This window comes from Neopsephotus bourkii, unplaced genomic scaffold (assembly GCF_033783945.1).
Source record: "Neopsephotus bourkii isolate Nb327-2 ecotype Australia unplaced genomic scaffold, CSIRO-AGI_Nbou_v1 NB_1572, whole genome shotgun sequence".
In the NCBI taxonomy this organism is placed as follows: Eukaryota; Metazoa; Chordata; class Aves; order Psittaciformes; family Psittacidae; genus Neopsephotus; species Neopsephotus bourkii.
Window position 1 is genome coordinate 4805992 of NW_026902048.1, and position 288358 is coordinate 5094349.

The 288358-nt window shown below is 41.2% G+C and overlaps 1 protein-coding gene and 3 long non-coding RNA genes across 6 annotated transcripts; all 4 read right to left on the minus strand.

Annotated features, from left to right (window-relative positions):
• Positions 1-10589: 10589 nt before the first annotated feature.
• On the minus strand, positions 10590-36380 carry LOC133221980 (uncharacterized). The gene is made up of 5 exons (XR_009728143.1): positions 36015-36380; positions 33759-34061; positions 16758-16864; positions 14543-14611; positions 10590-10724 (listed from the first exon to the last, which is right to left on the minus strand). It is a non-coding gene; the product is annotated as an uncharacterized LOC133221980 (long non-coding RNA).
• Positions 36381-53760: 17380 nt separating this feature from the next.
• Positions 53761-165356, minus strand: MCTP2 (multiple C2 and transmembrane domain containing 2). 2 transcript variants are annotated; one of them, XM_061371283.1, is made up of 24 exons: positions 165229-165356; positions 160909-161012; positions 159560-160133; positions 153386-153448; positions 151627-151735; positions 140003-140145; positions 139125-139201; positions 137863-137974; positions 135779-135814; positions 127268-127432; positions 125357-125487; positions 118486-118672; positions 117518-117611; positions 113507-113609; positions 111428-111530; positions 102253-102354; positions 101430-101504; positions 100523-100642; positions 76979-77101; positions 74163-74204; positions 63536-63645; positions 60796-60905; positions 58677-58774; positions 53761-56454 (listed from the first exon to the last, which is right to left on the minus strand). In XM_061371283.1, the coding sequence occupies exons 3-24, from the start codon at positions 160103-160105 to the stop codon at positions 56386-56388; spliced, it is 2718 nt and encodes a 905-aa protein (XP_061227267.1). In that variant the 5' UTR covers positions 160106-160133; positions 160909-161012; positions 165229-165356; the 3' UTR covers positions 53761-56385. The 2 variants fall into 2 exon arrangements, with proteins under 2 accessions (XP_061227267.1, XP_061227268.1); XM_061371284.1 differs by lacking the exons at positions 139125-139201; positions 140003-140145; positions 151627-151735; ... (2 more) ...; positions 160909-161012; positions 165229-165356 and having other exon boundaries at positions 125357-125422; positions 137863-137949.
• A 16246-nt stretch (positions 165357-181602) lies between these two features.
• On the minus strand, positions 181603-188941 carry LOC133221886 (uncharacterized). Its single transcript, XR_009728091.1, has 3 exons — positions 188860-188941; positions 184106-184160; positions 181603-181741 (listed from the first exon to the last, which is right to left on the minus strand). It is a non-coding gene; the product is annotated as an uncharacterized LOC133221886 (long non-coding RNA).
• A 52719-nt stretch (positions 188942-241660) lies between these two features.
• Positions 241661-264262, minus strand: LOC133221887 (uncharacterized). Of its 2 annotated transcripts, XR_009728092.1 has the most exons (4): positions 264175-264262; positions 254299-254406; positions 247611-247661; positions 241661-242841 (listed from the first exon to the last, which is right to left on the minus strand). It is a non-coding gene; the product is annotated as an uncharacterized LOC133221887 (long non-coding RNA). The 2 variants fall into 2 exon arrangements; XR_009728093.1 differs by lacking the exon at positions 247611-247661.
• Positions 264263-288358: the final 24096 nt, after the last annotated feature.

Below are 288358 nucleotides of genomic sequence, written 5' to 3' on the forward strand. Positions count from 1 at the left end.
CAGATGAAAGCAAAGTTTGATGTTCTGAAGTGCTAAACTTCTCTGCTTTGACCCGCAGGATTAAGATGAAGGAGAATTTTGTCTTTAGTAATTAACATGACAAATAACTGTGAATGGGAACTTGCTGTTCTGAATGACAGCGTTGTCTTCTGCTTCAGGGTGAGAAACCCGGGGCCAGGATCCTGGGGATCTATCCCTTGCTTCAGTCTGACTTTTAACAGGTTTGAAAATCTCTGTCTCTCACCTGATGGAGACAAGAAGGGAGGCTGGTCTCCTGCAAGAGCACAGCACCTTTGAATGCATTCTTGCTACATCCTGTAAGATACTGGGGGGGGGGAGGGGTGGGGGGAGGATAGAGTTGATTGCCCAGAAAAAGAATAATCACCGGTGGCTAGATTAAAGGTATTTCATGAACACTGCCTTTCACGCTGACAGTTCTTCTATAATCATTCCCAGCATACTACTTTACCTCTGTCAGTATTCATCTGTTGCCAATTGCCTTGGAGTTACTTTGTGAGTGTGTTAGTTGGGGACTCTTCTTTTGTTCTTTGTTTTTACAGCCCACAAATACAAGGGATCCTATAACTGTGATCCTGAATGCTTTGAGGCACCTAATAAATAATTGTTAGCATTCCAATATCAAAACTATGCTTTGCAGTATTGGGAAGTCTGCATAGCAAGAAGATAACTGGTATTAGCTAATTGCTAGAGTAGCTTTGATGTAATGGAGCATGGAGGTTTTGCTTTGTTTTCTTGTGGGTTGGGTTTTGTTGTTGTTGTTGTTTTTGTTACAGAATGGAAATGCATTGCATTTAATCACCAGCTTCATAGTATATGGCTCCAGCAGAGAGTCCTAAAGCTTACCAAACCATAGAAATAGGCTGAATTGGGTTAGCTGTAATAACAGTGCATAGGGGAACTTGTACTACTGTCTATGCCACATCCATTCTGTGCAAGGCGTTTCTATCTTCAGACATATCATTTTGGCTCTTCTCACCAGATCTACATTATCTACAGGAGATACTCCTCAGCAATGCCCACCTTATTCCTCTTCCCTTTCTGCTGGCTTGTGCCTGGTGGAAAGCAAACAGCTTCTGAAATCCTGCCCCAAGCTGCTGGTAGCAGCAGCATCCATGTAGCTGTGTAGGATGAGAGCAGGATCCTCCTTGCCCTTCTCCAATTAAAACTTCATCACCAGTTCCAAGATAATGCAACAGAGAAAGAACTGGAAGCTGTTCTCACTGGTAACCAACATGACCTTGGAGCTCAAAAACCCCAGTGCCCTGTTCTTCTCCCACTATTCCCCTATAGCCTCACCCACAGTGCCCATCAAACAATCAGTCACAAACCCCATCTGTCAACACAGGGTCTGCAGTTCATGGAATCTGCCTGACCGTGGTGTTCTATTACTGAGACTCTGTAAACAGAGGTACTTTGAATGACTTGTCGTCTCTTACAAATTACACAGGGAGAATGAAGGCTACGGGACTGAGTGACATAATTGTAAGACAAAAATTACAAAGGCTCTTCTTTCACTTACCCTGACAGTCTTAGAACTAAGTTAGACTTTCACACACAGTGCCAGGGCCAATCAAAGCTGCCTTGTAAAGGGTTTCTTTCTTGTTATTTGCTAGGCGTCCTTGATGCTAAGCAAATTTACATCAGGGTTACTTTATGCATCGCAGTCCTGAATACTGTGATGTCCAAGTATGCTCCCTCTAATGTTAAGTTACTGATCTTGAAATTTAGTGTGAAACCTGACAAAATACAAACTCTTAACATTATACTTTGTTTTTATTTTGTGTTTACATCTTCCCACTTGCATGTCTTCCACCCCTTTCTTCCTCTTACCCTTGAGGCTCATGTGTCTGACGATAATGGAGAAAATCTCCACTCTCACCTTCAGTCTAGCCGGTCACATTCTCTTGAAGTAGCTCTTTTGTATCTCAGTCCTGTCCCTGGGAAGCAAAGGTCACAGTTAGACTAAGTGTCCAGATGTCAGAACAAAGGGACCACATTTGTTTAATGGAGTATGGAGTCCAGAGAGATATCTAGGATCTAGCGATACTTCCAGTGGGCCACATATTCCATGTATTTGTCATGTTATCCATCTAAAGAACATACAGTCTAGCTAGATGCCACTGTGACAGGTGGCTCATAGCTGTGTGTAATAATAAAAGAAAGCAGAATGCAGTAATGTTAACAAGAAATTACATTGGCTTCGGAGGTGTTTTTTGTACCCCCATGTGTAATGCCATAACAACTTTTTTGCTTACGTGAAAAAGATATGAGACTTTAGTAAAGCAGAAGTCATCACCACCAAGGGCTTAATTATATAATAAAACATTCTTGAAGCCCTCACATTAGCTCACTGATGCTTACTGGAAAAGGCATTACCTAGCAACAGTCACTAACAAATCACAGGAAAAGAATAGAGATTATATGCTACATCACTCTACAGAGTCAAAATTAGTAGCAGGATGTGCTTGCCCTTCCATTTCATGTGCAAAAATCCACTGTTTGCAGGTGTAAGGGTGTAAGGGATGCACTTTTAATGAAGGGCCCATTGACCTTTCATTAAAAAGTAGTCTTTAGAAGAAACCCAAATACTGTGAGAAGCATCAATCTGGCCAGAGATAGCAGACTACAACGCAGGCACGACAAAAAGAAATGGCAATAACCACAATTTCAGTTTTCTTTTTTCTTTTGTTTTTGACTCCTCAGAGAAATTGCTCTTCAATACGTCATGGGATGAGCCCATTTTTTAAGAATTTGGGAAACTCAGGCCAGAATTCCCAAACACCAACGTCCTGCATGTGACTCAACAAGTCAGCACTACCCTGAGCACCAGACTTTGGGGGATGTTGCCTTTGTGTTTAGTTTCCATTCTAGTTCTGTGCATTATAGTGGCAAAAATTCTTAGAAACTGCAGTAGAAAGGACCACTACAGTATATAAGAGACAGAGTTATTAGAACCAACTCCATATTGCAAATGCAGCTAGCAAAGAGAGAGCTGGGTTTTATTCCGAATTATGCTTTGTTAACAAGTTGTTAACTAAGTTCTCACTCCAGAATATTTAGAGCCAGCTAAATAATATGTGTCAAATCATTGATCTGACAAGTTTCACAACTTTTTTTTTTTTTTTCCACTTTAAATTTCAAATATCTATTCAAAAAATAGCATGTTCGGTTTCTTCGCTCAGTTTTAATTACTGGCGACAGCAGGGGAGGGAGAAAGAACAAAGCTGAACGCACAGATCCCAGAGGGAGTTTGCAATCTCTGACCATTAGGGGAAAAGGCAAAAAACCAGCATCTTTTCACTTGGAAACTGAGCTCGTTTATCATGGAGGTCCTGGGAAGAGAGGAAATGTGGAGTTCTCCCAATGAAGGAATTCTTTGCTGACGCTTTGCTGTCACACCTGTAGCTGGCTGTTGAGGCAGTAAACCTGTGAATTATTGGACTGAGGCAGAAGTTCTGCAAGGGTGCAAAGTTTGTTGGGTTGGGCATAATATGGCTGATACTGGGGACAAAGGGAAAAGCTTCAGCATGGAGCTCTGCTCTTTATATAGAAAACTGGTCAGGGACAGGTGACTTAAATGTACAGGATTGTGATTTTATGGAATGAGACTATGGCTTTTGTGTGTGTGTATCTATACAGGCACATATGCACACATCTATCAAGATTTGTTTTAAACAGTAATGAAAGTGTTTCTGGTTTCCCTGTGCAATACTCAAGCAGGTGGCTGTGGCTCTGAGCTGTAGTTCAGAGCAGGCACGTGTGAAGAGATTCCCCATGTTCTCCATCTCCCCTCATCTCACATCAGCCCCAGACTCTGATGATGTTGTTAAAAGCCACGTCCGTGAGACTGCACTCAAGATTATGCTCTTGGAGTCCCCCCATATCAGAGAGGGTGAAGCAGGATTTCTATATGAAGTTGAGAAATAAAGGCATATTTTCTAAGTGAAATGCCTTCATCTAGCTTGTTTAATAAGCTGAAAACCCAAAGGTAGGCATAGCCCTTTAAAAGGTCCACTTATACTGAAGTTTAGGTAAGGCCACAACTTGCTATTCATAAAGACTTGTGCTGTGTGACAAGCTTCTCTCCCTCTCTCGGAGATCTCAGAGCAAACAGGGCTGCTGTGAATACGATGCTGCTCAACGCACGTTCAAGTAGCACAACTGGATTCCTACCAGCTCCCTAGTAATTATCAGGTATACACGAAAGAGCCAATCAAGCACCCAAAAGGACAGGCTGCCCTCTGCTCCCCCCGGGTGCAGCTGGCTCCTTATTTCAAGCACCATCTTAAATTACAAGGAAAAAGGATTTGCTGCAGAAGCAATGTTGTTTGCCATCAAAAAAGATTCCTCCTTCCTTCTGCCACCTCCCCCCATCTGCTTTTCATGTTTTATACAAAACTTGCTGCGCTGAACACTCCTGGATTTTCTCCCCTTCTAATAATAAAGATGCGAATCTGATGTCTCCCTCTGATGGCTTTCTAACCTTCAAAAGCATGTGTTTATCATGAGTTTCAGCTATCCAAAATAGTTTTGACCTGAGGTTACAACGCAGGCTCAGACCGCTTCGAAGCGGGTTAAATGGATGATAAGCAAACATTTCATTACAGACCCCCAGTTGTTGTAAGGATGTGCAAATCCCTGAGAAAGATTTTCAGCATATCCTCCAGAGCAGCGTGGTGCTTTGGACCTGGGAGGTTCACTCAATCAGAGCCCTGCTGTCACTGTGCAACTATCTCCTCTGACTGTACCCTTTGCAAGGCCCTGGGCAAGCAGCAGGACTGGGGAGAGATTCCTCCCGGATGCACTGTGAGGGCTGAGATTTCCAAGTCTTAATTGAAAACACTCACCTTTTTGCTGCCCTGCCCCTTCTCTGGTTTCTGCCTGAGTGGAAGAGTGTGGAGAGATGCTGATGGAGAGTTGGGTGGCCCTAGGGGAGATCAGTCCTCCTCCCAGCCCCAGCCTGCTGCATCACTAGTGGCTTGGAGCCACATCCACCCCACAGTCAGCAATTTCAAACCTTCTGCCAGCTACACCCCAAAATTGTTTTGAGCAGCACCATGCCAAGTCCACTGATTTATTGCTGGGCCACTTCTGTCTCAGGTGTGAATGGTCCAATGTAGACTATCACACAACCTTGCCCCACTGAGGTGGGGGGCAAATAGGTACCATCGTGAAAGTAATGCTCATTTTGCATCTTCCTTACAATAAAAAGACAAAGAGGTGACGATACTAGTGGCTAAACAGCACCCCATACCAGCTAGGCACATATATAAAACATCAGGTACTTCGCCCTAGCTCTGTGTCTTCTTCCTTATTTAACCCAAACAACAGCACTTTATGGACCAGCACTCGCATTAATCCTAAGCAGGATGCCCAGACCCAGCTGTCCAGCCAAGGACCATGCCCCATTTTCTTCATTTCTACTTCTCTTCTACACCCACACAGCATAAATGTTCTCAGGGTAAGGGCCTGAGCTAATTAATGGTAGGGAAAGATGCAGCCTGCAAATTTGTGGTGTGAGTCTGAGACAGGCACTCCCTATGACTCTGATTCCAGCAGTGCAGGGGATGGATGAGTATAGACCACTGTGTGCTCAGTCCATGTGCTCAATGAGATATCCAACAGCTGCATCTCATCTCCAGTCAAGTCAGGAGGTAGGTGCTGGCCCAATGCAGCATCAAGTTTGGCTGCATGTGGCCAGCTTGGTGTTCAGACAGACACACACAGACTGGGACTTTCCTTCCCTTGGTGAAGTTAAAAGTTCCTGCCTCAAAATGTTAACATCCTCTCTAGAACACAGAGAGAAGCATGAAGGCTTTCTTCCCTTCTCAAAGTCAGCTGGCAATTTAAGGTCCTTTAGCTTTAGCTTCCAGGTTGGTTGTTCAACCAGAAAAATGTTGTACTTCTGTCAGTGAAGTTTCCCAAATCCCTAATTCCAGCCTAACTGTACCAAGGCAATCAGTACCTCTGCTCTCCAACTGCATGAATGACATGCTGATACAGCTTTGCTAGCTTGCTTAGTTTTATCTGTCCTCAGCAACTATTGGCCTCCACAATTCTTCTTCAGCCAAATCCTTTGTGATGTAGGGCTACAGACAGCAGTGTCAAGTACAGCCCTTTAATTCTATGGTATCACTGGGATTAACATGGAGTTACCTTTTTTTTTTTAAGGAAAAGTGTGCAGGAATACATCTAATTATGCTTTGCTAAATATTAGATGTCCTTCCATTTAGCAGATGCTTGGGCCCTACTTTGACCTAACAGAGTGTTTCAAGTAAACTGCCAGCAGCCCCGTCAAACTGTTGTGGGTAATTTGGAGTATGAAATGTGTTAAATTATTCAACGAGCTGAATAAGCATAAACAGGCAGTACAACAGGAGAGATATGCATACCCAGCGATGCTGGTGTGACATTTAATACATCATATTAGCACTGCTGTTGGTACAAAAAGCTGGATGCCTAGCACAGCAGCCTGAAAATTCACAGTCAAAACACAATATAACTGAATAGTCTTCCTCCAACTGCTTCCCTTTGCAAAGCTAGATACTGCTCGCCTATAACCAAAGGTGAAAGTTGGGAAGCAAAATTTGATTCCTCCTTGAAATGCAAAGTGCATGAGGTCAGTCTCACCCACCTTTGCTTCAGGCTGGCATCAATCATCCTGCTGATAGCAACTGTCTGATTTAGAGCAGTGGTGCAAAACGAATCAGAATCAGGCTCAGAATTGTCTGATACGGGAAGGTGGACCCCCAGACAAACAGACTCTGCTTAGTAATAGAGACAACGCGGCAGAGAACACACACACGATCATAACACATGTCTAGTTCAGAAATACATATAAAACCCCGTGTCCTGGTAAAAGCTAACACTAATTCAAGACAAAACCTTGCATTTTCCCTACTGTGGAAACAGTCCATTATTTCTTATCCTTCAAAAGAAAGAGTGTTTTCAGGTTATGGAGTATTTCTGAGTTCTCTAGGGATTACAGTTCAGGGGATGAATGAGATGCTTCTGTAGTCAGAGTTTCGTGATGGTGAGCAGGAAGGGGGAGATGATTCTACACTGAAAGCTTTTTCCCGTTCTCAGATGAAAAAAACCCAATCTCTACTGTGGAGAAGTTTGGGCCTGGCAACCCAATATTTATTGCTTGGTTTGTCAATGAAAATAAAACTTAAAAAATCCATACAGCCAACTCATAACAAATAAATGGAATGATCTCTCCTGAGAGTGAATGGGAGCCCTAGCAATGGAGTTAAAGTAGCCTGGACAAAGCACTCATGGATGTGAAAATAGTCAGCAGCATGCCTGGATCAGCAAGGGATGGACTGGCTGACCTAAAAGGCTTTTCCTTGTCTTTTTATCCCCCCCACCTTGTTTTTTCTTTTCCCTCCCTACAGTTTTAAGTAAGGGAGTGTGGCACAGTAGGATTACTTTGTGCCAAGGGGAAATCCGATTTTAAATGGTTCTGAAGCTAGTTTGCTACTCCCTTGTTTTAGAGTCACTGTTTTCTTTCTATTGATTTGTCCTGTTTGGTTTAGTTTAAAAAGTGATTTTCTTCTAACATTCCCTTAGAAGGCTAGAAGAGACATTGGTACATTTTCCCCATTCCTTTGGCACAAATACATTGTAGGGTGTCTCTTGGCTCTCCTTATCCCTGCTTCTGAACTCCAGGTAGAGATAACCTGGGATTGATGAGTCTAACTCCCCGAAAAATGTTTACTAGTTTTGTTATCATGGGTGCTTAGCGATAGTATAAGGACCATAGCTCAGTTTTCAGATGGTGAATGGGAACCTGTAGTATAGGCACCTGGAAAAACTCCATTTGAATTTGCTATCTGAGCCAATTTTTGTTCCTTCTGGAGAATGAACTAGAGAAAAAATATGAAATGTCAACTTGCCAAAAACATAACCTCTGCATATAAACACAATGGAGATGGACAAACATTGTGCAGGGAAATGCCAATTCAAATTTAAATCCTAATACAAATTTGGGGTTTGCAAATATTTTAAGACATACATTTTCCCAGGGAAATAGCCAACTTGTATCAATTATTTAGGAGTGTTTGTGGAAAGCTGTCTTAGATTCATAAGAAGAATATCAGTTCAAGAAATATGAATCTAAACATCAAGTCCATTTAGTCAGGGAACAAGAACAAGCCAAGTGACCTCTCGATCCAAATTAAACCAGATAGGCAACATCCAGAACCTCCTACAGAAATTATGTGATAACCATTTGAAATTATGAGTTGATACAAAGAACGTTTTGCCTCCTCTTAAATGTCTTAAAATGGGGGGAAAGTCTCTATTCTCCATTTCTCCTGTTGTTTACACCAGTCTTTCTGATTTAGGGAGCATCATTTCTCTGAGCCAGCTCTCCTTCCTCACAAGGGAGCTGCGAAGAGGGAAATGTAGGCTGTGTCTATATTTGTGTGTGTTTGGATTAGAAATGTGCCTTTATCTCCCAATCACCCCCACAGTCTGCACTGCAGTGCATGTTACACATGGTCAGATAAAAATAACAAACCTTGCACCCAAACTGTTAAAGGAAATTCATTTTATGGGCCCATAGTAGAGAAAGTCAAAAGCAAATCCACCCCCAGATATCCATAGCCTAGAAATCAGGCCCACAGCATCAACTGCTGCCCTCCTAGCTCTTAAATTGTTTCACTACTTATTGATATACACGCAGTCACACTGTAGGCAAAAAGGTCTAGGGAAAGACTGGGAAAGGCAGTGAGACCATTGAGGACAAGTTGACATAGCCTGGGAGCCAATGTAAACTCAAAGGTTCATCTGCTTCCCAGCACCACAGCGATAAAAATAAATCCAATTAACTTCTATCACAATTGAATTCTCATTCAACTCTGCCACAGTAGCCAACTCTTATTAGAGAGAGGGCACATCAAGAGTGTATGCTTGATCTGTACTCCAAATTTTATATGGCACCAGTCGACATGCTCAGGTAGTGAGAGACTCAACAGGCATGATTGATAGTTTCTGGAAATCAGTTCAAAAAGGTTGGAGAACACTCTTATGAATCTAGCTGGCTGCATACAGAAGCAGAGGCCCTTTCCTTTGCTGACTTTACATGCAACAAAAATATCATGGAAAATGCAGTGGATTTAACAAAGAATAAGTAAGTACAGATTAATTCTTCTAAACATTTTAAACTACCAGCTGCACGAGATCAATTAATAAAAGCTAAAGATGACAAACTGGCAAAACTTCTTTGACAGGGAAAAATAACTTTAATGACCACTGCTATGGTTTAAAGCGGAATTGGGAGGGTCAGGAGAGGCTGCTTTGAAGTTCCTTAATCCTCCAAAGAACACTACTACTGCTATATTTCTATGATTCTACATTTTTTTTAAATGATGCTCATTCTCAGAAGGCCAACTATTTTGTAAGCCACCTGGAACTGGTTTGAAATGTTAAATACTACAATGCAGAAGCCTTACTACATCTGGCCTCACTGCAGCTCCATCTTAGTTCTACATCTCTACAGGACTTTGCTTTGGATTGGGTTTTTTCATCTCTTTTGGGGGGTCCAGGGTGTGTGTGAACCTTGAAACAAGTTCATAGGTCTCCCTGCAAAGCATCCCCCCCGTGCAAAAAGTCTCCATATATTATTTTGGTTTTCTCATATGTATCAAACTATTTCTGGCATTCTTGGGCATGCTACATAAAATAAGAGCAAAGAGAAGCCCCACAGCTAAAAACAAAAAATAAATCATTAACTTTCTCTTTTCTTCCTGCTTTACTTAGGAGTAGGATTTTGCACAGTTAGTTTCTCTGCAGTAACCAAGATGCACTTACTGTTTTCTTTAATTTGCCAATAGTTGATCTCAGTGATGTCTATATACACACTTTGTCTTGACTAGAAGAGCACAATAACAGCCGAAGCTGGACAAAAATTATTGAGAGCTTTATAATAGCTTTTATTGAGCAAGTTTCAAAGAGGGCTTATTTTGCACTTTTCCTGTATTTAACGAAGACAATTTCAACATTGAATTGTCCTCAAGCACTTTCAGTTTTGTTTTCTTCTTCTCACTCTCCTTTCTCCTTCCCCATCAGTGAACAGATACAATAGCAGTAGGAAGCCAAAATAATCATTGTGCCCTTTCAGTGGAATGTAATGATATTGAAGACTGCATACAATATTATGCAATAGTGTAAATAAAACTCTCATATAATAATCTAGATTTTATGGGTCATTCCTGAGAAAACTATACACACGTCTATGCAAGTTTTCCACAGGTACATACAGAGTTGTTACCATTTGGCAGAACTTTTTCATTTTAGTCCTAGAACTGTCATTGTCAAACCATTTCTGTGTTTCTTATTGACTGAAAGGCAGCACGAATCCATACTGAAAGCTCTCCAGGGGCTTTAAAAGGGTTTTGAGTCTGTAACAGCACATCTATCTAATCTGCAATGGTCTGCTCACTTAAGAACACTAACTGGTAGAGATAAGCACAGGTTTACAGTTTCTTACCTAAAGGGCAGTGGTTAGGCAGTTCATAGGCAAGATGACCTCAGGTTGTTGCCAACTTCATCTTCTTATTCTGGGTGCTTGCATAAATGTCTGAAGTTGTACATGTCATATTAGCAGCCACTTGAAATGCTGGATGTGCTATCCATTCGCCTCCTCCACAGGAACAGGGTGAAAGCAATGGGAATGTATTCAGTGCTTCCATCAAGTGCTGTGGGGAATGAGGAGAACAAAGTGAGCAACACACATTAACTTCGTTAATAGATTTTAGTGCACAAAACCAATTTGCTCTCAAGAGCCAAAACTAGAAAATCGTAAGTATCATGCGTGAAAACACAGAGTCCAGCTCAACTGAAGGATTTCCTGGTAGTCTTAAAGATATTTCACATAGTCTACATAGATTATTTGAGTTTGATATATCTGATATGCAGCGTCTCCAGATTCTCTACTGTTCCTTTGTCCATCAGTCCCACCTACCATGGTTACCGTGTCTGCCTCAGATTCTTGTACATCGAATAGAAAGTTACTTGGATACAGAATAATATGGATATAGAAAAATATACACAGGTTAAACTGGGACCCCCGAATCCAGCAGCTGGAGACCTCTGCATTGCTGCCAAGCCTGAGGCACAGTTGTATTTTACTCAGTAAGAATGTGGCCTGATGGTACTTCAGCAGCATCACACCACAAATGGGTGAACGTGACATGACACAGTGCTATACCTGGGTGGAAGAAAAGAGTATATCCAGCCACCAGCTACAGATTTTGTGGTTGCAACTCCAGACAGTTTGATCAAGCCCCACAGAATTAGTAAATGAAAGTTCATCTACAAGAAGACATGCCCTGAAAACAGCTTCGTATAGCAAACCTCTGCTTTGCTAATCAAAATAAACAAATACAGCACTTGTGGTTAGTCTTGAAAAGCAAAGAGCAGGCAGGTGAATATGGCATGTGCTTGAAATTTTTCCCATTCCTTCTCTGTCACATGATGAAGATACTCTGTACTTGTAAAGGAAGGTATTATAAATTAAATACCCAAATTTTCCACCCTGCCAGCAATTGTTTTAAGCCTGCTTCTTTTATCTCTCTTACAAATCTTGAAGGGAATAGGATTCATCAGTATACAAATGGCCTTTATTTCTGGCTGTTAAAAACCTGATGATGAGCAACATTTCCAAGGAAGAAAAAGCAGACAATTTCCGAAGCATGTGCAGAGTTAATGTCTGCAGTAATTGCGACTAAGTACGGTAGAGCAGAGATGCACTGCCAGCTGGAGCCAGGGATTAAAAAGGAAACATCTGTGCTGAGATTATAGGAACAGAGGAAGCTGTGGGAAGGAAGGAAGCAAGAATGCCCATGTAGGTCCACCTACCTCATTTGAACTTCTCCTTTTCCCCATGGTTTTGTTTTCCTCTAACTAAATTCTATGTATTTACCATCCTAACTGCAAAGAAAACTTGTCCGATTTCTCTGCCGATTGACCTTTCCCTTAGACTAACCTCATGACCACACACATCTTACCAAAATGAATTCTAAGCAGTGAGATTTGAACACATGCTTAAAACCGAGCAGGCTTTTAAGTGATTTGCTGAGCAAGGATACCTTTGAGCATAATGACTTGAAAAAAACTTTGGGCCTCAACCAGCAAAGTACTTACAGCGAGTCTAACTTTAGGCAGACAAGAAATTCCCTTATTCTCAACGGGACTATATGCAAACTTAAATTTACGCATGTTTAATTATTCAGTTAGACTGGGAGCTAAACAAACAGGAAGGTTACAGTCCAACAGCATAGTATTGCTCATTATATTAGAATCCGAATGCACCATTATAGATATTGAATACAGACTGTATTCTTTAGTCTGCTTTCAATAAAGTGTTCTGAATCTAATGACAATTGTATTTTTTCCAAGTGTCAGACTCTTAAAATCTGTCCTTCCTTTAAGAATCTGTTTCCCTTCATTCCTACTGAAATAATGAAAGCAAGCTACAGGAGACGCATTCTAGTAAAACAATAAATACTCTGGTGGCTAAGGAACATATTAAAGAATATGAGACACACTTAAAACAACTGTAAAAACATAGCTAGCAAAAATTTATACACACACACATTTTGCTAGTCAGCTTAAATTCTAATGGAACATCATGCATTGCTTTTATCCCTTGCAGTCTCCCAGTACTGAAGATTTACAAGTTTTGTGTTAGATTTGCAGAAATTGCCTGTTGTAGAGGACAGGTCAAAAAGAGATTAGAGAACTCTTTGCATCTGCAATATTTTTTATTACTCTTTTTTTTTTTCTACTCCAATAGCCTTTGAACTCCTGTTCCTCAGGAGCTCTGGTGAGGTGAAAATGCAGGGATGAAGGAATTGAAGGTGGGGAGAAGGAGGGAGGAGAGGAGAGAGAAAAGCTAGAAGGGAATTACTCCTTTCAAAAATAAATCAATCAATAGAAAAGGCACAGAAGTATTACTTTAAAAAAAAAAATAATTCCCAGAGCAAGCACACACACTCCATTTCTACTAATTGGATTGTGATGTGTGTGCCTTTAATATGTGCAGCCAGCCCCTATGCCCTGCCTTGTGCACATGTCATGTCCTTTCAACATCAGCAGCCACTGGCCTGATTCTCAGTCCTTGATAACATGTTCCCAAGTAGTATCGTGTAACGAGGGGGGATGGAGTGGGAAAGGTGGGGGAGAGCAGCCAACACCAGCACAAGCCATTGGTGGCTTTCTTGAACTGCTACAGAGAATTCCCTTCTAATCTCCAACCCTTTCAGTTTATTTCAATTCTTTGCTCCTTGTTGATATGCCAAAGAGAGGTTACATCAGCCATAAAACAAAAGGATGGATTCAAAGAAGGGGGTTTCCTTAATCTTTTCTTCTCCTTTCTCTCTTACCCTGCTTTCAGCCGATTTTCAGTATCATTAGTTTGAGTGTATGCAGTTGTCTTTTCTTGTTTAGAAAGGGAAAAGCTGTCAGACACCACAAAAACTTTAATGGGTTCAAACCACACAATTCTGAAGAGCTACAATAGCATTGATCAAATCTTAAAAGAAGATCATGGCTAAGGAAGACCACAACCAGCAAAAAGAGGACACCTGCAAACTCCATACTCTCTCAGGCCAAGTTCCCATTTGCTGCTAGACTTTTGGACTATTTTATCTATTTATTTTAAGTAATGCTTAAAAATAACATTCAAGGATCCCCTTTGCCTACCCAGGAGAACACATTCTCCATAGAGCAACCATCTGTGTTCCACGGCTGCCAGAAAAATCAGAAGAAATTTTGAGCTGCACCTCCAAAATATTTTCCTTTCCCTTCACACACTACCTCTGTAAAAGGCACCATATAAAGCTTTAGATGCAAGAAGTATTTTGCCAGCCACCTGGGGAAGGAAGCAGGTTAGCCATTTAACTCTGCTGTTTGTGAGGGCAATTATCCAAACAGTGCTTTTAAAAGAAAGGTTTTTGAAAATGACTTGTTTACAACATCGTTAAAAATTAAACACATCTGAATAATATCTACCTTCTTTTTAAGCATGTAAATGCTTCTGCACAGGCTAAATGTCAAATTAAAACCTGCACTGACTTCTTCAGTGGCATATGAGCAGAAATCAGACAAGACCCAGAGACCATGAAGCAGACTATGCACTTATTCTGGAGCCATAGATGAGTGCCTGACCATTTTGCCTGATTTTTTCCATTTGATTTGTAGAAAGAGAGCAGTGAAGTTTGACTGGGATACATCAGGCTGCAAATTACACTGGACTTTGAGGTCTCACTGGTTGACTCTCCAGGGTTTATCTGAACTAAGTGCACATTGGGTTTGCTCAATGGAACCTTCTCCTAAATGTAGTTTCTTACAGGGTTCCTGGTGTGTCCATATTGGTGTGAATAAGAGATACCTTCTGGTTCAGTGAAGGTACAAGTTTGCCTGAAAAGTTACTCAGTCAACATCTACAATGTTTACTTTCTACTTTAAAATTACTGAGAGGACTTGCTGGATATGTCAGGAACATTTAACTCACCTATAGTGGCTTTTCTTGAAATCTGAGAACCTGAGTGGCGTTTTGCTTATAGATCAGTCCTTTAATATCCTGTTATTAAAAGCACAATTTAGTAGTTAATAAAAGCACAATTTCATTCAACAGGGACCAAAAGATAAAACAAAGGTATAGCCTTCCTCACTGAAGTTTTAACAAGTAACAAACCCTGTATATTCCATCTCCTTAAAAAAGTCTTCCTGGCACTTTTCTGTGTAACACAGGTGGTGGTGGTGTGTGTGAGTAATGCTTACAGGGATCAGCCCATCTTTTCTGGTCTGGGTCTCAAGGACCCTGATCAATAGCTAGGTGTTAGGTACCTGCATTTAGCATGTTTCATTATATTATTGGTTAAAGACAATTCCACAGAAGCAGCAGCTTTAAAGTTGTGTGAAGAGACATCCTATGGATGGCCCTATAGATAAATACAGGTCCAGCATTTTAGCCTGCACAGCTTTTATCACTTTACACAGCTGAGCCATCTGGGTTTTTAAACTGCTTTGACCATCTCTGTGAGCAAGACAAAGTAATCCAAAGCTTGCAACTAACTAATGACAGACACTGCAGAGAATAAAAGTGCACCAGCATGGACCATTTCAAAGAAAACCCACAAATGTCAACTTATAAATATCCTTAGGAGGAGGGGAAATACGCTAGCATACGGGAGCTGAGCACTCAACTCACTGTCCTTAAGGAAATACTAATAGGAATAAAAATATCAAGCCACTGGGAATTACAAAGGAAAAAAAAAACCCCACCTCTAAATCCTTAAAACAGGAAGGATCAGGCTGATGCAGCTTGAAACATCAGTTGGGTCCACCTTTGAACTGTGTTTGACTGGCAGAAGTGCACATCCTGAACCTCTAAACCTCTTCTGTGTCCCATGTGTGTGGTGCTCAGTGCTACATCCAAGTTCTGCTACAGTGGGTATAAGCGACATTGGCACAAGCTGCTGATAATCATGGTACCTGCAAGCTGAGCCTTTGCAGTGCCATGAACTACTTGGACGTGCAGCTACCAGCGTGCTACTGCAAGCTAAGCCCTGTAATGTAGCACCTTGGCAAGGGAATAGTTTCCCTTTTATCTCTTATTAAAGGGGATCAGGTGTTTGCCCATGAGAACTGCACTCTAAGCTACATGCCTTTTTTTCTTTTTTTTTTTTTCCTGGAATATGCCCATAAACTAGATATGTGTCTGTTTAAATAAGCATAAAATTATGAGTATCCTGCAGCAAAATGAGACAGCAGCATTCAGGAGCAACATGGATGAAAAAGCCCATTCTCTTCCCCTTCCATGACTTTGGTGGTGAACTTTGAGCCTGTTGAGAATATTAAAGGACACAGAAGAAGAGTCCCTACAGTTGGCAAAGCCTTTTTAGAACAACTTTTTTAGCGTATTTGGTCAGCAAGTAGCAGTATAAATTATGTGATTTGTATTTACGTGCACATATAACCTCCCCAGGATGCTGGCAGCTTGCTAGGTTAAGGAGCAGCATCTCTCCGCAGGTTTGACAGTACACCCTCTCTACTTTTCCAGTCAGCAGAGAGAAGTTTGCTATTCACTGAGTCAAAACCAAACAGTGTTATTAGTTGCACCGGCTGCAGGATTCTCCTGTTCTTGAGCCTTCTTATTTTAAAGCCTTTCATTTCCTGAGACAGCTGCAAGGTGTCCTTTCAAGGATTTTGCTTTTTTGATTTATACTTTTATACACTCGAATCTCAATTGAGATATCCCAGCCTCATTCCATTTCTGACCTTACACTATCACACTGGACTGACCCTCCATCTCTCAGGGCTGGGCTGGATTCCAACCCAGGTTATGGAAGCGCCAGGGCAGAGCTGCAGAGCAGCCCATCAACCGAATCCCAAGGAGACACTTCATACAGAGCAGCTGCTGGCCACACGAGCCCGCTCAACTCTCCACCCTTTGAACTCCTGACTCCACTCTTGTTTTTAACAGAGGGTTTGCTTTGGATTCGCTTTGTTTTGCTGAGAAAATCCTGTCTGTGCTGAGCACGGTGACCCCGCAGATGGCATGGAAGTGGATGACATGGGACCGAGATCTGCAGACAACACTGAAAATTGTCACCATTCTGGTTGAAAAAACAGCAATTTCGGCTAGAAGTGAGCTTGCTGGCAGTGAGTCAGAGTTCCTGAGGGCCAGGCACCTGCTTCTGGTCATTGTTCTCCCTCTACCACACCTGTAAGCATGAGGATATCCAGGTATTCGATATCCTCCAACCTCAGCCAAGAAGATCCAGTCTGCATCAAGGCAACACCCAGGGGCTGACACTTTGGTGTCATGAATCTGCAAGTGAAACACACCCAAATCAAATAAATACCTTCTCATTACACCACTCTTTTTTTCTTAAAAAAATAGGAAAAAAAGAAGGCTAAAAGCCATGGATACTTTCCTGCAATAGCCTTATTCCTGACTGTCAGACTCAGACTGAAAAACCGCAGCTGCCGTGTAAAGCTCCTACCAAAAATCCTTTTACTGTCAGAAAGCCCCTGTTCTGCTCTGCACAAGATACTCCACTCAAATGGACACCTTTAAAAAATCAGTAAAAGTACGAGAAAAGCAACTTTTATTCAGGAGAAACTGAGGCAATTTGAGCCTGCATAGGCTGGACGAGCTTCCAGCTTGGAAGTCAGTGAAATAAACCCATGAACAGTCCTTAGTACTTGCTTAAATAATAAAGGGCAAAAAAACTCCCAGAGGTTTTAAAGCTGGAGGTCTATAAAATCTCTATTCCTGTCCTATTCAAGAGCCACCCTCAGCTGCTGCTGATGAGAGCAAAATTGGGAGCAAATAATACTGCCATCCTCCTTCCTCAATAATGCCTTTAAAACATATAAGTGCCAGTTGAATTAGCCTATTTATAAGACTTCTTTTTTCCCCCTGACTGTAAACTCCTAATGACTCTCCGTTACACAATGCAATTCAATATGACTCAAGCTTCCAGGGGTCTTGATCCCCTCTAGATAGTGTACCACAAAAGTGATTTATAAACTACAGTCTGAGAAAGTCACAGAGACTGAAGTGATTTGAGAAAATAGTTCAGGCTTGTAAGTGAATACAAGTGCTATGAATTCCAATGACAGAATAATACCCCCTCCCCAAATCTTTTCCTAGCCTCATTTCATACAACAGAGAAAAAGGTAGTGTTGAAGGAAAGGGAGGGGGGGAATAAAAATAGCCCAAAGGGAATAAGAAAATGGAGAGCTGTACAGTGAGGGCTAATCAGGCATACACCAAAGTAAGCTTTCTTTTTTCCTTAGTATGAAAAAGTGTAATGAGAGCCTGTTTGCATTGCAGATCATATCTGTGAAACTGAGCAATTTTGAATGGAGCACTCTGGCTGAAGGAGGCAGGGAAAGAGGTAATAAAAGGAGAGACCACTGATAAGCTGAACTTGGATATCAGGTGTATCATTGGAGGAGAAAAATACATATTTGTCATCCTTCCTTCCCCCCTTCCCAAACAAGTGGGCAGTAAATCTATATTCTTGTATTTTCTTTTCTTGAGAACGAGCCTATATCTCAAAAGTTATTTTTGATTGAATGGGGATGAAAAAAAAAAGAAAGGAAAGAATCCCTAAGCACGCAGTTCCTTCTTGAAACACAGATTTTCCTATCCAAATTTCCAAAAGGGGCTGTTATTTTGGAGTCTGTTCCCTTCCCCCTCCCCTTATCGCCTCTCCCTGTCTTTCATACTGAGGCATTTGGTCTAAAGACAGCCAGGGAGCTAAATATATATTAATTAGAACTCTTGAGGCTGCCATCAATGAGATACAATTATCCCAAACTGTTGCTATTACAGGCTCTGATAGCTTCATTTAAATTCCTGAATAAAACATGAAATATCTTTAATGAGAAATGAATATAGTTGTCAGGAGGGAGTAGTTGTGATATTGTTACTAGTTGAGATATAGAAGATGAAGACATAATATGAATACCTTCGACTTTATATAAAAATGATGGCTGTTAGCAAAAGACAGATCCTCCTTCAGAGACTTCATTTAGGCTGCATATCAAAAAACACACAAAATAGAAACATATCTCTTGCAAGGAAACTGCTACCCAAAAGGCAGCTGGGACCACTGTCTTAGAGCAAACTGTGTCTGTCACAAGGTGTAAAAAACACCTCACCATTAAGGAGAATGTAAACAAATCATAGGAAGCACAGTGAAATATTCCCATTGTCATGTTACTCAAGGGCTGGCCAGGGGTTTCGGTGTGGAAAACCGTCTCTCCACCACTCAACCGCACGCTCCCTGGGTTTTCTTTCTTTTCTTTTTTATTTATTTATTATTTTTAAGACAAATGCCAATGAGGGAGCAGAGACTTGCTTCTCCCTCCCTTTCAAGGCAACTGAAAGACACAAGGCCAGGCCAGCAAAGAGCAGTTCTTTAAATCACATTGTCAGGGAGATAGAAGCTGCAGCAGCTCTTCATCCCTCCGCAGCTGCTTGATGGACTGCACTAGTCGTACTAAAAATTCACCCTTGAGCTGCAGCGGAGGTCTCCTCACCTGATGTTATTTTACTGAATTTACAATGACACAGCTCCTTTATTTGTCCCTTTTTGCTTAAAGTGAGCTTTTCTGCATGTTTAAGACAAAGCTCTCCATTCCAGCATCACTGCCGAAAAGTGGTTGATTCTGGGGTGGAGCATGGCAGCTATTTAACAGCATGTTCCTTCACTTATACTTCAGTGTAGGTCGCAAAGTGAAGATGATTATCATACTAATTGAAAGGGCATGGGGAATGGTAAGGAGGCAGAACATAATTATCCAAACTGGAAATTGCCAGGTCGTTCCCATTCTTGTGGGATCCTCTAGTGACCACAGAGAATGGTCAGGACCTCAATTTAAAGTCTCAGCACAAGTTTGTATCAAGCATTTTTACATTAAATCAATTAATATGTATGTCCTGGATATTATTTTCTTGAGATACTTGAAGTGTGGTGGCTCAGTTTCTTCTACAAGCATTGGTTTGCCCATATTCTCTAGACACAGAGACAGAAAATTATCTCAGGGATACAATTCAATTTCTCTTAATCAACACTTCTTTGCTTCATCGAGTAAAGCATGTTTAATCCATTTAGAGTTCGTTGTTAAGGAATACACACTCTAATTAATATTTTCCTGAAGATGTTTATGCATGACAGTATAATAAATTAAACAAAGAAAGTGAAGAGTTCCTAACTGCCTCTGCCAGACTGGACCAGAAAAGATACCTCCATGGATTCTGTTTCTCTTACACTTGATCATCTAGGGAGATGCCAGTGTCAAGACAAGACCTTATAAGAGGTAAATTCATGTATCTAATGTGGTTTCTATTCTTGGCGGCTCACAGTGCTGTCTAAGGATGCTACAGTTATAACGATGAATTTCTGGGTCTCAAAACTTGCGCTTCCAGAAGTCGATCAAAACTAACTGGCAGGTTCCTAAGATAAGAATTGTCTGATTTACCATAAAACTTACATCCTCGTGTTTGCATTTTTGTACGCTTGAGGGCTCAAAAGCTGAAACATGTGAATTCTCACCCCAGGATGTGAAATGAGTTACAATTCAACTCTCCAAAACTGGCCACAAAAGACCTTGGAAGTAGATAAGTACAGTCACAGGACCAAAAATACAATACAACCTCAACCACAATACAACCACAAGTAAAATACAAATACCTGAATGTCAACCTAAATATTTATGCCACATTCACATTCCTTAGATTTATGTGAATAATAACCATTCCAAGGATCAAAAGTCAACTTTAAGGTGAAATATTACAGCCCAAAAGCAAAAAGATTGTATTAACAACTCAGCCCTTTACTTTTATGGCAATTTTGGGATCCCCTTGAGATAGTCAAACTTGCTGAAACAAACATTAGCCCCTCACTGCATAAGTCACACTTAAGGAACAGAATTAAAGACCTCGGAGCCTGACACCATGAACGTCAAGCACAATTTACAGCCCTAGAATCCATGAAACTAGAGCAATATTCAATTATACTCATTTTATTTATGTAGTTTATTTCCTCCAAAAATTAATTTTATGTTCCTAAAAATTGCTGGGTTAATAGCTGCAGTAACGGAACCCATCCATCAACACAGAATATACAGCACAAACAGTGACTCTGCAGATTTTTTCCCTCTCTACTATTTGTTTTAAAGCAGGATTCACAGTGAGCACGTCTGGAGAGTGATGGGATTCTCCAGAGACATGCTCAATGTTTTTACCCTTTTCTGAGACAACGTCTACGATGTCAGCCAGCTATGACCACTCAAAGTGGGGATATTCCTGATGGGAGCAAGCATTTTTCCATAAGGCATTTGACAGCAATGACTTTTCAACAGGCTCCTTCCAGTCTCTCAAATCTTAAACTGTAATTAAAGAGGAAAAAAAGAAGAAAAAAAAATCATTAACCAAAAAAGATAGATATTTATTTCAGAATCAGAAGTTGTTTTCTCTGTTCAAACTCTCCCTCTATTTCCTCATTCCAGCTGTTCCCCTTGACAAGATAGCCTCACAGCATTGCTGTGATTGGATCCTCTCTGGTTTGGGGCTTATTTCTGCTGTGCCCTGGGCAAAGCAGGGAAGTTTTCTGTGAGAAAGCTTCAACCATGTGCATGAGAAGAAAGAGAGCCCAGAGTGGCTGGGCTGTGACACTGAGAACTCAAAGGAAGTGGTGGATATATAAGCTATATGGACAGTAGCAAATCTGAGAGCTTACCATTGGGCTTGGTAGAAATAATTAATTAATGTGTGCTATTTGTACTGAATTCTTGCCTTCAGCTATCCTCGAGAATCAAACTTGCCCCCCTCCTCCTTCTTTCACCCCTTGCAACTCTTCCCAAATTCACCCCTTGCTCCTAGGGCACGCTGCCCTGGAAGGAGTGGGCAGAGCAGACAGCTTATGCTCTGATAAGACACACACCTTTGGCCTCATCTCAGCAAGATGTTGCTTTTCTTCTCTTTTTTTTCCCACTGTTTTCTTAATTTTTAAAATAGAAGCCCTTTGACTGAAGGTACCTGTTTGTTCCTATATCCTGAGAAACCTCACAACAAAGCACTCAGAATTACTTATTGTTACGGCTTGGGAACAAGATTACATCTCTAACTTTATAGAGCAGCAGCAACATTTGCCACTAAATACAAATGATTTTAATAATCAGCATTATATTTGCTTCTTTCAGCAGGGTGCCTTGTCATTACTTTAACGATAATAATACCCGCTTTTCATTTGCTAAGTGTTATTATGATTATTATTCAGAAGCTTTACTATAATTAACTAACTGAGCCTCACAACACCCCTGTGTGTCAGGTAAAGAAAGAATTACAACTCCCTTATTTTTTTACCTGGAATTGTGGCCGTGGAGAATCTAAGTATTGTAGCACAGAGAAGGCTTGGATTAAAACCAGCTTTTCTTGCCCCAAAATCCCATACACAACCAGCACCTTGAATTGCCTGCCTCCAGTTCATTGTCTAGTGCTGTTGTCAGTTCATATTCACCAAGATGACGTTTTGGAGATTCAAGAGGAAAAAAAGGAGAAAGAAGAAAAGATATGGCAATCCCTAACAATGCTGAGCCACCTTGTGCTCTGCAGTTTAACAACCTCCTTTGGCAGCTCCTGTTCCCGCCTGGTGTCAGTTCCTGAATCCCGAGCGCTCATGTTCACTGCGCGCATTACACACATCTGTATCTATACAGGCGACAGCTTCTGTCTATAATAGCCACCTGTGAGACCAGGGGAGAGGCATTAAAAATTAAAGAACTGCAGAGTAGATTGGAAGCCAATCTTGGGTTTATAGACAGGGAAGCGTTTGACAGGTGGTCTCTGCGAAAGAAGTGGCCTTAGAGACACATTTCTCTTGATTTTATTTTTTAATTAACTTTTATTCTCAGTATTACCATGCCCTCCCCACATACACACTTCCTTTCCTCCTCCTTTCCAGCCTGGAATGCCGTTTAACACATCAGACTCACCAGCATCGCAGGCCAGCAGGGATGCTTTAAAGATCTTTTCTTCTATCTACGTCCTAATGCTAGCCATTCACCCAACAAGCCCATAGAGCTTGATATACACACATAGTCAAATCACAGTGCTTATCAGCAAATTAAGGCAAGAAGGTTATCCTGTAACTTACTACAGTGGCATGCCCAGCAAAGCCTGTAATTACAGGGGCTGCTCAGTGATGAGCAGCAATCCAGGCCCTGGCTCAAGCATGTGCCTGTTAAGCTCTTCCACATGTGCCATTCAGGCCCTTCCTGTTTGGGTTTCACGTACTGGTTTTACACCTCTTGCCTCACATAAAACCAGATGACCCTAGAGAGACCAGGAGGGTCATCTCCATCACTGTCTACAGCATAGACTTCACCTCCTGCCATAAAAATGCTTCCTCACCTTCCCTCCCGCTCACCCCTGGCATTCCCGCTTTCAAGTTAATTGGAATAACACATCTGCAGTGAAACAACAGAAACCAGTGCATCCCCTCCAGACCCCTCCACCCGCTTCGCACCCCCTCCCCCTGGCTTTGCTTCACTGACTCCTCCAAACCCACCACATTTAGATGGGAGCACTTAACCTTCTGCAGAATATCTTTATGCTCCATTTTCCTTTCCATTAGGAAGGAGATGAAAGCAAGCAGAGAATGCTTTTGTACAGCTGCTGCTGCTGCCAGCAGATGTGCTCCCCCAAGTCTAGATGTGTTTTAAGCATAGACTTGAATACCTCTATGTGTGAGGGGGTTTGGTGTGGAAGAGATGTATGGATGAAGATTAAGCAATGCTGAGTTTAAGCCAAAGGCAATAGTTTATACCCAAATCTGTATAATTTGTACTTATGCTGTTCTCCACTTTCTTACCAGAGACTCTGATAATCAAAGCTGCTGGACTTGCAGTATTTTGAGTATGATTTTCCAATTTCTGTGGAAGCACAACAAGGCAAGACTAATACTAAGAGTAACTGAAGGCCTTTACAACCTGAGTAAAAGATCCTTTATGAGCCTGCTTAGATTTATTTACTGCTTTACTCCCAGGCTGAAAATTACTTCTGTGGGTTTTTCCTAAACCCCATTCATGGCAACAAAGGGAAAACATATATATTTTGAAATACACGTTCTAAATATATAATAATAATTTTAAAAGATAAAAATTAGAAGCTTCTGTGCTGAGAAGATACAGCCCATGTGACTGATGAGCACTAAGTTCATGTATATTCCCTGAAGACCATATTGCATCCCACTGATAATCAGTAATGAGTCAAAGCTTGGGAAGATCCAAATGCAGGAACACTGGCTCTAACAAAGGCCATCTATATTGTGTTCTCCCAGGAGGCATTTCACCCACCACAAAGATGCCAGCACATCTGGGGTAGGAAGCACCTACCTATGATACAGAGGGAAGTGAAGAGTCTTTTCTGTAGTTAAACTGCCGGATGTATTTCAGGTAGGAAGACCATGTTTGGAAGCTCTTGAGTCCTATGTCTACTCTTCCTTATATTCTGTGATTTAAAGCATGCCTGGTTGTAACTTGTTTTCCATCTCAGGGTAGAAGGAGGAAGATGGTGTGGGGATGAGCAGGGGGTTAGCTCAGGACCTGGGTTTCTTCAGTTCAGGCTTTGTGTACAGCTTGGTGGGGCAAGTCATTTAGACTCAATATCCCAACTCACAGTATTATTGCAAGTGCAGATACTGCCAGGGAAGGAAGGAACATGAAAGAAGCAGAGAGTCCAGAGCAGCAACAAACACTACCATTTATGATGAATTGGAAGGAAAATGTCTCCTGTTCGCTGGTACCTAACACAAGTGAGCTCAAGATGGTGTTAACAAAGCTATAGAATATCCAGGCTTTGGAAAGGCATGTTTCAGTTAAATATTTCAGGCAGGCATGAGGGGAACTCTGTGAGCAGGGCACTCAGGGGGACCCATGTCTGTGTGAGGATCAGTCCACAAGCAAACTGGTTTAGTGGCTTGCCCAGCTCTGACAACAACAATCACTCTTTTCTCTCTTTAGTGCCATCAGGACCAAATCAAAGCTACATGAATTTCTGTCTTTCTGTCCCTTCCCTTATTGCACCAGAGGCTCAGAGAGGCTGGCTCTGGCTTACCAGTCTCATTGTATTAGCTTGATAAACCACCCATTTACCTATAACTCAACAGACTGTAAAAATCCTTGTGGCTATTGCACAATAAGAAGAATAAATAATAATATGCCTTAACAAGCATCAGTCGAAATACCCAGCATTTGATGGACCCAGTGATAAACAACATATTTACTTTCCCAGGAATGCAGACAAACTAATCAGATTCAGTTGGCAGCTATGAAAACACAACCGATGAGAAGCTCAGCACCGGCTCACGCAATCCCTGCTAACACAGAGGGGCATGAAAGCAAAGGACATTAAAAAGATATTGTATCGTGGTGTCCCTGTGCTGAACGCAATGCCCTGGCACGCTGACAGCTGGCTGGCAGCTTCCCATCCCTGGGAAGGGTGATACTGGTCTGCACAGCCCAGACAGCAGTTTAACCTCAGGGTCAGAGGGCAGTCAGGCGTTATCTACCGACTGGGCGCATTTCCTCCGCATCTGTGGCTTCGATATTCCCGAAAAGACACTGACAGCAGGATGAGAGCTAATGGGAGCTCTTCTGGTATTTAGAAATTTAAAGGCTCTCATTCATTTTTAATGACCTTGGAAACTCACTTTAAAAGGAAAAAAAAATAAATACCTGCACAAAAGCAAACAGTCAAAAGCAATTTATATTGTGGGAGAGAAAGAAAATTACTTTTAGCCTTCCCTACCTGATTTTTCAGGATTTCTAGCTGTTGGACAAGGAGAGGATTGCTGTGTGCTTTTGTTAACTAAAGTGTAATTTTCAGGATAACATTCTGAGTATGAGATGAATTGTACTGTTGTGCCTTGGATGTGCACTATTAAATTTTTATCACACAGGGTGAAAAATAATTCCTACCTTAGTAAGGTAAAAACCATCATTATCTCCTCCCTGTTCTTCAGCACAGGTAGGGTTTGACAGACCCTTGTCAGTCTGCATGAGGTGTAAGGCTAGTTTCTAAGCTAAGTACTTATTTGGTGCATCCCTGAGATGTTTTAGAGCCACTCTAGGTTTCCAAGAGTGTCTTCAAGGTTCCAATGCTGTCTAAATTGAAGCAGCCTTAAATCTCATTGCATTTATGTTGCCTGCAAACCCAACAAGTAGCTCTCCAATACCTTGCAGCCTTGGCAGGCAAATGTGGTCCTTGATTAGGTCCCACCTGCCCATCCCATACCAGAACTGAGAGGGCAGAGATGTCAGTAAAACCTCCTTCAGTGCCAGCAGCTCTCTGTTTGTGGGTGCTCCAGGTAACCAACCCTCCCACTGGGGTGGCCTTTTTCCATCAGCCAAGGTTGCCAAGCAGTCACTACTGCTTCAGACCACAGGGCCAAGGTCTGTCAAGAGAGATAGAATAAAGCCACATACAATTACCTTGCTGTAGTTGAGCTCCTTTAATTGATTAAACTACGGCATTAATTTTAAATAATGCAGCTGTGGATGGAGCCAAGATGACTGTCTCCAGCATAGGGCTCTCCAACGTTTTCAGGTGTACTGCAATTTAATCTTTTCTTTTCTTTTGTTATCTTTTAAGGTTATAAAATGCAAACAGTAACTGATTGGGCACTATTAATGGACCAGAGAGTTTTCCCCACATGCTTAGTTAATTATTATACAGACCTCACTAAAAAATAGTGACCAGAAGACACGTCATAAGGGCTTTTTTTGCCGGTTCTCATGAGTCAGTGATATTTACTGACTCCTAACCCATATCACAAAACTATCCTTACAATTAACATCTTTCCTGGCATCCTCTGTGGAGGGGTAGCCAACACCAACATAGCCTCTGCATTTGAAAGATGACAGAGATGGATGAGGTCGTTTTCCCATCCCTCATGTCATTTCCCTCCCCATCTCCAAGGCTGGTCCTTTGGAGAATATCTTAATGGGGGTTTTGTCTAGACAATCCTTTAATTGACATGAGCAACAGGACTTCCTCCATTTCTCCAGGGAGATCATTCCACTGCCCAACAGACCTTGCTGCCAGGAAATGCTTCCTGATATTGACCCTACCTCCTCCTTCCTCAGTGCCATCGCAGGAGCTGCACTCCATTAATGTTATGTACAACCAGAGCTGTACCTCCCATCCATCTCAACAATGTACCACACTTGGACCACACTTCCACCAGTCCTTTCATTTGTCAAGTTGTTAAACTTTTTTCCTTTCAAAGTCTTAGATGAAAATAATGATTTTCATTTATTCCCTTCCCCACACATTAACTTGATTAGCTTATGGAAAAGAGTTTTGATAGCAATGGCAGAAAGAATACAACCTTTTGGGAAGCCATGAAAAATAATTAATCACATGCTTTTAATTCACTACAGGAACAAAAAGATACTTACTTGGTTTCTTCAATAAAATCAAAATTCAGAATCTAGGAAAATGACTTTTCCAAACGATTGTTTCAAAAGAAATCACTTTAGATTCATTTACTGTCAGGGTAATCACATAAACAGTGAACAACAGGTTAATAAGGTAGTAATAGACATATTAATAATGAGTAAATCAATTGTTATGGACTGTTCAATACTGTGCTTATTAGCCAGGTTTATATTCATCTATGCTACCAGAACTGATGAGCTTTAAATAATCTATAACATGTTATTCATGACTTGAGTATTCTTCTCTATTAATAATTTACTAACACTTTATAAACTATTTATAATTGCATTCTTCATATAAAAACATGATCTTTGATTCAAAAGTGAATGATAACTTGGGACAGTCTCTAATGTTCTAATCTAGTGACACACATGAAACAACCATGGAGCTGCCGAAGCACCATCTGAGCAAATCACACAGTCACCATAATTTGCTTCAACTGATTTTGTGGCTCTTAGGAAACCTCACAGGCAACAAGAATTAGCTTGTAATTTTGTAAAACTCAGTACTAAAAGATGCTTAAAGCATAACTTACACTCACTGTGTTTGAAAATCCCTTTTCAGCTGCTGATTTGAAACCACACTAGGAACAAAGACTAAGAGGGGATCACCTAGACTATCATTATACCAGTGGTGGTGGTGGTGGTAATACTATAACTATTATTACTATTATTGAATTGTCACTTCTCTTCATCTTACCAGTTCCATTCAGGCACAGAAACAAACCCTTCTCTGCTCAAGCTCACCATGCTGAAAGTGGCCGAAGAGGTGCCAAGAACACATGGAGCAGTGAGACTTCATCAACCAGCAAAATTCAGTGGTACTCTGGATCCTCAAAGTGGAATTGCCACAGCTGCACTCGTCCAAAGATCCGCCAAGTCCTGGAGAAAGAAATGTCAAAGCCTTGGGAAAATGTAATCCATTAAATGCCACAGAGGAAAGAAAGAATCTGGTTTTTTGGTCAGCCAAGGAATAACAAGATTGCCCTAGGAGAGGTGGCTTTGTTAAAATCAAAACTTACGGTATCAATGTTCAAAGCACTAATACCAAATTGTGGAAGTATTTAATCTAGTTTTGGTGCCTGTATCTAAGAACAAAAACCTTACTGGGACAAGTGCAGAAAAGGGTATAAATATGTAACAGGAATGGAATGACTCTCTTATGAAGAGGTTAAGGGACTTTTTAAACCGTTAAAGACTAAAAATATGTTATGATGGCACTTCTTAAATGAATTCAGGGTTCAGGATGGTGAGGCCAGGGGAACAGTGAAGAAAGATTATTTAAATTGAAGGACACTATTGGAACAAGATCAGTTAATTATAGATCAACTATAAATAAACTTAAGATGAAAACTGAAGTACCAGTATTGATTATTTGAGTATTGAAACCCTGTTATGGCTTTCTAAAATTAAGCAGCTATAGGAAAAAATCTGAACTGTAGTTTGATAAGCCTTTGGAAGGGATTGTATTGCGAAGGAGACATGAATCTTGAACGCCTGCATATCCCCAAAGGGTTGACAAAGGACTGAATTGCTCTCTATTTGCATTGTATTTGTCTTATGCATCAAATTTCTGTGGTTACTTTCTGGAGTGCAAGAAGGATTTATCACTTCTTCACCCTTTTTGTCTTCTGACAGGCTTGTGGGTGTTTGCCTGGGTTCAGTTTTGGCCTTTCTTTGAAGTATTGCCAACCAGCCATTATGAGGAACAGGGTATGGAAAGATGTAGTGGTATACTTACAGATCCACATGTCACCAGCTTAGATGGTGGCTCAAACTGATGGATGAACTCTTGGGAGAGGAATAAAGTTTGCTGAATATACCTAGATAACATAAACATGTTTTATTTCTTTAGATAACTCAATAGTACAACATATGAGTGATGGGGTAAAATAGAAAATGGAAAGAAAATTCTTCTGGGTATTTGTACTACCTAGATTTGATTTTGAACTCAATCCCCACATGCTTGCTAGATGGTCTGTCTTAGTTTGTGTCTGAATGACCTTTGAAGGCTTAAATATCCTGGACCCTTTTGAATCAAGTTTGGGGCTGCAATTCTCCCTCTCTGGAGGAAAAATAACTTCAGAGAGAGCTGGAACAGAAGAAGGATTTGTTACGGTTTGTAGATTGAGTGATTTATCCAGTTTGGAAACAGCGACAAAAATTCCTGTTTCCATAGAATAAGTCTGAATGGTGGAGAAAATTAGCCAACTTTTTTCAATAAAGTTTCTTTTTCCCCTTAATTACTATTATTGACAGCTCAGCCCCATCACTCGACTACACTGAGGAGATTAACTTTTTTTTCCCCTTACAAAGTACTTTTTAACAATACTTATTAATTTTGCCGGAGGAGTGGTCCAAGTAACTGGAGTGTTCTCCTGTTCTGTCCTCCCACACACAACTCAATCTTCCTCTGCGCTTGCTGAGGAACAGCAGCCTCCTCTTTCATACGTCTGTGCTATAAGTGGAAGGAGGATTTGACTTGAAGGGACACTGACAACTGGTTTAAAATCTTGAGTTAATTTGTTGTCAAAGTAATTTTTTTTAATACAATTTGGGGGGTTTCTTTTGAGTGATGAGAGAGTGAAAGATCTGTAAATGAAGGAGAATTAATTATTCCCAGCCATTACTGAAAATCCAAACACAACCAGGTTGTGTTGCAGCTGATGCAATTGATTTTAAACAAAAGTGAACCTGACCATTCGTGTTTCATTGTCTCCTCCGTGGTGCTGACAGCAGCCCTTCTCTGAGGCGCACTGCCTTCTCTAAACTTCACTTCTCATTCGACAGAATTTAGTATTAATCTGGCCACTTTTAGAGAAAGCTAAAAGATAACCCTATTTGCTCAGACTGTCTCAGCTGATTAAGTCTTGTTTCCCAGCTGATTGGGAAGATATATAGGGGTGACAAGCTCTTGTCTAGCAGAGATCTTCATGTTTAAAGCTTTAAATTCTCAGCTTCTTTTACCACTCCTGTTTCTCCCTTTAAGGAGGCACAACTTAACCAAACCCGAAATTTAGGAAGAGAAAGCTCCAACTTCTGTCTTCCCAAAAGCCTTTCTATAACATTTCTGGCACTTCTTTCTTAATCTGCCACTTGACATTATTCCTTTCCTGCTAAAAGATGTTGGGCTATAACTTTTGTTGTTGCTTGTTTTTAATGAAAAACATACTATTAGATCCATTTGCATAGAAAAACAACACAGCAGTAAAGACGGGGTAGGGGGTTGCTAAATGCTGATGATAGCTGAGGCATATTAACCAAGAATAAATGTGCTGCTCTACTCTCTGGCTTTGAAATCACCGCTAAAAGGCTTCAAACTCTTTCTCTCACAGCCCATAACATACACAGAGTGGTGCAGAGAAATGTAATGTACTCCACCTCAGCTCTTCCCTGCCTCCGAAGCTGCATTAGGAATGATTGTGTGAAACCAAGTCAGAGTTATTCTGTTAACAGAAAAAAGAAAAAAAGATGGCTAAATGAAATGTCTCCTGCCATGTGTTTCTAGCCCCAGAGTCCCTTCAAACCGCAGAGAGACACAAAACCTCCATTCAGGGGGATGCCTGTGGCTTCAAGGTGGACAGTGGAGGAGATAGGGAAGTGGAGGAGCACAAGCCAGCAGTGGAGTGGGATGCATGGGGTATGCAACCCCCCGTCTTGGTAACCCTAGCAACATGTTTGCCATTTCAACATTTGAGAGAGAAAACAATGGTTAAGAGATACTGTCCAAGGCCACTGAAAAGCAGTCAGAGCTATTTAGAAGTCTAGAGGTGGGCTAATTTGAGTTTATGGTACATTGCTGGCATAACACCTAATTCAGTGGCCGTAAAAAGAGCCCAAAAACATCTTGGAACCTGCACTGGGGCACCACTTGCCCCAGAGACAGAAGTGACAGCTAAGCTACCCACGTAAGACACTACTCACAAGCAGAAACAATCAGCCTGGGTAAAGTATTTCACAAAACAGTTTCCATCAGGTGCCAGCAGCTTTTTAAATATTAACCAGATCTGCTGGCTGCCTCTCTGGGATTACCGTCTCTGACACTGGTGATCCCAGTGCGTCAGTGTAATTTAGCAGCCAAACCCTGGCTCCCAGCGAGCAGCTTGCAGATGTGGATTTTAATTAAAAATATTTAATTTTCAGCTCTCACTTCCATTTGCTTTACCTGGCATTACGGTTTGTGGTGCTCATCACACAGACCGCTGAAATGCTCCTCCAAGGAAAACTCAAGCAGGTTCCTCCGCCTATGGCAGCTCCATCGAATGGCCCCGTTGAGCCTTGTTTTGTGTTCAGCCATAACAACCAAAATAGATAGCTAAAGAAAAAACAAACTACATTAGTGGCCCAGGACCTACCTTGTACCAGAGCAATTCACTCAGAGATTAGCCATATGGAAAGCATACCTTTCTGGCTCCTCCAAGACACATCCCTGGAGAACTTGTTTATTGTTTTTCCTCCACAAGAGACTTTAAACAATGGGCATTGCTCAAATCTAGGAGAGAAAAAAGCTAAGTTTAAATTGGCACCTCGGGGTTGTAGCATACAGTGTTTGACAACTAGCTCCAGAGCCCAGGTGATAGCGTGTCCCTGTTCATTGAGATGAGGTGCTGCATTCCCAGAGCTCCTGCAGCCTCATAGGCTGCACCTCATATGGTCCTTACATAGTTCCTTCATTGTGCTATTTTCCTCAGGAAAAAGGTTAAGACCATTCTCCATTGAAAAGATGCTGTTTCATTTTTGATTAGTCACCACTTAATTTACCTCATTTCATTTCATTCATAAAGCTTTAGCTTTATGCAAAATTTTCACTAACAGTTTTCTACATCTGCAAGTGCACTCAGTGAATCCCTCATCAAACACAGTTGGAATAGGCTCGAGTGCAGGTCCTACTCATAAAACAGGTTCTACCTTTCTCCTCTGACTGCACCTTTCAAACAGCACACACAACATTCCTCCATAGACAGACACTTCTGAACTCAGCAGATAATTTGGAGTAATTTGCACGTCATGGTTAGTAAATACCTGAAAAAAAAATATTTAGGGATTACCATTAAGGTCTCATGTTGTTAGGGAATGTGGAAATACATTTTCCTTATGTGGAAAAACAGAGCAGAAAGCAAGAAAATAACCCAAGGACAAAAGAAGTGTCACTACGCTAAATATCCAAATCACTGAATTTTGAGGTGTTGCTAATTATTACTAATTTTGATTGAAAATATTGACTATGAAGGATGTTTTGAAAACTTATTTGTCTTTTTATGTCCTGTTTTATTTCCAGTGAGGAGGTTCATACTTCTCCAGTGCTTTTGGGAACAGAAATAAAGAGTCCTACATTCTCTAAAGGAACTCCTATTAAAGGACATGAAAAAGTCAGTGACCACAGTGGCAGTGAAAACTAATCCACAAAGAACTGTTTGGGGGAAGGACAGTACATGGTTGTATAGCACCTGATGCAAGGGAGGCATGACATATGACCCTTATCACAAATGGAAAAATAAACATCAACAAGACAGATTGAAGAACACATCAGAAAGGGTAAAAATAAAGTTAAAAATAATCACTGATAACATTTAGCCTGGAGTGCTTTTTGCTTTGTTATTTTATATTGACAATCCCACCTAGAAATGGGTCTCTAAGACTTTTTGACTTATAGACAACCCAGTTTGCTCTACAGACCCCAGTATATCCATTGTCACCCATGGGAGGGCCCCAGGGTCTTTGCTGTGCTGCATCTTTGGGGACGTATCAAATGGCTCCTAGACGAGAACAGAACCAGACATTTTCCAACCAAATACCTCTCAGGTCACTGAGCAATGCTCTGGTGGCTCTGCCTCGCCAGCAAATGCCCATGTTGAGGCACATCAATAAGCAGCTTTGCCTGAGGAACTTTCCTCCTTTGGGGTTTCTGTGCTGATGGCAGAAGGAGATGTATGCCCTTGCCTCGGCCAGAGCCATGCATGGGCTGGCTGAAACCACTGACACAGGGTGGGAGCTGAGATCCCAACCTGTGAATGTGGTCATTGGCAGAGGCTTTGATCCACCAGAACCACTGGTGAGGAAGGAAAAGTGAGCAGAGATGTACCTGGCTGAGGAAGAGCAAACAAGGAAGTGCACAAGCCCCTCGCTAATTGCCACAGCTCCTCAATCATTGCTGCTGAATGCTACCAGCCCCTGCAGAGCAGGAATGCAAGAGGACTCCGAGTGGAAGAGTTTCAAGCTGGTCTTTAGGGTGAATTGCATCAGCCTGTTGCTGCACTGAAGTCCCAGACACCAGAACCCCCATGCCAAAAAAAGCCAAAACAAACCCTAGTCTCTCATTGTAACAACTTACAGCCTTGGGACATATAATTATTCATTCAGATGAGGCTTCATGTCAAGAGCTACTGCTTTACAAGACTATCGGGTACTGCTGCAGATGACTGCTACAGCAAGGATGATCTCTCAAGATCACCTGGTGAGTGCTGCTGCAGGATCCAGAGCACAGATGCTTCATCACTGTGCTGCTGGCTGTCATGTTGAAGGATAGTAAAATAATATCAGGTACTTGTTTCTACTCTATGGAAATAAGCTGTATTACCTCTACAGGGGTCAATTCTACAGCTAAATCACACTGCATAAATACATGCAGAGCGAGCGACTCTTAAGAGTCCCCAGGAAAGAGCAGCCATGTTTTACAGGGCACCAAACCTCGTCTGCAGCCATCTCACCTGACAGACTGAGCAGTGGAAACCACACCATGCCTGTGCTCCACACTAGGAGATCACAGACAGACCCTCTAACAACCACTGCTGGCTTTTCTTTGTGTCCTGGAAAATCCACCAACAGTGACTGGTGGATTGGAATTGCTACACTGGGTGGGCAAAGCTAAACAAGGGATACTGTGGATATCAGGCAGTTTTCCCATCCCTTCTAAGCAACTCCAGGACTTAAGTAGATTCTGAGCAAAGATGTAGTGTCCAAGTCCGTCTGCATGAAAGTCTCCAGGCCAGTTTTCAAGGCTTTTTGAAGTACTGAAAGAGAAGTATATCGAAGTGGCAGACATTGACAATCATCTCAGAGCAAGAACATTCCCTTTCTACTTATCTCCTGCCTGCCCCACCACAGCCAACAGTTTCAACATCCCTCCTTCCTCACCAGCTATGCAATGAGTAGCATATCTTGTTCCCAGAAACCCCAGACAGGGGCAGATCCAAATCTTTGTCCAAAGCCAGGCGATTTCTCCTTCCCCAGTCAGAAATGGCATGACTTTAATATGGTCATGATGTTCTGCATTAAACTTGCTCTCCAAACAAGGACCAATCTGTCATTAGACAGAAATGGAAAAGGGTCAACCTTTCCTGCCCCTTCTGCAGATAATTCCCCCTTTCAGGAGGAAAAGGCTTGAAAGCTGCAGTTATCGAAGACTGCTTTCCACAAAAAGCAACACCTCCAAAACTAGACTCCTTTTTTAGGCTATGAACAAGTCCTTGGTGTTTTGACCAGGCCACTTCTTCAGTACAGCTTTTGTCCTCAAGAAAATAAATAAATAAAAATAAAAATAAAATAAATTTAAAAAAAAAAGGAAAAATCTGCTTTTTTTTTTTTTGAAAGTTCTGCACATACTTTATGCCCCCTCTTTCTTTTTTCTTTTTTTATTTTGTTTTTCCCCCTTCTTACATTCACACAAGCAAAACAACAAGAGGGTCCTCTGATGAATGTGGCGGATCGCCATGGTTACGGTTCAGAGATGCAGCAAAAAGCAATTATGGTGGGACATAGTGGAGGAAAAAAAAAAAAAAAGGGAAAAGAAAAGCCCAACAGAGAAATGCACCTCTTTGTCAGAATTTCAGAACAGCTGTAATAACACTTCTGCACCCCAACCAGTGGAAAGTAACTGAAATATTGTGGCATGTTAAATGCCAACGCATTAAATACCAGGATTTCAATGTCACATTATTTAAAAAGACAGGAAGCATTAATTTCCAGCTGCACTTTCAGCTTGTTAAGTCATCTAGGGGGAATAGGGAAAAAGGAGCAAGTCCATGGCACGGGGCCTCACATTTTGAGGTGTGAAATAAAACACTGTTCAGCGAGGCAGTGGAATGCACTTGTAACAGATTTAATCTGACAGCAGCTGCGGTTTCCTATTTAAGCTTTGTGTGATTTATTTTTCCCCTTGGTGTTGGAGCTCCTGAAAGAGATGGCAACGCTCTCCTGACCTTTCCCAATCTGAGGATCTCAAAGTGCTTTACCCCTGTGCATTCATTTTCACAGCCTACAATGGGTGAGGGAGGTGGGATGTCACTGTCCTCACAGAGTAGGTGACACTCGCTCAGGTCTGATCTTCCTAGCCCCAGGATCACAGGTGGGATGTCTCGGTTTGGGCCTCTGCAATGGCTGGGAGAAGCAGGAAATTCCCATTTTACATGCTCTTATTTTAAGATTATATCAAAAATAAAAGCTGGATATCACAGGCTGGGATTATCTGTGAAGCTCATGTATGTCCCTAACCCTTATTCCCATGCAGCTAGCAGAAGAATAGGGCTCACCTCTGCTCTTTCTTCTTTGTATTTAATCTTGAGGGTTTCTATCATCAGCCTTGCAGATCTATATTTGGTGACAACGGCAGCATAAAGTATCTCTCTTCCTTCTCATACTTGTTGCATACTGCAGCCCCCAGCTGCGTTCTTGTCTTCCAGGCTATGAATCATATCAGGAACGAGATCCTGCTGAATTTTAACCCATGGAAAGAAGTAGAAAGTGAGAAATTACTGAAAAGGATCTGTTTCTCACCTTGTTCACCAAGAGGTACTGGAAATTGTAGTGCAAAAGGCCAAAGGCAAACTGTGAAAAGGTATAAAGGGTGATGTGCATGGTACACTCTAGATCCGACAAAAATAAGAAGGGTGGGCAGAGCAATACAATGACAAATAGACAAAACAGCCCAAACAGGACAAAGATTAACCACTTCACAGATTATTTACCTCTTTTCTGAACACTTCGCTCCAGTTAATGCTTCCTGTCTCTTCACCGAAAAGAGCTCTCAGATTACACATCCCAGTTCCAGGTTTCCTCCATCTGGTCACAAGAGCAAGCTGCTCCATCCAGCCATCATTGACTCACTGATGGGCTGAGAGAAAAAATTACATTTCCCAATTGGAGCAATGGCCAATTATTCCTTTCTTCTTTTTTCCTATATTATACCCAGCAAAATCAAAGCTCCAGGCTGCTTCCTCAAGCAAAAGAAATCTGATAAAACCTATGTATGAAAAGATGCTAAATTTGAAGGAAAATGAAGTATTGCCAAGTCTTGTGGTTACATATCACAAGACTTACGATATTTTTTTCCTTAGCACTGGCTTCTAAAAGCAAAAAACAGTATGAATATCTTAGTATGGGAACAGAGGAGAAATCGTGAAAAATAGAATTGAAGGGACTGCTAAAGGTTTAGCAGTGAAACAGAGCCTAAAAAAAAACCCCACAGAGCTTTAAATTCTTTTGCTTTTTTAAAATAATACATGATTTAGAAAAACCTGTTGCAATCTATGTTGAGAAGGACTGAGTAGTGGGGTTTAAGTAAGTACTGTCATGGGAGAAATGCTCTATGGAATGAAACCATGACCTAATGTTGCAGGTTGTGCCTTTAATGACAGCAACAGCAGAAGTCTCAAGAGCTAAACCAAACCCCAAAATGAACTCTCCTCTAAATCCAACAGCTGGATGCACAGGGAGGTTGTGGTTTCTCAGAGTACTCCTCTGCTAATACATCTTCAAGGCTTGTATTCTTTCAGCACTGGGAATGTAAACCTGAAAAGAAACAATAAAATGAACCTCTGGTTTACATTTGTACAGAAAAAAAAAAATTAAGACAGCCTCAGTTTCCCTAAGCAATTTGATGAAATGTGGTGTTTGAACCCATTAAAACATTTTCCTCTATTAAAAATTGAAAAGATGATCAAAGTGACATTGGAGACTGTTTTCCAATTAAATTAAATTTTGGCCCAGAGCAGCTTCTTTTGATAAACTCTCAGAGGAATTATCAGAAACCCAACACCTCAGGGAGGCTGGTTTAGCTTTTCCATTGTTAATTCATACCTTTAGAGATGTGGTTTCCATCATCTTTTCTCCCATATTATGAGCAGTTCCCAAGTGAGAGGTAACCAGCCTAATCAATGGGGCAAGCTGGATGACTATCACCAAGCCTGGGGTTCCACCAAGACTGTGGTACCTTGTCAGTGAGCATCAGAGCCAAAGCCAACTGATGAGGTACCAAGCCAGAAAGGTGGAAAGGTGGGTGAAAGAAGCTCAGCTCAAGCTGGGTGAAAGCAGAAGGTGTTTGCAGAATGTGTCAAGTGCTCAGAAGAAAGGTCAGAAGTACAAGCTAGTTTAGAAACTTTAAAATCCATCTCTCCTTCCAAAACAGATTAGAGATACTAAAGACTGGAAACCTCACAAGTGAGCAATTTAGGAAACTCTTGTTTTGAGCATGGTTGTACTTCAGCTCAGCCCCTGAGCCAACTATGGAGGAAAAGGATCATCAAGCTGAACAAAAGCCACGTTGCAGCAGCAGAGCTCTAAAAGGTGCTAAATTACCCCAAATAAATAGGATCTAGAAGTACACAAAGCCATTTCTAATCAAATAGTGTCTAAATTGATAACTCACTAGAGATGGACTCTGGAGATGGAAAGCAGATCAAAACAACCAAAAGTGCCACAACCCTCTGCAGCAGCGAGTACCGTTGTCAAGGCATGCTTTGTGCTATCTGCGCTTGGCATTTATATGAGAGAGAGATAAAAGAAGGAGTTTTAAAACAAAGGCTTCATTGCAGATTGCTCCTTTCTCATTGCTTTATTATTTGCTCTATGCACATGTCAGATAAGTGGACTTGTGAACAGCTTTAATTAGAAATGCAGATTACATTGGGCCAGAATACAGTGGACACTTTCTCTCCAGCAATCCTGCTGGGAATAGACATGGCCAGTTTCCTAAGAAAAACTGAAAGTCAAAGTTAGCTTCATTTTCAGGCTATACAGTGGGTGCAGTTGCTGTGCCCAGTTCATAAATCTAGCAGCTGTGAGTAATTCCTCATTCTTAAAGAATCTAATGCAAGAAAAGAACTGTGCTTCCAGTAGAAATGCCCACTAAGAGGGACATGAACCTTCTGGTTGCTTTATCCCTAGGTAGGATTAGACCTGATCAATGCTGAACTGGAGAGCTGCAACCAGAAAACCAGTGTGCTGTCTCAGACCTAACAACAGGCTTGAATACCTGAAAGCTTGTCTCCCCACCCACAACTGAGATTAGTTTATCAAATAAAAGATATTAGCTTTGTCCACACCCCTTGGCTTACTTGGCTTACTAACACTCCTCCTATGAGTGGGACTCTTCCTTCTGAGCATGAAAAGGGTAAGCACTACTATACAGAAGCAGGGCTGCAAGTTGTAGGAAGAAATGGCCGTTTTAATTCCTAATGACAATTTTAATTCCTAATGGCCATTTGAAGTTTTGCAGGGGAGTTCTCTGAGATTGGCCCATAGCTTCTTTTGACTTTAGCAGTGCTTAAAATCCACATTGTATTACTGAAGAGATCTGATGATCAGATGCCTGTTTCCCCAGCTGCTGCTTTGCAATCATTATCAGGTTCTGAAGCAAGCAACAGTGGACAAAAGGGATGAAAAGAAATTGTCTGATTCCATGATACATACATCATGACACAGTGCACTCACCTGCAGAATAGAAACTGCTCCAGTCAAAGTGAGGTTCACATACTTCAAGGCAGAAGCTGCTTGCTATTTCACTCCCATGCATCATGTGGCAGAGCTGAAAGGTGGGACCACACCACAGTAGAGTCCTATGTTAATCTGAAGACTGAACCTGGGAAGAGAGCCCTAACAAAGAAGCTGTAGAAATGGTATGCCTAAAAGAAAAGGTTGTTTGGAATGACTGGCTGTGGATATGGATTTGGGGGATATTTTTGCTTTTGTTTTTTATTAATTGTTGTGACTTTGTTGTATTTACTAAAGCAAGTTAAACATTTCCTTATGATAAAGAGAAAAATAATGCAACTGGTTTTAAATAAACCACTGAACATTTCAAGCTGAAGGGAGCTATGGATGCACATCCAAATAGTCTGCAAAGGCTATTGTGAAGATCAGGCTCATTCTCACAGGTCCATATATATACAGGAATCCTCATTTCCACTAGTAATGTTTTATGTGCCTGTAGTTGAAAAAAAAAGGTCAGCAATCTGCTCAAAATGATGGTATCATGGTTACAGCACTGGGCTGACTGTCAGGAGGCTACAACTCGATCTCTATGCATGTCACAGCCCTCTTGCATGACCACAGGCAAGTTGGTCTGACTGGGTTCACGAGGGGATAACCCTGCTACATAAGCACCTCTTCAGACAGATATCACAGCCTACAGTGAGCTCCCACAGCACAAGTGTACATAACAATCTGATGTTCTCAGGTAAAGCTGAAAGTCAGGTGAGAGTTGCTGTCCTGATCTAATTTTATATATAATTTTGCAGGCACAAATCAGAGCACAACTCTCAAGTGTTTTAAATGCAGTGGACTAAATTTCAGACTTAAACCTAATCAGTCACACCTTGTAAATGCTTCATTCTAAGTAGCATCAGTGGAAGAACTGTCAGGTATACAGAGGACGAGGAGGGAATTAGCAGATCATTTCAGAATGGGAAAGAAAACTGCTTGACAGAGCTCGACAGAGCTCAACAGTCCAGAATGTTCTTCATGATTCAAAACATATCTCCTTCCATAATGTTTTGAGGAGATTTCCAACTTTAAAACTTTCCTCATTTATTTACTTACTACATTTTGTTGTCCAGGAAGGTCTGTTGAGAGGACGCATTTGCTCCAGACGGGTATGGAAAGGAAAGGACAGACCAGGAGAAGGGAATGCAATGAGCACTGGAAATGCACAGACATGATATTGAAATGCTGACCTTTCTGACAGCTCCTGGCTTCCCATCGGCATTGTGCCAGGGCCATGACTATCACATTTCAGCCTGTGCATTGCCTGCAACAGAGTGTAACTATTGCTTTATAATCAGTGGATTTCTTTTTCATAGCACCTGAGCAGAGTCCTGGGCAGGGGGAGGATGTGGAAAGCAGAGGATGAGAACCTCTGTTCTGGTGAAGTGGGAGCTACTCAATTCTGGTTAAACAGAACTGTGCTTATTTATAACAGCTACATTGCAGTCCAAGATCCACTGAACTTCTCCTCTCTGTTAATGCAGATCTTAAGGGGTTAAATATTGCTTCCCTTCAAGTCAGTGATAAAACTCTCTCTGGCAATAGTGGGAGTAAAATGACACTGAAAATATCTAATACTGTCTCTAAGAAAAGGTTTGGGTGGGAAGGATAATTGTTGATATTTTTTTTCTATGATATCTTATATTGAGTTATTACCAGAAATATTGCACTGTTACAAAATATTTCCCAAAGTCCTGTAATGAAACATAGCTGGAGATTTAAATAAAACAGATTAAAAGAGCTTAGAAGTTTTAACTAAGTTTGCCACTTTCCATTTTGGAAATGGCAAAAGGATCTTGGCATTTCAGAGCAATGTATAAATTTGTATCATAGTACTTACTATCAGGTTATGAACTGATTTGTTCCTCATACATAATTGACATCTAGAAACCTAGGACTAAAAGAGAAAATCTAGAAGCATTACTGACAAACTATGCAATATAAATTTGAGCTCTATATCTATAAAGACACAGAGGTAACTTCTAGCAGCACACACCCCTGTGTACCTAGTAATGATTCTACATCCCTAGGAGCTCCTTAAAAGAAACTACTTACTGAGTGGTGAGAGATGAGATTTCTTGATAATATTTGTTCTCTGTTAAGTTCATGAAGTATTAGACTTAGGTAAGGGTTTTAAACAATGTTTCTCAGGTATTTGAATTCACCTGAATTGCTTCAATGGTGCTGATACTACTTTGGTGTTTCATAGGGTCAATTTTACAGGGAAAAAATTTCATGTGAAGTAAGGGAATTTAAGATACTTTGAAAATACAAATAACCATAAGTGAACATCAGTATCAGGAACATGATTTCAAAATTATGTTTAATATGCCAAAAATCTCCACAGACCTACTTGAAATGATAGGAGATGCATTGGAACTAGCTATGAACTTCTTAAGAACTTCATTTCCTCCTAGGCCAGGACCATGACCTCCTCTCAGGTTGCTAGCGACAATCCCCTAGGACAAGGTCTCCATGTGATGTCATTCAGCATCCTAAAATGTTCATTTGAAAGCGTTTGGAACAATATTTCCCAATAATTATGAACAGAATATGTAGAAGAATAATCTCAATTATATACAAAGAATTATTCATTTCTGTGAACCATTTCTGTGGCCTTTTCAAGGCCAGGTTGGACGAGGCTTTAGGTGATATGGTTTAGAGCGAGGTGTCCCTGCCCATGGCAGGGGGGTTGGAACTTGATGATCTTGAGGTCCTTTCCAACCCTAACTATTCTAGGATTCTATGATTCTGTGACCATGCGAGCAAACCTGCATCATTCTCTCTAGACAGTAACACAACCTCTGCCTAGATGATGCTCGGTAATCCTCCTGTGAGCATCCAGGCCTATTTCTTTTCAAGAAGCTGTTCAGGTTTCTGAAGTCTAAGCCACCATTCTCTCCTCCCAGGTTGACCTTGCAGATGAGCCCCATCAAGCACTCAAGTGTACGACTAAGGAAAGCAGACAACACCCAGCTATGGAGGAGCTCTGCAACCCCAAGGGAATGCTGGATTTCTCACTGCAAGAGATGCAAAACTCTTCCATCTCTCAGCTGCCAGAAACATTAGTTCTCTTGCGCTAGAAAAAAACCCATTAGCTTCTATGAATAAAAAACTATTGTATCCCTATATGCTAACCATTTATCTAAAAATCTTTAAAAGTCACATAATTTTGGATGTCTTCCTGTCTCCACCCTTTTATTTTCTTCTAATCTTTGATTTCAGTATTCTAACATTTCACAAGGAAACTCACAGTGAATCTGAAGCTTTAAACAAGCTGCATTATTGCATTAAAGACCTAAGTAAATGTTTCTTTTGAGCAAGATAAAAAACAAGCAAACAAACATTTTTCTCCCCCAAGTCTCCTCTATAAAGCAGGAAAAAAAAGTGAGTTTATAAGAAGCAATCATTTCTACTTATTGGTGCTTTTGTCACTTTTCCAAAACCCCAATCCCTGGTATAAGGCATCTGGCCATGGATTGCTGAAGGTATTAAAGTTTTACTTCTAAAAACTAGCATTAAACTTCAAAGCCATTTGATCAGGCAGCTTTCTCAAATTTCCAGTTTAATCTAAAACTCTATGATTAAGGTGGCAAACTTGCATAAATTTGGTTCTTAATGTTAGGACCATAAGATGTATCCAGTTCTGTTTTCAGAAAGGTGGCCTCACTTGGGTGCATGCTCATCAAAGCATATGTCCAAGCTTGTAATTCAAATATACATGGACTTAGTCTAGCACTGAAGTAGGAGAAATAGTTCTTGAAGAGTAAAGGCAGCTAAAAAAAAAAAAAAAACCAAACCAAACTAAAACCCAAAGGCACAAGATTCAGGCTCCAGGTTCTGTTTACAGAGCAAAAAATAATATTTTAAGCATTTCACACAAGGCCAGGTATGAATATCTTAAAGATATTGAGCAAGGAGTATGGGGTGACAGCCTTCCTTGTCTATCTTGGACTTGCAAAATTAGGGCAGAAACATGGACTGATTCTGTTTTTGGCAACTCCTTGGGACTGGCTCTCTAAGGTTTTCTGTCCCCACCTCTGACCATCTCAGAGATTTCCATATATTTGGCAAGTACAGTTAAAGCAAGAGCTGCAATGCTATGGTGTGCAGTCCAGAACAGTGGTGATGTTTTAATGTATCAGACTGCATTTTGGTGGCAGTGGTGGTTGGGGTTTCAGCCTCTGTTCATCATTTCAGTGGGTTTCAGTCCTCTGTTCATCACCCCCACTTATGGGTCCAAACCCTTTGATCCCCCAGCTGCAAAGGACATAAATTCATTTCTCAGCAGTATTGCTTAAGACAAAGTTTTGCCCCATGAAGTCAGTCATTGGATTTCCAGACAACAGATTCCCACCAGGGGGTCAGCTGCTCTCAGCACTGGTAGTTTACCTTTGTGGTGGATGGAAAACACACTAGCAGAGAGTTTGTTTTGGCCCCACAATACAGGGCTGGTTGCGCTCTGCATCCAGCAGAAGATTGTTGTTCCAACAATGGAAAACGGAAGGGGGGAAGAGATGAACTCAGAGCACGCAGCACACCGAAGCCAAAACACACACTGCAGACGTTTCTGCTACAGTGGGATACACAGGTTAAGCCAAGTTAACACTCTGCAAGTCTAAAACCTCACACTCTGGCAAGTACCAGCCCTCAGCAGACCCTGACAGAGCAAAGGCATATTACTATGGCAAGGCAACGAATAGACGGGAAGCTTGAGGGTTTTAACAAGTTGCTCCTAAGACTTAACATTATATCTTCTTCTCTGATGCATTCCCTTCCTACAGCCTATTCTGAGAAGGAGGTTGTGCAGAGTTAAGTCATTTGGCTGTGAGACAAAGGAAGAGGAGGATAAAGAGCAACTGAGGGGGCAAAAGATGAGAGCAGTGGGAAGGCAACGCAGCTGCAAAGGAGAGCACTCTCCCAGCTATGCAAGGGAGCTGCTGAGAGCACAGATGGGAGGGAGAGATAACGCAGGAGAAGCCACTGTCAAAGAAGGTTGTCCTCCCCAGACTCTACAGGCGAATTACGATGTGAGGATGTATGAAGCAAAACCCACCGCTAACACACGCACTCAGGTTCACTCATGGCAAAACAAAAGCTACTTGACTGCAGCTTCCCCAGCCTTGTCACTGTGAGAAAATACACTAAGCATAGTCCCACTCATTGCAGGACATGTGAATAGCCAGAGGCTGTGTAGAGGTATTAGTTCAGCCACAAGTAGTGGGAAGTTGGTCAAGGCTTCCTCACCAGGCAGGTCAGTACCATTTACACACCCAGTTACATATCTGAAGCCCTGAACCAGCAGGACTCTTTGACTGCAGGGTATCCCACCCTCTCCCTCCCCTAGCTGAAGCTCAAAGAAGATAATCAAAGCAGAAGAGGGTTTTTCCTTCATCTTCTAAGCTGTGGAGATACAAATTGCTTCAACCCAAATACCAAGCACTTCAGCACTGCACATAGCCTGGATTTCATATCATACCTCTTTCTTCACTTGTGCTTCCTCTCCTTCTCTCTCCCTCTCCTCTCACCCTTTCCACTGGCCCAGGCTGAAATCAACTTTCCTTCTACCCCACCCTCTCTCAGCATCTTTTCTCTGGGCTGTGATCACTCTTTGTCCCCTGGTTTTGTTTTCCATGGTCTCACCAAGCTCAATGCAACATCCCAGCATCAGCTGAGCTCAAGCAAAATCATTCAAATATATCATTTAGGATTGGATGAAATTCAAGCTTGGGAATTCTGTATATCCTCCATGTATTCAGCTTCTACAAACAGCAGTAGATATTTCTGTCCCTTCTACACAGGCACACACACTCTCTGGCTCCTCTCATCCCTACAGGCATTCCCCAAAAGCCACCTAAAAATTATTGTAAATGCAACACCACGTTATGTCTTCTGGAAAATAAAATACAGTAAAATAGTCAAACCCTGGCATATCTCCAGAGAGGAAAGCGTCAGATCTCAGCTGGTAAATAAGATGTTACTGTGAAGCTTGTAAAACCAACGTTATTTCTCCTTTGTAAAGGCTCTACCTGCATAACATGAAGGGGGCTCAGTGACAGACACATTAAAACACCATTAAACTGTGAAATAGAACACAGTGTGAAAATAGATTTAACCTTCACAGCATATTGATCTCTACCCCGCACCGTGCCTAAGTTCTTGGACAACTGTTTTATAATAGGTTTTACTTATTTTCCTGTTGCTATTCTGACTTCCTCAGAGGAGGGTGTTATTTCTAAAAGCTCCTGACAGCTCAGGGAAAAGTGGGCTTGTTTCTTAGTCATCGCTCAGTGCTCGAGAGTTGCTGCTGCCAGCTGCTCCATAAACAGAAATCAGTTTTGTGTAAGTGAAGGATGGGTCTGGGCAGCAGTGATTGCGGTGGGATGGGAGGAGGAGGAAGGGGAAGCGGAAAGGGAAGAGGAGACGGGCTGTTTGCAAGGACTCTGCTGAACAAAACTATGCAGGATGCAGGCAACCAGGCTGAACCTCAAATGCCTTTTGAAAGGGACAGCGCCAAGATTTATTTAAGTGTGCAGGGACTTGGACTGTGTTTGTGAAGATAGGTAAAATAATTGTGCACACATCTGCATATTCAGACGGGAAATCCTTCTGATGAATTGACTGCTAGGGGTCATGCTGCTGCCAGCCAGTTCTTATACTTTCACTGTGAGATAGGGACTTCTCAGTGATGAGTTATGCCGTAGGACCTTTGAACCCCCTGTCACCTCCCCTCTGACCATTCATCCATCTCCCAGAGCCTTTATGCTAAGAGTTCAAACCTCTCCAAATGGCCAAGTATTTTTCTTTTTCACATCGGTTCAACAAAAATGTTCCACCCAGCTCTACACTGGGATTTCCTTTCTGACCACCCCAAAATAAACCCAGCCGGAACACGGGACAGATAATGTCCAGTCACGTCCTGTAGCCCTGAACAAGAGTTTTGTAACACCCATGCGTGAACTAGATAAAATTTTGGGGGTGTGGAGGGGTTATTTTTACGGAAATGTTTCTAATGCTTTCCCCATCATGGTCATCTGGCAAATCTTTGCCTGGCTGGAGATCTCTAAACACATGTGAAGGGCAGGCTGAGCTCATCTGTCAAATATCCCTGACATACAGTATAGAAATCAAACCCCTAAACTGGCTGCTAGGCTTCGCTGAAGCTGAGTGTTGGATTTCTGTAGCCAGACCTTGCCAGTAAATTAGCACCATACAGACACGTTTATACACATGGTGCATGGCAATTTGCAAATTATCTATGAGACAGCCATGGAACTGCCACAGAGGTGACTACCCAGCAATGCTGTCTGAGGTCAATTCCTGAACAGTGGGAGAGTTGTGTTGACTTCAGGAGGACTGGGATGGTGCTCACTGAATTTAACTGCCAGTTTTGGTTAAGCAGTCCAGTTTTCCATAATGTCACATATTTTGATGTAGCATAAATGCCAACCATTCCCCAAAACCTGCAGTCAACCCAAACGCATAACAAAGTTAAATTTATCTCATCCACACATGAACTCTAATAATAATAGTACTAAAAGAATGGGAAGGCTGAGGGCAAGCAAACTGACCTTAAGACCTGGCAGTTGGAAGAATTACTTCTTGTACAATTTTCTGGGGCAAGCGTGAGTTTTATAGGATTCTCCTGTTCTGAATTACCTTAATTCAAGTCACACTGTGATGACGGAAAAGTATGAACACAACAGAAAATAGCTATTTGGAAATAAATTCCCTGTAAAGAAGCCTAATGCTAAGCATGTGCAATAGAAAAGTGCAACAGAAAAGCTGTAGAAACCCCACTCATGTCCCTGGAGTCCTTGCTTCCTCAGAATGATTGCACACTGCACACATGGGTGCTGATTCTGATATCTCCATGATTCTGTAGACTCACAGAATGGTTTGGGTTGGAAGGGACCTTCAGATCATCCAGTTCCAACCACTGCCATGAACTTCCATTAGACCAGGTTGCTCCAAGTCCTGTCCAACCTGACCTTGAACACTGTCAGGGGTAGGTCAGACACAGCTTCTCTGGGCAATCTGTGCCAGTGTCTCACCACTCTCACAGTCATCCAATAGACCCATAGTTAGGTTTACATTTAGGAATACCTTCTGGTCTTGGAGACTTCAGTCACTGTTGCACTGAAATGACTACCTTAAATTGAAAATACTTGTTTATTGTTCCCATGCTACACACTGAATGGATTAACAATGCAAAACAATTATGTTCTGCTGGTTTGCAATGCAAGCAGAAAGCAGGCAGTAAGTTCATGTGGCCTTGGATCTTGATGGGTCAAAAGGGAAGTATTTCACCTTGGCTGTAGCAGATCTGGGTATGGGCTGTCCTACACTGGCTTGAGGTAAAGCTACACCTGAAGTACTATCTTTGCACCAGCTTGGAGCTCTCATGGGTCCTTGTGGTTTTTGAAACAGCTGCTGCCCAATTCTTTGTCATTGAATCAAGGCAAAGATTTTTCTCCTCTTCAGAAGATGAGAACACCCTGGCACGACGTCAGCAGGGCTGGCCGGTTAATCACCACCATGAAGCAAGAAGGTGGACAGACTGCCTGAGAGCAGAGCACAAGCTCCAGCCCTCTCCTCCAAGCTGGTGCAAACACACAGCATTCATAATCAAGTGACAACTGCTTACAGCAGTGTTTGCTGCTCTTTCCTCACTTAGTAGTGGTCATGTGCCAGTTACAAGAATCATTCCCAAAGCATGTCACATTTATGAATGCTCTTCCAGAGCATCACCATCTTCTCTGTATTAGATGCACTTAGTTAATCAGCAGCAAATTTGGCCACTATTTATCCCTTTCACAGAGGTAGCCAGACTGATCCATGGCCTTTGAGCTCAGAAGGCATTTGAGCTCAATGCACCTCAGGCGCAGATCAAGAAGAACACCTCAGTATAGCAATGCAAGTGCAAAACACTCAACTGTTATTTTTTTTTTTTCATGTAGAGAAGTGGCTCTATTTCCCCTACAAGAATCCTAACAGTGCTTCTGTTCCCTGAAAGGAATTCACCTTTTCCCTGAGCCTTCCAGAGAGCAAACACTCACTCCCCAGCACAGCTTAAGAAGCTGTTTCCATTTCTGATGATACTAGATCAGAAGGATATGGCACTCAGCCATTTGACTGAAGGGCAGTGAAAATTAAGACCTTCATCTTCACTCATCCATTCATGGACATCACTCCTCTGTTTTTAAAAACATTCCCGAAACTTCTGTCTCACCATACAGTGTCCTACACAGATGGTTCACGGCTTCTATTCATATACCCAGACAATCCTATATAATTTCAACACTGTGCTTCTAGTTTACCCTGCTCCCAAAAAGACACCTTAATTGACTGTTCTGGTTAGCCTCTATTTTAAGAGCTCTTTTGAATAATCCTGTCCTTTATGACCCATTGCAACTTCTATCAGCTCTTACTTCAACAGCAAACGATGGGACTTAAGAGGCTTTCCTCGTGTCAGCACTCACTTCTCTCAGCAGGACTCCAACACAAGGCTGTTGCTAATCCTGGGCTTCCCTGTGGATAGGACAGCTCACCAGGCAGGGGGGAGCAGCAGATCCTGATGCTGGATCAATGCCCCATGGAGGATGATAAAACCGGTTTGGTACTTAAGTAGAAGAAAATGTAAAGACAAGGAAAAGAAAGTCTAAACCAAAATAATCCAGGGTGCTAATCCTTTTCCTGCAGAAGACTTGCTCTGTGACCTTGGATAAATGCTTCCTCAGTAAATAGCTGAAGTTTCTCCACTTGCCTTCTGATCTTCTGATCAAAAGGCCAAAATCTTCAGGATGGCACCTGAAGGTGACACATCGTGTTTGGATCTCCAAGTTCAACTACTTAATAAACCTATTTAACTGTAATCTCAAGGGAAGAGCCTGAGATGCAAATATCTCATTCAGAAATGTATTCTGAAGCAATAGACTAGCCCACGACTATGGAAAACCAATGATAATAGCGGCTGCTTACAGCAAATGGTATTGCCCAAATTGATATCATATCATACTCAAAAGGTCTGAACAGAAGCATCTGGGCCATCATGGTAGAGTTCAAAACAAGCCCATCGAAAATGGATAAACAATTAAAAATGTATTGAAAGAAGAAAGAAAAAGAGAAATCATTCCTAATTAATTCTAGTGCCCTGTACAACCTCAGACTATTTGTAATCCTACAGGGAACATCTTTATTGATCTGGGGGACGCTGCAGCAGACTTCTGATGCTTATCTCAGCATAAAAATAGGCTCTTGTGATGAGCAGTGATTTAATTACATGACAATCACTGCTAACAATGCATGGCGAATACCAAAAATATGCAGAGCAAGAGTGGCAGTGATAAATGCAAGGCAATGGCATTGACTTTCAGTAAAGTCGTCTATTGCCAGAGATGGAGGGAGGCTTCACCCCCTTTCCCACCCCTTCTTCTAAGGTTGTAGCTGCTGTGCAGCTCCAGATACTCACTCTGTGGAGTGAGCCAACCACAGGCAGACAGAAGGTGGAGGGAGAAATCAGACAGCCATGATTTAGCACACAAGTCCCTGGAATTAACAGTCTTTTTTTGTCTGTAGGAACATATGCTCTTTCCACTGTGCATCTCCACTTAAAGATGAGATTTTTTTCTCTCTTTTGGAAGGTGGCAGTACTGAGCAAGTGAATAATCCATGGTTTTGCTGTGCATGGTCTCAGGGACTTAGAAGCAGTTGCCCTAGATGATATTGAGAGATCAAAGATCAATTAAACCGTATCTTTCACATACAGTAGCTAGAATAGAAGTAGCAGCAAGTGTTTGCTCAAGAAACAAAAATAATACATTTTGTTTTGTTTCTATCTCCTTAAAAAAAAAAAATACCCACAGTAGGAATAAAGGGTAGTGTCACAATGATAAACCTCTTATATTTACTTACCATTATTGAGAGTACAACGGATGTATTTGCCAGCATCTTTGAAGCCACTATAACAATGCTGGTGAGTAGATCTTGCACTTCCCTGAAGGAGTTTGGATCAAGCACCATTTTATCCCCACATCCCTCTGGTACTGAAGGAGAATCTAGGCTGACTATGTATTTAGAAGTGCAAGGCCCAACTCTTATGGTTTTGTCATCTCCACTTGGCAGATGACACTTAAACATTTAATATCCTTCCCATTATAAAAGTCACTTCATAAAAATGCAGAGATCAAGAGCAGAGAAGTTCTTCATTCATCTGCTAGAAATTTGATCACAACAAACAGAGGAGAAGAGAAATCCCTAGCTAAGCAGTCCCCAGGTTTCCTGGGGAAGCAGTCCCTAGCACAGATTCCCTACAAACACCCATTCATCCACCCATCAAATCACTGAAGCCCAGTGCCTTATCCTCCCTCCATGGACTGAAGGCCACTATTCAAATGTGCTAGCTGAGCCATTCTAGTAGCCAGTGATCACTGGTGTGAGGCATAGTCTCTTGATCATCTGAATCTGACCATGGTTGGCCCTGGAAGCCCCAGAACCAGACATATGTGTCCAGTCTACGAGCTTGTCCTGCCTCAGTACTGTAAGAAAGTCCTCAAGAGGTTAGAAGGCTGTCTGCAGGAGGACATCAACACAAACGAAGTTTGCATGCCTTCCAGCTCTTACTTTCTTCCCCTGCAAGAGGCACATCGCCTTGTTCAGCCAAGAGGGAAATTGCAGGTGTTCAATCCAACACACAGAAACCAATTGGCAGTGTTCCTTCACGTAAAATTTAACAAGAATCACCAGCCCTCAGGTTAAAGCCATGCTGAGAACTTGAACTCATGCCCGCCCAGGTGCTGCTGCTGTGGCAAGCACTGAGACCTGCATGCTGCCTCCTGCTTCCCTGTGCTCAGTTTCATGATTCATGTCAGAAGAGCATGTTTTTTATTCAAAGCAAAATGACCTTCTGAATTCTCTTGAAATCCTGCACTGTCTTAAGTCAAAGCATCATGAAGTATATTAAAACCACTATAATCTCAAGAGGTTGGTTTTTTTAAGTCCAACATTATTTCTAAATGCTTGTGAATATTTACATTCATCATAAACATATCTTTTGCTCACATGGTCTTTGAAGTATATAATCACTGATGCTGCTGAGAGTCTTCCCCACTGATAAACTGTCAGGCAGACTGTCCCAAATTGACTGAATTTCACCTGGCTTAATTTACCCCAATTTGAGAACAACTAAAACACTCCATCTGCAACACAGCAGATTAACAATCATTTATAATATCTCAGCTTTCTTCCAAGTTGCTAACTTTAAGGATGCTGAACAGCAGATATTCTTATCGTGTCTCTGTGTGATTTGAAGGGGTAAATGCACCAGAGTCCTGACACATGTAGCTTTACAGATAAAATACATATACAATATTTAGTCAGAACAGGATTCACTTCTAACACATGCCATAGTCTCTGAAGTCAAAGCTAACATTTCTCAAACAGTCTATCAGCTTAGTTTAAAGGATGGGAAACCTAAAGGTTAAGGTTTGATTAGAATGAATTTTGTTGATTTTTTTTTCTTAACACGTAAGACATGCCGAATTCCTTCCTGGTGTGAACCTACCGGTCTGATGGGAAAATAACCCCAGTTCTATTTGTGGGAATGCTTGCAGGATCAGGCCCTCCAAATTAAAAAAAAGTAAAATAAAACATAGCCCCATGTAGAGTACAGGAAATTAAATGGCGAGTCTCTGTTTGCTAGTGGGACAGCCCAAATCAGGGAGTTAAGACTCTTACGCCAGGCAGTGAATTAGCAGCAGTAGTCTAATTTCTAGGGAAAGAATGCTTTCACTTTCCCAAGCAAATGGGTTTAGGGTGGCAGGTCTGCTGAGCAGTGTTCTCCCGTGGGAGCTCCAGGTCAGCAGGACAGAGCTTGAGCTCTCCATTGCTTTGTGGGTGGCTCAAGAGAGGACTGGGGGCAAGCAGAGGGAGGAACAGCTACAGCTGAAGGTTAAAACCGGAGCTTTGCAAGCAGAGGAAATAAAAGGTGCGTGACATTTCCACCAGCTTTGCTTTATTCAGTTGTTCGCTTGCTTTCCACACTGTGCATTTCAATGACTGAGCTTTACTGACAGTGATCCATAGGGGAGCTGAGTCCTCAGTCTTATTTATGATTATTCAAGAAACCAGCCTTCAACAGCAGCTTATGTTTGAGCAAGCCTGAGTACATATTGCATTTGCACATGTCAAATACAGTTATTTACACAATTACCTTTTTATTTATATTTCAGTATCTCCACGATTCTGTAGACTCACAGAATGGTTTGGGTTGGAAGGGACCTTCAGATCATCCAGTTCCAACCAACGCCATGAACTTCCACTAGACCAGGTTGCTCCAAGTCCTGTCCAACCTGGCCTTGAACACTGTCAGGGGTAGGTCAGACACAGCTTCTCTGGGCAATCTGTGCCAGTGACTCACCACTCTCACAGTCATCCAATAGACCCATAGTTAGGTTTACATTTAGGAATACCTTCTGGTCTTGGAGACTTCAGTCACTGTTGCACTGAAATGACTACCTTAAATTAAAAACACTTATTGTTCCCATGCTATACACTGAACGGATTAACAAGGCAAAACCGGATAATCTGCATGGGCAAAAGGACACACAGAAATATCATCAACTGTATCTCATTTTAAGAATCAAATGAAAAATCTGAATAAAGTGTTATTTTGACTGGAGTGTGCAGTAAAGGCACACAACCATCCTTTCCTTTAGGTAGGGCCTAGGAAACCCCACTCAATAATTGTAAGCAGGTGGGACTAGATTTTACCTGATCTCCTGCTGCAGCACAGTCTCCATTTCAAGTAGCCTCCAGCATCAGTTCTCACATTGTCAAGTGAAGTGCTTGCTCACCTTGTCAGATACAAAATATTATAGTACAGTAAGCAGTTAGCAAAGAATGGGAACCCGTGGATGGGCAGCAACCCGTCCACGGTCGGGTACCCATCAGGGGAGCAGGACCCCATTGATGGTTGTTCAACAGCTTTGTCGCTGACATGGACAGCCGGACTGAGTGCACCCTCAGCAAGTTTGCCGATGACACCAAGCTGTGTGGCTCGGTTGATACGCTGGAGGGAAGGAATGCCATCCAGAGGGACCTTGACACGCTTGTGAGGTGCGCTGATGCCAACCTTATTAAGTTTAACCATGCCAAGTGCAAAGTCCTACACCTGGGTCAGAGCAATCCCAGGCACAGCTACAGGTTGGGCACAGAAGAGATACAGAGCAGCCCTGCAGAGAAGGACTTCGGGGTGTTGGTCAATGAGAAAATGAACATGAGCCAGCTTCAGTGTGCACTTGCAGCCCAGAAAGCCAACCATATTGTGGGCTACATCAAAAGTAGCGTGTCCAGCAGGGTGACGGAAGTGATCCCGTCCCTCTACTCTGCTCTTGTGAGACCTCACCTGGAGTATTGTGTGCAGTTCTGGTGTCCTCAACATAAAAAGGACATGGATCTGTTGGAACAAGTCCAGAGGAGGCCACGACGATGATCAGGGGACTGGAGCACCTCCTGTATGAAGACAGGCTGAGAAAGTTGGGGCTGTTCAGCCTGGAGAAGAGAAGGCTGTGTGGAGACCTCATAGCAGCCTTCCAGTATCTGAAGCGGGGCTATAAGGATGTTGGAGAGGGACTCCATCAGGGAGTGTAGTGATAGGACAAGGGGTAATGGGTTAAAACTTAAACACAGGAAGATTAGATTGGATATAAGGAAGAAGTGCTTTACTGTGAGGGTGGTGAGGCACTGGAATGGGTTGCCCGAGGAAGTTGTGAATGCTCCACCCCTGGCGGTGTTCAAGGCCAGGTTGGACAGAGCCTTGGGTGACATGGTTTAGTGTGAGGTGTCGCTGCCCATGGCAGGGGGTTGGAACTAGATGATCTTAAGGTCCTTTCCAACCCTAACTATTCTATGATTCTGTATCTCATAATATGGATAAATTAAAAGCATCAGCTCAACCTCAAATGTTTATTGCATTTCAAACAGCATTTATCAAAACAAAAAGCTCATTACAACATATATAGGTACTGGACCATCCAAACCCATTTGTTTGGTATGCCTCCAGCATAAGAATCTAACACAAATTATTCTGAAATACAACATATCTATACTAAAAAGAAAAGACATCACCCTGTCTCCTGAAGAGAAATCAGTTCCACATGGAAAAATCTATAGGGGGAAAAAAAAAATATTAAATTATCAGTCTCAACTTTTGAATAAATAAACAATTTTCCTGCAGTGGAATGTTTTCACTCAAATAAATGATCAGATCTCACATGCCTACTTAAATATGTCTGACTTCGGTCCTTGCAAAATGACAAGACCTCAGTATGATAAACCAGACGATAGTTTAAAGCGAGACAATGAGGCATTGTTTACAGAGAAGATTGAGAAACTGGTTTAACAAAAGGGGTGCGTGGACATCTATTGTATGTACAAGAAGGATATTTACTGGAGATTTTGTAATTTCTACAAGGCTCTTTCCAACCAGCTTCATTAACTTTAAGTAAATCAAATCATGCAGAGATCTGGCTCAGCCAGAGAGACATGCCGGGAAAGATACAAAATGAAGAAGAACAGACGCAAGTTGATAAGCTTCAGAATCTTTGGCATTTTTCATAAACATCTTCAAGGTTTTAAAATCTTTATATTCACCCATTTTCCCACACACACTCGTCTATAAATACATTATACATGTACTCTTCTTTATACACAACTTTGTATATGTATGGGTACACAAGCACACGTGCAGACAAAGAGGTGTTTTTGTGGCTTTTAAACCAAGATAATCTTTTTTCTGTCCTTTCCACTCGCAGCTACACATAGCTTTGCATGACCAAAATACATTCCTTCTCCAATCGAGCCTATGAAATGTGCCTCTCTCATTCAAAGGCACAGTGTAGCTTGTTACTTTGAAAAAGAAACTTCTTGAAAAATCACTGAATCTGCGTAATAATCCAGTGAAAGATATTCTGGTGTTAATACACCATCTTCAAATTCATGCAACAGGCCCACAAGATTGAATTACTGAACCACATAGCTCAAACCCATTTGGATCACTGATCCATAAGCAAGGTTTCACCCGCTTTACCTTTAATTACATGAATTCCAAAGTCATCTTTTGTTAAACATAAACCTGTCCCTCAGGATTCTCTATTTCTTCATACTGTGAACTACCCCAGGTGATGCTGGTGGCAACCCCTGCCTGGGAACTACGAGCGGCAACTCCAGGTCTTGACTTACTGTGGTGACAAATTGCTCCAATGATGTCCTACAGCACCTAAAGGACTGAGGGCTACACTCTCACCAAAATGAAGCATGTTTACATAGGATTCTGTGTTTATTTCCCCTGTCAAACAACATGAATAATGCTGGTTATCTGAATTATATAAAGCAGAAGCACAGTAGCCAAAAGCCTGGTAAGCAAGCAAGAAATCACGTTCTCTTCAGAACAGAAAATGGGGTCCTTTCTTCTGCCTCTTCGCTGCTCAGTTTCCATATGACTTCACTTTCTGATCCTCTCCTGGTTAGCTACCGGGAAAGAGTCCAAGACATCAGTGGTGGACCAAAGTCTGCACTATTGCACAACCACATTTTCAGGCATTATGATGTCTTTCTGCACAAGCACTTGTCTCTTTAAGGCTATCATGTGTTTTTTCTCTTGGATGTGTAGTGTTGACCCCTTTGGATTTAGACAGGAAAACAACAGCTATGCTGAAAATATCTGATGAGATGGAATTATAAAAGGCAAGTCAACAGAGTCTTTTCAGGTCAGTGAGTTAGGCTTTTCTACAGTCTCTTAATCCTTTTACAGCAGAAGGTTCTCGTGCATCCATTGCCAGCAATGGATCTCTGATGATTCCAGTAGCCAAAGAGTTAAACACACAGTAGGCTTTAAAAAAAGAAGGGGGGGGGGGAGGGAAGGAAAAAAAATGGGAAAAAACCCCACAAGTGCTGGATGAAATATTGAGATATTGTTGGAGCTCCTCACTCTTTCTGCTAATTATGATAAAAAACTTCTTAAAATGTACATTGCTTGAACAGAAGATGGGTATCAAAGATTCGTTAATTCAGAGCTTAAACCTTCCTAGGCACAGTGATTTAACTCCGAAAAGAATAGCTTTCATATCTTAATGTAAATCTGCTGGATATGTTAAAAACTGGTTCAGAGCATCTCCTCACATCAGCTCAGCTGATCTGCTACACTAAGCGGAATTATCTCTTCCTACATAAAAAAGGGAGTGCCGCCACATCCAGCCTCTGCAACCAAAGGGAAAAAATAAAGTAGTGCAGTTGCACCATATCCTCTCCCATTCTCCTCCCCACCCAAAAAAATAGTTCATACATCCCACCTTGCTCTTTTTTGGGCTGCAACTCCATGCTCAAAAGGCAACCCAAAAAGGACAACCCAAGACAGGTGTTTATAAAAAAGCACATCTTCAAATAACAAACAAACCCCCAAAACAAAGTCTGTAGCAGTGATTATAGTGTTGTTCTGAAGCAAGAAGGGGAGGAGGGAAGCTCATGTTCATGCATAGGGGGTACGGAGGGAGATGCTGCATTCCAAAATCACGCTGCATCCTATAGTGCACTCCGCTTCTTCCTAATGGGACTGGAGCTGCTGTATGGTTTCAATTCAGCATGCTGCACCTGTAAAAACAAACAGACATGACGTTTGCAGTTAGGTAACTCTAGCTCACTACAGTGTGTGTTAATGGCTCCCCAAGGACAAACCAAGGGAAACTAAGGAAGGTTCAAAAGTAATGAATCATTTTCTAAACACAGGAACATGGGGGATTAATTGCAGGAAGGATTTGAGAAGTCATGCATCATTTCTTGAAACGAAAATATTAAAAGCAGATTTCTCTAATGAGATACATGGGGTTCTACCTGATTTCAGCAATGTAGGCTAGATCTTTTGGGTTTGTTTAGGTTTGGGAGGTCTTTTTCTTATCTTTCTGACATTAACCTGTAAGTTTAATGAACTTCTGTCAGGAGTTTCAAGTGGATCCCAATACACAGTAAGATGACAGTTGTCAAAACCATCCACAGATCTCAGGATGCTGAATTAATCATTTCAAAAAAGGAAAATATTTTCCCAAATAGAACCTGGACAAAGCTGCCTCCACCTTTCAAACCAATTCCAAACACAATATAATGGTTAAAGCATGTGTTATAAACAGACAAGGATGGTGTAATCTCCAAATCATCTGTTCTACAGAAAAGTATTCCCATCGAAATCACGGGGCAACTTCTGCTGAGCATGCCACCTTTTTCATTCCTCTTTTGTCCAACACATGTGGGTTGTATACAAATGGCTGTAGCACAGACAGATGTAATTTCTTAACTCATCACAGTACCACAGTGAAATGATGATGCATTGATAGCATGGAAAACTAAAAACATAAAACACTGATAGCATGGAAAAGCAGGCAGAGGGACTTAGGATCTGCCATGGATGAGCGTATAGCTGTCACATAAGCTCACTATTTTTAGGTCTAGTGGAAAACTCTGAGAAAGTTTGTCCCAGCCTAGGAACTTTTATCATTCCTCCCATAGAAAATAGTTATTTTCCTTGGAAAGCTTAAAGGATCCCCAAATAATGGAAACCACTCAAGGAAATGTTATAAATGTAAATGTTAAATAAAGCATAAAAAGAAAAGCAGCTTATCTTTAAGCATAAACACTAAAAGGGCATATGCAAACCATCACCGCAAATCCAGCGTGCTTTACAAGAGTAATGACAAAAATAAAGAACACACTGAAGCTTAATGTCTCTATGATCATTTCTGTTTAGCTTTTTTCTCTCCCACCAGTCTATGGCGAGATTTCACTCAAGATCAAGACCAACCAATCTGGTGGCCTATTGAAATAAATGTCACCAGAAGCCTTTCCAACCTCGTTTCTCTACCAGATGCCCCAACACTGCATGTCAGCAATTACTTTTCTGTCTCCAACAGAGTAAAATCACTGTAGGCAAGACTGCGATCCCCTTATTCACAATGACCAGCACCTCACTGTGAAAGTACCACAATTCACAGAGGAAGGTACAACATAAGTGGGATCGAGGGCATCAGGATCAGGGCCTGAGGACACAGATTCCAGCTGATTAAAACAAAAGGAAGAATCCTTTATATTTTGTGGCTTCTTTACCCAGCAAGACTATTTTCCTTCCTCCAAGAGAAATAAACAGATCCTGACATTCTGAAGGACTTATTGTTCAAATAATTCCCAGGAAGATAGGCAAGATTACTAAGACACTGTTGTTGTTTCAAAGAAATAGAAGAGACTTGACTGAAATTGAGGGAGGACAGACTCTGGTTAGATTAAAACTTATAATTCTATAATGGTAGAAGATTGATCTGATCAACTGCAGAGTTTTTAATACACATCTCAAAGCTGTCTTTAAAGGAAAAGATGAGCAGAGCATTGTCCAAGGGAGGCCTGGAGCTCAAGCACAAAGTCACAGAAATAATGCCCTCCCCCCCTTTTTTTTTGAGAAAAGGGAGAATTCAGCAAATCCTTTTGGATGGTTATCTCTATCAAAGAGACTATTTTCCCCTTCCCTCCATACAAATACCGGAGCAGAAAGGTGACGGAAACCACAGTTCAGTAACCATGCTGGGTGATTTTCCAGATAATTTTAAAGTAGGTCTTTTCAGGATAATTTTTTTGCAATCATTTTATCCTTCTGACAAAGGATTTTGGCTCCCCTCTCTTCTAACACCCTCCCCCTTCCACCTTTGTGGATTTTCCTCAATTCCTTATCTTCATTACTCAAAAGTGCACTGGCATCATGGTCCCCAAGCAGAGCACTAGCCGCTCTCAGTGCTGCTTGTTGCCTCTGTTGGCGGTGGCCATTCATTACCTACCTTTTGAACATCAGATGGTACCCTGGAGAGGAAATCTAGTAGCTCATTATTGTCGATGGCGTAGGGATTTCTAAGCCTCTTAGTAAATTTATTTATGCCTAGGAAAAAAAAAGGCAAACAAAATAATACAACCCTTTTCTAATCCCTCCCTCCCAAATCATTCAGGCAAGGTGAAAAAGGGAAGAGGAATTCACAAGTAAAAATCAGTGTGAAAACAGTGCCTTGGACTTAAAGCCATGCACATGTTCCCTGTCATGTGGAATCATTCACAAGTGCCTCCTGGAGGATGTAGAGGATGTTATTTACAAAGGTATTTCTCTACATTGGGGATTGATTGTTGTCAACAACGTGGCAAAAAGAGATTGGAGCATGCATTTATTTTGGGGGATATTGTGGAGAGAATACATGAATTAAAAGCTGAGAATGCTGTTAAATCTTCTACCCTCCATACCAAAGACATTTCTTCTCCTCTTGCCCTCCATACCAAAGACATTTCTTCTCCTCTTGCCCAGGGAACTGGAGGGCTATGAAAATAATTGGGCAGCATAAAGCCTTTTTCCCTTCGATTTCTTCTGAAAATGAAAGCTTCCCATCCCCGCCATCTCTCCTAGGTTATCCTCTCTTTGCAGAACCAGATTTGACAAGTTGGCCATATTATTACGCTGTGTGAAACTGTAAAAACTTACTGCACGATTTACTTTATTTTAGGGTCTTAGGGTAAGTAATCTGGCTTATTAAGTCCAGCAACAGAGGTCCCTGTCTCCATGGACTTAGTTATGCTTCAGATGTCAGAGGCAGTCCCTAATCTGGACAGAAGACCCATGGGAGTGTAGCATTTATATTAGTGTGTTCATGAGGTCTTCTCTTCTCCTCCCTTTGAGGAAAGGCCCTCAGCCAGAACCACCTCAATTGCATGGGCCGGGATGGTCAAGTGAGAGACGTGAGCATCCTTCCCAGCTCTTCCTTTGTGCCAATGCAGCCACTTAACACCCTACGGCCACTATTTCCCCACTAAGAAATAGCAGCTGGTAGTGCGGTTACCTAAAGGTGCGGTGGTAGAGGAGGAAAGGAGCAAAGGAACAATGCTCCTTTCCTAATAGGTGAAATCAGCTAACCCACTTTAAAAAATAGCAAAAAAAATATCAAATGTTGTTTGCCTCTGAGCATCATAATACAAGAATCAATTCCATCATGCCCCTGTCCAGTGGTTTCCCTGAAAGTGATTTCAAATGTGATGCCTGCTCCAGCTTTCTCCTCTCTCTGAAATGTACCTGCTTCATGTCCAAGATTCAGCTTTTAAGCCATATACTTGTAGCAAAATGCCAACACAATTTTCTGTGTACCTGATTTTTAAAAAACAGAAAATACCATAAGGTCTTTTGAGGCCTTGCCACAGGGTAGTTGTTTAACATGTATCATATTTGAAGGCCCTGTCAGTCTAGATGATGTTGAATGGATGTATAGTTTTTATGTACTCACCATGTCTTCCACACGAGCACAGCAGTATTTTGTTACTGAACTTTTTACTCCTAGCAATTTCTCTCCTTCCCTTTTGCCCTTTCTTTTATTTTAATCCTTTATTTCTTTTTTTTTTTTCTCCCCAAGAGTGGCTGTTTGTACTTCCACCTTTTCATCACCTCCCTTTTCTGCCTCCATGAGAGACAAGGCAGCAGCTGATGGCTGAGCCCTGGTGATGTGGGGTCCCTACAGCCCAGAATTGCACCGGGGCTGATTACAGGAGAGTTAAGACCCAAAAGGCTTCCAGGGTCCAGCTCTCCAAAACACACCTTGTCCACTCCCTACCATTTCCCAGCTGGGAGGCTCCAGCACCAGGAGGCTAGTTACCCTCCTGCAGAACAACACCACTAGAAGTAGTTCATCTAGGCTAATGCTCTTGTGGTGCTCATGGAAACTTATAAAGAACCCTAAGAAAAGCAAATCATTGGATCATCTGGGGGGTGCAGGGGAAATGGCAATTTTAAGAAGTTCATAGCATATTTATTTACCTCTAACCAGCAGCACTTGATTGCCTAACAGGTCTTTTAAAGCTTGTTTGACTTAATTCTGTAGATTTATATCATATTTACTGCACGCAAATAAGACACGGTGGAGTACTTACCCCATATTAAAATGATGTACCTCAGTGGTATGAAATACAAAATAACCGTGGCTGCTGCCAGGACCAAGCAGGCCAGGACAGAGAGGAAAGGCACCGTCCAGTTGAATGTGCTGTAAAGGAAAAGGAAAAATCCTTCTCAACATTTCTGCTCTTGGGACATTGCTTGTATTCTGCTACCCAATAATAACTTAATGACCTCTTTGCAGTGCTCAGTGCATTCAGATCACTTAAATTGCAGTCTCTTTGGAAGGTGGATATGCAGATTCCTGAATCGGTATAACAGATTAAGGGAGATATCTAAGAGGCTGATATCAAGTCTCTGGGGAGCTCAGTGGACTTGTAAGGCATGTAGCAGGTCGGTTTTGTTTCTTCTTTATACATGTCACACTTGTTACACATCTCTGCTCATCAGTCAGATCTCCATTATTCATGGGCGGATTATCTGATCTGGAGATGGGGCCACACTGCAAGCGTGAGCTATCTGAGCTGGCTCCACTGGGCCACAGTGGAGATGACATGGGATGTGTGTCAGAGTACGACATGGCAGGCAGCCAAACTCAACCCCACCGACAACTTCAATGGATTGATTATGACAGATGCTAAACCTTAAAAGAGCAGTTAATTTCTCTGTATCATATTAGGAAATAATATTCTATATAAACCTCTCAACACATATATCTGCTTCTGTTTCCTTGTGTTTTCAGCAACTCCTGACTACATTGTATATAGGAGGCTGCCTTGGGTAAGCTGAAGTATGCTGGCAGTAGCCACACTTCTGCACACCACCAGCCTGCATCAGATTTTTCCCAAGAGGAGCACTCAAGGGGCTTAGCTACTACAGTCTTTCAGACTTTTGCAGCATTATAGCACAAAGTGGGACTTTTTTTTTCCACTCAGACCTTTTATTTCTAAGACCATGATGGATTTAAGCTCAGCAGCTGTTGCTAACAGATCTTTGATGTTACTTTATCCCCCTGGTCCCCCATAAGACACACCTCTACAGCATGCACCAAATATTGAGATACCTGGACTACATGAATGCCAGTTAGTCCATGGGAGAATTTACAGATCTGAGTATGTCTGTTTAATACAATCTGCCTGCTAACTTCATCACATCACAGTGATGGGGAGTAGGAAGAAGAGAGAATGAATGTGGACCCACTTATCAGGCTCTAAAATAAGACAAACTTCCCTTGACAGATAGAATTAATAGGATGCTAAAAGAATCACTTTTAAGCTTCAATAAATGTATTAAATATTAACTAAAGATAGGTGGGAGAGGACACACTGTTATCAATCAACGTAGCTTAAGTTAAAGGAAAAAAATAGCAAAACAGCTCAGTTCAGTTAAACTATTAAAACTCCCTGTGATTGTATGACTGGAGTGACAGACGGAAACTGCAGCACAATTTAGTCTGTCACTGACAAAAAAAACTTTGGTAGCAATTTGTTAACGGTACATTACTGTTGAGTTACAACGGAATTCTTCTGAAATTACATTGGGCATCTGCATTAATACCCAATGTGTTCTTTAAGGCCATTGTTACCAAAATGAACATAAGAATTAATAGTACTTAAGCACTGTGAGTCTTCCTGCTATGCAGCTGGGCAGAACAGTGCCCTCTTCATCGGCTGGAATACATCTTTGGGCCACTTCCACCCAGCTGGGGTGTCCAGCGTGGAACCACTGCACATGCGTTTGCTGTATTTTTAGCTTGAACCCAGCTCCTCATTAAAGTGTGGCTCGATCACAAACCATCACTTTGTTTTCAAGACAGAAAACAATGTGGGTCAATTAAGATTGAGCTATAAGAGTTTGTGTGTGTTTGTGTGTGGGATTTTCTTTCTATTTTAGGCTCTTCACCTCCCTCCTTTGTTAAGGTCAGGAATACCCTATGGGCCTCTCTATGCAACCCTTTGGTCTTCTTCACGGCACCAGCAGGAAGCAGACAGCTCAAAATGGGAAAAAGAGAATAATATCAATGTGTTGGGTAGGGAAATAAGTGACTGGTAACCTCCTGTAACCATGGAGAGGGCGTGGGAAAGGCAACACCAACCATCAATTCCTACCTACTTTCTATGAAGAAAATGAAATGCCCAATACTTCTGTGCCCACATCTTCAAGCAATTTTTTTCCCTTACGTGGCATTCATGACTCCCCATCCCACCACAGACAAGACCAGAAAACTAGACAAATGTGAGAGGTACATCAGTAGAGCATATGCTTCTCCTCTTCTAAGGAGATAATACCTAAAAGGGGCCTACAAGGAATCTGGAGAAGGCCTTTTTACAAGGACATGTAGGACAAGGTGAAATGGGTTTAAACTGAAAGTGAGATTTAGATAAGATATTAAGAAGTAATTCTTTACTATGATGGTGGTGAGTCACTGACACAGGTTGCCCAGAGAAGCTGTGGCTGCCCCATCCCAGCAGCGTTCAAGGCCAGATTGGACAGGGCTTGGAGCAGCCTGGTCTAGTGGAAGGTGTGCCTGCCTCTGGCAGAGGGGCTGGAACTGGATGAGCTTTCAGGCCCCTTTCAATCCAAAGCGCTCTATGAGACTATGACTATATGCTTTGGAAAGGTTTCCAGAATAAAAGACTCTAAAGGAAGAAGCAGTGGTGGGACTGGCCACGTTCTCCTGCTGCACCTTGCAGTCATTTTCAAAGCATGACATCCGCTCCACCTTAATCCTCCTGGCTGTGCAAATCATGGCTAAACAAGGAAAAAATTCTCACTTACTTTTTAATCCTCTCTCCAAATGATGCTATTTCTTCTAGGATGCTTTGAACAGCTATGATGATCTCTTGGACCATGTGGATTCTCTCAATTAACCCCTTTTTCTCAGATTCCTAGCAAAAAAAAAAAAAAAAAGAAAGAAAAGAAAACCAAAACTTGTAATACATTTGGTATTTGCTAGCATGTTCACAGAAAGGTAAAGAAAGTCACATTCCCAGTACTCTGGACGCATCGATAAACTCAAGTGTATCAGTGAAGGAAGAAGAGAATACACACTCTGGGTTTATCACATACAATCAATGCAGATCCCCGTATTTTCTTCTTTTCCTTAGCACACAGGCAGAGATTTCATCATCACCTAACACAAATCAACTGCAGGACCTGAGACCAGACTTTCAGTGAATAACCGAGTTGCATATCAAACCAGAAGCGATGCTGAGCACCCCTGAGTCCAGCTGACCTGTAAGGGAGTGCTGGGTGCTCAGGACTTCTCAAGAACAAGAATATTCCTGTGCAGAACTTCTAAATATCGCTTTTCTGTGCTTTGTAAGCTGCCATCAACCATGCTGTTTTCTGTATATGGATTAGCAGCAAGATAGTGAATACAATATTTTTTGAACATTCTGTATACAGAGACCCATTCTTTTACTGGGGGAGGGAATCAAAGGAAAAAATGACATTTTCCTTTTACAGCATCCATCTCACAACTTCATTTCTTACTGCTTATTTTAGGCAACAACATTACAGGACATTACTACACATGTGCAGAAATAAAAAGGAAGCACAGAATGAATTAAAAATCAAAATTACTTAAATCAGCCTTGGAAATCAGTATACAATTATCAGCATTCAGCATTTCTTTGCCAGCAATCTAACACACATACAGGCATGCAAATTGGTGTGGTTGCAGATATTCTAGCGAGAAATCAGCAAAACATTCACTTATTACAAAATGCAGAGGCCTGGACACTGATTTTACATCACATTTAGACACTCAAAAATCAGCTCAATTTAGGGGGAAAAAAAAAAAAAAAAAAAAGGACATTTTAAGCTGCATTTTAACCAGTCAGTGCCCAGAGAGGGGAGATGCTGGTAAAATGCACATTGGATCCATGTTCTCTGTGGTCCTCACTGGCTGGGGCAGGGGAAAGGATGGGTAGGAGTAAGGGGCAGATTCACGCTGCTTCTGTGTTGTGAACCCACACTATTTCTCCATGCAGGAAAGAGGGTCAGAGGCTACTTAAAAGTCACACTGGGCCAGAGAGATCAAAGCTCATTCCTACAGCCTTTTGGCACTACCATGCTGTGAAAGGGTTTGTGTGCATCTGAGACAGGGGACTGCACTCATCGTTGTGTGCTGGAATAATGTAGGAACCATCCTTGGATACTGAGAAGCAAACATGGCACTACAGCACTTGTAACCCTTTAGAACTGCTTAATGTCCATTTCTCTCCACAGTAATTTTGAAGATGAAAAAGCCAGCCAAAACCACCAGAGTTATCAAGCTCCAGACATCTGAATATTTGCCTTTAGGTTGCAAGTGAGTGCACAATGAATAGACGCAGCATTTTAAATAATCACACATTTGGGTGTGAAAATGAGTATTTTTACATTAATAAAACAACCAACAAAAATGAAACCCTTGGGGTGTGAAATAACCCCAGAACAAAATAAATAAATAAATAGTCAGTTTATGTGAAAATAACACTAAAAAGTCATTTTCACACAACTCCAGTTATAACCTTGTTAGGCTCAAATTTAAATGACACATTAAGATTATATTTAACTATTCACTCACTAGAATGGTACAACGGTCCCTTAGCCAGAGCTGGCTTTTTTGCACCAAACTTGGAAGTAGAAGCTGGGGAGCAGTTCATGGAGAACCAGCCAGTGGGAATTTCATTCCGTTCAAATTCAGAGGGGTAAAGAAAGCACTTTAGATAAAGTGATATTCCAGGGCAAGCCTACTCTTGCTACCCAGAGCTGCAAGGAAGATCATCTGTCAGCTCTATCTGCATCATGCTGACTTCATTTACACGTCTTCGATTGAGCTTAGAAATGTGGTGATAATGCAATTTAACCAAGACAACATAACTTCTGCTGCAGCCACCAAGCAGACTAAGCAAATAGAACAGAAACTACAAGGTCCTAGGACATAACGACAATTGCATGCACATTCGAACCTAGCATGCATGCTAAAATCACCCCTAGACAAAGGCGTTTTCAATTTATAAGACAAAATATGCCCAACCAAAGAAAAAGCAGAGATAAACTAGGATTAGAAAGCCTAGTAAATGAAATCAGTTATTAGAGAGTAAAATAGGCTAGCAAGTGCCCATTCAGTATGCACTGCAGTATGTGTGTAGAATCACTTGAAAATCTGGAAGTTTGTCAACATCATTTCTTTGTTATTTATTTGGGGTATTTTGTTATTTGCTTTTTGGTTATTTGTTTTGTTCTGGCAACCTGCAGTCTAAACACATCTACAGGATGATTAGGTCGCTGGTTAAGCAAGACAGAAGCAGACAAATGAAGTACAGCAAATGGGTTTTTCCAAATTATTTAGGTTTGGGGGGGCTGTTTCTGCTTTCTGAAGCTGGCACCTTACAAAACACTGTTGAAAGCAGTAAGAGTTAATAGTCCATCAAGACGACACCCACCGGTACTTATTTATTAGTAAGTGGGCAACTCTCAGACAGAAAACTGTATTTGAACATTTCCATATTTGTGGAAGATGTAATAAATAATCTTAAATATGTCTTCCACTAAACACGCTTTCCCACCTGTGCAAGGGCCCATCATCCAGACAACTTTTCTCCATCCTCCTCAGGTATCATTCCTTTCTGATTTCTTTTGGACTCAATATATTATGCTGCTTGAAAACAGGATTTGGATACCCACGGTTTAAAATCACAGCTCAGAAGCTTTTGCTTGAATTAAAAATAAAATATCCTGCCTGTTTCTGGCATTTTTTTCCTAAAACCAGTCGTGAAACTTCCATTCCTTCAAGGCCTTTTGCGTCTTAATTTCTTAGGTGATTACAGCACTGTGGGTGGACCAGAACTAGTCTTCAGCCTCTGGGAAAGAATTAACTCCATCAAAATGAGTTTACAACTGAGAATTAATTATATAATCAGTGTGTTACTTTAAATCTTCCTTGCATATACTGATTTAGAAACCTTCATTTCTACATTAATTGCCTGAACAAAGCCACAAAAGGGGACTTAGAAAAGATTAAGCATGTCAGAGAAGAGGGAAAAAAACAACCACCACCCAGCAAATTCAGTTATTAAGTCTTTTGTGCCCAGCTAATGCACACCAACTTAAACTTGGCAATGAAGACAGCAAATCTCTGCTGCACTGAATGAAATGTACTTCGAGACTTTTCTATTTCTGAAATACGTAACAGCTAATAAAGAGGACATGTAAACGCACTCAAAGGGTTACTACAGCTTTGTGTTATGCTGCTGCCAGACATTCAGGGACAGTTGCAGAAGAATCTGCCTCACTACCCCAAAATTGAGGTAATTCCTACACCACAGACTTTAAAAGCATATGAAATATGGGGCAGGACAGGAGAAGACACCTTGAGCATTAACATGGCAATTCATGACTGGTGTGCTATCATTCTGAGAACTGGGCTTGCAAGGGGAAAAAACACAAGATCTACAGAGAGAGACTGAAGGCAAAAACTGTCTGGTTTTCAAAGACCAAGTAATGCTAGTTACTACTTCTGCTCTAAAAAAGCATTTGTTACCAAACTGAAAACTTGGATGGTGGAGATTTTCTAACTTATTGTGATCATTTGTTTCAATGATTAATAGCCTTCATCCTTACCAAAAGCTGCTCCCTATTTTTCCAATCTGTCCTTCAGATATTTTTCCTCCAGATATATCCAAACCAGTAAGCAACACTCCAAATGCATAGACAATTTTTAATGTTGTTCTCTAAGTGTATTTCTGATGTATGCTTCGAATATCAACTGCATACAACTAAAAACTGATGCTTGAAGCCATGAGCAAGTTCTAAATACTTGCTCACTTGGATTTCACATAAAACACTTGCACAGAAAGAAATCTATGTGACTTTTCAGACAAGTGGTATTCATCAGCAGATCTCTGGTGTGCCAAGGGAAACTCAATATACAAAGCTGAGCAACACTTGGGGGCAAGGATGAGGAAAAGGGGAGGAGAAAAAATAAATACCAATTAATGCAAAAGGAGGAAGAAAACAGGATACAGACAGCTAAGGAATTAAAATCTTGAATATCCAGGAATTCAAAGGAATTCATTGCCCAGCCCTAGGCTGGCCTAACTTTAAGGATTAGGTTGGATTTTTACAGTAGCTATTCTCATTATCCTACTGCTGCTGCTGCAAGCACATTAGGGCAATGTTTTACCAGGATTTGTCCCACATACCAGATAAAAATTCCCCAGTGCATTAGCAACAAACAAGATTGATGGAAAGGGTAAAGAAAGGAAAAAAGTTCAGCCATGCATGTCTCTGCCCCACTATTATTCTGTTGGGTTTTGGTTTTTAAAACAAAACAAACATGCTGTGGTTTAGAGAAAGCAGACTTAGTTGAAATTGGATTTAACTTACAACTTGCTCTGTGCTAGACCACACAACTCAGACCTTATCAGTGTCCAGCAAAACCTGGGCCAAAGCAACACCTTAAGGCCAAAATACTCGTTGATGAAGAACTTCTGAAACCAAATAGATTTTGTTGGCTATAAACAGCAGACCACTGAGTTCTATTGTCTGCAGGGAACCCTTCACTAACAGCTTCAGTCTAGCAGCAGCATGAAGCTCTTGTGGGAGGTGGCAGCCATGGAGTGACAGACAGTCTCTTGGTAGCTAAAATGAATTCCAGACAGAGCTTTGAAAACAGTCACCACAGCAACCTTGAACTGGATCCTGCCTCTGATGGGAGCCAAAGGCAGCTGGAAGGAACCCAGCAATCTGCCTTGCTGAGTCACTGTCTTGCCCTGTGCTGCAATGTCTGCTGCGTGGCAAGGAGACCTTCTCGGAGCTTCCAGGAGGATGGGTACCCGGAGAGGATGGCTGCCAAACTCTCAGCAATTGCCTCCTGCAGGCCTGAAACTGTGCATCACAGGATCTTTTTGTTTATTAACACCATGCTGCAAATGTGCCTGCCTGGCTGTGGAAATTTAGTGAATCTGCGCGTACTTGAAATAATTACCAAATAGAGGAAATGCAACACATACGGGTCAATTTATGCTCTCAGTTAAAAAGGTGTGAAATCTGGAATAATTCCACCAGAGCCAATCGAATCACTTCAGATTGATGTTATGAAGGAGAGCACCATCAGCCTTACTTAGAAGGACGCATTTCAAAAGCAATGGCACATCATCCTACAGCTAAGGCTAGAGGAACACTGGCTAAAAGGCAGAGATGACCACTTCACGCCTTGTTCAGCAACGCTTACACTTTCTTTGCTTACATGAGATGAATCTCATCTGTGTACAAGACACCAGCAAAACCCTTCTAAGCCCAGCCCATTAACAAACTTATGTGGAGAGGTTTAGGTCATTAACTCTGTTGCTTTCTCTCTACACAGGCATGAAATGTAGGGGGGGGGGTTAAGAGGCATTTTCTGTACTTGCTCACATTTTCACAGACATGTAAAGTAACCCAAAGTTGGGTGGTCTTGCTACAAATTTTAAAGCAATACTGGTAGTCTCAACAGAACAAAACACCATTAGGTGAGGAACATAAGAAGTGACAAAAAAGAAGCCTGAATGGAAATATAAAGTCATCAGTAAATCTTTGATTTAAAAAACAAAAGGTGATAAAAATAAAAAGGTCAAAATAAGTGCTTTCTCCTGGAAATACACATGAGACCTAAGAACAATCACATGGTGATTAGAATTGAACTACTGGATCATCATCTATAATCTAGGTAATGGTCTTTAGCAATTTGGGTACAAGAGATAGAGCTATTCATACTTCTGGACAATTCAAAATAAATTTTAACATTTTACATAGTTGGAACTCTTAAGGGACAAGAACTCGCTGAGGTTTGTGTGCTGGGTCCAGTGACCTGCCTACTGCTACTACTTAATGTTTCTCCAGGGATGTACAGAAGCTATGGTGTTGGTTTACCTACCTCCAGAGGAAGAACTTTAGACTGCCATAGGGCTGCTAAGGTTTCTATGCAAGGAGAACCATACCACAGTCCCCAAGATATCTGAAAGTCCTCTGCAAGTCCCTCCTTTCAGCATCTCTCTCCCATCACTTCTAAACCTATGAACTGCTAGGTCAAGATGCCGAGACAAGGCCTGTGACAATGTATGTGATGTCTATGGATAAGAGCAGTCCTAAACAATGCTGTGGTATAAGTAAGAATTAACAACAGACCATTTATCTTCCAGTTTCTTGATGCAGAAGGCTCCCAAGAAAAGAACAAAGCACAACCAGAGAAACCCCTGCACTCTGTATTAACAAGTTTGATTGGGTTAATAAGAAGCCTGGAGAAACTTACAGAAGCTGTAATTGTGTCTTCAGTGATACCTGGAAACTTGTATTACACTTCAGTCAAGATGGTTGCAAGACCGGATGATTATGTGTGCTTGGAAGTGTCACATCCTCCAGCTCTGAACCAAGCATAGCTCTGGCAAGTAGCAGAATCTGTCCCTTCGGCTTCTCCATCACTAATGTATTCACAGTCTGTGAATATGTTCACAGAAGCAAGCAGAGAGAAGCCACTAAAAGCCAAATGAAGAAAGAACAGCAATTTAAGGGAGTCCACACCTACAAAAACACACACCTGGTGGGCTCTCTCGTGGAGAGCCCTTGCTAGTCTGAACATACGCTATGCACCATGGGGTATTTTCAAGTCTTTATCATCATGCCTCTTCAGCAGTCTTAATGGGGGATGTTGAAATGCTATACTGCAATTGTTGTATTGAAGAGAAAAAGAAAAAAACTAATGAAATTATTTATACTTCCAGGGAAGAAAACAATGAGATGATATTGTCTTGATGACCTTTCCTAAGTATGGGGATATAGCATCTTACACAATAGACTCTTGGTTCATGTTTCAATTACTGACCTTTACAGTGGAGAAAATTAATGCAATTTTCATCGTAATCCACCCGTACAAATAAGATCCATACGGAAGGTTTCCACATGCTGAATCTAACTCCAACGGAAAATGTCAGCTGTTTGCTACTGGATGAATTTGACTGTAATTTGTTTGGCTGGAGTCTTTCTGAATTGTGTTCATAAAACTTTGTATATTTTTTGTACCTATTTTTGACAGAGAATTTCCTACATTAGAAACATTGGATTTTTGGGGGGATTTTTCCCACTGTTCTTTTTTTCCAATACATGAGATATTAAACATTTCTTGGAAGTTGCCAAATAACTTGGCTTAAAGCCATGGTGTTGTCTGATACTTCCCTATTACATCCCATTAGCCAAGCAGGGCTATGTCGGGTCACCACTGGATTGAAACCATCCAAAAAACCCAAAACCAAACAAACACTGAAACACACAAAAAATACCCCTCAAAGCACAACAGGAATTGCTGTTGATTTAGTTTCTCTGATTTTGATTCAGTTACTAGACCTGGAATTAGTAATCATTTAAGTTTTGTCTGCTTTGGAAGAGAAGAAAGCTTTTATCCATAAAACTTAAGATCATCAGAAGACTCTTTAAAGCCTGATGCTATGACACACTCATTAACCAGGGTAGCTGTCTGCTCTTGAAGCTATGCAGTCATTGTCAAAAAAGGAAAAAAAAAGGAGTAAAATAAATAGACATGGTCAACAATCAAACAACTTGCACTGAGCTACATGTAACTTGTCTATACCTTCCTACTGGCAGGCAAAAGATGTTTTGGTGATGTAATTTTAAAACAATCCTTATTCAGACAGTTTGACAGACCCCAGAGCTGACAAGATGCAGCTTGAACTCCATGTCCAAGATGGCACAAATCCGAGAAGGCATTCATCCACCGAACAGCTTGTGCCAAAGGGACAGAGCTCTCTTATCTTTTGCAGTCCTCCATGCTGGTATTTGGGGAGGGCAGAGGGGGAGAGAAAGGGGGAGTTGGCAATTAAGCCCTGTCATTTAAGACAGATAGTTTAGGTGGGGGGAGTTAATCTGCTCTTGGGTTTTTGAACTAAGTGTCTGTGTATTTCTAATTTGTAAACAGTTCATCTCTTAGAGGGTGAGTTACAATTCCCAGAAGCATGGTCTGTTATGTCTAACATGCAGCAGAACCCAGAAAGGCTATGTGTGTGAGTATTTTGATACAGCACGATGATAGGAAACAGAAACAGTGACCTTGTATACCACAACCCAACTAGCAGATTCCAACTTTAGGAGCTCTTGTATTAGGCAGGAAAAAAAAAACCACATAGACTTCTTTCTAAAGTATAATTGTCTGTTTAAATGTTGACATTGCTATGAGATAATGTCATAAAATTACATTTTTTCTTACACTCCCTAGAGAGCATTGACCACCCTCAGATTTGGAAAAGTCACTTGGAGTAACCTAATGTACTTAAACATTCAAGTCATCACAGTGCAAGCATGGTCCGTAGATGATGCAAAGGAGGAATATACCCAGGACAGGATGGAGACACTAAGGCAATGCTGCACAGCACTTGACATGGGACACATTAGTGGCTGGCAATTCTCTCTCCTGGTAATTCTGTGTCAGGATTCCACAGACCCATAACACCAGTATATCAATTAATACATGTTATGAATTATTATTGCTGTAATGTTGGGATATAAATGTTATCTTGATGAGAAAGCCTGCTGGAGGTGTCTACTGCTTTAGCCAGTGCTATCAGCTTTCCATTTTAACGAGCGCATGCAGGAAACTGAGATGGAGGCAATGCTGATTACAAAATGGTAGAGAACAGCTCAACACTGACTCTCAGGAGTTTTCCCACACTGGCGTACTTAGTTAAAAGAAACCAAGAAAGAGGATTACAGTGGAACTGCCTTGGGAGAGAGGCTGAAGGGGTATTGTGGCAAAAATTCAAACGGATCAGATCCATATTTAAGTGGCCCAGTTGTATTTATAGATAGAACCAAAGCCACTGGAGATAAATCCAGGGTAAAAGTAACCTAGAATATTTTGGCTTTGCAGCAATAAATCTCTTTCACAGCACAGGAAACAGAGGATTAAATACCTATTTAATACATTTTAACTTGTTTTTTTTTTCATCTCAGCACTTGCAAATGAGAAAGAGGCACATGAAAAAAGGAAGACAGAAAATGGGATTAGTTCCAGCAAGTAAGTTACACCTTTAGGCATCACACAAATAAGATGTAGCCTCAATATTTACAGGTGTCTAATTTTGGGTACCCACAGAATACAAATTATTGACTTTTAGAGAGGCACAGTGTTCCTTTGGAAGAGATGCAACTTTCATTTAACAACTTCTGGTGAGTCCCAGATATTGGTCCTTTAAGTTGTCCAATTTTACAATGCAGAGAGTAAATTATAAATGGGAACATTTAAACACGAAACCTGTAATTCAACTAGGTTGGCTAAAATTCACGTTATAACTTTTAAGCAATTTCTGGTTTCTCATTAAAATATAACCATAGAAGAGCAGGTTAACCTTATATAACTACTCCCATCAATTAGACTGCTAAGCTTCAATTCTAGTGTCTGCAACTGAGAAGAGTTAAGGTGCACTTGTTAACTGTGGTATTGATTTACTTCTTAATGATGAACAATTTCACTGCAACACTTTTAAAACATAGAATATTCAAGAGTCCTATTAACTTAGTATGCAATTTGAAAGTTTCACATTGCCTTGTGAACATTTTCTTCCTAACAGCTAATGTTCCCCTGCATGCTGTTGCTCGTTAAATAATTCCTCACCTTTTAGCTTTAAAGTATTTATAGATTATCAGATCCTCCTTCACTTACTTATGTTTTTTCAAGCTGTATACATTAAGTTCTCTTAATCTCTCTTGAGATGTCATGCCCTCTAATCCTTTTATCATTTGTCACTGTGGTTTGATAAACTCAAAAAAAAAAAAAACCCAGTGAATTTTTCACAGTGAGAAGAATGAGTAAGTATGCTCCAATGAAATACAAAACAGGCCTTGCCAATTCCAATTCTTTCTACATTTCAGCCAATGAACCAAACCCCAAGCTTTTAAAGACATGTTGAAAAAATTCTAACCAGTTCTCCACATATCACACCAATTCTGGCCAACAAAAACGAAAATGTCAAATCTTCTGGGGGAAGCCATGAGCACAAAATGTGATCCAACACTGGAAATTCAAGTGGAGGATTTTACAAACTCATGTGTGTCTTTACACCTTGCCTACCCATACGCACACCTATCAGTACACATACATAAACGTGTGCCTGTTACGATTTCAAACACAAAGTGGGGACTGCTCAGATTAAGTTAATGTTCAGAGAGCTTGCATAGATACCACCACTGTGGAATGTTACATAAACCAATCTTTTCGTATTTTCTAATTTGCCAATGAGCAAACTAGTACCAATTGTTTTTTCCACTTAATACACATAATACATGAAGATCTCATGGAAATAGGATGGTGGGTGTGTGCTCTCCCACATTCCTTCTGATTCCAGCTAACACAATCGTGAGATACACTTACCTTATCATCTTCATCCTCATCTTCATCCAAGCCCATAAGCTCCTGCAAAAGCAGATGTCCACATTTCAAAATGCTACACTTATTTTTCTGTGACAGGCAGCATTTGTAAAGCTTCTGATACTCCCACAACATTTCATTACACAGTTTTCTCACTTCTATTGCAAGTCATCAAGAAACCCCACTGCTTTCACCTTTCAGAAATAACATTTTGTATTCAAGGACTTTTTGGGGTTTTTGCAGTATCCTGAACAAAGCCTGCAATACCCTATACAAATTTTAAGTCTAAATAAAGCATTAGTGGCTGTACCCAGTAGTTTGAAGGCAACAGGCATTCAAATTCACTGACAACTTATACTGTCTGTAAACAGCTTTGTTCTTAGTCTGACAAATGAACCAGCTGGCATGTCAAGGATGAGGACTCTATACTCAACTTGTTCCATCTTTGCTGCTACAATGACTGTTCCCTCCCTTTAGGGCCATTACTGAAACATTAGACTTTAGAAAACACATTTGGATGAACATAATCAATCTCACAAATCACAGTCAGATTTCTATGCAGCATTATTTTCTCCCTTTAACTTTTATGCTGACAGGTAGGGGGGAAACAAAAGACTTGGCTAAGGCTTGAAATGAGGAGCACTTGGCTTTCAATTCAGGTATTTAATAATCTGAGCCTTTAACAGGGTCCTCCAAGTTCTTCTTGGTTATTTACTAGGTACATTTGAATCGCTGCATTACATGTTTAAATACAGCAAACATGCAAAAAATGTGAAGAATCACAATAAAAAGATGGTTTGGATTTGTGTATTAAAGCAGTTGCATCTAGTGTGCTCAGATACCCAGATTTACTCTTTGGCTCTCTGGAACACCCCAAACAGCTGAATTAACACTGAGCATGGTTTACATTTTCACAGAAACATCCCATCTGTAAATCATAAGCCATTTTACCAATATTCATGAATTTAGCCTTCTGGCAACTACATCATGCGTACAAAGTTAATACTGTTATTTTCATTTTATAGCACAGAAATCAGAGTGAATTCAAGGTCCACTTTTGCAAGGAGTGTTACTTGCATTATGCACAAAATGTGCATGCTGGCACACAAAAACCAAAGCTAGTACACATGCAGCCAAGGCCTAAAGAAGCAAGAAAAGTAAATAAATGACTGTATAAAAAGCATCAGTATTTTGAAGAAAACCTTTTCTCATCTGCAGGACAGATGTGACATAGGTAGCACCTGATTGTCTATTTCTGACCTACAGATGGTTAGAATCACAGGCATACATAAAAAAGAAATCAGGTAATATTAAAGGCACTTTGACTACTTGTTCCATATGATCCCAATCCTGCAAAGCACTTAGGCAGATGTGTAACTCTGCTTATGCGGAATGCACGCCTGAATTTCATGGCAATGCACCGCTCACAGGATGTGTGACAGGAAAAGGGGCAACTTTCTGATGGACCTTTCTTCAGTATTACTACAATTAGCCTGTATTTTCATGCACAGCCTTTTGCAGTACCCACATAAATGATGTACTGCTCAATTTTGCTTACTTATGTGAAATGCTCCTCACTTGAACATGCAAACTCATCACAGGATGAGTGACGGGTGCTGGAAGGTTTTCTCTGTGTATTCTTTTCTGGGTAGGTCATTATTATTTTTTTATCACCTTTTGTATTAAAAACAAACCCACCTGTTTGGCTGGGATTTTCTTACATGTGAAGTTCTCATTTTTCAGATTAAATGAAGTAGTTACTGAAGACACACTGTATCCTTCTATGTTATTCTGGACTTAGTTGAAATTGGGGATAAGCATTTCTTTCACCATGTTCTCAAATCAAGTCTATATTCTAGTCTGGATAATGGAATTTTCCCTATTTTCTAAAGATCTTTCCACATCGTAACAGTTGAGTACTGAACTAGGAGCAACTTTTCTCACTAAAACTAATAAGCCAGCTATCATCCTTTTTAATTCTAGGATATTATTTCTTTGCATAAAATCCACTTGATTCATTTGAGTACAGGTATTCTTCATGGGTACAAATGTCAATCATCTTTTTATACAAAGTTAGAAGGAACCTATAATTCAACCTGTATTTCATTACTGGTTACACATTTTAAACTAGATTATTATGGACATCCATGAACTTATTTTCATTTCTAACTGTAATTACCATTGTTCTGTAAGTAGAGACAGCAGCCAACATCAAACAGCGTTTCATACACCAGCAGTAGCACTTTGCCACACATATTGTAATTATTTTTATATTTAAATCTTTTTTTCTCCCAGATCAAGTTAAAAAACTGAAGGCTAAATCTCGAGGGTGGGGGGGCAGGGGGGGAAGCATTTGTCATTTAAAGAGGGGTGGGAAGGAGGAATAAGGGCTTCCTAAAGTCTCAATCACAGGAAAAGTTATTTTTAAAACTTCTCTTTTGGCTTCTATCGACTTTCCTCCTCTGTGAATCATGAATCATTAGTGTGACGCAAAGAGTACAAGTAATAAGGTCATGGGTTTTAGGAACTTGTAAGTCTTTGTAAGTCTTACTTATTTCAACTTAAAAACATTTGTAGTTATTTAGTAGAGTAAAATCCCCATCCTACACATTCTCGTTGCTTTCTCCTACGACTCTGAATGGATTATTGCTTGAACTGAATCATGAAAATTGAGAGGGTTGACATTTCTTTTCAGTAAATTCAAAATAGAAATGCTATTTAGCTACATAACTTGCTCAATGCCATTAAAATATGTAACATTTTCCCCATGAACAAATTCAAGCTGGGGATGCTAGAAATGTTACTGCCACTTTACTTGCCTGGGCATCTTGGGTGTTGTTGATCTTCCCTGTTGTGATGAGGGAGAAGTTGTATGCAAACAGCACCAGCAGAGCCAGGGGCACCATGTACAGTTCCACGGTCCAGACGGTGACCACAAATACCTGGGAGAAATAAGGCAGCAGAAGGGAACACATACAGGTGTTTAAAGTGAAAGGCATATAGGCAAGCCTTTCAGTCATTATTCCTATTTACATTCATCCTTGAATTTATGTTAACCTCATTCATATTATTATTTTGGCAAAGAAAACCTGCTCTCAAAGCATGCTCTCTTTCTATTCTGTTTGAGCCCATTAGGCTGCTGTTTCATAGCTTCTCATCCCCTGTACCTGGTGAAGTACAAGGCCATGAATATAAGGGTAGTCTGAAGGTTTTATTCACTTCTTCCTTGGACCCCCTCAAGCCTGAAAGACTTTTGTCCTTAGTACTAGTGAATAACAGACCCACTTACAGAGGTAAACCTGCTCCACTTGATCAAACCCTATTTGCCATGGGATCTTTCACAGGCTAGAGGAGAGTTTCATCCTCCTGTGTAACAGGAACCATTCAGCTCCCTTATCACTGTAAAGGGGACAACCAGCAAATGCATCTTCACCATTAATGCATCTATGTTCTTGCCATAGCAGCATCATTTCCTTCCAGAAGGCAAGGATCTAGGTTGCACATAATTTTGGAAAGGGATCCAGTAAGTCTCTGTTCTCATACCCTTACCATTTTTCAGCATGATGTATTCTGATTTCACTGGTTGCTTGAAGACTCTCTACCCAGAAATGGTAGGAGATCATGCATTTGGAGTGGTATCTGACCAAATCCACTAACAGCAAAACCAGAAACCAAGTTTTGAAGTTCTGTTCAAACTGGACCAGCAAAGCACATACATGATGGGGACTTAATTAGGATCTAAAAAAAAATTATACCAAACCAAGCTGCAAGCTCATCTTGCAGTACCAACTGTACCTGAACAGACGGCAAACTTGGAGTGGTTGGCAATGCAAAGTTAATAAACTAAATCCAGAGCTGCTGTAAAATGCATGTTGTGATCCCATTTCCTTTTCTACTCATACATAGTGTTTCCAGAAGAACTGCCTAATGCTGGTGGAAACCTGAAGCTATTTTAAACAATGTTCTCTAAAGACAAAGCACAAACACATTTAACTGTTTTTTCTTCCTCAAAAGGAACCTGGGTTGATCAGAAACACAAAAACTCCACATTTTTTGATTAATACAAGTAGGTGAAAATTAGTCAGATCCAGTTAAAGTATCCCAAACTGCAACAAAAGAGAAACTCTATGGGTAATCAGAAAGCTAAATCTCTACCACCCTTCATCCCTGGCCCAATAGATATTACATATATAAAAGCAACACTAGCACTTGCAGAATAGGATATTTATGGCAATGCATTTTTGTGTTATGTATCCGAAAGTCCAACTGCACTGTACCAAATAAGAATTTCCCACTGCATTCAGCACAGTGAGAATTTATACCACTACAAAACAGCAGCTGTTGTAATTTCAAAACAGAAAGACTTGTCTGACATCAAGCAAGTGGTCAGTTAATATCTACCAAGGGCCAAACATAAACCAAGAAACAATGACTGTATCTGTAACCCTCCCCAAAACAGCAGTTGCATTTTCTAGAGTGAACCTGACTTTATGTTATCTGCTGCTATGCAAGGAATTAGACTGTCATCCTGTTCTTGGCATTTGTGGGCCAGTAAAACAATCTCTGAGATATATTCACTTATAAAATGGGCTGACATCCAGACAATATATTCCTATACCATTGATTTGCAGCATAGGAATGTAGAAGAGGATTTGTTTTGTTTTTTCTTTCTGATCCTGATTTTCAACATGCTAAAAAGTTAGGAGTGATAATGATTCCAACTGCCACATTTTATATGTAAACAAGGCAAGAGAAACATAAGAATCCTGGCCAAGAAGGCATGGTACTTGGTCTGTCTTACAGACATCTTGCGTGGCTTTAGTTAATAAAGACTTCAAAAACTGTTATATTCCAACCTAAAAAGTCCTCCCTAAATATAAAAGTTCTAATCTGAGCAAGTTCCTCTGAAGCTATTCCAATTCCCTTGCTTTGTAAGACAAAATGAAGCTGATACCAGCTCCTATCCTACTTTAAATGTCACTTTAAAGAACAAAGACTTGTTACTGTACACATCTATACAGATATCTATCTCAGGTATATATGGAGAGATAAAAACAGACACACACACATAAATACATCTGATCCTTATGTAAACTACATCATGGAAATTCATATTGCTAGGTATTAATTCAAAACATTTGCTTCAGCCTGTTGGAGGAGGTTGCATTTACATCGTCTCCGCGGGGTATTACAAACTCAGTCTTGTCTTAACGCAGCAAAAAGACTCCACCAGCAGTCAGCTAGGCAAAGTCCTACAGGAGTCAATGAAGCTCTTGAAGAACCTCTCTTCATTCATTCACTTGCAGGACTTGAACCAATTTTAGTGCATCTGTCACCATCCTATATGAACATCACCCTGCTCGGTTGCAAGTATAATACAACCTTGCAATCACAGGTCATTTAGGCAAGATACAAAATCAAGACCTTGGTGATTTTAGATCCAACAGTACATTTTGTGTATTATTAAGTTTCAGACCTTAAAACTTAATTACAAAATCTCACTGTAGTCTCAAATTGATAGCTGAGGCATACTGCCACTTCCTTTCTAATGCTGACTGGTTAATCGGTTGCTGAGTTATATCTCAGGCTGTGATGCTTTGATAGAGCTCCCACATCTCCTTAAGAAGAGTAGCTTTACTGCTACGGCTGCAGTAAAGGGAACTTTCATTACTGTGACACAACACAGACACAAGACAAATTGATTTAGCTATTCAGAAATTATTTAGCCTCGGAGGTATGGGAAATGATTGCTGTGAACACAGAGTACATAATAAAAGTTCAGAGGGTGTTTATAAAGCGAATAGAAATATTTCTGCATTCTAACAGCCTTTTGAGTAGTTCTGCAACACTGGTTTTCAAAGCAGTTCCCAAGCAGGCCCCATGTCCTATTTTATCAGCTCTCAGGCAGCTCCCTGACACTGACTACAGCATCAGCAGCCCTGTGATATGGACACTCACACCTCAAATTACAAGGATCTTGATCATGCATGTTTTTGTTCTCTCCCCAGTGATACCTTAAGCCTAGGAGAAGCTCTGCCTTCTCCTCCCTAAATTATTTTCCTATAATATTTTTTTTGACAAAACTCAAGAATGGTTCAGTACTGAATCATGGAATAATAGAATGGTTTGGGTTGGAAAAGACTTTAAAATCATCCAGTTCCAACATCCTGCCATGGGCAGAGACACCTCACACTAGACCAGGTTGCTCCAAGCCCTGTCCAACCTGGCCTTGAACACTGCCAGGGATGGGGCAGCAACAGCTTCTCTGGGAACCCTATGCCTCTCCACCCTCACAGTAAAGAATTTCTTCCTTATATCCAATCTAAATCTCCCCTGTTTAAGTTTGAACTCAAATAAATCCATATATGTGTGCCTATAATGGCTACTGCAAGGAACAGTATCTTCTTGATTTCTTCTAAACCTCTCAGCCTTTTGCCTAATACATAGACTGGTAAGGGAAGTCATTAAAGGTTCAGATCACTTGTTCAATATCACAAATGTCAGCAACAGAAACCAAGCCTCTGTTTCAAATGATCCAGTTTTAACAAACCATACCTTTTTCTATGTTTCACATCATTGTTAGACCAAGTTCTGTCACACATAATCCATTACATCATCAATACCTTTTCTGCTGGGCTTCATACTGTGCATGAGAGAAGTTAAAAGGACAGAAGCCAATTTCTAAAATAACACAAGTGCAATCTGGTTTTCTGCGTTACTTCTTTTCATGCAATTGGAGAGTGTAAAAGCCTATTACAGAACTGAGCATTTTAAGTCACAGCATTATAAAACAATGATCAGAATAGAAACAGCAATGGGATAAACGTATCTAGAGGGAGGGGGAGAAGAGCTGTTGAAACTAATATTTAGATGAGAGTTCTACCTAGAAGAGAACAGCAATATCATAGCCTTAGAGAAAGGACCACTTGATTTCAGCTGATTAATGTGTTACTATTTCAAAGGGCCTAATAACTACAAGTTAAAGCTCTGGAGGTTTGGAAGCTGTTTCATCTGAAAATCATTGAAGAGGGGTCCAACTGTTCCTGTCAAGAAGCATGGAGTTTGAACAACCATAAGAGTGGCCCTTTTGACAGCAGTACAAAAGATGAGAGAAGGCAGTCTCAACTGAAAGTAAAAACAAACCCTTAGAAACACGTTTCAAATCTGGTTTTTCTGCCCCTCTGGTTCCAATTTAGGATCTGACTATTAAGAACAGATTTTAGACGGGTGTCTACTAAAGTATGCCCATAAAACATTTGTCACCAGCAAACCCACAGTCATGGGATAGAACACGTTTAAGAGGTTTAGAAACCTGGCATTAGATAAGATTTTCTGTGTAATTTTTCTAAGCAGTAATTATATAATACTTTAAGTCTAAAAAACAAGCTGGTTTTGACCTGTTGAATCTTTGTGAAGAAGTAGAAGATGCTGTGCTGTGTGACGGAATAATCCTTGGAAAACAACAGCGACGGGAGAAGGAGGGATACATTCCATCAGATGGAAAAAATAAAAGTGAAAGGAGATTAAATGCATGCAAGGAACCTGCGGTAAAAGGTTATTTTCTCAGCCCGTGTAGGCTCCAATGCTAATGAAATGCCTCATCAGCAGAGCTGTGAAAAATATGATTTGAAACTCCAAGTTTCAAAACCACACGCAATTTATCCGTACTTTAAACTACTAACAGCTTCCTCAAAAGTTTCCTTGCAATTTATAAACACGCTCAGTGCAATTCATGCCGCCCAGAGAAAAACTTGAGCTGATGCTGCTTTGAATGGCCAATTTATGTCTTGAACTAAACCAAAACACTGATTTCAACTAGAGACACAAAGACATGATCCCCTTTATTTACAGGGTAAATGAATTACATATTTTTAACTTATCTCTGGGTTATGTAGTCTTAAATTGTCGTGTTTGCACAAATGGACGTTATTAAAAAGGAGAAATCTCTGCAGCTCAATATTCAGGGACCAACGCTAAAGCATGTTTTTTCCTAAGCTTTCAGTCCCTCTGCCCCAAACAAAATGCAGGATATTAGCCAATAACATAAGATACTGGCTCCCCAAAAGGGCATTTGAATCCCTTGGAGGCAATAAGCCTGTCGACAACAAATTATTTCTGACAGATACTTATTCCTGCCCTTAGAAAGGGAGAGTAGAAGAGTAGAGGAGAGAAAGAACACACTCACATAGAGCAGTGCGTTTGTGCTTGTGCTTTTGGGCGGGTATGTTGGACTAGTGAGAATATTACAAAAAGAAGCCTATAAGAATTATGAAAATTAGACTAATACAGCCCCACATCAGGGCATGGCGAATACAGGTTGAGGCAGTCACGTTTTATGTATTTACCACTAAAGGCCCTCTCCAAAAGATTCACTTTTTTCTTTAAGAACACAACCTCTTCCAAAGATTCATTCAAGAATTGCTTGTACTAATAGTCTCCTTCCCACATCCAACTGAGAGCACTCCAGTGCCACTTCACAGCCACCAAGCTGGAGCTCAAGGAGGGGTCAGTTATGAGCAGAATCACTCCTTCATTGCAAGGCAGTAACAAAGAGCATGGCAGGAAGAGAAATTATACTTAAATAAACCAGCAATGTCAGAAGAAATCTATTTATTTTAGATTCAGTTTTTTGTGTCCCCAGCCAAAGAACGCAGAGCATCTCAATAGCAGCATGAAACGTGCTCTGTATTGAACAGCGATGACCAAAATCGAAAATGACCAGAAGGAATAGAGGTCTTTAAATATTTATGCCACATTATCAATTATTCCTGCATTGCTCCACATACACATCAGTGTACAATTTACTAATTGTTAAGGGTGTATCAAAAGCAAAAAGCTTAGCTCTTCTACACAAGCTTTTCATAGCAAATGCAAACACAACTGGAATCTAAAAACAAAGACACAGAAAAAAATCCACCTAAGAACCCCAAATCCAAACCAAAACATCGAATTGTGTCCCAAAATAACTCAGTCTGTATAACATGCATGACCACACAGAACTGAGAATCAGGAATAAAAGTGTGTTTGTATAATTTACTACCATCTAAATCCACCTGATATTTTTTTCAGAAGATGCTTTGGGTAACAAACAACATGGCCACATTTGCCCACCTCTGTTGTCTACATAGGCTAAATGACACAGTGCAAAGCCATGTCCTGCTGCCATATCCACGTGTCCCTTCTCTGCTTGTCCCAGATGCGGCTTGCTGAGAAAATGGTCAAGGATGAGGTTAATGGGTAGGAAACAAACTCAAGACATCCAACTTGTGCTTGACAATTTACATTACATGTGAGGATGCAACAAGGAAAAGGAATGACAGAATTCCTTTGGAGGACAGGAGCTTTGGTCATCAGGGTCACAATTTTAACACCAGTTTGAACGCTCAAAAGGGAAAGAAAAACCCAGTGCCCCCACTCCCAACAAAATAAGACATGAAATAATAAAAAATATACCCAAAAGAACACAAAAACTCTCATACAGTTTAAGTCAATATGTGTTAGGGTCTTTTTTATCACTGTCTGGTTTAGACTCTTCAGGGGGATCTCATTTTCTTTTCTGCTGCCAGGAAGTAGAAACTCATTTGTGTTTTAAATGAAAGCTGTGATTCATGTGCAATCACAGGACTTTAAGAAATGGAGCTTTAAGAAAAATCATGTTATTCTGCAAAAGTAACAGTGAAATCAGAAGAGCTGACAATACTACAATCTGTTCTCCACCACCCTCTTGGGACACTGCTGCCGGTAACTTCATCGGGGAAGGGTGGTTTGCTACGCTGAAGACTGCAAACACAAAATGCTCACACTCTGATCCTGAATTACTTTTTTGTCAGCAACATGTTTAATGGATTAATTCTTTATTCATAACAATGCCTGGAATCAGAAAGAGAGGAATAAAAATAAAATAAAATAAAGCTAATTAAAAAGTGAGAGTTTTCCTTTATTTTGATTATTTTGGTTATAGTAATGAGATTAGACAGCCTAGAAAATTAAAGCCAAGATCCTCAGAGATCTCTCTTCCATGAGCAGTCAGAAAAGAGCCGCTTGGTTCAAGCTTATTTCACTGAACTTAACTTACAGGTACTTAACACTTGTTAAGTTTATGCAAGTTAATATTCACATATTGCATTCCACTTGTTTAAAGATTATCTGTCAAACTGGTCAGTGTGGATGATAATTTTCAACATAAAACAGCGTGTGACTCGAGGTGTCATCTTTGTCCTTTAAGACACCCATATTTAAAGCCAAAAGCCTAACAGCCCATCACAAATCTAACCGGGTGCCTCTATCCAGTCTTCTTGCGGCTTATACTTACCCTTTATCCCTAACCCAAACCAGCTAAATAAAAAGAATAAAAAAAAAAAAAAACAACAAAACAAACTACAACACTACAAGGTTTGGGTTCTACATTTATGTACATACAACAGTTTTAGGGTAAAAGATTTCAAATCCTTTTAGGCTGCAGACACTGAAGAAATAGCTGTTTGCCATCATGCTGACTGGTCTAATTTTTCCCTCATGCTTTTATCATATTTTACATTCCTGTGCCAAGTAAAATACAGTTAAGACCCTCAAGCAATAAAGCTTAAAATTGAAAAAAAGCAGGGAAAAGATATTACAGCAGTTTTCTATCTTTTGGGGTAATCCATTGGGAGTGGGTCAGGGGAATAAATCTGCATGTTATTTCTATCACAGACAAAGGCAATGGAGTAAATCCTAAAACAAAGAGGAGTTGGCATGCAAAAAAACAAACCAACAAACTTGTTTTATATTGTAGCTAAATTAAATGGTCATTTTTATCTCTAATGTTTTGGTTTGTTTATCAGCAGAGTCATAGTTTCAGTATTACTCTCATGCAGAAAGTTATGATCTATCTTCAGGGAAGATAGGCATTATGCAAGTTAAAAGCCTGATCTTATAGTAAATAATTCTTCCCAAAAGTGTCAGAAAAAAAATATCTGGGCTATTTAAAAGGAAGAAAAAACGTAGGTTAATTTTATTTATTCTGGATAAGGTGAACACCTTAAAAGGGTCATGAAAAAATTTATCATTAGCTGAGCTGATAAATGTCCACTTACTTTGGACACATATTTGTTAACACTGTGAGAAACATTAGCAGTGAGGGTCACATGGTGACGTAATTGTACAGGGGTGGAAAGAGGATTTGGTGGAAGCGTTCTTTAACTTTTGGCTTTCAACAGTGGGTTCCAATTGGTAGCAAATACTAGGCTTAAATGATATGTTCAAACTACTTTAATGACTTCCTCCTTCATATTCATACTGTATATTAGATGTGAATTAGTAAAGGAAAAAGGGCTCTTTAATAAAGCAAGTCTGTTTAATTAGACTTCATTCACTGTTCAGCAGCAGAAAGATCACACATAAGGTTATTTCCCTGACAATCTTCAGCTATGGCATTAAAAAGTATATATGAAAAATAATAATCAGGTTGCAGTAAACCCACATAGATGCTTGTATACTCTAAGGCTGCAAAACTGTCCCATACCCTCCTCTCCAAAATTTCTAGTCCTAAAGAAATGCTTTCAGACTGAAACCAAGCAGAAAAAGTAAATTAAAATAAATAAAAATCATTAATAATAACAACAACCACCACAAAACAATAAACTCAGGTCACAAAACCAGAAACCTAAGAACACCTACAAAGCACATTCAAAGCAGTATGACAATATCCTTTCAGGCAAAGAATTTCAGGCTATTCTCTTTCCTTATGATGTACATGGGATTCCCCATCACAGCCCAATGCCAGAGCCCAGAATCTCTCATCAACCCAAGATCCATTTTCCACAGTCAAGAGGAGCACAAAAATGGCAGTTAAACCCCAGCCCTTCCCACACCTGACACACACCAAGAGCAGTGACAGAAATTACATCATTTCACAATCTGCAGTGTGACAAAACTGCTTCACTACAGAACAAATGTATGAAGATGACTGGAGACTCGCTGTAATTATACCCTAAATACGTTACTATTGTAAGCTAGCAACAACAGCAGTGGCACAAAAAAATCCCAAGCACTGACAGCACGACTGTGTAACAGAGATTTTCCATTAGCAGACCTATAGCATCTTGTTTTTCAAAACACAGAACAATCCGAAAAAAAACCCCAACTTGCAAGACTCTTGCAATTTCAGGCAGCTGTTCAGGTAAAACTACAGCCAGAAGATTGTTTGTTTTAATAAAGCTATTATATGTGCAGTTCCAAATTAGGAATGGCAGGAGACTAGGGGATGCCTAAACCATCACCACCTGTTTGCCCTGAAAATCAATTAAAGTCACACTATCACAGCAATCCCTTCTTAGCTAATAAAAGTTATACAGCTTCAATGTGCGACTTTAGGTGCTTTGTGGGAATGTGCCTGAAATCTAAATCCTCAGTCTCACATTACTTTGGTACTAGACACAACTCTGAACTAACCACTGTAAAACTTGCCTTTTTGGGTTAGAGAAGGTGTTAAGGGAAAAGACACCCTGAACTGCTGTTTTGATGCAGAGGATTGAACTAATATTCAGTAAATCCTAACAATCCAGCCAAGAACATAATATAGAGTTTTAAGCAGGAGAAAACTGAAGTCCTTTATGACACATGCCTGTTCAACATATTCTGTGCTGCAGAACAGATCCAACTTTACAAGTTGAAAGCAAGGGCAGTAGAGACATCCCAAGTGTTTTAGTAATTAAACGAATATGCATAATGAACCATATGCCCAAAGGGCCTGTTCTTCATATGGGCCAGATTTTTGCTTGAATTTTTAATTTTTATATACAGATGAAACATTTCATGTAATATAGCAACAGTGCAAAGGAACATGCTATGCAGGAAGGGAAGGAGGAACTACCCATGTGAGAACGATCAGAATACACTTGATGAATTCTGCTCCTCAATTTCCGATTCAGAGCCAAGAGGGCTTTTTCTTAAAAAAAAAAAAATAAGAGGAAAAAAATCCCTTTCTCCTTTGAACAGCTGTATTAGTCATCTGCTCAGAGCCCAGAAAAGAGGCATTGAATAGATGTATATTTATATAGGTCAAATTTATACATTTGGATGTGTGAAATTGATTATATACACCAACACATTTAGATGCTGCAAGACTAGCAAAAACACAGACACTATCAAATTAAAATGCTTCTGATCCACCAGGAAAAAAATAACGACAGGGTGGCTTCTCTGTTCAGCAGGACCTGTCACGCTGTGGGAGCTGCAGTGAAACAGGACACACTCACATCTGTGTGGGAAACAGGAATAGACGTTTCTAAAGAGATGGGTCAAATTGCACTCTTGTTGCACTAACATTACCCTGCTGTGAATGTGAGGATGCTGTGGCCTTGTTGCCCAAATATTGAATCTTCCAAATTCTCCTGGTGTTGAGCTGTGCTTCTCTCCTTCCTCAGTAATTCACCTTTTTTAATCCCCTGCTCTTAAAGCTCTTTGTTAAGCAAGAGAAGCATCCTTTGCAAACATAAGACATTAGAATAGGCTAGTCCTCTAAACCAGCAGCAAAACTACTTGGTGCTGATTGACAAGTAGCTACACTTCAAAATAAGAAGCTTGTTCTTTTAATTGGTTTCAACTGGGCAAATTTCTATTTTGCTTCATAAAGCCAGTGATGGGGGTGAGGCACTTGCCAGTGTGGACATGGTGGTTAAGCAGCAGAAAAACTTTCTTGCATGAGCTTCTGAGTCAGCTTTTATAGGATTTAGATTCTATGAACCAAGGGAAATCAAATTCTTATCAGACTTCATGAGGGAAAGGAAAAATTAGTAGTAAATAACAAACAGTGCCTCACAGTAGCTCAGGTTTAGCACTGTACCTTGATAAATAAGCAGTAATATACATAATGGCTGTGGCTGTTACCTGCACTGAAGTGGTACCACAGAGATTCAGTGGGGAAACATCAGATGTGCTCTAAGGGATGCAAGCAATAATGTGATCCACTTAGAATTACTAAAAGGGTGACTTTTCATCAGACTCAATGAGTTAAACTTTTTGTGGGACTTTGGGAGCTCCCATCACCAGCACAGCATGTGAAAGCATCCTGTCCCCAACCTTAAAGTATTTAAAAGCTGAAATAATGAAGTTGTAAATAATAGCATTCATTGCTCTCAGTCCTAATTCAGGTTTTGTGCTTTTGACACTGCCTGGTTTATGTGATGTAGTGGTCTCCACGGAAAGACAGATAAACTTCAACAGCTGTCAGAAGACAAAAATTGAGAAGGAGCATCACCTTTCCTGCCTGTTTAAATCCTTTAAGGAAGTGTTGGAGCAATTAGAGAGGGAGTCTAATCTTTGCAGAGTGCATTAACACTCTCCGACCTCCCAGACAATAGATCAGACCTCAGACACATAATGCTTCCCTAAGGCTTTTTAACCAGAGCATTTGATCTCATAGTCACTCTGTATGTGTTACTATAGGTATCAGTGTGTGAGGCGGTATTCATTGGGCACTAAAGGACCACTATCTCTGCTAGTATTCATACAACTTTTAAAACAGAAAGCAGAAGAGCCACTGCAATGCATGCTGTTACAGAAGTACCACTTCCCAGAAAAAAGGGGAAAAAAAGATGAAAACAATCCAGAGTAGCTCTGCAAAATGTCCTCATTTTTATTAATCTCATATTTCCTTTCTACCACCACTGTTTATTTCCCAGCTTTGGAACCTAAATCTATTTTTAAAAAAACAGAGATTAGCTTTTTATTCATAGAAAGAGTTATCTGATAATAATTTCAAAATACTTCATGTCTTAACCCCCATGGAGGGACTTGAAGGAAAGGGAATTAGGAAGTCAGGTCCAGTTTATTAAGGAAATTGAAATATATCATTGCAAATAATTTTCCCAAACGTGTACATGGAAGTATCTGGGGAAGTTTTCTTCACTGCTAGCACAAGACATCATCTAATTCATGATGGGCATCTTTGGTAAAAAAAAAAAAAAAGGTAATATCACTGTATCAATTATGCATTTCCCTATTTAATATTCTAAACATTTGAAGAAAATTTTCTCAGTGCTGTTTTTTTCTAAATGGAATTAGAATTTCTTGCCATCATGTTCTGAGAGAAGCCACACCTGAACTGTTCTCATATGGATAATGCATAATGGGGTTTTAAAAACAGCTAACTGGATTTCTGCCCACTGCTGCAGTCCCACTAAGCAGTGGGTTTTCTTCCCTCTATGCAGCCTATTTGAGGGACATTGCTACCTAGCAATACTTGTATAAGTCTACCAATGCTTTGCATTAGCTGCTGGATTTTGTTTTTACCTTTCTAGACCTCTAAAAAGTGCCTTTTGTGAAGAACCTGCATTAAAAATAGTTTTTGCTGCTGTTTAAATGGGTATCTCAGATTTGCCAAACCAAGTGCATCACAAATGACAAAAAGGTCACATATACCTCGTATATTTAAAAACAAACAAGCCTTCAAAGTCAAAGTGTAATGCAGTTATTTCTAATCCGAGCAAACAACAGAATACATCTAATGAAAGTTGACAATTGGCTTTGATACAGAGCTGTGCAGCTCCTCTGCTCCATTAAAAGATGAAAGCTGAAGGGACATACAGAAGACAGCGACTTCTCCCAAAAAGCAAGTAGAAAGTTCTGAACCTGAGCTAGTAGAGTAAATAAAGGCTGTTTTAGTGGAGACTTTTGCTCACATATGAACTCATCTTTCAGTAAACATGCTGACTTTACATGGGTAATGTTAAGGCTAAAATAAATCAGCATATTAGACTTGTACAAATCAGTACATGTTTTACATACATATTAACACTTCTGAAAATCACAGCACTGCCTTGAAAACAAACAAAAAAATCCCCACCTCAAACCAAGTGAAGCTTGACTACAGTGTGGATGTCACAAGAATAACAGACTCAATTTTCATGAAGTAAAACTCTATTGATACTATTGGTACTGGTGTAATCATTTACTGTGGCAGTAGTAAAATTTATTAATAATTAATAGTACAGATTGTTAATCAGATTTCTGGTATTTTTCAATAATCCCATTGCTCCAGCTTTATTTTCTAATGAATTCCAAGAAAGAAATAAATAATAAAATAATGGAAGGGACATATCCTAACTTAGGGTATTTTTGTTACTATTGTTATCCTTAAACAACCCAAGAACTTCCTGGCTGCTTAAGACTAGCCTCTAAGTCAAAGCACATCTTTGTTGCTAGTGAAGGAAAGTAAAATTAAAAGAGAACAGGCTTTTAAAAAATGGATTTGCTCTGTAGCTCCTATGCTAATCCCCTTTTATTTCAGATCTTGTAAAGGCTCCAACTCTTTCTTATTTAAAATAAAAACATCCAAAAAAGCCCCACAAGAAGAGGAAAGCCTTAAGAGAAACCCCTCAAGGTGAATCTCTCTCCAGCATAAAACCAAAACTGTGCATTACCTTCAAATAGGAAATTTCTTCCAGTTGTCACGATTTCTGCAACTAGTGTTAGATTAAGCGCTGGGAGAATGGGTGAATTAAATTAAAAATAAAAGAGTTCAAGCAAGAGAAAGAAAACCTGCCAGAAAAAGCTGACAAAAGCCTGAAAAAGCCAGAGCTGGCTCATTCGTGAGGGTCCATCGCCACCTACAGGATTTTCTTCCTCTTCAGAAAAGCTGCTGCTCCAATTCACACAGGAGTTGCCCCAAAAGGAGTATGGAGACTTTTAAGTGATGTTAAAAGTAACATCAGTTTGCTGAAAGTTAACGGAGTTGCAGTGATTGAAATCACCTACAGATACATTTCTGCTTATCCCCTCATACTAAACTAAAATATAGATAATAATGATTAAACTTGCATTTATGTTTCAAGGGAATGCATTGTTTTAAGCTTCTGTCTGATTTAAAAATAAAGGATTTGCCTTTTTTAAGAATAAAAAAATAAAAGGGAAGAAAAGAAACACAAAATACTGATAGGGTTGTTTCACCAATGACAAGGAAGATAACAGTCAACATCTACAACCTTCCTGTCAAACTCAGTGCTTTAAAGTACTTTCCAAGAGGTGCCAGGTCAAAGGAATGTGAATAATGAGACAAAACCAAGTAGATCCTGACTGAAAAAAAATCAATACACCTGGGTTCTAGGGGAAAAGAGCACACTAAGTAGAAGAATTCTTACTTTTAACGATAATTCCACTTCGTAATACATACCTTTGCATAATAGATACTATGGGTTTCCTACCTTTATTATTTTTTTGGTTGGGCTGAGCTGAATGCCTTTTTCCATCCAGCTTGCATAGTGCAATTCCATGCCAAACTCTGGGAATTTTACACATAAGCTTCTCAAATTCTGGTATTTCTAATAGCGGTGGGTAAATAGCTTCTCTCTCACACCCCTGTTTCATGAGTCTCACACAGATGCAGCATCATTAACCTTAGAATACTCATTTCATCTTTGTTTATGCAATTTCTAGTCTAGGAATAAAGTGAGCTTTCCAGAAAGGCAGCAGGAAAATTGGGAAAATAAAAATTACTGGATCCTGATATGGAACACGGTCTCTTCAGGACCACATAAGCTAGCAAATGGCTACAAATAAATTCCTCTTGTTTTCCAGCCTACCAGTCAATTGATAAGAATTACAAATTACTGCTTTCTCACAAATTCAGAAGGTGTGCAAGACATTCAATGTGAAGTTCCTCTAAAGAATCTAAACTGCAAAAAGAAATGCAACACAAGAGAAAAGCCTCTTTGCAGGTACTGTGCATTTCAACCTTTTCCACAATTTCTTGTAGCAAATTCCTAACATCAGGATGAAGGTTTGTAAGGTAACAGTAAGAATCATGAGTTAAATTCACCTTTGGCTTATGCAAATTATGCAACTGTATTGAGAGTAAAAGAACCAGCGCTGCCCTCATGGGTAGCGAATTTGATGTTTCATAAAATACTTGAATAACAGTCGAAGATTAAAAAACATATATATACAAAATTAAATGCTAATCTATGATTAGTTTCACAGCAAGAACACAGTATACCTACTAAGGAGTGGTTAGAAAGAGTTCAGCTATTTTAAATATACAAATAAAGCCAGCAACAGGCTTTTACCCTGCCAGACAAAGCAAGATAAATACAAGATATGCAAAAATAAATAGGCCAATATACAAAGCAACATAAGGGCAACAATAATCTATCACAAAACTTCAGAACTTCAGAAGACACAAGACTTTATATGTTAGGGGTTAATAAAAAAGGCTTCAGAAATCAAACAGCTGAAGTACAAAACAATATAGGAAACTCCAGCCAGACCACAAAGAGCGTTCGCTCTTCATAAACATCAGATCAGGCAGCTAAAATTATTACCAAAGCTCTCTTGTAACTGTCACCTGTGGTGGGTATAATTACAGGCTACTGCTGCAAGCACGCCCACGTCATATGGCAATAAAAGGACCTACAGCTTGCCAAGACCAAGCAGACAATGGAGAACATACACCACCTGACGAGAGCCCAAAAAGATCAGCCAGGGAGACTAATACAAATGACAGCTTCGAAACAAATGACAAAGCTTCAACCAGGGGAGGAAAAAAAAGGCAATATCAAATTAGCTGGGAACACAAGTGCCTAGCAGAGTTCTCCAACGGGTCACAACTTGAGCATAAAGGCAGGCAGAAGTGCTTGAGGATGCTTTCAGTTCAAGCTTTACCTATAAAGAACCCTTTAACATTATTTTTTAATTAGATAAAATGTTTGCACGGCTTTGTGGGCAGTCATTCAATAGCCAAACAGATGAAAACTATATATTTATAATCCGGTTATAGAGACAGATAGCTAGATAGATATGTGTATTTTAAGAGACACCTTATTGGGATACATCTATATATCATAACAAAGCTGAATTTCCTTCTCATTGCTTTAATTCTTTACTGGATGCCTGCATACACATTCCTGCTGACCAGCTATACTCAGGCTTATCCTCCAGCAGGACTGGGCTTCTACTTGAATATTTTGACTATAAACATACACAACCGAGGTATTAAAAGGCTTTATCATCAACTAAAAACAACACAACGCAATTGAAGAGTGAGAGGCAGTGATTTAGGTCTGTTTCATTACCAGGGCTGAGGGAATCATCCCTATGTGATGCATGCAAGTACACAGCACAGAAAGCACTACTATTGCTCAAAAATATGAGCACAGCATAAGCTTAAATTAAAAGGAAGCTCCCCAGCCCCAAAAGCAAGGGCCTCTCTATACAGACTAAGTACCTTGTTTAAGCAGGCCTGTAGGAAATGAGTATTAGTCCTCAGATGCAAAACATAGTTTTGTTTTTATTTTTATTTATTATGGCACATTTTACTGGTAAAAAAACCAAATCCCTAAAACCCCTGAGCTGGAAACATACAACCATTTATCCTTTTCAAAGTTAAAAGGGATATTTGTACTGGTCTCTGCTCAATTCCACCTCAGCCAGACTCAAAAGCGTCAAACTTTGCTTTTTTAAATCTTGTTTATAGTGTTGTCAAGCTTCTAAGTGGTTATTTCCCTATTAACTTTGTCCTTGTTTGTTCTTGCATTTTTGAAAGAGCTGGAAATAACATGTGTTTACTTTGCTGTGTGTCTCTCAGCATCATCAATATCACTGTTGCTATTCCAGGAATTTTAACTGCGGCAGCAAAGCAGAGCCCGGGATTTCAAGCTTAAATTGTATTCTCTTCAACCACAGAAGAGTAATACTGGAAATGTAAAAATTGCTGGGAGAAGGGTAAAGCAGCTCCTTTAATTGTCTAGAGAAGTCTGTTTCTCATCTGAGCAGCTACTCACATGTGTCAGGTAACGTGCTCGTAACGCTCTGCATGCACAAATGGTGCGTTCTCACAGGCACTGCCACGAGCAGTGTGGAGGAAGCAGGATGTAAACCTTCCCTCCGTCACTAGAAAAAATGCTTTTACTGGGATCTAATAGCTCGGAATAAAAACATGCCTCTGATCCAGCCTTTTCACTGCCATCTGAGACAATAATTTTAAGGATGTGCCTTTGCCAGGGATTTACAGAAGGGAGGAAATGTTAGGGGCTCTGAAGAATTACTTACTAGGTCAAATTCCTGAAACCCTGCCTTTCACTGCTCCTCCAGCACCAGCTCTGGGCTTAAATATGAACAAATTATTGTAGCAGAGTGTTATTTTACACCTCTCCTATTTAACTATGAGCTGCATTTTGTCCTTTTGCCGACTGCTTCGTTAAAACTGTAGCAAAACACAAGCTGCAAACAGGCTGAGAAAAGCCCTTAGCAAAAGCTCTACAGTAAAGCGGAAGTAAAGACCATCTCTTTTGCATTAATACTTTTTTCTTCTTTTTAAAGCTTTTTCCAAGTTTCTATTCAGTGTTTGAAGAATACTCATTCTTCTCTCTTTAGGATTACATCTATTCATTTTATTTAGCTTTTTAATGTGGAGACATTTTAATCTACCATTACTTTAATGCTGTTCCCGACTAGTCTGAGAACAACGATTTATATTTTGTCTTCAGCTATGAGGAAGAAAAAGAAGGGGGGAGAAAAAAAGACTGTACCCTTGTCATCAGTTACACATGTACTCGTGGCAGGGTGGTTTGCACTTTGTATCAGGGAACTACTTGCTCAAAATTAGCAGACAATTCATGGGGAAAAGAAAAAAGATCTTAGGGAAGCTTGCGTATGCACACATCTTCCATCCCCACCCTATAGAAGATTGAATTAATCCCATCTATTGGTAAAACATAAGCAAAGTCTCAGTTAAAATTAACCTCTGTTCTCTGCTTGGCTGGCCAGAGGTTCAAGAGATGCTTGGTGATTTGGCCCCAATACTAAGTTGTTTGGATTTCATAGCTGTTACTGCTCTCCCAGCCCCACTGATTTCCTCATATGCCCTCTTCAACTTTTGTCTCAAAAATTTCCTCTTACTGATCTATAATTCCCCTCCCATCAAGGAAACAAACAAACAAACAAACAAATAAAAACCAGTCTTGCAAAACAATGCAGGAGTTAAACAGGATGTTTTACCCATATATTGTTGTCATGTCCAGGGTTGAATTATGCTTAGTACAAACAGGACTGGAACATTTTGTGTTTTTCTTGGGAAAGTCTAACCATAACATGCAGGACACACTTGTCCATATGCAGAATGAACGGTTTACCCCAAGTAAACCCAGAAGACTTAGATTTTCAGTTAACAAACATCTTTCCTGAGGGAAAAGCATATTATCCTCTTACTGATACACACAATTACCAATTTTAGAGGACACTGTCAACAAGTTAATGGCTTTTTGCCTGTAAATCATCAGTATAAATATAGCCCATCTCAAAATGGGTAACAAAATTGTTCAAGTTTAGTAAGATGGTGTCTAGAGTTGAAACAGGACCCAGCTCACATACTGCAAGCTTAATTTGCAGCATGTTAAATGGCACACACAGAGATGCCCACAAGTTTATGGGCTACACATTCTAACCCATCTCTTTGTTGATATCCCAGATTAGGACTGAAGCAAACTGGCACAGTAATGCACACATAAGCAGCCTCACCCAGCTTGCCCCGTGACTCCTCAGGCTTCCAGTTCCCACAGCCCAGACCCTGAAAATGGAGCATCTTCCACATCTCTCTGGGTTTAGTAAGTTTTGGAGTTCTTAATGGAGAAGGTGCCAAAATCTCACTTCTGCAGCAAGGAGCCCAAAAGTTTAAGTTTGCGTTTCCTGCTGTATCCAAAACCCCCAGCAGCTCTGCTGAGCACCCACAACCCCCGAGCCTTCCCCGCTCTTGCGTCAGCTGGCTTTTTGGGAAACCCAAACTGCTCCAAGGAATCCTATGCCTTTAATTTTTCCCAGCTGCCCACCATTAAACAACTGCAGTTGGTTTGACCAGAAACTCTCTATTTCCAACACATTTTGCTGCATCACCACATATTCCACGTATTCCTTCCTTTCCTCCCGGTATTAACCCATCATAAAACAATTATCAGACACACAGCAATGGCACTGCAAACTGTCTGTGCGTGCTGCATTCCTTGTCTGGCTGGCCTGAGCTACCAAGATAGGAATGAGCCTGAAAAATAGCTCCCACCTGTACCCAACCCTGGCAGCAGCCTTGATTAGCAAGAAGCCTAAACCTGATATGGTGGGAAATGCTGCCAGTAAAAATGAAGCATGCTGGCATGGGTAGAGTGTGCAGGGACCATGAACCACACCAGCAGCAAGCATTGCCACTCACACTGGAGGTGCTGAGGTGGCTGGTTACCCATCTCTCCCCTGCTCCTGCCAATGTCCTTTGCAACTATAAAGCAAACTTCAAAAAAAATACATATGATAGTAAAAATTACAGTCAATATATCCTTTTAATTTGCACCAGATTATATTTTTTAATGCAATTACTGTAATTCCATTAAATGACATAATTACCATTAATGCAGAGAAAACTGTCAACAGAAGGTGTAATTATGTTGTATAAAATCAGAAGCACAATGTGCAATGATGCATAATTCCTCAGGAAAATCATTCTGTGACTAAAATTAACTTTTATAATATTTTTAAAATACATATTGTACAGCAAGAATGTTTTGGTTATTATGGACTTAACTTCCATGACCAGCAAAGAAGGGGAAACAGAGCAGGCAGGGAGTGTTTGCATGTGGAAGAAAGGACCAGAAATTTGGTTTTAAAATGATGAGAAAGGTAAGAACATGAATTTCTATATGCACAAGTAGAAAAACAAACAGCTTATAATCACACAGATGTCCAGGATGACTCGGAGCAGACATTCCTCTAGGCACATTTCACCACGCAGCTCCAGCGTTCTGGACACTAGTAACACAGCGTGGAAGTGACGTCTCAATGGAGAAAGGTGTGACAAAAGGAAGGAGTGATGAGGACGAGGCTAAAAACACAACATTCACCCTGGAAACTGGGACCAAATTGTCCAGAGTAGGATATGAAAAGTATAAGACACAGGAGCAGAAAACATACAGGGATGTATTAGATTATGTCTCTGGGTATCTTCAAAATAAAGATACTTGAGAGACATTTTGCAGTCAAAACACAGCGTATCGGGTTGAATACAGAGGTAATTGTCTCAAAATAAAACAAAGTCGGATGCTTGAAGAGCTTTTTTGGTCTTAAAACTCTACAAATCCCACCAAATCCTGAACTGATGGAGAACACATGGACAAAGTCTTTTACAATCTTTTCAGGGATATGAACACTATTAACTCTAGAGGCAACACCTTCAGCATTTCAGAATATTCCCGATATTCCCAGGCATGTGCAAGAACATGCATCTATTTTTCACACCAGACCACTGATGAAATGTACATTAGAGAGAATCCTGAAAACCTGTGTATGACTCTCCTCCAACCCCAGGATGTTTTATCTAGAATTTGTGTGCCAATTTGCCCCAAACCCCGTGTGCACAATGCAAACATCACCAGAAGTGAAACTTTGCTTTTCACCTCACCTCCTTTTTAACCCTCTTTCTAAACCTCTAAACCTGAAAAATCTCTGATTTTATTTGTGCCTGAGCAGGCCCAATCAGCATTCTCTGTCCCTACATAATTAACTCTGATTTAAAAATCATCAGATTAAAATCACAGAATGCTGATGAAAAATATGGTTTCATTTTTATAGGAAAAAACCATGTATCTACTCACATGTTCTTGGACTGCCTCCTCTTACAATTACAAACTAATAAAGAAATTTATCTTGGGATGATGTCTCTTAGGGTTAGGGTAACAGCGTTTTTCTCATTCACTTGCATCCTGCCTGTTTCCTCCCTCTTTATCTGCTCCTCTTTTGTGCACCCAGAAGTAGTAGTTAATGTCCTTGTCTCTCTCCCTCACATACACACACACACACACACACGAGCTGTCAGCACTAATAGGGAGGGAGGTGCACTGTAATGAAGACTAAAACAGAAAGGTGTAAGATACCATGTCCTTGCCTATTGCCATGCTCTGATGCGCTCACAAATATTTCCTTCTGTCCAGCAGTGGGTTTTGCCTGATTGCTTAAGAAACAAGGTTCACATGATTATACCATCTGCTTGTCTTCCTTCTCCTCCTTCCCTTTATTCCCCCTTGGAGGAACGGTCAAGGGCTACCTCTAGAGGGAAACCAAAGGCAATACAACAGGGGGAAGGTCCTAAGGACCACCCAAAGTCTGTGATTATCACAGTGAGGATAAGTGAAATATGTAGAATACGGTCACAATGGTTATTGCCGTTATGGGTTATTGGGTTATGGCCCAACGGACAATGTCTGTAAGAAACAAAAGGCAAATAAAAGGGCATTTTAGGGTTTTCAGGGCTGGCACTTAATCTACCAGCCATGGTTTCATGAACACAGCTGAAAAACTGGTGAGAAGCTTTGTGCATCTTCCTTGCCTCTGGTGTTCAGTATCAGCCACAAGTGGATCATCAATAAAGACAAATTCAGTACAGGCTAAATTGATACACAGCCAGGTACTGAAGGCATATAGATGCTGTTTGCTGGGGAATGAAGGTTTTAAAAATGCAATATTTGGCACACCTTTTATTTAACCTGCTAAGAGTGGGTTTTACACACAGACTGGGGCAGGGAAGGATGCTACACCTACCACGCTGTGTGCGTATTTTCAGTACTACAAACACACATGCTGGAAATAGTGAGAGGGAGATACATAATTAGCACTTCATTTTAAGTGCCAAAGCTGAATTATTTCCATGTGGAAAAAATCAGACAGACATTTTGGTTTGTAAAAGAAACCTGCGGTAATTATTCTTAGAGTCATGTATTTTTATTCCTTTCCCATTACCCACTTTCTTTCAGGAAATCAGCAATATTATGGTATCCAGTAAAGATGTTAATAATCTGGACTGTGGAACTTGCCCATCCTTCTTTTCACCATGAATCAATTCCTTTTTCTGTTGCCCCACTTTTCCACCTTCTTATTTTATTGCCTCTCCACTACCCCCAAACTTTTCCTGTCTAGAAAACTGAACTTCATAGCTGCAACTCTTTTGAGGTCCCTTCCAATATCTAACATACTGTGATACTGTGATACTGTGTGCACAATCTCTTAAAAGGAAATCTCTTAAACATGTGCTTAGATTCTTGCTGTACAGTGATGGTAGGACATCAACACTGGCATTTTACATACATCCTTTCCATACATCCTTTCCAGCCCCGGTGTGGATGACTATCCTATTCCCTTGTGCAGAACCATGGACCTCCCTTTGCACAGCCACACCTGCTTCAGCAAGGTACCAGCTACTCGGCTCTCTACCAGCTCTTGAACATTAACTTTAGATACAATCTAAATCAGCTTTGAGCAACAGGAATTAAAAAATACAATGAAAAGACCCTCTCATCCTACCTACTCTCATGTACCAATCATCCCTCTAACCTGCAGGGTGAAAGAAATCTCCTCTGCTTTTGCTCTGGATGTTCTTTCAATCAGGGATGGTCTGCTTTACTCATCTACAGCAAATACACTGAAGTGTTTTCCTCAAAAGAACCTTTAAGCAACTTATAATTCACAGACAGTAAAAGGGGGAGAAAATCTTGGAGATGTGACTGTAATGTGACTGTAATATTGCTTAATAAACACTCAAAAAACTTTCTTTCTGCATGCTGGACCGCCACAAAACGATTTCGCAACCTTTAATGGCATGCCAAACATTTCAAGCATGAAGAAAATGTCACACTGCAGAATAAAAAGCAGGCAAAACCTTTTTGTGCTTGAGTGGATTATGTGAAAACTGCGAATGGGGTGTTTACTACCGAGAGGAAAAAGAAGAGAACTAAAAAGTGGGACAGGCAGGTGAAGAACTTGGCTTTTTGTTTGCAGAAGGCAGCAGAACTCACTGACCAGCTTTTTCCTTTTAATTTATTTCAAAGCAATGTATTATTACTATGAACAGATCTGCCACAGGGATGCAGGCATAGCAGGCATTGATAACATTTAGCAAATTGCTGCCTCATTGCAGTAGAAGGTGGAATGGACAAGACCCATCAGCTCACTGCATCATCCATATCAAAGGCATCTCCCTGTATCACCCTTTTGGCCACCACCTCCTTCCTTTCCTACCACCCCATTGCCATGTTTAAAAATAAAACAATTCCAGAACCTCCTCACGGTCACAGCCTTCGGAGGGTGGCATCACCCACCCATGGGCATCCTTGGCGCCGGCTGGTGAACATCTCTGCACCAAGCAAAGAAAGGCTGTTCCTGGCAGTCTAATTTCCATGTCCATCAGGCCCAATGTGGGCCAAGCTGCCTTGAAACCCTCAGCCCTGTAAGTCACATAGCTACAAAATATCAATGACAGCAAAAGATAAAGGGCTTTATACCGGCGGAGACGAAGGCATGGCAACACTCGAGATCTTATACCACTTAGCCTCATGCAATAAAAGAAGAAATCCACTTACCACAAATGCTACCACGCTCTTTACCGTGGACTCCCAGAGAAAGCAGCTCCAAAGGAATTGTATTGTATTCCATATTGCCATGGTGATTTTTTTCACGCGATCAACATTTCTTGATAAGATCTGATAAATATTGAGTGGGAGGAGGGGAGGAGGAGAAGAGTTTAATCAAACACTCTAATATCCTACTATTGCTTCAAGAAACAGGGATAATTTAAGCTACAAATGCATGCCAGAGCACATATTACAAATAAAGCCTCTATTTCAGAGACACACTCCAGCTCCTGTCTGCTTTTTGATTACATCCAAACCTTCCAGGTTTTCCTCATCCCTTATTAAAAAAAGAAAAGAAAAAGCACATCTTGATGCCAAACCTAAATAAAACACTAATGCAAACCTACCTTCATTCCCCTTCCATTCTCAAAATACAGCAAGGAAAAGGGCCCAAGAGAATGTAATCAAAACAACCTCTTCTCTACATGTTTTGGATTAGTCCATAGAAAAAATGGGGAACTTTAGCCTGTTTATAAGGCACCTTTATTTAACAAAAGGATAATGGCCAATGTTCTAAAACCATATCGACTTTTAAAATAACTAATTGCGACATGCTTTCTTCCCTCCCAAAGGAGGGAATAAGATCCTTATTGAACTTCAGGTGCTACAAACTATGCTACATCCACATCTATCCTTTTCCCCGCTCTGAAGCATGAGGCAGAACGACTGATGCAAGCTAGATCAGAAAGCAATTTCATGTTAACACAAACAAACCTTTTAACACATACAGAAATACGCAGGATTTACACATGTTCGGCATTTTATGCATAAATAGGTTTTGTTCTTGCAACCTTGCTACAGCAATTCAAATGTTTCCGAAACTGATGCAAGAGCTTAGTCCAGACACAATTGTCACCTTTTTAGAGAATTTGCGGTTCTCCTCAGTAAAGCGCTTTTCCCGGGGCTTGAATGTTCTAATACTTGCTTTTATCTAAAAAAAAAAAAAAAAAAAGAAGTCATTAAAATAATAATTATTATTATTAAGAAAATATATTTCAGGTGGTTTTGAGTGTGTTATTTCAGCTTTGTATCTCCCGTGTTGGTTTAGGAATTTCAGAATCTTTCACTCTTTTCAGCCTCTCAGCAACTTCAGAGGAGCTGCTAGGAAAAATATGGATGTGTTAAACTGGGCAAGGCTGGAGTCACTTCAGCATGAGCAGAGCTGTGGTGCAGTCCACGATGGCCTTAATAAATAGGATTTAACTTGGTAAAAGTCTGTAGGGCATAAACAATTGAGAGCGACTCAGCCACCTAAAAACTAAGCACAATGTGTCCATGCCTCATTAATTTTCCTGTCAACACCCTGGAAAGAGAGCATCACGGGTCAGCTTTTTTGGGAAGGAAGGAGGTGTTAAAAATAACGTATAATATACTAAAGATTAAGCCCTTTTTTGGCTGTTGCAAATGAAGCTGTGGTGTACAGTAATCAGCACCTCCTTCCTAAGGCACTCATGGTCACTTCTCAGCCCAAAAATACCCCCATATTGTCCCCACCCACTGGTAGGGCCATCCCAGAGCTCTGATGTCCCAGTAATACTTCCCCACCATCAGATACAGCCAGGTCAGGACTTACCTTGCTTACCTCCCAGTGTCTAAAGCATCATCCCCCACCCTTGTCCTTGCAGATTGACACATTTCTTAACAGCAGTGATAAGCAAAGACAAATTATTTCAACTTACAGGATTAAATAGGACATCCAGCTCCAAGTAAATTACTCCTTTTGAAGCACGTTCCAAGTCTTTATTCTTCAGCGTGTAACAACTTTGTTTACCGTTTCTAATCTATAGTTGGGGAGGGGGGAAAGAAAAAGCATCAATATTTTCCCACCTGTAATTCACAATATAATTTAAAGAATAAATAAATAAATAAATTCCCAAGCACACCAAAAAAACCCTCCCCCAAACCCTGATAATAGACTCAGAGCCTGAAATACAAAACAACCATTGGATTAGAGACCTATAAAATTGCAGATTAAATCTCTTATGGTCCAACTTTAATTTACAGACCTTGTACTTTAGAGTAGAGCAGTGCATGCAATAACCAGTCGGAAAATTCTGCCCTGCAAGCCAGTGACTTGATGGGAAGTAATCAGCCTCCATTATTACAGGTTTAAAATGGGATTTTTTTTTTCTTCCCAAATTCAGGAAAACAGCCACAACCAACAACTTACCTGCCTATTGCACACTCCAGTACACGAACCCACTTCTTAATGCTTAGTTTATTATTAGGTTGCCAAATTATTATCCAGGAAACAAATGCAATACAAAGAAATTAATCAGTCTAAGTGGAGCAAATGCTAATGTAACAAATGCTCAAAATTAACTAATTTGAGTAGAAGACTTCTCTCCCTACCCTACCCCTGAATTTCAATACATTTTCTATGCTCTAATCCATCCCATTATACATCTCTAAAAAACATAAATAACCAATAAAAAAAGCCTCCCTCACCATTTTTTAAACTGTTTGGCTCAAATGAAAAGCATTCTCTCTTCAAAAAGTGACAGCAGAAATGTATTTATTATACACAGTAGGATATGTATTGATTAAACATTTGGCTTTTTAGGAAGCAGACCAGTTAATTCCAAACAGCAGTAACATAAAAACTGCAGCTTACCAAAAAGCTACATTCAGGGACTGTAATGATCAAAGATTAAAGATAACAGAGGAAATTTGGGGGCATGAAATTGCAACCATATTTAAAATGGCTATTGCTGCTCTGGCATTTAGAAGAGGCACTCATATATACCGTGGTAGAAATGAGTAAGGGAAAAAAACAGCATAATAGGAACCAAGTGATTTCATGAGACAAGGGAAAGGTCACTTTTCTTCCCAATGTTTCTCCACCCTTTCTGTACCAAATAGCTCATAAAAAGGTAGATGGGTTTTCTGGCTAATAATTAGAAGAGGGATCCGTAAGGAACAATTTCACATCCTCAGTGGTATCCAACCAGGAACTCCAGCTTTTAACTATGCTCTTATCCAAAGCTTTACTTAACAGGATGCTGGCAGTAATGCAAGCATATATGGAATGTATTTAATAGCAATAAATAACAACAATAGACACTGTACTAAACTAATCACAAAGCACCTCTGCTTTACCTGCCAGAGGATGCTGCAGCTGCCAAGAAACGGGCAAGTAAAAAACTCTTATGCAGACCAGCAGGCTCAGATAACTTGCAGCCCCAAGCCAGAAGAGCTGCTGAAGTGGATTCTCTTCTAGGGCCAAATAGTATGATATCAGAAGGTCCTCAGGACAACTGTCATATACAGTATTGTCAGCCCATCATAAACAATCCTGCTATTTCACCTGCTTCTTTTCCCCCTTAAGCAATGGCAAAAATACTTGTAAAAGTTACGGAATAAAACCAAAACAAATCTTATTTGGAAAGTAAAGATCTTGTTCAATTTCCCAAATTAACTGAAAAATGGATTTACTGATGGCAGAGATACAGGGCCTGAAGGACTTGGTTTGGGGTTGTTACTCCTTGGTCCAAGGGGATGCCATCAGTAGCAGTTTTAGACTGAGCTTTGATTCATGAACTCCCCTGCAACAGGACTGAATATACATTGTTCCCAGTATGCCTGCAGAGATCTAGGTATCCAATATATATATGTATATAAATATATAAGGATGCTGGGGAGGGACTCTTCAATTAGGGACTGTAGCGATAGGACAAGGGGTAATGGGTTAAAACTTAAACAGGGGAAGTTTAGACTGGATATAAGGAAGAAGTTCTTTACTGTAAGGGTGGTGAGGCACTGGAATGGGTTGCCCAGGGAAGCTGTGAATGCTCCATCCCTGGCAGTGTTCAAGGCCAAGTTGGACAGAGCCTTGGGTGCCATGGTTTAGTGTGAGGTGTCCCTGCCCAATCCCTGCAGGGGGGTTGGAACTAAATGATCTTAAGGTCCTTTCCAACTCTATTCTATGAGTCTATGATTCTATCACACAACATCATAACTCTGGATTCCCCACAGTTATTAATTTGGTAACTGAATTTCCACATTTTTGTTACACATTTCTCGTAACATTTCATGCTATTACCGTAGAAGCAACAACTAGGGGAAAGTTCTCTTTATACTCGTTGGCTTGGGGTATGCTTTTCTTATACCTTTCAAGAGCACAACCGACAAGGAAAAAAATGCCACATTCTGCTAAATTGGTAGAAAAAGGAAAATAATTGCTGTCATACTGAGAATGTCCTGATCTGATATCATGGTATTCTGAATGCAACGCATGCTTCTGACTTTGGGGGAAAGTCTCTTCTTTTTAAGAGCTGGAGCTGAATCAAACATTTGGGGTGTGCTTGCAGGTGTGTTCACACAAGCAGTTTCACATCAGCAACAAATAACTTCCATCTCTCTCTGGATTTGGAAACGGGGTTGTTTGTTGCTTTGGAAACTGTTTTAAATGGTGTCATTATTATTGCTGCTATTCTAAAACTGAAAGGGCAAAAAGTAATGCAGAGTAAATACAGTTTTACTTCATTTGGCTTCTTTAATTCCATGTGTTTGACTTGACTGCTAAAAGATATGCAATTACAACTCAGCCTAAGACTAAACATTCATGCAGATATCCTAGCTTTTGACCTTCTTCAGAGGGAAAAAAAAAGCAGAAGAGAGAAGAACTGGCTATGAAATGGCGAGTTCTCCATCGTGTTTTCATTTGGATAAAAAGAAAAAAAACCTGGAAAAAAAGGTCAAACAAAAGTCTTACAGTTTTGGCAACGTGCTAGGCCAGTGTGGTTCAACAAAAGGTATAGGGTAATTCTAACACCCGTGACTTCACGGAGATTAGACTAGGGCATGTCTCAACCATGCCCAGAAGAAAACACGCAAAAGAGCTTTTTAATACTCCATATTTTCACTGCATGCTGTCTTGGGCCAGAGTTCAGATTCTGTTCAACGTCTCTCTCAATCTTGAGAGACAGCCAGTCATATTAATTTCATTTTGGATCTATTTCTTTCCCCTCTCTGGGTACTTTTCCCTAGTCTCTGTTGTTTGCAAAGACTGCTTAAATGCCCTCTCCAGCTGTGGAAAAGCTGAGCAGCCAGGGCTGGGGTCCTAGGATGAACCTCCATGTCAGAGAGATCAGGTTACTTCTATACCTGATGATCTCACATGGATTGCACTCAACAAATATTCCTGAGAGTTGTGCCCAAAACAGACTATCTCTCTTACGAACATTTACATCTACTTATGGGAAAAGGGAAGGAAAGGAATATTCAAATTAAATGAGAAAATATCTGCAGGTGAGGTCCTTCAAGAGACATAATCAATATTATTCCTTTATTGATGAAGCTTCATATCCTCACTGAACACTAATGCCTGCACTCTCTTAAAGCTTCTTAATAGCACACAACACAGTGGGGCTCAATCACCAACCCAGACTGCCCATAACCATGTGATTAACGTAAGGACAGTAGTGCCTACCCCACTGACATGCTTCATTTTGCAAGGTCACCATCAGAAAAGAAGTCAAGTTTTGCATCCCATGGGAATTCCTGACATTTGGGTCATTTCCCTGTTCTGAATCAACCCAGAAAGACAAAATATCAGCATTAATATTTTCACAGAACAAACTGTATAGTCTATATTACAGTCCCTTCTCCATACAGGACCAAGCGAAGGAAATCATCCGTTGGAAGAAAAGCTAAAATTCTTTGTGGAGTAAGTGTTTCAACCTAGAGGCACTTCAGACAAAGCACTGCCAGAAGTTGCCTCTAAATGAAAGAGATGTTCAGGTATCATGAGACCACCATACAGTCAAGGCCCAAAGTGCACCGGGTTCCTTTCAAATGAATGAATATATTTGCTAAACTCTTCCCACAGATGTCCCCAGTAAAACAAATGTGACTAAACACAGTATTGATGTAGCCAACCAATGCTAAATCTATTAAGCAACAACCTTCTGACCGCTTGGGAATTCTAATGAAATAGCAAAAGCTGAGATTGATAGAACACAAAACACAGAGAAGACAGGACCCTTACGCAGCAAAGCATGTTTTTTCATTGCTCTTGTCTCAAAGAAATATGGTTTAGTGGCTTTTTTTTTTTTACATTGATTTTAAGAAAACTTCACTCTGTATCCAGCTTTGATGCAGATTCAATGTCATATATTGATAATCTGACAGAAGAACACTGGGTCCAACCTCTGTACATCAACACCCATGACGTGTGGAAAGGGTAATGGCTATTCTCCAAGGGTAATTCAGCTGAAGCATCTGGGACCTCTGATATTCCTGATTGAGCACATTGCTGATGCACAGTGTCATATCATTTGCCTTGAACAACATAAAGCTTGTCTTGAAACACACCTACCCTTATCGAAGGACATGTTTCCCCAGGAAAAGAGGAAAGCCAGCCACATATTTGATCCGCCTGGACATGAATAAAGAAGGTTTTGTTTCTCCCTAGTCTCACAACACACACCGATTCTATTTTGGACAAAATGCCTGTTCATCCTTCCCAAAACTATTGTCCCAAACATTTTTACTTTTACCAGTCTTCTGTGAGATCCAAAATAGAATAGAGATTGAGGTTCTTGGTAGAGGACTGATATCCAAAGACCAAATAGATATGAAGCTGATGGACTGAAAAAAAGCAGGGCAGGCACAGGAGTGTTTCCAGGCAGTCTGAAGAGGAGCTGAAAAGCTTGGGAGCAGAAGGGTACTACGTGGTACTCAAGAAAAACATTCTCATTGATACCATTTCAGTAAGGAGTGAATTGTTGGAAGAGAATTTAATTACAGGAACAAAGTGTCATTTTTTTTCTGGAAGAGAATTGGGTTGTTTTTTTTCTCCTCCATTCCAAAATTCCTGGTTGATGGTAGGGATGAAAGTCAGAACAGACGATACACTTCACAGCTGCCTCTATCACATAAAACCAGCATTTTCAGTTTTCACAAACGCTAAAGCTTTCTCCTGGAAAAGGCTGTGCACTTACAGTCAAGTGCTAAGTACTTGCAATTGTCAGGTGTCTGCTCTCTGAATCCAGGCCATGTTTTAGATAATTAAGCTTGCGAAAGACATACTACTTGTTTTCAGTGGATCGCTGTCTACCGACCTGGCTTGGCACTTGCAAATATTTCATAGACCTGTTCCTGTTTGCTGAAAAAGAGAGGGTGCAGCTAAAGACTTCTCTGAGCTGATAATCCAGCAGATAAAAAACATTCCATTCCGAGATACAACTCTTCACTCAAAGGTGGAGGATATTTGATATACTCTGCTTTCAAATTCACTGAAGCACACTATATGCTCCCATGTCTCTAATAACTTCCAGCCTTATAGGAGATAAGAGTCTCTTGAAGCAAAACAAAAAAGACCCTCACAGAGAGAAAACACAGTTGCTTTTACTAAGATCTAGGGCAGAAAGGAGCAGAGAGATGGAAAGAACTTCTCTGAGTATCAGTTCAAGTCCCTCAAAACCTACAAAACTTCTACCAAACTTCTTGCTTGAAGCAATGAAGTTATTGCCCTACTTCTCCTTTCCCCAGGTTCTTCAGTTTCTAGCACAAAAGCCTACTCTGTCCAGAGGTGGAAATGGTCATCTTCTCTCCCTCTGGCCCCCAAATTCGATGTACTGGTACCAAAATCAGTATCTCTACAGTGTATTATTAATAGAGTTGTATGAGAAACAAAGCAAAATGTGTATTCATTCAATACTGCTTCATCACATCTATAAAGTTTGTAGAAGAACATCAAGTTTGCAGCATTATTCATCCTTCGATACCTTGAAACTTTCCTTATGCTGCCCAGTTTTTTATGTTTCTTATTTGGTGCCTGCAATAAGCCCAGTTCACAGTCCAGGATGAACGGAAAGTTTAAGTAATTTCACTATCTCTAAGGTTTTGTGCAGTAAGCTTATTTGTGTGTTAATGTCAATGCAATGAAGGTGTACGCATGTTTACAAAACGTCAGACTCCTGAACACATTTAAACCAAGTTTGTTGTCAAATTAATTAAACATTTCAAATCCCTCGAACGTATACTTTGTTCAAGGCAATTTTTCATTAAGAATCTAGTCATCCATGAACAATTCAAAGTAAACTTACTTCGTGTGCTGACAGCTCACAAGTCAAACTTGTGCATTTTTAAGGGGGGGGGAAGGAGGAATGGCAGATGCACTTCTATTTTCAAAAGAGAATTTAATGCAAGGCAAATACTAGTCCTGATTACCTAGAGAAATTAAACCTATGTGATTTGTGAGGCTTCCTCAAGTCTTTTAACAGTTAATTGTTCTCTTCCAGTATATGTATCTAAAAGGTTCAAAGGATACATTCAAATTTATAGTCATATTGACAACATGCACCAAAATTACCATTTCAAGAAAGAAAAAGAGCTTAGAAAATTGCAGGTCTCAGATCAGACTAAGTTAATAGGTGCAAAATGTTATTTAATCAGAAGCAGAGATGAATATATTTACACTAGATTTGACTGAAATAGGAGACAGAGAAGTTTGGGCAGGAAGGAAGAAGCTCAGTTGGCAAGGGAAAGCATAAACAATTTCTATTTTATTTTTTTGTCTCCAACCTTGGACAAAATCCTACCCTGAATAGTTTGGACATTACCACACACATGCACTCCCCTCCTCTGCCTTGTTACATGCTTCCTAAGGGATACTTGACAAATGCCTATAAAATCAACAGAAAATCCAAATCTAACATCTTCTCACTGTGAGCCCACACAGCCTGCTGCCGATCACGCAGACCATTTGGCAAGCGCCGGATCTGCAGGAGAGCAGCTGCTCCAGCCACTCTCGTCCAGTAACATCAGAGATATGAGGACTTGGGGAAAAATTAACCGAGTGATCAAAAATGGAATAGAAGATGTTAAGAGGTTTTTTCCTCCCTGTAAACATCAAATCATCCTCCATGCCCAACTGACTCTAATATTGCTCTGAAACTGGAGATATTGACAACTCAGGCTGCTAGAATAGACAAACAATCTAAAATAGCCCCAGCCACAACAAGTACTTGCTGTCTAAACCACGGAGGGAAGAGGACTGCAAAGCACACAACAGTCTGGGGGCACCAAGAGCTCAGTATTTACTGCTCAGCCTCTATAGCTTATGCTCTTTATACCCCCAAAATGCAAGGGTTCCCCTGTTCTGGACTTCATGTAAATTGAAAGAGCACACAGTGGATGAAAACAAATACTTCTGTGAAGAGATTGAGAAGCCACATTGCTTTTAATTCACATACAGAAGAAATATACTTATTTAGACAAAATAATAACAAAACTGGGTACATTGGACTATTTCTTTACCACTATAAAGCGTTCCTTAGATTGAGATCGTGCCCTCTACAACAGTTCAAGATTCTTCCTGGGCAGTTCATTATTTATTTGGAAACATTAAATATTTGCAGTTCCCCTCTCTGATCTTGATTGGTCCCTTACTTAAATTATGGTGACTCTATGGGTCTTATATGGCTTTCTTGGATCAGATGGGAGCTCTGCTTTCCCTCTAGAAACATCCTGTTTCTCCAATCTCTGCTAGGACACAGCCCCACCAACCCATTATTGAAAGACTGCCTTTCCTGCAACAGCTCACATCTACAACTGAAAGACAAACTCTTGCCTTAACCATGAAAGATGTGTGCCAGCCTTTCTGCAGAGGTGAATATGCTTTCACAGGGATGTTTCAAAACAATACCGCAATTTTGTACTCTATAATTTCAATCAGGATTCACTGCCTGCCTACTCAAGAGTGCTATTACCCAGAGCATCACACTGTGCATTACCGAAAGCATCTCACTACTCCATATATCACTCGAACCATGTTATACGTTGCAAGCATGAATGTTTGTACAGGGATCAAGGCAGTACTCGCTGCATAAATACCTGTCACACCCTCCTCTGCATAGGGAACCTACTGTAAAACTTCAGTGTCTCAAAATTTAAGGAAACCCCCATGCTCACTGTTAAACGTGTTTACACAGCTTGATTGATATGAGCACGAGTCCCATGATGGTTCAAGCCTCATCTACTAATTGATTTAACAAAAGTCACAGCTGAGAACGTTCTTTCAAAACATTACAGAAAAAGTTACAAGAATCTCTTGTGATACTGCACATACACACGGAGTTGTTTATATCCTCTTGAACTGGTTTACTCGCTTTATTACTAACATCCTTATTCCAAAATTAAATCAGTCGTACCAAACATAATGCTGTTTTTCCCCATTTCTCTATTAATGTCTCTTGATGGCCCTTTTATGTTCCCTTCTCTTTAGCTTGACCTTTTTTGGCTATTTCTGTAAAAGCTTCAGCTCTCAATCTCCACAGCAATGACTTTCCCCTGAGCTTGCTTTGTTCCCAGTTTTGATTTTATACTCCCATAGTAGTGCTCACTGTTCACATATTTGTTTACAGAACAAAAGCCACCAGTCTTTAAAAGCACTATGGAGTAGAAAACACCCCTTTTAGGTAATTTTATTCAGCTGTGCCAATAACAACAGCTATCTCTAGTCAATTCTACTGTGATGTGCAATTACTTTCTTGGAGTAAAAAGAAGCAAGACAGAACAAAGACATGCTTAAAATGTTACCTTCAGAAGATGATGGGGAAACATACAGAACAACTCAATTATGTTTTCAGACCTACATGGCATATAGTACTGATGAAGTACAGACACTTCTGCAATTTCTTTCCAATCAACCAAATTTGTACTAAAATGGGTTGGCAACGCTCATTACACTAAGGAGAACTATAAACACTGCCAACTAAGGCATATATAGATCACAAAACCTGTTTATCTCTAAATCTGTGTTACTTTGTGCTACGAAGAAAAGAAATGCAACTCTTTCCCAGCAAAACCATCAATTTTTGAATGATACACAAGGCAAAGGTAACTTACAGACAGCAATGGGATGGCAACTTTTCCAAGAAAATCAGGGGGTTTATCTCCATCTTCATCAAACACTGTCACTTCCAGAACATCATGAATATCTTTAATCGGGCTGGAACAAAAAGTGCAGACACATAAGAAAATAATACTCAATACACAGGCACATGGTCTCCTCCACAAAGATCAGAGGAGACTGTTTTACTAATTAATTTTGTATTGCCTTGGAGTATAAAATTAACTTTTAATTAAATTCCCCAAAAAATGAATCAAATGATGGGTATTCCCCAAGCTTTTTCCTCACGTTTCAGTCCCATAACTAAGTAAAGAAAGTAACTAACTATCAAATGGTGGTCACAAATGGTGACATCTTCCGTGCACTGGTGATGCCAACAGTGTAAAACTCAGCTCTCCAACAGAGAGAGCTGGTGACTGGGAGATGTCGAGGGCTGAATTCAAACCCAGACTTACTTTAGGACACTAAAGAAATAATACAGAAAACAATATAGGACTTAATACAGATATTCTGCCCCAAAAGAAGGTCATTTCAGAGCTCCCAGAACCTATGACACAACACGGTGGAGTTGCTCCCATTGTCTCTCCAGCTAGAAGCTGTAGCATGTTCAGTGTATGATCTGGTGTCAGCCAAGCCACCATGAAATGCACTGTTTTCAAGACATTACAACATTTAAAATATACTGAAACCTTCCACTTCTGCCATCATACTGCCACATACCACTCCAAGACATTATCATTTTCCATATGATACAGCTACCAGTGGTATAAAATATTAAAACCCCACAGTGACACACACAGATAAGTGTGTTTCAGAAAATCTGCACATGATGCGAAGGGGTCTCTGGTGTACTGAATGCTCCAGCTGAAACAGATTCATCCAGTCAAAGCAATCCACTCTTCTCAAATCAATAGCTTTAAGGTGATTAACTGAAAACCTTTTAAATGGCAGAACTCTAAGGAAAGATGTGAGAGCCTGACTGGCTCTGCAGATCTGATGCTTGGACTAACCACACAGCAGCAATAGGAAAGTTAGAGAATAACCTGGAGCTGACACTTCTGAGACCCACAGGAAGCAGAGACACAAGCGTTCTTTTAAAATAATTTTGGATTCTTATTAGATTTATTTTCTTGGCTGAACATCCAAGAAGACTCATCTGCTGGCACAATCTCAGAGCAAACAGTGATGAGTGGAAGCTTCTTGAGAACAGCGAAGTAACAGAAAGGTCTCCAAGAGGCTTGCATTCAGCTGCACCCACGAATAAAACAGAAATCCAGCAAAGTACTTCTATCAAAGAGATCAAATACTTTTAATTGTGTTCTCAACCAGCCCAGTATTTATCAATGCTGCTTTTGCAAGAAGCCCATCATTCTTAAACTGTTCTTCCAGTGGATAGGTACAAATATCATAAATGCTCCTGTGCCAGCTCTCACAGTTGTCTTCCTTGCCACATACTACAGTCTTAGAGACATCTCTCACACAGTTATTCACAAAGACCTTTGTCAGCATAAAACAAGATTTTAGAAAACTCTGCTGTCAAAAAAAAATGCCTTATCACTTTTTTAATTAAAGTAACAAGAATAAAAGAGAATACTTTGATTTCCATAAAAATTTAAGCTTCTAATTTGAGTTGTTTAAAATCAGAAGATACACCATGAACAACATGAGCTCTAATTTTCTGCTTGCTTACAAATTAAAGAATAATTCTACTACGGTTCAATGAAACATATTCTCTTTTAAATTATGGAAAATGTAGGCGTGAGTATCTGGTCTCTACTTTCTGTTATATTATCTCTTGGATCCAGCTATGACTCCATTACATCTAGGCATGATTCTTCCTATAAATATCACAGTAATTTTTCTTTTAATGACTTCTATTAATAAACTCCATGCAAGAACTAGTAAAAGGCAAAAGGCTTTAATTGAGTTATAGTTGATATTTCTCCAACATCCTCTCTGACTATGAAAAAATGACATATCTTAAACCTGACCTTTGCATTTTCCCAAAGTCAATAGCTTTTATAGTTAAGCTGCTGTGTGGTGTTGCAGCTTGTTTTCAAAAGCAATCCACTTACAATGTGAAAACTTTGTTCCACTCTGGATTGAGGTTCTTGTAAACGGTGTGTGTTTGAAGCATGTCATTTCCCAACTCTAATACACAGAAAGGATCGCTTTTACCTAGGGAAAGAGCAGGCAGAAAAAAAAAATGAAAAAGGAAAAAAATATAAATGGACCAGTTATTTTATTTAGTATTCACACTCTTGAGTTGCAGGAAGGCTGAGGAAGTGGTTGGCCAAATAAAATTAGAACAATTAAGACAACTGTAAATTGCCTTGCTCTGTTGGAATGACTTGTTAAATAAACAGTATCCCGATGCATCCACAGTTCTGGAAACTCTTAGCACATACTTTACAAATCATTCAGGTGGCTTCTCTCTTAATACCTGAAATCTGAGACTTATAGTGAATCATCTCTAAGTCTTTATAGTTAGAAAAATCTTCTCATGTTGACAATTACTCCGATGATATTACAAAAGCAGTACCATCGTCCTGAGCAGTATTACAAAAGCAGTACCATCCAAGTACCTCTGCTGCAGTTACAGCTCTCTATTCTATCTTCTGCTTAGAGTCTGTGGATGTTTTCAGATGATTACAGAATTAAATACCCACACCATGAGAAGAAAAGTGTAACACCATCTGTATCAGCAGAATTTCTTCAATGAGTTCCATGTGAGAAAGCCCTTGAAGCTATGAAGACTACACAGTGCCACAGTTTAAACAAAACCTAGCACCAACTGGAGAATCCATGCATGAACCAGGTATACTGCTTAAAGCAAATAAAGCAAACCCAAATAAAACAAAAAGAATCCAACTTCCTCTCAAAATAAGGATATTGTCATGAAACCTTTTATGGCAAAGACACATTTACTAATGTTTTATTTTTGGTAACTCATATGACATGAATTTGTAGATTTCACAGCTTATTGCAGATCAGCAGTTTCCATCATGAGCAGAGTACCCTTTATCAGCATGTCTGACTCAGTATCTGATTTAATCTCATCTTCAGTGTTCATGTATAGCTCAGACACAGGCACTCCAGCCTGACTTGTACGTAGGCAACTAAGTATGTCAGCAGTGCAGGGATTTAGATAGCAGACAAACAAGATATTTAAGAAAACGCTGTCTTTTATTTAATCCTTATTTTTGGTGTTATTAATACAGAGCTCTTAAGGTTATTACTGAGAAGTTTATAAACTAAACAGGAATCTTTTCAGTATGTAAACTGTGGGGTATTAACTAGTCAATATTGGTAAAGTTTAAAGACCATGTGTATTACTGGAATCTATTTGTCTTCTCCTTTTCAGCTTACATGCCTTTTCTCTGATAAGTGTGGAAAATGCACATAGCCTTTCAGAGAAAACTGCTTGAAATGCAAACTGGTATATGACAGAAACAATCCCACTGTATAATTTGGTACTCTGAATGCTATTTTTTGGTCAGTGAGCAAATGCAGTGTTTGAGAAGAACTCTCATGCGTACACAGAAAACATCCAACAAAGCAGAAAAAGTCATTTTCACGTCAACAAAACTATTATCTAGGAATACAAAAGTATGGAAGTCTCAAACTGAGCTAGCTGTGGCTGAGGAGCTTCTACGTATTTGGTATAGCTGCATGGAAACTAGCCTAAAATTTATGTTAAATGGTGAAATATGGATTTTCAAAACACTGTTCAAAACCAAAGTTTTCTGATAGCTATTATTATAGTAGACTAAAAACTTGAAATTAAAATATATAATTAAAATCTATAATGCCAACAAAATTATAATGAAAACTGAAATACCAATCGCACCAAAATCCAATCTTTGTTATGGGAATAAGGTGGCATTACACTTGTGGTTAGATGACTGGTCTGCAGAAGCTCACCCACACAAGACTCACTACTGTTATGGGACAGGACAGGGAGGGAAAACTACCTGCTCATACTGCTCCTCTTGTTAACCCTTGGAAATCTCTGTAGCTCTTAGTGTCTCTATGATATTCCCTTTATCAGATTTTTAGCTGGACTTTGAATTTACTTTTATCAATAACAATAAATCTGAGCAGTCTCCCTGGCAATGCAGGAAATATGGCACTGCTCTAGGAGGGCTCTATTATGGAAGCCCATAATTGCTACACTAATCATTTATGAATGGCTCAGAACAGATAATTAATCTTTATGTCTCTCATTTCACGATCAGAAATTATGCTATTTTTACCTAAAATGGCTGCATCCTTTTGCAATTTGGTGGGTCTATTACAGCATAATACTAGGATATTTTCAGCACTGCCATTGAAAAACAATTTGTCATTTGCTTCGTGAATCAGGCTCAAAGCCTGGGTTATTTTGAATATAATGACAGACTGAGTAACCTTTTACTTAAGCAGAATTTCATTCTGTGCTATGCACAAGGAATGTGTGTCACATACTCTGTATGAAAAGTTTTTGAATTGCAGAATCAAGAACCTGCGTGTCTCTTCCAATGTTCATTAGCCACCCACATGTTCCTGTTTAAGAACTGAGGGAAAGGGGGCCAAATCCATCACTGATGAAACTGCACTAGCATCAGTGAAGTTTTCCAAAGGATAAATAAGCTTCCAGGCTCAACTCTTTCCCTGGACACTGCCTGTATTAAAACCTTATGTGCTTCTAGATAGCCCTAGCCTTGACATTTGCCAAAGGTTCTGCTTTGCTGTGGTATCCTTATTAAATCTGTTAGTAAGATGCAGTTACAATCCTAATTCCGTATAAATGCACACATTATATCAATTTAGAAATGGATTTCTATACAGGATACCATTCATATTGGCAGGGGTTTGTGTTTATTTTCAAATTAAGTTCTTCAGTTCTCTAAAGCACAGTTTTCTGCACTAATCTTTTTTAGCAGTGCAGGGTTAAGCAGTGAATTGAAAATGAACATAATGATTCATCTTGGGTTTTCTCCTTTGGTCGTTACTTTACGAGTAATGTTCTCTTATACTATGATGCCTTTATGAAGATTGGGGTATGGGAAAAGAGTGTTTTCTCTCTAGCATTTGCAAAAGGGGAACATAACCTCAGGGCAATCCCAAGCACACAGACTGGGTGGATACCCCATCCCTGGAAGTGTTCAAGGACAGGTTGGACAGGACTTTGAGCAATGTGGTCCAGTGGAAGGTGTCCCTGCCCATGGCAGGGGGTTGGAACTAAGTGAGTTTTAAGGTCTCTTCCAACACAACCCATTCTATGATTCTATGACCTTGCATGCCTTTATCAAAAAGTTATCTGTAAAAAAGACTATGCCAGCAAATACACAACATACAATGCTGTCTGTGAATTACGAGCTGCTGCAAGATACAGAATGAAAAGGTCTCCACACTCCTGGAATACATGGTAATAAGAATATCCAGGCAGTTGCTGTATCCATTTGCTACTCCTTCTATGGAAAAAGGATATAAAGTTGTGTTTTTTAAGTTGCTGTCAGGACTAAACGCCAAATTGAGATACAGTTCATTGAAAAATCTATCCTTTTCTTGGAATAAGAGCTAGCTCCAGAAAGATCACCCAAAACTGAAGCCTCAAACGAGCTGCAAGAGAAATCTCACTCACATCCCTATCACTGGCAAACTTTCTTTTTCAGGTGACAGCCTGCAGCACCACCCAAACCCACACACTTAACACTGTGTCAGACACCCTCAAAACCTTTCAGTCTTGCTCACAAACTCACAAGGAACCTGATAAAAGATGGGGCAGCTGCTTTGCAGGCACCATCACTTTGTATCAATTCATATTTTACATATTCCTGCTGGAAAAATATAACAGCACACCATGCTAAGTGTTACCGGTCACACCAGTCAGATCTAGAGAGGAAATCAGATCTCCGTTCACTGGACCTCCTCACATACTTTTGGGAGCAAAAACCATTTCGTATCTCATTTCTCCAAGGCAGGTTTCACCACTGAAGAAATGATGGGAAGACTTTTCTTTGATCAATTGACAGTACTGCACATTCTAAGTAGCACTCACAATATATTTTAGCAACATATGCTGCAAAATAAAAATAAAATACCTGCAAAATCTGCTGCCAACAGATCCACCGCCTTTAAAACTTTAACTTGTAAGAAGCCAATGTCCTTTATGTCCCAAAAGGAATTCTTTATACACTGTAAGGAGGAAAGCATAAAGACGTATTTCTTTTGTAAGTCAGTAAGAAACAGATTATTAAAATACTAAATGACTTCCATTTTTATATCCATTGCTATTTCTGCAGTGTTTCAGTTTAGCAGCTCATACACCTATAAATACATGCCCACTATCCCAGTCTCACCGCATCATGACTCTGAGGTTCACATCACACGCTACCCAGCTCCTATGGAAATTCTCTATTCATGTAAGTTACATGCTAAGCTTATTGGTGGAGACTGGAAGGAGTCCTACATGTTTATGCAAGTATTATCTGCCAAATAAACCAGAAAGTGGGACAGGCAGACCTGGAGAAGCTGCATGGGTCAGGAAGGCAGCACCCTCCCCCCCATCAGGAGTGAGGCATCTTTCCTCAAAACCTTTAGCTTGGTTCAAAGTCCTCATGCCTCAGTCTTGCACCCTGTTTCAGAGAGATAAACTTATTCCTTCTTAGCCAGTTTTTGAGGCATGGAAGCCAGCATAGAGCTTCGTCTTCCAACAGCTGACGGTCCAGGACATATCCTCCCCAAAGGAGGCAAGCAAGCTAAGCTTCCTATGATCTTTCTATGTTATCTGGTGTGTCCCACTTCCATGATAATCTTTTAATACTATTCAAGTTTGCAAAAAAAAGTATTAGCTTAAGACTCAAATACAAGCAGCCAAATTGCTCGGGTCTATCTGACCCGCCAATCTCCCTGTCATTTTGAACAGAATAACTATTTCATGCAATAGTTTTCTCTGGTCGGAAACATGTTATTATGACTGGACAAATTTTCCTTCTTCCTGCAATTTTGACTACTTTCAAAACCAGAGAAGGAGAAAAAAAAAGAAGGAGGTAAAATAAAGCAAACTCACATATCGCTGTGAAATCTGTTGCCGTTCACTGGGGTCTCCCAAAGGGCAGACACACAGATCAGAGATAGACACTCCTGTACATGGGGCAACAGCAATCAACATGAGCAGGGACCCTGGATGTTTTTCCAGAGGCAGCTTTAAGCAATTGGTCTGCTTCATTGGCAGGGCAGAAACATCAACCTGGCATCTAGAACAACATCACCAAGGGTTAATAAAACAAAGGTGGGGAGGGGAGGAGGGAAAGCAATATTTATATTGATTTCAGTAGCAAGCGAGCACCAAAACTCATTGCTTGTTCAGGACGGAAAGAATGCAAAAAATAAGCATCTCAAATTTGGAAAACCAATTAGCCAGTTTCTGCTGCATGTACCATCAAGTTTTGCTTTCTGGTTCACCTACTGGTAAGCAGAGGTAAAAGGTTTGGGCTGCAAGTACAGTAGGAAAACTTCATTCTGGCCTGCCTCACTTCCCCTCTAAAATCCCCAAGCGTTTTGTGATGGATTTGAAACACAATTTTATTTCACCTGGGGGAAAAGAAAAAGGGCAAATGCAAAATTTAAAACATTAGCCTAAAATGGATTAGTTTCTTTAGTCACATACTCCATTTTATGCTACATTATACTGTATGCCCCAATCTCTTTTACAAGCCTTACTAGAGCTTCATTTTCAGTGTACGGTTATATTTCCCAAAGGGCAGGATTGTCTTTAAAGTCCCCCCGCAAACTCCCTGCACTTAATATGTATCATTAACCTGATACTTCCCCTAAAAACAAAAATAAGGGAGAAAAAAAGAGAAACATTCATAAAGAGACAATAATAAAGGATGAGCATGGGCTAAGGCAGGCAGAGATCAGTAGACAGCCAGTTATACATGAAGGGAGCGGTTAAATGCAACAGAAAGCCTAATCACTTGGCTCTGCTAAATGCCTTCTATTTAGAAGCCCAGTAAATGGAGTGGAACTTTTCTGAACCTCCGTGGGTTTGGCTTTTAAGAGCAGGCTGAACAAAAGTTACAGATGAGAAAGGAATAAAACCAAAAACAAGAAAGCAGAAGCTTTGCTGCCCCGGTGCAAGGGGAGTCGCGTTTCTCAAAGGGATGGCGAGCGAATGATGGAGAGTAAGAGCTTTTGCTCCTCTTAATGCCTGCCGACAAGTTTTTATTTAAACTAAACTTGTTAAGGTGTTGTCTTAATAGGCTAAAATTCCACAGGGTTCCCCCAGGTGGGTTTCTTCTGGGTAAATGGTGCATGTAGTGTTCCTGATTGATCCCATTCCAGTAGTAGAGCTGGAGCAGTTTATACCCATCTGCTATAAATTGCATGCTTTCCGCTTCTTAACAGCCTATTTTCTGTGAATGCTAAAAGGGGTGGGAAAAAAAACCCAACAAATAAACCCAAAACATTTCCGCCTGAAAACCCAAGCAGCTACGTTATGAAGTAAAAGTCACTGCTGTGTTGAGTTTATAAGTCATCCAGAAGATCCGTGTATTAAAACACAGCTCTTTGTGCAAGCTTCTTCTGACCAGAATCAGTGGGGATGGCTTTGCCTTAAGTGTGCTCTTTGTTATTCACTGCATTGAAGGTACAACAGGTTGCAAGTTTACTCTTATTAATTGCTTTCAAGTGCTTTGAAAGAGAAAGAAAATAAACCAGGAAGAGTACTAACACTGTTTGGTGTGTAGGCTGCCTCTCAACACAATTTCCAAGTGTGAGAGGCTGCGTTTAAAGCTCGCTGCTATGGCTAGACTCTTCAGAAAGATATCACAAGAGAAGTTACAGCAGAAAGGAAAACAAAGCAGCAACAAAAAAGGCAAGTATTTGAGAAAAAGACCTTACCACTTCCACTCTGGAGGTCATCACCACCTTGGTTGCATTAACACAGTTGCTTCTCAGACCACAGCAGTTTTACTAATACTTTAGGTATCAGTGCAAAAGGGGGAACATATGGATATCTTGGGGGTTATCTTTATTTCTTTTACAGATGAAGAAACTAAAGGAAGGAGGGGGGAAACTCAGGGTCACCCAGCTGGTCTGTGATTCAGCTGGCAATAGAGGCCACATCTCCCACATCAGCATTTCATCCACCACCCACTCAACACAGTCCACAACTGGGAAAAACTGCATTTGCTTTCTTACGTTAAGAACTTTTAATGGGGTAAGAGACAAAAGACAACCTGTTCAGACAACAGTGCATCTCCCACCAATAGATAACCTCAGAAACCTCACAAACCTCTGAGGCAAAGTTAAATATAATTCTAGCTTGTTTGGGCAAATTGGAATTGTTTCTCTTATTAAAAGAGATTTCATTATCCAAAGGTCAAAGAAAAGATGAAGTGTAAGTGTGTGGGGGTAGGAGGGATGCACATGTGGAGGGGAAAACGGCAGGAGGTGGAATATAAGCATTTCTTCCTCAAATCATGTCTGATTTCCGTGCAAACTGACTTCCTTAAAACATCTGTGTTCACTCAAGGTGATGGTATGCCTCTGTATTTTCTTTTGAGGAACTGAAAAGAAAATCCACATTTGCACTTGCAAATGGCAAAAGGCTTAAGGAAAAATAAAAAGGACAATCTGTTTCATTTAGGCTATACAACGTAATTGATCAGGCTGCAAAGAATGCAGCTCAGCAAAACAATTAGACATCCAATTTACTATATAAATTCAGTGGTTTCCACACAAACGCTTCTGCACTATTAAAACAAGTCTAATCATTTCCAAACTACTTCTCTTATCTTCCTGAAACAGAAACTTTTCCTTTCTTTCTTTCTCAGCTTTCTAGCTGGCAAGACCTTATTACAGATAATTATTTCACAGGAAAGTGGGAAGAAACTGTTGTGATTGGGCACAGTACAAAAATAATGGAGGCAATCTGATTTTTTGCTCAAAAGTTGCCTGATGTGAATGCAAAGGGCAAAAGTCTCAGATTATTTGTATTTTAGCTGATGCAAATGATGTTCTGAGTTAAATTCTCAGCACAATAATCCCATTTCAGAATAGGATAGCTCTGCTTGTTACCATCTTTTGCTACATTACGCATTATATTCAGATATAATCTTTCACACCCCTGGTTATATGCATGACCTACAGGGGATACAGTTCTGTAAGTTAAAAGCGCATTGTGCACACAAATGTATCACTATTTTTAACCACAGCTAATTAAACGCTTTCCTTTCTCCTCCTGATCAATACTGAGGTCTACACCTCTATATTAACCTCTAGTTCTGTAGAGGATAGCACCACAGCTTTAGTTTTCATTTAAAACTCTTCTTTTGACTTGTAGCCCTTATCTTTTGTTGCCAAACCTCCCCCCACCCTTCCTTTTTTTCATTCATTTTGCAGAAAAAAATTACTTGAGAACACTACACTGTAAATTTGGGGGTTAAATTATCTGTCTGACTTTTATCAGGTAATCAAATATTAAAATTTCACTTAAAGGTAGAGCTTTGACTCTTACCAGTAGCCACAGAGTTGTACTTTACTACCCAAGCCACAGTTCATCAAATTATAATAAGTAACCTTAAATATATGTAAGGTTCTACAAAAGCATCTGCACACAACATTGCCATTTTTTTCTGTGCAGAGTTCTTGAAAGCCCTACACAGAAGAGGTCAGAATCATTATCACAATATACAGTAAGATGCATCTAGATTAACATTTGAAAAGGAGTTTCAAATGCCACAGGTGCCAGGAATACAATTGATAAGGTGTTATTCTGACTTACTCTACAGATAAATTTTGGTTGTTTTATTCCTCCTCTGGCTTCATAAAATTTAAAGGAAAGGTTTGGACACAGCCATAGCAGGTTTTACTGCTTCATCCCGACAGCACAGCCTTTAAAATAAGGATTGTTTCTTGCTGCAAAGACACTGTTTCCTGAAGGCATTCATCATAAAGATATTGGATGCACTCCAATCTCATAGTCCTAAGTCAGGAATTTTTGTATAACCTCTTTCTTGAGGTAAACATGTGAAGAAAAAAACCTCTAACATTCTGCAGCATCTCTTTTTCAAACCATACTCCTTAGTGCAGAAACCCTCTCTAAGAACCTGGCATAAACAATTTAACTCTGCCTGGACAAATTCTGCACAGTTAACACCTTTGTTTCTTAATATACATTAACATCATCTCCTGTTTATAGCATACCTCATATCCCAAAGGACACAAAAAGCACTCAATAAACGTTACCAACAGTTTTGTGCAGACTAAATAGAGGGATTATTTCACCCAGCATCAAACCAGCCACCCCTCAGAGTCAGACCCTGGCAGCTGAATCACTCAAGGCTGCAGTATTTTAAGCAAGGAAAAGAAGCTGGCCCCAGCTGGAAAATCTAAGGAGAAAGCAGGTAGGCTGAATGCAATAATTCAGCTTGTGATGTGCATTGACAGCATGAGTTCATTTTGTGATAGGAGAGGGGTGACATGAAATCCCACTGAATGTTTCCTCACTAATTCAGAAGCAAATGCCCCAGGTGTTAGTGTTTAGTAGCAGAGGTCCAACACATTTCTTATTCTACATGTTCTGCAGTCTCCACAGACACTTCAGGTCCTATTTCAAGAACAATATTTTACCTTGAAACCAAATTATGCCTGGGAAAAGAGCCATGTTCCAGGGACTTAAGGCATCCATCCTACATGAAATCCTGGGTCTAAAGGAATTCAGATAAATCTTCATTCCACAGAAATTCAGCAGTCTGGATTATCAGACATGACTCCACCTTGCTCATCTCCCCAACTTAATTTAAATATTGAAAATACATATTTAAAGGTCTAAGCAATGCAGTTTAACCAATACAGCCTTAAGGGAAGCGTAATGAATTCTAACTGTATCCACAAATTGACCACAGAATTATTAAGATCAGGCAAATTTTGCCTTGTGCTTAAAATTATACAAATTATTTGAGGGCAGTTGGGGCATACTGTTACGTGTAATGACTGACTATAACCCACAAATATTTTACTGAAGAGTCTTTTTTACAATGATGTTGTGAAACCCAGAAATCTCAAAACTCAACTTGGAAGTCATGAAGACAATAAACATGGCACCTCATAATGCTGGTTTTCCTCCAGAATCCTTTTCCATATTAGAATGCATTTGAACCCTTCATAAAATACTATTTATGGGGTGTCAAAAGCTTCTACACTGTGAAAACAAGACTTGTTGTTATGCATTTGGTGTTTACCTATTCTTTGAAATGTAGTATTATTTTTTCCTGTTTCGATGCTACACCTTGCTGCACTTAAGGCAACAACAGCAATACTTTTCTCTCTTCAGAGACACCAAAATAACTTTAAGGTAAATCTATCACACGCTTCCCCAGTGCTGAAATCTTTAGTAATGTAATAAGCATTTTGCTGGTTATTTTTTGCCACACTGAACACCACCTGCCAGAAACCAGTAGGAAAAATAAAGACAGGGAGAAAAGACTATGGAAGAATTGTTCCAACATCAGGGAAGGCTGAACAGAGGCAAGCCACAAACACTGCTACGTTTCTTAACTCTAAAAAGAATATCAGAAGTAATAAAAGTAACTGTGAGAATGGAAGGAACAGATTCATCTTCAGTCACTTCTCCATGTGATGAGCAGCAGCATTCAGCCAGAAAGCATTTCCTGCTCTGCAAAACCACAAACTTTTGTAGAGCCAAAGGGCATTGTTCTTTTCAGTGAATAGTTTCAAACTATTTGAATGCTTAAAGTAAAAGAATGTTCTTATGTGTTACTGTTATTTAGCCTTCAAGTTGTGAAACCCTCACCAGGTGAGAACAGCAAACAACTTGCCCCTAAGAATTTAGAGGTTGTGGCATTGATCCTGCAAACAGATAAGCACAGGGGCTCACAGATAACCCAAAAGGGGCTCCAGTAAATTAAAGAGTTCTTGGAGCTGCTGCATGTAGCCAACTGTGCAGATGTAGTTTGGGGAGATGGTTCTAGATGACAATACTGCAAGCCAAAAGAATATACAGTCACTACCAGGAAACCAAGACTGCACTTATACTGTTGTATTACGGAGTTACAGTGGAAGGGAAAGAGCAGGGCATAAGAGCAGGAATTACAGTCTAGTCCAAATTTAAAACAAAAGGTTGACTGCTACCCCACAAAAAGTCTCATTTGCTAATGTGGCATAAGATCATTACTTGAGAATCTGAAGCTATACTGGAATAATACAGTGGGACTAAACCAGTCAGGAGATGGGCAAATCACCTGAGGCTGCCCCCAGAAACAATGTCTGAAACACGAGCTTGTGCAACAGTGTGGCGTACCAAACCCACAGAGATAAGCTCTTTTTCGTTGCCGCAGAGGACTAACTGAATGAAGCAAGCCCAGGTAACAGGACCTATAGGTAAACAAGGCTACAAGAACACACCATCCAAGTGTAAACAGAAGAAAGGTACACACCAGTGCCACCCTCAAAAGGAGCACAAAAGATCCCTGAGCTGCCACCAGCCTGAAGCCTGGTATCAGCCCTGCAGAGCACAATGAGGTCTGGAGCAGTATCACCCTGCAACACAAACAGACACTGTCTCTGCGCTGCTGGCGGCTCTCCTGGGAACAGCTGCCACTGAGCTCCCACGGGATTTGGGATTTTACAGCCAGCATATGCAGAGTCAGCATGGGTGTCTCTGCATCCAGGTTGTGGCTTATCAATTACCTATTAATATGTTTTAATAACCATACTCTAGCAGAGGCATCTAGATATGATTGAACTGAGGAAAGAAACAATGTATGATGGTAGGGTTTGGTCTTTTTAATTGATCAGTTGATTTTAATGCTAATAAACCCCAATATTATCTTTTGCACTTATCCCCTTCAAAAACACACAAAAAATACCCCAAAAGACCAAAATAAAAAAAAATATAAACAAAAAAGCCTTACCTTCCCAAAAGCTCCTCATGCTTTTTGTTATCCTTTCTCCAGACCTCAATGTCCAACATATCCTTCCTGTCAGAGAAGTAGTGAAAATCAAACTGTTCCCTCCACTGAGGATTTGCACTCTTACACAGTGTCTAGAAAACATGCAGTTATAGTATTTACTTTTCTTAAACGGTACTTATTTCCACAGTAAAGCACATATCATTTCCTCTACAAGAACAAGGCTGGATATCAGGGCATCAAGTATTATGCTCATTTTAACCAAAGCTCCCCAGCCCATCACAGGCAGCCTTATTTTCCTTGAAGACTCTCTTCCTTCTCTCCTGGTAACGATAAATGTGCAAGTGTAACATGAATGAATGCAAGGTGGATCCACCAGCTTCATTTACAGTGGACTGTGGTGGTTATTCAACATCACACACTGGAAGAAACCAAGAATAAGCCTTTTGAGGACAATCACCTAAATTAAGGAACCTAAACCAGTATTTTTTACCCTTCAGTGTTAAGATATAGGCAAAGAAGATGCAGCCCTGAAATTACTGACATCCAGTTAATCTGAGATCTGTAAATTGCCCCTCTGAGTTCGGTGACATTGTTCATGTGTTCAGGTTACTCTGAGTAGTCACTGGATTGGCACTTAAATCACCTGCAATTCATATCACACTACACTACCCACCATCAATATCATCATGACCACTGAGAGGACAGGAGATAGGATTAGCTGGACCATGACTGAGATTTCTCCCATCTTGTCTGCTTTTCTGGACCACAAGAGATTATACTTCATAAGTTGAATAAACTCCAGGAAAGGATGTGAAGTACTGCCAATCTGAAGAGTTATTAGGGTGTAAAAGCAGCAGTCCCCAACTTTTGCTGGACCCCAGACAGAAATACTAAGCAATTAACTCACTGAAGGCAACACTGTACTTGACCCCCCTTCTTAAATTTCTGTGACTGCAAACAGTGCAGCCTTGAAGATTCACGGCACAGGCTATGGACCATTAAAGAGAAGAGTAAAAAGGGATATTAACTGGAATAACGTATATTTATTCTAAAATAACAAACCCATTTGCTATTTCTCAAAGCTGCTTTTCTAAATAAAAGCATTCTATCATGACCTTGGTTTGAGGTCTGATGTGGCGGACAGAGAGCAGGTTTCAGATGAGCCTGCATCTGAAGGCTATGTTCTGTGAACTTGCTCTGTACAGGAGGCGGTTTGTTTCCTCCTCCACCTCCTGTTTCCACACTTCCAGCTCATGACATGCAGAGCTTGTGCTTTCTCAACAGAATACTATTTTAATTAGAGTCTCTCTCTTTATTAGACGTGGGAGATGCAATGCATATCTTTGGGAACCCCATCCATTTCTTAGATTCCCATGAAATGGTACTGGATACAAGTAAACACAGCCTGGAAGAATAAAAATTACAATCAAAACCATGGAATATTCTGTGTTTGGGGGACGGGTGTGGGTTCTGCTATACATAAAATTGTTAAAGATAGGTGCTTTAAATTGAAAATAATAATAACAGCAATAATAGTAATAATTCCTCTGCACTGGGAACCACTTCAGGTCTGCTTTTCCAGCATACCTAACATTGCAAGCCCAACTTCTGTATTGGCAAAGAACAAAACATGTGTGATGCACATAGCTTTATTTCATTTCATATTAATGGCAAACATCCATCAATATGATGAGTGCGTTTAACGCACAAAACCAGATACACAAAATATTCCTACCTTCTTACTTCAATATTGGCATGTAAAACATATTAGTAAAATGCTAATGTCCCTGATGTGATCTCCTAGATTTGATCTCACTTATATAAAAGAGATTCAAGAATAGTTCCATCTGAGGTAGCCACATCAGTAAAAGCAACACCAAGTACCTTACTGCCTTCAGCCTTAATACCTACCTTACTCTTGTATCTTTGATCTCCAAGTTTAAGGAGAATGAAAATTTCTGCCAAGCCCCCTCCGGGGATGTTCCTCCCCTCGAGGAGAGTGATGGTGACCAGTCCATTCCACAACTGGTTCTTACGCAAGGAGTCAGAGAGTCGCACGCTCCGCAGGAAACTCGACTGAAAAGCAAATCAGTACCATGAAATATTCATATACCCAAACAAACCTCACATTTTTATCGTATGAAAGCACCAGAAGTGATAGTGGTACTCCTAGATACCCCTAGGAGTACAGAGAATGGACAGCAGTAAGATGCTATGGATTTTCTGCCTGTACTACACTACGGCTGCCCCCTTGAAGGGACAGTACTAAGCATCAGCGCAAAAATCACAGCAGGGTTAGTTTAAACCACCAGAGGAGTCAACTTCAGCTAACCTGGCTGGGCTTTGGCAAGAGCAGGCCTCGAGCGTTGAAAGCAATCTGTTAACTTGGCTCAGAGAAAGACACAGGAGAGTGATGGGGAGGAGAGGCAGAAGAGGGGAGAAACTAAAGTAAACTCTTAAATGTCTCCATCTACGTCCATAAAACGCGGGTCTGTTCTTCCCGGGGAGACAGCCCACAAGTCATAAAGCCTATGGCCAGGTGAAAGGCTGAACACACATCTTCCACCTCCTCAATCACTCAACCTCTGTCATCCCCATTAGCTCTTCGCCTGCTTTGCAGAGCCTACTTCCAGAAACAAAGCTCACGAATCAAAACCACTGATGCCTGCTGAAAAAAACACCAGGCTCTTTATCTGGAGTTATAGTTACCTGGTAGCCACATTTGTTACCTTCGCAGCTTCATCCTACATAGCATGGCTGCGCTAACGGTTTGCTAACTGGCAGTATTTTATTGGACAGAGGATGATTAAATAGGCCTTTATTTGGAGGGAGTGAGCTGGAAGCATTAAAACTCAAGGCTATGCTTTTCCTCTCGCAGTAAAAACCCTGCCATATTTTATTCTCATGAAGCAACTTTTAACTCGCCACACTTGGGAGCTTCAATCATGTCATATACAGGTGGGAGCAAGACGGAGGAGAAGATTTCACAAGTCACTTTAAAACAGGACGTGTTAGCTTTAAAAGCAAGTAAGAAATGTTGTTGCTAAATAAAACGATTGCAAAAGCACCTGATGTCTGAAGATTACTTTTTATGGATCAATTACCCAGCAACAAAATTCTTAAATCATGGGTGGTGGACTCACAAACTTTTTTACTTGCTTTCTACTGGTTAAAATACCCAACTCTGAATCCCACAAGCATATTAATATACTTCTATTTAAACACCCCGTTTGGCTTTCCTGGCACGCTGGTTAAAAATTCCTACCTTTAAAAAGAAAACGAGATTTTGATTCACAAATCCAGCTGCAATGTAATTTCTTTTTTATATATTTTTTTGTAAAGTTCGTCTTTCAGGCCAAAAAGCTAAAGCATGACTGTTCCCATGGACATACTTCAAAGTCCCAGCAGATATATTCCTCCCTAAACACTGCAACTATTTCAAAATCCTTTTTATAAAGAAGGGAGTAATGTCCACAAGGGATCAAAGGGCATTCTACAGTCTGGCAATCGCCTTAGAAAAATGGCAGTGCTTCCATGAAATATGCCCTAAAATAATTTTGCAGCTTGGTATGTCCTAATTTCGAATTGGATGTTTATCTTGGAAAGGCTTCTATCTAACTTGTCCATAAAACAGCTCCACTTAGCTCTATGAGCCCTGTGAAAATGGAATCCAAAGCTGGCTATTAAGGGGGCCTGGAGATTGCTTCCATATGGCGTAACAGCATGGGAGTGGAGGGCTAAGGCCTACAGCAGGCGCTGCTTGGCTTGAGCTCCCCATCTATCCATGGACACTCATTGCATTACACCATAACATCTGGATTATTGCTTGTAATGTCCCTGGGAAATATCCACTTCCCATCAAAGCCTTTATCTATCTCAGTTGTACTTTGAACATTTTAGTATTTAACATAGTCATGTTTGATGTGATGTACTTGCTGCTTTAGGACCAAGCATTTTCCCTCCCCCTAAGTTCCTTCCTCAGAGGAGGAAGAGGTATTTGATGTTAGTTCAACAACAAAAAAAAAAAAAACAAAACAGGCAAAGTTTATTATCCACATTACAATTTCTTTTAAAAACAAAGCATCCAGTTCTCTTCAAAGCTTCCAGCCTGAGCACTGAAGACAGTTGTTATCGCTCAGTTCTCAAATTGAATTTGGGTACTTTGCATTTATTAACCAGTCCAGTATTTTAGGGAGTCACTCTGCATCGGGGGCCTTCCTACCCAAGCTCTGTAACAGACATAATAACCCCATCCTTTTATCCACTGACCTGACAATTCAAAGGACTGTTGGGAGGTACCCAAACCCACCCGGATTCCACACAGTCCTGGGAAAAATCAGCACCTGCAGCTCACCATCACTAAAGTATATTGCAATGCATCACCTCTGACCTTCCAAAACAGGTGGTCCCTAGCAAACAGCCTCTTGCACCCCCTTTCCGGATGGCTCTGCAGCTGCAAAAGCATCCTGTGCTCATCTCGGAAGAGGGGCATATTGGTCTCCAGCTAACAGGAGCTTCTGGATGAGATCTAGCATCACTTCAGAGCATCACACTGGTTAAAAAAGCCAAGATGTTTGCAATTGGTTTATGGCATAGTGCTTATCTGCAGCACCTTGACACAGGCTGGATGACTGCAGTTTGCTTCCTACCTCCCTCAGATCAGTTCTGCCACCATCAAAGGCCTCTCTCCAAACACAGCAGCACAGAAGGCTGCTTGCTTCCTGCCCCTGCAAGACAGCCCATCACATTAGGAATGCTTTGGATTTCCTGGACATGCCCAGGTCATTCCCACAGTGTGTGCTCAGCAGGTCTGGCATGTCTTCTATGCCTTCTATCATCTACACACGCAGCAAAGAACTGCTCTGTGCATGCTCTGTGGCCACCTCTCCAGCCTCCCCAGGTATTTGGCAGGCTGCTCCTCTGACCACCCTGGTGGAAATCCCAGCGAAACAGGCAGTGTCTCAGATTCCACTCACAGTTTCTGGAAGGAAGCACATCTGGGGAAACCCAGATGTGTGGTAGACACACAGACCTGAACCATCAGTGAGTCAAACTTAGTGTTGCCTGGGGAAGTTTGCACTATGGAAAATGCCTCCCAGGTGACATGAAAATGATATTGCATTATTTGTCTTAGAAGTTTTACCTCCTCTCTGATACTCCTCACCTACTCGTTTCAACCTGATTTACACAGAGTTAATTGATTAAACTTCACAGCCTCCCTCTGAGTTGGCAAAACTATTACAGAGCAGAGAGCAAGGAAGTGCAGTGATTAGTCCAAAGTTACTCAAGGGCAAAACAAGCACTGAAAGAAACACACCAAACACTCTCCCTCCCCTCCAGCCATCAGTACGCTAACCTGCCTTCACAATGAGACCAGAAAAGTCAAAGCCCTTGTCTATATCAATCAGAAAAGGACACAAATGCTTAATCAGTGACAATTTTAACATGTTTTTATCTATTCAGCTCTTCCCTTTCCCTGTTACATCGCAGACTACAGACGCCTCTGCATTTGGGTACTTCAGCTCCTCCTGCTGCTGAACACAAGTTCTTTCCAGCTGTGCTCCCAGACTGGATGCCAGGTCCTTCAGGCCTCTCCTGCTATATTTTCCTATAAACTCTTTGCAGTCAGCCAGCTCACACTCTGGCTACATCCCAGACCAAAGTAAAAGTGCCTTGCAGAGGTACAGAAAAGATGTCTGAAGCTAGGATCAGGCTATAAGGCTGGAAATTAGGAAACACATGCTTTATGATGGAAGTTGGCACATATATCTAGCTCAAAACATTGGACAAGTTTGCTTATTCCTTCCTGAACACCCCCCCCCCCCCCAATCACTTCTGAAATCAAGACAGCCTCGAGACCAGAATTTGAGGGGTTGTCTCCAGACAGAGATCTGATTTTGGCTGGGCTCTGTGTGCAAATAACCAGTGATACCATAAAGGTCACTGCTGTAAAATGAATAAAAATCTGAACAGAAAACACCCCTCAGACAAGCCAGCCAGAAAGGAAACAATAAGCACACGAATATCCAGAAAGCTTTACTCTAAAAACCAAAATACATGTTTTTAAAAGCCCATGTTTGCTGCAGACTTAGGAACTCTGCAACATCACGTAAGTAATGAGTAATCTCTGAAGCAAAAGTATGGCCTGGTCGTAGAGCAGGACCCTGCCACATAAGGAACAGATGACAGTCCATCTCCCTACTGCTTAGAAAGAACATTTGCCCAGTAACCACTCACGTCTCTGACCAGGAAAATTAGAAGTCAGTGCTCACAATACCATTTTCAGAATCTAGTTCCTGGTTTCAAAATGAATATAAAAGCTTCTCACACCAACTGTTAGGTTTTTATATTATTTTCTGGTTCTAGTTTAAAGAAGAAAGCTGGACAAGAATGAGCAGGTGGGTCATATTCTGCCTTCACAGAGCCAAATACAGGAGATGAGTGAGAATGACAGAGCTTTGGAGGGGAAAGAACCAGCTCATTGACCCAGCTTCACAAAAATCCTTTAGGAGCTCCAGTCTCACTGATAACACCATTTGTATATAATCTCCCTTTCTAGGCACCCAGCGAATCCCCTCTGGTGCATCAGGGCTGCTTTCAGATCTGTCTCTTTTCCTGACACACACATACATGCCCCAAGTTCAAACTTGTTTTTGAAGCAATAAAGAGATGAGGAAAAATTGTACATTTAAATGACACGGTGAGGTGGCCAAGTGTGAAGCAAGCCTATCTCTCACATCTTTCATTTAAAAGGATGAGACAGGACAACAGAAAGCCTGCTGCAAACCCTGTGAAGGGGTCAGCACTGAAACTGGGCCATTTGAGAAAACAACAACACACAAATAGGAAGACTCTTTGGACCTCTCCTCATTAGGCAGAGAAACCATTTTGCAGAGACAGTCTCCCCTTGGGAAAGAGGAGAGGGCAGTGAGAAAGGCAAGTGAACCAACACGAGATTGCTGCTGCGATGCATGACCCTGTGGCAACCGAGTGCCTCTGCTCCATGGAAGTGTCGCTGCCCATGGGGTATTGTGGGAGAAAGCCAAATACAATGAGGCAGACAAAAATGAAACCTAACAGCCCACACAGAGGGAAAAAACAGGAGAGTGAGGGATTTTCCCCTGCGATGAGATGCTGAGGAGCACTTCAGTCCGGTCAGCCTTTCAGCCAATTTATTCAATCAGCTTAGGCTATCAAGGTGGCAATTGCGTCGCTCTTGTTTCAGGACTGAACTGCTGCGGGTCAATCCACCCCAAGCAAACCTGCTTATTTGCTTCATAAATGTTCAACACATAAAGGTTATTCAGCTGTACAAATGCTGGAAATAACATGCGGGGCACTCAGGGTGAGACTCAAGCCACTCAGGACAAACAAGGCTACCGAGCATTGACATGTGTGGCTCCAGCAGAGATGGCTACCAAGTCCCTTTGCGCCCCAGAAAGAGAGAGAGGGAAGAGGGGAGAGCTTGCCAACACACATATATGAGTGTCAATATTAATGCTGCCTAATAGTATCCTTTCCCTTTGCAATGCCACCCTCCATGAGAGAAGAAGAATGCTGCACTCTTGGAGACAGCTCCCACAGAGGACAATGCTATTTCTTAGCTCTCCTGAAAAATATGGGATCTGGATGCACTGCCCATGTCTTGGGAGTCCACACAAATGTGTGATGATTCCCTTCTAGCAGCAGTGAAAAAATATACAATGTGTAATCAACAGAGAGCTGAATCATCCAGTTCAACAGCTCTTGCGCCAAAATGATTTAAAAGACATGCTGAAATCCTTCCTGCATACTATCTGTAATGACTGTGAAACAACCAGAACTAGACTGGAAATCTTGTGCTGCTGCTTTCAGTGTTGTCTGAAAATGTAGCCTTACCCTCAAAAAGTAAGGGAGCGCAGTGTACATGCATAAAGAGTATACAGTATCTACAACAGCTATGTGAACCCCTTCACCAGTGACATGGAGTTGCAACAGGTATTAATGCCATCAATGTACTAAGCATCTGAGGTGAATCTGGGAAGGCAGCAAGAATCCCACGATTAATGTGAAAAGACTTATTTAGGACACCAATGTGCCAAATCTGCACTAAGATAACACAAAATGGTTAATTCAAGTATAAGCAGATTTCTTTCATACAGGCAATACAGATTAAGAAACAGCTTTCCATCCTTAAGTCATTTTGCCTGTATTTGTGGAAGAAAAGGTCAATATTACAATAGAGGTCAGCTACAGTTCAGCACAAAACACCCAGGAAAACTATTTCGAATAGTTTCATTTGCCTAAACCTACAGAGGTAAAATGTAGATCTGCCTCAGCAGCAAAAATGGAAAGTATATGGCCTTTTTCCCTGCAACAACCAGAGTCAGCTTAGTAGCCAAAAAAAGAGACGAGTTTGTGTATCCATTAGAGAGCTCTCTTCATTTCCCCCTACCCCCTTATTCCTGTATCTTTATGTCGTCCAGCAACATTGTTTTCTACCCCATCACGCACTCTGGCTATTCTTCCATAACCTCTTGTGCCTTCCCTAGACACCTATATTCCCCATGCACACAATTTTTCTTTCTAGCCTTTATGTTCTGCCACAAACTGCTAGTACTGCTTCCACAGACCAGAGTTTCCTAACTAAAGATGGTTATTGATGTACAGTACTAGTGTTTTAGTGCAGTAGCAGAATCAATAAACTAGGAAATACTGCTTTGTCAGATTTTTCCAGCGCATGCTGGGAAACACTTTTTACTGCCTTTGGATGGTCACAGAGTTTTCTTTAGAGATCACACTGGAGCATGAACTGTGTCTTCTCTAGGAAGAACTGAAGCTCTCCTACCCTCTAGTGACTGGAACAGAATAGAGCACAGGGTTGCAGCTTTTTTCCCCCTCCTCTTTGAAACAGCACTTTCATGTCTCCTAAACCAGTACCATGCTTCACCATCTCTCAAATTTACTTTAAAAGATGTTATGGCACAAGCGAGTTGGAAACTGAGAGACCTGCCAGAAGGGCTCAAAGCAAAAGGTCCAAAAACCCCACATATAATTATTGAAAATGCAATGAGATATAACATACAACAACAAAAAATATTCCAATGACAGCAACCAAGACAGAATTTTGGCTATTTTGAACAAAAAGGACCAGAGTTTAAAAACCTGGCTCCCTTTGCCGAGACCCAAAGCCAACCAGAGTCAAGAGACAGCTGTGTGTGCACGCATGAGAAAAAGGGGGATCGAGCTACACTGATTGAGGGCACAATAATATCCCGAGCTTTAGTTAAGAGCTAAAGTGCTGATCTCCTCCACTTTCACATTCCATCACTTTCTATCATACAGCATTCAGGGATGCATGGCGGCTCTCTGTGCTGAGTGCCAAGTGAAGGGCTGTGACACCCCAGGACCAGGGCTCACTGAGCTGCCGTCCAGCTCCAAGGGCTGTACTTTGCACTTCTTCTGTTGACAAAAGCATACTTGCTGGCACAATACCTGAGAGGGTTGGCTCCTTTACGTAGCACACCACAGTTATATTGAATCAAACAAGAGGAGGTTAATTATTGAATTTATTTAGGCACATAGCAACATTACAAAGGGGAAAATATCAAGATGCATATTTGTTCTTGTAAGAGCCAAATTCTGCTTTTCAGAGAGTTAGACTGTACAGCTCTCGAGCTGTGTACTGGGCCCTGCAGCCTCTAGATTATTGTTATTTACTCAATAGCAAATTAAAGCTTTACACAACAAATAGAAAGCTACAGTCTGCTTCCCAAACAAATTAATATGTAATGCAAAAACAGGATAGTACAGGAATATAAAAGTAACGGAAGCCTGCAGGGATACTACAAGAAGACCGAGGGAAGCAAGTTGTGTAGACATGTAGCAACACACAAATCTTGGAAATCCTTTTACATTGCTGGCAATGAAAAATCCCCTTCTTGGTATCCATCCCAAGCACAAAAGGAATTTCAAAATCCACAGAGCAAACAGAAGAAATACTGCCTCACAAAATTCCTCCCATTCCGAGAAGAAACCCAAACAATTAGACCAGGATCCAGGAGACCCATGCTTCACTTCGGCACCAACTACCAGCCACCTTTTGGATATCCTTAAACAACTCAAATCCTCTCCAGCTCCCTTTTTTGGTTGAATTTATACCCGTTTCCTCAGTACAGACAGTTTTTCTCTGTTTCTACAGCTCTTTAATGAATGGGCTCTTACTCTCTCTTGCTGCCAGATGCTACCATAGCACCCACAATAAGGAAACAGCACCAATTTCTCATTAGATTGGAAAAATAAGCTCAAGCAAAGGGTATCACACCATGTTAAGACAGGTTGCAACTGTACTTCAGAGTTTCCTATGTTTACTTTCAGTTTTAGAGAGGGCACAGAGTTTTGAGAGGGGACTTTTTTTTAAGAGGAAAAAAAAAAATGGATTACCTTGGATGAAGTTCGTTTCTTCCGACTTGACCATCTCTATTCATGAGTCCCCACACCATTGTACCAAAGAGAAGCCAGAGAGAAGAAACAGAGGAGGAGTAAAATGGAGAAAGAGGTTAGCAAAATAATTCAAACAACAGCTTGTCAAATACATTAGAAAAGCTTATTACTGAGTAGGGGGCTGGAACTATGACTGTATTCATCTGTCTCCCCTCCCTCATGGAATATAACAGCCGCCAAACTCAAAATACCTGCACTGCACCAAAAAAAGAGGAAGTTAAAAGAAGCCATCAAGAATAAAAAGTGGAAGGACCTAGAGCCATTAGAAAAACACATAGCTTATACTTTTGGTGCCATCTGGTTCTACAGTAAGCTAATTTAGAAAGGGAAAAAAAAAGTCATCTTACTGTTAAGTGCTAATGTAGACAGAGCCATTTCACTGTTCCGATTCCACTGGAAATGGCTGAGCAATCTGCATTTGAAATATGAGGGCTTAAAACACTGTCTTTGTAAAAATTACAGTGTGCACCCAACTCTTCTATCATCTGCACTCTGAATGTTAACTAAGCACCCAAGAGTACCAGAAGCTGCTACTTTAAACCAATGTATTTGCTGCCTCACTGGTTAGGTCCGTATTAGGCCATGCCTTCCTAAAAATCCCAGAAGAATTCGTGAGGCTCTTTCCCCTAAACTGCTTTTTTTTTTTTGCTAAAGAAACTTTTTGTCTTTGCTTTATCCCCTCCTGCAATCCAGTAACATGTGTGCCAACAATCTCTTCTACAGGTTAGAGGGAGAATTCACATCCCTGATCAAAGCGATCTCATAATATAGATATATAAACACCACAATAGTGTTTTGAATGTTGTCATTAAGCTTTCAAGTAATCACATATTGAGTTACAAATAACTACACTTATTGTAACATTGAGATTTTACAATGTTCAAAAAAGCAAGTATTTGGAAAATGAATAATGAATGACAGACATCCCACATTAGGTTTTCTTATTTTGCTTTCCAACCCCTTGAAACATTTATGTTTCTATAAATAATCTCACTTAGACTGGAATTCCATACCTATAATTCAATAATGTGCTGTAAACAGCAACTTTCATACTAGACTGTATAGGAGACTTGTAGGAATATTTTCTCTTTACATATGTATTACACATAGTCAAAGTTAGCTCTGGTTTTAATGCTAGTCCAAGTAAATCCTGCCTTTGTTGATCAGGAAGAGGATGAGTTCACCAACACAGGTATGCTTTATACTCTGTGTAAGATACTAGGGTAGGAATCTTAAAAGCTAAAATCAAAACTTCCATGTGCAAGACCTGAAAGTCAAAAACTAAGAGCTTCAGTCATGGTGTTCCCAACATCTGCCCAGGTTCTGGGTTTCTAGAATCACTAAGTGCACCATATTTCAGCACCAGGAGCCAAGTTCAATTGAACTCAGGCAAGAAACTGTCAGTGGCAAAAATCAGGGGGTTTATAAGCAGTATCTTACTCACACCCAGTGTGCTCCTCTGCAAGACTGGTTTAAGTCTTAACGTCAAATCCCTGCTTTTAGATTTCATATGGATAGACATTCATATTGTAATAAAACCAAGAAAAAACAAAGAAAAGAAAAACCCAAATAAGTTTAGTTTGGTTGGGTTGTTTTTTTTATTTTAGTTTCCGTTTGTTTTGTCTTTTTTGTTGTTGGTTGGTTTGGGTTTTTTTAAGTGTTAAACTCCCAGGTGGGAATCAGAAAACAATATGATCTGGAATAGCAGTCACAGCAGGCATGGATCATACATTCACTTCAGCAACCTGCACACTGCAGTGGTGGGTATCACGCACCTGGTACCCAGAGAGCACTGCTATGGTGCACATCACAGCTATGAAGCGAAGCATCCAGCTACAGAAGTCTGCACAACTGTCACCCAATTAAAACATAAGGCTGCTTTTTTAAGTTATGATCTATCTTGATTTCAACATTGACTTTTGTAGGATGAAAATAAAGGTGGCATTTCCCACTTGATCAGATTATGCCAGCTCTTCCCCCCCAACCACATTCCAGCTATAAATTTGATTTCCTAATCCACTTACATTTCTCTTGAAGTCTCCTTGCTTGATTGCTAGACTCAAGTTTAACACAATCACTCCCATGTCATCTTCTAAACTGTTGGGATCTTCCAGTTTTAAAACCTGTTCAGTAGTTCTACAAGAAAAAAAGGGGGGGAAAAGTGCAATTATTGACTCCAGTTAACTCAAGTTGATTATTAAAGGTCACACTGAGCTGTGCAAATTTCAGCTTCTTGTCTGAAATTCCTAATATTGAGTTTAAATGTTAAAACGGGAAATCTAGAGGGTTCCTTCAGAGTTCTGACAAAATACAACCCCCTTTCAATAACTCAGCATAGTGTTCATATAGCATTGCTTAATACTCATAAATCTCCACATCCAGGTACACACCAAATTAAGTTACTACTACCCCAACTTCACGAGGAAGAAGACTGACAGGGAAGCTTATCCAAGTCAAATTTCTAACACTAATGGCTGGAATTTGACTCTGGAGATATTTATTCTTGCCTTATCTCTACTTGCGTTTAATCTCCCTCCATGACTCAGTTCCCACTCTGAAAATGGGAATGCTGGTTTTTACCTGATGGCACTATCTCACAGATAAATTCCTTAATGTTTCTAGAAACTCAGATAACCACGGGACCTGCAATAGACCCACACAGGAAGAACAGATTTTCTCCCCCAAAAAAACAGTTGCACAGCAAGGGAGTATAAAAGGGAGAACTAAAACTTGAATTCCTGGCTTCCAGCTCCACACTGAGACCAAGCAGCAGCAGACAAAAGGAGCAGGGCTTGCCTCTGCACTAAATCAGGGCCAGATGCAGCTGCTGAGGGGATGGATGGCTGCAGGAGGAGAGGCTGGAGACAGGGCAAACTGCTCCCCAGCCCAGCTACACACAGAAAAAGGCACCCCATGATGTTATGTAGGGCTACAAGGGAGTCTCAACCTTCTCCCCCATTTCTTCTTCTTCCATAAATTATTCTGGTGTAGCCCTCCCTAAGCAATGCTGCACACAGAAACTCTTATTCCTAGACATGACAAGGAAAGGGTGCCTTCTGCTGAACCGGGCTCCATCCAGGCTGGATTTGAAGCTGGTACATAACACTGGATAAATCCTGTATGCATACCTTTTTATCTCAAACGATTTCTTTTAAAATGTGCTCCCCACCCTTCTATCAAAGTTTCCTTGAATAGATAAATTCCAAGCTAGAGCAAAAGCATTTCATTATTTTCCTGTTTCTCAAATAAGCTGCATTAATAACCTTTAGTTAAATAAATATATTACCTATTGAGTTCAAGTTCAGTGAGTGCTACAAATGCCGAACCCATGAAGTCTGAAGAGGTTAAATCTTGATCATACACCTGGTAGCAAAATAAAATAAATATATCTGATTTTCACATCATAATCCAGTTTTATCCCAGCCGATAACAGAACAGATATTTTAAGCTCTTTCAGTTCCATTTCGTCTTTGAAAGATCAAAGCTTAGCTATAATTCAGGGATAATTTTCCAGCTCCTTGATTTAATTTGTATTTTTAACTAAATATTTAAAGAGCATTTTGAAAGTATCTCCTTAATATTATGTAAACAGAGACGTGTGTGCTGCTATGGATGGTGCCTGTTCCTTTATGCTCTGCTCGATCACATAATGAAACGCTGCACAGGAATCAGGTACTCCTGGCTACAGATGTTTTAGCAATTAGTGCTCACAACTGGTAGCTTGCGGTTCTGGTAACTGTAACGTTACTCATAATGAGAAAAGGCTTTGCTACTTGTCACAGCTGCATCCCAGGTAATAATTCTGCTCAACCCAGCCAAATTACACTCTTAAAACGTGCTTATGAAACCGCTGTTGGTTTCACTGAGTTTGCATAAGCACAGTAAGAGCGAGCAGAATTTAGCTCCCACCGCTTTCAAACGTATTCAGTCAGGGAGTTTTATTTCAACGTGGGTTTTTGCAGATGGAAAGCAAAACATGCGAGTAAAATCTGGAAAAGACATATGTGCGTTTTAATTTGAAATTGCTGGAACTCTTAAAGTGGATTGTGGTTTATGTTACGCTGCTGCAGTGAATGAAAATCGATATGTTTCTGAAGCTGAAAATCATGGCTTAGAAAAAATATTGATCTTTCAAAAATCTAAATACCAAAACTTAAAGCTTACCTTGATCCAGAGTTTCTGATCGAGGCTCTGTATAGGCAGCACAACAGTTTCATCCCAAACTGGGTTGAGGTTCTTGTAGACTACCTTACTTTTATATAGAGTTTTCCCATTCAGTTTAAATTTCACATATGGGTCACTTGTACCTGTGATAATGAATAAAAAATAGATTAGCAAGTCCCCACAACCTGAAATTATATTTTCATATAATAATAAATAACAATAAAAATAGTAGAGACTTGTTTTATATAAACATGCATATACTTCATTACCTATATAGAAATTCTTAGTTCATACAGGAAATCTATAGAAGAGAACCAGAAAGTTATTTGAAAGCAGGCAACAAAAATTCTTCATCATTTACTTCATCTCTGCTGTGTTATTCTTAAAGAACATTAGTATTTAATAACTTAGTTAACATTTTAATTTGGGCAAAGAGCAAACAGAAGCAGAGATGAAGGACTTTTACAAGCCAACACCACAGACAGTGGAAGAGAGAAAATGTGATCCTGTGATTATGAATATATAAAAAGACCAACATTCAAAAGCATCGTAACTTGGATAGGAGCTCCAAGGAAACCAGTTACAATAGCTGAAGTAGCTGACAAGATTTCATCACTGCTGTGACTCGCCAATTTACTTAAAACTAAAGGTGAAGTTTCAGTGAAAAACACACTGATGCTGATGCTGTTCACCAGCTCAGCATAAAAACACACACACAGAATGAACACCGCAAAGATAAACAATATTCAGGTAACACGTTTTTTAATCCAAGCGGCACAATTTGACGTGGCAATAATGTCCCTATTTTTATGGAGCAGATGTCCATGGACAGAGCGTGAAGCTCATACCACTCGGCAGCAATAGAAAGACTTGCAGCTGTCAAAGGAAAACAGAAGAGGAAATCAACTTTTTATTATTGTTATTAAACCAGTGACATCTGCACTAACACCAACCAAACTGAGGTGTAGCAGCATATACAATTCATGATCCCAAGTGCCGCTGTTCTCTCATATTCAATATTGTCTGTATTATACCTTATATTTGGAATTAAACTTCCCCCCTAACAGTTCCATTTCATTTGAAGAATAACAGCTAACTTGAGGGTCCTGGCTGCCCCCCAGCCTGCAGGGTGGGCTGCTGGCAGACAAAGACTGACTCCTACACCAGACTTCCCATCCAGAATTAATCTGAACCTGTCCTCCCTGCTTCCCACAGAGATATTGGCTGACAAGTGCATGACAGTGCAGGATAACCCAGCATAAGACCAATACTCAGTCTTGTCAGTAGTTTAGTGAACAGTGAGAATGCAAAAACAGCGTATTTAAACATCCAAAGCTCTAATTAGCGTGATATGAAGACAGACTTAGAATCAAAAGAAATATAGCTATATATTCGCATCTATATGGAATTACATAGTAAAGAACTGTGCTCCTGCAACATACAGACTTACTTTTTAGAACTTGCAGAAAGTTTCTCTTATGTTTTATTTCAACAGGGAAGAGTTGTTGAGCCCTCGCCAATTCTGCACATTGAGGTTGTTTGAGGCACAGAAGGAAAATATCAGTTGGGTTTTCAAATATTACCTGCAGCTGATCCTTTTCTTACATAGTAATGGTTGAAATCAACCCCTTTTTGGAAAAAAAAAAAAAAATGCTGCAAACCTAAAAAGAATTTATTTTCCTTCTTCTCTAGGAGAGGATAATAAGAGCCTGATTCAAAGTCAGAGGGCAGCTTATTGCATTTCAATGGCTTAGGACTAGACCTTTCCCAAGAACACTTCTCAGAACTATGATTATGCTCTTACATATACAGCTTAAAGACAGTACACACTCCATGAATGGGAACACATAGATAAACTGTGGCCACACAACATGGGCAGTAGCCCTCCGAGGATGCAGAAATTAAGAAATTGACCTCTTTGGTGTTAGTTTCTTCCAGCTCCTTTTTTCTAAAAAACAGACAAAAAAAAAAAAAAAAGAAACTGAAAGAACTGTTTGATTTTTATTTACAGGATAACCAGGAGCAAGTTGCATATTAGGAATAATAGTAATAATGTCCACACCTATTCTGTGCATGAAATAGCAACTGGCCAAGACACGGAAAACAACTGATGAAATGAAAGCACAAAGAGAGTGATGGAGGCAGGTGGTCTATGGCCATAACTCATCTGCTTTTGGCACAGAAAACCCATGAACAAGGGCAAAACCTGAACAGAGAGAGAAAAATAGGATGCAGAGAAAGCAAACAGCCAGCAAGTTCCATAGCTGCAAGCATAAAACTCCAAGCATCCCAACTGCATTATTGCTCTGAAAGCTTTCCAGGTTGTTATACAGTAAGGGAAAATAAAGAGAGGGGGAAGGGCTGCCCGGAACTGTTCACGTGAGCCAGACTTTAGTATATACATATATATACACACACACACACACACACATACACATAATGTCTTCTTTTCTATTTAACAAGAATGTCTTTCTATTTACATATATTTCTATATTTTCTATACATTTCTATAAAAACATATTGTTGCATAAAAACATGCACATATTAAAGGGACATATATTTATATAAATATATATTTCTGTTAAAATGTATAAAAAACAGGACAAAAAGAGCTATAATAAACAGAGGCCTTTAATTAAATAAGATTGCCACTCTGGGCTCAGGCCTTCATGCTTGTCAGCTTACTCTCAAAATAAACATCTCAAAGCGGGGCCTCAGTGGTGTCACTTATTCCGGCAAGGCACCCTGGGTAATCCCTCGCTATCTTGACAGCTACATAATGTTCAAACTGTTTCACGGGTGAGCTGCAGCACTTGGGCGAAAGAAAATATTAATGCCAGGAATTAATAGAAAAAGGGATGATGGTTTACAAAAGCCAAACAAGGGAAAGGTGTCAAGTTAGTACCGGTGTTAATTGTTAGGGAAAATAATTGCGGTTGGGAGCGGGCTTCAGTGGCGCTCGCCTGTCGGGCTGTCACAGGGGTAACATCTCAACTAGGCAGGCAAGGGGAAAGGGGCCAGCAGTGCGGGAGCACGGCTCCCGGATCATACAAATGATGGGCTGACATCTCTGTGCCAGCAAAGAGACAAACCTTCACCTCTGTGGCACAAGCTGGCACACACCAGGTTTCCATGGCGGGAACTGGGGTAGACCTGATGGCCAAGAGGGAAACAATGGAGGTGATGATACAAAGGTTTCCCCCAAGTTGCTGTTGGGATGTTGATGAAGCTCCTGGGTCACTGTGTCCATTCCTGGTTTTCTTCATAGTACACAGGTAATCAAAATAGGTTATAAAGGACACAGGGAATAAGAAATAAGCTAGATGACAAGCTTCACCTGATGGGATGAACAGCACAGACTGCAAATTAACTGCATTTGAGTTCAAGGCTTGAAGCCTTCTAGATTCAAGATCAGAAAGATGTCTGGATCTATTAAAAAACTATTTATTATAGACAATCTACAACCTAGCCAGAAAAGCCTAGTGATTTTAGGCATGAGCTGATCTAAAGAAGGATTTTTGCTTACAGTTTTCCTTTAAAAATAACAGAAGCTGATAAATTTCTGAAGACACCAGACTATCAAAAAAAGCTTTCTAGCAGCCATTTCCTACTATAGACAAACGAGTCAACAGCTTCTAAGCACATGCACCCAGGCTCCTCTGGCATGCAAGGTCTGAACATGTTCACCTTGGTCACATCAACTGTATCAGTATTGAGGGAGTCACACAAGAAGACTCATTATTCTTGAAGCCAGCTGAGATTTTAGCCTGAGAAAAATACTTCTCTAGTGGGAAAGGCCAAGTGTAATGCTTTAAGGCTAACTTAAATGTTATGCAAGGACAAGAAGGTTCTCACACAGTAAAATGCATGGACAAAACATATATTCCGAAGAAGATTACCTACTTTTTAGCCTAAAAAAAAGCCCAGTAAAAGGAAAGGTTTACTACTAAAAAACAACACTGCATCAGCTGGGCCTGTTTTCCCATTAGAGAAAGAACACACACACCAACAGGGATGCTCCATTGAGTTCATTTGCGTAATATCTATTTTTACTTCTGACACTAAAAAACAAGCAGTGCAGGCAGACCAACCATCAGCTAAAATGCGAGGTAGATTCAGTGAGCAAAAGTTGCCGGGACACAGCAGCAGGAGAGGGCTCAGCAGCCCAAGAAACTGTTAACGGTACCTTTAAATGGATACTGCTGCCCTCTAGCAGCTACCAAGAGATGTATCACATCAACCGCGTGTAATACTACTACAGACTTAAACCAAACCAAACCAAAACCAGAAGACCAGATATCATTTCAAGCCACACACTGTTTTACAGGAGTAAACTTACTGGAAATATAGCATATGAAACAAGTCTCGTTACATAAATAAATAATAAAAAATTACCACCAAGTTGCCTTAAAATCCTGGGGAAAAATATCAAAGAACAGTGTGAAATATAATCTAGGCCATCTTAAGTTTTGGTTAAAACCTAGATTTTAATCTGAAGAAGGAAATGAAGGATTTCTTTTATATGCACGTAAAGAATACATTTCTTCAAGTCTTCCTAGAAATAGAATTACTGGAGTTATTTACAACAAGGAGTAAAAGACATTTTAAAATGGAACACGCATTTTTCTTTTTAAGTGGAAAACCACTATATTCTTATAGTGAAATAGCTGGGATCAAGGCTTAAAGGAGAAATCAGACAAAAAAAGTATTCTGCTGGCAGGAAATTCAGGTAATTTTGGAAAGTTTTGTGCCCAGTTAGTTTTACATGGCCAGATGGAAGTGAAACATTGTTTGGAAACAAGCATCACCAATAGGTTCCAACGGAAAATAAACCAACTAACAAGAAAGTAAGCAACAAAACCCACCACAACAAAAAGCAATAAACAAAAAAGACCAGCGAAGTGTGAGGAGTGTATGAAAACAAACAGCTGATGGGTTAAAAAGATGGGGGAAAAGCCTGAACCACACAGAGACATATTCAGCATGTTCTATGCAAGACACACCAGAAATGGTGTTTTAAAAATACTAAAGGAACAAGGAAAAGCCACCAGACTCTACCAAAGCACCACGCAATACACAAGAGGGAAAGAATATCACAAAGAACAGATGATGGCAAAATTAGCCCCACTGTACACTGTATTCCCAGTAAGGGTTTATGAAGGCACAAGAGGGCAAAAGGACAGGGCACATCTCTGTTACTAGGCAGCACTGAGCACCTTCAGTGTAATGTAGTTGCATCTTCTTGCATTCTCCGTCTCTGGCCTAAGAAAATCTCCTTGCAGGGGTCCCAGAAAGATGCAGTGAAAGCTGTTAAAGCGGAGATAGTTCAGACAGTTTAAGAAAGCTGTGCTCTGAATTACAGTTGCCTACAAAAGAAGAGACATAAGGTATTCTCAGGGCCCTACGTGTCCTCTTCCTGTGCTGCCATCCTTATATCTCTTAATTTAACATTAATTTACCAAATGTAGCTACAAAATATAATAGATTAATTGCTCTTGTTTGACTCAATCTATTTTCCTGAGGTTCCTAACTTAGTGCATTCATTCCCTAAGCCAGACCAGAAGTGATGCTCACGGGCATCATGATGTATTAGGGCAAAATTTCAGCCACACACATTGCAATTCCAGAAACTGGACTTGGCACAGAGAAGTGCTTGCAGCACAAGCAGAGCTACACAAGATCCAGAAAACATCAAAATAAGTACCCAGCACCATTCAAATTCTTAGCAGTTGTAAATTAGCCATGATTACGCCTTTCAAAAAATAAGTGTGAAAAGTTGCCTAATACATCTCAATAATTAATAAATTTGAAGGACTAATGATCTAATTGCAGATACCCTCAAAACAGAGGAAGCCTAAATTAATCAGCGTGTTCGCAGGGAACGATTCAGCCTAATTGCTCTGAGCATGTGATTTCCAAACAATGGTCTTGCTCTAAGCTGACAAACACCCAGCCCAGACCAAACACATCCCGTTCTCCAGCACCCTGGTGTCAGCATGGACCCAGGCAGTGGATAGCCCAGAGCTACGAGTGGGGGGGCTACTGTGGGTTCATTACTGGTTAAAGGTGAAAGTACATGTTATTTTGTCCTTTTTCTTTGATTTTATTTTGTTCTTGGGAGACTTGAGTTTTGGCACAGCTCATACTAATGCTAGGAGCTGCCCATAATGCAGCAAAGCCAGCTTCAGGAGTCACTCACACAGCAAAACCAGCAACATGAGCCCCCTGGGACCCTCTGGGAAGTGTGGGGTGCTAGATGTGAGAGCAGATGACATGCTCTGGATGAGGAGGTGGGATGCACCCAGTGAGATGATGGCACGTTCTGTACTACTTCAGCCAACCCACCCTGCTCCCTCAGTGTGCAGCTGCCTGTATCACGGGAGGAAAGAAAAGAGAGCAAAACCAAAGTGTAGCAACAGGCAACAACAGCAAAGGAAACCTGGAAAAAAAAGGAAACAGAGATGGGGCACAAAGGTCCTGTAAAGTGCTAGAAAACACAAAACCATGTGGCAAAGAGACACGAGAAAAATTCAAGCTGCAGCAATGCAGCTGAGGTTGGGGGGAATAAAAGACAGCAACCACAGCCACTCACCAGCTGACATCACATCCGAGAAACATGTTTCTTGCAACCACACGGTTTAACAGATGAAAGAATATACTCATACTTTGAAAGCACAGGATTTGGAAACAGGGGGTGCTCCTCACCCTTGCAGGCACTCAAAACCCAGTTTCTGTTTTTTCTTATAGGCAGGTTTGTCAGCTCAGTGAAGGTAACACTTCCTTATGGCTGCAGCATCATGTACTGCTCGGTGTCACAGCATCACCATTGTGCACAGGTGACTTGTGAAGGCACAGTCAGAGCATCTCAGAGCCATACGGGAGCAGGACATTTCAGGATTCATTAGACTACTCAAAACAAACATGAGCCATTGCCCTGCCCTATCAAGGTGAACCAGAAAGTCACAATGGGCTCCAGCCTCTCCCAGTTCAAAACATGTGGAACTGGAAGCTGTGATCTTCATCTAAAAAAAAGTCTCAATGGGGCCATAAAACCACTAAGGGTGCAACAAAATGACAACATTTAGAGCACTGGTAATTATGCTTAGTTATTTTAAATCAGATAATTATTTCTCTTTTCTGCAGAAGTACTTACAGTATTAAAACTACACAGATCGCAAACTCCTCACCATCACCAAGATACATCTACTATTACTAATACTAAAAGAAGTATACTATAAATAGCCCAACCTTTTGCTATTGTGCATATAAGCACACAGATCCATAACTTTCAGTGAAGAGAAAAATAGGAGAGAGTAGATGTTAACAGGAATAATATGAATGGGGGGGGGGGGGGAAGTAACAAAAATCTGATAAACTGAAAGAGGAATTTAAATCACACCAAAGGGAACATATGCTGGAAAGAGCAGTACACAGCGAGTCAAAAAGTCTGGAAAAATATCTGGAAAGTTGGGAAAAAGTAAAGTCACATGTTGGTCTTACAGCTTGCAGTTATCAGCAGAACTACAGGTTACCTTTGTTCAGCCAAGTGTAATTAATTCCTACTTAACAAGCGTTAAGCATATAATGAGTGAATTTGCAGAGTAGAGCCAGGAGTTTCCAATGGCAGAAATATTTCTCCTTTGTCACATACCTTAGATTTATTTTATATGTTTCTATACACACATGGGTGTGTACTTCTTACACTGGAAAAAAATAGAGGTGGAGACAAAGACTGAATGCTAGACCAAGAGACTTTGCTCAAATTTGGAGTACTTATCATGTTATAGCATTATATCACAGAATGGCTTGGGTTGGAAAGGACCTTAAAGCTCATTCTCTTCCAACCCCCTCTCATGGGCAGCGACACCTCACACTAGAGCAGGTTGTTCCCAAGTCCCTTCCAACCTGGCATTGAACATCGTCAGAGATGGGGCAGCCACAGCTTCTCTGGGCACCCTGTGTGCACACCTCACCCACCCACAGAGCAAAGAATTTCTTCCTATTATCCAATTTAAATCCACCCATTTCCAGTTTAAAGCCTTCCCCCTTGTTCTACCATTATGTACCATTGTAAAAAGCTGCTCTCCAGATTTCTTGTAGGCCTTTTTAGGTATTGGAAGGCTGCTCTAAGTTTCCCCAAGAGACTTGCTCATCACCTCTTACAATAAAAGTTGTTACAGAGCTGAAACACACAGCAGAGACATCAAGGTATGGTTTGGGTGGGAAAGGACCTTAAACCTCATCTTGTTCTAACGGCAGGGACACCTTCCACTAGATCAGGTTGCTTCAACCCATCCAACCCCGTAAGCAATTAAAGCTGCTGCATCCCCTCCCCGCTCTGAAGCTCTGCCCCTAAGGGCATCAGACGCCGGCAGCGGCAAGGAGGAGGGGGGGGAGCGGGGGCGGCTGCTCACCCGGCGGCGCTGCGGGCTCGGCGGGGAAGCGCCACGAGAGGGCATCAGCCACCCGTGCTGCGCTTGAGCGATGCGAGAAGTGGTACCTTGAAATCCAACGTAAGAGACAAGGGCAGGACACCGCACTTGGATGCCATTTCCTTTGCAGTTAAGGAGATAGATAACTTACACCCCCCAAAAAGACCTAAACTGATTGTTTGATGACTGCTTTGAGACTTTTTGTTACCCACACAGCAATTGCTGATAGCATAATAGCTGAATATTAAAGTTCAGGACATTTACAAAACTTAGGTTAACCCTGATTAACCTAAGGATTAGGTCAGCATTCGACTAAGGATGCTGGCACGGACTCTGCACTCGGTCCGTGGTTTTGATGTGAAGATTTTGTTATTTAACATACAGCATACTCCATGCAGTACCTCGAGTTAGTTTCCAGCAAAGCTGTTACCACTAGATGTGACTGCTTTATTCAACTAACAGCAGGACACTGCTACTCTTACCTATGAACTCCAATGCTCCGCTACCACTCCTATTTTTGCACTTGCACACACTAGCTTCAAACTCAAATACACACATAAAACTCAGGACACAACTCACTGGAGAGCTCCCGTGCTTCTTTGCACGCAGAACACCATGGGAAGAGGGACTGAAGCCCTCTCCCAGCTGTGTCAGGCCACACTGCTTAGTTAGCACTAGGGGTTTGCTGTTCCCAAAATGTGAATGAGGACGACCTGGCCTCCTGCCCAAGCCACAGTCTGACTCACAGAACGTGTTCCTATATTCAGATTATTTGGAGTAAGCTGGTATACCCCAGCACAATGGCTATATCCAGCATCGTGGTGGGGGAAGAAGGGGAAAGTGGCACTCTCCCAGCCCACAGGTTTACTCTGATATTTTCTCACACAGGAGAAATGAGCAAAGCTGACAACTTCTCATTTTTGAAAGCACATTGCAAAATGCACAGTGGTTGCAAGCCTGAGTATCAAGCAAAGATCCTAAGTAACCAGGATGACATCAGAGACCTATAAAAGTGTATATCAGCAGCATGTTTTAAGTAGCCACCACTGCAACGTGATGATGACTGAAGAATAATCATTAAATCAGTATTTTCCCCCTTCCCAGTGCCTAAGGGTGGGGGGAAGCAGGAGTTTTACTGAATGATGCATCACCTCATATACTTGGTTTGCTAAATGAGTAGTCATTTGCCACAAAGCACAGAGCAACATCAAAATGCTTTTTCTCTTTGCTTACATTGTTTCACTGTGTTGTCCAATGCTTCACCAAGACAAGCATTTGCTTTCTTACACAACAAAACATAGCCCAGAGCAAACTATAATTTGTCTCCTTTAGAAATATTACTCTGCTGGAATTGCTCACTTCTAGCATCTTTTCCATAGAAACAGCTAGATGTGTTCTGGCTTGTGCTGCCTTCCTCGTAAATCCAATGAACTGCTACACTGTTAGGAAATACATGCTTCAGTTTAACAAGTAAAGATCTTAATCTAAGTACTTGTCATGGTTTAAGCCCAGCCTGACAACTAAATACCATGCAACAGCTTCCTCACTCCCCTGCCCACATTGGGATGGGGAGAAATGGGAATAAAGATAAAACTCATGGGTAGAGATAAGAATAAACTTAATAATTTAATAACAATGATGATGATGAAAAAGGGAGAGACAGAGGAATAAAACCCAAGGGAAAAAACAAAACCAAGTGATGCACAACATAACTGCTCACCACTCATAGACCGATGCTCAGCCAGTCCCTGAGCAGCAACCAGCCATTCTGGACCAACTCATCCCAGTTTATACCCTGAGCATGTCATTCTCTATGGTATGGAATATCCCTTTAGCTAGTTGGTGTTAGCTGTCCTGGCTCTGCTCCCTCCCATCTTTTTGTGCACCTCCTCACTGGCAAAGCATGAAAAACTTAAAAGTCCTTGATTTAGGGTAAGCGCTACTGAGCAACAACTAAAACATCGGTGTCATCAACAGCATTCTCATAGTAAATCCAAAACACAGCACTGTACCAGCTACTAGGAAGAAAATTAGCTATTCCAGATTAATGAGGACAGTACTCATTCACTCATTTCAAAAGCTGAGAGGAAAAACAAGCCTACACTCAGCCAAGAGTTACTGTTTCATGAAGACATGAAGAATTAGCATGGAGAAAGTTAACCGAGATAACAGATAATGGGAATCCCAACAACAAGCACCACATGTGAGAAGTTTTCTAAATCCAGATGGATCCTTCCAGATGCAAACCTTCACATGCCTTTAGGCTGTGCAAGCTTATTTGCTTTAAAACCTTATGAGTAAACCCTATTTCTTCATCTCAGAAAAAAAACAAACTGCTCATGTATTTTGCAATGCAAACACAACAGAACTGTTTCCACATGCAGAAAAAATATGAAATAAGGAATAAATGTAAAATGCAGAGAAAGTGGACATATGGAAGAGTTCTGACAGGTTCAGACTGAAGGTTCTGAAGCAGCTACAGAACCTCTGGTGGAATAGCCCTCAACAGCAAGCAGAGAAACTACCAGCTGGCTGCTCATAAGCACTTTTACGCCCAATTGCAACAGCCTGAGGAAGAGCCAGGCTAACAGCAACAGGCACTTTCCCACAGTTTATCCAGGAATTCCCCAAATACTTTCCAATTTATGTGCTGCTATTTCAGGGTGGGTTTTGGGATTGGGGTGGGTTTTTTTTGCATGTTGCCATCCTTAAATTGCATCCCAGATTAGAGGGGATTGTTATATTACAAGCCCTGCTCCTATGGTTTCCCTGTCAATAAAATCTTTGCAGATAACTCTTTTGTAAAAGCACTCTTAGAGCAGCTCCACCACTTAACAGATTTCAACATATTCTTTGGCCTTTTCTATTTTGTTTGGTTTGGGGGTTTGGCTTTTCTTAAGCTTAGATAGAATTTCTCCAGGTTAATGACTCTGCAGTTCCTGAATAGGTGCAGATGCCAAATCCACCCAAGAAGGTGTTTTACAGCTGCACAGCAGGCAGGAAGAGCAGCTGTCTCCCCTGTGTACCCAAGGTGGATAAACGCAATGGTTGAGTGCTCTGACCTGCACAAGAGATATAAATCAATGATTTGGTGCATCAGAGATGAAAAGAAGCCAACGGCTGCCAAACTGAAGTGACCAATAGGTATGCTGTGTGAATTTCAGAGGAAATGAGTTGAAAGGTGGGGCTCACCACAGCGATCTCTGATAACCAGGTTCCGGCCTTCCTTCAGGTGGATGGTCAGCAGGTAAGCAAAGGAGCTGGGCAGGTCACCCAAGCAATCGTTTGCTTCCTCTAGAACCTAAGGAGAACAAAGAAATTGGTCACTGCTGTGCACCTCCTGAAGTGGACCATGAATGAAGCAGGTGTTCTCTTGGTTTTACAGAGACAAAGTTCTTGTCTTTCCTTAGAGCAATTTTTACAGAAAGGAGGGGAAAAAAAAAAGCTATTTCTTCCCCAGACTTTGTTTAGAAATGGCTAATTATGAGCATCAGGTGCCTTCAACAAAGCAAGGGGTAACCCAAGAGGGGGTATACCTGAAGGTGAGTAGTAATATTAACAATCACAAATGCATGCTAACCATTCTACGAGTCTATGCACAGTCTTCCAAATCCTATCAACATTCTACACTATTATTTTTTAACTGTTTCTTGTGCATTCGTAGACTATCTCAAGTTGGAAGCAACCCATAAGGACCATCAATTTCATTCATACTCATCCATGACCTCATGAGGAAGTGCATGTTTCACATAGCTGTTGAGAGGACAGCATTTCTTTATCCAGTTTAAAAGAAACACAGCAGTGGGCAGTGTTGGTTGTGAGATTTTGCAGTAAAACTCAGGAAGTTTCTTGCTCATGCAAGATGCTGGCAGGTTACACACCTCAGCATCATCCAGCGAAAAGAGCCTCTGGACAGCACTTGAGATGTTATCAGAGAGCAAAGGTAAAGAAGTTCATCCAGACTAAGCAAACACGCGTTATATGCAAAATGTGTGTCAAAACTGCCAATGCCTTTTCACACTGCCCTAAAACTGTTCTTGTTGTCTGACAAACCCTACAGCCATGTTCAGGTACTTGCTGTCTTTATTTTAATCTATTTTGTTCGTGGGCTGCTAGTTAAGTATTTATCCTGATGTTTTCATCCATTATCAGTACAATATAGATATTATAGGCTACTTAAAATATCCAGAATATTTGGGTCTATTTAAAGCATTAGCAACTGCTAAAAAAAAAACCACAAAACCATCATTAAACGAAATCATGGTTTAAGCCCAGCCAGTAACTCAGAACCACGCAGCCACTTGCTCAGTTCCCCTCCTTCTTCCCCCCCTCTCTCCTGGAGGGATGGGGAGAAGAATTGAAAGAATGTAGCTCCCACAGGTTGAGATAAGAGCAGTCCAGTAACTAAGGTATAACACAAATCACTGCTGCTGCCACCAATAATAATAATGATAAGGGAAATAACAAGGGAAGAGAATACAACCGCTCACCACCTGCTGACCGATACCCAGCCCAGCCAGAGCAGTGATCTAGCCCTTCTGGGTAACTGCCCCCAGTTTATATAGTGGGCATGACGTGCTGTGGTATCGAATACCCCTTTGGTTAGTTCAGGTCAGGTGTCCTGTCTCTGCTTCCTCCCGGCTTCCCCTCCTCCCTGGCAGAGCATGAGACTCAGAAAGCCTTTGGTCAGAGTAAACATTACTGAGCAACAACTAAAAACATCGGTGTTATCAGTGCTGTTCCCAGGCTGAAAGTCAAAACCACAGCACTGCACCAGCTACTAAGGAGAAAGATTACTGCTACTGCTGAACTCAGGACAATATCACACTGGTGAAATCTATAGAAGGCTTCTTCACCTGCTGGGTTTTTAAATTTGTAGGAAGTAAAGAAACTAAAGCTAAAGTTGTGCTTCTGATCAAGTTTCAAAATGCTTTAAAATGAAAGGCCTTACCATGTGATCATCAAAAATCTGAGATGATGTAGAAGAGTCTAAATCCATTTCTCCACATGGGTACTATAAAACAAAAACAAACAAAAAAAAATACAATTAATTAGACAACAATAATTTAAGGATCCAGGTTAGTTACAACAGCCCTTGAGAAGTCTGAATATCCTTGGGATGTTCAAACCAGCACATTCCTGTTGTTGTCTCCTACTCCTGAATGTGTTTCAGGTTTTGTTAAGCCTAAGCAACTATTTAAGAACACCACACAGAGGTCTACCCCAAGGCTGGATAGTTATGAATGGTGGGATAGTATGGGCAAGTACTTAGGCCAGTAGGCACCTCCAATGTTTTGGAACTTCACCTCTGAACAAGTGCAGAATTCTGAAAGACTAACAAAATATATGGAACAAGTATGCTGTCACCCTGGCAATTCTAGAGACACAAATCACTGCAACATGCTGGGGCTGGCGCATGCCTACAGAGCCCCGTTCAGTTCTATTCAGTACAAGGCAGACTACACTGAAGCAGGGCCATCATGAGAACAGGAGGACAAGACCCATAACTCAAATGAGGTGGTAGCAACCTGATCCCTATCTCTGAGTGAGCTGTGAGATACGCAAAACTATTTTAGCCACCATCCAGGCATGCACATTGTCACCTGGCTGATCCAATGCTGGGGTAACAGGGCCAGTAGCCTGGAACTGACTCAAGCATGAGTGAGAAAAATGCACTGCAATCACAGAATCCCAAGGGTTGGAAGGGACCTCAAAAGATCATCTAGTCCAACCCCCCTGCAAGAGCAGGGTAAACTAGAGTACATCACACAGGAACTTGTCCAGGCAGGCCTTGAGTATCTCCAACGTAGGAGACTCCACAAGCCCCCTGTGCAACCTATTCCAGTGCTCTGTCACTCTCACAGTAAAGAAGTTTTTCCTGATGTTCACATGGAACCTCCTATGCTCCAGTTTACACCCACTGCCCCTTGTCCTATCACTGGACATCACTGAAAAAAACCTAACTCCATCATTCTGGCACTCACCCTTTACAATCAAGCAAGCCAAGCAGTGGGAGCCTCTCTGGTGTGAAAGAGGGTGACTGGCACTGCAGGGCAAAGTTGAGTGAGGAGCTGTGTGGTGTTTGGCTGCCTGCTGGGTTAAACCACGACAAAAGGGGAAAACAGACGTTGGACATGTACTTTCTCCCACTTTGTGCAGTAACGGGAAGATCCAAAAGATTTTATTTGGTGCCCAGCATAGGAGAGGAAGTCAAACATTTCTTCCCAACTACTGACTCATCTAAAAACTTGAGGCTACGGTGGCACACCGTCTAGGCTGTCTGGACATATGGAAAGGATTCATCAGTCAATACACATCTGATGCTATTTTGACTGCTCTAAGAGTCTATGATCATCACTTTAGCTGAAGAGGACCTACGTGCCTGGGCAACACTTCTGGTCTAACACAGGGCAATCACAGCCCATTCAAATCTCAAGATTTATGCTAAGAATAAACTCAGTCCACAGAAATGCACACAAGGTGGAATTCGATCCTCATGTGAAAATGCCATTATGTGCAATGTGGTAACATCCAAATTTCTCAGACGTGAGCTGCATTGTGTGGAGCACTATTCAAATAGAAAGAAAAAAAAAAAAAGGAACCACCAAAGATCATAAATCTTAAAGATATTGATATGCTGAAATAAATATAAATACAAATACACTTTTGTGTAGTGAACCTCCTCCTCCTCCTCCCAGATACATATCTTACATATCAGGAAGTACAGTAATCCAGCATTGCAAGGAAAATTTCACTTGCATGACAGACAAAATTTAACATTATGGTTCCCACAGCAATCGTAACTTGGCCACCTTGCAAAAACACATTAGAAGTAGAAAAATCATCATCATAAAGAGCAGCAGCAGAAGTTTCTTGCACAACAGAGCTGAGTTACGGCTGCTAGGGGAACCCTAACTGTGAATTTCCTGACTAGTATGCATAAAATCTCGCTTGTGTACATTAAACCTTTCTTGTAGTCTCTGGCTTCACAGAGATCTCCTTCAGGCACCATCATTGGCACTGATAATGGTTTCTCTTTACAGCTTGTTTTACATGGCATAAACACAGAATCACAAAACTGCATTGAAATTATAATAAGCATCCTCTCTGCTAGCTTGATATCTTTTATAATAATATTACCCTCAAAGTTATGATTTTGTGTTTATTCTGCTTTTTGTTTACTTGCATTACATCAGGTTTTGAAGAAAAATTATAACTTTTAAATTAAAAAACTTTGATTTTTCATTTTAGCTCCACATAATGTAAATCGCTATTAGTTTAAGTACACAACTACAGTGAGCCCACTGAATATAGACAAAGGCCTCACTGAAAATATGGTCTTGAAAACTGCTTTTTATCTAACTACAGTGATGTTTCTGAACTTCAAAGTATAAACAAATGTGGCCACATCCACCAAGCAGGTCATAGTTCCAAATACATCTGTGTAAAGACAAATCAAACAAGAGTGTGTGTTTGTGTATGCATATACATATATATGCACACACATATATATAAAAAAATCAATCAAATATTCCTCCTGACAAGATTTGTAACTTTAACTCTTGTTTTCTGCAGAAGAAAGGCAGAAAGGGCACTGAGTGCATCAGCAACGGGATGAGGTTGCCGGTCACACACTGCAAGGTGTTAGTAAGAAACAAAGTGCTGTTAGCACATTTCAGCCATGACATGGAACCAAAACACAGCTCAAAAAGTAGCACTAATAGTGCCCTTTTCAACCTGAATCAACCAGGGTGGATGTGGCTCTGAGCAACCTGATCTAGATAAAGATGTCCCTGCTCACTGCAGGGGGGCTGGATTTGATGACCTTTGAAGGTCCCTTCCAACCCAAACTATTCTAAAATTCTATGATTCTGTGATTCTAGGGAGGGGTTCAATGCAATTTCTATTGCTTCCTCATCCTCCAGTTTGCCTAGCTGGGCTGCAATAGAGAACAGAAATAGTAAATCTCTTAGTAAATGGAAATATAGTAATGTGTCAAGAGCCTTTATGAAGATGGCATGATCTGAGTACTGGCAGCTCTGTACTGAGAGTTCAGATGAGTGTAAAAACCACAAACCCACATTAAGCTCATGCACGATGCTTAGCAAGTATCTCATGGTATTGGGTGACCAGAGATAACCAGGAAATGAGTAGGTGCCATGTGACAAGCAATCCAGGGGGAAAGAAAGCTCTACCTACATTTTTGCTTTTTTTAGTTTGTTTTGTTCCGAGGATCTGCCTTCCTCCTCCTGATTTACCTCACTGATCAGTGGATGATGCTCCCAAAAGAAGGATATGAATTACTGTCGTGCTACTCATGGCAACCCCATCCACTATTAGGAGACCAACAACTTCCACAATAAACTGTTCCCATCCAAGGCACATGGAGTACAAATTTTGTAGTGGTGGGTGAAGTACAGAAAAACAATATTGAGTTTTTCACCAAATTCAATTTAAAACATAACTAAATTTGTTCAATATTCCTTATCCATTTCTACTTTTCTTTGCTTCACTCTCTATTATATATTCTTTAGAAAAAAAAAATCTTTCTGCATTTTAAAGTTGTAAATGGAGACAGATTACAGGAAGGAAGGCAGGATATTCACACAGCAAGATGATTTGCTATAGAAGTAAATACTAAATGATTTACACAAGCACATACACAAATACACATTTTGGGAAAGATATAAATGCTGCAAAGAATCAGCCAGACTCAGACTGTGCATCTGGAGGAAACTTGATTTGAAGTTAAGCTACTCCATTATTATACAAGTACCTCCTTCTCCTAAAGCACTTAGCTTGCCCCAGATCAAAGCAGGATTTAGGATTAATTTTGGTACTGCTGCAGTAGATTCTAGGTTAAGAGTTTTTCATCTACAACAGCAGGAAAGAACTGTGGCTATCAGAGAACTCCTAAAATAATGACACATTCGTAATGTTCAACCTACCATATACTGAGCTGCTACAACTTCAGAGTAAGGTTTAAGCACAGAAAAAGTGAAATTCTATTTCAGCTTTTTTCTTATGTAGACCTCTGAATAATAACAGAATCATACAATAGTTTAGGTTGGGAAAGACCTTTAAGACCACTGAGTCAAGCTGTTAACCCAGCACTGCCAAGCCCACCACTAAACCATATCCCTGAGCACCACATCTACATGTCTTTTAAATACCTCCAGGGATGGCGACTCCACCACTTTCTTGGGCAGCCTCTTTCAATGCCTGACACACCTTTTGATGAAGAAATTTTTCTTCATGTCCAATCTAACCCTCTCCTGGTGAAACTCAAGGCCATTATGGTACAGTCCAGGAAGTTGAAGCAAATTAGTTAACAATTCAGCAACGCTAAACTGGAAGTGATGGTCAGTCACTACCAGTCTGACACTTTCATCACAACAGACTAACACTGCTTTGATAAGAATACACAGACCTTCAAGATGCAGAACAAGCAGTTTTGTATCAGAAAAGACCATTTTCCCCATGGCAGCACTAACCATCATTGTGATCACACAGTTAAAAAATGTTAATTAACCTGTGAAATCACCAGTCCCAAAGGAGGGCTTTAAACCGAAACGTGTTCCCCATTTTTGCAACTCAGATTACTATGGAAAGCAGTTACCGCAGCTGTAACAACTAGGGAATGGGAAAAAGGCTTCAGAAAGTTCAAAGTCTAACCTGCCCAGTGAAAACTCAACAGGAGATAACACTTGCACAAAACATAAATGAAAGAAATTTTGTGTCATGCATTCATCTGCTGTCTACATTATAAAGCAATTGTGGAACTCCACAGGATTCCCCACTTTGCCCAGGCCAGGCAGGAATTACTGGTTTATGCCAGATTTGAAGCACATTGGTCTTTGATCCTCTTCTTCCTGGGACATTATGTCCAGCCACAGAAGTACTGACCGCGGAGGAGGAGTAAATTTAAGAAGGGGAACAAGATGGGGAATGCGGAAGAAACCTTTTGGTTTTGCACTGCTCTGAATAATCACAATGCAAGCCCAAAGGCCAGCCCTGAGCATGCTGCTACATGCTCCCTGCTCTCCATTACATGCTTTCCTTGGTTAATTCCAGGTATAGGCAGAGTTCACCTCACCCATCACCTTTTACCTCTTGCCTTCAGCTGGGCCTTGAGTGGGCAGAAGATAAATTGATTTTGCTATAAACTGATCCTGGTAAGCTATATTAACCAAAAAGGGTAACTATGGCAAATGTGTCAGCAGCATTTCCCAGAGCCCAGAGAGCTGCAACAACTCCTGACTTCAGCAAGCAATTCCAACAAATCTGAAGGATCATAACCTTGCCAGAATAAAGTAAAAACGAACTGGAGCAGGCTTATTTCGTAGCTCCAGACTGCCCAGAAAGCCAACCATACCCTGGGCTGCATCAAAAGGAGCGTGTCCAGCAGGTTGAGGGAGGCGATTCTCCCCTTCTATCCTGACCTCATGAGACCAACCCTCCCCTCCGCAGTCCTGTGTCCAGCTCTGGAGCAACAACCCAAGAGGGACATGGAGCTGTTGGAGCAAGTCCAGGGAAGGCTACAAAAATGTTCAGAGGGCTGAAACACCTCTGCTCTGGAGACAAGCTGAGAGAGCTGGGCTTGTTCATCCTGGAGATGAGAAAGCTCTGGGGAGACCTTCTAACAGTCTTCCCTAAAGGGGACCTACAAGAAATCTGGAGAGAACTTTTTACAAGGGCATGTAGTAACAGGACAAGGGGGAATGGTTTTAAACTGAGAGAGTAAAATTAGGTCAGACATGAGGGAGAAATTCTTTACTGTGAAGGTGGTGAGGCGCTGGCACTGGATACCTAGAGAAAATGTGGCTGCCTCGTCCCTGGCAGTGTTGGATGGGGCTTGGAGCAACCTCATCTAGTGGAAGGGGATTGGAACTGGATGAGCTTTTAAGTTCCCTTCCATCTCTAACTATTCTAGGACCCCATGACTGAAAGGATATCTGAATTAGTCTCCAATAATCTGTATATCACGTATGGTTTAGGTCTATTTTTAGCCCCCATTCACTCCTTGAATAAGGCCCCCTCCTCCATCCCTTTATAACCCTGACAATTAACGAGAAGCATGACCCTGATGGGGCCACAGAGCCTGGCTGATGCCCAAGCCACCTACCTCTGCCCCCTCATCCGTCAGAGCAGCGCTCAGGCGGGTGCTCTGCAGCAGCTCAAAGAGGTCGGTGCTGGGTTTTCTCTTCCCCTCGGACACAGGGCTGCCTGCAACCTGCGCATCTGGGTGGGTGACTGTTTCCTCCGTGGGTGACACATGCTGCGATGCCCATGGCCAGTCCTCTCCCAATGGCTTCACTGAAGAGTTCCTGCTTTTCATGGACATCACAGACCTGGAGAAGCTCTCGGGGGAGCAGTTTGAGAACACCTGAGTACTCACATAAGTCGTTTCTTCTTCTGTAACAGTCTCCACCTCCAGCATGTCGGGCACAGACACACTGAGGCGTCGGTCCAAGGACCGCACCTTCCTCTCCACCATCTTGCTAGACCTCTTCTTTGTCTTCTTCACACTTAGGTTTCGCAGGAATGGTCTGGTTTTCTGTTTCAGGGATCCCCAGACAGATGGTTTATCCAAGTCCATTGCTGCAAGGGAAAGCTCAGCAGTGCGTGGTTCTGAGTTGCTGGCTGGGCTTAAACCACAACGCTCCTGCATGGAACAGCTTCAACAATTCCCAGGGGGGCTAAAAGGAACGTAGGAAGAAGGCAAGTCAATCATAAAAGTGAACAGCAGCCAAAGATTATGATTCATGTTGTCTCATCTTGAAACTTTCAGTCATTTTTCTAAACAGTTACAACAAAGCATACCGCCTTAGTAAGTGCTTCCAAATACAATCTCGATCTGGTGGGTAGGCTTGATTATCTAGGTAGAAAACAGCCGGAACAAGCGTTTAATCCTACACTAAAATGCAACGTCTGCCCACTGCTTTATGATTGCTAATAGGAAATGTTATATTTCTTCTTCTGCCAAGTCCCAGTTAGAGAAAGTTTTGAGATTTATCCAATTTGAAATTGTTTCTGTACAAAACTTACTGGTGGGAGTGAAATCACGATAATGCTAGCACATGAAAAATGCTGTCAGAGCTGGCACTGTAATTTCTGCTGCTGTTTTTCCAGCCTGTGTAGGGGATTGGGGGCTATTTCCTAGGCTACACAGATTCTTACACAATGTGTTAGTGGACAAGCATGACAAAATCAGCTCCACAGACTAAGTGGCTGAGACTGAAGAAAAATCCCAGCGGAGACCCCAAAACACTCCCTTATGTTAACCCACCGCCAGTGAAAGTTGCCACAGCAGAATTAATCTTCCTCATAAAAAAGGCAAATGAGAGAATATGAGGAGAAAAAAGGGTGGGTCACAGATTTTGAAACCTCTTGGCAGGCTCGTCTTTGAGTTGGTTCGCACTGAGCATTTTTACAGTAGGGAGGGACAAGAAGAGACAAAACAAAATCACCTACTGTATCTGCATTGTAAGGGAGCAGCCGTATGGACCCCTCTGTGCACAGGAATATCCTCACGGACAGTGTCTTTTGCAGTTAACAACTGAGCAACCATCCTTATCCTGTGAAGCAGAGATAGTCAAATCATTATCAAAACTCAATGAGAGAAAAAGCTGATGGAACCTGCAGATTTACTCCTTTACAGTCCCAAAGACACACACACAGTGGTTAGAGTGTATACCTACGGCCTTAGAAATGCATACCCATTAACTACATGACTGCTGCTTCCAAAACTCACAGTATATTTACATTCTAACATTTGCATCATTGACCAAAAATGACTTATTCCACAGTTTTCCTGATCACTAGAGAAAACATCAGAACAGGCAATAGAAATACATCTGCTGCATTAATCCAGACAGAGAAATCACTGTCTGCTTTCAAAGAAATCTCTTACATTAATTAATTTGAATGAAATTGTATGACCAGATACTTATTTAATTTTATGACTAACCCCACTATACTTGCAGAGTGTTCAGACATCTACAAAAAAATGCTTTAACTGTATTACTATGTAATTAAAGCTGCACAGTCTTCCCCCTATTTATATTGATATATGAGTAATAACAGCATCATTATATTCCACATAAAATTAATAGGCCTTAATGGTATTACATGCATTCACAAGGCAGTAACAGATTTTGTCCAAATAGGAAGGAGTGCTAGTGTAGATACACCAGCTTAACACAGTATCTTCACCTCTATCTCCAGAATTCAGTCCCAGTATCAAAGAGCACATGGACAAACTGAAATGGTTTTTTTCACCTCACATCATCACTATGAAGCAAAAGCAATTTTCTGAACCTCACAGAGAGAGAAACAAAGGTATGGTGGGGCTTTCTTTTCTTGCTGTGAAAGTACAAGATTAATCAGATTTACAGGGTGAAGTACAAGATGATCAGATTTACAGAGGGGGAGAAAGGAGATAAATGCCGTCCCTACCACATTTAACTGGAGGAGATGCAGGGATGCCCATCTTGGAGCAGCATGCGATACCTGCACAAGCTCAGCAGAGACATGGCTGAATTTGCTCTCATCTGCCTGTGGCTTTCACTTAGGCTTTTCCCTCTTTAAACAAAAGCTTGACAAGGCAGCCACAGGCTTCCTTGGAAGCATTGCATCACATGGCAATAACAGATATTATGAGGCTAAACACATTTGCACAAAACATTATGAAACACACTGCTGGGACTCATTTAAACAACTCATCTCCTGCCAGTGCTCTCCGCTTTGCTCGCCTACATACAAAGAAACACACTGAAGTGAAGACATGGTAAATAAAGGCAGGGCAGCGCTTAGCATCCACTTCCCTAGGCTCTTACTGCTTCCTATTCCCTTCCTGTTATTCTCTACCTGTCTCACTTTGACAACCCACTGCTGTTTTTATTTTGTTTACTTCAAGATTTTGTTTCCTAGCAGTGGGCTTATTCCTGTAGGCTTTCCCAGTTACTTTCCTCAAGTTTAGTGTTTTTCCCAGTTTCATGCCCTCCGCTGCTGAATAGAAACGGCTATGCAGAAAGGATGGTGCACGGGACCATACTGTGTATCTGAGATCCACTTGCATTGAGCCCAGAATAGCAGAGGATGCCTCCAGCTACCTAGCAGCTCCCACACTGGGAAAACACAGAGGTGGTATGTACTGCATAAGCACCAGCGAATTGCCTGAACTGAAGCCACAGAAAAGGTAAGCTCATCCCTTAACTGCCGAGGAGTTTGGCCATACTGCACTTTATACCCACACTCCTGCTGCAGGAGTAAATGTTGTATTTACAAATTTATCCAAATGATGGTTATAATACACAAATAATAGTACGCAATCTGTTCTAGTCTGAGAAAAGGGTGAATACAATCTGCAGGTCAAATGCATCAGCCATTCATACAGTGACACTTTTTGCACTTCACCACTTCAAGCAGAAAAAGAAACATCACCACCATGACCAGAGACCTATTCCCCAAAGAGATCACTGGAAGATCAGGGATGGGACCACCCTCCTTCCCCAGCGCAGTGCTGGAGCCAGGAGTGCCAGGCTTCATGGATACCCCCATGCTACATCAGAACGTATTCACACACACAACTATTCTTTCCTCCTGCATCACTTGATCCTTTACTTTTCCATACTGCACATCATCGATAGAAACACATAATTTTAAAGTTCTCCCTTGCTTGTAAAAAGTGTGTTCTCTGAACCAACATGCTGTTCCCATACTCCTTATCCTTCAGAGGCCAGAAGCTTTCCCTCTTCCTTCCACAGCCCCAGAAGTTTGGTGCCAACCATATTGCCAAATATTCCCTAAGCAACCAGAGGGGAAAGCATACTTTGGCAAATTCTTGGTCTAAGTTTGGCCTCTCTATTCTTTCCCCACATCAATGGCACATTGTACCAAAAATCTGCAAGCAGTAATCAAAGAGAAACATTTCCTGTTATCAGTCTTAACTTTGCTGGTTTTAATTTCATTGAATGACTTCTTGTTCTTATGTAAGGAAAGGAAAAGTTCTTTTCAGCCCATCTTCTTCAGCCTTCTCTTTATATTGCTCAGAAGAAGCAATAATAAGAAGAATAATACTGCTACATCTCAAATGCTCAGAAGAATCCATATAGTTTAATCTCTTCTGTCAGGGAGACCACTTCTGATTGCACTTGTCATTTTTATTGTATGCTTTTCTTTTGCTGTTTCCTCCTCTTTTGGGGGCAAGAAGGAAAGCATTAGTGACGGAAAAGGCAGTCACAGCTCACATCTGACTGATACAACAAATATTACTAGCATTTTATCCTCCTTTAAGTATATACTAATTATGGTCCTTGGGACTTTTTTTAATGTGCTTTGGTTTCTGTCACTCTAAGTCTCTAAGCTCCCCTTTAAGCTGTTCTAATATTTAGAGCTAAGTGATTTTTTTAGATGTTATAACAGGTGGCTATAAGAGAGATTTCAAACACCACTGAAAGCCTAGAGAAACCATTCTGTAATTCTACTTCACTTACTGTCTTGTCAGGAAGCCAGGAAAGCCACAAGTGAGAAATACTACAAGATACTCTGAAAACATTATGCAAGTACCCAATGTAACTAAACTAGCAAACAAAACCAAATTGATTTACATACTGGAAATTATGGAACATGTTGTCTTTCTTCACTAAGTGACAATCCCTGAGCACCCAGCAGTGTATGATGCTCACTGAAGCACCCTGAAACTCTCCCTGCTTTTAAGAAGCACCCTCCAAAGCCAGTGAGAAGATAAAAATGAAACAGAGTACCACCACCCCTACTACAACCTCCATTAAGTCTAGTAATTATTGTACTCAATTTGCTTACCTAATCAAGGTGAAAACATTGGGTCAGTTTACATGCCACACATCTTTGCAATGCCTCATTCATGTTTTCAGCTACAACTAAAGAGTAGCCAACATTTAAATAGTAGATGAAGTTACTAACGGGCATTAGAGGCTGTTAGGAAGATGTTCCTCACTTGCATGCATCAGCACAGGTTCAAACTGGAAGGAACTAATGAAAACTCCCTCACTGCAAAACCTCTATTGTTTCTGGCTGCTCTGGCATAGGATATTCACCCCAATGTCTGCCTGCCTGGCACAGGATATTCACCCCAATCTCTGCCTGCCTGGCACAGATTCACTTAAGCTGAAAACCTAACACATGAAACATTATACAAGCCACAAACAAGGCTAATTACACTTCTGCTATGCAGCACAGTATTTGGCTATTGAAAATTCTAAGAAGAGTATAATTCTTTTGATTTATAATTTCTGAATTCAGTGTGCTGAAAAACACTGACATCAAGGAGATAAGGGAGTGGGATAAAGGAGTGGGATCCTCTTTTTGCACCCTTCTTTCAACTTTTTGCTATAAACCCCATTGTCTGGCTTTAGGAGTCACAAATCAAATCATCCCTCATATCAGGAAAATAGCTCTCAGCTGAGTAACAGCTGTATGTGCTGGGTGGTTATTTCTGTAACAGATTTTGCTAAATTCTGCAGGTTTTTCTCATCACTGTATCTAGAACAGAGTCAAATATAAAACATTACTAATGAGTATAATTACTTTAGAAAAAGAAACCTACACTTCCTTCTTTGCAATAGCTTATGATATCTGGAAATACAGTAGCTTTCTGATAAGCATCAACAGCCACAGCAATAAGACAATATCATTCAAATAAAGTAAACCTTTGTTCAGAGTTACTATTTTATCCTGGAAGACTCCAAACTCAGCACCAACCACACCCATATATATGATATTTAAAACATTTAAAAGAAAACAGTATTTTACCAGGGGCAGGATGTTCCTTGGATTATCAGCACCTTCAAGTGTTGCAGAAGAAAATCCAAAACAAAAGGCTGACCTAGGTGGGCCTGAAACCATTCGTCTCTAGGTCTGATCTCATCCTAACAAGGATGCTGAATTAGATACATACATCACAATACTGAGAAACTAAGACACCTTTTCTTCCTGCAGCTGAGTCTTGCAGCATATGGTAAATACATGAACTTCAATTTGATAAGGCACCAGAAACAGTCTGATTTCAATCTGATGCTGCATAGGCTAATTACCCTGGGGAAATCAGCATTACAATTATTTTTAGTACTAGCAAGCATCAAAGGGAGCACACTGCTGAAGTGTAGCTAAGTCTTCATTGCATCGGTTACTTGCTGCAAAGCAGGGTTATGTCTTGGCCAGCTTCCACATCTTGCCACTGTGTTTGAGCTCAAGCTTCCCTGTAGGGCTGCAAATGACGCCAGTGAGTTGATACAGATCCTGCTTTTATGCTGCCCTATTGTTACAGACTCATTTGCAAAGTGCAGTAGGATGCTAAAGTAAAAACTTGACCTGTTGCTGTCAGCCAAATTAGTACAACTGCTTCATAACAATTTTATATGCTTCAATGGAAATAAGTAGGCTCAAATAAAGCAGCCTGATTTTCTTGATGTAAACTGAAAGAAACTTAAGAAACTTACAGTCCTTCCAGAAGATCACTAATACTATCCAGTGTAAATACAAAGCTTAAGAAAAGCCTACTTATTACATGCTGATAATACAGGCATCTTAAGACAGACTATTGTTTTGGTGGGGTTTTTTAAGGGTTTGGGTTTGTTGTTTTGGGGCAGGGAGGTGGTTAACAGACCCCTTGGTTATTAGGCTCTGGGCTTTCTGATCCCACACTTGGCTTTCATTTTTTTTAACGTAATGAGCTCCATCTTTCACAAACAGACAAAATGAGCACATCTTCCTCCACTTATCACACAAGAGAGGAACAGAGATGCTCAAACTCCTTAGAGACTCTTTTGCACAATCTGGAGAGCTTTTTTCTCAAGGTTTATGAGCAGACAGTAACTGTGAGAAGCAACAGAACCATCAGCTGCTACAAGCATCTTAAAATAGCATCCGATAGTGAAAGTTACCAAAAAAAAAAACAACCAACCCTGCACCTGCCTCCAGCTTATAAAAGTGTTGCTTTTGTTTTGTTTCTGTCTGGTCTAAACCAAAAGAAAACGATGAGTATGGGGGAAACGGAGGAGGAAGTGTTTGGGTGTATCTTTACAAAAGATATTTCACAAGTTTCTTCCACTCTTTCAGCTTCTTTCAAAATACTGTAGCTTGCAATCATACCTCTGCAAGCCAGAAGGCCCCTTCAATCTTTTCAGTCTAATTCCCGGCACTGTACCAAGCTGGTACAATTAAATGTGATCTTCACAGCACAGACACTGTCTGAGCATCAAACCTCTCTGGGGACACCTATGCATGAAGATCTGCTTCCTGCAGCCCTGTGCCACAGGATGAGGTGCACATCACACCAGACTCCAAGAAAGATCCTGGACTGACAGATCCTGCCCCTGGAAGGCACAGTGCCATGTGCCGAGGTCATGCTAATAATCAGGATGCTTCTTCATCACTGGCTAGGGTTGTTTTAAAACTTGCCTTATTGCTCCAAATCAATTCAGGTGATCCCTGGGAAATGCAGTACCTGAAGCAGAACACCTTTAGGAGCAAGGGAAGAGGAAAAGCAGGTAAGCAGATAGGGGAAGGAGAGTTGCCGGTACAAGCAGAGTAAGAGTGAGATAAGGAAAGCTCTAAAATAAATAGAGAAATGAGAGATTTATCAGGGTTCACATGAAGAGCAACACAAGATTGGGAGAAATCGGTCAAAGTGTTGCAGGAGCTGGTGCCCATCAAGAGGAGCTCCAGTGGAGCCCCGCAGCCTCCTTCAAGCCTGTGCTCATCTCTTTTATAACAAAAGGTATATTTTTATAACAAGAGGTGCACAGAAATAGACCATCCCTTTCATAACTCTCAGGGAAAACAAACCTAGGAAGGAAACTGGAGACTCATTTCCACTGGAGGCCAAATCAGCCAGTGCCTTTTACTAGCACTTAAGTCACATATTTAAATAAAAGAAGTTAATGTTGACTATGCAAATTACTGGAGTGTGAGCCAGCAATGCTCCCTAAATAGCTACTATTACTGTCACACTACTTATCAAAACTCAGTGGCTATATAGGAAAGATCTATTAAAAGCTCTGCATGTTTCTTTATTTAACAACGATTTATCAAAGTGGCCTAAACAGAAAACTTTTGGTCTACAGAAATGTCCTGATGAAACTTGAACAGGACAAAAGCTTGTGCTAAGCAGGCTGATGCATTTTGCCCTCGTTCCTTCCTTACTACAGCACGTTCCTCTTCCCAACAGCAATGTGGCATGTGCCAGGGCCAGAGATCACAGTTAAAGCTGGATACACAGGAGAGTTGAGATTACTCTGAATCTGTGTTGGCCTGTGTGATTAAATGTCCTTTCACGTTTAACATCTCAGCACGGTTTGGGTACCTCTGTAGATAAAATGAACCAGTGCTTTTACAGTCTCCTAATTCACAAAGGCAGGAGACTGAAGGCAACTGCCCTTAAAGCAAATAGAGGTTTGGTGTGTTGTAGCGTATCACTGAATGAGAGAGTTGCACCAGTAATAATCATCGCTTTCCGCAAGAACCGCAAGTTACCTTACAGAAAATCACTGCACTTGGATATCTGGGGTTGTGCATCACCACTGAGAAAGCTGAAAGGAAGACTGGAAAACCCACATATGAATAAAGCCCTTTGGAAGCTCTTGCTGAAGCCAAATGTTTGAGGGTTTCAGTGCCATCTCCTGCACTATCACACACAGTTTGCACTCAGTTAACGGCACAGAGACCACAGCCACAAGTGAAATTGAAAGCCTGTGAGAAGCACAGGGGACTTTAATTGAAGAATAAAACAAATATTTAGCATTCAAAGCAGTCATCAGATCCTCAGCCTCAGAAGACACTTACTCATAGCCACAATGAATCTGTGTCTGACCTCCAGGCTGTAACGGGGTAGCTGGTAAACAAGTGTTTATTTGTGGAAAGAAAACAAAAACCCCTCATTGTCACTGGTGTGTTTTTCTAGGGATGTATTGCTGGAAGACACACAGGATTTCTTCAATCTCTAAGCAATCGACTATGTGCAGAACTACTGCATACCTATACTCATGTTACAAGCACAATAACTTAAAGACAAAGCTCCCCCACATAATTCTATTGCAGAATACATGAACATTTAGAAGGGTCACGAGGATGATCAGGGGACTGGAGCACCTCCCATATGAAGATAGGCTGAGAAAGTTGGGGCTGTTGAGCCTGGAGAAGAGAAGGCTGCATGGAGACCTCATAGCAGCCTTCCAGTATCTGAAGGGGGCCTACAGGGATGCTGGGGAGGGACTCTTCATTAGGGACTGTAGTGATAGGACAAGGGGTAATGGGTTAAAACTTAAACAGGGGAAGTTTAGATTGGATATAAGGAGGAAATTCTTTCCTGTTAGGGTGGTGAGGCACTGGAATGGGTTGCCCAAGGAGGTTGTGAATGCCCATCCCTGGCAGTGTTCAAGGCCAGGTTGGACAGAGCCTTGTGTGATATGGGTTTAGTGTGAGCTGTCCCTGCCATGGCACGGGGGTTGGAACTCGATGATCTTAAGGTCCTTTCCAACCCTAACTATTCTATGATTCTATGACTTCATGGATCCTCAGCTACTCTAAATCCAGTTGCAAAGTTACTCTAAATTCTGCTACAGAAAGGGGTGGAAAAGGCAATTTTAAGAGGAATTTTAACCTTCAGTAATAAGCTATGCTTTTACAGATGACAGCAGCTTAGATAGTAAGACTAGGCCATACATTATATGTCTAACTTCATTAAGTTAAGCATCAAAACACCTAGTTTGATAAACAACATCAAAAAGATACATACAAACTAGTCACTAACACCAAGAAAGCATCTCTTGCTTAAGCCCCACTTCTGTGTAAATAGTATGACAAAACTTTCATTAGCAAAACTGTTCTACTCAGATAAGCAACCAATGCATCAAGACACTTTTCTCCTGCAGTAAAGGAGCTTCATCCTCCTTATTCATAGCTGTGATTCTGGTGAAAAAAATTGAATCCTGGACAATAACATCGTACTTTAAATATGAAGAAGCCAACGCACACAACTAAAAACAAACACACTGCTCCCCTGAACTCACAACAGTGAGATGTTCAGCACATAAATGGCTTCATAAACCTGAAGACTTCTTTAAACTTTTTTCCCAATTGAAGAGACTAAAATTTATGCCAGCACACATCTCTAAATGCCAGTCGTTTGTCACAGTACAGAACCAGCTTTGAGGTTTATCTTTTCATACACCCTTTGAGTTTTCAGCCTCCTGGCACTAGAAATACTCACCTTGCCTCTGCGTTCTGTTAGAGCATTATTTCCCCATTGAGAAGAGCAGATAAAGCTGGTAAACTGAACTCATTCTCGTTGGCAATTACACTTTGGCACTTCCTGAGTCTTAACACTGGGGGTTTGGTTTGCTAAAGCTGAAGCCCCTAAATACTGACATCATTTAAAGAAAACTACAAACTACTAATCTAGTAACTAATTTAAGTTTGAATGGTCAGAAATTAAATATAAGAATTTGCTACAACGTATTAAATGAGCTGCTGTAGATTTTACCTGCAGAAGTTCAGGGAACCTCACCTCTATAATAACACCTGGTTTTGTTAATTCTGGTGCTTTCCTGGAAGTGATGTAATCAGAAAAGCTCCCCAAACCAGAAACACTGGCATAGCAGAGCTAGTATTATACTTCTTACTTGTGCTTGATGAAGTAATTCAAAATTCACTTTCATTTCTTCTAAGATATTTGATTTATATGATAAACATGCTCTGTAGCTTTCATTTTGCACACCTTTGTCCTCATTGTAGTTACAGGCGACTTTTACGTAGGAATCAGGCTCATTGGCATTACATTGGGGTTCCAGCCACTTATTTCCTTCAGTGTTTTCTGTTTCTAATCCAGAATTCTCCAAAATATTCTGTCCTCTCTGGGCCTCAGTAAGGGTTTCTTTGATATAATACTGTTCTAATCACATACCCTACCAGTGACTGTCAGAGATCAGGCCCTAGGGACATGGACCTTTGATCTCACCCAGTATAACCACCATCACGTTGCATAAAACAGTTGCTGGAGCTGTTGCCCTGAAGTCAGGGCTAAAGGGGGAAAGGGGGATATCATACAGCAGTGTCTGATGCCTGTCTCACTTCACCACGGGCAGCACAATGCATTAATCATTTACACATCCCTTAATGCATTTTGGAAGAAGAGGGAGCAAGGAAACAATGCCATACTTTGAGGAACACTGTTAATGGACCAGTGATTCCTGGCAGAACTTGCATGCATCCTTAAGAGCATTATTCATCCCCACTGTACACCATCAAATGATGGGGTGTTCACCTTTCATGTTGAGGTTTGGGTGTCTTACGACAACAGAGAAGTATTCTTAACAGAATTTAAGAGATTCTCCATTTAGAGCCTGAGTTTGCTGGATTTTATCCCATTTCAGCTGCATCAGTCTCAAGAACACACATCCTAGGTTGAAACAGAGCTAGTGGAAGCTTTATGCTACATTCAGGTGGTGGACCCAAGATGTTAACATCTGTCAAAATCAAATTGTTTTTACTGGGGAAAACTGCACACACATTAGAGTCCTTAAAAACCACTGTAATCCTGATTCATCGAGGGTAAATTTGCCCTAAGTAGGATGGGATAAAGTTTGGTAAACTTTAAATACCTTGCCTTAAGCATATCTATATCTCCCTGCTCATGCTGCCCAACCGCAGTGGCTGCTGGTTTGTATACTGCTACTCACAGTGGGGTTTTTTGGTTTTAATCCTCCTTTATCCATACAAAGCTCCAGGCAAGACAGTTTAGAATAGCTCAAACTGATCACTACACTTGTCATTATCCTGCCCCATTCATGTATTCTCAAAAGTTAATGCCTAAATTATGACCACTTAGCCCCTAATTAACAAACAAAAGGTAGAGTTTACTAATCCTGGATGTTAAGTTCTGGTGAATACTAACTAAAAGGCATTCTAATTCAGCTATCATTATTATAGCATCATACAATGGTTTGGGTTGGAAAGAACCTTAAGATCATCTAGTTCCAACCTCCCCTGCCATGGGCAGGGATGGCTCACACTAGACCATGTTGACCAAGACTGGTTTAGTTCACAGATTAAAATCACATAGAGCTCAGATCAAAACTTTTGCAAGGTGTCAATAAAAACCTCTGAAGATGCAGTAATGTCTAGTAATGTTTTTGAATGGATTTAAGAGCTATCCACATTTCAGTTACCTGTGTCTAGCAGATACAGCCAAATGTCCTAAAACAAATGCTTGCAGCCAGATAAATAGTTCGGAAGTTCCCTGATTTGAGCAACTTCTACACCTATGTAGATGAACGCTTGATCTTTTTTAGGTTTTATTTGCTGGGTATTAAAGGCCAGACAGTATTACTTAGCAAAAAAAAAAAAAAAAAAAGAAAGAAAATCTATGAGGTAATCAGGGTTGTGTGGTTGATTTTGGGAACCAGAAAACTTCCTGAACTGGAGGAAATAGGCTGCATTTCAAAATGCTAATGTCTTCCCTGAGCTTGTCATGAGGTTTGTGTCCTTAATCATAGTTTTACAAACCTGAACAAAATTCAGTCACTTATACATTTTAAAAAAAAGGTACTATCACCATTACCACTATCTGAATTTGGGTGGGGGGCACTCATTATAACCACAATCCCAAATAGCAGGATTTCTACAGAATCCACTAAAATATGTAACTGGAATTAGATGTTTGCACTCAAACAGAAGAACAAGACAAAACAAAACTCTACAGTTAATTGTTTCCAAGTACAAGAAACTGGGAACAAAGGCTGCTATTGAATGAGCATTAATTATTTGCCGTTTGGTTCTGCAGATGTTTCCCATGGGGGAAGACAGCAAAAAAACATTCCACTTGAAACCCAGGGAAGCAGCAACAAGGAGCTGAGTTATGTTACTGCATTCATTTGGGTATTTTTAATTTAACTTGTCAAAAACGTTAGGTTTAATAGGATTTTATTTTAAAGGGAACTAGTATCCAATAAAATTTCAAAGATCTGAGCTCCATAATTCCTTCTCACTTAAACCCAAATGCTTTAAAAATAACCCACAGCCATGATAATATGATCTAAGAGAGTCTACTCCATCCTTGCTGACAGCTCCAGATCATTGCTACCTCCACATCAATGGCAACAAATACAAACATATTAGTATGGCCACCTCGTTTGCATCCATCTACGTTAAGAGATTATCAAACAATATAGATTATATAGACCCTGTCCTAGCTAGAGCTTACTTCTAGAGCAGGGTTTTTCTATTTAGTAGCATAGAATGAAAGCACACACCCACAAATCCTGAAAAGACAGAGCTGCTTCTGCTCCTTAATGTCTGGTATCACAGGGACCCGGAAATCCAAATTAGCTCTTATCTCTGATCTTAAGAGAGCAAAGAAATACAATTCCAAGAATTCTGAAAACAATGAAGTCTGACCAAACCTAAAGTTTCCAGTAAAGCAAAATTTACTTTTGCAAATGTAGTTCCTAGGAATGGGCAACAGGAAGAAATGTCAAGGGTACAAGTACTTTCCAGAAAGGAAGGATATGAATAAGATAACCCTTTTTTTTCCCCCATCCCAAAAGGCAAACAAAACAAAGACCTCAAAGCCCACATTGCTTGTATTTTAGCAAGTTGTTTTTGTGGGAAAGTGGAAACAAGCTAGTGAAGGAGCATCTGTGTAAATACATAAGAAACAGGCATCCACCACAGCAGGCAGAAAAGTCATTCTGTGGGTCAGTTAGCTCCAACTCTCACCATACACCAACCATAAGCCAGAGGCAAACAATAAAGCTAACTAGTATTAACTAAGGACCACCAGCAAGTGTTATCCAGAGGCTCTCCTCTGCATCTTGTGCATCCTACATATCCATACAAGGAAACTCTCTGGTCCTCTCTAGACACCTACACAACCAAACTGGAAACATTCCAGCTCCAATTCCACAAGCAGCTTTGAAGACTCCCAGCTCAAGGGTCCAAGGAGCAGCTTAAGTCAATGGGAAAGTGAGGATGCACACAATTCATCACCATCAGCCTTGATGCAGGTTTAACAGGAGGTGGTGTAAGCATCAAAACCAAAGGGTAAAACAATGCCTACAGGTCGGGAGATTGCTTATGTGAAGCTAACAAAAAAGAAATAAACTTCCTTAAAAAAAAAAAAAAAAGCAGTATACATTTAAGAAAACAGAAATCAAACCCAAAATCTTAACATCCTCCAGATTTTCACACAATAATCCAATTATTTCACTAGTGATAAAGTAACAAAAGCTTTGCAGCAGCTGTGTAGCCTTGAAATATGTCAGCTCAATCTGTGCTCTTAACAGATGGTTACAAATAGGCAGTTAATCAAAACTTAAGGAAACACAGCACTGAGCACATTATTTGCCGCAGGTTTTCCCCTAAGTGTGAAAATTGAAGTTATGTCTAACATTGACCCGCATGGAACTGTTCTGGACAAAGCAGCAGTCATCTGAGAAAAACTCATCCAAATTTTCATCACGTATACCATATAATTGGACTACATCACTCCAAATAGTGATTTAGCCCATTAAGCTGCCTCTAACTCTGACCAAAAGCAGATGCTAGAAGAATATAAAGTCAGGAAATCATCATGATTCTACCTGCAAAATAATCTCCTGGCTTCCAGGAATCTGGGATTTAGGGATTGCTTCACTAGAAATTGTACCTGCATCTTCATGATTAACAGTCCTAGCATACCTTTTCCCTATTAATTTGCCTAACAACTTTTAAAATTCATAAGCAACAGAAAGATAATGAAGTAGTGAGTTCCACAGATAAATTGTGCTTCTGTGAAATAGTGTTTCCTTTTACTGATAAGTACCTTACTAAAAAAAAAAATCTACTTTTGCTCATTTATTCTCACCTATTTAAAATTTGGAGTTATTTGAAATTATGAATAATGGCTCTATATTTACTCCGTATCACTCAGATTTTGCCTACTTCTGCCTTATCCTCTCTAATAATTCCTTTTAATTGAAAATCACAGATCATTCAAGGAGCCTGGTTACTGTTATACCATCCGAACAACTGAGCTGCCACACAAAGCAGGCATATAAGATCTTTGGGGGGGGGGTCCCCCCCCCATGAGATAAGTGAGTTGTCTGAATACATCCATTGTGCCTTACTACGGTACCAAAACCCAGGAAAAGATGGAGAACATCTAACACAAGGTCTCCATTAACAAGGCTTCCTTATTACCGATCCCTAAACTGGACCAAAACCTCCTGCCCACACAACAGTCACCCCACTCTGTGGCAATGCTGATGAACCTGTAGTTACACCCAAACTAATTTCAAGAGAGAAATTGCCAAGCATACAATAAGGCGATCGATCATTTGATAAAATACAGGACACTAATCTCAGTTTCTCTTATTCCCAGGCTTCATTAGGATCCTCACGCATAAGGCAATGGGGAATATAGAAAAAAAGCCTTTAGACACAAATGACCTAAAGATGAATATTCCTTCTGCTTCTATGATTTGATTTTATAGCATCAACAGCTTAGAAAAATAGAGGTGCACTCAGGTGCAGCTGTTGTGCCAATACTCAATTTCAAATCAAAGTTCAAGGCACTCAGGCTTCTAACATCTTCACAATCACGCAAGGACCAATTTAGTCTTGAGAAACAGCCCCCTGGGACCCAGGGAACATCTCACTGCTTAAATCTGGTAGGAAAAGATTGAGGGAAAATGTTCCTTTTGCTTATAAACAAGCTTCTATGCAAGTGTGTTATCTAATAAATACAACTGGAAGTAAAATGGGAATGTGGGAAGAGTGCCAATGTAAATCCTCCAAATCTGAGGAAATTGGGAGCAATTTTCCACTCAAGGATGGAAAAGGCGTGGAGGAAATGCAGAGCATATTTAGCATGCTTTCCTCTCCTCTGCTACAGTAAAGCTTCCCTCTCTCCCATGCCAGCAGACTGCTGCCCAGGCACAGGGACCACAACCAGCATGGAGATGATGAGAGACCTCATCTCTGTTCCTTGGCAAACTGAAATTCAAAGCCCACTCCTTAAATTAGTTCATGTCATAGAAATGAGTGACCAAAACACATAAAACGTGAGGTTCTCCTAGCAAATTGATAGCACAAGCTGTTGCCTACATCATAGAATCACAGAATGGTTAGGGCTGGAAAGGACCTTCAGATCATCAAGTTCCAACCCCCCTGCCATGGGCAGGGACACCTCACACTAAACTGTTTCACACAAGGCCTCATCCAACCTGGCCTTGAACACTGCCAGGGATGGAGCATTCACAACTTCCCTGGGCAACCTATTCCAGTGCCTCACCACCCTTACTCCTTCCTTCTGTCCAATCTAAACTTCCCCTGTTTAAGTTTTAACCCATTAGTCCTTGTTCTGTCACTACAGTTCCTAATGAAGAGTCCGTCCCCAGCATCCTTATAGCCCCCTTCAGATACTGGAAGGCTGCTATGAGGTCTCCACACAGCTTCTCTTCTCCAGGCCTTCATACATGTCCCACATGAGGTTCACAGACAGTGTTGAGGGTCTCATGGCAACCTTCAGCTATCAATAAGAAAAGTGTTAGAGATAAGAAGGGCAAATCAGCACAATGCAGACTAAAGCAGCAGCTGCAGACTCTCAATATTGCCTGAAAATCAAAGTAGGAAGAACTGAGAAGTCTCTGGAGTGAGGTTTATCCCTCATTTCAAACCTACCCCGCAAACGCACAGCCCAACACCAGCCTCATCACAGGCAGCCCCAAATCCCAGTGAACTTCAACATTCAAAGTACAACCGCTATTCTCCTCATGAGCATTTCTTGCCCAAGCAGGTACATTTTTTAATAGCTGTCTCTTCAAGTAAGAGGAGTTTCACCAGTGCAGTTAGTTGGAAAGCTGCTGCTTGTATTATTAATGCAAAAGCCACTGGAAAAAAACAACCTGCAATTAAGTTGAGCCAGTTTATGGTATAATTACCTCAAAGGACATGATAAGCAATGCTTCTAGGCCTCTTACTGTCTTATGCATTGGTCCTGCACCGACTGTCAATGACAGCTGTACCCCTTTTCCTGCCCTTGTTTCTTAATCAACACCTTGAACACACAAAACTACATCTATTCTGTAGCTTCTCCAATATAATCGAAGTTTCAAACTTCTTAACAGCACAAAATTTACCAGTCCCATGAAAAAAATGAAGTGCCAAAAAATTTATTACATAAAATTCATTTCCTCTCTGCGCAGTTTTATTCTTTACACATCAACTGCAAAATGAAACTACACCTACTGAATCATCTTCAGACTACATCATATTAAAGTCTATTTGCTTTACGATACGCTGTTTTGTGATGTTATTGAACAGCAGCAAGACAGCAAACAAGATTATCACTCAAATACACTCGTTCATTCTGACACCTAGATATAGCCACTGAACAGTATCATCTCCTGAGAATGAACCAAAATCACTGTAAAATACATGACAAAGTCTACAGCTTAACCATGGAAAATTAATACAAAATTATCCAGATGGGAATTTCTACTTTCTTAATGCCATGTAGTAGTAATTCAGCTTCAAGTGCGCTCTGAACAGCTGACTGTCATAAAACTAGGAGCACCAACTGGTTTCTTGCCAGTTGCACAGTTGTGCTATGGGAACATCACTGAAAAATTACAATATTTCTCATTACAAGCACATGAACAGATTTTTTATAAAAGAATTATATCCCACATCTTCAATTTCCCTCAAAGGTACCCTTAAAGCAACTTTGCTGCATTGTTGCACTTGTGTCCATGTTTCTTCTTTGCTGACTGCTTTCATTTTAGGGATCATTTTATTATTATTAAGTAGCTTATTTCTTTAACTAAAGTCCACAACCAACCAAACCAATTTCAGTAAGCAAGTACACACAGGGATGAATCAGTTCACGGAAAGCTGGCTGGGAAAGGAGAGGATAATTTTCTCACGTAAACAACAACAGAAACATTCACCCAAGGTCCAAGTATCCCATGCAGCATCACGAAAGCAACACACAGCGGAGCACAAAGTAACCGCGAGCTTTCCACTATGAAGTTTGATCTCTTGGATAGCTGGGAAAACATGAACAAGGGCAGCAAGTTGGCTGGCATGAAATGGGCAAAATCCACTAAGTGTCCAGTATTGTGGTGGATTTGGCAGTTCTGGCTAAGGTTGGACTCGATGGTCTTAAAGATCTTTTCCAACCTATTTGATTCTCGAAAACAAAAAAACCACCACCACCCCAAACATAAATAAGGCGGGGAAACCCCACAAAAAACCAACAATATAAAAAGCATTAACATAGATAAATAAATAAACACACACACACACACACACACACCCCTACATCCAGCTGTAGTCTTTCTTCCGAAGTGGATGCCCTCGGTACCAAAGCAGCACGGCAGGACGGGACAAGCCCCAGAGCCGCCGGTAGCCGGTGCCAGGCAGCACCGCGGCAAGCCCCTGCTCCCAGCCCGGCGAGGACACCCCCCCCACACACACACACACCCACACCTTCCCGGGGCAGCGGGGTTACCTGCGTGCCGGGCAGACCCGCGGGGATCCCTCAGCCGCCCATCGCCGCACGGCTCCCCCCCGGCTCTGCACGCTGCTATGAGCGCGGACCCGGGGCGGGCACGTGTTGGTGTCGCTGTCACCGCCACCACCCCCGGGGCGGTCCCGCTGCCGGCACCTCCCTGAGTGCTTCCCGCCCCGGAACCTCCTGGAATTACCGCATCCCGCCCCCCCCCCCCCCTCCGAGCATCCTAGGGCATTTTTCCCCTTCGGACACCCCCCATCACCCTTGGACCACCCTATGTCCCCTCCGAAGATCAGTTCCCTCCGAGCGCCACCACCAGCCCCCCGGAAGTATCCCCAGCTCCAGCCTTCACCCTTCCCCACCTCCCCCTCCGCTATTTCCAGCGGCCAAATCCAAAAGCCAGAAGGTTTTGTCTCAAAAGCCATAGGGAAGGTGGTGGCCGAGGGCAGGGGCTGGCAGCACTCTCCTGGGTGAGGGTGGAGCTGGAAAGTACATAATGACTGCAGGGAAAGGGAAATAAAGTGAGCAGCAGCCCTGCCACGTAAAGGCTTTTCCTTGGCTGTGTGTCCAGGTGCCTAAAAAAGGGGCCAAGTATCACAGCTGTGCGTCCCAGGCAAAGAAACTGAGGCAGGACCAGGCAAGATGATTTGCTTACCTGGCACGTCTACAGTTGAAACAAGGTCCCACACGTTTCTTCGTAAGTTTGTTACAGCATGAAAGAGCAAACGCTGCCCAGCAGCTCCTGCACCCCCAGCTTGTTTCTGAAGAACTCCAGCTCTCACGCTCCAAAACACACCTTCTTGGTTCACATCACCACTCCCACCTGTGATGTTTAACCTCGGTTGAATGTGGTATCACTGCATGAAGTGCAGAGCAATGAGACAAGAAGAAATAAAGAGCTTAGTGATGGAATTTACCTTCCATACCTATCATCCTAATCAACAGAAATTGCACGCTGTCCAAGAGCCTAGCTGACGTAGTGACACTCGCCTCCTGTCATCTACTGAAACTTGGTGATGCAATTGTGTTACGCCATTGCAAAACAGAAGTTCACATGCACATGTGGGAAGGGTTCGTCACAGTGCGAAGAATCATTCCACCAGCCATTGAATAAAAACATGGGGAAAACATCATAAAGGCCATTATTCATTTTGTTCAACCAAATCTGGAGAGAAAGAGTTCATACACATGCACAGCCTCACAAGGATCCACAATATCAGGAGCAAGGAGCTACAGAGAGGTAAGATTATTGCTTTGGACATATGAGCAATTTTACATGATCAAGGGGAAAAAAAAAAATAGCAAAACTTTATTTTGCCTCTTGACTTAAGCATCATGTTTGAATGATCAGATCCTGATGTCCCAGCACAGCCTCAAAAACATTGTAAAGTTATTGTGGTCAAAATTATATCAAGAAGTTTGCAGCAGTCTCTCAAGTGCATGTAACTCCCAAAGCTTTGCTAAATGCTGTTTTACTTAGCAGTATCACTTAGGTCTTGCAATGAGCAATTTAAGGGGAAGTTGGCAGAGAACAGGAAACTAATCACCTAAAGTGGAAGCAGAGAAGAAATACCTTGTCCTGCTAATATTGTTGCCACCCTTTCACCTAAATCAAGAAAGGTATCAGGTTCAGATATTTAGGTAAAGTTTGGAACAAGAGGATAGTCTTCAAAATACTTTTCTCTTAGTTCTGTGATCCCAAAAAAACGTGTATCAAAAATAGTTCTGTGCATGTCTTGTCACAGACTACAGCCAAGAGAGGAAAAAATTGTAAGCATGCCCAAGGGCAATCTAATAAAAAAGACTGATGGGTTTTGGAGTAGCAAGAAAAGCAGCTTGTGCATGTGTCTGCCAAAATGAAATGTAACAGTGCTCCTTGCATGCAGCGGGAGGAAGACAGAGAGGCAAAATTAAATCTTGTACCCAACATGCAGCTAAATGAGAAGAGCTTGCTGTGAGTTAGTGGCAATAGAAAGATAAATCTGTTAACTGTTGCATGACTACCCAACTGTGGGGTCTGAAAAAGATTAGCTTGAGAAATTTTCTTCTCTTGGAAATCATCATGCAACTGTATTCAATTCTGATCAAATATGAAGGTGTCTTTGGTGATAGCTGCTCCAGCTGCCTTGGAACATTCCAGTTATGGGGAGTACGCCAGGTCTTTGTGTTTGTCCCATCAGGACCAGGTTACTGCTTATATTTGTCCTTCAACAGTTCATTTCGACAAGGTGGGAGATCAGCACATGTTCATTGTGTGCCTTGCTGGGAAAATACTAGAATGAGGGAACTAGAAGGAAAATATTATTGAGAAGGTATTGACAGAGCTGAAAATAACTTGTTCTATAACAGCATTGATTTCGCTTGTTCACTGAGACATGCTATTGTTAAGAGGTACTCACAGAGAAGTCACATCTGGGTTCTCGTTCCTGTGAAGGCTGGTGGATGTCGTGACTCAGTACTGCTCAGCCCCTGTAGGCGCTCTCCTTGTTTGATCTATTCATGGTCCTTTTTCCTCTATTTGATAGATTCATAGTAAGCGAAAACGTTTTTTTCCAGAACACCCAACTATAGCAAAGAAACAAGAACTATTGGGACCTTGTCCTGCATTTATCTTACATTTACACCTATTGACTGGTATTTGTGTTAACTTTACATATTTTTAACAAATGCTAATACTTATTTTACTTGTTAACAAAAAGAACCTTTAACAATTCCTGTGAATGGTTTACTACAGTCTATAGGTATAGTATGTCTGAAAAAAAGCTACCATAATACTGTAAAATGGAGAGATATCTCCATTATGTACTATGGTCAGACCATTATGTACTATGTGTCTCCAGAATGTACTAAGGTCAGACCTCAAAACTGATGACTTACTGGAGATATTTCTCAGCTAACTAAGTAGTCCCTGCTGTGTGCTGATCTTTTTTCAGAAGTGAGCATCCCTCACACTTTCTGAAGTCAAACAGTAAAGAAAATACTCACTGCAGAAATATAACGGAAGTGATGGGAGAAATCAGCCCAAATTTGGTGATAGCCACTGTTAGGACAGTGGTGGGATGCTATCTGAGCCTGTAGTGTCCTGAACATGAAAGCTCTTTGCTACTTCACTGCTTACCAAGAAAGGAGAAGGAGGATGATATGGGGCAGATCCTGTGGAGAATAATTTGACATCACTGGCAGGTTGAGGGGGAGAGCGGGGGGGATGTGACACTTCGGAAATATCTCCAAAACCCAACTGAAGGCAGCAAAAGATCAACGTAAAGCATGAGGGAAGCCAACGTGAGGATACTGTATGAGCATATCCAATGCATCCTGAAGCCATCAAGGGCCAAGATATCGTTCTAACATTAACTTACCAAGTACAGAACTTAGGGATAAATACTAATTAAATCCCAGTGTAAAACACACCATCAAAAACCAAATGCAGAGCTAAAACCATAGTAAAGAAACATTTTAACAGGAGAAATGTAAGTGCATATATCTAAACAAGATTCCTTATTACCTTTCCAGGAATACTCACAAGGAGTCACCTTCCCTTCATGCACACAAATGTTTTTCTTCTAGATTTTATTAAGGATGATATTATCAATTCCTTTGAGGGACGAAAAGAGAAAAATATGTAATTGAGAACCAAAGTTGGCATTATCAGATCCTACACAGCTTTTGTGTGAAAGTCTCATTTTCTCATAGGGGAAAGAATAGCTCTCTTCTCAGCAAAGAAAAAATTCAACTTCTCTCTTTTAGCCTCATTTTCCTCATGTAGTCTGACTGCTGAAAGAAAAAAAAATGACTTAATCAGCCTTTACCAAAACCTGGCCAATGTGGTTCAATATGAGGCTGCTTAAGACATTACATTTAGCTGCATTCCTAATCACAGGTTCTGCTGCAAGCCTTCAGAGATGCAGCAAGTAAGTGAAGTATCAGTATCCAGCCCAGCTCTCTGCACAGCCTGTTTCCAGCAGCACATCTTAAGGGTAATGAGGAAGAGACTTGTAGGTACAGGGGCACAAGGAGATCAAATCACAGAAGAAAACAGACCTTCCATGTATGTTAAAAAAAACCTTTTCTCTTGGCCCCATGGGCAGTGTATGTAGTAAAACAAGCCTCTGAGCACAATAAAAATCATTTCAGTGATTCCTCCTCATGGCTCCTATCCCACCATCCAAATGTTTGAAGATCCCCTTATTGTGCCTCTGAGCAGTTCTGTTTGCACCCACCTATTCACCACCAACTTTACTGACTTGCTTAACAGAAGTTTGCTTAATGGATTGCTTTTGACATTTGTTAGCCTAGGGCACGAACCCTCAAATATGTAACTGATAAAGGCTTTTCAAAAACCCAAGGTGGAAGCTTGGGAGAGTTCAGTGCTGTGCTTTATTTCTTTTACTCCAAAGTTGGACAGTTGGGTCGTAAGAGTCCCGATGATGCCAGCACAGAGAATTACAAGTCTAAGAGCAGCTCATTTGCCTTGCAGCTGAGCACATGGTTTACAGGCAGAATTTGGAGCGGGACCAAGTGAGTGCTTGCTCCCCAGGTCTGTGAGCATTAAGCCATTCCCAGAACACAAACTAAGCTAAGTCTTTCTGTGCAAATAAATGTATTCAAGATCTCAAGAGACTTAAGCATGTCAGTTTAAGACATGAATGATTAGTTATGGTTTGACTCCTCACCTTCAACTCGAGCAGTTTACCCTGAAAACACACATATTTTCATCCCACTTGAACTGATTATGATTCACCTTATATGTTAAATGTGTTACATATTGTTTAGAGCTGGATTCTCTACTCCAAAATGTCACTTACCGTTTTTTGTCTGAACAGTGGAAATGCCACATGGTGAAACCCAAGCTTGAATTTCAAAGAAATGAAACCATCACCACCTCAAGTTTCCTCTTCTCTCTATTTAATCACATGCTGGTGTTTGTGTGCAGCTTAACCATTTTAAGCCTTTCAGTGCTGGTTGCATTCTGATCAGCTGTACCTGGTGAGAATGATGTTGAGAACTGTTTCAACCACTCCGGATTTACTAATAGGTTTTAAAAAGAGCTATTTAATCAGGCTGCATTTTGTGGCTGATCTTATAATTTAGTGTTTATGTAGTCATTTTCCTGACACAATTCATTGAGCAGCAATACAGAGGACTGTTTAGCATGCAAACAATGAACTTTAAGAACACTTCAAGATTCAGCTTCTGATTCATCCCAACAGTACCGCCAATACGTGTGCTCCTGAGAGCAGCTGACAACTAGAACAAAAATGTTCTCAGGGAATTGAATAAGCAATTGTGTCCAATAATCTGTGAGGAATTTACCAGCATTAATCAATTAATCCTCACACATCTCAGAAGCGTTGCCATAAAAGTGACTAATATGATCTAAGATTTTGTTTCATGTTTGGCTCAAGGCTACATAGGAAACCAGTGACAGTCAAGAATAGAATATGAAGTTTTGATCCTTCCAGTAACACCAAAGCGTTTGGTAGGAAAGGAAAAGATGAGTGCCTTATTTTGGTTTGAAGCTTCTGCTTGTACTTCTTGAAAAGGGAGAGCTGGTGCCTGGAGTTCTCGGCTTCCAGCCCTGTGTTCTTACCAGAGCTGCAGGGAGGCATTAGGTCTTTAAAATAGGTGAGGCTGGCACCCTTGCTGCTTCCCTGTCCCTTTCTGCTGCTCAGTAGGTGCACCAGGCAATGCTGAGATCTTGCCATGGGAAAAGGAAGGAGGTCCCAGCTCCTGCTGAGCTCCAAACACAGGAGAAGCCCAGAGCCAGAAGTTTAAATCTCCCGTTATTTAACCCACTTCTGCTTTGAATCCAGCTAAACTGCTTCACACATATTCCCCATTCCTCTTTGTCAGATTTAAACCCTATACCAAAAGGTAATACAGGTTAAAACATACACTGACACAGTATTAACTACATATTAAAAACTGACCATTGCTGTACTCACAAATGTCCCCCCACTGTCTCACAAATGGATCTCGTGGGAAGAACATGCAAACACAAGCTCTATATAAGTCCTGGCTGCAGAGAAAAGGGACATGAATTTAAGAGTTGTACTCCCTTCCAGACTCTAAAAAATAAGCTATTTTTCTTCATGTCCATTTTAAGAGGAGAGCACATTCAAGAGAGTATTTTCCTACCTTGCACGATGTCTACTGGAACTGGTGTTTGCTCATATATTGCGATCTGGGATAGCTGAAGGAAAAGTTACACAAGAAGTTTTCAGCATGGGAGAGTTTAACTATGTTTATTATTAATTGATAGGTAAGAAGCAAGCTTTGCATTCCTCATAATAGACTTGAATGAGGAAAAATAATGACTTGCTTTCATTTCTGCTACTGTTAATATTTTTCTATTGCAGCGCTTATCACTTAATTACAGTACAGAGATCTCGTTAAACCAAAACGCAGAGTCTAAAACTGGGAGCACAGCAGACTCCATACATGTTAATATTATCTATTTCCAGTACGTTGTTTAATCAGACTAGCTAGAAATGTTGACTCTGAGGGGTATTAGTCTGTCACATACTTCTAGATGATGAATGAATTATGCAATATTAAGGGTCCTGACCAGAAAAAAATCTTTACATACAGACACAGCCACAAATCTGCTTTGAGCCTCACTTAGTGATGCTCTCCAATCATTATCCCATAGGCAAACTGGAAAGACTTCTAAAAGAAACCCTGGCCTGTGGACTTTTTAGTCTTTTAATTTCAATTAGGTTTTAATATTTAAGACCCAAAATGTCCAAAGATGAGACAAGAACTATCATAACTAAACTTACCAAGGTTTGATGATGACAAGTTAAAGGTGACCAGTCTGCAAAGCCAGGCCAACTGTCACATAGACCCCTAGAGCCATCATACATTGACCGTAAGGGTCTTGATGGGGGTGTTAAAGGCTATCATGCTTCCTATGCCACAGACAGCTGTACTTGCCAAAGAGGTTACCAATTCCATCTGCTCACTACCACCCCATGCCAGACATTATTACACACAGATCTGTCAGCAGAGCTGCAGCTGTGAGATTTCAATAATCCTCTTCTGTCAAAATAAACCTGCACTAGCAGAACCCTATTAATTAAACTGGTTCACCTTCCTCCCTTGCCTGCTCCAGTCATGTCCTAACTAGCTCATATAGGGACATCTCCACAGTCCCCACATCCCTCTCCTGTTCTGAGCTGGGCCAAGAAGGCTGGAGATAACTGAATCTCTAGGAGGTACAATAAAACTCATCAAGCAAAGCACGGTTCTTGTGCTAGAGTGTGATATAATCAGAAATGTTAAAAACAAGCAGTGCCCACAGCAGGCACCAACTGGATACATGCCAACAGTGATCAAAGGCTGTTAACATCGCACAGCTTCTGACCCTGCTCCCAGCCATTGTTCTTCCAGACAGCTATTCCTAACAGAAGAAGTACTTTGCAGAGGGGTTTGACAGTCTTCAAAGCAGATCTGTCATCCAGGCGATCTTCAGAACAGGCTAACAGGAGGGCAGGAAATTGTGTCAGAACAAGGAAATGATAAGAATAACTGCCTATTTTTGTAACTATGGATTTGTTGGTACTGGATCATTCCACTGATCCACCAATTTCCCTGCCCTGCTTCCATCAGAGGCCGGTATCTGTCAGAGGGGAGGAAAGTGGAAACCCCAGAGAAGGCACATGGTGGATTGCACAATGCTGGAAGTTAAGGGAAACTGTCCACTGAAGCTTCAGGAATGGTTTAGTTTGCATCTGAAAGCACGATACCCAGGAGCAATTATTCTAGCTGTGTTTTGCCTACTCCATCAATGTGCTTCAGAATATAAAGAGCAATGCTGAATTATAGTAACTGGTGAATGCCTGTTTCCCAGCAAAACTAGTGGGCTTGGTTTCTCATTCTCTTTGTAAAACAGATCTGATAGCTTCCCAGCCTAGGAAAACCTACCAGACAAGCAAAGAAATGAGTTTTCTCTGTGAAAAGGTGAAGATTTGAGGTTACTGTAGAGTGTGTTGGTGGGAGAGGCACAGGGTGGAGGCATGAAGTGCTGGGGTAAGGCCTCAGCTGCTATGATTTAAAACAGCCCCCAAGGCTGCTCTAATTTACTTTGGAGCCTTTCCTAGAACAAGGTTGAACATTTTGCAGACAGGACATGAAACAAAAGCCTTTTGCACTGGCAAAAGTAAATGAAACAATCCCTGAGCACAAGTTGCTTAATCCCTCCTCTTTAAAAACCTAGGTGTTTTAATTGAGAGCATAAACTTAAGTGAGGCCAGGTGAAAACCCCACCTCTAGGTAAACAGCTATATCCCTTTTCCTCTGGTTTGACAGGATCCAGCTGGAGTTCAGGTAATCAGGCCAAAAGGACAGAGCAGCACCTGATATAACATAAAGATTTAAAAAATGGGTGAATTTGAGCTGTAGAAGAAAGAGACTTGACTTTGAGAGCACTCATTGAGATTCATCTTCCACATGTATGGAGGATCACCACAGCCACTCAGCCCCTATAAACTACAGGTGCCAGTCTAGAGATTTATGGTACTTCAGCCTTAAAAAAAGAAAAAGCCTACTCCTTGTCTCAGCAGTTTGAGACTGATATAAAATGAGTATGTGCACACAAAAGTACATCAAAGCTTGCTTTTTATTCCCCCCGATAAACCCAACAAGTTACTGTTAAAGTTTTTAATATAAACAATTTACTTAAGGAGTAAGGGGAGTCGAAGGGGAGAAAAAACACTGAAGAGTTGAGAGTGATGTTTCCAGGTAACAGCCAGAAATGACTGCCAGGTGCTTTATACATCCAGCTTCAGCACTGATGATAAGAGCTATGTAAGCATCAATAAATTGGGAATAAAAGCATGTTCTGCTTTGCATAGGGATATCAACAAAGGCTATGGTACAGAATTATCCCCAGAACAGATTCTTATGTCTGCACATTTACCATCCTCAGTATCTAGAGTTAAGATACAGCAAAAGAAAGCAAGAATAGAAAAAAACCTGTTGAGTGTGGGTGTTTTAAAAGGTTTCCTAATGCTGAGCATAATACATGCACTTTTATGGCATTTCTATAAATCACATGGCAGGATATTCCAACATTATGCATCATTTAAGCATCTTGTTCTTCGTGTTCTTTATGAATCTCAAATTGAAGCAAACAATTTAGTATCTAAGATGAGGCAGTCAAATGAGAAGAGATCTGGTCTTGCAGAAAACAGGGGCTTTACCACCATAGAAAAATGTTTGCTCCTTGATCACTGTGAACGTTTGTAGGTAGCTAAACTTCTTCTAATTTAATAAGATAAATTTGCCAGTAAACCCTTCACAAAAGCTGCTGCTCAGACAAGTACAGATTCTCAACTCACTCCATGACCATTTAAAGAACAGCTACAGAAGCTTCAACGCTGTAGTACAAGGGGTTGTACTGTTTGCTTTCTAAAGCATATTAACTCCCTGCAATACAGACTCTATTACAGTGCAGCCTTAGCACTGAAGTCTTATTTTTTGCTAAATCATGGAGATAACTGAAGATCATTCCACTGTTTTTTCCGGTGGAGTAGAAACCAGACCCCAAATCTCCCACACTTCTAGGGAAAAGCCTTTCCCCATGTTAACTTTTAAAACATTCTTTCTACATAGCATTTCGATTGCAAGCTGTGAACTAGCAGCTGATGAAGGAAGACATGACACCTCTTACACAAGGAGGATGAGACCAAAGCGTTCTCGCTTACCCTTTAATCCTCACATGCAATCTATAAAGCCCCTTCCTGGGGTGATAGGAGAGAAGAAGGATAAAGGGAAGAAACAGAAAGGGAGAGTCATCCAGCACTAACACAAGAGGTTAAGAGCTGACAGCAGGCAGGCACATCACACATCTCCTCCTTGCTGGAATAGCATTGCAATCGAGGCATTTCTGGCAGCCAGCTGCTGCTACAGACTGTCTCCACCTATGTTTTATGAGAAGGGGACCAAAGAAAGCAATTCTGTGGGATTGAGAAGGAGGGAAGTGAATGTAGACCATTTGCTGGCAAGAAGAGAAGAGCTCAAGTATCTAGAAGGAACAAAGGAAGCTCATGAGAGCTTAAGTATCTTTTTCACAATGCAGAAAGAAACTACACTAACATATATATTCCTGAATGTAGTGCTAGAAAGAGTCAAATGGTGCCAGTCAAACATCCATGTAAGTGCCAATCAAGCAAGTGCTATACTCAATATCCTTGAACTTTGAACAGTATAATTCACTAGGCACCAGCTGGTAAGTGCTTTTATTTATTTTCCTATGCATATTCCTTTCCAAGAGATGAGGCACTCAATTCTGCTGAAGGCCAACTGTGAAATTATAATTACAATGGTGTCTAAGTGAAGCAAACTGGGAATCTTTCCAGACTCTGACCTTGAAAACATGCTAGTAATCTGGGAAGTTAGATAGGGGACCATGGGGAGAAAGGGGATATGGATTTGGTAAAGGAAAGAGTACAAGTTCTTCTCCCCATTACCAGTAAACACCTTAAGATTTAGTTTAGGAAAGAAAGTAGATCACAGCTTTGCAGATACAGGCAACCCTGCTACAGTTTATAATTCCAGAGGATGTCCGCAGCATTTACTCGCTATTTCAGATGCCACAAAACAATCTTATGTTACCTTAGGACCAATACAGATCTCTCTTATAGGAGACCACAAGCTATAGGAAACAGGGTTCCTTGAGCAAATATCAGAGAAAAGCATCTAAAATATTTTATCTCCTACCAGATTTCTTTAAAGGCAAGACAGTAGCTTTGTAAAAACAGCAGACAGTCCCTGAAAGCAGACCCTTGTGTCACATTAGAATAAAGAAAAGACTCTAAAGATCCTTGCCACTATTGGCACCAAATCTAGCAACCCCCCCCCAAAGGCAGGAAATATTCTTCAGTCAATACCTGAATTATTTTCCATGCCCAGCCTGGCTCATCTTACATTGTTGTTCTCCCCGTGGCCACTGCTCCAGGATGTTCCAGAACTAGATAAGGAGGGAAAAAAAGCGAGATTAATATAATCCTAATGAAAAAAGTAAAGATACTGTAAGCAGCAAAACTGCAATAAGCAGGGGATTTATGATCCCAGTGCTTACCTGCTCCACCTAGCAGAGGATGCAGCTCATACCATCCAATTCCCTGGTCCAGGGCATGGGGCCATGGGGACACATAGGAACAGACAGCTCTGCTGCACGCTGCTCTGGGACAGCACAAGATGAGTTACTGCAATTCATTACAGTTCCTTTTCATGCTGATGCAGCTCGGCTTAATTAAAAGGTGCCTTCATGTTATCCTCCCATCCCTTCTAACCCTGTACTCAAGCACCCAACACATATCTTCCTCCTCACTTCACTGCATTTTGCAGTAACTTTGCTAAACAGCTACATGTGGGGAGACAAAAACAAAATGACCCCCAAACCTATTCTACAGCCTTTGTTTCTCCCAGCGTTCATACAAAACTCTTCCCAAATAGACTGGCATTTGAATTCTGCTCTTTATTCTACACATGGAAAAACCTGAACTGGTTGCATAAATCTGAGTGGCTATTTTGACTGATGCAAGTTGAGGATCAGGTTTGGCTGAGTCTATTTCACCTAGAGCTATGAAAGAGAAGGTGAGGTTCAACAGCTGTTTAAAGACTAGCATTAGCAGAAGGGGACTCTGCCTCCTTCACAGCCCCCTTCAGATGTTCCTACTCACCCAGCTCATTCCACCTGGGGAGAAGATCACTCTGCCATAGCCTCTAACGAGGGAACCACCTGCAGCACTGAGATGTGACATGGATAACCTGGGGAACAGTAATATTTTCCAGGATCTTAGCTATATGAAGAGGATCCCTCTGATCACACCATAGGGTCCATTATGGTTTCTTTAAATCACACCTTCTCAGTAGAGTTATTGTTCTTGTCCTCAAAGACAGAGCAGATTAACTAGATCAGACATGGAATCTTACAAAGCAAGCCACTTCCCACCTGAAACCAGTGTCCTTTCTAAAGTTCATTTATGAATACTTGTATTTGTTTGTCTGAAAAGAAAAAAATAATGAAAATATTCCCCCTTTTTTGATACATAGTGCAAGGGAAACAAAACCACCCAAGTGTGGACTACTGCTTCATTTGCCTTTATGAATATTTCACACAGCTGTATTTTACATAGCTTTAAGTCTTAGTGTGAAGGAGTGGGAATGCTGAGAAAGTTTGATACAGCATAGACATTCCTAATGTTTGCAAACTGACTCTTATTTGTGGCCTATCTAAATAGCAACTTTTTCCCCACCCCCAGCTTTGTGCTTTTAGAAGAAAAGGTAAAAATTTGCATGGGTATCAATTTTAGTGCTTCAGTTTTTACAGAGAAATGCAATCTTGGACTATATGTATTTTATGTATATATATACACACACACACACACACATATATATATTGAAGTACCAAAATATCACATTTCCAATAGGAAATAACCTTCCTTTAGAAGTCTGGAACCTCAAAAACTAGGAAAAGTCATGGACAAGGAACAAAACCTAATCTAAAAGTGAAGCTGACCATTGATTTCACAGCTACAACGTTAGACATGAAGGAAAATGCTGCTTTTTTACAAGTCTGTCACTTCTAACAGCTGATATAGTAGCAATGTACATTGAGGATCTTGTTTTAACACAGGTAGTTAAATGGCATCTTTAGGAATCTGCCAAATTTCATTACACAAACCCAAAATTATCTTTAGGAGGACTCAATTTAATTTAAACTGGTAAAGTTATTTTTATACCACTAGAAGCACTACAAACATCCTGTACAGACTACAACATTCATTTCCTCCTATAGCTGTAGTAAGTCAGGGACTTCAAGGATAAACCTTAAGAGCAGGGAAAACAGTTTCAGGAATAGTACTAGCACACAGTTTAAGCACGTTTTCAGTAAGACAGATTGCCTTTTGAGTCATTCTTTTCCTCCATGCTATTCTTTATTCAGAGTCAGATGTTTCCATATGATTTAGTAAAGTTATAAAAAAGCATGAAATATTTCCCTCCAGTATTGGCAATACAAGGCAGACTTGATGGAATTCTCTCCTCCTCCCCCTGAAAAGAATATTTCCCCTCCCTTCCTTAGCTTCTCACAGACAGGAAAACACCACATCATAGTTTCTTGTTGTAGCATATTAATTCCTTCTGGTTATAGAAGACCATGAATTCTATTGCATGTATAAGTGGCAAGTGGCTATTGTCAGATACACATTTCCACTATTGACAGAGGATGATCAGAGCATCTGAACTCTGCAGAAAAATAGCTGCTGTTATTGAAAAGGAAGTTCAGATTCTTCCCTGTTTGTCTTTAATAGAGATTGCTTTATACCTCATTAAATAAGATCAGAAAAGCTTTTTAGCCCATACTGATTAGCATCACCCGATTACTTTCACCTTCTACGACACTAAGCTTCATGCCTATAGTACTCAGGGAAGCAGCGCCACTCTTACATGAGGGTTAATAGAAACACATCTGGAGCATCTTCCAGCATGAGGCTCTAAAGCTATTGGTAGGAGGTTTGTGGGTACCTCTCCGTTTGTGTCAGTTCGCTCTTCATACTGGAAAAAGGCCATTTCTGCAGTGTGCATCAAGCAAATGGACTTCGGCTGTCTTCACCTCAGCATCAAGAAAACACTCCTTCCCTGTTGCAGGTGCTAGCCTCAGATGGGCTGGAAGGTCCAAAAACCAAGGAGAGCAGGTCTGATGATAGAAGAGACAAAAGGTACTACGGATGAGGAAAACACAGTTTTTCAGCTGTGGTACTGAGTAGCCAGTGAGTGTCAACAAAAGAAATGGCAAGCACAGGAGGGGAAAGCAAAGAAATACTGCCTTCTGACTTGCCTGAGGCACTAAAGATGATCAGTTGATACTTAACGGAGAGATGACTTGAGAGGAAGAATTGTAGTCTGCAGGAAATCCATGCTGAATCTGAAAATCAGATAAGTAAGAAAACTGCTAACAAATGGATATACAGAAACATCAAAAGCTTGAGCTCAAAAGTGCAGCTAAAGCATCATTAGTGTTCAGACTTTATAAATGATCCAGTGTCCTGGAAACTTGACTTTCAAGACACTCTTAATTTGTAGTCACATGGTGAGAAGGTGGGCATTGTTTAGACATTTCTGGGGGGCCCTGAACTAGGCAATGTGGTACCAGTCATTTCCATCAGGTCACCGGGATCAAGCCTGGGAATCTCACATTTGCCTAAGCTCGAAGTACACTGAAATTTGAGATGAGGGACAGGACAAGGATTAAATCAGGTCAGAAGCTGACTTTAAGTGGGACTACGAGTTAAACCCCTGGAGACTCTGCAGAGCATGTGAAGCATGAGCCTACAGCTCTGAATACCAACTCACCCCCATCCAAGACTACAGCTAATGAACAGATCCCAGGGCCGTACGCCAGCCAGGAAATACACTCCTGGTTATGCAAACAGCCAGCAAGAGTTCAGAGAACATGTGCAAGCAGGAATGACACCAAATAACAGGATCTGGGCACATTAAGGGGAAAAGCCCAACCGCAGACTTACAGAACTGACTGAACAGGACTCTGGAGAAAGGGAAGTGCATTGACAGCTCCCCCGAACCCTTCATGCTCTGCTCGAGCGTTTGTAGCTTCCCAAAGGTACAAACCAAGAACAGCCAGAGGCTGGTCAAAGCATTCATCAGGCTTGCTTAGGAATAGGGTTTTAAGGTTTATCTCTAATTCCTTTCTCCAGAAAGAAGAGTTCTCATGCAAGCAGCTGGATAAAAAAGAGAACAAGATGTCTGAAAAATGCATGTATGGGGCAAAATCACTGCCCCAGTCCTGCTGGCCACACTGTATCTGATACAAACCAGGATGCTGTTGGCCTTCTTGGCCACCTGGGCCACAATCTGTCTCACAGTCAGCTGGCTGTCAATCAACATCCCCAGGTCCTTTTCCACCAGGAAGCTTTCTAGTCACTCTTCCCAATGCCTGTAGTATCACATGGGGTTGTGACCCAAGTGCAGGACCTGGCACTGAGCCTTTTGCTTAAATCTCATACAACTGACCTCAGCTCACTGATCCAGCCTGTCCAGATCCCTCTGCAGAGCCTTCCTGTCCCTCCAGCAGATCAACACTCCTGCCCAACTTGGTGTCATCTTCAAGCTGACTCAGGGTGCACTCAATCCCCTTGCCCAGATCATTGCTAAAGATACTAAACAAACCTGGCCACAATACTGAGCCCTGGGGAGCACCACTTGTGCCACGAGCAGCCAGTTTCTGCAGGAGAATGCTGTGGGAAACAGTATCAAAAGCTTTACTGAAGTCTAAGTAGACAACATCCACAGCCTTTTCCTCATCCACTAAGTGGGTCACATTGTCATAGAAGGATATCAGGTTAGTCAAGTAGTACTTGCCTTTCACAAACCCATTCTGACTGGGCCTGATCACCCAGTTGTCCTGTATACACGGTATGGTGGTGCTCAAGATGATTTGCTCTGTAACCTTCCATGGCACTGAGGTCAGACTGACACAGGCCTGTGATGCATCATTTCTGATGAGCTTCAGAAGGCAAGAGAACAAAAGTATTAAACAGATCTGTAGTGATACGCAAGAGCTACAGCTGAAAGTTATAGCTTGTACTATAGGGACGCAGCACATCTGTATGACTTCAGACACCTACAGCTTCCTACAGGACAGGCATAAACCAGTGGGCTGAATCACTCTTACTTTACTGGATGAGTCATTTAAATGAATTGCACTATACTATTTCCTATTTAAACTAGTAAATTACTCCATATATAGGAAATGGTGATAATTAAGGAAGATATTCAGATTGTCTCCTTTAATCCATTTACAAGGCGAAAAAAATTGCTTCAGAGTTCACACACCCGGTGCTGCTTTGCCCTGCTTTCCTGTATGACCACATTCTTTCGTGCAAGTGCTCTGCCCATGCTGCTTCTCACTGCTTCCAGAGTTTCATATCTCATTTGGTGATTGCTTAGCAAACAGCTTCTCCTTTAACTAGTGTCCTAAACTAGTTATGACTGCACATAACACACAGGCGTTTTCCTTCCGCTGAGCTGGGCACACTACAGATACCACCAGCTTCTTTTTCTGGTTGCAAAGAAATTCCCATCCTTCTAGACAGAGAAAACTCGAAGAGTTATGAGTAGGAGGTAAAAACCCATTTTGGGTCACACTACTTTTCCCTTATAATAACTTATTAGTTGCCTTTCAGACTTGTTTTCATTTGTTAGTTATGGCTCAGGGTCTTAGGATGAGGGCTGATGGTCCCAAGATGGTACCAGAGGGCTGTGATAAAAACTTGATTTCCAGTCCTACCTGGGGTATTTCCAATGTGGTTTTAGGCAAGAAGTATTCAAGTGCTTGAAAACAGCATCCCAAGGGAACTAAACTCTTTAAAAAGAGATTCAGCTCCAAAGAAATTCTTAGCCACAAAAAGAAAGTAATCCTTTGCTTCCATGCTTTGGTATCTTATCTGTAATGAAAGTGTCATTTCCTTATTGCTTTTCATTTAGACTTTAAGGATTAGTTAGGGGGAGGTTTCATCTGGGTTTGTATAGTACATAGCCTAACAGCACCCTGAACCAATAAATGGCAATATGATGAGACTGAAGTACATATGCTCCCAAATCAGGCTGATTTCCACTATACCTTTAATGCACCCCCAGAGAGGTGCTAGCATCATATTTATTCATTTCTTGGAAACCCACACAACTCGACCAGAACTTACTAAAGGCGTCTAGCAAAGTCTGTGTCACTCCCATCGGGTCTGACTCCTCCAGGAGCAGAGCACAACAGGACACAAGTACCGATTCCTGCTTGTACCTCCCTGATATAGAACGGGGAAACCTATTTGGTTTTTGCTGCCACCGTGTGGCCATTGACAGCAAAGATCTTAAAGCAAAATGCTGTAACTGTCGCACAACTCCAAAGCTGTGATCGGACTCCAGCCTCTGTATTTTCTTTACACGAGTGAATTATATAGCTTATTTGCAGGCAAAAAGAGACATTATCAAATAAATATACTTTTATTTTGAGGAGAAAGCTGAGAAATTGCGGCCTGAGCATGACTGCCCTAGTAAGAATAGTCTGATATTAATGGAAGCTCTCAGTATCCCCAGTGAACGCAGTTTCTGTAGCCCTCGGCTCCACAGGCGAAAGTGGTGCCCGAAGGACTCAAAGTGAGCATGAAAATAAATCATGTTTTCTCTCTGCAGTGTATCTGTTAAATAAGCATCCTCACTGTCTTCCTGTAGCATTTTCTGACTTGCATTCACCAAATAGCACAACACTTTCATGATTCAACTTCAGGTAGACTCTCCAACCACCAAGTATAGCCATCTCTGGGGTAAGACACATGGGGATTTTGAACAAGCCCAAAAACCAAATTAGTAGAGCATAAAACAGTGTGGAGGCAAAATGAAACATGCTTTACTCTCATGTCTCTTTCCAGTGAACATGAGCATAGATGGATGGAAAACATAAAAGCTTCTTCCAGTTCCCATGCTGGTTTTGGGTTCAAGGCTTATGCCCCTGTGAACTCAAAGGCTCAGTGTAACCAAACCTCCCCAAAGCACCTGAGAAGCAGTTGCTCACCAATTCGCAGATAACTGCTGAGTACAGAGGGACAGTGTGAAGCAAAGGGCAGCAGCTCAAAGTCATCTAACTCCAGGTCCTGGGGTCTACATAGGATAAACAGAAATGTGGAATATTGCAGGCAATGGGAACAGATGATGTGGCAGTTTCTAAGAGCAGCTGCTTCCCTTTGACTTCTGAGCTTTTGCTTCTAGTAACAAACAAACCTGTGCATTTTGTACAGCTGTAAGCGACCAGAGCATCCCTCCAGCTTTGTTAAGCTCCCCCACAGCTCGTTAGCTGTAGCACAGCAGAAGTGGATACAAAACGCCATTTCAAACCCCCCAAGTTCAGGGTCAACAGAAATTGCCCCCCTTCCTACCCATGATTTAGAGCAGTCTTAAGTGTGCTTTAAATTACATTGCCTATACCTGACAACCCAGAGTGAGCTCCAGGAGCCACGGATTACCACTCTGGTGAGGAAAACCTCTGTGGAAACTCAGTATCCGAGTACCTGCGCTAATGTTAAAGAAATCTATTCTTTATCCTACCTTCTGTGGTGTCAACTCCCATCTGTTTCAGAAACAAGATGAGTCTTGAAATCCTTTCATATGGCTATGATGCTCTCTCGTTCATTCCTGCCTGTAAAACAGCTTTCACAGATGATGCCCGTTGCAAGGTCTGACCACTTATACTAGTATACTTCATGTTATTTTTTATTGCATGGCCTTGAATAATTGGCAATACCCCTATTAGCTGATGGCAAGACCTGGAATACATAAATACACATCCTTGTAGGCATTAAAGTCACAGATTGCCTCTAAGATGGAAACAAAAAAGTCCCATCTTAAAGCAATCTTGTCTCATTAATGCACACAACTTGCTGGTAGTTTATAATTTTCCGTGGAAGCTAAAGCTGATGGCTGCAGTCAGGCTGATCCTGTCAAAACAGTGTTTTGCATGCAACCTACAAGCAAATTTTAGGAAGAAAGGAGGAAAAATGAAAAGCTTAATTTGCAGAGACTTTATAAGTCTTAAAGCAGCAATTCTGTGCATTATCTCCCATCTGGACAGTGTTAAAACCTTGAAAGTGATGTGCCTGAAATAATACAGAACCCTAAGTGCTTGATCATTACTTGTTTTTCAGGGTTAAATATTGGCTGAAATTCAAAATGCAGGCAGCATATCAGCCACTTCTGTGCTTTTACACTGTATTATTCAGAGAAAAGCGTTTTAGGTTACCCTGTAGAAAGCAAACACAGCTTCATCATGAGCTTGCTCAGCTCCTTTCATCCTACAGGGATGTCAGAACATCCGAGATTCCTGTATCCAGTAAAAGTTTGTAACAGTATCCCCCCACCCCATATGTGAGAGCAATAGTTTTTGTGTCCAGCCATCTCAATAAAAGAAATACATGCAGTTCATTATAATTTATGGTCTATGAACACTTATTACTGATAAGTATTCTGCATTTCATTGCATCATGTTGATAAACATGGCAATAGACACAAGTACCAATTTTCCCCAGCAGAAAATCACGGGTTGAAACTCAAAAAACCTGATTTATATATGTGCAAGATAGAGAAAACAACTCAAATGTAACTACTTATGGATCAATGGGGGGGGGGAACCTATTTCTACTCCAGCATTAGGCTTCTGCTTTAGCATTACCTATACCAATAATGGTCTGAAGATGGAGAACTTCTTTACAGATTTTCATCAGTTCAGAGAAAGAAGCCTCTGGAAAACCTGCCCAGCACAATTACTAGATTTGCTTGGTAGAACTGAATTACTTCATTGATCCTCACAGACATCCTCCTCCCTGTTGCAGTCCATGTGAAGAAGGAGGCATAAGGACTGAAAGAACTGGAGTCTAAATGTAGCTGGAAAACAGACTAGAAGCCTTGATTACATTTTCCATCAAGTTACCCTGGATTATTGTATTGCAGTCCAAGAATTTGATTAGCAATTTCTCCTCTTCATTCATCCTCATGACATCTGGATTTCAAACCTTTGATCCATATCTGCAAACATGCTAATACAGATTCCAGCTAGGTCGTGTTGCAACCCACTCCTGACATAGTAGGATTTAAGTGTCAGAAACTCCACTTTATTTGTGGTTAACTGGTGCAAGTTCCCCAAAGGCAGAAATAAGGGAAGCCCAGGGCAAGCTTGGATTGATGTCAAAGGGAGGTGCATGAAGCAAGTTTTCTTACTTTGTGTGTGGTGTTTAAGCAAAATGAAGTATTACTTCTAAAAATGGAAAATTTAAAAGTGAATTTCATGCCTTTTGCTTTGACACAGGTCCTGTCTTTAGGTTTGTGCAGTGCTCACAGGCACAGCCAGGTTTTTGGCACATGCTAAAACATGCTTACAAACATCTGAGCTGTGCTTGTTCGGAATCAGGGGAAGATACAGAGACCAACTCACCTGCAGCACACCTCATCCCAGAGCAGATGCTGTGCTGGAGACCGTGGTGTTAGCTTAAAGCCTAAATATCATCAGTTAATGTTATTACAATGCAACTTTACTTGCCACAGGGCCTGTTTGCAAGACTGCAAGACAGATAAAGGAAAAGCTTCCCTACATCCTCTACTACCTGTGTATTTATTTTGGGGTTTTCAGGCCATTTCAGGGACTTATATAAAGACAAAGTTCTCCCAGAGCTTTCTAGCAGTAACTTTACAACCTTCCCCTCATGCAGTATTACTGGCACCATTATCTCTCCAAAGGCAAAGTGCTAGCTCCAAACCACACGGATTTGGTTGCTTAGCCTGATAGGTTACCAAAAAGACAAAGATCCAGCTGCAAATTCCCTGGGGTGTGGGGCTGCTCCCATGGAGCACACCGTAAGCAAAAAGGGAGGTTTGGAAAGCCTACAGGGCATCCAGCTGAAGAGCAACTGCAGGAGGGACCATGAACAGAGCGGTTTTACAGGTGCTTGGCTGCAGGGAGCATTTGTTTTGCAAAGCTCAAGAAATCATCAAGAAAAGGTGGTTTGGGGTTATACCACCTGCAAAGGCAGGGAGAAGCTGGGGGGTTTCACTGCTCAGTGCACAAGCAAGACCGATGCCAGCAGATGGCACCGGGAAACCATAAATCTATCTGCAGGATGTGGGATCACAGCTGGTCCTGCTGCTTCCAGCTCTGCAGCAATCCTTCACTCAGCTAGGCAGCACAGCATTAGATGCAATACATGATAAGTATAATTATTCTGCATGAACTCATGTGCAGGGTTTCAGCTCCATTTATTTACATCCTGCCCCTGCTGTGGGAAGGCTGATAATAGTTATCTACAGAAAGGGAAGAAAGTAAGTGGAAATTTGATGGGGTGCCTGTTGATACATTGAACATTTGGCATAGCAAGGGGAGGTATTATTCTCCTCAGCAAACCCAGCACCCTGCTCTCTTGTCTCAGCTGCAGGAAACTCCCGATGTGAATTTGGCCTCAGCATACCTGCATACATGAGCAGGTGGAGAGGCTTGTAAATATTGTGGTTGAATTGTAATTCAATTATTTTTCTTGATTTGCACTTTATTTAGGCACTCCTTCATGGAAATTCCTCCCCCATTTATCACCTCGCAGAGCACCTGAGATTTGGCTCTCATTTCCACAGCCTTCTCAGGAAAATGACACCAGTTACTGACAAAGGGTGGGAGGGAATCACTTTGCTAAGTATAACAAATATTTTCTTCCCAACTGTTGTCCCACAGCAAGAAGCCAGCGTAGTTTGGCCAGCAAAGCCCCTAAAAACTGTTCCCAGCAATTGCTTCAGAGGCTGGGGTATGGGAAAATGCTGCCTTAGTGACAGCAAAGGGAAACACAGAGGAACAGAAAAGAGCAGCTGCAATTGCAGGGCTAAGCCTTGGCCAAGAGAAGTTGTAGTTACAATATCACTGAACTTCTTAATTTTTACCGTTCCAGATATTGTTCTGTAGCCTTCACCTCCAATTCTTATGAATTTGCTGCAAATTTGATAAAGTCTTTCCCCACAGCACCATTTCCTTCTATAGATCACCCTGAGAGCTTCCAGTCTTAGGGACAGTGATATTTACTTTTGCTGTTGCATACCTCCTTCTAGAGCCATGTCTTGGGGCTTTTAGGAGTATATGCCTGAGCAAACATGACTCTCTATACAGACTTCAAGAAGAGGTAACTCAAGTAAACACTGTGTGACTTAAAAACCTTGAAAGCTAATATTTGGCAAGCTCTTGTGTTCACAACTTTGGAAAGGCTTGCCTCTGGAAATAAAGCAAGAATATCTTCTCCTTGAAAATAAAAGTCAGAGCGGCATATCCACGCCCAGTGCTAATGCTGGAATTCCTGACTTCATACATTATCCTATGCTGGGAACAACCATACCCAAATGCTAGTGTTACAGAGCCAGGTTTTACAGATGCAGACCCCCAGGACAAGACTTTCAAGAGTTGTCTTTGTACCTGCCTGATCTGTATGGGCAAGTTACTTGTGAAAAAGCTGAGTCTCAGCACAGCAAAAGCAGGCCGACTAGAGGCAACCAGGGACTGATAAAAGAAAACTGAATACTCAGCTTCGTGGGGAAGTAGCTGTAAAGGTACTGTGAGCCATAAAGAGTGCCCCAGCGCTAACATTTGTTCCCCATAAGTTATCGCAGGTCCCTCAAAGATTTAGCAGATGCCCTATGAAAAGCTGCATTTGTAAAGATGGCCCTGAACACTCAAACTCATATGATTCCATAGCTCTTCATATGTTAGCCCACTGCTGCAGCAAAGCTTTTGGTTCTGTGCATTAGTGAAAAGGAGGAAGAAACCATAGCATGCAAGTCTCACCGCCTAAGCAATGTTCAAAAAGTACCTTCTTCTTCCAAAGTAATTCAAAGACCAGCATCATCATCCCACTTTTCTAACGTAAAAACTAAGGCACAGAAAAGGGAATGGGCTATGCCCAGCAGGATGGCTGACAATTTGACTGGAGCAGATCTCTCCTGGTTACATTAGCTGTGCATTTGCTTGGCTCCACTGTAACTTTCAGAAGAAGCAAAGCCCAGTTACCTTTCTTTTGCCTCTACTTCCAAACTCCTCAGCAGAAAAGGAACACACTATTGTTTTCCCAGGAGGATACTGGCAATAACACAGAAACACAATTCTCTTGAGCTATCTCAGTGTACAAACCAAAGGAGTCATAATTTGCAAACCAGCTGCACTCAGCTCCATAGAGGTCTCGGGGATTAATTTCTCACACATGTGCAGTGGATATTTATCCGAATTCTTCCTGCACTTCAATGCACTGCAGACTCAGTTCCAGCTTTCCCACTGTCTGTTTAGGAATTGCTTTCAGACTGCAGGTGGTCCTACTCTACAGTGAATGGCACTTCCTCAGGGACACTGGCTATGGGGTACCATAGCCAAGAGCACAGAGCAGGCTGTTGTGGTCTATACCAGGGCAACACAAAGTGTTGCAAGGTCACATCTTGGGCAGGGTCTCCAGAGACCTTCGCAGATGTTTTGGAAACTATTTTGCAGCAACAGCTTCATTAGGAATACTCAGCAGGAACTCTGCACTCTCATCTCCTTGCAGCCCCTTCCTGCCACATTACGGCGTCATATTGAGGCACTGCTAAAAATCCCATGTGTAAATAGCTTTATGCAGCACTCACTTTCACTCCCCAGAGCCACCAGCATTTGAAAATGAGGAGCGATTTCCAACATCATGATCAGCCCCACACCACCATTTTTATTTGGGCATCGCAGTTGATGGTAGCACAGCCTTACTCAAGGGTACAGGTTTTAATCTTTCCAATATGCAGTAAAGGAGCACTAACAGCAATGAGAAAAATCTCAGTGCATACAGGTATTTGGATAAGCACAAAAAGCTCCTGGCACCTATCCAACCTAAACCGCTTTTTCCTTTGATGTTGGATTCCATCTACCTAATGTAATGGCCCACTGGTTTGGTTGTCAAGCAAGAACTGGACCTGAGGCACATGCCTTTGGAGGTAGATGACTAATCCAATTAAGTGGAAGCAACAGAAAGTTGAGATCCCTCTTATATTCTGGACATGAGAGGGAAAGAGGCATAAACAAGGGAATTCTATTTACTGAAAAAGTTAATTTGGGAGTCTTGTTTGGGAATCTTGCCACAGACAAGCATGGAAGTAATTTTACTGGTATAATTAATAATTTACCATCAGCTTATCTCCACATGTTTTCATGGTAGCATGTATCACTGCTTTGATTCTATAGAAAATCAAACACAGATGAAATATCTTCTCCAAATACCATCTTCCTTCCAGACCAGTAGCAGGGCCTGGAAAAATACACAGATCTGAATACCTGCATGTCTAGCTCATGCCAGGTTCACCTTCTGATCTACTTTGATGTCTGTGTTCAGACAAGCTCTTCAGAAGCTTCAAAATAAACCCAAAGAGAGCTTCTAGACTGCTTCACTTATCCACACCTGTATCCCTTTTCCCCCAGCACAATTACTGTAAGTATTGCAAAGCCTGTTTCATGGTGAACTAGATTCTCTTAGGTAGCCCCACTACTTCACTAAGCAGGAACAGCCTTCCTGCAAGCTCTTACATGTAAATCCTGGGAACCTCTTTTGCTCTTTATCCTTGAATTATTGATACTGAGCATCAACAAAATCTCTTCCCTGGATGCCCTTCTCATCAGGCAAGCTGTTTCTTTGTTGAAAACCCTGTGATTCCTCTATCAGAATTGCAGCCTTGAGACATGAGAAAACTTCCCACCCTGTTCTCCTTTCCCTTAGCCAAAGGAGGATGCTGTCAGGGATACAAGTCAAAAGCAGCAGCTGCTTGGCAGCAATCATTTATAAGTCTGTACAGACTGAGAATACCACAGTCCTTGGAGTAGTTGCAAGGTTCCCTCTAGGCAGACAGTACCTGAATATTAAAGACAAATCTATAGTGTTGAAGTATCATGGTAGCAGCAGACAGGCAAGAGCCTGTACACTTACATCATGAGTTCCTAGCTCTTAAGAGCAGGGATTTTTTGGCTCTGAAAGAACATATAAAGGAAGAACAATACAGTATCTGCTTTATTGGATTTACTTTTTTACATTTCTGTTGAACACAAGCCATTATTGATACACTTAATTTTCACCCACCCAGTCCCTTTGGCAACTCTAGATCCCAATTCCCTCCTCCTTGCACTGGAAGTGATCATAGGCGCTCCCTGAACACCAGGGCAAGATGCACTGCTTAGAAGGTACCCAGTCAATTTCCTAATGTGAACAGCAGTGATAGTTGCCCTCTGCACTGCAAGCTAATGCAAAATGCTAGTAGCATTAAGAAACATCAAAACAGTTCTTGAAATGCCACATTTTTATGGATACTTCTTTATGGATCCACAGGAAATCAGTGTCCTGGAATACCATACAGACTCGCTGCCCCCTTAGAGGCAACAGGCTACCAACAAACAGCTATTACACCTCAAACATAGTCACTTAGCTATCTCAGCTACATCCCTGTCTGAGTCCACCCTGAATATTCCCATGTTAACATTCACTGTCATCACTGCTTTTCAACAAGTTGATTTTTTCATAAAGGACACCCCAGCAGCTTTAGGCTCTGGCAGTTCACACACTCTTTAATAAGATAACTGGTACAGCTACTGTGTGTTTGCAAGCTTGGGTAGATGCCCCATTAAAAGACTTATCAAACATAAAGTGGAGCATTATCACAGGAAAAAGAAAGCTTCATACCACTAGCAACTTCATGTCAGATAAAGAACAGCAACATAAAGCCCAAACGGGAAGTCCCTTTCAATAAGGACTTTTAATAAGTAACTCAAGTTCACATAAATCAGTCTGCGCTGTTATGCCTACACACATTTGACTCTGCCAGGGGAATCCATAACCATCACTGCAAGGATTAGCTGTAAACAAGTAATTTGCTCCAATGGATGGGGAGATAAGCAGCAACCACAATCATCTGCTAAGAAATACAAGTATTTCTTATAAATATATATATATAATATATATACTGGGAGCTGGACTGCTCTAAATCAAACTTTGCATTTTCCCTGGGACTGGCATTTTGAGATACAATCCAGATATTTTGTGAGGGTTCTTGCAGAGTGTCTCTGCAAGAGTTCTGTAACTGAGAAATTTATCAGCTCCAGCCATAATCCTATCATTTCTGTTAAGAGTTTATGCACATGTAGAAGAGCTTCACACAGCACAGGTTATAATTTCGCATTTTGGACCCTAGGAAAGAAGATTCCCAGGAAGTGTATCACAAGATTTTCACTTGACCAACCTTTCTCTCAATATTTATAACAGAAAAAAATGGTCAGAGGGTTGGGAGTAAGAGATGAATCCTCCATGGCCCTGTCCTGTATTTACACTGCCAAATACATCCACATTCCCTGCCTCAAAGCAGTTAAAAACATAAGCCTGAGCAGAAGATTTTCTATGCTTTTATCTTGCTTTGAGTCAGTTAGAACTTCTGGGGTCTAAAAAGTTATCTCTCGGTTGAAGCTCTTCCAGTACGTAGGGAATCCTTGACATTTCTGTATGAGTGTTCATGTACAAGCTCATACAGCAGCTACAGGTTCATGGGAGCACTAAGGCTTCTAGGGCACTTGGCTTTACAGAAATGTTCAAAATTCCCTGGAAAAATTACACCAGAAACCCCGTAGCCATATCTCCAAGCTCACCTTTCACACTCAAAACTGTGCTTTCCAGCAATACCACCTCCATGAGAATGAGTTGGCTTCTGGGTTAGAATTACTCTGTTTGACCAAAATAGTTAACTGCCTTCTTGTTCAGCCTATTTTGGGGATATTGCTCATTAAGGAATTTGTTTAAAGGGATGGGAAAGAATCTCCCTTTCTTTTGTTTCTAAATGGATCAAATGAAACATAACCCCAAGCTCTTTCTGTGGCTAAAACCAGTAAGTACAGGTAGCCAAGGTGTGCTGGCAGGCAGCAGATCACCACTGAGTAAGCACACATTACTCACCTCAGAGCAACCAAGCAACCTAACACTTCATTTTGACTCTCAAACTAATTAATGAGAGCAGCATGAAAAATGCAATCTAACGGTCCTTCTATAAATCATAACATATTTATAGGGGAAGATGGAAAGCTTAACAGAGCTGGGCAATTGCAGCCCTTACTCCACACCCAAATTTCTGCTCTGCCTCCCAAAAATCTGCTTTAATACCACTTTTACCACCAGCATGCCTTTACACCAGAAATGCCTCAGTGGAATACAAAGGGTGAAGACAGTAATGTATTTAGCAATAGGAATGGGCCACAAAACTATCGAGCTTGAATCAATGCCCAGTTTCTAGCTAGCCTTTGTTAGTTTATTATAATCGATTCTGTGTTCAGATGCAGAATAGCAGCCAGTCACTGCTGGATTTGTAAAACTACATACTTGGGCCTGAATGGAGATTTTTCCTGAAGTATGCCAAGATCAGGAAGCAATCAAAGCACATATCCAATGCATCAGGTCCTTCTTGGGTAATCATTTTTTCTATCCCTGTGTTCAGACTCAGGTTTGTTTTAGAGGTTCCATCATAGCTCCTTACAAAATACTATAAAATACTCGTCAGCCAACCTCTTTTTCATAGCAAATGTGATGAAGTCAACAGTAGAGGAGGCCAAAAGTCTTCCAGATGAGAACTACAACCTTTGTATTCGGGACATGTGAAACAACAACTTTAGAAAATCTCTCCTTTTTAATTATTATTGCTGGCATAATTAGATCTGTGCCTTGAATATTTGCTTTGATACCAAAGGATGCTCTCAGCCTCATAACATCAGATGAAGAAGCAGTGCTTCCAGCAAGGTTCACTAATAAACCCTGGCCAGTGTTACCAGAAAATGACAACTGTCAAGCTCAGGACTTCAGAGCCAAGCCAATGAACCAAAACCTGATGAAAGCAAGAAAACCCTGACCAGGGATCCCTTCCTTTGGGTGAGACATCTCAGTGCCTTTGTTTCTTCTTTCTACACAGCCTGAAGGGGGGAAGTCATTGCAAATTCAACAGAGGAGGAAAAGCAGTTCTGGCTTTGCCTTTCCCACAAACAGCTGTGCCAATGCACCAGCACCTGGTCCAATTCCCAGCAGACACGAGCTTTCACAGACAAATCTCCTTGCACTGGCACTTCACTGGCAGCCTCGCCAGGGCTCACAGCCCAAAGGCTGTAACAAGCCATTCCAATTAAACCAGTCACCCCTAAAGAGCTTCCTTTTTCTGAAGGAAGGGAATAGGCTCCAATTCCATTGGCAGGAAAGCTGGCATCTTTGCCATGATTTTTTTCTTTGCCAGACATTTTTTCCTCCAGTGCCAGCTTTGCCCCCACAAACACAAAATTCAGCTTCTTCTATTTGGCTGGTTCTGTCATCACAACTCACTGCCAGCAGCACTTTTATCCCATTTTATGGCTTACATGTGCAGCATTGTCTTGTTCAGATTATGAAGGCACAAACACCACCTGCCACTGGTTTGTGGGGTTTTAATCTGCCTTTTCTGTGTGTTCAGGTAACTCATGCTGCCATTTTCTAGGCATTGACAACTCCATAATTTCTGGTTGTTTTACCCGAAGCACCATATCCTGAAATCTTGTGGTTATGAGAACGCTAGGTTTAAGGGAAGAATAGAATTGGCAAGTCACAGAAATTACTTGTAATAACATGAGTGACACCATGCTGAAATAACAATTAAAGAGGAAGCAGGAAGCAAAAGGAAGAGGCAGAAGAACAAGTGGCATCACCAGAAGGATATATACTGCAGTCCAGACTACAGGGGAAAAATAAGAAGCCCAGACAGAAGGTACTTCCATGGCAAGAGAGTCGGAACTAGATAATCTGAAGGCCCTTTTCAACACAAACCCTTCTGTGATTCAACCTAAGCTTCATTCCCAGGGAAGTTTCCAAGTCCTGCAAAGGGTATGTTTGCCTCTTACAAGTGCATTTGTATCAGCACAACTCCTCTCAAGGCTGGAATAGTATCACATCACTAAAGGCCACAGGATCAGGAACTGCAGGAGAAATGAACAGCATCGAACAGTTCATAATTCCTCCTTCCCCTCCTCAGCCTGGATTTCCTATGGCATTTATCTGGGATTAGTGTGATATGCCCTGGTTTCCAGAAATGTGCATTGGGCACCTAAAAAGTGTTTTTTCTTCCAGGATGTGTGAATAGTGGCAGCCTTGCCAGAATTACACTCAGCTGGAAAACTATGAGCCCAAACCTGTTCCTGCACAAGTGTCCCCCATCTACATTTCCTCTCCCATCCACTGCATGCACTTCACTAAAAGCATGCCTGCAGTATTTTCAGATAACTTTACAGGAACCAATCCTACCGTTGAACATGCTTCCAAAAAGGAACAAAGCCACATTTACCCAAGAAAAAGAAATATTTGAAAACTCAGATGATTAAATGCAGCCTGCTGTTCATTTTACCTCTGCGGTCTCCAGTAACTACCATAAATCCTGGTTTCACTTTGAGACAAATTGTCATATTACAGGCCCGTTATACAGGCGAGCACACATTCCTTGCTATAAAGAGAAGAAGAGAAATCCATGCCAGATTAGGACATATGGAATCTCTGTTTATGGATAAATCATTTTTAAACCCCTTCTCTTTCTCTCTCCATGAGTCATACGTGAATTGCTGAAAGTGTCCTGTCAACAATAGTTTATTTACATACAGAACTAATTAGCATTATTATGGCAGACTGGAGAAGCAGGATTATAGCTGGGAGACATCATAAAACGAGCAATGCCATTTTAGGAAGGTTGGGGAATAGGGGTTTGCAGATCTCTAACCCAGAAGTGTATAAATTGGCCACCTTCCAAGGATGTCAAGATGAAACTCATTTTTTAACATATCTTCCATTACCAATAATAATATTACTTCAAAATTAAAAGCCTGAGTTCTAATTTGTATTAGCTTGATGTTTGTTTGCAATAGGCATTTCAGAGTAGAGCCTGCTCAGCTTCTTTTGCTTACAGCCCACTTTCTCATCTTCATATGTTAGCACCACAGTGTTTAGTTTAGATTTGCGGTACCACATATTCATTTGTAATTTTGAAAAGTTTTAAATGCCCCCAAACATTTATATTCCATATTTGAAGATTACTTAAAGTCAGCAACTAAACTTTAAATTAAATTTATACAGCCTCTTTAAACTACTGAGCATAGTACATACAGCTACTCTGGGACTTGCATAGACCTTTCATCATTAATAAGTGCCACAGGATAATTACATGCTCCAGTAGCTTATAGGGGTCTAGAAGTTATCACCACATAACCTGCTTTATAATGGAAGAAGAAATCATCTCTGCTAGAGCTGGGAGTATAATTCAAAGGCATTTCCATAAATACATAAACACTGTGAAATGAATTCAAGTGATGTGCAGGCATTGCATTTTCAGAGCTGCTAATGTGTTTGCTCATTAATTTGTCAGGAATGCTCACTTTTATTTGCTCCATTTACCTCAGGAAGCTGTTCAACAGCAAAACAGTAGAAACTGCAAAATCAGACTGTACAAATAAGGGCATCTTAGGTAAGCGTTACTAACATAGCTTTGTACGGTCCTTGGACAGATGTCTTCCCATTTAGAATAGCCAACTGGAGAAAGACCATGGAGCAGGAGCTGCTCTGAACACTAGAGAGGATCTCCCACCCCACCATACTTGACCAATGGAGATGCTGCCTCCTCTGCTTCATAGAGAGATGATGCCCTTTTAACATACTTATTTTGACAGGATCTCTCCCCAGGATGACACCTCACTCCTCACTGATTGCCAGCCTGCTAGGGCTCAACTGCCTCACAGGCAGTGCTAAAGTTTATCAGTGCACAGAAGACTCTGGAAAAGCTCTCAAAATCTTTGCAATTGTAGCTAATAAATGCTTTCAGGCAGGTTCCAGATTTCTCCTGAGATTGTTTCACAGAATGTTTTGGGATGGAAAGGATCTTAAGATCATCTACTCCCAACCCTCTGTCATGGGAAGGGATGCCTCACACTAGAACAGGTTGCCTTGCAGAGCTTCCCAAACCTCATTCCCCATGCAGAGAGCCTCCTTTGGAAGTCACTGCCTCCCAGCATTGGAGCCTGAGCAGGAGGGAGCTCTTTGCCAGGAGGTGGAAAGGCACTTTGTGCCCTCTACCCCTCATGACAGCCCAGCAAGCGTAAAACACTGATGCCTCAAGCCCTCCGCATCCTTAAGGATGGACAAAGCCAGATACAAGACAGACGAGCTCTCCCACTCTGCAGATATCAGTTCTGCTGTGACAGTCACACATCACAAGCTTTCTTTGTTGTCTGGCACCCTTTAATAACCTGTGCCCACATCTGGCTATGTGGATCTGCCCTGCTCCTGAGCGTTCAGCACCACTGGTTTGAGAATGGGCACTGAACCTTGCACAGGAGCAAGGGCTGGCAAGCAGGAAGCATGGCCAAGTTCTGAGCAAGCAAGTGGAAACTTGCACAGCCATAGATGCCTAGAAAGAGCATGAGGAGGTAGTAGATAAGCACAGAGTATTTCTGCCATCATTTGTTTCTGTTTGGTGCAGCTGTTTACAGTTTGGGGTGGTTTGCTTGGTTTTTTTCCGCAAGCATGTTCCTAATTTTTCCCCCTTGCCTGGAGTTTTCCAGTTTCTGACCAGTTTTAAGGGTAAAAATCAGCTGAGCAATAAAAGGATTTGGATCTGGAGAAGCTGCATTGCTCAAAAGCCAAAGAATGAATCCTTACTCGTGCTAAGAACTGAATTTGACACAAGTGAGGGGCAGAGCCTACTGCAGCGCCACAAGCGTTTCTGGGGGCATTACAGGACTACGCTGTTTTTTTCTAGTGAAAAGAGGACAAACACATAAGCCCTGGCCTGGCAGCAAGAGGAGTGAATACTGGCAAGAGCACTGGCAGCTCTTGCTCACCAGCTTTGAGATCTAGGGAGCAGTTGGGGATGGAAAGGGGTGGGAGAACAGAAACAAATGCTGGGAACCTCAAGGAAGTGTTTATATTTCCTAAGCAAGGCTTGGCAAAGCCTGCCAGGTGAGATAAGCAGGTGACCTTAAGGTACTTCTTTCCCAGCTCCATTTGGGATGGCAATACCCTAGATGCCCTATCCCAAGAGAAGATGCTAGCACCCCCCCAGCTCTGCAGTACTGCTTTGGGGCCAGATCTGTCCTGCAGGTGCACAGCACATGTGCTGGGCTGTGCTTCCAGCAAGTACCGCTACTGTTTACCTTGCACACTCCTCAAGTTGATATTTGAAACTCCAGCTTCCACTTCTTCCCATCTTTAGAGAGATATTTTTGTCCCTTTCCTCTTGGCGTTTTGATCTCTGAACACTTGAATAAGTGGCATTTTGATTGTATTACGATGCAGGCAGCAGGGGTATTCTTCTGTCACTACAGCACATGCACTTAATACACAAGAGGCTCTCAGTGAGTCAGGTTTCACTCCTGACATGGTTTTTCTGTGCAAACCATTTATTATGCTGAATTGGCATTTATACATTCTCCCCCTTTCCCCATTTGAAACCTGAGGCAAATATAAGCTTGAAGTCATAACTTCTTTTCTGCCCAGAAAGCTTAGCTCGTTGGTGTTTACATGTGGCCACCCAAATTCCAGACCAATCTGCTGGAACCTTGTTTCACTGTTCATAAAGCGTGTAAGGCCTGGCTGGTACTGGTTCCCACATTCCTGATCCAGGCAAGCTGGATTAAAGTTCCTCACTTGTAGCCTGCACCTCTCCCCCATGCATCTAAACTTACAGGGATGAATCGACACAAAGGAAAGCCTGAACAAGTGCAAACTAATTTTTCCACAAATTTAAACTGCAGTTTAGCCTCCCCTTCCTGCCTTCTCTCACCACCATCCAGCTGTGCCCATAAACCCAAGTCTGACAAACCAGTGCAGGAGCTGAAGGGAGCTATTAAATCTGTTCCCTGGAGCTTTAACACTTGCAGCAATTTGTAGTGGAATTATTCTCCCAGCTCAGTTTGCAGCCTCCCTCCATGCAGGGTTCAGTGTCAGGGTTGAGCAACCTGCTATCTGCAAATTCTTCCACTCCAACTAAGGGCAGATACTGGGGGCCATGCATGGCTCAGATGGGCACATGCTGGCATTCCAGCTGGGGACTGAAGGCCAAGTTCAGCCTCTTCTTGAAATACATTATTGTTAGTGTTAGGTAATCTGCAAGTTATGCCAACTGTCTGGCAAGCAATTCCAGGCAGCATTGTTTGTTTAGGATAGGATTGGGCTCTGTGAATCCAAATTAGACATTTTTCTTATATCTAGCTCAGCCAGGAATGTTTGAAGGTGTGCTGCGCTTCAGGAGCCAGGGAAACAGCAACACAGGCCACAAGCCTGGAGCTTTACAAGGGCTTGTGTGTTTCTTTTTTTAGTTATTTTCTTGCCTCCTCTTTAGAGCCTTCTGGAATCCAGAAACCAAAGCGTATTTGTATGCTTAATTATCCTTATCACCACATAACAGATGCACTGATTTGTTTTAGCAATAAACTACAGAAACCAGTTTATTGTTCTGGTGGTTTGGGGTTTTTTGTTTCTTTCCTTCTTGCTTTGTATTTTTCTTTTTTACCCCACTCCTCTGGAAGGGCCCTCAAACACTTTCCTGGTGAACACCAGAAAAGAGAAGAAGCAACCTCTACAGTATCCAACCATCCTTCATTGCCACCATTGCTCCAGAGGAAAAGCAGACCCTCAAGTTTCAGTAATGATCAGAGCTGAACTGGCTGGCTCCTCAGCAGAGCATCAAAGTGTTCCAGAGCCCTGAACCCACTCCCCACCACTGCTGCCACAGCTTTCAGGCGTCTCAACCAGGCATCACAACAGCACAACCTCAGCACATGGAATCTCACAAAGAACCCACGCAACTCAAAAGTTGGTGCTGTTTTGCTCTTTTCTCAATATTGCCAAGGAAGGGGAATAAGTTGGCACCAGCCAGAGCATTTGTTTCTCCCCTTCATGCAAAATAACCAACCTAGGAAATCTCAAACAGCCAAATAAACACAAACCAGGCCTCAGCTCAAGGGCTATAAAGCAGATCTATCATAGCTATAGAAGATGAACATTTTATTTAAGCCTCATAATTACTCACTTTTAGAAGAATAACCATTCTCAGCTCCTTTCTGAGGGCAGCTGCCCATGGGATGGAACAGGACAGATGATAGTCCTAACTCCAGGAGTCCTTTAAGCTTTCCTCCAGAGAAAACAAACCTACATACTTCTCCCCTTCCAGGCAAACTAAACCTGCCTCTTCTCCCAGCCCTTATGGCCTAATCAATCTGGCTAATTACAACTCTCAGCTGTTTGATTGCTGATTAACTGGTTCTCTTTAACCCTTTCCAGTCTGGTGCCATGAGGGTCATTATCTCATATCTGCTGCCCACAGGTGGGCAAGTCCAACTATTCTCAATCAGGTGCCCCTCCCTGCATATCCCCAAGATGCTTTAATCAATGCACAGATATAACTTTCATTTTGGCTAATTAAGCTTTAGCCTATTTGTATTCACATTGTTCTCAGACATGTACCAAGGCAGTAGAAATACATCTACATGGGCTTCCTTCATAGAGGTTCACAAGAATCACTATAAGTCTTTCTTTCTACTTGAAGAAATCACTTTACAAGAAACCTGCTTGGAATTGTTATGAAGAGCTTTGTTCACCAAATCTATTAGTATTTAGTGCAAAGCACCAGCTGGTCTCTGAACAGCCTCATAGAGTATTTTGAAGAGGTGAACCAGAAAACTCCATAAACCTGGAGTGAACACTCAGCAGGAAAACTGCCCTGAAATTACCCTCTAGGATCTGCCTGTTGTGACAGGGTGAAGGATTTTTGCATAATACGCTTGCATTTCTTTGGAAATAAATGGCAAATATCTCCATTTGTCTTTTATTCTCCTGTTAATGCTTGAACCTGGAGATTATTATCCCTGAAATGCCTAAGGCTTGCAGATGAAGTGACCTCTTCATCTGGACAGGATTTCCGTCATTTGGGGGATACCTTTCATCAGCCCATTCAGCCTTTTCACCTATACTTTTGACCGCATATTTTGTTTTCAAGCAGCTGTTTGAAAAGTTTGCCATTTTAGCTCCATAACTGTAATTTTGCCTGAAAGGACTCCTGTGAACAGTTCTCAACAAACAATATCCACAGTATAAAAACAACCTTCATAAGGATGAGCACAGGCAAAGCATAAAAGGGCAGCCTGAGCTATCATTATTTTTGCATTAGCCATTTCCAGCCACTGCTAGCCACTTATCCAATGTCTCTGTTCACCCCCTCTCAGAGTACCTCAAAGAGGAAATGATTGGCAGAATGAAAAAAACCCAGTCCAACCTCATAAGAGCATGAAAACATGACTTTATCATTTGTTATGTCATCAGTGATATTTGCTATGGATTCGGAGTTTTCATTCCCTTTTTGTAAAATCTAGGTATTTTAACTCTCATCCCAAACATCTGGGGAAGGGCAGGGAATGAAGATTTCCTAGGATGCAAATTATGTGAAATACTTGATATTTAAAAAAAAAAGAAAAAGAAAAAAGTGACTTTTTTGAGAAATAAATGATGGTGAATAAAAAATTCAGGTTCCTGTGAACACGAACATTGTCAAAGATCCCAAGTTCATACTTTTCTCCTTATTAACCCTACAGCAAATCTGGTTATGTGTATTTTCCCATTTAATTTCTTCCCACTTCTCTCTCTTTGATACCTACTCCAGCTGTCCCTTTTCTCTCTCCCCTCTTGCCTCCAGTTTGTGCTTATAATTAATTATCCCTGCAGTAGATTGTGAGTAAAAAGAATTGAGACTGCTTTGAAACATTTGACCCTCAATAGCGAATATCACATCAGTGGAACAATGAATATGCTTAATCCTGAAACCTTTGTTCTCATGTTTAAATCAAAAGGTGAAGACATTGATTGATCCAGTTTTTAATAATGAATTCACACCTTTATTTTCCAGGGAGGAGCAATAAATTTCCATAGGCTGGGGAAAGAAGAAAGGCTGCTCCTTGGAGGGATTCTTGTTTGTGATTGTATTTGTTTCCCTTCTTTTCATTGCCCTGGCCATCAACCCCAAAGTCCAGCTGTTTCACCCAGAAAGTTGCCGTGTTTCTTACAGATTTTTCAGCATGTGCTACTTATTACCAGCCTGTAGTCTCTGCAGTGATCTGAAGATAAGTAACGTCCAGTAAGTGATGTGCCTCACAGTTTCACACCAGTGTTTCTCTAGTAGTGGACCTCCAGTGCACCTATAGCTGACTTAAAGAGTCAGCAAGAGGAAAAATAAGCCTACAGCCTCAGTTACAGCAGGGAAAGAAGTGAGAGGCACAAAGAAGCTCAGCAACTTGAACATTCATTTTCACAGAAACACCCCTTGTAAAGAGGAAAAAAGAAGGCAGGAAACATGCTGAATCATCCAAAATGTTGCCGATAATGATTCAGACCTTGCTGAAAGGAGATACTCATTTCTCTGTGTCATTTTCATTCTTTCCTACAGATTGCCTTAACCTTGGACACAGACAGAAGAATTCTTTTCCTTTACTGCAGTTTCTCTTCTGTCAGAGAAGGCGGCGTAACTCAGTAAATGCTCTCTGTTAGAGTAATCAGAATAAATGGACAAGACATTTATAGTAGTTCTACTTTAATATATGTGGCTGCCTACAAAGAGGTTTGTTCTTCCAAGAAAATACCCTGGCACGCTGGCAGCTTGATGTTTTCTCTTCTTCTCCCGAAGAATGGGCTAAGATGTTGGGTTACATGAATTCCAACATTACTCCAGGAAAGACACACCTTTCCAGAGCACCACTTGTCAAAAAAGGACTGGTGTTGCAAGAAATAATAACAATAATGTTTATTTTGTTTTAGGAAAGACACTGTGGGTTTTTTTTCCCCAATGAAATTAACCACAAGTACCAGGATCTGATTTGTTTTCTTCCATTTTCAGCTCTCAGTTTTATGTTGAGAAAGCAAAGAGCACACACATGGGAACCCTGGAGGAAAAAAAAATGGGAATATGGATTGAGAAAGCTTAAAAAATTACACCTGAGAGGAGTCATTTTTCTGAAGCTCGATTTTGATTTTTGCAGGGCTTTTTTGCTGGAATATAAAAATATATGCAGAAAGTAAGTTAATAAGGTTTGGGCTATAATACAATATTGACCTATTTTACCTGTGAGAAAGGGGAGGAATAAATCTAGGAATATATCTAACTCATAGTACATCCTGTTGCAGTCAGCTCTTTTCCTGCATCAAAGAGGTGGGAAGTAATGGCTGTCATCTTCATTGTCATTATCAAGATACTTAGGAATGTTGATTGTAGTTATAGTACATGCCAGAGAGAGCTGTGAAGTGTGTTTTACTTCTCACAAAATATCCTGGAAGTGCAAACTGGGCAAAAATATGGTTCTTTTGTCTGTATATTTCCATGCTCATTTTAGACATTTTTGAACTTAAGCGTTAGAGAAAAAATCAATGATAGCAAGATAAGGTTTTGACATAAAAATATTTTTTTAATTAAGTTACTTACAGGAATGCCTTTCCTGCTTGACCTAAAGGATGTTCTAGGTGATCCAGAAGGACTCTGGACCAAAGGTGTGCAGTTCAAGGCTTTGTGTTGTGAGATACAAACATTTAATCAAGATAAACCGACTCTTAAATGAGCAAACACATCTGTTAATTGTTTTCTGTGATATAAGGTTAATGGATGTATTAGCAAACTCCAGATTCAATAAAGGAGAACAGATAAGCTCCTCTTGTTGATAGCAGTTCAATTCATGCACACAGAGGACACAAGAGAGCAACATGTGAATTAAATATCAAGTACTCAAAACCATTTATATTGTGACTGAGTCAAAGAAGTAAACTACTATGATTAGAAATGGAAACAGACTGTGAGTACGGAGTCATGTCAACGTATTGCTTGCAAGGGGCTGGTATCAGAAATTATTCTCCTTAACCACCTTATTAAATTATTAACTTGTTCATTACATGTGGTAATCTGTGCCACATGTGGGTCCCCTACCCTGCTAAGCAGTCACTGACATACATCCAGAAAGGCAAGACTGTTGACAAGGATGTTTCCATGATCTGGTAGTACACTGAGAGGAGGGGAACCAAGTATCCAGGATTTTGTCACAAGCAGGGTTTATTAGCACAGAATTGCTCAAAGTGCCGTCTGAGAAGAGGTGCTTTATTGAGCTTTGAGCTGTGGTTAAGACATATGAGTGTTCAAGCTCTCCCTTCATTTGGCTCTCCAAAATCAACGGTAACATGAAGAAATATGAAGATTTTCATGTACAGCCTATAGGACACAGTTAACACATTTGTAGCAGCAAATACTTCAGCTGCTTTGCCATTCTGTACTGTGAGCAGATAATATTTTCTTTCCCTCCTCTCAAAACCCATTTCCCAGATTTACTTTTTCCTTTGTAGAAACTTTGAATCCAAACTTGGGGAAGTTCACATCACATCTTGTCTTGGACTTTTAATCCAGTATCATCACACTCTGGGTTTTCTTGTACACTAAGGTGTTTGTGATAATTGAATGAACTTAACCTCAGTCAGTTTTGATTTTGTGTCAGCAAAATGGCTCTGCAGACCTTCATGAATCAGGCTCCCTTCTCCTCCACCTTTTTCAAATTCCCTTCTGAGAAAACCAAGGACCCTTGGGCAACATTTCCTATTTATTTCACTGTCTGAAGCTAATTTGAACAGATGCACTGAGAATGACAAAAGTTAAACAGCTTGAAAAATAGGTTCCCAGCCCCTGAGGCAAAGGTTTAGACTACGTTTTTTTTTTTAACTTTTCTTTTTCCCTTTCTCAAACCAGCCTGAGAAAACCCTGCTGCTGGTTAAGTTAGAAATTGCTGCATTCTCTTTTTTTACTCTTTAATCAGGTTTAAAGTGAAGGGTTTGTGTTTCAGATACAACAAAACGAATAAAAGAAGTAATTGCAGATCACTGTCGGGTATCACCAGTCAAAGAAGAGGAAACCATTTGTAAAATTCTTCCATTTTGCAGGGGTGATGTACCTTGTAAACTTTTATCCTCTCCTTAAAGCTCACTCATGCAGTTCAGGGAATTCACGAGCAATGACAACTCTGATGTTGCTGCCTTCCTGAAGATCTCATGGCACTTTTTGAAGAGTTCTGCCCAAATCAGATTCTTCCTTTCCATCCAATTCTTCTTTCTTGATGGAGAAGGTGTAGTAATGTAAATCTATCAATAATAAATGCTTTCTTAGTTACCTTCCATGTGACTTATCTGAGTGGCTTTTGGATTCCCAGCACCAGCAATGTGCAAATAACTGCTGCTGAGGCTCAGTTTCACCTTTCTTTGTAAATCCTCTGGAAAGCAAGCACCGTGTCTCTGTGCTGGATCAGCATCTGTCAACTCAACAAGTCTGATTAAACCTGACAGGAGATCCTGTATTATTCCTATCAGTAAATGCTAGAGACAAGCCCATACAGCCTTCACACGATTTGCTCCATTTCTTATTTTCTTCATCCCTTACATCACTCTGCTCTCCATTCATACTGAAACTGCACTCCTCTTTCACTGCATGTGGAGGAAACACGTGTTCAGCAGAAAAAAAGACCTGTTCTGCTAGTTAGGTACTATCTGCTACAGGGTAGCTTTGATCCTTCCTCATTCCTGAGAGGGTGCTTCTATAGGTAAATATCTGACAACTGCATCATAGGAGAAACACTGAGGCCACCAACCTTCAAGTCACTACTGCTGCTTCAGCAAGATGCTGTGTCTAAGCCAGATGGCTGGAGCTGGTGGAGTGAAATCTGGGGCTTCAGAATGTAACCTGAAGCACTATCTCATCTGAACACAGATAATGAACATCAGGTTAGTGCTGATAACTGAGTAAATGCCTTTCAAGTCAAAGCGGCATACCGAATTTGAGCACTTTGCCTCTGAAAGGAAAGTGATGCCTAGTTTTTTGGCTTCCAGACTAGATTTTCTTTCCCTTTTTCCATGCCAAGTCCCTGTCCTTCAGGCTGCTGCCTTCTGCTTTCCCAGAAGAGTTCAAGAGAAGGCCTGGAGTAGAGGAAAATCATCAGTGTTTATGTTACCAGCAGATGCAGGTAAATGACAGATTGGTGACAACCCTCGCATGACGGGTCCCTGCCTGCACTGTCAACCTGTGACATATGAGGGAGATGCAGTCTATGGCACTCACTGGTCAGCTTTGCAATTTGAAACATGTTGTGATACTGTTTTCAAAACCTTCACGCTCAGTGCCAAGTGAAAAGAAAGCAAGGAATCAAACATAAAATGTCTGCAAGGCTCATGACAGCAACGTCTGCGCCAAAGACATCTGGCGTGTCTGAACTCCTCATCCTGAGAAGGGTTTTTTTCCCCCCTTTCTCTCCCACACTTTATCTTTCTTTTCTTCTCGTCTTTCCACCACATCCTGAGGTTTGAGTCACTCTGAGTTGTACTTTTATCAACAATGAAACAGAGACACCTTTCACAGCTGCTGAGCTCGTTGCCTGCTTGGAATTTGGCTTTATAAAGGCTAGTTGTTTGCTTTTGGAGAGTTCACGCACATGTGTACACAGCCTCAGACTTGCACACAAAGAATCCTCCATTTGCTAATGCTGCAGCAAAACAGCACAACCTCACACTGCTGAATCCATCATCAGAGGCGATTGGTACTGTCCTGTCACCCTGGAGTGATGCCAGGTAGGCCAGCAGGTAGCCAGTGTTTAATTAGAACCCTGCAAAATGAAAAATAGATAATATTAAAAACTCAATAGATTATGAGTCTTTTCAGTTTGACAGATAGATTCAAAGTAGCAACAGCAACACGACTGATGTTCCTGATTTGGGATCCTTAGATAGTAAATTGTTTTTAGAGCTGAAAAGTCTTTTTAGAGCTGCATCTGCAGCTTCTCACTTCAGCAAAGTTTCTCATCCTGCTGCATTCCCCAGTCAAAGGGAAATGGTGTTACCTGGGCTGGACCTATGAGTGGGACCAGTTGCTCCTCCAGAAGCACATCCTGTTACCAGCCATCACAGCAGCCCGTTCCCATGTGTGCTGATACCTCTCAAAACCAGTCTCTTTCTGTGCCATTAGAAAACTTGATTAACTTTCCTTCTCGATATCCCTTTCCCCCCCATCCCAACCCCGACGTGCTGCTTTTCAGTTTTGCGCTGCCTCTGCACTTCCTGATTCCCTCTTGTACTGAAAATTATGAACTCCAGCAAGAAAGGCTCTTCTGATGGTATTTCCTGCCTGTCAAACAACAGGAAGCATCAGAAACCTTGTGAGAAAACCATTTATCATGACATTGCTAGGTTAATAAGCAGGGCCCAGATAGCCTGGATAGGTCTGGGGAGGATTCATGTTAGCATCTAACATTAGGATGTTTATCCGAGCTTTTGATCCTGTTGGGGTTTGGCCATCTCTGTCAGGTTCCATGTAAAATTTGACGCTGTCTACCATGCTTTCTCTAGCCAAATGTATTTTACAAGGAAGGATATTTGTACCCTGGTCAGATCAGGGTGTGCACAGTGCTTTGAGCTGCTCTAGTTGCATAAGGATACTCTGTCATGGCATTGCTTCTTGTAGTTTGCTCCGACTTGTGAGGCTTTAGCTCACACATACCCTGACAAGTGGAGATCTGTGTGAGTATGTTGATAAATCCCTTTGCTAATCCCTATGACATGAACAACCATTCATTCAAAACTCTTCCAAGTAAACAAAGAGAAAATTTTCTCCTTCAGTGTGTTTCAGTCATCTAAAACTGGGAAGGAATTACATTGTGTGGTTTAGCTTCACCCATCACATAAATTGAATAGGAAACAGTTGAATCAAACAGTGTGCATTGTCCAAGCTTGTTAATCAATATTGGAAGACTTGAAAGGGCCTAGGTTCCCTTCCCAAATAATTCACAATTCAGAAAAGAAGCTATGGTCCTGCTTGGAAAAGCAGTGCCTTCCTGTGGAATTCAGCATCTACCCTTGACAATAAACACATGCTTAAATCCATGTAAGGCGAGTGAGAGTAAAGAGTGCTGAGCTGGGACACTGTCATGGAACATTTTCAGCTGTTTTCAACCCTGGAATTTTTCCCCTCCATCCTGCAGATGCTGCCGGAAATCCCGGAGGCAGCTGAGGGCATTTGGGCATTCATTTCTGCACGTCAAGATTTCCCCATAGGCTTTGCAAAACTTGAACCAGTTCTGTTTTGTGTTTGTCTGAATGACAACGCGAGCTACTGATTTCTCTTGGAAATGGTATTTTTCCAAATATCAAAGGTTCGATTTTGCTGTAGTGGTAAATGGGAATAAAAGACAGGCAAACAATCAATTTCCTGCCTGAAATAAAAGTAGCTACTGAGATGCAATAAAGAAAGAAGTCAAAGATTCAAACTGCATTATTCAGCAGAGCTTCTCAAGACATACCTGAAAGTGTCTCTTCACTTATTTTTCTCATCTATTCCCAGGTAGACCAGATTTTCTATACTGTGATGTGCTGGCAGCAAATAACATTTTATGAGACAGATACAGTCTGCAATGCCCTGTCTGCTGTTCTTATTAACAATTTTTCCCTCTCATCTATGTCCGCTTCGTCTGAAACAAACAGTCTACATGTCAGATGTTCATTATATTGATGATGGCCCAATGACAACCAATTTATTTTCCTGCCTGCACCTCCAAGAATTGTATTAGTAATGATGTCTATCTGCTCTAGAGATGCTTTGTAAAAACCGATGGTCTGCCATGAGGATACTTAATTACATCTTCTTAAAGGAACACAATTAAGTTTGCAGGTAAAAGATTGCTCTAGGGTTAAAAATGTATTTTCAAATTAGTTTTCCTGGTGGGTAGGATGTTTAATTTTCATTTCAGTAGCCAAACTGGAGAACTGAGCTGAGAGATCTGGTGAGTGAGATGAATCCTCTTAAAAGCAGAGATGACACCCATCAGAGCTGTCAGTGTTTAGCCAATGTGATATTTGGTGGTAAAAGCAGGAAAACAGCATATATATATACATATATATATATACACACACACACATTATATATATATATATATATATATATGACTGTGTCTAGTCACAAGGGACGCCCTGTGGTATATGTACTGTATGCTGATGGGGACAGGGCAAGCATCCCCCAGGACTGTCAGCCAGTTATACAGGGCACTGCTGAAACTGCAGCTCTTGATTTGCATTTCCATCAAGGTTTTCTATGATGACAATGACGAGACCTCAGTCCCAAGAGAGCTCCAGTACTGTTAAAGCCTGCAGAGAAGATCACATAAAATGCTAATCCTGGACACGGCTATGTGTTTGCCACTAAAACTATGAGCACATGGCATTCCCAGGTTTCATGGGCCTCCATCGGACACTTGGCCATCCCATAAAATAGGGAGCTGGGCTTGGGCCACTATCAGTGTCTGGATTCCAGAAAGAGGCAGTGTGACGATACATTGGTCAGGCAGCAATACACTTGTTCACTCAAGCCAACAGGAAGATCTCTTAGTTCTCCTGAACCCTCCACAGGAAGCTGGGGGTCTTTCCTTTGTGGTTTCCAACCTGTCCTGACTCCAGTAAAAGCTGGACTTTCTGCAACAGCTTCATGTGATTCCTTCTTGGGATCATTTGTCTTTCAGCTCAGTCTGCTCAAGTGTTTTCCACATCACCTCTGACATATTTAGTTTCCACATTAGCTATAACATATTTATTATTTTTAGACAAGCAATTCCTTTCTGAAAGCAAATCTCTTTTTCATAGCATTTTGGAAATGAACCCAAAAAGATGCCTGAAAGGAATGTCATGAAAATACATGTAGCAATACTTCCCTGCAATACAAAACATAACTCATTTAACATGCAGATCTCTTCAAATGCTGGAAACCACCTGCTTCCCAAAGTACAAAATTCCATAGTCCAGACCAGAAAATAAATAAATAACAGTGGCTACATGCATACATACACACACACATATATAAATCCTTATCCAAGTCTATTTTAGCATGTCAGAAAACAGAAACTGTTGATGTGAAAAAGAACATAGAGAAGAATCTCCTTTGTGTACTACTAATTTAAAAATAGTCTATCATAGTTAGTTCCAGAATGTGTCAAAATCTAATTTAAAACAAATGTTTTGGATGAAAACAAGGTTTTTTTAATTACTTGTGGCAAATAATATCTGTAATAATATTGATTTTATTTGTGGGTTTTTTCTCTCCTGTTTTCTGCTAAGCCACTCATGAATGGAACATATTTACCATACAGTTTGGATAAGTAATTGCCAAGCTTTTGTCTTTTTGCAAGTTGTACTGTATGATATTTTGTTAGTTGATTTTAATAATAATGATTATAGTGGTTGTTTCAATTACATGCTAATATTTCTGTTTCTTAACTGGAGAAACAGAAGAGCTTAAAACTAAACACCAAGAAACAGTAAATGACAATAAATGCACTTCAAGGTGCAAACATCTGGTTGAAAAGAATGACTTTAATGAAATTAATAAGTTGCAACTCATTATAAATATACTGAAGAAATTAGGCAATTATTAATCACAATGTGACCAAAAACTTCACACTGATTAGTTCCTCACCTATTCATGAGGCAACTTGTGAAGCAGGTTTTATCTACTATACCTGCTCCAGCTGACTACAAAACCAGAAAAAAGACTGTTCTGGAAAAATGCTAAATGCAACATTCAAGCCGGGACGTGTTTGGGAATTCTAGGAATATTCTTTGTCTTTCTGGTTCCCATGACTGGAGACCCCTCTCCCTTGTTTAGGCCACTTTCTTGCCAGGTTTAAAGTTTCCTCACCAAGCCAGTCACCTCAGAGCACCAGATCCCATAGATCCTATCCACTGAAAAAATGCCATACTCCAGCACTATGGATTTTCCATGCATGTACAAGAGATTAAATCAAACCTCCAGATACAAAAAAAATCCCTCTTGTTCTGTAGCAAAGTTTGGATCGGGTGTTAGATCCAAACTCCATGGCTTGGGATCGTTGCCAATTCTGTCGTGTCTTTCCATTCCTCTTTCTGGACACAATCAATAGCGGCTGTGCCAGTAGAAATGAGCATTAAAAGCTGTTTTTAGAACTCTGCTAATTTGTGTGAAAGCAAAAAAGATCAAAAATACTCAAACTGAAGCCTTGCTTCATGAAATTTCCATCTCCATTCTGCAGACTTGGGGTTTGGATGAGGTTCAATTTTAAGGTGCTTAACACACAACTCACCACCTAACGACTGCTGCGCTGGCCAAGACCTGCTTCTGCTCCAGCTCAGCACAATTTAAACTCATCACTGAAATCAATAGATGAATTTGAAATTTCACCATAGTAACATGTAAGAAAAATTTAAGAGCCCTGGGAATTTGCTTCTTTTGCTTGATTTTGAATGATTTAGTCCAGTTCTTTACTACATTGTATTGACCCTAGTGCTAAACCTCTTGAAATCGATGGATAGACCAGCTTTGATGAGCTCTACATTCAGCCTTTTCTGAGAAAAGCATCAATCCTTCATATTACAAGAGGAATGAAAGTGTGTGGATAAGTACGCCTGTGAGAAAAATGTTTAAAGTTGTCCTTGTTCTCTTATTTATTTCAAGCATTAACTACAGAATTTATGTGCTCCTTATTAGCAAACTATCTATGAGACTTTTGTTATGTATGAGCCATAAATACTGCATTCAGTTAGGTTACTGCCACATTATTAATAGATATTCTGCTTACACCCACCAGATTTGATAGAAAACATTGCCTGCTCTGTCAGGAATACACAACAGCTACTTGGCACTCATGAAATAAATGCTGCTTCAGAGCTACATTTCCAAAATGTTTATTCAGGGCCTTGCAACAATCTGTTTGGATACACCGCAGCTAAGGAACATGTCACCTACAATGCTGCTGAAGAGGTTCCAGTTAAATCATTTTAATGGTAATATAAGCCATGCTGCAAAGAACCCTTTGCAGAGACTGTGAGCCATGCCATGTTTAAGGAAAGTTGATTTGTTATTTATTTTTCTTTAAGGTGGGATGATAAACTGAGGCATTCGCTGGATACCCTCAGCAGAACCACATGGGGCCTTTTGGTGACAGTGCATCCTTTGGAATGAAAACCTGGGTGCAGATGGCCAGAGGCACTGCACAACTGCCTCCCCACTGCAGTGCCTCCACCTGTTTTCAGCACTTTACTAATTTGTCTACAAAATAATTTTAAAGGTCTTTGGGGATTAAAAGAAAAAAAGACCAAAATCACTAAATGATACTAAATTATCTGCTAGCTTGAGATTTGAAAATCCTAAACTTTAGTGAAGGACCAGGGATGAAAAGTCACCTTCCTATACACAAACCAGTAACAGGCTTTGCCATCTGAGCATCATCCAAGGAATGCCAAACTCAGTGACCAGCCTCCAGGTAAGCTTCCTATTCTCCAGCAGCAGCAATATCTAGGTCATCCAGGTCATTCATTTGTTCCTTCAGAGGCAGTATCCCAAGGACCTAACCAAATCACCCCTTAGAGGGCCTGCACACCATAAAGAGATCCCACTTGCAGCCGGGTGCTACCCAGGAGACAACCAGGCAATACAAAGCAGTGGTGACATGAACCCAGTGTCCCCACCAGACTGCTGAGTGGTACAATTTGTGTGTGACCGGTCCTATGGCATACTGGTTGCCAATCACAGCTACAGGAAGCTGTTCGTGAGGTGCAAGGGGGACAGAAATGATCCATAATGAGCCCTGACTACACCATGGGAGAGAGCGTAGGGATTATTCTTTGTTTCTGAGTTTGACAAGCACGGTGCAGGTGTAGAGCTGGCAGCCAGGAGCAGCAAAGCTTAGAAAATGCTGAGCAAGAAGGAAAAGATGGTGACCCACCATATAATTGCTCTGCAGATAATCTTTCCTCCCTGAAGACCCGCAGTGCTGTCTGCAGGTGAGCTTTCTCTTCAGTCACTCACAGACTGAGTTCATAGGATTGGAGAGGTTCATGGAAATTGGTGAAGCCTGCAAGTTTTAGGCAACAGGGGTTATGGTAGCCCTACACCATTCTGTGGAGCTATCAGACATAGAGTTGCTACAGGGCTAGACCCACATTTATCTCCTCATCTGGTTTTGTTCTTATCCCCTGATTTTTCTATTCCTTGCTGCCTTTATTTCATTGTCTCCTGTCAAACAGAACTGGCCACCATGCCCTCTTAAAAAGAGAATAGTAAAAGCAATGTCTTACCAGGCAGATTTTGGAGATGATTCTGCACGCCTCTGGAAGACAGCAAACCATAAAGTACCTGTGTCCCCTCAGAGCTCCACTTTAACCAGCCTGAAGGTGCATAAAGACAGTGCTGTAAAGGACTGACCCAATTGGCCTGTAGGTAATGTACCAGTGTTGAAGGAAGAACATTTTTAAAAGGCTAGATCACTGTGCTCCTAAAGCTCCCTTGTATTCTCCCTGTAAATCTGGCCACACTCACCATGACTGATCTAAAATATTCCATTTTTAATTAGTTCCAGGCTCGCAAATGTGATTGCTACATCTGCACGACATAGCAGTGCCAAATCAAAGTCTGAGGCTGATGAACGAGTACTGCACAGTTTAAAGACCTGTTGAAGAAGAAAATAGAGCTACTCTACTATTGGAAATGCCTTTTGGAAAGTTTGGAACAGCCAGGTCTCCACCTCAATCTCGCAGTCCTTTTAAAAATGAGCAACTGGGGGATATTCTTCAACTTCTTCCAGATTAAAAAAACAGCCCTCAGAAAAAACCCAAATTCATAAATGCTCTGCTGTTCCAAAGAGGTCTCTGCAAAGGTACCACCAGCAATTGTATCTGGACCTGGGGAATACCTTGATTCACCGAAGTTGTGTAGCTGTCCCTGACTGTGCCAGGGTCTGGGTTAGTTTCTCACTGGGGGCATCCCACAACGCAGGGATGCAACAACCATCAGTTTACTCCCAGGTGACACACCAAATGTCATCTGCTGTCTTTGGTATGGAAAATCTCTACCCTCAGTGTCCTGTTTTGGTAATACCTAAATTGACGCTGTTTCTTTTTCTCTGTCAGGAGCATAAACTGTCAATAAAGATGAGACATAAATGCTGATTGGAGGAATGTTGTCCTGATACCCAAGTGCAACCTTTTCTCCATATATACAAGTTCCTTTACCATGGAGCTCTGTTAAGCAGCTTCTTAACATGCAAGGCACTTAGGGGTGGAAGCTAAAGAATTCCTTGAGAAATTATCTTATAAGGAAGACAATAGAATGAGAAGGAATGCATCACTAATAACAAAGCATACGAGCGCAACTGATAAACAGAGAGACAGATAGTCTGAGGGATAGTTGCCAGTATTATTCTGTGGAATTTTATGCCAATTGAAACTAATGTTTTTGTGGTTCAGAGAGATCATTGCTGTCCCTAATTAGATGTCATGACTAAACCATTATAAGCTTGTACATATGCTATTCCTTTTTCTTCTTCTTTTCCCCCCACTTTTGTAAATGTTCTCTGCCACTCTTTTACTCTCTTGAGAGCAAGGCTAAAACTCTCTCATAAGGAGTAGGAGGTTAAATCTAAACCATTACAAACTGCGGCTTACATAAATCTAACCATATGCACTTTTGGAATGTCTTTTATATTTTAAACTACAGGTCTGTGTGTAACTGCTCTTGCTTTTAAGCCTCAAATCCAAGAAAATACAACTTGAGATTTCTCTCTGCTCTAATAAGATCTCTCATGCAAGGACATGAGTTCCTGGCTTCCCAATGAATCAAAGGTGATCACAGAACCATTTTCCTTGCAACAGAGCTTTCACCCTGTGTGGCTGTGGCCTGCTTACAAAGAGGTGCTGAGGTGGAGCATGAGGTTGGAGGTTGAGTTACTGAGGGTGAATTGTGTAGAGGCAGAGTGCCTTTGCTTTCCTGTCAACTCAGTCTCCAACTAGTTGGAATAACAGCCTGCTGTCTGCTTCTGCCTTGCCTTGTCAGGATTAGCAGTACCTACCTGGGATGTGCAGTGTTGACCGTGGCTGTCAATTAAAACTAAACACATTTTAGCATGGCTGCCAGCCAAAAACATAGAACCTGCCAAATAGTAAACACAGAAGATCTGCCTAGTTTCAAAACAATTGTGCCACCGCTGCGAGAAAAGTGTGCTTATAATTCCACTGTAATCCAAGGGCTGCCTCTGCCAATTCCTAGTTGATAGACAAGTCCTTCAAAAGGAGCCATCCAGAGCTGTCTGCCTGCTATTAGATCCTCTTTCTTCAATTTGAGGATCTCCAGAATTTCTTATTCTGTAATAGCCTTTCCCAAAAAGCACCTGATTTATAGCAGAGCCTTTGCTCAGTAAACAATGTGGATAGTAAAAAGCATTCAACACAAAACCAAAGGGCTCAAAGACCACAACAAGTGGATTTATATTTCTAGAATGGGCATCTATTTTTGACATTCCATGAAAGAATTAAGATTGTGAAATTAACTATTACTGAGTGCAAAATTTTCCCATAAACTGCATTCTGAAGTACATATGACAATCTTCACGTGGTGGTTCAAACTAACAAGGAGTATTGACTATAGAAAAGAGTCTTCTGCAAATCCTAAACTGGAAATGAATACCCACTAAAAGAAATATATCTGAATATTAGTGATTTTGACCTTCCAAAGAGGATGTCTCAAAGCTACTTGTGGTTGTGGCAGTAGTGAAGAAATGGGGCTCAAGGAAAATCCTCTCACCCCACCTCCATGGGCCTCTGATTCAAAACTCAGCTCTAATCCTTTGGAACTTGGATGCAAACAGTTTCCTGGGCTATTCAATAGTAGTAGGAAATACATAAAGAGATCACAGGTGCAATGACAACTGGTGTCAACTGTACAAGCTGCCTACAGTTCTACATAAGGTGGTAGGTAAGGAGGCTTGTGCAAACTGCTGCAGAGTTGATATTAAGATGAATTGAGACTTATTTCCTGGCATCACAAGGGCTAGACCTCGGAATACTGTAGAGTTCTTTTTTTGGTTTGTAAATCATCCTCAAGACATACAACAGAAGAAATATGTCTTTAATTTTATATTTAAAATGGAAACCAAGCAAAGATGCCAGAGCACATTTTACTGTGTTAAACCGAACTTGGTAAAGCCTATGACAACCATGTTTTCTTTTGCCAGAGAAATCCACTTGCCTTTTCAATTAGGCTTAGATTCAGTCCAGAAATATGATGGTGCTGAGCCTAAATAGGGCTCACATGTTCCAGCTTTCACCATTATTACCTCAAATCTCAACCGTGAAGATCTGACAACATGATGGGACAGGTAGATCAAGCAAAAGAAATATGGAGAAGCTAAACTAAATACTCTACTTCAATCCCTGCCTTTCATTCTGAAATCCGCTAAAGCACATTACAAATTGGGTTCTCTAGCTGCCCAAACCATTTAATTTACCCATGAAATAAAACCATCTTAGGAGGTGGGATAGCGAGGAGGACAGGGAAAGAGGCACATGTTTAACATCAGCCCAGCAAAACAATTTTAAATCAGGAAAAAGAAAACTAACAAACCCAAAGACATAAACACCAGGTACTGGGACCCTCAGCTCTTTGAGTTTTCTGTATTGCAGGTAATGGTTCCAGGATCCATAATTTATGAAGTTTTCAAAGTGCTTTGGCAGGGAGTAAAATATTACATATGACTAGCAGGTCTTCACTGAATGCTTCTCTACCCATCCAGGAACGATAAGGACTGGCTTGCTGCAACAGCTTTTCCTCAGGGAAGTACCAGAATATAAACTATCAATCTAGGCATCATCGAGGTATAGGGAGATGCCATACTTACCCTGAAATCTCCAAATTCCTGAGCGGGAATTCTATCACTGAGGAGGGAATAGCATCAGAGTCAGTAATGTAAGACAGTTTTCTATCTGTACATACCCATATAGCAACAATTTCTTTGCTATGTAGGTGCTTATCATCTGTCCTTCCATTTGAGCATGACGGACAGTAGTGGCATGGTATTCTTGGCAAGAAACGGAAAAGCAGGTTGGCTGTCTCTGGCCTTGCCCACCTTCCCTCAGCAGCAGCCTCAAACACTGTTTTGTTTTGACACGTGTTTCCAATAAAAACACAAGGTTCATATTGACAAGAGGAATGCCAGACCAGACCACTGGCATTTTAGAGCAGCCACAAATCCTGCTTTCTCTGAGCCTCTAAGGGTCAATTCCATGCAGCAAGAATCCCTGCTCTCTAATTATTCACGTTCTTCCACAACCAGCCTCATTATCTAGTGTGAGCTACTGTCAGCTGAGGCTGATTTTATTCAATTATTTAAAGAGACACTGTCAACTCAACTATGCTCTATCTACATGCATAAAATCAATAATCTCTTTCCCATTACCTCTGCTATGTCTGCATTAAATACTGCACTGAAGTTTGGATATGGGCAGTGAAGGTTTTCTTCTTTACAGTAAATACTCCAGAGAGATGCTCTGGTTATCTATGTAAGGGCTGGGCTACTAAGACATGTGAATGGAAATGAGGTGGTGATATTGGGATATGTTGCTGGAATACCCTCAGTTTTCATGGGTCAGCTAGAAGGTCAAAGATTTTATTTCTTTTTTTGTCAGAGCTGCTATCTAACAGTTTGTGATTGAGAAAGTTATTTGCTCCTGACTTAGAAAAGGGCTTTTCCTGTACCCTAGCAGGGAACATAAAATAGACTAAGTGAGGGAAATTGCTATCAAGAACCACGGTTCCTGGTTCCCTGTTATAATGACAAGTGATCTGGGTATTAAAGGATCAGAATCCTAGTCTGTGTTTCCCCCCTACTTCCTCTTACAAATGAGTGAGAAGTAGGAAAGGCTACGAGGGTCTTTCGCAGTTCATCCATTTGGAGGAGGTACAAACAAGGTCCACATAGTCTAGGAAGACATCATGCGCTTTTGTACCCTCAACTCAGTTAGAGGGGAATCCCAGCTTGTTCCATCTAAGCATCTCTTCAAGTATACAAAAATGTCCCTTGCAAACCTTCCAGCAGGAATTACGATATCATGAGCTTCTTCCATGTTTCCACAGAGCATCATCAAAAGGATTAAGAAGAAATACAAGCATCATGAGCTAAACATCTCCAAGAATACCACAAAATCCTAGCAGAATAACTGGGAAAAGTGTATTGGCTCATACTCATTTCTTGCAGAGGTAAGAATGATATTTGTAGTGGGTCTCCTTTATTCATCAATCTCAAAAATCCATGTGTTAAGAATCACATGTATGTGAGGAATGAGTATAGCCAAGATGGCTAATACCATGGGCCTTTGCCTCTCACCTTCTAAACAAGTAAAATAAGCATGTTGTGTAGGTTATATTCTAAGATAAATTCTACTCAGATTGCCCAAAACAACCAAAGGAAAACAATAATAAAGAACACATTAATAAAGCCCACTCATGAGACACACTGGTATAACATGCTGTGATTTGCTATGTCTTCACACGTCATATCACACTGGCACGATAATGGAAGCTTGAACAAAACTGAACAGCAAGTCAGGCTCTCAGAAGAACAGTTCAGATTACTTGTTATCTTCCTGCTTTGATGTACTCTAGCATCTCGCATGAAATCAGGCTTCAGTGGGAACAGCCAGGCTCCATGTACCAAAGGCAATGGGCTCCCCTCCTAGGAAGCTAATCAAAACCATGCAGTGTCAGCAGAGGGAAGGCAAAAGCAAAGAACAGCAAATAACTAAATAAATACAATTACTACCCCTTAAATAACCTTGTCACCAAAACACAGAATTACACAGATAACTCAATCCTTCTTCTGAGCAAACACACTGTGCGTGTTTAACTTGACAGGTTTTCAAGAATCATATTCCATAGCTTTCCATATTGTCCTCAGCAGGACACAGCCAACAGTCTGGTAAATCATATCTTCTCTAATTCCACTGCTCCCTCCCCCACTCCTTTTTTTTCTTGTAATCGTCCATATTATTAATAGGAGGCAGCTGGTTCCCATTAATGTTGGGAAAAGTGGTCTATCTCAGGAATTATGGTTTAAATTGGCTTGTAGTCTGGGGGAATTAGCCATCTGCACCTGGCCTAACATCGATATTTTCAGCCATACTAATCATAAGCAGGGCTTTGTTCTAGTTGTGTCCTTGGGTCTCTTATTCTGTTCCTTTTTCCCCTTTAGAGAGTAAGGGGGTAAAAAAAAAATTAAAAAACATCAAGAATCCCATTAACCCTTTCACAGAATTAATCAAAACCTAACTGCTTTGTTAGTGTGCTGCAGTTTATTTTGTGTTTGTAACTGAGCACATCATTGAAGTTTAAATGAGGCCCAGCACAAGTCCTGGAGCTGAACAAAATTGGCAAGAGGAAGAGCCAGTTGTCTGGCAAGACAGCTGTGATTTAGCAATAGCTTCATGACGTCCACAAGAAGCGTAACACCATGTGGGCAGGAAGGGCTGTGCACCAGAATGAAGCTGGAGAGGGGGAGGGATGAAGTGCGTAAAGCAACGACACCAGGACGTTGCAAATTGCTCTGAAGAACATGCTATAATACAATGGGGATGTAGGTTTTGGAGTAGCTTTTTTCCCCCCTCCCATTTTACATCTGTGTTTGGCAAAATGATTGTGTTTATCCAGAACTTTTGGGCTCAGATAAGAAAAAAGGTGAGTGAAAATAAATGACATCATCAGGTCAGACAACTGCTTGCTTTGTCTCACAGACTTGGCAGTGCAGGTATAAGCTCTATCTCATCTCCAAACTCTCTAGGGAATGTATCCACAACTGCAGTTACAGGAATATGTGGTTTATTCTACAGAATCTACCCAAATCTTTGACCACTTCTTTTTTTAGGCAGCTGGATCATTACAGAGATTTATAAAAGAGTGGATTTTCTGTCTCTCCACATCAATCTTCCTGCCTTAATCATTTTAAATCACCAGTGTTAATGCGCTTAAAAACTGTATAGACAAAGTCTGGGAGGTTAAGTTTGTCGATAGCTGTTAAATACACTGATCTGGACAACTCTGGCTAGAAAGTCCCTGAACTACTGCACCTTGAAACCCTTGAGGTTCTGCCAAGGGACTGCTCAGTCTGGTCACGTCCAAATCTCCTACTCTCCCTACAGACAGGATATTGCATTATCTGTGAGACTACAGATGTTCATACACACGCAGTTCTGAGGGGTTGTATCACAAGGAAAAATACACATTTTCATATGACAGTTACAGCTTGATCTATTTGGGGTTTTTTTTCAGAACAAAGCTAGCTCAAATGGCCACTTTCTGTGGTGCAGCATCCCTCTTCCACCCAGACTTACCCCTGGACTAGTGCATTGAGCTGCCATATCCAAATTTGTGTCAATAGACTCTGCCCAGACTCTCTATCAAATGCCAACGCACAAGTCCTGGCAATGCTCATCTTGAGCATAAGGAACCACAGAGCTCCTTACGGCCCCCTCATGCTCCTGTGTGGCTGAGTATCTGGATCTAATGGGCTTGTTTGCTTGCTCACTCATTTTGCAGCTGAAACAAGAAGCAGAAATGCTGACCCGTCATGCAAGAGCCTGTTGCCATGCTATTTGCAGCTTCTCTGGGATCAGGAAGTGCCAAAATTTCACAAAGCAGCCTGAATCTTCCAGGCTAATTTAGAGTCTCAAGAGGCCCAGATAGTTTGGATAACCTACAGTCAAGCGTTACAATTTATGGGAGCTTATCCAAACCAAACTCTGAATCAAGCCACTCACCCATCAGTAACCGAAGCACCTCTCAGAACAAGGTGTGCTGCCAAGTAAAAGCAACCAGCTATGAGGTGGGGCCAGGCAGCATGAAGATGGGATGGGGTCAGATGGGGATGGACTGCTGGAGCCAGGGCTTGGAGGGCAGGGAAGGTGCAATCATATTCAAACATGAGCAAACGGGTGGCAGCAGAAGGAAACAGAGCATAATGGAAGTGGCTTTTAACAAACAACTCTGAAACCAGTTTAGCTGCCCACACACAGACGTAAATCAGAAGGAACTGGTTCATGGGAGCAGGAGAGAGCGCTGAAGGCACAAACGAGAAAGATGAAAACTACATCCACAGTGAAGTCACAGTGGGGTGCACCTGAATGTGAGCACCTTGTCTGCCTAAACACAGGATTTAGTAAAAGGGAATGAAAGGGACAGAAAATCATCCTTAATTTTGGTGAGCTTTTAAGAGTTTACTGAGACACCCACAAACTCCTGGAAAGGAGATTTCCAACCTCATTAGGGATCAGGATTTAGGTATAGAAGCCAGAATAATAAATTTTACACAAGAAAGGTATGTTAAAAAGAAAATAATAGAAATGACACAGCTCCAGTAACTGAGAGAAAAGGCAACTGCAGTCCCCAGACATGTCTGTACTGGAGTTGTGCACAGTGTTCATGACTCAGGCACTGTAACTCAAGGCAAATGCAGACCAAAAGCAATGACTCCCCTGTGATTTACTCTTTGCCTGGTTTCACCCACAGCAAACCAGTTCATGACATCCACCTGCTCTTAGCCTGCCTTTCGTCAGAGCTAGTGTTCAGAGTAATCAGCACAGTGCCTGGTACGCTGCAAACCTCCTCTCCATCTGTACACTGGTTGGACAGTTGTACTTACATCTTCTCTGTGACAGTGCAGATCACAAAGTCCAGATCAAAAAGTGTAAAAGCCAGGCTGAAGATGCAGCTGTGGAATGAACTTGCAGAGGAAATGAGGCAAATCCAGTTAGAGCACCTTTGGGAAACAATGAAAACCATTCCCCTTTTCCATCATAAGCAGGATGACATTCACAACTTCACCATCCCTCCACATCTGAAGAGATCTCTTTAACCATAAAGAAGAGAAGAACCAGAGGTGTCCCAACCTTGCTTTTGCTGACCTTTTCCTTCATGAGAAATGCTCAGATATTACATTGCTGAGATAACCAGCAGGATAAACCATCAGGAAACTCATTATAAGAACATGGAAAATACTGACAGGAAATATTTCAGGATGTTGTAGAGACATACAGTTCCTTAAACCTGTACATGAGACGAAGTGAGACTGGGGAGTGTACAGACAAGGGAACTATATGCGAAGATTAATTTCTGTATCATAAAGACACATGTAAAAAGTCCACAGGCTTAAGGCAGTGCATGAAGATACACAGGGATGCAGAACAGTAACTGGTGCTAAGGGGAGTGCTATGTAGTGTGATCTGGAATGTATCATAGGGTCTTGCTATGGCCTTTTTCTGCCTGAGCCCTGCTCCTGATCTCAGCTCTGCACTCCAGGTTTTTTCCAATCATGATACCTCCCCTCTGGGCCCGAAGGAAGTCAAACCTCACCCCTTAGGCTTGTTTTCTTGAGAAAAACCCTGACTTATGTTCACCATGCTCTTTCCCTTCCCATCCTCCCCAGTTCAAAAGATAACATACTTTTCAAGGCATCTCAGAAATCACCACAACTTTTGGGTATTTTTTTCCCCAAAAGCTTTACTGGCTGTCTTGGAACTGTTAGCAATAGTTCATATAGATCTGACCTAATTAAAATCCTGTTGCCATTATCAATCCTGTCTCCCTTCCTATGTACCTCTTCATCTAAGATGCCAGCAATGGTTTTCTTCTTCTCTGACATTACCTCTCAGGAACAAATAAGGTTTCCAGTCATTCAGGCACTAAAAGAAGTGCTAGGCTTATGGGTATCCACTAAACCAGGGCTCCTGTGTGAGGCTAATTTGACCATGGGACATGTGGTTATTTCTGTTCTTCCTTCTTGATCCTGACTGTGTTTATAGGGAAATGGAGCTGATACTTTCAGTCTTCTTCCAGATGCTGTAGCTAGCTGAAGGGCTCTATGCAGCCACTTATCTGTGGATAGGATTACCACTCTGGTGAAAAACCCTGAAGAATAGTTTGCTTCATATGAGTAAAAGCAGAAAAGATGGATAGGTGCTGAGCAGCACCCAGAATTGAGAAGCCTATGAAATCTGTTAGCTGCATACATATAGGGTCAGGAGACCTGTGCAGTTCCTGAGCTTATGGGAGCAAACTACAAAGCCCTAAATGTCAGACTGGCAAGAGAGAGATAATATGTGGCAGGGATTTGATTTGGGCAAATACTCTAAGGAAATGGGAAATAAAGCTGACCTTGAGATCGAGTGTGTATGGTATAACCTAGATGATGAAGCAGAGATTTTAAATGAGGTTTAGTGGAGATGGAGATGAAGAAAGGATGGAAGAAAGATGGAAGAAAGGAAGTCCACATATAGATGAGCTAACAGAGCTTTTACTTTTGGTTGGGGTTTTTCATTTTACTCCCTGTTTTCAAGAAAACTTTGAAACAAATGGGTAGTAAACTGACAAATTCATGAAGCCCAACATTTAATCTCTGTTGTGACAAGAATAATTTGGCTTCAAAACAAAAGGCAGATGGGCCACAGCTTAATAGCAATCAGAGACTGCCACAGAGAAATTAACCCACCAAAATTAAGGTGGAGGAATAAAGAGCACAGAGAGACATTAACTCCTTAAGGTCTTGGAAGAACTGTTTGTTCTCTGTGTTGTGATGACCAAACAGAACAGAGAAGGCTCTTATGTGCACATTAAAGGATAGGAAAAAAATAGCTATAGGAACTGGGAACGCAATTTAAAACTTCTAAGTGCTACATCTCCTTGCAGATATTTTTGTGTGTTGCCCTTAGGGAGTCACAGTTACCCAACAGCTATTTAATAATCTACCCTGTATATGTTTCCACCCCATTTCTGAATTGATGTGCAATCCCGATCACAAATAGCCCTTACTGGTGCATTTCAAAACCAAACATTCTGGAACACATGGGCCTTGAAGACTGAGCTTGCCATCTGATCACAGCTGGTGCTTCAAGACGAGGGCGTCACATAGCCAGGCTCATCACACAAGAGCCTCCAAAAATCAGAAGCTGAACACACTGCTTGTAGCAAAATAAATAGAAGAAAAAGTTCCTAATAGCACAGAGATCTAATTCATGGAGTAGATTTCATTATGGGAATAGCACATGTCTGTCTTACAGACCTTTAAGTGTCCCACACGCTTTGCTTACTTCAGAACCCGATTCCGTGAAATGGAATACTGCAGGATAATCATATTTATTTGTTTGGTTTTCCACTTTCTTCAGTTATGCCAGCTTAAATCTAAGCCAAATGTTACAGTAAAATAACCCCATGGACATACATGGCTTTTGATTTACTAACAGGAGTAAGAAAATAGGCTACAACAGCCAAGACCAGAGGTCCTCATTTGTAATCATTTATCCTCATGTAGTTCAAGGTCACCCGCAAATTACAGACTGTGGGTTCTAGCGCCATTTTATATATATAAATATACATGTATATTTGCAACTGCTACGTACTTATTTTCCACAGTGTGGTGCCCAGTGTTTCTTCTGCAGCCTGAAATGGAGCTGCTGCACAGGAAGGTTGACTGGTGGTGTATTTAATATAGAGAAATGTTTTACAGTGGGATGGGAGGAGCAGGAGAGGTAACATGGTAAAATCAGTTCTGCCTGAGATAACCAAAGGTAACTGTTGTGCTTTGTGAGGTCAATGGCTGCTGGTGCCCTGGGTGAAACAGAGAAACAAACTTGGAAATCCTTCTCATAAAGAAGCTACTGGTTTGCAACTATTTCTATCCTCTTTTTACAGGTAGGAGAAATTGGAGCTGAAGCTCTAAACACCAGAATGTCTAAATAGCAATGAGATTTTTGAAGTATTATAAAAGATATATGAAGTATCGTAAAAAATATAAATTATAAATTATAAAATTATAAATCAAACCATTCTCCCTTAGAGAAATTATAATATTGAAGGAATATTACTTACATTCTCATTTATGATCCTTGAGCCTTCCAACATCCCTCTAGCTCCTGCCATCTGAAAATCTGAAAACCTGCATTAACTAGCCTTAGAAACTAGCCCTAGAAGTGTAACAGAGAGCAACAAGCTTGTACAAATTGATTACTCAGAAAGTTCATGCGGTTGGTGAAATTATTAAGAGTAATTTGTAGTCCCCACAAAAAAAGAGATACGAGGTTAAGCAGATGCTGTGCTACATCTCACAGTTGAGATGTAGCCTCTAGAGAGGTTAGTTGAGATGTAGCCTCTAGATTATTTATAACTTGCATTTGAAATTAGACTTCAAAGCTGACCAGGCTTTGAGCAAAGGTTGGTGTAGATGACCTCTGGAGATCTCTTCCAACCTGAAATATTCTGTGACTTTAAGATTTTGGCATGTATCTCTCTTCAAGTGTATGTGGGGGGGTATCTTTTCAAAATGCACAAAGGAGGCAAATGTAGTTGAGAAGTGAGAAGTGAGTTAAAAAAAATGGGGTTATGTTTGGTTTGAGTTTTGTTTTAGATTTTGACATTTTCTAAGCAGTTCTTCACTGAAATGGTATAGCCTCTTCAATTCTATGTGCTAAGTGAGGTTTATTGCAGGATTGCTCACTACTGTAAGGTATTACACATACTCTGGACTATAAGAGCCTGCTGCAGTAGGTATAGACTAACTCTACATCCCTTTGAACTGCTCCAGCTCCCTCTCTTAGCTTATAGTTTTATTTCAGGTCAGATGTTTCCTGCAAAATCACAGCAACCTTCCTAAGTCCCTAAGGGTAAATTAGGTTTTCTCGCAGATCCAACTGCCCTTCGGACTCTCCTGAGGAAGAATAACTGGAGAAAATATCAAACCTGGTGTTTCTTACAAAAAAAAGAAACAGACTGGTCTCATTTAAAAACCATCCTTCATATTCCAGCTTTAAACGGGCATTTCTCATTTTGCTTTCTCTGTGCTCTCACCCTCCACCCCCTGTGGCAGCACAACAGCCCCAGGAGAGTTGAGCTGAGGAGGTCAGAGAGCAGCTCAGCAGTTCAGTGGGAGCATGGACAGTCCCACACCATAGGTAGTCCGAGTGTTATGTGAATCCAGAGGATAAAGAGGTGAATATATGGAACTCCACCTCAAAGGTGGGAAATCAAAGCATGGCACACAGAGGGCAAATAGAGAAGAAGCCAATCCCCACTTTTCCTAGTTTTCTGCTCCCTTAGAGAATCACACAAGTACAAAACCATGAAAACAATAACCCCAGCTGCAAAGGCAATGAAGCAATTTGTTAAGGAGATGACATTTTTAATGAGAAACACTTGCTGAAGGAGAACAAAAGGCCCTGTTTGGTCAGAGAGATGCTCTTGATACTCTTCTGAAGTGCATGAAAAAGTAATTTCATTTAAGCGTCATACACAGAGCAGCTGAATTTCCTGGGGCTCCAGATGTTGTCCTGTGCAGATGCTGAACAAATGGAACTCTGTCTTGATGAAATGAAAAGAAAAAAGCAGGACTCCCTAAACCAAAACCCATGCACCAGAGTATTTCACATCTTAAAAGAAGAAAGAAGAGAGAGAAATCCATGTAAATTGAGGAGAAAGGAAGTTCTTGAAAGCAGCAATGCAGGACATAGGATAAACTGTTCTTAATTGCCCTACAGATAATTGAAGGAGATGAGAATCTGGATTTGCAAAATACCAAGTTCTGGCTCTGTCGTCTCTTTTTCTTGGCTTTGCACTGTTTCGCTTTGACAGTTATCTGGCTGTGATTACACTGGTTTGGTTTTTTTTCCTAGGAAGGGACAGATTCTGCACACTTTTATTAGGCCAGAAGTTACTGGAACTTTCCTGGGAAACTTTCAGATTCAACAACTGAAAAACTATAATCAATAGTTCACTGTATTGCTCGTAAGGTAAAAACACAAGCCTGCTTCCTAACTTGAGATTATACAACTTTACTTCCTGAATTCTAGGGAGGACAAGGGGTTTAGTTCCTCGGTGGTAAAAGCTTTTGAAATAAGAGATCAAACCAAGATCAGCTCTCATTTTAATGAAGACTAATGAAATATAATGACCTCGATATTCAGATACTTCATTCCTGAACTTTGGGATGGGTGACAGAAATAGATATAAATGATTACTGGGCTTTATGAGCCATACAGGACCTATACAGATTCTGATGTAAATCAGAATAGCCTTAGGCCTGCTGGCTTATGCTCTAATTTTTTTTTTCTGCCCTTTTAGGCTCTGAAAAATGGAGACTATTCACTCTTTCTCCTAAAGCACAAATCTCCTTCTGACACAACATTATCCTTTTGCTAAGTGGTAGCAGATGACAGAATCTGAAGCATTGCACGAACACGAGAGCATTCCTACCTCTTACACAGGGCCCCTTCCCAAGAAGCATGGCTGTCACAGACAACTCTGCCTATGAAAAAACAGTAATAAAAGCCAGGTTTGTGATGCTGGTCCATCAGCAGGTGGTACTGTGTAGTCAGTTTATAGTGAAACAAAGTGAGAACGACATTGTTTTAAAGTGGAATTCAAAATAGGTGGTTAGCGTCACATCTGACACAAACCCGGTGGGCAAAGCTGAACAACTGACACACCAGAGTACACGTTAAACAAGGAGGAAGCAAGCCAATGGGTGTGTTAAGTAGATCAAAATAAGAATAGAGCTAAAACTGTTAAAAAGAAAACAGCAATTCATGCAACTTATGAGAAACTGGGGAATGAGCTTTTGTTTCTCTTGGTTGAGAGGTAGACATAACACCAGGCAGAGAGCAGCTGCCTTCTACCACAGACAGAAGATGCTTCTAGTATAGTCGCACCAGAGAGAGGAGTGCTCTCAGAGTTTAGACAAGAAAGCAAGATTAAAGGACTGAGAAAGAACATTCCTAACTAATTTCTTTTAAAAGAAATCCAACACAGGTCAAAAGAGCTACTTTTGTCCAAACTCAGTCAAACCTGATTCCTAGATGACTAATGTAAGCATCAGCAAGCCAGGTAGCAGCCATGGTGCTCGTGGCTCACAGAGGAGCATTGTGCTTTGGAGAAACCTGCTTGAAGCAATTCAATAAAAATGAATTGACCTTAAGATGGAAAAAAATAATCAGGTTTTATAGAATTATTGGGTGTGATCTAATGACTGTACTGAATAACCCAAATTCCAACAATAGGTAATGCTTTTAAGCATGTTGCCAGGTTTTGTTTCATGCATATGTTGCCAAAATAATCCCTTTGCATATATAGAAGGTAGTTAGTGAAACTTAACTTCTGGTAAGCGCTTATGAGAGACTTCTACAAGCAAGCAATCTTTTAATTTATATTCTAAAGAGGTTTTGCATTAAGGTCTTCCCCCATCACCAATCACCAGTACACTGACAATCTTCAAGTCTTGATTACTAATGAGGAGGAAAATCACTGGGGTAGAAAGAAACTAAACATAAGTAAGACTCTTTGTGCTCATTTTTTCCCCTGAGAATACCCTACAGCAGGATGTGCTCAAGCCATGTGGAATACAGGAGGTTTAAGCTGACAGAGTTTAACTACAAGGGCTTTGGTGAAGAGAACACTTGCATTTCCAAACCAAATGCTGCCCCGTGACCTATCATAAAGAAGAGAAACAGGGAGTGGTGCTGAGGGACAGAGGACTTTGGGGCGTTAACAGAGCCATGTGGGCAAGGCAGCATATCTTTAAGGATGAGCATGTTTTTAAGGATAACACTATTCCAGAGCAAATGCTGTTAAATCCTGCTTCTGGGACTAAGTAATGCAGAAATCTCACTGCAACCCCATGTTGCCTCCCTTCTGCGTCATTTTCCCCAGCAATCCAAGTATCATCTGCAAGGCAGATGCTAAGTCTTCATCTGGCAGAAAAGCCAGCAGAGATGAGCTGTGCTGAAGCACACCAACTTCCAGGTACCACTTGATGCTCACTCAGTAGTGCTGCAAAGGTAAGCTAGCATGGGGCACCAAGAGGGAAGGTACTATCTCCTTGTGCATCTCTAAGCAATGGGCAGCCAGATAAACTTGTGGTAGTAAGCAGCATCCATGGTATCATTAGAAACAACCTGGGTTCAAAATCCCAAGTGTCCATATCAATATTTGCAGGGTCTTCTTGGCCTTCTCAGTACTTTATTTGATATTTTAGAGCTATTTAAAAAATGTATCCCCTGGGCATAAATATAAAATAGCTCCTTAAAATTATCTGGAATATCCAACTTCCTTATGGATTGTTAAAAGAATACACTTACCCCTTGAAAAACACCAGGGAATGATAATTTCCTCATTCAGGAATCAAATGCTCATTTTCATGGGTCATTAGAGATGGATAGCTCTAAAGGTAGTCTAAATCTTTAAACTCCCCTGTCCTTTAGCAAGGGGAGAAAACCAGGAGAAAGACAAAGGAAATAATGAACATTTGCAAGGCCACTAATGAGCTATTGTGGGTCATTACTTTTATTTCCAATAGGAATTTAAATTACAAACTGCTTTGAGAATCATTTGCATTAGGCATTTACTTTATAATGAATGTGACTGCAATTTTAAAAAGCTGGTGTGCAGGATGGTAGAGAGGCCATAAAACCCCCAAGTTACATATTGAATTGTGTGTACACATAATGACTGTATTATTTCTAAGGAATTAACTTCTCCCTCCTCCCTCCCAACTTTCCAGACTCTGAATCATTTTCTAGTAGGATCTCAACAGGCAATAGTATTAAAAATGTGTTAGATGTTAGCATCTGAGCCAGGAAAAGCACGACAATCTAATATAGGGAATCTAACCAGGGCATTCATCTAAGACTGCCATCCATCTTTCCATTCTCTGCGGTGTCTCTCTCCCACTTCAGGGTACATAGATTGAGCATGTCCTTGGAATAATGACCTTTAGATGAGGCAAAGCCTACCTGATGATGTTTCCTTGTCAGGCAGGTTGCAGGTCTTAGAGAACGGATACCCAAACTGCAGCGGTCTTCCTCTTGGTTATGGCGATTTAAATTGAGAAGTCATTTCAGTACATGAAGGCAGACTAAAACACCAGCAATCTCATTCCATTGAAGGGAAAAGAGAACTCCAAAGCCTCAGGCATCATGATTTTGACATTTGATTTTCATTCCACAGTGAAACAAAAATGAAACCTTTCAACAATCCTCATGAAAACTTCCAGGAGAGACAAGACAGAGTAATGAGCTTGCTGGGTGGGTAAGATCAGCAAACTGGAAGAGCAACACTGGGAGAATTTGCAAAACGGTCTGACTCCATGTCTTCACATTTGATACAGAAGATTCAGATTCAAGATCTATAAGCAGTCTGATCAGCAAAACTTATTCTCTTCCAGTTCTTGATTAAATGGCTTCTTTAATAAAAAGATTATTAGTTATAATTTTTGGGGGGTTAATTCTAATACTTGCAAGTGTGGAAAACAATGAAATCTTGTTTTGACCAGCACGAAATTCACTGCCTAGATTTAAGATGTCCATTTATTGTCTTTCTATTTATCACAGTAGAACAGATGAGGTCACATTGGGAAAATAAAAGCAAAGACTTAAATGAAAAATACCTGTGTATTCACAGTATATATACTTTTCCTGAGGTATCCAGGGTAGTTAAAAATTAATCACTCAGCTGCACAGAGTATCATATTTGGATGCTAGTGTGCTCAATTAAAGGCTTACTTCAGTAGTGCAGACTGTCAGGAAAACTGTAGCTGTCTTTGAAGGCTTAAGATTGCCAAAGGCAATATAGAGAGAAGGAAGAAAAGGCATTTTAAAGAAATTACACTATTCACTTGTTACAGCTTAGGAATCTGTCTGCAGAGAATGAAGGAAACAAATTACTCTAGAACACTTGCAGTGGTTTCAGTGTGTAGTGGTTAAGCTCCCTCTGTTTGGGATAGATTCTAATACAGGAGCTGAACTTCAGTTTTATTAAAAACTTAACACTAGAGCTTTCGTGCTTAGAAATATTTTGTTTTCCTACTCAAATATGCAGAATGTGGACAAGAAGAAGAAGAACTGTGGACAGCACAGGGCCTCTTTGGACACTGTGCCCAGTCCCTTTATACTGCAGGTACCTATCACATCAGCTTACCATAGTCTAGGGATAAAAAGACGTACGCTTTACCTTAAATCAAGCCCGAATCCTGATAAAAGGCTTTTTTAAGAGTTCATCTCACTGATGGCTAAAGGGTTCTTCCTTTCCAGCCCCACTGTGATCACAGGCAGGTTCAGACTTCGCTGGAAGTGACATTTCACAAAGCAGACTCCAAGGCTCACAGCAAGTTGGCTAAAAACCAGCCAGGATGATAAGTTCATCTGATGCTTGTTGATGTTCTCCTCAGTCTAATGTCTTTCTTTTCATTTTCAGTCTCTTCTTGCAGTAACATGGACCAAATCTTGCTTTACATTATTTGTATTACGGTGGTCAATTTCCAGCAAACATGGGAACATGTGAGACACTTCCTGCTCAGGAGGGTTTGTTGTCTAAATAGAAGGGGGGGGGGGGGGGATGGAGAAACAAAGAGACAGGAAATAGTTAAAGTACTGAACAAACAGAAACTCTATCCTCCAGCTTCTCCATTCCAATCTCATGCTTCCAAAATCCTCACTTGTTCTTTTCAGGGTAAGGTCATTGTCATGGTTTTTAAAAGAGAGATGCTTTTTGAGGACTTGCCTATCTTCAAAAATTTACAGAATACTGTAGACATTTTATTGTCTAACCCTTTATCTCAGTAAGTAAGCAAACGGTTGCTGAAATGGAACATTTTAGCAAGTATTGTTACTGCAGCCCAGTAAATCTGCTGTATCAAAAAGGCCAAAAATTTCCAGCTCATTTCCTGCTCAGCCTTATAGAGCTGTGAGGAACTGTTCGCATGTCAGCTAAGTTGCATACAAATTCCACCAACTGTTCTAAAGAAATACTTGTTTCTTTGAAAAGGCACTTAAGAAAGTCAATATAACATCAAGATGCTGTTTCTTTTTCTAACATGGACATTCCACTTATGCCAATCAACTGACCCTACGTCAACCAAGAAATCTCTTGCAATCCTTCAGTCAATAGGAAGAAATGATGAAACGTGTCAAGATGGAAAACATATCTCTTCCAGTTGCTGGGCTTCACTTATAATTTGTATGTCTGTTTGGATGACCCCATTATGAATACATTAGTCCTTCTGACAACCATATAGCACCACAGCATCTCACTGCACCTCAGCATCACAGTTCTAGCTCAAAGTGGTAAAATAGCAATTTGACCCTCTATGAAAATTTGGTCTAGTTGTAATACTTGCAAGCAAAGTGGAGATTAATCCATCTCAAATAGTCACCAACCAGCAAATTCTAACTAGGAAAACAGGATAAGGAAGGATAGAATGAAAGATTAATAAAAACATGAATAATGGTGTTCTTGTAGATTAATGTTAAAAAATCAATATAGATACCCACCAGAGAACAAAGTCAATCTTGTAAAAGGGTGAGGGCACTGTGAGATCAGATCTCAGCAAAGCAGAAGCTTTAGAAGTTTCTTTATTGCATGGCTCACACAAAAGCATCCGTTGACAATATTAATACATCTCTCGCTTCCTGTAAACTGTGCAACCATCAAAGCCTAGATAGTTTTTGAATTACCTTGCTGAATGAACCTGACATGATTTGAATATCCAATGTAGAAGTGCGGTTGCAGTTTTGTCACCGATCATAAACATCTCTCTATAGTCCTGTGTAGTGCATGGGCTCCCAGTCAGGCTGGGAGCACTCTAAAGAAAATATGAATATAACTGAGTACATTTTGCACCTACTATAGGAACACCTCAGTGTTTCTAAGAACTCTGTCTGTCTACAGAAAGGATTTTCTGTGCTTAGTGAGTACTGACCCCGGAAATGCCTAACCAAGACAGAATGGTTTTTATTATTATTATTGTTTTAAGCGAGAGACAAAACAAATAGGAACAAAAGTTAAAGCTGTTGTGACTGAATGGTGTTTATTTTAATTCCAAAGAAAAAATATTTATTTCAAAGTCTTAAATTTTTGTAATGTTAGAATTAGTTAGAAATATTTGCAATTAGAATGCATAAAACACACAAGTGACAGGAAACAGCATCTATAGTGGACAAATGGGGCTACCCAGATATCGTTCACCTGAACTTTCACAGATTTGCTATCTGAGTATGATTATTAAAACCACAAAGGTATGAAGCAGAGCAGTGTCCATTTTTGTTACAAGACTGTATGTAAGCATGTTACATCCATTATTCACTGGTATTTTTATCTATTGCTTTGCTTTTGGCCATGAAGGTTTACTCAAAACAATTTGTGAAGAAGCTGCTGTATAAATTCCTCACATTACTGAGAATTGCAGGAAACATCAAACATTTGGTTCTGCATTTTGTTTCGCTTATTTTCAGAGAAAAAAAAACCCTCCAGCTTTGGCTTAGTATTCTCATTTAAAATCATTCATTCTCATAATATTTCATAAAAGCATTTATACAGAGCTGCTTTGGGAGAGGCCTAAAAACAAGCACAGAAAAATCATTTCTGCTTTAATTAAACATATTCTTGCAGATCCAGGGACATTAAAAATAGTCCACTGCAGATGGACTCATGCTTATATACTAAATCACAGGTTCCCCCAAAGTGAAGTATTTCATTGCCAAATTGCTCATAACTACTTACTGCTGCAGTAAGGGCAAGCCAGTCAGCAAGACAAAAATCCATCAAAAACAGTTTCTACAGTTTTCACTGCAGGAGTACAGCACCAATTTTCTTATATTAGTTTTGCATAAATACAAAGACTGGAAATGTCTCCCTAGAAATGTCTTTAGAGCAGGGGTGAGACTCTTTGCAGAACCTTTTCGAAGGGCAATGCCATCTTCATGCTGTTGTCAAGGAGGGGAGGAAAGGGAAAAATGGTTTTGAACATTTTGCCCCCTCCTGAGCAGACAAGCATGAATTGTGCAGTCGAAAAGTAGAACAAAACTCTACAGTACATTAGTAAAAATCATCTCACTGGCATCTCTCTGCTAACAATCTGTTATGGGAGGAAAATGTTCATTGTCATGTATTTTTGGGTGGTTATTTATGGGGTGCATCTTCCAGCTGAGAAATCCCATAGCGTAACAAAGCATTGCTTGATCATGTAACTGGTAAATCTGGCTCTTAGAACCTCTCTCCAATTTCAGTTTTCATTACCAATGTGGAAGATGGAAGACTACAACCATGGGTCTTAATTATAGAAAAATCTGTGAACAAATTACCTGCCTCCACAAAGAGGTCCTTGCACAGTGAGCATTTGTGCAAAGGTAGAGATGAGCACACGTATGCTCCTGGCATATTACACTTTAAGTTGTCCCTTACAATTGGGTAACTGGCCCAAAGTGAAACAAGCAGCTGTTATTCCAAACTTCAATAGAGAAGCAGTGGGTAAGGGTTAAGTGGGTAAGACTAGGATAACAGAATGGAATTGAACATGAGGCTTTAAAGGAAAACAATTTTGCTTTGACTGAGAGGTTTAACCCACAGAACAGGGACAGAACAAGTCTGGAAGGTTATTTTAACAGCAGTAATTTCAGCAGATTGAAATGGCCAAACCAACTCCTTCAGCCAGAAAGAACAATTGAAGAAGAAACTGTGGATTTGTAAAACAAAGGGGCTATATTCTCTCTCCTTCTGTGACTGGCCCTCTGATGTGATTTTACACGTTCACTGTCATGCCCAAGAGCATGTTGAGTGCAGTCAGAGGCAGAGAGGAGGAGGGAGAGGCAGTCGGAAGTCAAACAAAAGTTCTATGAAAAGAAAGTCTGGAGTAAAAATAGCATGAAAGAACCCTATTCTGCTAGCATGGAGCCAGATGTGGCAACGCAACGTATCTAGAAACAGTATGGGTCACAGATGGTGGGGTTTGTCCATCTCTGTTTATCCTGATGTTATATTATCATTATTGCTGCATACCAATGCATCCACTGCATATGTAGAGGGGATATCTCTGAGCAGTAAGTGAAAAGCAGAGTAATTACATTAATTTATCACACACCTTTGGCTGCTTCACCACCTCCTCCCTCCTGAATACTCTTAGCCTTCTAAAAAAGATTTTACATAGAAAATCTTAAAGTGTTTAAGAGGAAGGAAACCAGTAGGGTTCTATAAAACATTAATAAGGTATCACAGAAAATATCCTGAAACTACACTGGCTCCATTCTTACTTTCCAGAAGTGCAAATCAGGAGTGACACCAGTGTGGTCACACTGCTACTCTACTAGAAGAAAACACCACAGGTCAGATCCAAGATCCACGAGTGCAATTGGCTCCAGCACTAATCAGGCTTAATATGTCTTGTAAAGCTGTCAACCCTAATTAGGGTCACTATAGATCCTTAGCACTAGTACCTCACTCATTGATTGATCTATATCTTAAAACCAGTTCAGTTTTTGTCACTACTGTTGGTGTCCAGAGGTTATTCCAGGACAACTCTTCTCTGTCAATGAAGAATTCCATCATATTTAATCACTGGTTTGTGTGTTCCCCACAATAAGATGGGGTAAAAAGGTAAACAAACCCCTCTCAAAAGAAAAATCCCACACCAAGCAGAGCAGTCTCCAGACTTGTGACATCTCAGGAGAGATCCTGATTCCCTTCATCCCCAACAAAGTTGTTCTGCAGGTGGTAGGCTGGCTCCCCTAGTGACAAGGATTATGATAATCCTCTTGTGCTTCACCACAGCCACTCACACAGTCCTTTGTGTCAGATAGATACTTGGATTGTCAACTGATTAACAAAGGAAACCAACATTTTCTGTCAAAGAATTGCAGGGTTTCAGAACTACAAGCCAACATGCTGGAATCATTTTGAAAACAAAAACCAAACCAGAACAACAGATAGCAGTGCTGTGCTTTTACTTGGATAGGGTTTAGGCAGTGGGATCCACAAGTAACTATGACACTTTGCCAGGACAGATAGATAATGTTTGCTATTCTCAAGACTCTCTCCGCCCTGGCTCCCCACTACCTCTTTTGTGTGGTTGCCGATACTCACAGCTTCTTCATGGGACAGAATCATGAAATAGGTTTTTCTATTGCTGTCACATCTGCAACACAGAGACTTCCTGGATACAAAAGAGGCAGCTTCTTTCTGGTGGAGTGTCTTCATCTCCCGTGGCTTCCCTTCCACATCCATCAGGCCAATGAGATTTGAAAACTGTCCCCATCTCATCCAGACATCAGTATACCTGCACTGAATAAGAGTCATGGCTATTTCTTACCTTCATAAATAACTGATTGCTGTTGAAACCTTCAGGCTGTTCAGAGCAATTCTGTGAATAAGAAATATCGAGTTAATACATCTACACACACAGACTCAAAAGGGGGTTTTGGGTGCAGGGGGGAACATTCAATTGATCTGTTTCTTTGACTGAATGCAAAGTTACCTACAGACTCTTAATGCTGCTTTAAGCATTCAAGCCACATGCTGTATAGGCACATCCTAGATTTCATTTTCCTCTGGATCAATATAAACTCCTAAGAATCCATAATTCCACCTATTCTGTTCCCTCACTGACCAGCTTAATATTTTACACTTCAAAAACCGAATAAGAAACATGCTCAGATACCATTATCACAGCATTTTCCTCATATGACATCTCTCCTGCATCCCTTTGTGAAAAGCTCCTTTTTTCTGCTTTTAACAGACATGAATGCAAACACTAAGAGAGTATGATTCAGCTCTCTACTCATGCCAGTTCTAAAGAAGTTGACTTCCATTGGTTGCTATCTGCTTCAAGGTTATGTAGCTGAAATCCTCTGATCAGAAGCAGCCCTAGGAGTAGCTTACTCAGCAGAGCAAGCTCACTATTTCAGTAAAAAGCAAACCTAACAGAGAATGCACTTAGGTTCCTAGTGTTATGTCACAGAGCAGGAAAGAAGACTGAATACTAAGGATTTTGCATCTGAACTACATTGGTAATTAAAAAGTCTCCAGGATTTGATGGCCTTTCATGTTTGTGTACAATTCACCTCAGTTTGGCAGTTCCAGTACAGTCTGAAATTAAGGAAGTCATCTTGTAAGGAACTATGATTTTGTGATTTCCATAATTTTGAGGGGAAGCTAAGGGCTTTTCAAGCTACCAGTGACAACTTGGCAACTCAGAGACAGACAGGCTCTTGGTTTAACATCAGTGCAGAGAGATCTGCCCCAGCTGATGCTGCAGTCACCTGCAAAGCCTTGCCCCATCAAGAGCTTCCCCCTGTTTGAATGCTCTTTGGGGATATTTGAAACATGGGTGCTGGTGCCAGCTCAGCTCTCAGTGGGACAGTACCCTCATGGCAGAAGCAGACACACCAAAGCTGTCTAACAAACATGCACAGCAAGAGTGGCTACAGACAGCAAATCTGAGTTATCCTTTGGGTACCACAGAAGTACACATGCAACATGAAAACAGGAGGTTTGTTTCAATAGTGGTAGAACTGAATGGCTCCAAGTGCTAACTATAATAGATCTTTTAAAAAACATAGGCTTTGAGTATTTGAATATTTTTCATTTAAATAGCAACTTTCAAAGCTAGTCAGACAGAACCAAGGAGTTGTTTGATGCCCAACATACCTGGCAGAAATCACCCCCACTATGCCATTGGTTACTCAAGATGTTTCTCCCCATTTCTGACTCTGCTTAGATATTACGCAAGTGAAATGCCCTCCAGTGATGCCATCCTACAGTTAAACCATGCTGCTTACCTGCAGTGCCATGTGAATAAAACCTGGTTTCACAAGTTCTAATAAATCAGTTTTATACAGATGAATCCCGATACCTTTGATATGCAGAATTTGTGCGTAGCAAAGGGAAGTCTGGCAGCAAATTTCTATTGCTCAAGGTTTGATCTCAACGCACAAAGCAAACTCTTGAGATTAGAAAAATGCATTTGCTTCTGGGAAATAGTCTACATGCATGAACATGTAGGAAGATGGCTTCTCCTAGCTCTAAATTGTGATCTCTATCTGTGGCCCTTCGTTTAGAAGCAGAAAAAGGAGGGAGAGACTGGGGATGATCTGGGTAAGAGGTGTAGGACTTATTGATATAGCTCCAAAACAAAGGTCACTAACCTCTGCCTGTTTGCCCAAACTCTGAAAATCTCTGCCCAAGAAACTGCACAGTTAAAGGCTAGAACTGGCTAAAATATCAGGCATAGAAAAACTGAGATACCAGATCACTTGCTTGTTAATGCTTTTGTTGTTGCAGCAGAGAATTACACGGGGGGATAACCTGTGTTTTACAGGAGCTGGTTGTTGCTACAATTGCAGTTTTCAAAGTGGACAGCTAGTCTGTTTTCTATGGAAAACTGGAATCTCATCAGACTTACTGGCAAAACCAGCTAGCTCTGGAGAGGAGAAAGCAGAGATTCCTCCAGCTCTCAATGCTACACACTAGGCAGCTCTCATCTTTGTCCTTTGCTACTAGCATCTGTACACTGCTTTCCCCTCCTTATGGCCTGTGGCTTGAGAACAGTTGCTGTGTGCCATGAGAACATGCACACTGTCCCTTTTCCACCCCAAAGTCCTCATGTCCCCATCCAAGCTCCCAGGCCCTGGCCAGCAAAAACCTTTTTCCACCCTTCTGCTTTCATAACTTGCTCCCACTCCTGCACAGGCAAGAGACCCACAGGAACCATTCTCCAAACAATCCCTCAGAAATCATTTCATCATGTAATAATACCTCTTATGACCCAATTAACTGAAGGACAGCCGATGACAGAACATTGCTGTTTGCTTGTTTCAATTTATAAGCAAAACTGGAACAGAAGACAGTTAAATTAGGATTTCCAGCTGCTGATTCATGCCAGGGTTCTACTGGATGATTCCTAAAGGTTGATTTAATCAGCGCTTTTAAGGATTCAATCAATCTTTTAAGGATCCAGTCAACCTTTCTCAAGTGATAAAAAATAAACAGGGGCAAAGCTTCCACTTTAATCTGAAACTGAACCCATAGGCTTTATGAAAGTTGGCATCTGCATACAACAACATAGCACATGGGTGATCAAAGCTCCTCTCTGGCAGGCTCTACTTCCACTCATACAGATCTGGGATATTATGCTTGCCAATAGACACACGTACCTGTTACGTACTGGGCAGACAAAAGTCATCCTGGAAACATGCTCTGTAGACTTCAAGCCTGTATCTCCAGCCATTGAGTGAATTGGGAACCAGGACTTGGTACAGAGAGCCCTTACAGTTGCTTCACAAAAGTGTCCCTCTAAGTGTCCCTGAAGGTCAGAGATATGCTGAGGGCTAGAAAAGGACTCAAGGTGCAAATGCAGTAGTCCCCAGCAGTTCACCTCCTCCAGGGTAATAGACTAGCAGCAAACTGTAACTGTTGCCTGCAGAGGTTTATATTCACCAAGCAGTGGCTAACGACCTTTAATTGTTGTCAGGCTTCCAATGCCAATGATGATATCTAAGAAACTAAACCCTTACAGCCAGGAATTATAGCTGATTTCCTTACCCTCAAGATAATTAACTCTCAGGGAGCGGGCAAGTTGAAAGGAAGGTTAAGAAAGGTTGCCCTGTGTTGATGGGGTTCATCTGCTTCTTAGGGCCTGATGCCCCCCACTAGTGAGATACAGAGCTTATTCCAAGTTCTTGGAAAGAACAAGGCAGAAAGATAAATGAAGTACCTGCACCTATCCAGTTCCTCCTGAGCAGAAGCTATACGTCCTTCTGGCATCTTGACTGTATATTCTGAACAGCCTTTGGAAAAACACGCATCTGATATCTCCCAATATCCAGCCATCCACAGGCCCAAGAGAGACACAACCTGATGAAGCACACTGAAACTGGTCTTTCCAAAGGGCTCACAAGCACAGATGTTCTGATAAATATGTGCTGTGACTGGCAAAGTTGTTTCATCTGCCTTCAGTATCATTAGAGCAGGAATTACCTCCATATTACTCTCTTAGTTGTTAAACCAAGATCCTGAGTGAGAAATGGAAGAGGAGAAATAAGGGAAGCATAACAGCCTCTCATGTTAAATCCACCTCATGTGTGAGCACAGAAAGCCAGAGAAGTTTGCTGCCTCATGCTGTGAATCTACGTCTCAGCTTTTGGCAGTGGAACAAAACCCTGGAAGCATTCTGGAGGCATTCACATGTTTTGCTGCTTGCTTTGGCTACTGTCGAAGCAGCCTAAACCCTCTGTTCTCTTAACAGAAATATGTTTGCAAGGCATTTTTCTGAGACTGGTCACAATGAAAATACCTGCAATTTAGATTCCTCCACCCCCTTTAAAAAGATAAAGTTATTAAAAAAGATGTTTTTCACATCATTCAAATAACAATGGTAACCATATCCATAAGAAAATCAGCACAACCGAGTAAAATGGGTCTTTTAGGCTACTCTCTGCATGCCTCATTTCTTTTTTCATAACAGCACATATTTTCTCCTGGGTGATCTTGTTGGGATATCATATATATCCAGATTTTGCCTCCTATTTAAGGAGGGTGTGAAAGCCTTATCAGAGCACTCCTAAGGCAGTCCATTTGACATTGTACTCCCTGGAAGGAGCGCAGCACACCTGAAGCAGCACAAAGATGTTAGTTCTCTTTCCAGAAGTTACAAGGCACCTGCAGATGGGGAATCAACTCAACACTCGCTCTGCTTCTGAAGTTAATTTAGTAGCCTATATTGATTTCTCTGCTGCCTTGGCTAAGCAGCTTGTGATATATTTTGAAGTTTTATGTTATCTTTTGATGCCATGCAGAACACATTTTGTTCTGGCTTTCTGAAGTGCCTGTCTTGCAAATGGAGCTGTGATCAGGCACTTAACTCCTCTCAGTACCTGACACTGCAACTCCATGTTTTGCCTTGACAATATAGAGTTGGGAATTATCTCCTGTTATGTTTGTTAAATTCCCTTTGAATGAGAGCACAATGGAAAAGGAGGACTTTAATCATGAACCAAATTATAACCTAGACAGCAAGACAATTATTACTCTAGCTGGCTGTTCTGAGAGAAGCAGAAGGAAGGAAACCAAGAAAACATCACTTTGGAGATTTCCATCATCACTAAAATCACTTTACACCTCAAGTGACGGGTATGAAATTACCCTGATTATGTTCCCCCAGTAGATGGATCAGAAAGTGTTGTTGAAATCTGCCTGTGAGTCTATGTCCAGTTACTCTTAGTCCTTCTCATTGATGCAAGAGTGCAAGTTTGCTCCAGTTTCCATTGGCTTATACTCTCTCTTAGTGCTGTATGAAGATGTGAAGTATGTCATAAAGGGCAAAGGAGCCAAATTCGATTGTTCTGAGTCCTTGCTGATGGTCTGATTGAAATATGAGGTATTATCTACTTTTCTTTCACATCAGACAGTCTCAAACCGCTAGCTCTGAAATGAAACCCCTTTGAGGCTCCTTGATACTGTACTTCAGCAAGTATTTCACAATCAAAATGAGTCTTGGTATTTGTGAAAGACGCCAGAATCATGCCAGCACATCTGTTTAGGCTGAATGACTGACGCATTTGGGCAAGTCTTTCTGCCTCTGTTTCCCCTTCCTAATAAAATAGGGATAAATATTAAACCCTCAGTAGACTGAAGTTCTCATCCCAGTTCCAAGTATTTTTTTCTCCATTTTTTAATGTCCTTCAAGATAGAAGAAGGAGTATGATGGGTTTTTTTTTCCACTTCTGTCATGCTCATCTGTTGTTCATCACAAAACAGACTGAGAGGGTTTTTTTTGCTACTGATAAATATATTAAATCTTTCCATGTCAAATAAACAAAGCAGAAAAATATTTTGAAATGTGATGAATATGGAAAATATAAGGAGAGAATGGAATGGAACTGAAAAGGGAAAATGCTAGATGAAGAACACATTATTAAGAAAACTTACCCCGGCCTTCGGATAACATCATGTATTAAAATAAAACGGCCTCTGCAAGTGAAATAGAGGAATGCTCCAGAACCTATTCTAATGTAGCAGATATCTAGGAAAAGGTATGAAAGAAGTCATTGAATGAAACAGGTAGGAGACTATTAAAGGGGCATGTACCATTCAGAGTTTTGATTTAATTAGATCATGGGCTGATGATGGCCACCGGACCTTCAGCTGCATACCATCTTGTCTCTAACTCTGTGGAAGACAGAGAGTAGGCCAGCAAGGCAGAATGGGTAGGGTGGTCTTTAGAGTGTGCAGCAGCAAGAAAGAGCAATGTAATGCATAAAAAACCCAATCAGAAGTGCAACAGCTGTGAGACTGCCTTTGTTTCCCCAAAACCTATTGAAGCTGTGGTATGTTTTGCACATTAACCTCCCCCTACCACGAGCAGCACAAGGCCAAGGCAATACTGAGGTGGTAGGTCACTGAAGCAATAAAGCAACGCTTTATTAATGCCTGTCCTCCTAAAAATGCAACCTAAAATTCCTTCCAGATATTCAACTGGGCAATGGAAGTTTTATTTGTGGGTTAAACCATTGAGCAAACTGCAACCCTTGTGCCCTCTTAAATCATGCCGCCTCCTTGGAATGACTAAAATTCCCCCCGAGTTGTTTTACCCAGAGTTTGTAAATGTCTGGAAGGCATAAACCACTAATGCATGTAATTTTTCCTTTCCCTCTAGCCATTTCTCCAGCTTTCCCACACAGATCGCTTCTTTCTCCCAGCCACTTCAAGAACAGGATATATTTCTCTCTCAAAAACCATACACTATCTCTCCTGATCCAAGGAGTCAGATTACGCTGAGGTTCAAAACATACTTCCTTGCTAAATTAGGCATTCCTTTTCCCCTTACAAGAAGATAATCTGCTTGCAAACCAGGTGTGACTTGGAGTGGTCACCTCCAGGGTTTTCTGCAGGGAGTAGCTATTGACGGACACAGCCTGACTGTAGTCAAAAGCAAACGATACTCAATGCTCATGCAGTGCACAGTACTGAGCTGTGCTGGAGACAGAGCTGGACCCACTTACCATGTTTCTTTGACTCATATCCTTGGATGAGGTGTTCTTACGCAAAGCTGGCTCTCCTTCCTGCAGTCCTCTGCAAGCTCCTATTTGCCCAGCACTAAAGGTTTTTTCCTGCAGGAGACACGTGTTAAGCCACAGCAAACCTGTTTAGCAGTTCTGTTCTGCTCCCCTTCATTTCTGCCAGGTTCACTTTGCATAATATCTAGCACTGGTTCCCAAGGATATTTTTCACACGCATCAAACTTCTCTTCCCTTCAAATACTTTCCAGTTAATAGTGTATTCAGAAGGCACTTATTTCTGTGCCTTCGTTTCAAAGTAAGGCTCTCAAAAGCCCCAAATGCCAAAGCCAAGATGATCTGGGCCATGTCAGCTTTGATTTTCTGTCCTTCCAGCTCACTAATATGATGCGCTCTGCATCAGAAGTAGATTGCTTGGTTTTGAACACTTGGATTAATTTTTTGCATAAGGTATACCTGAAGCTCTCTCAGAAACATTTTTACAGTCATTCTGCAGAGGAGCTTAGCGAGAGTTCAGCCACTGCTTCTCACCCTTGCTTAATGCAAACACCGATACATCTAAGACATGTGTGTAACCAAGGTCTTCTCTATTAGCCATCAAATCTGTGCTTCCATTATAGAGTTTTTCACAACTGAAGTGAGTCTCATTTTTTAATAGCACAGCTAATAGTTCTGGTATAAAAAACCTCCTGTAAAGAGCAAATGCAGGAAAAGAAAAATCCCCAAAAGTCCCTCCTTGCTCAGTTTTACTCCAAGTGATGGCAATAATAACATTTTTGCTCATATATCTGTGTAACACTAACACTCTGTAAAAGGAAATGGACTTCTCTTGACTTCTCTTGGTGTTTACCTCTGCAAGGCTGTTGACTACAGGGATGGCACATACCCAAGAGTTAAAAACAAAGTAATCACTTAACATACACAGGCTAAATTCAGATAAGGATATGAAAATCAATGTGCTTTTCAAAACCCACACTGACTAGGTATAACTTCTCCTGTTTATAAAACTGATTCAGAAATGTTAAAACAGCAGTGATGTTCAGACTGCTTCTGTTTGGGACAGAAATACACAATTTTGTCACTGTCTTCTGAGAAAAAACAGAAATGATATTGAAGGTGGGTGAGAGATGAAAGCAAATACAACCCTAGGTTTCTGATGCTGAAGTAGTTTGATATAACTGTAGCTCTATGAAGCTTCCAAGGGGCTGTATTCAGTGTGTGTCTGCTCCTGAATCTTTTTGTCTATCTTCCCAAGGCCAGTGACCTGTAACCACACATTAAAGTGTTGGGGTTTGAACACTTAAAAACCCTTCTGTAGGATTTTGATATTCTTTATTTCAAAGGTAGGAGCCATGCAGCTCCTGCCTGGGGTTTCATATGCCTCTACTGCCAGATGACAAAGACCTGCATGCCGATAAATTTCTGTGTCTATTTTCATACCTGGGACTCTTGTAATAAACACTGAAGTGGAACAACTAGTTCTGCATGAAATCGATGAATAGGTCTGAACTGGTGTTTGCTAACAAATCCCCACTCCATTCATATCCTCCTTCTTCCTACTGTTATGAGGATTCCTCTCTCCTTGGGCTCTCTCTTTTTTCAACTATTTAAAACAAGTTAGAATATTTCTTAAAGCTGTGTATGTCTTTGAATGTCCAATCATTGCAATTAATCACTTAATTGTGGGTTGGTTGGAGATATCAGGCGTTTCAAATGAGCTTTTCCAGGTACCAGGCAATTAAACCCTGCTAGATTTCTCAACTGCGCTCAGCTCGGTGGAGTGAATCCAAGTGGGTTTGGCAAGTCAGCTGCTCTCACACATCACACACCTACCAATATCTTATTCATTGAGGAACTCTTTCTTCCTCCCCTTGTCCACCCACTATGGCTGCTTGGCCAGGAGGGTAATTTGTAGTTCAGTAGTTCAAAAGAAAGCTCATTCATTCTGCACTGAAAACTATGGCAGGGGCATAGCTGCCCTGTTCTAACCTGTCTGGCGTGATTGAGATGCTCCATCACTGAGCTCCCATCTGAGAAGACACATGAAAGCCCTGCTGCTGTCACACTCAAGCAGTATCTGGCATTGCAGGGCTTTGCCTTACCTGGAGATAAGCAGGATTCTCTGCTGGCATACGAAGGAGCTTCTTGCTGCCAGGCAGCCAGGAACCAAGCATCAAAACCCTCACCTCTCAGCTTTTCCAAAGCAACACAATAATACTATGCAAGCTCCATGTCTATATAAAGCTCCAGTGTATAAGATATAAGAAACAAAGAAAAGCAAAGACCTTCAGCATTATAAGCACTTCAAACAATGTAGGGACTTATTTTTCATGTTTTATTATTTCCATCACAGGTTTTATCCTCCTTGCAAAATGCTCAGCATTCAGGCAATATTAAAAGCACCTGAGCAGTAAACTTTCAAAAGGGCACAGCCAATGCTCAGAACTTGGTTTTCTTCCCTTTTATGTGCACTTATGAAACAAACTGAATGAAAACACAAGTTAATACTTCTCAAGAACCAAGGAAAAGGCTTTTTTGCCTCCAGACTCCCAGCTGCCTTTCCACAGGAATCAGCTACAAAAGCGCACCCTGAAGTCCTGCTGACACTATTTGCTGATTACGGTATGGATTATCTGACCTGATAAAGCTGGGATTTTTTCCCTTCCTAACTTCAGGCCAGTGCTCACTTCAGGAGTCAGACAGTGTTTTTCAAAAGAAGCAGAGCAAAAGTAGGAAGAAATATCAAATGCCGCATTTCTTCATTGATCATGGGCATTAAAAAGGATATATAAGTGAAAAATCTGTCCTTTCTACCCCTTGCCAGTCATCTGTATCCAAGGCAAGTTCAACAATTCAGTTGGTAGGCAGTCAAAATGCTGTTCAAGTAAATGTGATGCCTTGGTCCCAAAGTCCCATGCACCATTTGCCCCAGGAGGTTCGGATGTTACTCTAGTATCAGACACATCCTGTGTGAAACAGATACAAGAAGGTTTGAATCCTGCATTCTTCCACCTCCTTCACCCTGGTCTGGAAATAAATGCAATTGAAATGCAGGGAAGGCTCATTCAACTCTGTTAAATGTGATGCCCATTAGTGCTCAGCCTTGTGCTGAGCTGCTGCTCCCTGTAAAGGGTGCTCTCCTACGGTTCCTCAAAAGCCCATGGGATAAACAGAGGTGCAGGGACATTGACAAATGCAGCTGAAGCAAGTTTGCGTTTCTTACATCCTCATTTTACCTCCTGCTTTATCTGTAATTAATATCTGTAAAACGTTTTGAACTTTCTTTTTCTCTTATCTAAGCCATGGTGCAGCCCCTGGATGCAAGGAGTTGGAGAAATCTATGCTGGTAAATGGGAGGAATCTCTACTTGCTTATCATTTGTTTTGCAGTATTACACATTACTATAGTCAAGCACATCTTGCAGGCTTTAATATTAATGTGTTTTATTTTGGTCAACAGGCTAAGTCTATGCAGTTGTGGTTCAGATCAAATGAATTTCCAAAGTGACTGACCAAGTTTCTCTCAACAGCTTGCTTCTGCAGTCACTCAGGTGATAAGTACAAGCCTGTGTAATATGAGAAACTTCAGGGAGGTATAAGAAAGGGTTTATGAACCAAACCAATCTGAGGCCTTGGTGTTCTTAGCGGTGTCAAAATATGACCCATGTGGCTAGTTTGATTCCTTTGTACGTCTACAAATGCCCTTCCACAAGGAGTATAAAGTACAAACCAAGGTTTTAATTTGTGACAAACAGTTGCACAAAGGAATTTACATGGAAAGATCCAAAGTAATTCAGCACCAGCCCTCCTCCCAATTTTTCTTATTTCTTCTATCTCTAATTACAGGCATAAAATCCAGGTAATAAGTGGGTAAGATTTTTTGCTAAGAAAATGATGTCTATAATTATAGGCACATGTTCAACTGAGATATTGTGGCATCCAGTGCTTCCACAAAGATACTAATTGTCAGCTTTTGCACTGTAATTAAGTCTAAATGGGAATCCTAATCGTTTTCCAAATGAGCAAACAGTAAGCCTATCTTGATTGGCTCTGTTGTGGCAATGAATGAAACTGATTTATTCTATGAGTTAATTAAGTTTTATGAAGTTCCATGCCCCCCTTCCTCAAAACCCACATTGTCAGCAAATATTTGAGCTAATTAGTTGTGTATTGTTTTAATGCTCTGTGATAGTATTACCTGCATTATCCTATTAAGAGCCCTGTTTTACTGCAACCTTCATTTCAAGTTTTCCCTCCTTGGAGCAACTACTTTGCCTTTGATTCACCTGTTTCTTGAGTTCATGGCCTTCTTTTCCCTTAGAGGCTTATGATTTCAGCAGGGCATATGAACAAAGAAGATGCTATGAAGTGCGTTGCTCAGCTTTCCTTACAAATACTCTTCATGCCTAGCTGTGACCTAGCAAGCCCAATGCAAGTGATCACATCTCACAGGCTTTCTTTTCACCACTGTTCATGTGGGATAGTTTTCCTACCAAATGCCAGTGCAATCAGCCCAGCTCCAAACCCTGTTCAACCTGGCCTTGAACACTGCCAGGGATGGGACAGACACAGCTTCTCTGGGCAACCTGTGCCAGCGCCTCAGCACCCTCACAGGGAAGAACTTCTGCTTAAGATCTCATCTCAATCTCCCCTCTGGCAGGTTAAAGCCATTCCCCCTGTTACTACATGCCCTTGTAAAAAGTCCCTCTCCAGCTTTCTTATAAACAGTTATACTACATGAGCCAGCCAGAACCAATGTGACTTGCTCTTGCCTTCTGTTCCCACATTCAACACAACATCATTATCCACTCAGTTTGAACTTTCAGTTTGATTTTGTTCCATTCCTACAAATAGAACTTCCTATAACTATGCAGGAGAAGAGTCAGAAAACTATTCTACATCATTTCACAGTCTGGTCTCCCAAGGAAGCCACACACATGTCAAGGAGATCCAGGACTGGGTTCCGGTAGTGGCCTCTAGAAGCTGTCACAGAAAGGGGAAATTTTGGATCCACTCCTCATCCAATACCGGTCAGCACAGGTACACTAAATCAGTGCAGATACACTGATTTATTATACGTGAAGACCATGATTTGCTTCCCTACTATCTCTGCTCTCTCATTGCTTTCTCGCCTCAGTTGTTTGCCTAGAAGAACATATTTATTCTTCCTTTCATGAAGGACTTGAGCTGCAAAATAAATGCAGAGTAAAATGTTTCCAATGCACTTGCCCAAATATAATGATTTGTGCAATTTAGTGGAAAAAATCACAGAGCTGAAAAAATATATGTGCTTCCTGTGGCGAGAGCACCTGAAAGGCAATGAAATTCCATTACCTGAAACAAGCCCATAAACAGCATTACAGAGCAGCCACTTGTCAGTGCTAGATGCTATTTGTGGGAAGCCACTAATTGCAGCTTTCATAAAACGGTTTGACTCCCTTCCAGGCTGATGCACAGTGCATTCCAAGCGGGTGATTTAGAAGCTGCAGAAAGCCAAATGCCCCAGCCACAGGGGAAAGCTGCCACTTTTGGACTCTCAAAGGAGAGCTCTCCAGCTGAGCAAGATGTTGGCCACTTTGTGGCAACTGCCTTCTATGCTGTCAATGCCTCTTCCATCAGAGAAACCATGACAGTCAGAGACCTTTGAGAGCAGAAATAGTAGCACATATTGTAAGGGGCAGCCCCTGTCTCCAGCAGATTCCTGGGTTTTAATATTGTAGGGAAACTAGGCAGAAAGACCAGGATTGCAATCCATTTGCCTAAACAGAGACAGTTAATGTTGCTTGAGATGTAACACCTAAGGCCTTCTACCAGCAGATACAACACCGGATGAACAGCTTTCCTCCTGGAAGGACAGCTGGAGGTCAAGTGGGGCATAGCAAAACATCCCAAGTAGTTTGTGAAGACTATGGTTAGGCAACAGTTATGGCACTACTGACTTTCTCATGGCGATGCAATGAAACCGCAACAGAAGTAGATCTTTCCAGTCTAATGTTTTGGCAAAAGCCCTTTCTTCCTAATTACCTTTCTTCTTAGGCAACATGTCTCCCGTACAGAACAAATAAGGGGAATGAAACTTAAGTCAAGCTTCTTATCTTCATCCCTAATCCAAAACACACATGCTTCACCTCCGACCCTAGGATTGCTTCATATCTCACCCCATGAATCCATACAGGTGACACAATAGGACAAGTTTGATTGGCAGGTGGGAAAACTGGCATGCAGCAGTGTGATTCATCAGTCCTTTCAGAGCACACAGAAACATTCTGCTGATGTTTGGATAGTTTGCATGTTCTTATCTCAGAGGAACTTGTTCACACAAGCAAGGTTTGATTTTATGTTATCTTAAGCCTTGCCCTGTACTTGTCCTAGTAGCTGAAAACAAGTTATTTTAGCCAAAGGCTCCAAAATTCTCACTCCTTTTTTTAATAAAAACAGAGTGATCAGTGAATGTAGGAAAAAGAAAGGAAAAAAAGGGGGAAAAAGAAAAAAAACTGAACAGTATTTTCAGTGGCTCATGAGCTGGAAAAACAACATTTTTTAATGAGGGGAAAAAAAAAAGATTAAGGCCACTCAGCAGCTGAAAAAGCAAGCACTTATTAAAACAAAATATTTAATGTTCACAGCCATTCAATGGTTGGAAAAGCATGTTCTAATGGCCACGTTTAATAATGTTTAGAGCCACCCAGGGCCTTGAAAAGCAACTTCTTGCCTAACCTTACAAAGCTGCTGATTCTAATAAATAACATGCATGTTGAACCCACAGGTAGGGAATTAGATTGCTTACCAGTGCTGAGGAGAAAAGGGTTAAAACCCCAAAGCTCAAAGTCCTCCTCTTTTGTGAGATGAGGGAAGTCAGAGACAGGTAACTGGTAGAAGAAAGGAGGGAAAGGAAGAAAGCTGCAGAAAGGAGCTGAGCTCTCTGCTATTCTTCCCAGCGGGAAATATCCAGTACCCAGAGGGTCACCACATTGTCCCAGTATGAGAAGCTGGAGAACAAATACAGCTTTCCTATTGCCAGGAAAAAAAGGGGAGACTGTGCTGGTGCAGACACCCCCTGCTCCTTCACAAACTGGAGGTGCTGGAGACTATAACGAGGCAAAAGAGGCCAGGGACAGATCAAGGTGTGTCTCCAAGCACTATGTAATATAAAGACATTCTTCTTCAGTTTGATAATCTAATGGCTTGTTATGAGCATCACAGATTTATTCAGAAGTTTATTGTTTTAGCACAGATTGTATTTGCTGGGGAACGGTCTTACTTGAGCCATTTCCTGCTCAGAAATAGTCTATTCATATTGAAAAATGGTCTTAATGTTGCTGCATCTAAAACAAAACATACTCCTAGGAGACCTAAGATGTTGTGAATTAGTCCTCTGAGCCTTTCAGCAGCGTGACTGCCTTGAGTTTGAAACAGTGCTGCAATTTGTTGTCAGTATTACACACTTCTCTAATTTTCATACATGGAAAATAAGCACTTGGGGTCACCTCGCCTTGTTGACAAGGATTCAGGGAGTCAGTCTGAATCCCTCTGTGCATTTGGAGCCTTTCCAGAAGCTCAGCACGGTACCTGCGAAGCAATTTGTCTTTGCAAAAATATTTTGCCATTTAAAGCCACTAAGTGGCAGGGAAAAGCAACTCCAGAAAATATATGTTGTGCTTAGTGCTGGTTCATAGCTGTACATGCTGAGGGTTTTAAATGTAACGCAGTAACCCCTCCTACACAAACCAGTTTCTAGGCTGCTGCTAAGAGCACCCTTTCCACCCAGCAGAAACAGGAGAAATCAATGTACGTTAATCAAGGTATCAAATATAAGAGAGATCTATCAACAAATAGAAATAGAACCAGTCTGCCAGCGTGGTGCCAGGCATCTGGCCAAGACTTTGTGCAAATAAAGATACAGTAGGGTACAGTGAGGGCTCCCAGCACAGCCACAAGATGACAATCAACTGCAGTGTTCCAGCTCACTTGCACAAGTCTGTTGTGCCCATTGGACCCTACACCAGTGACCAACACTGAGCTCACACTGTAATTAAGATTATGACAGGGATTGCTCTGAAAGTCTGATTTCAGCTGCCTCAAAGGAACTGACATTCCTTGGGTAAAACTGGAGGCTTCAGCTGTTTAATTTCAGATGACATTCTTTTGCAATGTCACTGCTCATAGCACTGATCTCCAGCTGAGAGAAGGTCTCCATTAAGGGCACACGGAACTGAATACTTGCAGTGTCACAGCCTCACCCTTTATCCCCAGAGAAACAGTTTTCTCTTCAGAGGGAAAACATACTGGTTAGTTTTCCCGTGCTGAAATGCTGGCTTTGTGTTCCCAGCTAAAACATATGTGCACCTCTAGTGAAAAGCCATATCTGCAAAGAGACACCAGGTAACTGGCATCTATCGGCTACTGCAGATGCTCCCCACGGTCAGTAATGGGGCACCTCCATGGAAGGATTTGGGGTTCTGGAGCTGGAGAAGAGGGAACCTGGAAGAGGCTCCCCTGAGGCTGTTAGCACAGCTGGGAGACATAGCCCATCAGTCAGACAACCAGTAAGGCTGGATTTCCATTTTACCCCATAAAGGCAATTATGATACCCATGCACTGCACACATCCCTGCTTCAAAACGCACAGCATCCTCTTTTGGGAGAAACCCATGGTCGTAAGGGGTCCTTCTCCCACCTCAGCATACAGATGTGATTTCAGCCATCTTCACTCTGCTGGGTTGCCCTCTCCTTACTGCCAGGCCCAAAATTTTGAGGTTTTCTTAAAATCCTAACAGCTTTCAATTAATGGCAAATTTGGACTTTTTTCCAGATGCTGTTAAGGAAGAAACTGCCTTTTTCTTCCTCTTTTTCCCCTTATAAACTATTCTTAATTGGAGATGGGATGGGAGTTAGAATGATGCTAAACAACCAGTCAGGGAAGGCTGCAAAATGTATATATGGGGAAGGTTTTGACTGCTGGGGATCAGCCCAAAAGTTGGATCCTGGGAAAAACACGAATGCCTGAAGGTAGTTCAATGGGACACATCTGTTGCTGCTCCCAGCAACATTCAAGTGTCCTGTAAGGATGCTTCTCATGGGATTTTTTTTCCCATTTTCTGCAAACATCCTGACAAAATCCTACAGCTTAGCATCCCGAGCAGCTCCCACCACCTGCTCTTTCCAGCCTAGAGCCCTGGGTTTGTCCAGGCTCTCACAGATACTGTGCAGATGAGAGCAGGCTACAAGAGTCGCGGGGAGGAAGCACATGTCTTTCTGTATATCTGAATGAAAAATGCCCCGGATCCAGTTTCCTCCTCTTAAGATCGTACAAAACACATGTGCTGTTTTCTCCCGAGGAGCTGTAGGGAGCCACCTTAAGCCCTATGACAGATTTGACAACAGCTGCAACAAGATTAATGGTTTAACTACATTAGTATCCCTATTGGTACTAAGTGGTTTTTCATACATTTGCTCTTCCACAGAGGTACTACAGGATATTTACCCACAGGGAATGCTATACTTTAAACAATGAAAGGATGTGATTCTCTTCTCTCCTGTACCAAATTTTCACTCATTATTCCCAATGAATTTATTGAGAGTGCTCGTCATTTAAAGTAGTGCAAACAAAGCAAAAGGGAATTGAAACTCCAGATCTGAGGAGTAAGAATGCTAAACTTCTGAAATGGGGAGAGCATCCTCAAATTTCTTCTGCTCCAGAAACTTTCATTGGGTGAAAGCTGATGATCAAACAATATGAAACAAGCTGAGAAGTACAGATCTGATGTCAAGAGAAGCCACATAAAGTGAACTTGCATGGTTAAGAGAAAAGGAAGGAAAAGGAGATGGAGAGGTGGGGTTGTCAGTGTGAAACCTGCGTTTACCTTGAGCTCCAGTGACAATTAAAAATGGGGAATGGAGTCTGACTGTGGTGGGAGATGACTGGAAGCAAGCAGGATTCACCTTGGCCTTAGGAACAAGAAAATAACCAAAATTAAGTCAGTAATTAATCCACTAACTTCCTGCACAGTTCTGAAATGCAATTATAACCATTTCTTTTAGGATTATTATTATTTGTTTCATTGAATCTTTGATTAACAATTTCTCTAAGTGTAAGAAAGAAGCTCTGCTTGCAGAGCTATGTTGAAATAGCTCATATTTGGTCTGTCAGCCTTTGCCAGCTGAGTTAAACTGCAGAGATAGAGCTTTCCCTGATGCTGCTGTCACCTTTCTCCTTTGCAAGAATAATAATAGAGGGACTAAAACTTGTCAGAAGACCACTCATGGCAATAGCTGTATCAGCTGCCTATGTCTTCAAACCATCCCAAAGGTATTTAGCTCCCAATGGGGATTGATAATCCAGACTTTTTTTGGGCGGGAAAGGGAAAAGGGTGAGGGGAATCTTTCAGGAATTTGGCCACATCTGCTGCTCCAAATTTACTGCCTCACATCTGAAAAAGTCCATGTAAGGCAAAAGAGAGCCTTAACTAGAAACTATTCACCAGGCATATCTTAAAGTGCAGATACTTACGTAGACACAGTTATAACCACATCTTAATAGTCCAAAAGCAAAGTGATTTCAGCTTCTTCATTATCAGCTCCATGTCTAATATGATGAAAGTAAAGGAGTTTAGAAGCATGGAGGCTTTTGGCACTAAAGTCAAGAGTGTATGGAATTAGCAAGAGTGCTATGGAATTAGCTTCTGGTTACAACCCATTCTGGGGCAAATTCAGGTTTGTGCCCTGAAAAATGTTTTAAAACTAGCCAGAAAGAGTAAATTGGAATTTTAATAAAGGATTGCTGTAACTTAGAAATATATGAGTAGCTCTACTGACAATAATTCCTGATTTCTGAAACTATTGTTCATTAAAAATATGGAGAGGCTTCAAGTTCAAAGGTTAAGCTTAAATTGCCAGCAACATAGTGAGAATCTTTAAAGCCCAGGCTTGGAAGGTGAACTGGGGAAGTGGTGAGATGTTACTTAAACATGAAATGAAAGGCTTTGTGAAAATGTGGTTTGGGTTTAAAAAGCCAGACTTTTACAATGAGTGTACAGAGCCTTGTGCTGGAAAACAGAGGCCTCTGAATCTGCAAGTACCACTGCAGTGCAACAGAGGTTCACAGAACATGAGGAGTTAAATCTTCCTTTCCGCTGACAGGACTATTTTTTTCCTCCTGCTCTGAGAAATAACCTGGTTAAGACTCCTCGGAACAGCTGTTTTCTACCATCCTTGTCATCTGTTTTTCAAATTACCCAGATACTAAGTGATTATTTCTTATGATTTCAGCTTGAGAGCATCTGGAATTCTTGAAAGCTCCCATCACTTCAGGTTTCCCTTCCACCTCCTTTACATCCTGCCTTCCTCTCTTTGGTCTCAAAATTAATTTTCCCCTAACATGCTGGTGTTCTTGAACTTAGAGATCTGGCAGGTTCTCAGCTCATGGGGTATAGGCATGTATGCAGAGGAAAGGGTATTAATTATTCTTCGTTAATTCTGACTATTCGAAATCTTGTCTTTGTAGCAATAATTCCAAGGGAAAGGACTTCCTTGATTTGATCGTAAAATGGCTGCTGTTGTATGATAATTCCTCAGGTCTTTAGGGAACACAAACTATGTGACCAGCGCTCAGCCTTCTGCTGAAACGAGGAAATTGCTCTCCTTCCCATTCTATCCAGTAGATCTCGATCACAGTGGTCAAATCCATGACCTTGCTACCTAACTCAAAGTGTATTCCAAAGGTGACTCAGTGTCTAAGATGCAGACCATAGGCCTGCAGAGCTCAGTGGTGGAACATTGACCAATAAACATCTGACCTGAAAGTTAACATCAAACAGCAGGATGGGCAATGTGAGTGTGGCTGTGAAGGGCTTGAAGGAAAGAATGGCTGCATACATTAAAGAAATGAGACACAATGTCCTCATTCACAGCATGATGCACTCTACAGATCCGCGACAACATGGTACCTCGAGAGTTTAAATGAACCAAATGCATTTTGCTAGGTTTGTAACAAGATATTGCATATTCTGCCATTTGCCACCTGCTGCCCATGTTACTCAATGTGCATCCTAAATCAGGTATCCCTCACTATAATTGCACTTGGTCTCCCAGTCATCAAACACACCTCTTCTTCTCTTGAACTAACCTAAACTGATTCATCAGGGGTCAGCACTGCGTTCTCTGCAGCGCAGCAATAAGACAGGACTTGTGATTTCTCATTTGGTTTCCTTATACAGATTCCTCGATGAAATACACCAGGGACTCAAAATGAGTTTTATTTGTCTGCCTTCAGGTCATTTGTGGTGATTGCATACTCTTTGTAAAGGTTACAACTGTCAGCACCACGCAGCTTTGATGTAGCAGTATGCCGCTGCTAACTCACAGATGCTTGCAGTGTGTCCTGCTGTCACAACATCTCATCCTCACGATATCACCACAGTTTAGAGGGACATTATCTTGCAAGTCAGTCTTTTTCCCTATGAATAAACAGACATTGATTTTGTGGCCTGGTTCGATCTCTGCAACGTGAAGTAGAGTTGAGGGATGCATGATCCTCACCTGGGCAAGCCACACAGCAGCCTCAGTGTTGGGCCCTGTTCCACATGTGTGAGAGTGATGAGTTGATCTGCTGAGAAACTGGGTGCTTTTGAATCTACCTGTTTGAGCACAACTGAGAGAAATGTGAGTGATGTGCAGGGTCTGAGTGCTGAGTTATCTCGCTCACTCTGACACGAAAATCTTCATACTGTGGCCCATAAAGCTAACCCTGCTCAGAGCTGTCAGTGACAGATAATCCAGCAAAAAGCTATACTGATGCAGCTACACATCTTTTAGGGTCTGAGGTGGGATCTCTATGTGGCAGGTGTGTTGACTTGCTTGAAATTAGATTTAGCACCTGTAGCACATCATTGCAGACAGCCCTTAATGAAAAAGCCCTGGGTCAGCAGTCAGAGGATGATCTTTGACCTAAGACCACTATGGTCTACAGGCTCATAAACAACTAAAATGAAACCAGAGCAGTGTCCAGTAAGAATCACAGGCTGGAGAAGGACCTTTAGAAGCATTCATCTGTCTGATTGATCTGGATTTGGCTGTGCTGATCTTGGGAAATAAACTCAGGACTGAAGTTGTGCTACCTGACACCATTGCTGCTGAATTGGCACCACTGAGGTCATTGAATGATGGGTTGAATTTTTGTCCCACCTGGATTTTGAACACTCAGCAGCTTCCAGACACCAACACCCTTCCTCACAAGCACATCCATCATGACTGGCATTGATAGATTAGCCAAGGAGTGACTGGACATGAACTAATGAGCACCATTCAGCTAAGGCAGGCGCATACTAAAAGGATAGCATAATGGGAGCTTTCATTCCACAGGATGCATCTGCACTGGAGACCTTGTCCGGCCACAGCTTTGCAAACCCGCAAACCCCTCTAGTCTGTTCGGGATGCAGAACATTGTACAGATTCTGAAAGCCACTAAGTGAAGGTAATGTCCTTGCCCATGGAGCCAAACTAGCACGGCAGCCTCTGCGAAGGTGTCCAAACCCACCACACCTGCTGGGATAGGAACAGGGTATGCCACAAATGGTAGTAAAAATATCTGATGCTGTTGACACCAGGACCATGGCTGGGTGGAAGCTGTGATCCTCTTCTGAAAGACAGTTTAAGGTGAAGAGACAAGTGGATAGAGAAAATTCCCAGGATCACAGGGGAAAATGAAACTCACAGAACACCCAACAGCCTCTCAAGACTGAGAGCAGACCTGCAGCAGGTCCTTCCTATAGCCTAAGGCAGCCATTTCCCTGCAGCTATGTTTTATGATTGAGCTCCCAGTCAAAATTCTCAGTCTTGCTCCAGCCCTGCCTCACTCCTCCTTCTTTGTTCCATTTTCTTGTCCTCTCTTCTGGGTCTAAATTCAGGGATCAACAATCTCCACATGCTATGGTAGAAATGACCCTGTTGAAAAATGATCTAGGAATACCCAGAAACCTCAGAAGCTGAGAGTTTTATCTGTGAAAGGCAAAGGTTTTCCTTCTTCACAACATGCTCTCCAGAATATTTTACTTAACACCCTGGAGTCTGCAACAACTGTTTCTCATTTGTAGCATCATCTTTTCCATATGACACGTGTGACCAAAACCCTGATGTAAATACTGTGGCATTGCATATCTTTTTGAGTACACACTGTCACATTCTCTTTTGAAGATAACTGTCAGCATACTGAATGCAAAGAACAGCTGGAAGTAGGGGAGCAAGGAGGAGATCAGATGAAACTGAGTAAATACCATAGTGATGCTGTAGTGTGGGTGTTAGCTGAGAGATTCCTAGAAAACAGCATTAAACTAATGGCCCCTTGGCTTTAAAAATTATTTACTTGTTCTTCTAAACCCAAAGATCAATTGGCAGGAGTTACCAGCGGTGAATTAGGATATAGCCAACACAGATTTGATGGTTGTTTTTTGTCAGAAAGGTACATTTCTCACCCATCAAATATTTATTTAATTAATACCCAGCTTTAGGAATCCACCACAGGGTTTCTCTTGCCAGAGTTTCAGTCTGGGAGAGGCAGCTCCATAGAGAACATTGCAGCACAGATCTTCCTCAGAGCAACATCTGGCAACAGAATGGTAATTGATGTTGTATAAAAAAACTTCATCTGTACGCTATTTCCCACCCTCCTCAGGAGGGAACCTTTTAATTGGCTGATAATATCCCCCCTTTAGTCTGTCCTCTGAGAGGATTATATAAATCAGGCATCTAAAAGGACAAGGGATTCCCGGGAGAGAATCCATAAAGAACAGAGAGTTTATGCCACAGCCATCATACTGCCTCCCCCCAAGATACACAGAGGTCCAAATCCACATCTTGCATAGTCACAGAGTTCCTGTTGAACAAAAACTCCCACTAATGAATATTTGCTTCTCTCTCACCAGGAAAATCCCAGTGAGTGGCTCCATCCAATCCCCAGTTCCAGTTGTGAATTAGCAAAGGAAAGGAGTTTGGGCTCCACTCTGTCCACTGCAGGAAGCGACAGCCACACAGACTCCCTTCCCAATAGGGTCTGTGCATGGCCTGTTTGACGGAAGTCTCTCCCAACACTGTCCATCCTCCTGGCTGCTTCAAGAGCCACTGCCCTCAGCTACCGCTCACTGTGCTTACAATGTGCCCTGAGAGATGCATTGAGCTTGTGTTTCCTTTAAGCAGCGAGGTTCCTCCAGTACTCCAGATGAATTTGCAAGCTGTCTTTCTCTGAGACAAAGCTTTCTGCCATGCTGGGTGTTCACTGCCAGCTTTCACAGCAAGCTCAGCCCATTCTCCCCATACCCCTGCCTGCACAAGACAGTGAGTGGCTCATCGGTCAGGCTGTGCTCATGCCTCTGGTGCCGTGTTTGCTGCTGCATGGTGGAAGAGGAATCCAATCCCTGCCCCAGTAGGAGCTGGTACTTGGAGTCTGCAAGGGACAGGCAACTGCCATTTGCTCCATGTCACATCTCCTGCTGCCCTCTTCCCCATCAGGCACGGGATGTGTTTTTCCCATTCTTACTGCTATGGCTGCCAGAAAAAGGCAGCAGTTTCCTGCATTGCATTCAAGTGCTTTGACCTTTTCCCTGTTCCACACTTCAGCAGCTCTGATTTTCTCTGGTTTGCAAAGTCATTAAGCCAAAAAGAGGGAGAGAGCGTGATCTTCTTAATATGGAAAAGGGAAGCTGCATACAACTGTGGTTCACCAACCAGCCACTGAAAAGCACAGACCTGGGCATGCAATTAAATAACAAGCACCTCAGCCATAGTAAGGATAAGGTCACAGAAAATTAAATGTGGGAGTGAAAGAGCATTTGCAACTGTGGTGCCGCAGCACAACTGCACCTCCTGCTATAGGACTGCAGTCTAGAGGCAGGAAAAAAACAGGTATCCTCCCAAAGATCAGATTATTTCACTAATTCAGATTAGCATGAGGATGGGTTACAGATAATGATTTACTTGACTAAGCAAATCCAAAGCTTGGACAGAATCAGTTTGCAGCCAGCTGCATCTAACCATATGATTGTATCATGGTGGGTTAATGACAGAACTCAGAAGTCAGATCAATTCATGGTTTTTGTCTTCAAAAGGGAAATCAAAAAAGAAAGAAAGAAAGAAAAAAAAGAGCATCTATTTGCCTTCATTTCCTGCATTGATGAAGATGCTTCCAATACTTGCAATTACTCTCTTCTCGAGAAAGGAATTAATTAGCATCATAATATATCTTCAAAGTTACAAGAAGAATAAAGGGATCTGGCACAAAGCGGGATTCCTGGCATGGAAATCAGCCACTTATCTAAGCAGCAGGGGTGATTGTACAGGCATATTAGTGTGAAACAGGGGGATGCACTTTTATTTGCTGCTGGAAGAATTTTGATGAATAAATCAAACGTCTGGAGGCACTAGTAAAGCACCTAGTGTTCTCCCAAGGACTAATTCAGTGGCATCCATACAAAACATGCATCTCCCTTCTGAGCCATCAAAGTACATCATGTTTTAAGTTAAGCTAAAAATCATTAATTTATATCCGAAGACAATTTCAGCTACCAGCACTGCTGCTAAAATAATGTTCTTTATGCCCTATATATGGAGGCATATTGATAACATATCTGGAGACACTCTGTAGACACATTGCAAAAGGCATCCCTGTGTCAGACAACATGGGCCACAGAAATGAAAGATGATGTAACAACAGATGAAGGCCCTTCATCACAGATCCGCTGTTTGCAAAATTCAGAAGAGTAATAAAGTGACAGGCAGTAAGAGTAACAACCTGCCACACATCTAAATGCCACCATAGCAGTAGGAGCTTGTTGTAAATCACAGCAGAAGATGACTTGGAGGTGGTATCTGAAGGACAAATAGCCATTGCTTCATCGGCCACTGACATTCAGGAAAGCTGTGGCAGTGGTGGGCTGTGTTACTCAGAAAACCACGAGCCAGATAATGCAAAACCCAAAATGGAATCCTTACAATCCTACCTGACTTGAATGGAAAACTCTGAAATAAAACAGATGCTGGAAACAAAGAATGATTTTATGTATTCTTTAAAAATAGTGACTGGCATCTGTCAGCGCATCTCACATTCTCGCTTGAAGGTTTTTGCTGACATTAAACGAGAATGTAGATAATTCTAATCTCATACTTAACAGAAAGGAGAGTGGAAACAAAAGAGGTGATGTGAAACACAATTGTGTTTTGCAGTTGAGGGTGAGCAGGCAGGTGATGGCAGTTACTGAGCAACACATTGCTTCGGACAGAGCCATTTGAGATAGCTGCACTTGTTATCTTCAATCTGTTTACAGAAGAGTAATTGAAAGTAGAGATGTCTATCAGGCCAAGTGTAACAGTTTGTTCATGCTTTTCTGCCCCTTCAGTGTAGATGAAATGATGGCAGGAGCGATAAAGGACGAGGATCAGCAAGGTGTAAAACCTATCTGATTGGCACCAGGAGATGTTGTGATGGGCACGCTGTCAAGTCCACTACCACAACAATGTTGTTTTTACAGCTTGTGACTCATTTTGGTTTCTGTAACTGTTATAAAGCTGCTTCTGGCCATGGGCACATACACTTGACCGCACTGGGATTCAGGATGCATTTTGTACAGGTCACTGTGTTTGTGTCAAAAGCAGCCCAGGGAGCAAAGCCCCCAAACCTGCTGGTGCACAGGATGGCTGTACCCAGAGCAGAAGGGTGAGAAAGAGATGCCATTAACTGTGTGCCCAGGACATGCCCAGGAAAGAAGGGCTTCTACCTTCACTTTGCTACTTCATTTATTCCATTTTAGTTTCACCTACTGTTTTCTTAGTGCTGTAACAGGAAAACTCTGTATTAGGCACTTTCAAACAGAAATTGGTGTTGAGTGAAACGTGCAATTTCTTTTTTTCCTTTTCAGAGCAAGAGCTGTGCACTGGGCAGATTTCCTAGAGCGTGATGCAGCTTCCCAGAGTGAGACCCAAGATGACCATTCCTGCAAAAATGTGTGCTGACACAAGATATTTAATACTGACACATGTAAAAACGTAGTGAGAAAATAAAAATTTCTGGGATATGATTTTTTTCCCCAAATTCAGAAGCTTTCCTAATTAAAAGATCCCTTGAAGCCAGAGAAGATAAGGTATAAAGTGAAAGATGGAAAGAGTAAGGAAGGGGGTTGTGGGCAAGCTGAGCTCAAGCATAGCAAAAGCCTATCCACATGCAACTCTATCAACACTTCTCACTGCAGGAAGTGTTTCCTTCCACCCCGTGTGCATAAATTGCTCATAGTACAACCTATCTGGGGAAAGTAAGAGACAAAAACCAACATACTTAGTATTCTCCTGGCTCAGCTGCTTTATGCTAGTCAAGCACAACGCTTTATGTGAGGAAATTAGCTTGAAAGTCATGGCAAGGCTGCCTGTTAAGTCAGAGCCCTTGTGTGTGTCGGAACGGTATCATGCTCACAGGGTAGTGACAGTAACAGCCAAGTAGAAAATAAAACCATGACTTCTCACCTAATGGAAAGTGCCAACCATGTAGTAGGGAAGCAAGTGAACATTTGGAAAGCACTGGCACACAACTGCTCTGGCTGCAGAATGGTAAATGCTACAGCAGGCATTTGCTCAGTGGCATGATTACTGGGGAACATCACTCAGAAGGGAAAATCTAGACAGCAGCACTGAATACTGGAAGCCATAAGGAAAATCAGGCTATTTTAGCGCACACCCCCAGATTGGGAAGAGCAAAGGCAGACACAGGAAACTTCAGACGATGTTGTCACTCGTTGCACTGTTTAATCCATGGGGAAAAGATTATTTGAAAGGTTATTTATGACTTGGAAGAAAAAAAATGGCATAAGGGGAAAAGGAGAAGGGTTCACAGTGGTCCTGATCCTAAAGAAATAAATCCAACAGGACTTTGTGAGTTTACAGACTTTATACATCTCAACAGAGCTGTATGAAGGTTGGACTAAGCTCCAACTATCTCCCTGCTTTTGAAGATGATCTTACCATCAGATTTGATTCTGGGCTTAGAAAACAGCTTAAAACCGAAAAACGCATGGAGAAGAAAACACCGTCTCAAACCTTGTAAGCGAAGTTTGCTAGAGGTTGTTTAATGATTCAGACATTCCCTGCATGCACATGTGTAAAACAAACCTAACAACTATGCTACCCCCAAATCCCATTTATTCGTTTCCATGCTCTTATGTCCTTGATGCTCCAGCTGGCACCAGCAGTGTCCACAGCAATGAGCAGGGAGCATCCCCCATGCCTGGCAGCTCTGAAGGAAGGATTGTGAGAAGTCTCAGTAGGAAGCCTGCACAGCAAAGATTTTTCTCACCCCTTTTGAAGGCTCAATGTGACTGAAAAACTTAGATAAGGCTCTAAATGCATCTATCCTTTGGGGTGAGTACTTGCAGACAGAGCCTGTTGTACAGACCGAGGATGAATTTTCCCACTGTCACATAGAGGCTCCACACATACAATTTCTGTCCTCTCTTTTCCATACCCAAAAAGTAGTTCCACCTATAGGTTTGTATTCCCTGCTGGCACAGATGATTGTACTGTACTGGATTGCACCACAGTCATTAGAGAAAGAAAAGTAGTGAAAAGAACCCCAGGAGTTTTAACTGAGCTAAATAAAAAATAGCATGGATAATTGTGACTCCTTGTGTCCTAATAAACAAACAATCCAAAACACTACCAAATCTACTAGAGGCTTGAACCTAGGACTGAGATGTGTGGCTAGCCAGAACCCAAACCCAAACCCAGGCCTGGCTTCCTCCCAAGTGAGTCTGAATTTCATATCTTTAGCTTTCCTAATACTGTCTTTTGTGCTTTATGAAACTAGCCAACATCCTCACAGTAAGTTTGGTTTCCTTCTTGCGCCAAGGGCCATGGAATAGCAGAGCAGAGCACAGAGAGCTGTTTGTCTTTTGCAACCTGTCTTCAGCTCCATAGATCAATTTGTGAAATTAAATTCGAGGCGTGAATGGCCCCGCTGCCCAACCACTCCAGTATCGATTTAGCCCATGCTGCCTGTGCCCCACACAATATTTATGCCAAAGAGCATAAGAAGGAAAAAAATTGCTGCTTCTTCAATATGATCTGACATTCAGCAGAAAAAGAAATGAAGGCGAGGAAGGGAGGGGGAAAGAAGGTGGGAAACAGTCAGTTCCCAGAATGAAAAGCGTGGATATGTGTGTCAAATGATTATGACTGGAGCAGCGGGACCAGGTGGCGGGAAGATGCTGCAGTTAGGGTAATACTCAGTTTTCCTTCCTAGCAGACGTGTCTGCATAATTGCAATTCAGTCAGGCAATGCTGGTTCCCTGCAAGCTTTGCTGAGGTGAAACTCCCTCAGAGGTTAAATTATTTAGCATGGCAGAAATGAAGAGGAGAAAATCAGGTTCAAAGTTACCTCCTGGAGGGTATTTTGATACAGAGGAGTCAGTCAGGAGGCAAATCAGTATAAATAAAACCCTTGCCCAAATTTTTCTCAAGATCTGGATGCTAATCTCACATTGCAGGTATTACTCGGATAATCTGAGCAGGCAAATCCCCAGCTGACTTTAACAAAGCTGCTCTTCACAGTGATTTTGAAGTTTAGCCCTGTAGCTGCCACACACAGACTCTGGTAAACCAGGAGCTGCACACAAACCCAGTGCTGGTGGGCAAAGGTGTGTGTTAGCACCTAGAAACCAAATCTGCCCCTCTCAAAACAAGGACATGGGGTAAATCCCTGCGGGACTTGATCTAAACTCATACCTCTGAGCCAGCATTCACCAGGATATCCAACAGAACAGGGAGATACTCTTACATTTATCATTTACCCATCCACAACTCATCTGGTTTTACCAAGGAGAAGAAATGTCAAAAGCAGCTTCTTCCCCAGTGCAAGCATGGGACTAACCAGATTCATTCATTAGCTTGGTGGCACTGTTATCTGTCTTTTCTCTCTTGCCTTCCATTTGCAGTCTGGACTATTACAACTCACCCACATCTTTCAACCACTTCCCCTTTGTTCACTTCTCTTTTGTATTTCCTTCTCTGCAAATACTCCAGCAAATGAGCTCCCTGGCTGGAACAAAGGCTTTTAAAACTAATATTGCTACCCCTGCAGGAAAATGGCTTTTGAATTTGTCATTGTGTATAGAGCTAGGAAATATTTCCTAGACTCTTTTTCTTTGATCTAGGTCATCCAAAACATTTCACAAGATTGGGCTGATTAATGTGAAATTGCTTTGGTAAAAAAAATGTGTAGTGGTGGTGGCAAATAGCAATGTCTGTCTTTTGCATTTAGGGACTAAAATACTGGTTTTCAACTGCATTTTTTTTTATATTTATCCAGAACACGTCAGAAATTGAAAAAGAAACAAACAAAAAACCACCACTAATTTGATTAAAAAATAATCTCTTTATCTGACTTCCATTTTCTTAAATAATGCAAAAATTATTTCCAGTTGAAATGAGTTATTTTTCCTATTCTCATAAGAGTTATATGCCATTAATGGCTTATAAGAGCTACATTTAGCCAATGAGCTAATAGAAATAAACCATGTGATTGGCAAAGACAACTCTAATTAGAAGGACTTCCAACAAATTGACCACAGATGAGATAAAGGGCAGGATAAGTAAAAGTGGTATATAAATTACTTGCCATGAATTATCTGCCAGCTCAAGCAAACTGACAGTAATAGACCTAGGCAGCATATTCTGTCACCTTTCGTTTCAGATCCTGATTTTCCCAGTGAAATCAGTAGCAAAAATCTTGCTCTGCTCACTAGAGAGAAGTATAAGAAATTCAACCTCAAGCAGACTATTTTGTGCGTCAAAGATAGCTTTTGTGTCCCCATGTGCCATTGCTCCCTCCTTGCTTTGCACCTTGAATCCTGCATGTCTGAGGATTTCAGTGTGAGCCATAAGGGGAGCCAGATTCAGGTCCTGAGCATGAAGGACCACAGCAAACACATCATCACTGGCGCAGGTAAGCGAGATAAGACATCATCTCCAAAGACCATTGCTTGCTGTTACAGCACTGGCTTGAAAACAAGGAAAAGGGAATATTTCCCCGAGGACCTATCCAGCAAGAGATGGCCACATCAAGGACTGGATAGGAGCAGCATCACCATAGCCACCCCAGCACGTCTGCGCTTGTGGGAGCAGCTCTGGAAGCCAACCTGTCTGCAAGCCTCACACTGGGTCTCAGCTGTCAGCTACTTATGTCTGGCCTGGGGATTTTGGGAAGTACTTCATCAGTTTCCAATGTATCATATTTAAAACAAAACAAGACTCTTAAAACCACTGGAAGTCAATATTCAGGATGACTTGTATTGATGCACCTATTCAGGGAGACAAAGGATTCTCAGGCTTCTCACAGCTAAAAGCAAAGTTGGTGTAAAGGAAGAAGTGGGAAAATGCTCTTGAGGGTGGTTTCTAAATCCTTGGTTTTCATGTTGCCAAGAACATTTTCTGCACTGGACAGAGGTGTGTGCAGCATGTTAAACAAGGCCTCCTAAAAGCTATCTGCAGGGACTGTATCAGACAGCATGATAAATCATTTCAAATAAAGGTATGGGATGATATCCAGAGACTTCAGGCTTCAATCTAATTAGGCGTCTGGGAGCAGTGCTGAGCTGCTGGATGAGCAGGGGGTTGTGTACAGATCCAAGGCACTATGACCAATACCTGCATCTAGGGCACATCCAGACCTCCCACCCCGTGTGGGTATGATGCTGTGGGGTACCATCGAGGTGGCCAACAGAATTTAGTGATGGTGGTGGTCTTGGTGGGGAGGGACAAATGGGATAACTGTGCTACCTACCCTTAAATCAGTGTACAGGGGAACAAAAAACACCTTGTAATAAGGTTCCAGCACCAGGAAGCTTGTATTTCTTCTGGTGACACGTCAAGGCACATGACATCATGCCTCAGTGTCATGGCCCTGCATCATTTTATCATGAGGTAATCAGGTCAGCCCAGGAATAAGGGCTCTTTAAATCAAGCAGCAAGAGTCAGGGGCTGTTTCTGATGGAATGACAGCCGTGGGGAGAAGGTGCCATTCACAGCCTCCAGAACGAGTCTGTCTTGCAGCTGCAGATCTCTGGAGGGAAAAGGGGAGGGAAAAGCCCAAACACCCAGGTGTTTGTAGTTTGTCCTTGCTTGGAGGCAGCCAGATGCTTTAGCATTTCATTACAATAGGTGGAGGAAGAGGAAAGGAAAGAAATACCCCTTGGTTTCCACAAGGAGACAGACAGAAATGAGAGAGTCCATTAGATGTTAATAAATTATCCTGCAATATGCCAGGCGGACAAGGCCAGCTCCTTAACTCCATAGCTGGCAGCACTAGAGATGCCAATTTGTATGTGTCTGACACACAGAGACTGCAATATTTTGCAGTAACATGCCAGACTATGTAGTGCTCTCCCATACTGCACTAAATGCTTGGTGCGTCCTAAGGGTCCGCCACCAGCAGTGTTTTAAGACCAGGGTGAATATGTGACCTGCAAGGCTAGTTAAAGCACTAAGATCAATTGCCAGGGGAGGGTATGGGACCATCATCAGTGGCAATTTTTAAGGGCAGGTTTGACATCCTGCCTGCAGAGAAAGGGATGGAGCAAAAATCCTTGCAAAGTCTTTCCAATTTAGTTTTTGTGATTTTATGGTTTAGAGAAGCATCGTTGAGAGCTATGAGCCCCATTCCACATGTTTGCTGCTGCCTGACCAGGAGAAAAACTTTAATATTAGAATATCCTTTATACCTATGTTATTTCTCTTAATCTATTAAATGGCCTTCAAATCCAATTTAAGAGCCCTTCCTCCTTCCCAGCTCTCACTACATGATAAGCCAAGGTAAAGGTTCTTCCTTCACCAAGAGAAATATTTCCAACTGCAAAGGTCTGTAGTGCTTATATCAACCTCACAGATCACAGCCTTGTTTGGAGCAAATATCCTGGCAGTGGTCTCAGCTCACCCCCTGCTACACAGACCTGCAGAAATATTTCACTCCCAACCTTTAGTCTAGGGACTGCCCTCTTCCAAATCCACCAGACACAGACTGGAATCCTGGAAAGGGCTCTTGCTGCCTCACACACAGTTTGATGAAGTTGAGCATGCAGGTAACAAACCGAACTGGTAAATTAAACATAGGTTTTCCTTGTTATCAGAACATCCCTGCAAGCTTTAAAGCCAGGAGGTGAACAGCGAGCCAACCTACGTGTTGTTTTCTCATCATCTCTGAAACGAGAAGTTATCTCCTGAGTTTTGCAGGGCGGATATATGAGATTTGAAGGTCTGAGTAAGGCAGAATTGAAACGGTGCCAGCTCAGAGCCCAACAGTTGAAGTACAAAGTATTTCCCATGAGGATGCTAAGCATCTTGGGTCTAAGTCTTTTTGCTGGCAGGGGTTTATGCTGCCACTGGGTGCACTTGGAGCCTTAGAAGACTGAGCCCAGTGCATCAGTTACACCATTCACCCAAATGAAGATAATGACATGACAAGCAAAATCAATTTTCATATGGTCTCTAAGCTGAGATTTGCTTCCAGAGGTTAAAGACACAGGGCAATACCCTTCAGTGAAGCTAAACAATTTATAGCAGCTAAGGATCTACCCTTCAGAGCTGAACTGTTAAGGGCAGAGAGAAATTAATTTCTGAATCCAGTACATGTTCAGCCAAGCTTGAAGTAAATGGGGATTATTCTTCTTTTCAGGTGAAAAGCAGATTATAAAAATAAACAAACATTGTAGCTTTAAAAGAAACACTCCAGGGAGACAGCTGGATTCAGAGAGAAATTAGTCAGAGAGCAACTTCTGAAAGCATTGAATATTCTTTGCCATTTCCCAATCGATTCTTAACTCAGAAAGCAAGAAAACAGCCGACACTTCTAATAGCTGCTTTTGGAAGCGTAGTCTGCCCAGCAGCATGATTTGTGGGGCTTGCTTGAGTTCCTGGCAGTCACTGCAGATGAATCAGTGGTTTCTTCTTTAACATCTTCTGTGACAATGGTCTGGCAGCAAGGAAAAGTGTTGCTTTCCTGCAATTCAGCTTCAGCTTTGCTCTGGTGAAGCAGATATTAAGATTCAAAATCCAAGAAGGCCCTAATGTAAAGAAGAGGTCCTAAAAATAACCATGCTGCAGATCAGTTTTCCCCTTGCCAACATATTTATACATTTCTTTCTTTTTTCCCCTCTTCATCTGAGAACAGTGCCACATTCTTAAGCACCTGGCCATCTAAATTATATCCTTTCTTTACTTAAAACTGCAGTTTTAACCCCCTGTTTTCCCTTCTCAAAGCACATGCAGAAAGGCTGCATTAAGTGCAGGGAAACTCGAGTAGGGAAGGACCTGGGAATCAGACCAATTGCCTCCCTTTCAGCTCCATCAGGGTATTTCCTATCCAAACCCTGCTTTATTCTAAAATGGGTCAGCTGGGTGTTGCTTAAAAAGTGTATTGCTCCAAGAAAATAAATAAATTAATTGACTTCTGTGAGATCACTGTTCACCATCAGTCTTTCTATCAGCCAGCCTTCCTGGCACCATCTTCCTATTAGTTAATAGCTGCGCAGTTTGAACAATTAAGGCAAATCCCAGCGTAGCACCCAAATTGTTGGCCTGGGACCTCTCCGTGTGAAAGTTTCCACTAATCTCTTGGGCAAGCGCTCAAATTCGTTCAAACAATCAAACCTCAATGATTCCTCAGTGACTGATGAAATCTGGCAAGAAAAAAGAAGATAAATGGGGGGAAAACAAAACAACAAAACAAAGCCCTTGCCAGTGCACAGGGGAGCTTTTCGAGGTCTCTGCATTAGGAGACAAAAGCCTCTCACGCGCTCAGCTCAGCCTGATGCTATTGACAGCCCAACCTTTGCAGCAGATTTCTCTCAGCTTGAATTCCTGTCCCTGAAGCGTGCTTTGTCCCCTCTAAACAGCAAACAACAAAACAAGTTAGCAGAGGAATCACTTCATTGACTGTGGGCTTTACCTTCTACCTCCACATAAACACCAGCCAAGTCTTGAACAAACAAATCACCAGAAAAGACTTGGGAAGGGGGAGCAAAACACTAAACACAGCCACCTTTTCACCTCTTCCAGAACTCAGACAGGCGTGTAAATGGATGTTTCCCTAGGGTTGCCTAAGGAGGGTTGAATTAGTGCTTTACAAACAGATGAAGTACATATCCAAACCTGTAGTTTCTCAGGTTAAGGGTAAAAAGTTGGTAGTATAATGTGTCCCCAGCACTGCTCACACATAAGCAGGACTGACCAAGCATGTCCATAGAACCAGCTGTTAACTTGCTTTTCCTTTTCAAATGCTTTGTGTTTGACACTTTCTGCATGGCTTACTACAACAAGGAATCAATATTTTCTTGTCTTTATGATTTCTTTAGTTTACTACTGAAAAATAATGGAGAAGATCTGTTCATCATTTAGTGCATTTAGAAATTTGAGGACAAGTGTGTTCTGATTCTTTCTTCAAACACTGAATCTGACATATTTTAAAGGTGTCTCAAATATTACAGTGGTCCTTCCTAGCTCTCATCATAAAGAAGTCATGGCAGGTTCTGCCTCCCTGGCCCTCACCAGTCTTTCATGGAGACAAATGCTCACACAGTGTGTCTTCAAATACATTATCCCTACCTTTAAAATTAAACTATGGGTGTTGTGGCACTGATCCCCCAAATACTTATACTTCCTCTGACTAGTGTTTTGGTCATTTACTGTGTTACAGCTGGGAATAAAAGCTTTTGGCACACTGAACCCAGCTCAATGCCGCTGACAACTGAGCCTCTAATTAGCCCCAACTGACATGAGAGAAATCTTGGCTTCTCTGTGCAGTAGATTTGGCTTTCCTTTACACTACACCTGGGATCTGGCACCCTGATGTTATTTAGGGTTATCAGACATCTTAGTTTAATTTAGCCTTTGGCTTGAGATCAGCTGCACTGGCTCATGCTGACCAACGTGTTTCTCTCCATGGTGCAAATATGCACAGGCAACAGGGAGAGAAATATCAGCCACACCGAGATCTCCTTGAAATGTGATCCCGCTGCCCTCTTTCCCTGTACTGTTAATGTTTTAACTCTCCTCTTTGTCATGTTTATCACTTGAAGCACAAGGAGTCAGAATTAGAAAGGGACCCTATTAGGAATTTAACACTGTATTTTAGGCTATGATTCAAATGTTTTGTTCACAATCACAGCAAACATGATTGGTGGGGGGTACCAAAGACTAGTACGGTAAAATCAGTGCCCCCTTCTCTTGGTGGGCTTACACTGACCCAGAGCCACAGGGATCAGGACAGTCCATATATTCCCTCTCCTCACAGACATGTTTTTCTCAGATGCTCACACACCCCTTGCTCCACCCCTTGTGTTCAAGAGGCTTTGGAAGATGCAGTTGCTGAGCCCTTTTGCAGAGCTTTGTGCAACACCTACCTATGGTCTTGAAGGACCATAAGTGGGAGCCCAATTCACAAGAAAGGAAGTCCAGAGGTGGAAGAAACATGACCTGCATCTCGAGCAACAAGCCCACCCTCTGTTTCCCTGTCAGAAAAAACCACAGTGAAGTCAACAACTTTCACTTGGCTGAGACAAATTCACTTCCAAACCAGAGAATAAACCAGTCCTTCCTTAAGCCACATCTTTTCTTTACCCTTCCCAACAGCAAAACAACTCGTGTGCATTAATGATGCACCTCCTGAACTCAAACATCCTCCTTTTCCGGCAGTCCCTGATGGCTCAGCTGACACACAGGGAGGATTCCTGCAGGCAGGACTCCCCCTGCAAAGCAAGTGCCAACCACCAGGTGAGGAAAGAAGCCATTTCCCTTGTGCCTTTCAGTATATCAGAAGAAGTAAAGGCTAAGATCCAGTCCTGATCCTAGAACCACTCTACTTCTGCTCTGGATCTCTCACCTCTATAAGAAAGATTAGAAAGCTGTTATGAGTACTAGAAAAATCCAGATCCCAATGCACCAGCTCAAGCATTTCCCCTTAACCAAGGTTAAACAGTAAAGATGGAAAATCCAGAGTTTAAACAGAAATAAGAAAAGCTGTTGTTCAGTCGTTTGCTTTGGATTTTTTCAATGCCTTATTAGGAGATGATTGACAAAGAAGAAAATAAATAAAAGGAATAACAAATCCATAGCCCGACTAACAGGGAGAAGGCAAGAAAGCAACAGTTTTACAAGACTGGTATATTGAAATGAGCACAAACTCCACAGCCATGACCTTTTGAAGTGTCACTTATACTGAGAGCATTGGCATGGAACGGTGCTTTTGATTTGTGCTGTGATCAGAAACACTGAGAAAATGCAATCTGCACTTTGTCATCTGCTGAGGCCAATCAGCCTCTGCCAGTTAATTTAGAAAGACCCAGGATGTTCTGTGCTGCAAGATAACAGTGAACATCTGCCTTCCTTCCTCTCAGCTGCCCACTGGATCCACAGGATCTCTTTTTAGGGGCTGTGTAACATGGATATAATTCTTCCAGCCACTCCCCAGCCTAAAACAAGTTTCCCACTTAAGTGCATAGAGCAAAGTGCACTAAAGTAAAGGGACCAGTGAGAGCTCTAGAAATGTGTTTTTTAGAACTCTTTTTCAGCTCTTTGTGGACTTGATAAAGCTGCACATCACTTCAAAAGGTTTGAAAAACTGGTGGGTTTTCAAATGCCAAACAGGTGTCTTTATCACACAGATTTTCTCTGGCCTCTTGCAGATTGCCTAAAAATGGAATAAAATTGCAATATTACAGCCTGCCATGGCTTCAAGACCCCATCCTCCAAACCCTACCAGTGCATCCAGATGCCTTTGCCCACAGCACTACAAGTAATCCCTTTCCAAATTAAAAGGCAGGTGTGATACAAATTTTTTCTCCCTTTTTCTGTGCTTCTGAAGCAAGAAGAGAAAATCCCCATCACAAGTAGATAACCCATGAATAATTCATCACCCCATGTTCTCTTCCAGATGTAGAAACCCATGTGCAGATTCCTATGCCTTTGAGTCTCCTGGGGGGCTTGGATACAATTGAGAGACCTGCTAAATCTTATTTCAGCCCTTAGACCTGTGCTAGAAGCTTTCTCAGGCTGCAAGCAAACTCTTTGATGAATTCCCTCTTCTTCTCTTTGTTCTTCCTTTCATTTGCTTTGTCCAAGAGGCTTAGACAAAATCACCCCCTACTACACGACTCTTGCAGAAAGGAGTAAAACACAGAGAAATGTTTTACATTTACCCACAGAAATATGTCTCTCATCATAGATGTGCATTGCCTCAGGTTTAACTGTGTGGACACACAGCTCATTGCACAGAGGAGTATTACTAGAGTCTGCTTTGCATCACATAGGTCAGAAAAAGTCCAGAGTCCTTTCCTGGCCAATTTGCTTTTTCATTTTACAGAAAGATGTTGGTTTGCATTAAAGGAATGGCAAAACACAGTGATAAAGTATTCCTTCAGTCTTTAAGCTGTCTAATATGATAGAGAATATTAATCAAAGCACAAAAGAGAATCATATGCTTCCCCAGTTACAAATGTCGTTAGAATTACTTTCCAGCTTTAGAAAGTTCTTTCCAAGTTGTATCTTGAGTGGTAGTTACTAAATTAGGCTGAAAGTCTTCCATCTATTCTATTTTCAACCTAGAAAAAACATCAGTTAAATTTATCTCAGAATGATTTTTTATTCTTAATCTCTTTTTAATATTGATAGGGAAAAGAAAGGGGGAGTGATTTGGTATTTATCCAGCAGTATACGGATTTGGAATCTTTTTCACAGTGCTTAAAACTATAAGTTTCAGAGGCCTTTTTTAATGAGAGCTAGAAACTTTACAAGTATTTCAAGCAGCTTAAGGAAGAAAATGTGTTGAAATAACAAATATTAGGTCCAATCACTGCTCATTCCCAGCACTGCCAGGGGGATCACCTAAATATTTCCCTTTGCCACCGAGCTCACATAACCAAGAAAGCTTCACAACAGCAATGAGAGTGTGCCACGAGAAGGACATTTATGGTGAGAAAAACACAATGCAGAGTACTTCGATGAACCCTTCTCCAAAGTGCAGTCTTTCAACTTAGAGTCAATCATAAAGTAATTCTTAATTTACAGCAGGAGTTGCTATCAACTTCCAGATAGACCGGGATTGGTAATATTTGCTTCCAGGTTTTTCTGTGCTTCTATCATAATGACTGAAAAGTTGATGCTGCCCTGGGTCAGAACACTATGCAAACACCTATACTAGAGGGAGCACCTTACTGCTTGCTCTTCCTTAAGCTTTATTCATATTTCTTAGGGACTTGTGTAAAAAGGAAACCGTTGTGCAGCCATCCAGGAGAGCAGCAAGACTGCAGAGACAGAAAACAGAACTGGCCATGCGCAAGGGCTGTCAACTGCGGGAATAAAAATTGAGAACAGATACAGAAAAGGATTCCTCCTCATGCTCATTTATAGCCTTCTTTAGACAGCACAAGGAAAGCCAGCACGAACACAAATAGCTAGTTGCATGTATGCCTTTCCTACTGACTGTGTCTTGCTAATAACAGCACTCGCACTACCACCAAATACATTTCCCATTCTCCTTCCTCCATGCGGAGGGCTTGTGAGGTCATCGGTTTTCATACATGGAAAAAAACTCCAACCTGAATTCAGCATGAGGGAATTTGAGATTTGAGTTCATCTGGGTGTGTGCCAGTTCAGGGAAGGAAGATAGGTCTTGTTTTAAGATGTGTTTATTTGCAGTCATTACACCTACACACACTTTCAATTATTAATGTGGGTATCATAAACAGGGTTCTGTGCATGCCTGTTTCTCTGGGAAGAAGTTGAGTGGAAAGGAAATGACAAAACATTTTCTAGAGTCCCTACTATGCTTGTAAAATGACTATTCCAACTGTGAAATAATCCTTTGACTACTCCTGGACACCAGAGACAGAAATTGTGGGTGTCTATATACTACCAGAATGTGTCTAAGTGTTAATTTCTATACAGCATTAACACCAATGGCTTACTTTTGGTCATACTTGAATCTGGTCTGCTGGGTCTATGTCATTAGGGCACCTCCACCGACCAGAGCCATGCTTGGTCCTCAGCCTGGCCATCCACATTGCCATGAGCAAGCGCAGCCACTTCGCACCTGGTTATTCGTGTTTATTAGTGGAAATATTCAGTGCTGTATGAGTCAGCCCTACTGCGTGCATGGGTATATTTAGGTGTATTACACCATGGCATAAACCAGCTTGATCAAGACTGTATTGCAGCTTATCAAGCCAGAGTACCTGCTGTAGCAGAGATGATTTGAGGCTGATGATAGGAGCTGTGGGTGACCTTTAGGAACAATAGCTGGAGGTGCTCACATCCAAGCTAACACATAACTCATTTAGCACACCAGGAGTTTTACACAGTATAGGGAGAATTGTTATTTGAGAAAATCATCAGGACATCAACAGGTACTCGGGGTCTGACCTCCTCCTGCACTTCTGAAACGCCCAGGAGAGCCCCCAGCTGCAATTTAAGGCACTTAATTACAGTAGACACTCCTGGGTGATTCTATGAGAACCAAGTAAAGATACATTTTCCTTTCCTGTCTGGACTGGAAATGAAATGAACACTTGATCAGCTGAATCAGAGGAGAACAATGACATGAAACCTGTTCCAATTTAAAACTCCTTATACCTTTCAATAAATAAACAGTACATTGTGCCTTGCAGTTTTTCTAATTTACCACTATATTTTGATAATTAAATTATCAAACATTTGATGTGGGATTTAAAGCACGAGAATTAGGACACAGAAAGGAGGGAAAGCAAAAAACTGAAGCCAGCCAGTAAATCAACAGGAATGACACCCTAGAGGAAGAATCTGAGATACCCATCTATATTTCACCATCAGACTAGTGATACATCATTTCTCAATTAATTCTGAGAGCTAAAAATATTAAGTATTGATTCCAATTAGCTCTGAGGTTTAATTAATTGTTTTCTTTCCTTAGGATTTCCAATGTAAAATAGCAGTTTACAAAGCTGTGTTGTGCTAGTAAGGCAAAGCTGGTAAGAACAGAGCAGCTATTTAACTATGTGCAAAATAGATTTGCATCTTATTTGACTTAGCAATATTAAATCTGTGCTCTCAGGGAAGAGCCAAGCAATCCAAGTAAACAATTCTGAGAGTTTTCTGATGAGCCTGTTGACAGAGAGAAAAAATGTATTTTTATAGTTGCACACCCAGAAGGTTTGTCCCATGGTTGGGGTCTTAGTCCTGGTCTCAGTTCCTTAGTGAATTCCTCCCAGGATTACAGACCTCCTGAGGGTCCCTGCTCATCTCCCTTGGATACTGACTCCATCTAGTGTGGTACCTCAGTCCCAGGGAGCACTTTGCTTTCCAGAGTCACCTGCCTCTTCACTCCTTTACTGCTTCATTCTTCAATTTAAGGTCCAGAAACATGGGTGGTGACTGAAGTAAAGTCTTCTCCCGCACATATGTCAGGGCAGGTACGCAATTCAAGCTACAAATAGTACCTGCTTTGCCATTTCAAAAGACTTGGGCCAAGCCTCAGGTGCTGTAAATCCCCTGAGTTTCATGACTTCTGCACCATAGAAGTAGCCTACATCTATTTTCTGCTCACCACAACCACACCAAATTACTAAGCAACCCCTGGCACAAGGTGAATAATCAGATAATTAAAAATGATTTAGACAGCTGGGGTTTGCATGTGGATGTATGTTTAATGAGAGACTGCACTGGAGCAAAGGTCTCTGATTTGAATTTTAGTCATCTTCAGCTATTCCACAAATGCAAATCCCATCTCCACAGCAGCGTTCACATGGATTTGCCTTTCGGAGGGGAGCAGGGAAGTAAAGCAGGTGAAGAAACCCAACAGAAGTTTCCACATTAGTGGCTCAAATGCTTGGATGCTTTGTCTCCTGGTTGCTGTTTTCCCAAGACCATTGTTCTCATTATAAACAGTTGACTCAAACTTTGCAAGAGATTTCAAATCAAGCATTCCTGCCCCATCCCCTGCTGCTCTTATCCCAATACACAGAGATGCTTAAGGCAAACCAGATGTGCCGTCTAAGGCTGTTCTCTGATAAAATCCTCAGAAGGCTCTTGCTCTCTCAGCCTGTCCTCCAGTATTAGAAGTGGCCAGTTCATTTCCATATGTTATTATGCAAAATAAAATGACAGGCCAGGGTGCAGGGGAAATGATTTCCCTTCTCTAATGTGACTTTCACACTCTCCTGATGATATACAACTTTAATAAAAAGCATAAGAGGAAAGTTCAGCCGAGTTGGGCATGTGGTTCACAACTCAATCCCATTCTCCCCTCGGGCACTAATTTAAAACACATCCCAGGATGCTGATAGTCATCCAGCATGCTGAGAGCCTGGTGAAAATGCACACAAGGTCATAAACAGGCAATGTCATCTTGCATAAGGATTCCCGGGTGAGCTTCTTTTCCAGCACAAAGGTAGAATGCATTTGGTGCAGTTGGTAAAGACATACAAGGTGATACTAATTGGTTCTGTAATAGTACTTTTAATCCCTTAAACTTTCAGATAAGCATTTTAATTCCCTAACTGCAGGAGTGCCAAGTGGCCTGGGAGGTCCCTGACACAGCTCAGAGTCAGACACTCTGAATCTCAAGGTGTATCAGGTAGTACCAGATTCAAAACGCCACTGCCAGCCCACCACAATCTCTCCTTCAGCTTGGCTAACCTTCAGCAGAAACTAAAACTACATCAGGGCTTTTCATGGCCCTTTGAAAAGCCCTGGGAAGCACAAACCATACATTACAACTATACCCTAAACTATCCCCATCAGCCCAAGTATTCCAAGTGCATATGGGGAACGCGGGTATGAGAAGGAGAAGGAGGTGATAGAAAAGGGAAAGGGGAGAAGGGAGTAGCATAAGTAAGTGCAATATTTGCTTGTAATTGCTCAAATTATCTGAACTGCACTGCTGAAAGCTACCATTCCCTGTAGTCCTCCCCTCCATCACTCCATCATCCAACCTTAATATTGCTAAATTCTTCATGCATATGTCAGCTCAGGTATAAAGACCTTCAGGACAAAGCA

Coding starts and splice junctions, on each gene's coding strand:
- MCTP2 (XM_061371283.1), bottom strand. CDS start 160,105: ATGCAGGAGCGTTGTGGTTTAAGCCCAGCCAGCAACTCAGAACCACGC. Junction 139,202..140,002: donor ATCAGAAACTCTGGATCAAG/GTAAGCTTTAAG, acceptor TTTTGCTACCAG/GTGTATGATCAAGATTTAAC. Junction 100,643..101,429: donor ACCGCAAATTCTCTAAAAAG/GTGACAATTGTG, acceptor AATATTTATCAG/ATCTTATCAAGAAATGTTGA.